General features: G+C 41.5%; 2 protein-coding genes across 4 annotated transcripts; both read right to left on the reverse strand.

The window, feature by feature from the left end:
- Nucleotides 1-1,876: 1,876 nt before the first annotated feature.
- LOC116323454 (zinc finger protein 345-like) lies at nucleotides 1,877-8,737 on the reverse strand. Its single transcript, XM_031743789.2, has 8 exons — nucleotides 8,534-8,737; nucleotides 6,870-7,835; nucleotides 5,708-5,910; nucleotides 5,525-5,617; nucleotides 4,888-4,983; nucleotides 4,680-4,790; nucleotides 3,638-3,761; nucleotides 1,877-3,423 (listed from the first exon to the last, which is right to left on the reverse strand). Exons 2-8 carry the CDS (start codon nucleotides 6,895-6,897, stop codon nucleotides 1,949-1,951), a joined length of 2,130 nt encoding a protein of 709 aa, XP_031599649.1. The 5' UTR covers nucleotides 6,898-7,835; nucleotides 8,534-8,737; the 3' UTR covers nucleotides 1,877-1,948.
- Nucleotides 8,738-10,788: 2,051 nt separating this feature from the next.
- On the reverse strand, nucleotides 10,789-209,143 carry nav3 (neuron navigator 3). Of its 3 annotated transcripts, XM_039600941.1 has the most exons (40): nucleotides 208,630-209,143; nucleotides 151,080-151,197; nucleotides 146,046-146,098; nucleotides 128,388-128,460; nucleotides 120,167-120,341; nucleotides 113,014-113,082; nucleotides 106,802-106,944; nucleotides 100,218-101,328; nucleotides 97,094-97,209; nucleotides 82,360-82,468; nucleotides 76,265-76,498; nucleotides 74,792-74,911; nucleotides 58,594-58,717; nucleotides 55,443-55,752; nucleotides 54,177-54,903; nucleotides 52,517-52,942; nucleotides 51,762-51,803; nucleotides 48,865-49,022; nucleotides 48,399-48,593; nucleotides 48,052-48,104; nucleotides 44,991-45,014; nucleotides 43,842-43,865; nucleotides 43,555-43,632; nucleotides 39,515-39,598; nucleotides 38,074-38,185; nucleotides 37,703-37,827; nucleotides 34,251-34,274; nucleotides 33,628-33,794; nucleotides 32,337-32,490; nucleotides 28,195-28,381; nucleotides 26,858-26,955; nucleotides 26,669-26,764; nucleotides 26,253-26,421; nucleotides 25,853-26,088; nucleotides 25,243-25,397; nucleotides 24,822-24,893; nucleotides 24,071-24,267; nucleotides 23,392-23,510; nucleotides 22,431-22,634; nucleotides 10,789-13,882 (listed from the first exon to the last, which is right to left on the reverse strand). In XM_039600941.1, the coding sequence occupies exons 1-40, from the start codon at nucleotides 208,885-208,887 to the stop codon at nucleotides 13,763-13,765; spliced, it is 7,059 nt and encodes a 2,352-aa protein (XP_039456875.1). In that variant the 5' UTR covers nucleotides 208,888-209,143; the 3' UTR covers nucleotides 10,789-13,762. The 3 variants fall into 3 exon arrangements, with proteins under 3 accessions (XP_039456875.1, XP_039456876.1, XP_039456877.1); XM_039600942.1 differs by lacking the exon at nucleotides 34,251-34,274; XM_039600943.1 differs by lacking the exons at nucleotides 34,251-34,274; nucleotides 43,842-43,865.
- Nucleotides 209,144-288,358: the final 79,215 nt, after the last annotated feature.

A 288,358-nucleotide genomic window follows, 5' to 3' on the forward strand; every position in this document is an offset into this window, starting at 1 on the left:
ACCATAACACAACAACTCACATGAAAATCATGTGGACACTTTATGTCAGATACAATTATGTGATTATTATTGTTACACCACTCATTATATTACTTTTTCATTACTCCACAAAATGTCCTGAAATGTATTGTCTTATAATTAGCAGTTAACTCCTCTGAGGTAGTGTTAAGTGCATGGTTCTTAAGCTCAGGTCCTCTGCCAGAGGCCTGGGAGTTTGAGGGTTCTGCACGGTATCTTTGCTGTTCCTAGGTCTGCACTCTTCTGAACACACACCTGTCTCTGACCTCTGTGACTGTGGAATCTGTTAGAGCCACTCTTACAGCTTGGCAGTTGCAGCTCTTAATGCTTCTATTGCCACCGGTTCTTTTAGTCACTGTTACTTTTCCTGTGCTCCTTCCTGATGTTGCTTTCAGCTGGGATTGCCACACATGTCACAGCTGTGATCTTCTGTTCCTTCCGAAGCACCACTATATCTAGTTGGTTGGCCAGCAGCTGCTTTTCTTAGCCCTGTTGTTCTCAACCACCTTTGGTGGTATTGATAATTGGGGACTTCTAATCCATATGCACACATTCCTCTACACTTTCACTGTTACTTAGTTGCGCCTCTTAACGTATGCTGTCAATATATGTGTGTGTGTGTTATTCTTCTTGGGTTTGGCCTTCAGCATCTTCTGGTCACAGTGCTTCCTTAACTTCTTAGGCTGTGCTGTGCTCCTCAGTTCTTCCTTGTCCTCAGACCTAAAGGCTTTCTTTTTCCTATTGAACTACATGTTTTGTCTCTCTTTAGACCTCTACAAGTTATTTAAAGCACAATCAAAGAAGCACAGTTCACTGACATGAATATGCTGCTACAGAATAAAAAAAGATTCCAGACTTAGCAATCCAACAAACAGGAGGGTCTAAGACTGGGCTGTACACATGCAAAGCAAACATTTAAAGCCTGCTTCAGTGCGATATTCAGCAATCTGTGACTTTGTGTCTAATCTTTAATTAAATTTGATGAGCCAAAGTATCAGAGCAGTCACTGCTGATGTACCGTTAGAGACGATGTATAGATGATGTCCAGCTTGAGTGGATTGCTAACATCCTACAAGATGATCTGTAATCTATTATTCTGCCCCTGCGATATTTACACAGATGGATGAGTTAATCAACATCTAAAACACTAACAACACAGTAATTTAACAGAAGTTCACACTGGATGCAGTCCTCATCCTGTGCCAGTGGTTTCATCTAATAAAAATCTGTCTTCAGGATCCTTCTTCCAGATTCTTCCACTTTTGTAACTTCTCTGTACCTCATTCAAATTTCTTTAGCCATCCTCCTCTTGTCTGTAATTCAGATTTTGCACTTTTCTTGCTCTCTGCTTCTGTGTTTTTAAAGATTACACATGGTTTTCTTGATAAGCTAAAACATAAATCCTCCATGTAGTGTTTTCAGTGGGAGAAATGTTTTAGGACTCTAAAATACAAAGCACCATCCCCACAGACACACGGCCAGGAAAGCAGAAGAACACCATGTCAAAAAGGCCCTGAGTAAATGTGGTTATCCCAGCTGCCCATTTGTCAAAGTTGGGAAGACACCTAAGGAAAGCTCCAGGCGATCCAGGAGAGGAGGAGGACAACCTAGGCAAAAACCCTTAGTGATCCCTCATTTGTCAGGAGTATCGGAACAGCTGACATGCATTTTCTCAAAATACGCCTATCTGTGGCTTTCAAACCACAAAACACGCTGCGCCAAAAATTGGTCCACAGCAAAGATCCGCTCCCCTGGCACAAACACAGTAATATAGTGCCAGGAAGATTGCCGTGAATTATACATCGGAGAAACCAAACAGAGCACCAAAAAACAAAACAAAAAAATACACACAGTGAACTGATTCAAGGCTCTTTTTATTTTAAATGACAACAGTCATGTTGGACCAACAAGATGATTTTCTCCCGATAGCTCAAAGACTCAGTAAATCCACCTTCTCTGAGTGTGTGCGCATGTGTCTCTTCAGCCTCGTAGATGTAGAGAAGCCCTTCTTACAGAACGCGCAGCTGTGTGGCTTCTCGCCAGTGTGAGTCCGTACATGTATGTTGAGGTCTGATGAGCACCTGAACCTCCTCTCACAGTACGAGCAGGGGTACGGCCTCTCTCCGGTGTGGGTGCGTTTGTGCAGGAGCAGCTCCCCAGAGGTCAGGAAGGTCTTCCCGCACTGGGAGCACGAGTGTGGTCGCTCCCCCGTGTGAGTCAGGTTATGTCGGACAAGCGAGGTGGACTTGGAAAACCTCTTCCCGCAACGGCCGCATTCGAACGGGTGCTCGCCCGTGTGGCTGTGGAAGTGTTCGCTATGAGCGCGCTTGGTTTTAAAGCTCTTTGGGCACTGAGGACAGCTGAAGGGCCGGAAGTTGCTGTGGCTGCGCTGGTGCCTCACAAGCTCTCCGTGAGTGAGAAAAGACTTCTGGCAGGTAGTGCAGAGGTATGGCCGCTCCCCTGTGTGGATCCTCTCGTGGCGTGTGAGGCTGGCAAGCTGGGTAAAGCTCTTCTCGCAGTATGAACACTGGAAAGGCCGCTGGCCATTGTGAGTCAGGAGGTGCCTGTTAAGGATCTGGAGCTGCGTGAAGCTCTTTCCGCACTCTGCACAGGGGTAGGGACGCTCTCTGCTGTGGGTCTGCTGGTGCTTATTCAGAAGCCACACGTGGGTGAAGCTTTTCCCACACTCACATGGAAATGGCCGCTCACCTGTGTGTTTCATATGGTGTCTCTTCAAGTCCGAGGCTCGGCCATAGAGCTTCTCACACATGGAACATTTGTACTGACGCCTTACGATGTGCCTCTGCCTGTGCCTCAACCGATCCAGGATGCTGCTAAAGCTCTCACCGCATTTCTGGCATTTATACTGAGCGCCCCCCTTCTCTGACACCACCTCTGTCACAACCACCTCTGTTGTTAGGTCTAGCTGAGGGTTGCAGGTCTGGCCACAAGCCGTTCGCTCAGAATGCAGTTTGAGCAGCCCCATCTGAGTGAACCGTTTGCCGCAATGAGAGCAAAGGAAGGGGCGCTCTCCAGTGTGGATGCGCTGATGTCTCGTCAGATCCCAAGAGTTCTTGAAGCCCTTCTGACACTCCTCACAGGTGTACGGGCGCTCGCCCGTGTGGGTCCGCTGGTGACGAGTCACGTCCGAGACCCGCGTGAACGTTTTGCCGCACTCCTGGCATGTGTGTGGGTTGGGCCTGTCGTGGATGGGGAAGGGCTTTGGGAACACAGGAGGATGGAACGTCTTCTTGGGGGTCTCAGATGTCTGTGCAGCCCTCTGGAGTTTGCCATATTGCTCAGGGTGGCTGTGCTCAATGTGCTGCAGCAGGTAGGACTCCTGCATGTGGAAGAAGGGACACTCTGAGCAGGCAAAGACCTGGGTGGACATCTCCACTGTGTTACCTACAGAGAAACACAAAAGTTACAAACAGTCTGTTGTTTCCTGACATCTCCCTTTTTTTACCTTTTACATCTGGTATATTTTTTTTAATGTGCAACAAAAAAAGAGAGAAAAACTCACCTTAAAGTGTAGATGCCTGGTCTAAAACTTTATATGACAGTTATTAAAAGTGAGACAGCAAACCTTGAACAGCTTTAAAGTGACTAACTGATTTACCTTGGGTGCTGAGGTGCTCAAGGCATTTGTGGTGTTGCAGGAGAGACTTGAGGTCATTGGGATTGGAGAGCACCTGCAAGCAGTCCTTCAGCACAGACGGGGCAGAGGTAAGCCAGGAAACAGTCTGTTTGGTTATGAAAAAAAAAAAAGATTCAGTCTGAGGAAGTTTAAATTCCAAAAAACAACTGTTTTGAAGAGGGGGAGGGGGAATGGTGATTAAATATGAGGCGTGACCAAATAGTCTCGGGAACCAGCTCAGTAAAATATAATAACTTTATCTGATTGAAATTTGCCCAATCTCACCTTCAAGATCATCTTCTCATGCATCACTGGACTGCTTTCACTCTGGCTGTTGGTTTTTTACCTGGCTTCTTGGGAAACCTGTTCTGTCCCTGTTTACTTAAGAGACTGGATCTTTGTTGAAGGATCACAGTGTGTTAAAACAGTAATCCTTCAACGTGATATTCATTCAGGCGAGTCAGTGAAGTCTTGGGGAGTACTGAGTGAAGACACAGTCCTACTAACAATCAGCCAACTGCAACTAAATGTAACACTGTTACAGCAGAGCTGTGCACTGACAGTTTTCACTGTCTGGTAAAAATCAGGGAGGTTCCTGGTAATTAATTTCTTAATCCACCAAACAACGAAAAAAATACTTGATTAACTGGTGAGTAGTCGAAAACTAAGAAGAAAAAACAAACACTTAAACTGATGTTAAATATGATAGAAAAACATGTTACTACAAAAGATCTTCACGTTTTATTAAAATATAGCATATTAACATAGAAAAACAAATAAATAGCGACTGAGTGTGTAATGAGTTTGATCTAATAAAATGAATCATGAAAAGGCTAAAGATGGGAAAGATTTATCTATATCTTTAAAACTACATTCACAAACTACTAATACTGTTACTCATCTCCAGTACTGTTGCTATTGGTGACTGCTGCCCAACCATTCAACAGTGTTTGATGTACAGCACAGTATTTTATAATAATAATGAATCTTATATGGCTACTATTATGCTTTCATGTAGGCCTACCTGACCGAGGTCTGGCACCGGCAGGAGTCTTTCTAATTTGGAGAGAAGCTCCCACACAAGCAGCTGCATGTCCGCATCATAGCTGAGGCCATATTCTGTGGGGAAAACCTCCTGAGAAGAACAAACGTTAACAGCTAGTTATAAAAAAGAAAAGTTAAAAGGAAGAAGATAAGAAATACATGGATTGGCTACATGTAAGAGCACTTGCCTGGTAAAAATGTTCCCTCTCTGCTGGGTCTTTCAGGAGTGTTTGGGTTAGCTCCACAAAGATGGCCTCTTCTGCATCCACCTCTGCATCCCCACTCTGAAAGAAATCATTACAACTGAGATCTTCGTCACTATCAGACCAACAATAAATAAAGGACGAGAAATGATGTCAGAAAGCTAACATTTATATTTGATCATCCACTGCATATTTGATGGATGATTAGAATCATTATTCTGTTGCAGAAGCCATCCTCCCTCTCTACAGAATATGCAGATTAAATTAATCCATACCTCTCACAACCAGTAAAACGTTCCACATCACACTAACAGCAACACAAGCCCTGAATGTGATCAATCCACCGCAGCTACATTATTGATAATACTAATAAAACACGTTGTCTCTGAATGCAGCTTTGCTCATTGCATTCAGAAAGCTCTATTTTAACTCTACCAACAGACTACGCCTGTTTCCAAAATGCATCGGCTTTCACGGTTTATTATCAGACTTCTGATGCTGGATTTAGAGGTGAGTTCACATGAAATGTTTCCTCTGCTAGGTCTTCACTCACTGAACTTTTAACAGTAACACAACTTTGGACCTGGACCTTGGACTTGTGCAAAATGGTGCTAAAACTTACTCCTGTGTATCCCGGTGGGCGGATTCGCTCCAGGTGAGGCTGAACACACAGGATGTTGGCTGTTTCCTCATTTCTGCACAGCTCAAGTATAACCTGAAGCAACAGGAAGGTGTTCGTTCAGCTACTGTCACTGGATTACCCAGTTGTGGAGTGGAATGCATTTCTGTGCACCCACTGACTCACTCTGGCTCGCAGCCGAAGCAGCAGTTTTCCTCGTTGCTTCGGATTGAGCAGGTCTGGAACTGATGCCGTGACCAGTGTCACAAATTCATCAAGCTTTTCATAGTCGAGAACATCCCTCCGTTGAGCCACCTGCCACATGGCTGCGGAAATCAGCCGCATAGGAGGTATCAGCAGTCTTAGAGATGACAACGGCAGGAATATATCTGATTAAACACACACAGTGAACAGAGTTATGTCTTTTTTGGAAAGTCAGATGTCCTCTTGTGACAGCTCAACAAACTATCTTTATAATTTAGCACCAAGAGACAAAGTTACAAGAAAATCATTTGTGAACCCGCTGGTGTACAGGTGCTGCTAAGCTACGGTGGGTATAGATGAAGTCTAGTCTTCTCAAGAAAGACTGGTTGTTGTGAGCCACGTATGCCTCAACAAAATATTTCACAGGAACTTAAAGAAACATCAGAGAGATGCATGAAGGTGGGAAAAAACTGGGTGTTTTTCAGGGTGCTGCCTAAAAATAAGTAGATTAAAACACCACAAGGGAAACCACTGCTCTCCAAAGCAGCACTGTAACACATGTCGGGATTGCAAAAAATTATATAAAACATCCATCTGGAGCCTATTTTACGAGATAAAAGTTGAACTTGTTGGCAAAACAGTCCAATAACCTTTTGAGAGTACAAAAGTACTGTTTCTATAATTGGTACTCAGGTGAATTTATGGCCACATATTACAAGCAATCGATTAAAAATTCCCAGTTATTTCAAAATATTTACAAACATTTCCAAGTAGATAGCTTAATGTTGCCGTTTATTGAAAGCACATTTAATTACTCACACAATATATCAGAAATAGAAATTTAGTCATGTTGAACAGTATTTGAACATAGCCCAATTAAATTAGCTAAAAACAGATTAACTAACTTAAAATTATAACACTAAGAACAAATAGGGTTTTACAATTCCATTTACTTAAAAAAACAACACGAATAGAGTGAACATATTGTATGAACCTAAGTATTAACGGTTAACCCATTAAGTTTCCCATGTTTACATTAGCATTGCTAACTAGAATGACTGCATTTAGCCGTGGTGAGGAGCTAACGCGCGCACACATGGGCGGCCTGCCTCGCTGTACCACTGAACGCTGCTGTGACACGGACCTGTGCTCTCCACTGGACCGCTTTCCATAACGCAAACTACACGAATTACTTAAAAAAGTCACTAGCAAGCTGCAACCAGCAATCAATTTGCTATTAGCCCTAACGCAAAGCGGAAACACGTGGGCGAATGTGATTTTCAAAATAAAAGCATGAACAAGCGACCAAAAATTTAAGTCATCAGCTAAACAGTTGCGCTTTATGTGTCTCAAAAGTGCAGTCGCTGCCAGTTATGAACTTGGTATAAGAACCTAACACTGTACTCAGATCCTAATAACAGATGTGATGCTGATAAATGCCAAGTTTATCCAACAGATAACAGAGAACGTTATCTTTATTTGAAAGATATTTAAAAACTTTATTTGCAGTGTTTTCCATGTGCAAATTTCCATGACTTCGGCATTCTAGTATTTCTCCCAACACAGCACTGTTCTTTCACGAGTGAAGGTGGACGCTAATCTTCTGGTGTCCATATGGGTCCCACACCAATTGATCACATAGCTTGCTATGACAATACATTCATTTGGAGATGTCAGATTTATTTACAGGTGATGATCAGAAAAAATGGAAACAAAAGCAAAACATTAGGAAGAAGCGAGAAAATTAAACATTATTAATAAAACATGGATTAATAAAACTACTTAACAGTTGACAGTGACAACACTTACAACAGTGTCTTAGTAATTTTCTGGTCAAAGCATTTTATAAGTCCTGATGACATCATTGTGACTTTTCAACAATACAACACTTCAAATGTTTCTCGCCCCCACAGAAAAACGGATTCCATGCATTAAGGAAGACAGTCCAGTCACAGCAGGAAGGAGTTCTGTAGTTCAGACGTTTGTTATGCAGCCAAATGATGTATGACATCCAATCACATGGTGTTAGATTCAAAGCAGGGTTAGCATTTCCAAGGTCAGGGCAGGGCGAGCACTCTGCATCTTCAAGCGCCAAAGTCCTGGAACCAACCTTTAACAAAGACAAGTACTTTGAAAACAAAGTTCTAACACAGGAAACACAAATACATAATCACAACTACTACATATATACATCTATACATTCTAATCAATAACATTTCCAGCATCTCAAACTGGAGAATTAGCTGTTCGTGTTTCAGTGCAGCAGTAATAGAAATAGATTTTGCATTTGGAGGGCTGATTGGACAAAACAAGGAGCTGATAACAGAAGAAAATTAGTAACGGGGAAAAATCACTGCGCTTCTACACCGGATAGCTCGTATGATGCACTTCGAAAAGCACATAAAAGCATGACGTCATTATTGCATCAAAATTAGCGAAGATAGGCACATGACTTTTCTAGAGCGATAACGGCCCACCCTACACAGGAAGTGCAGAGTGTACATTCTTAAATATAGTACAGTTTACATTGTAAATTGAAGACCTTTCAGGCAAACGTTGCATAGCTAATACTAGATCCAAGGCAGTGATCTTGAATCTCGATACCAGCTGGCTAACCACTGAATATGAGCTCTCAGAATCGTATGTATGATACAGCTGCATCAATACTTTAAAACTGTTTATTTCAAATTTGCGCTATTTAAATCCCAGTTTTTATATCAGGCTCTGGAGCTGTGGGACAAAAAAAGTTAGATAACGTCCGTAGCCACCCACTTTTAGCTGGAAACTTCCACGCTTACTCATTCTTACCTTTTATGGGACTAAGAAATACACGACGAGGAATAGCACGAAATCAAATACCACGAAAGCCCAGAAGTCAAACCAGTAGGAATGTTTCGGTAAAGAGATCGGAGCTCCTTTAGATTTAAAGGTTTTAAGATCTTCCCCTGTCTCCGTTACAGGAGTCGTGCCGGGTGCCATGTTTGCTATGGCATCAGTCGCGTGCTCCCGGAAGAGAACACGATAATCCTTCAAAATAAAACAACACCTTTGCAACAACGACCGTTTATTGGTTACTGAATACATCCTTTATGTTAGCACCTCATTCCGTCTACTCCAGCATGTATAGATCTGTTTGTTTTTTTTCCTTTGAACAATGTATTTCATATAGCAAGCGCTAGATGCTAAAAAAAAATCACAAACATTTTAGGATTAAGCCACCTCATGTGACTGGTCGGGTGACATGAACTGTATTTTTTATTTTTTTATTTTTTATTTATTTATTTAGGACAGTGCATGCTAATGAACATAAATGTAAAAACAAATTACATGAATGTAAACATGCCAGATTATAGCCAAAGGCTAATTTCCATCTGTTGTCCTTAAACATAAAAAAAAATAGACATAATTCATAAAAATTCATCATTCATTCATAATAAAAACTCCATCACCAAACTTACACATACACACCATTCTGTTCCCAAATAAAACATTAAAACTATACAACTCATACATGATCACACACTTGATTTGTCCATAACCAGTTTTTAAGCTTTGCCTTAAACAAATTGAAAGTCGAGCATTCTCTAATGGGTTGAGGAAGACTGTTCCACAGATGGCCACCCTGGACAGAGAGGACGTTCTGCCCAAATGCTGTCCGTCTGTGAGGTATAAACAAGTCTCCTCGGGTTGTAGCTCGAGTGGTCCTGTCTGAGCTTTCTTTATGCCTAATGAACTGCTTTAGTGGTGGTGGAGCAAGGGAGTGTAAGACTTTATATATTAAACAGACTCTTTTAAATTTCATTAAGTTATTGAAGTTCAGTAATTTATGTTTTTTTAACACATGACACTGGTGGTGGGAAGTTGGTTTTTTGTCAAGTAGTTTTAAACTTCTTTTATAAATGTTTTCAATAGTTTTAAGTGTTGTTGGACAAGCAAGTGACCAGGACGTCAAACAATAGTCCATATGAGAGATGATCATTGAGTAAAAATAAGTTTTTGCAACTTTCATATTTAAATTATTACGTATATGGTTAAAATTTCGATTATTAAATTTAAGTACCTGGGACACTTTATTTATGTGACTCTTGAAGGATAATGTTGGGTCTAGAATGACCCCAAGATATTTAAATTCTGGTGCTAGATCAAGCTCTACTCCATCCAGGAATATGTTTGACTGCTTGATTTATAGTCTGTGACATGATATTTCCACCTAGTTTTACTACACTCTTATAGCTAATATTTGTGACATTCAATCAATTATATTTTCAATGGACAGCACCTAATTATAAGCATGTTACTTCTCTGGCCTTCTTTGACACAACAGAAACTGCAAAATCCTTCTCAGTTTTGGGGTGGCTGTAGCTCAGGAGGTGGACCAGGTCACCTACTGATCGGAAGGTTGGTGGTTCGATTCTTGCGTCCTCCAGTCTGCATGTCAAGTATCCTTGGGCAAGATACTAACCCCAAGTTGCTCTCCGATGCATCCATTGAAGTGTGAATGTAGTTAGAAAGCACTAAGTACAGAGAAAGTGCTTGTGAGAATGGGTGTAATTGGGTCAATGTGGCATGTTGTATAGAGCGCCTTGAGTACTCCAGGAGAGTAGAAAAGCGCTATATAAGAGTCAGTCCATTTACCATTCCATAGTTGTCATCTTATAATCTTGGTAGGTGCATCTTTTGTGGTCTGTGGACTGTAAAAACTCTCCCCACAAACCAAACTCCAGACTGCATCCAAAGCATATGACATACACTCAAATGATATCACCAGCAGTGACATAACAAAATGTCCTGCATGGAAAACTCTTTAGAGTAAATGCCAACACCTAGCACCATCTTTGTTGCAATTAGTAAATACTGATCTGATTCTAAAGTAAAATGTGTTTCATATTCCTTTTTCATGTTTAGTATTATATCTTTAAATCATATGGATACTTACTGTTTATGCCCAAGTTGTTAGTTTGGCGATTACTTTCATTCGAACATGATTTTTTTTAATTTATATTTTTCTTTTTAATTCTTATCATTCTAAGAGACATGAAATGTAAAATGAACACAAAAGGCCGTTTTTGCCTGTGTGACACCAAATACCATTTATTAGGGCTTTACAAAGACTACAAAATCCTCCAGATGAGGTAAATCACTGTCTCTGTCTATTTACATGATATGTTACATACAAATGTACAAAATATAAAACATTTAAGGACAAATGTTTCACCCAACAAGAAGAAAACGTTCTCTCAAACCAGAGTAAATGCTATGGTTTTCAACTGAGATGTAACTGCAAAGTGTTAAGTGGGGAAATGTCACCATGGTGTACACTGTTAACAGGAGTGTAGATAGGTTTGATATGTGGGTGTAAGTCTAGGTAAGGAGCAACCACCCCTTTAGCATGCAACTACACCCCTTTGCCAAAAGAATGTGCGGACCATCAACAACTTGGCTGCGGAGACACGCGTGAAGCTGAACACAGGTAGGATTGTAGAGGATAGAATTGTCCTGAGGTTGTGACAACATGACTTCTTGGTCTCTGGTGGGCTCTGACCAGTAGCACCTGTTGGTTGTTGGTAAATGTTTACAGTACGGTGTCAGATCAGCTTCGGTGCCTCGGCCAGCTAGCAAGCCTAACGTGGCGGTAAGCTTCAGTTAAAATGTCCAGAGGGGAAGTGTTTCTAATGAACAACTGGGATTCCTAAGATCCAGAGAATATCATGGCAGGATGAGGAATACTGGAGTAAGTGCCTATTTTTTTTTCTTCTCCTTTTGTGATTCCAGTGAGTTAAAAAAAAGCAGTTTCTTACTGTACACTGTATGCCTCCTGCATAGGCACAACATCCAATCACCACAAGACACACACCTGTTTCTGACAGCGTGTTGAATTTTGCATTTCTTTTTTTTTCTCTCTGTTTTCAAAGTACAATAATTTATTCGGCGGGTTAAGCATATTGGAACATCAACAGGGCAGAATGCATCTTTGATTCACTGTGCAAGACTTAAGTATTTACAACCCAACCCAACCTCAAAGTGTGCAAAACCAACCCACTTGATAAACAAAGAGAGGACAATCAAAAATCTAAATGGCTTCCGTCCGATACACGCATACATAAAGGTAAAGTTCTCCTCATAATGCATCCCCTTTAAAAAGGTTCAAGACATGCTCATCAGGCAAGAACACCTGAAACAGTTTGGTTGTGCTCCTATCAGTTCAAGTGAGCCCAGCTCAACTGGGCACAAAACAACAACTTAAAAAAATACCCCAAGCCCTCTATTTTATATACTTTTTTAAATGTTCATACAATATTGGTCAAATTCAAATACACTATCCACTCTTTTATAATCTAACTGTCAGAAAGAAGAAAGGGTGCTTTAGAGGGAAAACAAACAAAAGTGGCTGTTTGTCCCACTGCAAGCAGCATCTTTGACATAGCAGGAAGCATATCAATACTATCTCGTCTTCTCACCAGAAGATGCTTGAAAAAAACTTGAACATTTAAGGCAGTGGAGAAAGCACCAATATCATTGTTCCCCTGTTCAGCTCTTTGACTGATCTGGTTAACTTGTATATGGATGCGACAATTTGGATTCTTTTCGGGTACCTCACGGGTAGAAACCGAAGCACATGTCAAAAAAGAATTTCTAATGAGGGCCGCAGAATACCATGCTACTCTGTTAGGTATTACTGAACTCAGGGTCAGTCTACGTTGCACCAAACCCTGTGCAGACTACCAAAAATACCTGGTTACTCCTGTTACAATCCACGGAGGGCGCTGTCTGCTCTCATCACGGTACATTTCAGCTAAACATTGACAGCAGGCCAAGAACAGCGTAATCTAAGTCTACAACCATGTTCGGCTCTGCATTGTGTTTACATTTGGCAGTCAAATTGAAACGAAACGTTGGCACTTTTCAATTTTTTTCTTCACAGTAGCAGTGAGACTGTAAGACACACAAACACACACACACACAGACCATGCGCTTTCGTTGTGCTTGTTGTCGGCATGGAGGGGGGGCGAGGAGCGGCTTGGCAGTGCCTGATGCCGACAACGTTCAGGGCAGGAGACCAGCACCACAAGGCTAAACTAGACAGAGGCAGCAGATTGTGTCAGTATGTTCCAATATTAGCTACACCCTCGTCATGTTCACAAAAAGTAAGGATATTTTTTAAAAGTGGTACAGTGGTGAACAAAATCTACTCCAAACCCAGTAAGGAGCAGGTTTAGTTGACCATAAATAACTTTTACTGAAACCTGATGATTTGTGTGTAAAAACACTGGATGTAAAACAGCCTGTGGCCACTAGAGAGCATTACATCACCTGAAAGATAGCGTAAGAGATCAGGGTAGTCAGAAGTAGTGGAGATATGGTGCTTTGCTCAAGGACACTGTGGCAGGCTGGACTGTAGATTAAATGATGGCCTGAACTTATAAAAGCTTTCATTAACAGAGTCTCCTCCTGCTGCCTGTGTGCAAGTGCATTCATATGAGTGTGTGTCTGTGAGAAGCACCTCTGTAAACAAGGAAAGACATACACGACAAAACTAAATGTAAACACCTGAAAATATAACTAGGTAACAAAAAATCCAGTTTGATCACGCTGAACTTCTTTCATTTTCTCACACCCAAAATGAAAAGTGTGAACAAAGTGTGATGGTCCTTATCAGACACACCCACACCTATAATATATATGAAAAGTTGTATTCTTCAAATGTTACACATCCATTAAAAATGACTGGCGAACACTATCCGATGTCAGTAAAATAGATTCGATCTTATGCATATTGTCGTTTACCTTTTTGATCACCGGGGACCAAGTTGAAGACACATCTTTAAGACATAAAATAATCTGATTTAATATTGCACCATCGCTGTGTAAAAATAGGCTTTTTTCTCTCTCAAATGTTGGGTAAATCATTTTGGATAATAAAACTTTTCATATATCATTTGCTAACTATAGGGGCGTCCGGTAGTGAAGGGGGTTTGATAGTTCCCAGGTTCTGGCAGGTCCAAGGGGTGCGGGTTAGGGGATCAGTATTTCTTGCTCTCATAGTGCTGACTCCAGTGAAGAGTCTAGCTGGTCGTCATGGTGACTGGTGCTGTCACTGTCACAGCTCTGCGTGCTGGAGTAGTTCGCTGCCTCCTGCAGCCGTAGCAGCATGTTCATCTGCAACATAACGCAGAGTTAGAATGGAACGGAAAACTAGAGACACTCAAAACATGAAAACCTGAGCATTTCATAACTTTAGCAGCCCTCTACTGTTGCCGTACAGGTTTGATTGTGCTCTGATGAGTGTGATGATTCCTAGCCTGGTGATCGGCACATTTGCCAAGAGTTTACAAGATAAATCTGAGGACTCTCCAAATGATTACTACAGTTAGGATTTACTGTTGCTAATATTCAAAAGCAGATTTCACAAAATCAATCAAGAATTTTACACAACTCTAAGCTTGTGACTCCTGTTTTTATTTTATACCTTGTGAGTCAGTCAGTCTGTGTTACCATGGCAAAATGTGCTCAAAAGATACTGTAATGGTAACTACCACAAAGGCACATAGTACTTTCACAGGCCTGTTTGTGGACACCATAGCATCGCAAATGTGCAAGATGAAGTTATGAAACCTTACAGGTTCGTATCTGAGATTAAAACCCAAAGATGTGTGCAGACTGACTCTTGTGCAAAAGATACTTGAAGCAGACTGGCAGTCTGACCTTTCACCTAATACATCATAATATTTTCAAAGATGGGTGTTCATTGGAATCATTACTTATGTGATCTACTCTTTCTTTGACTGTATTTTCCATTTTCACAATGTAAGGAATGAACAACTGCTAACTTCCAACAACTCAATGCAGTGACCCACAAACCTTCTCTGTTTATATTCTCCATGTTCTTAAAAAAAGACTGAAAACCTTGTGCTATATCACCCGCAATAAAACAGCAGCACTTTTTGTCCCTGCAATGGAGCAGTTGCTGCTCTGGCATGTCACTTCAAGTGTTCCTGAAATGAGCTGTGGTACACCTGCGCTCCAAACACTCACAAGTGGACACACACACACACATTTGTTAAATCAAGCCAGTTGTTTTTGGATGACTAGTCTTTATATCCTTTTGGGCTGCAATAATGATAATGAATTCTCTCTTTCCTCCATTTCCTGCTTCGTCTCCCAACTCTCCGTCATGTTAAGCATCTGGTGTGTGTGTGGGTGGGTCACTGTGGTACTGAGGAGCCTTCTCTTCTCAACCTTTCCTTCTTTTCTAATAGTGCTGTGCGGTACTGCAAATAGTATCAGTCTGATACCAAGTAGATACAAGGCCAGTATGGCTACTACTGACACTGATACTTTTAACTCATAACGCTTAGAGACAGCAGTTTGTCATGATTTATAAATAAGTTACATCATCAGTAAACATATGCAAACATATTTTCATAATATACATATAGGCTATAAATAAAATAGACATGACAGTTGTTACAGAGTATAGCATGGTGGAAAAGGATGGAGAGAATCCCCCACTAAGCTTTTGGGCTGGCATCACGTTAGATTTTGTTTTGTATTTAATTGCATGCTTTGGTGTTTTTTTGGTGTTTGATGTGAAGTGTGGGCCACACCCATGTGGGAGTGGAGATTCTACTCTAGTCCAGCTGCCAGCTATTTGGAGTTGAGTACAGGGAACAGCTGATTGGGGAGGATTGGAGCCCTTCTCTATAAAGGGGAGAGGAAACAGGAAGTGGGGTTGGTCGTTGTTTTTTGTGGGACACTGGTGCAGCAGGGAAGCCTCGGAGACTCCAGGAGGAAGTGTGCACATTTTAAAGGAAAAGATTTTTAACCTGGCCTGGTTTTGCTTTTAAAATAATCTGAGGATGTTGGAGGGAGGACTCATTTTTATTGGGATGTGAGTGGATGTGCTGGGAGGCAGGAAAACAAATACTGGACTGGACACTCTCTGTGCCCCTGACAAGGAAACTGGACCAGTTTTGGGGAAGTTCTAGCTCCCAGGATGTGATGTGGAGACCCAGCCTCGAACGAAGTCAGGCCTGAAAAGGCTAATAATCCTGACTGCGGTGGCTTTGGGCCTTGGATTCCTGGCCAGAGTTGTCTTCAGCCAGTAGTTTTACCTGGAGAAAGAACAAATAAATCTTGTGTAACCCATTGCAGTGTGCGTGTGGTGGTGTGTTACTGGTCAGTATTAGAGCTACCACTTCCTTGTACGGAGGCCATTTTGGGCCCTACGTAACATCTGGCGTTTGTCGACAGGATTTGTGACCAGTATACAAACCCATCTGCCTTAGATTGATCAATATGGCGGATGAGCCATCTGAAACCATTAATATGGTGTCACCATTCTTTATTGGTGCGCCCTGGGTACCAAAATTTTATGGGCTTAACACGAATTATGAAGATTGGGAGAGCCAAATTAGTGCAATGCTCCGTGCTCAAAAGTGGTCGATAGAACAGCAGTGTGATTTTGTACTGAGTGTGTTAGGGGGAGAACCACGACGTGAAATTCTTATTTTGGAGCAAGTGGAGCGGGATACGCCAGATAAGATCTTTCTTCAACTTAAAGAACTGTATGGGGATAAAACAGCTGTGGGTACCTTGCGTTCCATGTTTTATGAGTGCAGACAAAGGGCAGAAGAGCCTATTAGAAAGTTCACTTTACGTGAAATTCTTATTTTGGAGCAAGTGGAGCGGGATACGCCAGATAAGATCTTTCTTCAACTTAAAGAACTGTATGGGGATAAAACAGCTGTGGGTACCTTGCGTGCCATGTTTTATGAGTGCAGACAAAGGGCAGAAGAGCCTATTAGAAAGTTCACTTTACGTTTAAGGGAGATAGGCCATTGCCTGCAAACAAAAGAGCCACAAGACCCTCGGCGTGCCGACCTGCACATGCGTGATCAGTTTGTCTTGGGCCTCAGGGAGGGTGAGATACAGCGCGATCTACGGCGGCTGTTACGGCATGACCCTAATCTCTCATTTGAACAGGTGCGTAAAGAGGCTTTGCAATTGGAAGCAGATGTGCTGCATAGTTTGTATGAAGACTCCGCTTGTGCCGTGGTAAAAGGGGATCTAAAGTGGCAGGATACCTTGAATTGGAAAGATAAATTTAAAGCGGAGATTCTCGTAGAAATGAAGGAGCAAATTATGGATCTCAAGAATACTCTTCAGGAGGAGCTGAGGGAATTTGTTCGATCAGCACCAATGCCACAGACGTGTTCAGCTCCCAGAGGTGAGAGAGAAAGGCGGAATTTTAGTTCCTCTCAGTATAGGAGATGTGCTGAAGTGTCTGAGCCACCCCCAGCGACAAAGCAAATCTCACGGTTGGTGGAACGACCACGGCATAAGTGGGATGAACAAGGGCAGCCCATCTGTAGTAAGTGTGGAGCCAGTGGACACATGGCAAGAGAGTGTCGGGGCACTCCATCTCAGATGGCTTTAAACGAGTAAATCCAGTCACTATGGGCCAGGTGACTGGAAAGGATGACAGTGGTCCAGCCCAGTTAAATCACTCTCAATTTCTAGGGACATGCCATCAAGTAGAGGTACTCGTTGATGGTAAGGAAGTGACATTTTTGCTAGATACTGGGTCTAATGTAACATTAATGCCACAAGCCTGTTTTAGGAGATTGTTTGGTGAGCAGGAGCCAGGAAAAGAAAGTGATCTCAATTGGTTAAAGCTGAAGGCAGGGAATGGGTTGGCTATTCCTTATGTGGGCTATGTGTTAGCTGAAGTACAGGTGGGAGGCATTATTTTGAAGGATATGGGAATTGTGATTTCAAAGGACGATCCCAATAATCCTAATGCATTACCTATCTTAGGTATGAATGTCATCATTCCATGCTTCCATGCTTTTCTCGAAACCTCAGATACAGACCCAGACCTGGCCTGTCGGCTCAACTGTAGACACTCAACAAGCGTGGGCATCCGCTTTTCAGGACTGTCAGAGAATTCAGGCGGCTGCCCCTGTACAACAGGTAGGGACCCTTCGACCAGCTTATCGCCATCCGGTGATGGTCCCTGAGCACAGCGAGGAGGTGATTTGGGCCAGGGCCCCACAGACACTGAGGAAAGGACAATGTATTTTGGTGGAGCCACTGGAAGGGCCTAGTACAGTTGCTGTTGCTCGATCCCTAGGAATTGTCCGTAGAGGCCGAGTCCCCATCAAAGTAAGGAACCTCAACCCTTTTCCTATCACGTTACGACGTTACGAGGCCCTTGCTACATTCTCCACGGAAGATGTTGACATTCAGGAGCCTTTTGAAGTTACTTTTGAGCAAACCAGGCCAGGTATTGTTGAAGTTGGTGTGCACCAGGTGAGCTCGGAACCGCCTGGTAACGCTCCTCATATCGAAGTTATGACACAAGGGAAGTCAAACCTATCCATAGAGGCGCAAGAAAAGTTAAATGGTCTCTGGGGCGATGTGTTTGCTGCCGACGAAGAGGATTATGGCCACACGGATGTAATCACGCACTCTATCCCGACAGGTATGGCACCTCCCATTAGAGAGCGGTACAGGCCAATTCCCCCTAAAATGTATCAGGAAGTGCGAGAGTTACTGAATAATATGATTCGATCAGGGGTGGTGAGGGAGAGTACAAGTCCCTGGGCAGCACCCATTGTCCTGGTACAGAAAAAAAAAAATGGGGAATTGAGATTTTGTGTGGATTTCCGCAAGTTAAATGCAGTGACACATAAAGATGCCCATCCACTACCTAGAATCGAAGAGACCCTGACAATGCTGACTAAATCAAAATACTACTCCACCCTTGATTTAGCAAGTGGGTATTGGCAAGTGAAAGTTTCCGAAGCTGACAGAGAAAAGACTGCATTTTGTACTCCTTTTGGCTTGTATGAATTCGAAAGAATGCCTTTTGGTTTGTGTAATGCCCCAGCAACATTCCAAAGGTTGATGCAAAGTTGCTTGGGAAGTCAAATCACAGAGTCTGCTTTTGCATATCTGGATGATGTGATAGTCTACTCACCGGATTTCAACAGCCATCTAGAGCATCTGCAGGCAGTGTTTACAAGATTGAAGAGCTATGGGCTGAAGCTGCGACCTGATAAATGTGTTCTTTTCCAGCAGCAGGTGAAGTTCCTGGGTCACCTGGTGAACAGTGAGGGTGTGGCTCCGGACCCTGATAAGATTGCCGCTGTACAGAAGTGGCCGGCCCCGCAGACTATTCATCAGGTGCGTTCTTTTTTGGGCTTTGCCGGTTACTATCGGCGGTTCATTGCAGGATTTGCAAGTGTAGCTAGGCCTCTTAACTCATTGCTGGTGGGAGTATCTAAGAATAAAAAACAGAATATTCCCATAAACTGGGATGAGAATTGTCAACAGTCCTTTGAACTTCTGAAGCAGAAACTGCTAGAGGCGCCTATTTTAGCTTTTGCTGATTTTAGGTTACCCTTTCGGCTCTACATGGATGCCAGTAAAGTGGGCCTTGGTGCGGTACTTTCTCAAGTACAAGATGGGAAAGAATGTGTGATAGCCTATGCTAGCAGAAGCTTAGCACCCACTGAAAGAGATGATGCAAACTATAGCTCCTTTAAATTGGAGCTGCTCGCTCTGAAATGGGCAGTGACTGAGAAATTTAAAGACTATCTATGGGGGTCTCTGTTTACAGTTTATACTGACAATAATCCATTGGTCCATTTATCGACTGCAAAAGTGGGCGCAGTGGAGCAACGGTGGGTAGCACAACTTGCAAATTATCAATTTGATATCAAGTAGCGGCCCAGCCAGGAAAATGTGAATGCTGATGTTCTGTCTAGAATGCCATTACAGGTGCAACCCCAAGACCTGGTGTCCCCACAGAGGATGGGTGAAGGAGCATGGGTTCAGGCTGTGAACATTGATTGGGATCCAGGACACTGGAAAAGCTTACAGGAGCAGGACCCCACGTTGTATAAAGTGAGACATTATATGGCCCAAGGAAGGACACCATCGGGAGAGGAGAGACGTCAGGAGTCTACCGCAGTCTTAAATCACATGAGACAATGGTCACGGCTGGAGCTGTTGGAGGGTGTGTTGGTCTGCAGGGGAGTGGATTCCAACACATATGAGGTTTATTATCAAATCCTTGTTCCTTTGCAGGAACAGCAATTAACATGGAAGGCTTTCCATGAAAGGAATGGTCATCTGGGGGTGGCAAAGACACTCTCAATGTTGCGCCGTAGTTTTTACTGGCTTCAAATGGAGAAGAGAGTGCGTGACTGGACAGCATCCTGTGAACGGTGTGTACGTCATAAAGGCCATGGTGACGGTAAGGCCCCGCTTGTTCCTGTTTTTACACACGCACCTCTCCAAATTGTGGCGGTTGATTTCCTTACACTAAGTAGACCGGCAGACTCATACCAGTATATTTTGGTTGCTACTGATATGTTTACCAAGTATGCTTGGGCAATACCTACCAGGGATCAGACTGCTTCAACCACAGCTAAGATGTTGTTGAAACACATTATTCAGCCAATTGGATGTCCAGAACAACTGCACTCGGACCAAGGCACCAACTTTGAGTCCGCCCTCATAAAAGAACTCTGCCAGTATTATAATTGCCAGAAAAGTTGAACCACTGCCTATCACCCTCAGAGCAATGGGGCCTGCGAACGTTTTAACCAGACATTAATAAACATGTTGTCCACCCTAGAGGAAGAGAAGTGAACTCGGTGGGTGCAATATTTACCAGAACTGCTCCAGGCTTATAACAATTCTGTCCATGCATCTACAGGTTACACCCCCCCCATTACTTGATGTTTGGATGGAATGCTCGTCTGCCAGTTGAGCTGTCTATGGGGATGAAGAGATCCACAGAGCCAACAACCACCCAAGAGTGGGTTAAGAGACATCATGAACGCTTGAGGCTGGCATACCAAATGGTGGAGAAGAACAGTCAGAAGGCTGCAAGCCGGGTGAAGGGCAGGTATGATGTTGGAGCTAGAGCAGCTCCATTGCTCCCAGGAGAAAGGGTTTTAGTCCATACAACAAGAAGGGATGGAGAAGGTAAACTGGCAGCACACTGGGAGGAAGAGATCCAAATTATAGTCGGTCAGCCAAACCCTGCAAACCCAGTTTACAGAATTCGGCCGGAAGGTAAAGATGGTCCTGTTAGAGTGGTTCATCGCAATCGCTTGCACATATGTGCTTTCCTACCTTCAGATGACTATAAAACAGGAGATGGCACCCCAGAACCAGAGACGACAGCCACGCATGATATAGCAACAGTCTCAGATCAGTGGTTGCTTCTATGGAGCATGGCACAGCAGAGGCCAGGGTCAGATCACTATTCCCCCTCCTACCAGTCGGCCCCTGCTATTCAGGAGGGTCTAAGGAGATCTGCCCGTGAAAATTTTGGGAAACCCCCATCTCGATATAGTTAGTAGAGTGCCCGAGGACGGGCTAGGACAAAGTTGGGGTGTGTGTTACAGAGTATAGCATGGTGGAAAAGGATGGAGAGAATCCCCCACTAAGCTTTTGGGCTGGCATCACGTTAGATTTTGTTTTGTATTTAATTGCATGCTTTGGTGTTTTTTTGGTGTTTGATGTGAAGTGTGGGCCACACCCATGTGGGAGTGGAGATTCTACTCTAGTCCAGCTGCCAGCTATTTGGAGTTGAGTACAGGGAACAGCTGATTGGGGAGGATTGGAGCCCTTCTCTATAAAGGGGAGAGGAAACAGGAAGTGGGGTTGGTTGTTGTTTTTTGTGGGACACTGGTGCAGTAGGGAAGCCTCGGAGACTCCAGGAGGAAGTGTGCACATTTTAAAGGAAAAGATTTTTAACCTGGCCTGGTTTTGCTTTTAAAATAATCTGAGGATGTTGGAGGGAGGACTCATTTTTATTGGGATGTGAGTGGATGTGCTGGGAGGCAGGAAAACAAACACTGGACTGGACACTCTCTGTGCCCCTGACAAGGAAACTGGACCAGTTTTGGGGAAGTTCTAGCTCCCAGGATGTGATGTGGAGACCCAGCCTCGAACGAAGTCAGGCCTGAAAAGGCTAATAATCCTGACCGTGGTGGCTTTGGGCCTTGGATTCCTGGCCAGAGTTGTGTCTTCAGCCAGTAGTTTTACCCGGAGAAGGAACAAATAAATCTTGTGTAACCCATTGCAGTGTGCGTGTGGTGGTGCGTTACTGGTCAGTATTAGAGCTACCACTTCCTTGTACGGAGGCCATTTTGGGCCCTACGTGACACAATAAACACAGAAAAAAAGCTCAGACATTTTTCATAGTGCATGTCTGAGGTGTATTTTTTCATTTCCAAAAAAATATTTTTCTGTATTTACAGGACAGAAATAAAGTATCGATGCTGCGATGCTGGTATTGATCTGATACCAACACCAGCGTCAGCATCAATACTATCAGCCCACTTAGCTTTTTTCATTTTCATTTTGTTCTGGTGCCATGTTAGCGACGTGTTCATTCATTTGTTAGAAATCAAGTATTGACAAAATGCAACCTGGAGGCCATCAACAGCTGCTGGTAATAATTTATCAGTCCCACGAGTCTGTACCTCTTTCATAAGGCCACGTCAACAACACCCAAACACTGCCTGAGCAATGACTATTCACAGTGGCCTGCAGCATTGACGTGAACATTCATGTTCTAGAGAGGACTTGCTCCATCAGCTTTCTCAGCGTTCATGTTTGCTCTTTTAATTCTTAGTCACTTAAAAATCTCTGAGAACACCCTTTCTCCTTTGTTCCTCACCAGTGGGTCTCCCTCAGTGTCACTCTGAGACACTTGCTTGGATGAGGCGCCCTCCTTGGATGAGCTGTATCCATCATATCCCACGTCCTCCGGCCTCAGCTGGAGCAGCGACTGCCCGTCCTGCTGCAGTGAGGCGGCGTTCCATGGATATGTGTCATTCACCCACTTGGATGGATCTTCCCATGCAGCTCTTTTGCCGTACAGCTGCAAGAAAGGCCGAAAGGGGAGAGAGGTCAATCAAGCTTTCTTTTTTAATAAAACACTGTTGTTCTAATCTTATGGTAAATGGTAAATGGCCTGTATTTGTATAGCGCTTTACTAGTCCCTAAGGACCCCAAAGCACTTTACAAACCCAGTCATCCACCCATTCACACACACATTCACACACTGGTGATGGCAAGCTACAGTGTAGCCACAGCCACCCTGGGGCGCACTGACAGAGGCTGCCGGACACTGGCGCCACCGGGCCCTCTGACCACCACCAGTAGGCCACGGGTGAAGTGTCTTGCCCAAGGACACAATGACCGAGACTGTCCATGCCATTTTAACATCCGTGCCATGACAAAAATGGTCCAGCAGAACGAGAACCCCCTCAGATGAAAGTAAAAGCGTAGAAGTGTTTTAACACTGTCCTTTGTAATATATATGTACTGGTAAAATCCTGTTATGGAGGGTTAAAAATGTTGAAAATTTGATCTCAGAGTTTTCTCTCACAGTAGCAGCCAGCATTCATTCGCACAGACAATGGCACACATTAAAACTTGTGCGGTTAATGAGGCAGCAGTGCAGACATGTTAAGGCTTTATTTTACTGCATACTTCCTTTTGTTTGGGTTTTATTAGATGCTGTTATATACTAACCTGAAAAATGTGGCACTTTAATGTTCATTTTTTATTTTTAGCATTATGCTGTAAAAAGATTTATTGGTGACACCACACAGTTATGTTTTATCAAGTTGTACCTGCAGTCCTTCCCTGACAGCCTCCAGCAGGTAGGGCACCAGGGAGTAGTTCCACAGGTCAGTGAACCAAACCCGAGAACCCTCTACATCCATGGGACAGGACAGGAACAGACGAGGGCCTGCAGGGACGAAAAAAAGAAAGAGGATGATGAGTGAAGCAAAGATTAGTGACATGGTGCACAGTTAAAACTAATGAGCTGCTGAAGAGATCACATACAGAAAAACTTTATATTACTGTGCACTGAGACAGATAACAGCTAAAATAAGGCACAACAGAGATTTCAGTGTTAGACAAACAGCACACACACTAGTGTGTGTGTGTGTGTGTATGTGTGTGTGTGTGTTCCTGTCTAGCTATCTTTGTGAGGACCGAAATCTGCATTCTATTATACTTGTCAGAACCAACAGTCACTTGTGAGGACACACAACCCACTCCTCACAAATTTGAAGGCATTTAAAGGTATTATTGAGGCTCAAAATGTGGTTTTAGTGTCAGGGTTACAATTAGGCTATGGATAGGTTTAGGGTAAGGGTTAGGGTTAGGCATTCATTTTTAATGGTTAGGGTTAGGGTAAGGGGCTAGGGAAAGCATTATGTCAATGAAGGACCTCACTAAGATAGCTGAATGGGGTTGTGTGTGTGTGTGTGTGTTTGTTTGTTTGTGTGTGTGACACCTGACCTATGGTAACATCGGAGGAGCTGTGTGCCTCCAGGAAGCTGTTGAGGTGCTGCCAGGTTTTGGGGATCCAGTCAATAATCTTAATCAGGTCATTGCTGCGCATGTTCTTATCAATCTCTGTCTCAATCAGCTTCCGCCGTAGGAAGCGCCCCAGGAAACCTTTGACTGGTTCAGTGTGGTTGGTGCACAGCACCCACCTACGATAGGACAGATGATCAATGGCCAAACAAAAGCACAGAAACAAATCAATCAGCTCAACATCAAATTCAATTTCTCATCAAAGCATCTCAGTTTAAAGATGATGTGACAGCATTTCTTCCATCACAGTTTGGATCCCATTCTGTGTAACTATAATAGAGTCATATTAAATTAATTTCTGGCTCACGTTAATCTCTTTCTAATCATATTGTATTTGCCCAATCATCAACTAGTCAAACATGCCAAGCAGAAATGATCCTCACTCAGAACAGGCATCACAGCCTATTAATTCTCATTTAACGGGGCTAATTATCCAGGAGACATAATTAGAGCACTCCCTGTGGAAGAATGCATTTCATTTATGATCTGTGAGACACAGAGTATTGCAACCAAACAGATCCAAAGCTCAGCAGGAGGAAAAGCAAGTAAAAGTACAAATCATTTCCCTGTTGGAGAACTGAAGGAGCTTTTAAACACAATAAAAGTGAGGTATACAAGTGAATAACACTACAGCAATGTTACACAAAGAATAACAGAGTCAAATGTGTCAAACCTGAAGTTGTGATGCAGCTCGAGGTTAGGAGACGAAGACACCCCCTGATTCATGGTCCCGATAACGTAAGGGCTGGACAGACAAACACATGCGATTACTCAGAGTGCTTAGCCTAGAGAAAAATGCAGTTGTTAATACATAACGCTTAGATATGTTATTATAGTGAGTTTACAACTTGACTTGAGTGGGAACGAGCATGCTACAAACCTGCTAATGTACTAGCTGTTCTATCTTTTTGCCTATTAAAGGTTTTCAAGAACAAAAGCTGAACAGACTAAAAATGCTGAGAGGCAAAACTTGTGACATCTGAATTTAGGCTGTGAAAATAAAATGGACTTGACCTGACTAGAACTGTGAGCGACAGTGGGACTTGTCCCTGCAAGGCGTTTCAGTGTAGAGGAGAGGAAAATTTCTGACTCACCATTTGTGATACTTGCAGTTGAGAAAGCCATTGAAAATGTCGCTGAGGGAGCCGATATGGTGGAGGTTGTCCAGGATGACCACAGTGGGGAGCTCTGTGTCCGTCTCCTCAGAGTTACACTGCTCAGCCAGGGTTGATAGGTACTGACGTAGGTCCTGTGTAGAACAAAAATATTCATTCATTTGTGATATAACACTAATTTGGACAATTTTTAAATGCAAGGTAACAAGTAAAGTAACAGTCCTCATACTTCTGTATAAAATCCATATAATGACATGCACTGCTAGCAAATCTGTATGCAATAGCCTTTCTACCCTTCTGGATAAACTTTTATGCTTAAACTATGAATTATAATGACTTGTGATTGGTCAGAAACAGCATTCAGTAAACGCAGCAAAAATGGAGCAGGCATTGATGACAACAGACTGATGGGGTCAGTATGAAAGGAGGAGGTGGGCAGCAACAGTGGACAGGCTAAAGCAGCTTAAATAGTGCTACCTATATCAAATTTTCCTGTTAGACATGTAGCTGATCTGCCACAATCATGACTGAGCTTGACTTTGTAGCCTGGCTAAGCTAAAAAAAATAAAATAAATCTTGTTCTTCTTACCTTGCTGGAATTCTGGTCGACATTGAAGCTGGCCACATTGTGCTCCGTCACTTCCTGCCCCATGTCGGAAATGATGTACTCAGCCAGTTTGGCAGCCAGAAAGGATTTACCGGTGCCACTGGGTCCTGAGAGGATGATCCGACGGTGCTCCATCAACAGGTTGAGATATCGCTGGATGATGGGCTTCGGGATGAGAGTGTCAAACACGAGGCTGTCTATGCTGTTCTCCTTAACACCTGTAATGAGCAAGGAAGGAAAGAGGAAAGGAAAATATGAATATTATACAGCAGACTGGAAAATGAGGCTCAAGTTTATGTTATTGTTACCAGGTCTGCATATTTTCCGCAGTGCGTTACTACAAAATCTATAATCCACAAATAAAACGTCCCAGCTGACTCACCTTTAAGGTTGACCTTGATGATGTTGTTGTCACCCACCAGGTAGCCGCAGGGCAGCAGCTCAGGCACTTCAGAGGCGTGGGAGCGAATCACCTCACCCATCCTGTAGCAGACAATACTGTCTGAGCTGAGACCCAGGCTGGTCAGAGGATCCACGCGGAACACATACTCCTGCAGCGAGGGGGAACGGTGGAACTTTAACAACTGCACAATCAGCCAAGTTTACACATTTCTCCGTGTTGTGAGGGCTTTTTTTTTTTTTTAAAGTCATTTAAATATGATATCAACGATGACAACAGGAGCTTTAATTTGCACAGATTCATCACTGAGATGATAAATTACACAAGCTAGTCCTCTTACAAACTACAGCAAGCTCAGTAACGAACATCTGTCATGTGGACAAATGATTTCTGCTTACTTTAAAGAGGCGTCGGATAACCCCATCCAGGACATCCCACTTGGTTTTCCCACTCACACCTATAGACCCAATCAGGTACTCCTGGCTTTGTGTACCCTGAGGAGTTACATACATGTATTACATATAGCAATATAACCTAGAACCTCTCAGTTTAATGCAGTGGTTTTCCTGGAGGAATCATTCACAAACCTTGGTGATATTTGGCCCACTGCTGATAGTAACCACTATTCGCACACTGCGGCCCTCTTTGCGTTGGTTGCCCTCATAGCTGTCATCGAGGAGAATATCTGAAAATAAACCTTAATGTTAGAAAGAAAAACCAGCTTGAATCTGTCAGAATAAACAAACTCTTGCTCTGCCTGCCAACAAAATATAGCTAGAAACACACAGACTCCAAAGTAAAATGCAGCTAATAGCTTTCTTTAATGTGATAATTACATTTAGTCGGGGTTTTCGTACAGTCATTTTTAGGAAGTGCACAGAATGATAATGTATGAACAGAAATGAAAGGCAAAGAACTTTTGGCGAGTAAAGAAATGAAAAATCGTTCAGTGGAATAAGCTCATTTGAGTGTTTCTAGCCGAAGAATTGTTCAGCCGCTCACGAAGGATGTGGAATCCGCTACTGTGACAGAAGAGTGGGATGAAATCAGTATGAAATCAAATGTTTTAACCACTCAGCTGAAATCAGACCTCCTAATACATTTAATATTTTAACTATGTGACTTTTGCCACACTATTAACAGCTCCCCTCCTAAATCTCATTCGTTCTCCTTTTTCTCAGGTTCCATTTTGGCGAGAGGAAGGGGGTACTCTGTATTCGGCTGGCTACCCTTGGCAGAGGGCTCTGTGCTCAGGTGATAACAGCCCACTGGCCCACTTGCCTTCCCATATGTCGCTGCTCTTGGCTCACCGGACGTTCAGGTAATGAGAGGCTAGGTCATCAGAGGGGGCCGTGCCTTCTAAGTTAATTACAGTCCAAGTGAGAGGGACAAACTTTTCCAGCTCTCAAAAGAGGCAGGCCTGAAGAGATTGAAGAGTGTTTATGTAATAGGTCCTGCTTGGCTGGAAACCCCCACAGCAGAGAGGGGCAGATATTTCATCATTTTAATGCAGCTCATCCGGATCATTTCTCTCCACAAACACAATTCTCTGGCATTTATTGAGGCAAGTATGAAGAGAGCTAATCCAACTTGATGCTGCACAAAAACACGAATTACTGCGGACTATAAACGATGTCCTTCAGCATCACTAGACACACAACTCCTACACTTACTTCTCAAATGAGAAGTATGAATACAACCCTGATGATTAATATAATGTTTCTGAAAGAAATCCTTTTTATAATCAAAAAACATCTAGTTGTATGCTTTGTCTTGACTGTAAAAATTCTTTTTGTTTCTTTTTTCCATTTATCCACCCTCCCACTGCATTCACTGCCCAGAACAAACTGCTGGGTGCGATGCTGCTACACAGAGACACCTCAGATCGATGGGCTGCAGAAACCAGCACTGACGCTGAACTCACCTGACATGATGGTGTCTGTGATGTTGAGGTTATTGAGGGACAGCCCCAAGGACTGACGTGAGGAGGATGAGGAGGTGCTAGAGGTCTCAGAGGGCGGCCGGGCTGTCTTCACGGGTGTGGCTGTCGGTGTTGCGTTACCGCTGGACTTCAGACGATCATTTTCTGCTTTCAGCATCTCAATCTCATTCTGTGTGTTGCAAATAAAGAAAACCATAGCAAATCTAACAGAAACTGTTTTTAAAGACACTGAATGATAGGCTCCTCCAACAGCAGATGGTCATTTCCTGCATTGTTGTTATTCTGAATCAGTATCACTGGAATTATACGCTGTAGGCAACTTTTTGATCTTCGAGCCTCTCTTTGTACTGAAGATTAAGTCTCAGATAAGGAATTGGACATGATCCCCATCTGACAGGGAGACTATAGGCAGCCCACATTCACAAGCATCCACTTAACTGAGACATCCAGAGTGACACAGGATATTCTTTAATATGTGTTCCTTTGAAAATATGAAAGTCACAGCATCTGTGCACACTATGCTTTGAAAGGATGATTTCATTACACTGCATCAGCAGTACTGGAATAAATAATGGGAGTTTATTTTCATGGAGAAACTCCCCTTTTTAAAAATTCAGCTTCATGGAAAATTAAACAATTGAATTCCACCTTCATGAGGTGTTTTCCCCTTCAAACCTATCTTTATCAACAGATATTTGATAGTTGTCCATTTGTGGTACATTAAAGGCTATGCTGGGTTGCAGGTAAAGAGTAGTGGAAAGCAGAGAGCTATTTAGCTTTCATCAGCTTTTTTACTTTATCTGCATTCATAGCTGGACAGCAAACAACGACCGGTGGAACAGGAAGTCTTGGCCTGGATATCAGTTATTAATCATCAGAGAACAGAGGATGGTTTTCCAGACTGCTTAAAAATAGAATGACTGTTCTTTTATAAAGTGCCTGTTTGGAGGCTGCTGGAAGTTTTTGCATTTCCTAAAGTTTATATCCTAATAGGACTTGAAGTAATGGTTGGACTTTTCTGATTTAAGCTTACCTTCTTTCTTGCATAGCATTAGATGAAAACAACTAGTACCACGATCAAGTACCAATAGCAGTTTTCTGTTGCAGGTAGTGGAGGGTAAGTCATGCAGAGTATTTCTCAGTGTTGTTTACCTTGATGCAGATGTCTGGAAGGTGTGCTCCTCACAAACTAGAGTGAGATCTTGCAATCTGCATCTAATTTCAACTCACCATGCTCATTGCTGTTTGCACTATTTCTCCCTCCAACATTTTAACACTTGTCTGCTGACCAAATAACAGATTATTTGCTCATTTTAATGTCAGTGTTTTGCCCATCTCCAGTGGCTCCCTGTGGCTTTGAGGAAACAAAAAACTAGTTGGAAAAAAGGTAAACTTGTAATAGCTGTGCAGCCACCTTACTTTTTTTAATTCTCCTGAACTTTAACAGCAGTTAAAGCAGATTTCAATTATTTAAAAAAAGTATTTAGCAATTGAAGGAAAAAACAGGTTGAATTCACAGCCAGATTGTTGGCTCGCTGACATGCTTGATATTAAAATGCAACTGGATGATTTCTTTTTTACTTTTATTATTTTTAAAGTTATTATCCAAGTAAGATACTTGGATTTGAATTCATTTGCACAAAGTCAGGTAAAATTCAAACTGTCAACATTTTAAGAGTAGGTCTAACAGATATATTCACAACATTCTATTTCTACAATTTCATAATGTCTGTATTATTGTTTTGTGACTCTATGCAGATTGTTGTTTGTGAAAAACTGCAGAAAATGGCTCTGCTGTTACTAAAGCTTGCAGACCCCAGTACTAGGAGCTGAAAAATAAGACTTCAAGCACAAAACCTGAAAGTTAATTATATCGTCCTACCTGCAGTTATGAAGGACTGCAGCATCACTTTGCACAATGTGGTGAAAAAGGAGTGACAGAGGTAACTGAATGAAATTGGGCCAAAGTAGGGGGAGTTAGCAGTGGGTCAGCTTAGCTTAAAAAAAAGGCTGAAAGTAGAGGGAAAGCCTGGCTTCCAGGTCAAGTGAGCAAAGTGTACAAATGAAAGAAATGACAGACAATTTCATAATCAGTGGGCAGAGCCAGGACAGACATAATATGAAGCTATACTAATTTGCTGCAAGTTCCAGCTAAACATTAACCACACTGACAGTTCTATTGTGCCTCTCATTTTACTCTTGGCCTGGAGGCAAAGAAGTTTAAATGTCATTACTGTCATTGACTGTTTCATTTTCATTCTCGATTATGAAGCTGCAGTACATTTAAGATGAGGTAAGATAAGATAAGACAACCTTTATTAGTCCCACACGTCGGAAATTTGTTTTGTTACAGCAGAAAGTGGACAGTGCAAAGTTATATAGCAAAAATTACATGGGTTACATGTAGCCCAGCTAGAAAAAAAGAGCCGTGGAAAGTACTTTTTCGGTGTATGATGTAAACAATTTAGTCATTTCTTTCTTACTTGGCCAATCAGCAATGAGCTCCCAGCGACCCTTGCTGTTGACCTTGATCACATGACTTTCCATAGTTGCCATATCGTTCCTGTTCATACAATGCCATGTGCCCCAGAAACTAATGTTACCGAAGTCGAATTGCTAGGAGTTGCAAGCGAGTCTGTTGCAGTGTTTTGGGTTTTTTTTTGTCGTTCAGAGTTTCACCCTGTCATCGGTGAGTAAGAAAAGTGGGGAAAACCTAATTTGTTAAGGAGAAAAGGGCAGACTTAACGGGACGGAAAGTCCGCTAGCCGCTAACCTAACACCTAGAGCTCACGCTAGCAGAATTGAATGTATTTCTGTGAGTGAAATGGCTAGCGTCTGCGACCGTATTACGTGTAAGAAAAAAAGGGAAAGAAACAAAAACAAAAGAAATGGTCCTAATCAGTTTTATGTGTAACAATTGATTTCAATTGTAAGCCGATTCTTGTATTTTCAGTTATGCTCTTTGAGTTGTTTATAATGTGCAAGTCTGGTGAGCTACTGTGAGTTGCCGACTGCAGCTACAGTGTTAAGGCTAGAAGCTGTGGTTTTGTGAACATTGTCAACCCTTCAGGTTGATAAAATTGTAGCTCACCTAAGAGGATATGATGCTGCAGTGATATATTTTGTTGTACAACAGAGCTAGTTGAATGAAGATTTTTTTTTTTTTTTTAAAGTTACACTGATACTTATCGTTTATTCTGAATGCTCTAAGTATGTGTGGCAGTTTCACAACGGTGTATGTGACTATATGGACCTGTGACCTGTTTGTAGGTCAGGGGTTTTTTTTTTTGTTATCTGGTAAAAGGATGACTCAAGAATGACCAAATTCCCACTAGCCAGTATCAGAAAATCTAGGATCGGCAGGAGCCCAAGGTATAAACATCAATAAAGAGGGACCACACCAGACGGACCCATTCTGAAGCAAGTCTCCATCGAGGAGCAGCGATTCCACAGTTCCAGTTAACTGGATGGCGAGCCAACCCAAAAGTAAATAGGATTTGCTGAGGTTTTATTGAAGCCAAAGCTTCGTTCCCATTGAAGCTTCAGATACCTGCAGGACTACGAACTTTCTACTTCATCGGAGTGTGGTAGGACAAACGTTAAACAAACTGAACGGGCCCCAACGATCCATCAGTTACCAGACATTATTCACTCAATCATTTGACTCAGAGAAAGCTGTATGCGCGCACTTTTATTTAGTTTGTTATTTGGGGGGAAATATTTTGTATTTTATTTTATTGCTTTCATTACATTTGTTTGCAGCTGCTGTGTGTCAAATATAACAAATTTGTGAACAGTCTACTCTGGTGTGGTCCCTCTTTATTGATGTTTATACCTTGGGCTCCTGCCGATCCTAGATTTTCTGATACTGGCTAGTGGGAATTTGGTCATTCTTGATAATAAATCGTAAGTTGGGTTACATACATATCTTAAACAACACCATAAAATAGAATTTAATAGCTAAAGAGTGAGAGCACTAGGTGACTAGTTATGTTGCGAAAGGATATTCATATTTTTCATTGCTGTGACCCCTGGCAAGCTGACAGCTGTGCATGCTGATGCAGCTTGAGCTCAAATATAAATCGACACAGTTCAACATTGACTGGGGTTTAGTTTAAGCTCACCTGCATGCGGTTCATGGCCTCTCGGATCTGGTCTAGGTGATGGGCAGAGCTAAGTGCCTCCAGGCGGATGTCCGTCAACTTGAGCTCCTTCTCCCTCAGCTCATTCTTCAGCTGGAGGATGATTTCTGCCTCAGCCTCGGTGCATTCACATAGCCTGAAAGTGGGTTCACACACAGGGAGGAGGAGGGCTCACCTTTATGGTTATACCAAGCATGTACACAGAGTCTGGAGAATGTGCACTTAGGGGGAACAAGAAAGCTGAAGTTCAAAGGGAAGCCTGAGTCAGTGGTGAAGATCATGTAAGGCTGGTATCACATGGGTGAACAAGGAACGTTAAGCACTTGGTACAGCAAATCCTTCCTATTGATACTACAGTATTTTATTTTAGCAATCTTACAGGAAAAGAAATATTGCAATATGTGTAGGATGTTTATGCTAGAATTTGTGACAGCCATGCAGCATACCGGTTGCTCTTTTCTTTATTTAACATTAATGTTTAGTCTGAAATGTAAGAGATCATTTTCAGAGTAAACTAAAGAGGCTGATGTGGTGTTGTTATAATGACAGAGATTCAGCTGTTTTCATAATCAGCAGGCAGATATTAAAAAGGTCGATATGTAAAAGTGCTATGTTTGCTAAGTCAAAAACCTCCACATGCCGAGACTATCAGAGTTAAGATACCACGCATGCCACGTTATCTTAACCCAAACAACACCTGGCATGACTGAATCAGCTATATATCGATATTTCAATAGATATATTGATCTTTTGTAGTAAGATGCAGACAATTTTTTCTGACATGTCTGACAAAACAAGAATAGTTTTCTTTCCATTCTGCTACTTTTTCATAACCGAGAATTGGACAATTTTAAGGTCCTGGTTCAGTTTGTGTCCCGGAGCAAAACGCTAATATGGATAAGAACGCCACACAAACACAAACCACTGCAAACACACTCCCAGGGAGCATGCCACTCAGTGCCTGTTACCGAGATCTGTGCTTGTAGACCACATAACCATTTAGCTTTTTCTTTGCCGTCCAAATGGGGGAGGACTTGCTATCACAAACGCACTTGCTACAGCAGGTAGAGAAATAGTAAAGAAATGATGAAACAGAGTGGTTGGATGAAAGAGAAAAGAAAAGTGAAGTGAGGGTCAGAAACAATTAGATATTTAGAGAAGAAAAAGAAATGAGACAAGTGTGTATTTAATTTATTATAGACTGTAGACACAGCAGAAGAAAATGTCTCATGTGAATAGAACTGTGAGAATGAATGAGTATACATTTACTCACTCTGTGGTGGAGGGTGAAGAGCGCAGCGTGGCGATACTGCTTTGCCTGTTGTCATGCTGCAGTTTGGGTGATGATGGCAGAGAGTCGGTCATCTCCTCCATCTCATCGTGGGCTGACTGTGATTTGGTTTTCTTCTTGCTGAACGCCTGCTTGAAGGAGCTCCGTAACTGCAACACACATAACACAAACACACAGGGGCAGAAACGTCAGTACCGGCCGTGCTAACCTCCTCAGTCATATCATGTCAGTTCATATTAACCCTGATGATATTGCATCCTGTCAGGAAGTTACTCCGTGCTGTTTCCAAGCAATGGGCACTGTCTGGTTTAGGTAAAAAGGCAAGAAGCAAGACCATAAGTACAGATGAGAATGGGGGGGCAGGCGTTTTTAATGTTCCTAAACATTTTTGGATGAACAGGCAGTCAAAATGAAGAGGGGCGGAGGAAAAGGAGGGAGGAGGAGAAACAATGGGGGAAAGGGGAAGGTCGCTGTATCCATGCCGACGTTCTCAGAAAAAGGAGGAGGTTGCTCTAAGAGGGGGAGAAGGCAGGACAAATGAGGGAGCAAAGGAAGTGAAGTTGAGGAATCACTGCACGCAAAAAGACACTCTGGGAACCACTGACCTGAGCCGGGAGGGAATCAGCCACCTGAAGATGCAAAACACATCCAACGTTAAGCCACGCAAACACACACCCCTGCTCTGCAGGAGACTCAGTGTTGATTAAAGCTAACTGCTGCAAATATCACTGTTTTACTGGAGACATTCCAGTTACTGCTGTTGCTAGAATGGTGACAATCGTGATGAATGTTATTACAGTTGCGTTCCCTTTGGTAGGAGGAGAGCATTTCTGCAAGCATGCTCAGTGTTTGATCACCACTGCCTGAGGTGATCTGAGGTGACAAATAAACTTACAGGACAGTTTAGATCTCAAGTCAATAAAACCAACATTTTACAAAGCAAAGAGTTCAGGACGCAACATGAAGTCAGCACAATGATGCACAACACAAAATATGCAACATTTTACAACACTGCCACTCATAAGACTGATATTCAACTACTAATTATTTGCAGCTTAGGTTATGAGTTGAAATTCATACTTGTAATTGCAGTTATATGATAATATGCAACTTCATCCTTCATCTTGCCACCCTGCTAGCCTGATGTGTGGTTTTTGTCTTTGCTTTTCATTCACTAACCTCAATTCAGCTCTGTCCTCCACCCATCATACACCCAGGAAGAATTTATGCAAATAAATAATTAATTGCTGCTGAAATAAGGAAATGGCTGGTATTCATGAGGCTGGCTTGATGTTGACATGTCAGGCTTCGTGGGGAACTTTTACACTGTTAGTATGCATTTCATTTCAAGGGCATGCGTTTTGCATTGCAGCAGAGACTGGAGACTGGCTGTAGTTTGTGCGCTCTTTGGCTGAGACAGAAGTTCTAATATGTCATCTGTCTCACTCGGGACTGCAGCAAATCGCAGCTCTCAGCCAGGGATGCTGAGTAGCTTGTACAGCAACCAGCAAAATTAGCACAGATAGAGCAGAGAAAGGGGAAAAGGCTTTATGGCTTTGGTTTTGGGAAAATGTATATATACATTTGTCAATTGAAGGAAAACTGCTTTAAACATACATCTGAGACTAGGATTCAACTTCAGTTCAAGAGGCATTTTAGACGTGTGAGTCAGCAAACACTGTTTCCTTTTTATTTCCCCAACATGCTCTGTAGGAGGGTTGGAGGAATAAAGCTATATGCCATGCTGTTTTACACCTCCAAGCATGACCAAGTCCAATTGTGTAACTGAGGGATTAAGAGCTTTTCTCAAAAGCACTTTGACAGGAAATTTCGAAGAGTGTTTCTCTTCTACCCAAAATTGGAAATTTAACAAGCACTTCTCTAACCTCTGGACAGAAACTCGACTTTTTTCAGGCTGAACCTCTGTGTACATGACATTGGTGGCCTCTCTGCTTCTTTTCCAACCTCATCTGCATGTTACACTAAATATGAATTTCCAAGTGTTTCTCAAACAGTGACTGCAATGTGGTTCATTATACTTGATCCTCTTTTAGGTGAAGACGCCTTCAAGATTTTGCTGCTCACTCTGCATACTCAATCCTCGGAGGAATCTCAACTCAAATATGACTAAATATTAGCTTTTTGATCTACATGGTGACTTGATCACACGTATCAACCAGTTAATCACAGACTGACTCAGTCATGAAAGGCAGCAAACACCCACTTTACACTGAAGGAGGAATGACTGGGCATAAAAAAATCAGAGCATTAAAAACATGGATTGGCATTTTGGGGCAGAAATGATCCCTCTGCTTTTGATTTGATGAGCAAATAAAGACAAAATAATGCAAGTTCTTCTGAGCTCATACAGGTATAGTTAATGCATTCTTCTTGTAGGAATTTGGATGATTTTTAGTGAGAGCAGTACAATCACATTTATTTGATAGAGCTGCAAAAATATATTTTCTTTATGCAAATAAAATATTTAATCTCTTAATGTGGGCATATAGAGCATATCTAAAATAGCTTTAATGCCACTGAATAATGCATATGTATCTAGGGGATTTTTACCAAATCCACCTCCAACAATGTCTGGATATTTTCATGTAAAAATATAAAGCAACTGTTGGTTGCGGCAAATGAATGCAAGCCAGAAATTAAAAGACACCTGCATAGCATAATCTCAAAATACCCAAAACAGGCAGCTGAAAGTATTTTCAATAAAACATTTGATGAGTGGCTCTTCGGTTGGATGCTTTTCTGTAAAGTTTTCTGGCATTTTGTATAAAAAAGCAAATACTTGCCAGAGACACACCAAGTTCATTGCAGAAATATATTGAATCTCACTTTAACTAAGGTCAGAATAAGATAAAATCAGAATCCCGTTCAGGGTCAGGTGGTCAAGTTTGTAATAATTTGGACAATGACAGCAAGGCACTGGATTTTCAATCAGACAATCGAGATGCGTTTGAAGTGCAGACTCGTAGCTTTTATTCAAGGAGTCTAACAAAAGTCTTGCATAAACAGCTTCTGAATTAAAACCAAACATTATGCAGTTGCAGTCTTGTTGACTGAAAATGCTTTTTGCGAAATTGCATGCTTTACAAAGTTTGGCAAATTTCTAAAGCTTCTATTTCCTGTCCACTGCTTGGCTACAAATATCACAAAAACTAAACACTATTACTAAAAAACAATAACTGCCTAATCAACAAAAAACCTTGGTTAAGAGTCAAGGAGGCCATTTATGTGAAAAGGGAAAGACCATCTCTGAATCGAGAAGGGCACCAAAGGGAACATCTTTTGCCATCTTACAATGCTGTGATTGGAGCATTCCCCAACTCTCTGTGAATGGTGCTCATGGCCATTGATCAGTGGTCATGACAGTTTGCATATTAATGATCAAGGAACCGACCTCCCAGCCCATTGTTCAAAGACCATTGCTAGTTTCAGTCATTATGCAAATGTACTGTTTATAAGATTGGGGAAACCTGCAGTCAGCTGAGACTGAAGAAGTCACTTGGACGAGTGATGAAACATTTCTCCCACTGAAAACGCCAGGTCCAGATGAACAGAATCAACCTTTTGGGGCTTTGGTTAAGAAGTACTCAGTTCCACCCCTCTCTTATATTTTGCCTTAAAAATTAAGCTCAAGGTCCAAAAGTGCAGTTCATTGTATGAGCAGTTGAGGCTGTTCCCCAAACAATCCCAATAGAAAGGCATGTTTAAGGTCTGGTACAACAAGTGCTTTAAGTCTTTCTAGCTAACCTTCTGTTCATGAGTACAAGTCTGTTTTACTAAGGGTGCAGCCACTTTTGCTGCTAGATTTTCTAGCAGATTTCGGTGTCTGTGCGATACACTCGTAAAGTGAATGGATGCAGCTTGTTAGTAAGAACTCAGATTACACCACGCTCCCATCCAAAAAGCAGGGTGCTATGTCCTTTCATGATGAGTCTTTGAGAAGAGCCACTGTTAGCCACTGGAACTATGGAAGGTTTGAGGTCTGGTTTTAAAATGTGGTTTTAGTCTGAAGCTTTAGTGTTTTTATCTTTTCACCTACCCAGCTCTTCTTCTTCTTCTTTTTGTCTTCGGCATCCTTGCCCAAGCTGCCCATACTGGAATGACTGGCTGCGCTGTTAATACTGGACATACTTTCTGAAGAGTGCTGCCGTCTAATCCTCAGATCTGGAAAGAACAGACGAAGCTTTCTTTAGTGCAAAGAAAGTTTAGGTGAACAGTGTTGCTACATTTATTGGTTGATACTGGTTCTTATTTAAAGTGCTGCAGGAATTGTTTCTTTCAATCTGACTGACACAGCACAAAAATCTGTAAATAACAGGGGTTCAATTGCCTATGGAGCCAGTTGGGCTAAATGTTCATCCACTTATCAAAACATCATTTAATTTTGTCTCTTGCTGGCCTGCTCATTACCTTTGTCGAGGTGGTTTGGGCCATTGAGTGCCACCTGGATAGCTGTTTGGGCGTCTGTGTTCTGGGTCTTCAGCATTTCTATCGTCTCCCTCAACTCTGCCAACTCGGACTCCTTTAGTCAGAAAAAAAGAGGGAGAACAGGAGGTGCTGTTTTATTTTTTATTTATGAAGACAGAAATCTATGTAGTCTAAATAAAACAGACTTTCCAAATCCAAAATCAGTGATCAGACCAGGTTATTTTTAAAAAGGATGAGGCACCAAAAAATGTTGGAATCATCCCCTTAGTTATATTACTGAGAGCAGATTCTTAAATTTTGCATTGAGGTAGCTTTCAGTGGAAGGTAAAAGAAAAAAAATGTGTGGGGGAGGGGTGTATTTTGAAAAATACAGTAGATTTGCCCCAAAGCCAGCACCACCTGCTTAGAATAAGAAGAATACTGGATCAGATAAAGGGTGACTCATTTTCTGTCTTTCCCCAAAACTCTTGAGGGCTGCAGATAGGGTTTTCACTTTAATTAAAAGTTAGGGTGGCCTTGTTTGACAAAGGCAGCTCACCCATCTCAGTCTGCTTTAATTTATAGAGGATTAAAAAGCAGCCAGGGCTTGTCAGCTATGTGTGCGTGTATATGTGAACAGAGGGGAGCATTCTTAATTTGTGGTAGGGGTACGTCTAAGAACATACTGCTGCTGCTGTGATGAGTTTTAGTTCTTTTCAAGCTCTTCTAAAGTTCTAGAGAAAAAAAATAGCTGCAGGCAAAAAATGATGAAGGAAAGACCGCTTTAACCTCCTAGGACCTGCCGTCCACATATGTGGACATCACATTTTTGGTTATTTTGACCAAAATACTCAATTTTGCTCTACATGGGCCTGATATCCACTTACGAGGACATTATACTGCTACTGTTCTATCAAAATTTTAAATGAATATCCTCATTTGTGGCTCTCATTTTTCTTAAAAACAAAAATAAGGTAAAAAAAAAAATCTGGAAATTCTTTGTTTTTACATTCATTGGGCCCCAATATGCCCAAATATCAAAGAGAAATTAAAAATGCATGTCGTGGAAGAGTTCGGGTCTTAGGAGGTTAAACAGATTTTTGTTATTAAACTGGATACTTTTACTTACATATAATGCACTGAAGTTTTTATCCTAAGCATGTCAAATGACTTTGGTTAAGGTTAAGAGCACTGTTAGAGAAATATTCAATAAAGGACTGAAACTTTACCAAGTAAACTCCTTCAGCAGAAAACCTTTCATGAGTCAAGAATTGAGCCTTTAATATATTTTTATTATGTCACAATGACCAACCTCCGACTTGATACTTCCCACTGAAATATTTCAGTGTCACACAGCTTCACATTTCTTATCATTTCTCCTCTCTGTAATCTCTTTTGAAGTTGCCACACAGTGTATTTTAAATTCAAGAATAAGCTTTTGTACCTTTTGCTCGGCGGTCATGGTGAGGCTCTGCAGGCGGCAGGTCATGTTACTCAGACTCTTCTCAAAGGCCGCCACCAGGTGAGCCTGCAGACACAGGAAGACATGCAAACTTAATCCTCGCTCCTGCCTGAGTGCAGGGTGCTTTTACTTTTTTACATGCTTTGGCTCACTATTTATGGTTTTCTTATGCAAATGGAAAATCCAGATTTAAAAAGAGAAAGCACTGAAATAAATAAAACACACACACACACACAAAACCCCCAACACATTCTCTATGCAAAACTACAAAAGTAAATCTCAGAACTGAGTTCAATATGAAATTTGACTTTTCTCAGTCAATACAATAAACGCAATTTCTACTTGCCCATTTATAAATTAACATTAAAATGTTTTTAAAACCCCTATTGAAAAAAAAAGAGCTCTGACAGAGAATCATCTGGTGCGTTTTGATAACTTTGAAGTGAGTTTTCGCTTGATGACTGCGCACAGAAAAAAGCTTGGTGTGGAAATTTTATTTGCCCATGAGTCTGAAGGCTTTGGCTGTGCCGTCCTGAGGAGGTTTGAAGAGGGAGCATTGTATTACTTCACTGCTGCATCCAACTTCTGTGAATTAAACACCGTGGACGCCAAAGACGTCTCTCTTAGCTAATAATAATAAGAACGCAGTGATCCCTGAAAGATGGTGAATGTTTGGCAACGTCATGCCATCTGCTCTGCGGGAATCATGGTTTTGTGTGTGTGCGTGTGTGGATTTGGTTGTGCATGTGTTTTATCTATATGTGTTTATAGGGATGTCTGGTGAAGCCTTATGTTCATCAAGGCTGCATGTACTTTTGTGTGTATTTGTTTGTGTGTGTGTGTGCTGTCCGTTCATTCTGCCATTCTAAGCAAGAGACAACCGAAACACCTGTCAAGCCTGGTGTGTCACAGAGAGGTGGGAAGCATGCCCAGACAGATCTACACACATATACACACGCACAACCACCCAAGTGCATTTATACACTTTCATTTACCGAATTCAGCAGCATTTGTTCCTGATCTTACCCTCTAACAGTTGTGACAAAATCAGAAAAGTCCTCATCTTTCTATGCCTATGAGGACATTTGGCCCATCCAAGTCCAGAAATAGACACGTGCATGGAATAGCACCCTGTGCTGCCTCTTCCACTCTGTGTCCCTGGCTAAATCAGCGTAGGTCTTGACCTTTAGAAATGCCAACTGTTCCAACACACCCCTCTAACTCCACATCTCTTTCCAACTCCACCTGTGAGGCTCCAACTCATCAACCCCCAGCCCACCTGTCAGCTCTGAGGGAGGCACCAATCAAACTCTCCTGCATCCCAGGGCTGAACCATCTGTCCTGTTCTGGAGGCTTGAGCCAGATAGTGTTTTCTGACCCTTGTCCTGATCCTGGGGTCTCAGGTAAAGGCTGACAGTAGGCTAAATCATGATGAGAAAGTCACAGCTACTTGATGCCACCTCTGAAGATGTACACAACATCTCGAGGGTGTTATATGTTACCAACGAGGCAGAGTCATGACTACAGTGTTCAAAGCCAGCAACTACTGCTGGGCTACATCCTACACTGCAGTACAGTCCAAAACAAGGGCAGGTGACGAAAGGAGGAGGCCCAAAGTCAGGAAGGAGGAAAAGGAAAGGAATATGAACAGGAAATATTGGGGAGGGTTGACTCTTTTTTTAAGCTGAGCAGAAAGGAGAAAAAAGGAGAGGGAAGAAGGTCAGGCTGACAAAGTGAAGGGTGAGAAGAAAGGGGGGAGGAGGGTTGCTTGTATGAACTCTTAAACCAAATATGTCAGCCAAGACAGGAAAACCAATCTCCTTCATGGTTGAAAGAAAATACTGACTAATACTTTTGCCCCCTAGTCCCTTTGGCAGGATGGGGTGTCAGTTTTGCTAATTCTGGTCTATTTTGCTCCAGTACAGCCAAAAATCAAAATCAGTATCAAAATGATGGCAAGGCTACATGTGTTTCTAAAAGTAGTGGTGAGACAGTATGAGAACACTGACTCTGGCACAGTGTGTCTTAACATAATATACATTTTATAAGATCAACATTCAATTTCCTGCACAAACCCAAGAAAAGATAATAATAATCGTAATCCGGTGGCACAGCAAATGTAATAAGATCACGATAACATGATCTCAGTCATGGCACATTTCCTCTCTGGTCCTCTTTTATAAATTGTGTGGATGAAATGAAAAAGCACCACGCCAGTGAGCGATGACAAGGAAAGACGACAGCTTCCCCATGAACCTTAAAAATGTATCTTTTGCCTTCATCATGACTTTGTTATTGTTAAACTGTTGTTAAAGGAATGTAAGATTCTCTGTCAGCTGGGAAAAAAATTCTTTGACATTTTGATGCTTGAAGCTGTGCATCATGCTCACAAAATGTGGGTTGAACTGAAAGCCACACACAAATGTAAATGACCTTTTATTTCACACCAAAGCTGAGCAGAACTAACAAATAAATAGCTACATTTTACATAGTTTGTATAAGTGATTTTAAAAACTTGACTTCTTCCTAAGACACTGACATTTTGAAAAAAAAACACCTTTTTACTTTTATTTGCACATCAAACAATCTAAGTTTTTATATTTGCTACCAGTGACAACGTGTAGGCTTTTATACACCTATAAATATATATAAATACATACTCTCATACACGTGAGAGTGTGGGCAGTAACAGAGATGATAAAAAAAACCCGTCTCTGGCAGGTCTTGAGCACACCACAATGAGATTTGGATTGTGGGTGGAGAGTATCTGAGGACTCCTGAGGTTGATATTGCCACAGTTACACTCCCCACTGGCAGGATGAGATGAGGTTAGAACACTAGCAACCCACCATGCTGTCATGTAGATGTAGTGTGATACACTTCCAGAATATGTCACTAGTGCATGTGGGTTTCTCTTGTCTGTGCTTACATATGGCTTGGTTATGACACTAGTTGCATATTACACTTCTATTTAATGTCAAGATGTGAAGAAATAACACAGGGATCCACAGTGAGACTAGTCATCTATTAAATTGTAAGCGCTCCTGCAAATAAACTGCATCAGAAAGTACATTTGTACAAAATGTAATCTCAGCTACATTTATTACATCCACCCATCATGTCATAAATAAGTAACATGACTTCCCAACACTTCTTTGTACCAAAAACAGCAAAGCAAAGGGTTTTGCATCAGCTATTGTGCACAACTACTCAACTATCAAACAGGAAAGACTGAAATATAATGCTCTTTTAAATATCTGTGAATTGTTTTTGCCTTTTTCACACTCCACTGATGCAGCAGAGAACATGAAGGATGTAATTGTAAACATCCAACATATAAAGTTGTTCTACTGTCCCTATAAAGATACGGCTTTCTCGTCCATTTGCAAAGTTTGTCTGCCTTCAGTTTCAGCTTTGCACAACTCTGTGATCAAAGAAGAGGACTGAAGCAAGCAACCCGACTGCTTCCACGCACAATCAGACACTTGGCATTGATGGTAGGGAGGTGGAGTCAGATGCTGAAGTCTGTCTAACTAAATCTCACCACAACGACGTTGTCTATTGGGTTGAAGGTCTCTGCATCTTACTCTGTTTCACCCATGCATGACGCACTTGTGTCTAGATTCACGTATCCTCATCTCCCTGTTCTGTTTCTTCAGCCATCTATCTCTATTTGATTCTCTCTGCTTGATTGAATTCGGGAGAGGCTCCTCGCTGAAAACCCACCAGCTGAGACAAAAGCAGAGAGACAATCCTCGCTGTATGCGACACACGAGCACACGCAAGGAAATGCTCCAACCAGGGACAAGAAAACAGACACAAACCTACCAGGCAAATCAAACAGGCAAAAGCAAATACACACATGAGGGCTTCAAACACACAGCAAAGGATTTAGAGGGTGTCTTAAAGATTTGTTTTCCTTCTTTGATAAGCAACACCTCCCATAAAAGCTCTCTGACAGGAGGTTATCATGCAAATGTTCAGGCTGTTTTGACGGCACCTTTTGAAGTAAATAAACTCACGTTGGCAGCCAGCTGAGATGTCAGAGTTGCCACCTTCTCCTGAGAGGCGTCCAGCTCCCGACGCAGCTTTCTGATTTGCTGGTTGGGAAGGAAAAAGCAAAGGTGAACGTTTGGTTAATGCGCCTAAAAACCATAAAGAAAGTAAGACTGATTGTGATGTAAACGGGATGTGAATTTGCAACTCCCATGGTGATAACTCTGATGTAAAAAGAAAATTGTGCAGGCACATGGGAAACTGTTTAAAAAGACACTGGAGTGAAGTGTGAACATAAAGTGTGGGGGATTACCGTGGAATTTTGGACTGTTTGGCCCTTGATTGAAAAGAAAAGAGTAAAAATTAACGCAATGTTGCATGCCTCCATCAAATAGCAAGTCCTGATGTGGCTGGAGAGACAGAGGTTATCAACAAGCCACAGCAATGTTCTTTTCATGGTTTCAGCAGCAAAGCAAGGAAATGGAGACATTTATTCCTGAGATGGTTCAAAAAGTTTTTGCAAATACCTGAAATTCATACTTATATAAATCACAACAGCCAGACATCTGAGTTTAGCAAAGCGGACAGCTCAGTGCAAGAAAGCAAGAACAGTTTTCTGGATTATCATATGATAAGATTAGCTGTATATTTTCATTCAGTCACTCAAAAATATAATTTCCTTTTTATTATTTGTTTTGAATTCTAAATTTGTTTAGATTTATTGCACAGTCACTGTAGTCCACGACTGTTAGTTTGCACTGAGTGAGCTGTCCCAGAATACTAAACTCCACTTATCTGGCAGGGTTAAAAGAAACACTGCAGTGTATTTGCGATCACTGTTTGACCCAAAGTTACACTTAAAGCACATGTAGAGAGAAAAGGGATGAAAATCAAACCACAAAACTGGAAAATCAAAGTAGAATCAGTGATAAACTGAATAGGCTTTTTGAACAAGAGCCAAAGCCATGGATCACATTACAGAGTAAGTGTTTGTAATGAGTTACAAAATGCCTGATTAGATAAAGCAATGCACCATAGAGCTAAAATGATTGACTGCAGAATTTACTTATATTTATTCACAAAACACTCTTTTGTTTAGTTCAGATATCAAATAGATATCACTGTTTGTGCTTTGATTGACATGCACAGATTGTCTCTGAATACAGACCCTGTGCATTACAAAGACATTCAGACACAAAAATCAGCCAACAGGGACATGCACGTGACATGTTGGACTAAATCCCACACAAAATCAAATCAAATAGGTCAAAAGCAACCTGTAGGGAAGCACAGCAAGACACAAGGCACTCGAACCTTCAACCACACCGCAGAGCTGCTCAGTGGCTGTACCGAGCAGTTTCAAGGCATTGGTGGCTCTAACTATAAGCCTGTTTAGCTGAAAGCTGATAAAGAGAGGCATACATGCAAACAGAAAGATGGACACAATGTTAGCCGCCCTTACCTCTGAGTGAGCTTTTTCCTCTGTCTGTAAGAATCAAGCAAAAACAATTTAGAAACATTTGATTGCTGCTCTGGGGAGATGTGTTCTATCAGTAAAAGCACCAAAAGCAAAGAAAAGGGTCATTTTAATTAAAAGTAGATTAAAATGACAGAAAATTTAAAAAATTAAAGAGGAAATGGTTTATGTACAGTACGACTCAACCTGGGGCCTGTTCTTCGTACCTCGCTAAGTAAGTTAGCCGGATTTGAATGTTGACGATTTCGCGTGATCTTGGATCGTTCGGTTCTCCGAAGCTCATCTGGGACTTGCTGTCATAGCAACAGATCCGTAAGAGTAAGCCTGCTCGGGAGCAGGTTTACTTTATGTAAACAGGATTAGATCGCGGCCACTCAGGTATGTCCGCTGCAGTTATACGAAAGCAACAGCGATATTTCTCCACTGTTTTACCATAAATAAATATTATCAATGTAACTAAAGATAATGTATTTGATTCTTTTATTGATTGCATACAGATACATACAGGTCATTTCCGAAAAAAAGGGAAATGTACTATTAATCATTCTATTACATGTAGTAGATCATGTCAGATGTAATTCATATTTTAGAGTAGTAATAGTAAATTACTACGTGCAATCAAGATGAGAGACCACGGCTATAAAAGCGAAGGTGGATTTGGGAAGTCTGTCGCAGCCATGTCCTGTCCGTTTGTACGCGAGCAAGGAAGGTGCAAGATTGATAAGGAGAGTTTACAGAATTTAGCGTATATTGCGGGATAGACGGGATCCTTTAGCTCGGCGCGACGGTGTGCTCATAGAGAGATATCGATTCTCCCGTGAGGGTATTATTTACTTTCTTCCTCCCCCTTTCTCTCTCTCTCTCTCTCTCTCTCTCTCTCTCTCTCTCTATATATATATATATACTTACTGTACTGTATATACTTACTCCCGACTTACTGTGCATGCTTCAGTCACCCCTTGCATGGGAACAGGTAAAAGTGATGGAGTGTTATTCAAACTACACACATAAAACCCACAATGTCAATAAATGTCACAGTACAAAAGGGGTGTGACGAGGGGTGCAGGACCACCACCTGTCTTTATTTGCTCTGCCCTTTTCTTGGTTGCTGTTATAAACAAACAAACAGATTATTTCAGGGTCTCTTGTCATAGACTAAAAGCAATATAAGTGATAAATATTACCATTCTGTGGAATATTTTTATATTTCACTTTACTTTTTCCCATGTTCTAGTGGGTCCTGTTGTGGCTCTAATGTGAAAGAGGATATGATGTAATATAATATAATGTGGAATAAAATAATATCACATGATATAATGTAATATCATGGATCACTTACGAGTTTAATTTGTCAGCAACTTTCTGCCAGCCCTCTCTCCTTGCTTTTGCAGCCTTTGCAGTGTTCCCCGCGCTTTAATTAAACTCTGAAACTCCTGATATCCCTCAATCAAGAGTTCTTGGTCTGCTGCCGTGAAATACTGTGCGCACTCCTTCGACATCTTCGCCGACCAATCACAGGGTTGCCGATCAATGTTTCTACTATCGATGCGTAGCCCCTTTTAAGCCACCCAGTGATCTCAGATTACTTCATCCAGCTATACTAATCGTCAACAACAGGTGCGTTCGGAGAACCGGATTAGCGAGCTCAAAGTTAGCGCGATGATTTGATCTTGGATGTGTCATTTGATCTTGGATGTAGTAAGCGAGGTACGAAGAACAGGCCCCTGATGGAAAACTTTGTAAACAAAACCATCTCCATCGTTCATCTGAATGTTTACTTTGCAAATTGCTAGCGCAGTCTGAAACAGGCAGAAGTGTGTGGTAATCGATTCTTCTTGCTAAAACTAATCCCCCACCTCACTGAATCCGAGAGTTGAGGGCTGCATGTGCTATTACTGCAGAATCTAAACTGTCAAGAATTTGTTACTTCAGACAAATGCTGTTACAGAAACTTACTTTTGTCTTCTACAAAAATAGAGAAGAAAAGGGAAAGACTGAATGCTACATAACATCACTGATAGGAGGGGACGGAAAAGATGTTCACTCTTCAAATTAAAAAATAAAGATGATTTCAGTTTTATTTTTATTTTGTATGCAAACATTTGAAGTTTGGAGCTCAACAGAAAAAATGTTTGAAACAGTCTGAAGATCAATCTTGTTTTAAATACTGGCAACTGCCAGTGTTACCCCTCGGCCTGCATGTAGATGCACCTATGGCATCAGTTTGAAAGTCCTAGATGACATCCTCCTTGATTTATTGTGTTCACAGGATTTGAGGTCACTGAATTTGGAACTCAAATTTTCAGTAGATGCACCAATGGTATCAATTTCAAAACACAACATCATACGTCGCCTTGCTCTCAGGTTATCGCATTCACAAACTTCAGTGTCCACGCTATTTATCCAACTCCCTGGCAGGGTGATGACAATACCCCATCAGCCTTTTACAATTGAAGGGTAAAGAAAAAAATCAGATGGACAAAAATACTACAAGATACTTTTTTACTATTATTGTCCATTTTGAGGGGCAAAGGTGTGGTGCACTAAAAAAAAATCCTATAGATGCATTTCCTTTTGTAGTACTTGTGTAAACCAGTACAGCTAAAGTGCTCATCACTGTCGTAGTAGTAGTTCAGCTGTGATTTGAACAGTCAACCATTACTTTTAGTTCCCTCCACTTTTTTATGGTGGCGTCTTCTTAAAGGCTAATGGCCAAAAGAGAAAGGCAGAGAAGATGCTAAACTGCCTTTGCCAACTTCAAACTGCTCTATGTGAGTGGAGGAAGACATCAGTTAGGACTGAATAAAATATTGTCACCTCATCCTGGTAAATATTTGCAAATAGTTACAGTCTGAAAATCCTTAACAAAAAAGGGAACATAGTGATTCTAAGTAATTATTTATATTAAAATATAGAAATTAACATGTTTGTATGGAATGCCATTACTACAGAAAAAATAATAGAAGTGATATCTCAGATATATTGCTATGGTTTGGGTTTTTTTTTTTCTCAGTAGGGCTTTCTGTCACACTTCTTAGATACTTACCGCAGAATACAGTGATGACGTGCTGGAAACCAAAGACAGTGAGGAGCCATGGACTGTAAGACACAGAGACGGTCCACATGAGTAAACAAAGACTTTTAAGGTAAAACATGGATATTTGTCTTTTAACTGTCTTCACCTTGTGACTCAGTTTGCAATACTTATATTATTACAAATTATTTGGCTGATTGGTCAGCAGCTCTTATGCTTACTTATTCAGAATATGTAAAGTGAAAAATTGCAATCACTTGTGGGACTAAAAAAAACAATTTAAAATGCTGACCTGTGAGGAATTTGTGAGGAATTGGGTTTGTTCTGGACAGTCCGTCGAGAATGAGTGTGTGTCTCACCTTCATCAGTGCTGTCTCTGAAAGACCCAGAGCGGCTGATGGCACGTGGTCGTTCCTCCAGAGAGGTTGCGCTGCCACCCAGTGGGTGACCCTCTCCATATAGGTCAAAGGAGTCCTGGGCGGGGATGCTGTTGGAGCGGCTCATGCTGCTGCTGCCTGGTGGCAGGTTATAGTGACTGATGTTGGTGGGGCTCACTGCACAGAGCAAAACATATACATCCACCATGTTATATTTTCACGCGTGTTTCAGTCATCAATAATTTATGCAGGTACTAAAAACCTACTTATAACAAGTTGTTAAATAATAATAAATAATAAAATAATTATTTATTTATGCACTGAAGAATGCTTTAATTAATTACAGATCATATCACAAGGATCCTTTTTGTGCTCATATGTCTATCATAGCCTTTGTTGATAAGATATACACATTTTAGGCACAATAGGTTTATTCCTTTTGACTCACAGAGGTTGGAGTAGTGGTATTTTCCTATGGTGGTGCAAGAGGCTCCAGGAGGAGACAGAGGGGACTGGCTGCCAGTATCCTGAAGGCCTCCTGTTGAATGGGACCTCAACCACTCCTTCCCTTCCTCGTGAGATGTCTGCCTGGAGGAGGTAGGGTATCTGAAACCCACAAAACACACTTTAAACTCAAGGCAAGACAGATGGTTTTAAAAGTTCAAGTAATGAAGATGTGTAAACTAATGAAGCTACACAGTAGAAGGATAAGAGCAGATGGCATAAAAATATTAAAAACCATACCACACAGAAGTGGATGTGCATGTATCTACACACACGCAGTCATTTATGTATAATAACTATATATATTCACACACACACACACACACACACACACACACACACACACACACACACACACACACACACACACACACACACACACACACACACACACACACACACACACTATATACAGTCTCTATACATAGACACACTACTCAGGCTTAAAGCTGCCAAACACACAGACTCTGCTGTTCATCTCCTCTTTCCCAAACTCTAAAGTAATTCAGCAGCAGAAGCCCCCTTTATCGTACACATGACAATCGGCCATATTTAATCCTCTGAGGATGATAATTGAGTTTGCACTCATCTCTTTTCAGCGGCTTCTTCCTTCCAACGCCCCCATTACTACGCTTGTCACATCTGACCCTGCTCTAGTCCTGCGTCTGTGCTCACTATTCTCTCCAGCAGCAATTGGGCATCTAAGATTGCACTGAGTGCTGTCAGACTGCAGCTGGAGTTGAAATGGAACAGACTGAAATATCCAAGGGTCAGTGTTTGAGTCGGTATACTTAGTGCTAATATAATCACAACCAATCCACTTATTTACAGCGTATGACTAAAGGAGGCAATCTAAAGTCTACAGTTTATAAAAGAGCTATTTGGGATGTTTAAGATGAAAAGAGATTGCCATTGTCAATAAAAACGTTAAAGTGAACACTGCAGACCGCATTGAGCATCAGTTCAAAAAGGCAAAAGCGTCGTACGAGATCATATGGTTTTAGGCTCCATATAGCACGAGCGTCAAATGCTCGAAAAATGAAAGAACACCCAGCATGCCCCATCCGACACCTCTCCAGCAGTACTCTATAATTGGCTGGAAAGCAAAGCTCTCCAGAGAGTAGTGCGGTGTGCTGAACGGATAATTGAGGTGAGCTTCCTCCTCCAAGACATCTACTACAAGCGGTGCCTGAGGAAAGCGGGAGGATCATCAAGGACCCAGTCACCCCAGCAAATGCTCAGAAAATGAAAGAACACCCAGCATGCCCCATCCGACACCTCTCCAGCAGTACTCTATAATTGGCTGGAAAGGCTGTTCCCTGTATCAGTTGTGCCACTGTGATGAATAAGTCACGATGCTTCAGTTTCCGTCCACTCGGTTGCAGCTAAATTCAAAACATTCATTCTACACTCGCCTCAGCTAACAGAGCAAATGTTATCGGAAAGTTTAAGCCATTTTCGGGAGCTGAGAAAGAACTCAGTGGCTGCGTTTGCCGCATTTCTAACTTTGCATGAGATGAGTGTAGGATTAGGACGAGCACAGAGAAGCAGACAAGCAGACAGATGGAAAAACACACTGCTCCCTCATCATCCCAGACAGCATTCATAGTATGTTAGAGATTTTTTTTAATTTTTTTGCCTCAATTCAAAGAAGTCAAAATCTAATTTGAGCTCCAGTGTTTTTTACATAATTGCATGATAAACAAAAAGGGGAAAAAAAATTGAAAGAGAAAAAATCCATAGCTAGACTCAAATATTAGTTCCCTATATATTTAGTTACATGTAAACACATTGTATGTGAAAAGATGGAAATAGTTTATGGGGCTAAAAAAAGGAGGTTCAAACGACATTATTCCTAAGCAGCGGGGGTTGACTCCTCAAGATGAAAACAAGACTGTGGGGAAACAATGCTTGTGACCTCAATAAACATTTTCCTGGTGAGTTAGGCTCTGTAGTTTAAAGTCTTAATAAGCACAACAGGACATTCATTTGTAAATTTTGGATGATAAGCAGGTCACGCTTTATTAGTGTCTCAAGGGAATTAATCATCCATTTAGGTGAGATTATGGTGGCGATGTTTGCTTTTTATCAACAGCCTTTAGTCAGTGCTTGACTTAAGTGCTAATATAATCAGAACCAATCTGCTTGTATCACTAAAGGAGTCACACACTGTAAATCTGCAGTTCATAAAAGAGCTATTAAGCATATTTAGGATGTAAACAGATGGCCATAAATGTTTACACTCAATCTTCAAAAAGTTTTTATTGAGCAGTAGTTTTTTATTGACCCACACCCTTATCAAACCTATGTATTTTTTCATTATCACCTCAGCCTAATTATACATAATTCTGAACATCAACTGATGGAGCCAGGTTGATAAACTAGTTAATTACTTTTATCCATTCATTTATCCAGTACTTTAAAGCAGGGGTGTCCAACCCCAGGCCTCAAGGGTCAGTGTCCTGCAGGTTTTAGATATCACCTTGGGTCAACACACCTGAATCAAATAATTAGTTCATCACCATTTAGCCATTTAGGTCATTTAGCCATTTAAATCAACTGTGTTGGATCGAGGACACAACAAAAAACTTGCAGGACACCGGCCCTTGAGGCCTGGAGTTGGACACCCCTGCTTTAAAGTAAATATTTTACTGTTTATTGATTACTTTTACCTGGGAATCACCGCTATGGAATGTGCCAAATAATGACACATGAAAAGCAACATGGAAACCCTGACATTAGAATGCTTATTTTCATGCAGATGCATGTATGCATATGATCTACATGACTGAGTGAAAGAGGAAAAGTTGAAAATGGAATGTGGCTGCAAATGTGTTGTACCTCAGTCCCTTTTTGGGAAGTGTGTTTCTGTCAAGTGGCATGCTGTTAAAACACAGAGGATGAGCAAATTAGATGAACACCAGTAAACATTTGTTTTGTGATACACAAAAGAACTGGTCACATTTTACAAACTTGACTTGTGACATACACAAAGATGCACACAATGGAAAATCCATTAAGACATTACAAATGCACCTCAGTGCAAAAGACTACGCAGATAAAACAGGCAGAATTGAGATTGTTTCATTTTTGAGACAGCTGAACTAGTTAGGGAAAATAAATGTGTTTGCTGCTTCTATGCTCTATGATGTAATTCATGCAAAGTGTGTGGACAAAAAAATGGAAAGGCCTTTATAGAGGCTACATGTAGGAATGGGTGTCAGAAATGATCTACTGTGGTATTTTTTTCTGTCATGGCTTTGGACTGTGAAACTATCAGGACTGTTAAATGTCTTTAATGCTGATTGCTATCCTTATAGCACTTTGATACAATAACTACTGATTGAACTGTTTTGTGCAGATATGTGAAATTTAGGAGTAGAGGAGGTATTATTTAATTTTTTTCTATAGTATCAAAACCATGCCAGAAAAAGAAACTTAAATTCAACCAAACTGTTTTGTGAATGAATGATTTCTTTCTGTTATTCATCTGTATTGTATGTCTACATCTTAGGGTAGGGAGATAAACGTTTTGTCTCTGTTCTCAAATGAAACAATGAATACGATTCTTCTCAGTCGTATTCCCTGTTACTCACCCCTCAGACAGGGTGGACTTGACACTGCCGGTTCGTGTAACCTTGGGCCCATGGTGGCCCAGCGGTATATCAATGGACTCAGAGCTGGTGTGCAGACTGGTCATGCTTTGGCAGCTCAGTGTGTCCTTGCTGCCAGCAGATGAGCTACAGGCAGGCCAGGGCCGAGCGTTGGAGGGCAGGGAGAGGCCAGAGGCTGGGCTGGAGGCCGGGGAGTCGGTGCACAGGTCTGGGGTTTTACCATACAGAGGGCTGCTGCCACCGCTCAGGCCGCCAGTGCTGCCCAGGCTCCCAGTGCCAGAGGAAGGCGAGTCCAGACTGGCTTGTCTCGCCAGTGTGCCGTGCGGGCTGCCCAGTATTGAGGGGCACTTGCCAGAGTCGGGCGTGCCAGGAGAGCTGGCCTTGCTGCTAGCTTTGGTACCAAACAATCTGAGGGCAGAGAGGTGGGTGCAATCATTTAGAAATGCTCAAAAGACAAGTGATGAGCATCTGCAAGATCCTTACTGGAAAATTTAAGGACTCTGGTATACTTTGGGTGTGACAAGTGCGGTGATCTCACTGGTCAAACATCACAAAGAAAACTACTACAATGGTCACAAGAAACCCATTTTAGTATAGTGGAAAGCAGCTTCTATAAATATCCCCTTGCTTTGCTGTAGCAACAACTTTATACAACAGATAAAAAATATTAATCACATTTTACAATACATTTCTCCCTGGCAGCGAACTCGACCTCAGCTAGATGTGAACTCTCAGTGATTTACACTGACACTTCTGCTTTCACAGCTTCACCGTTTCAACCCTGTGACTTTAAATAACCTAATCTGTTAGGCCACTCAACCCTGTTTGCCTTCTGCATATGCTCAGACAGCCTGCTACTCTGCTTGCGCCTGTCCCACTCTGTCACCGCAATCACACAATATATAGGTGACACACTCTGGGGGGGAAGAAAAAAAAACTATGACATGCAGATGAAACGTGTTGGCTTGACAGATTGGATGGGACGGATGTTGGGACGCGCCTGCCGAATGCATGCTTCTAATGAGTGAGGGACTGGTGTGCAGAGAAAGTCCTGTCTCCTGTCTGTTCTGATAAACACTGCTGGGCTGAATTTGCTGAATGAAAAGCCATCAGACCCTCATCTTCAGGGTAAAGATATGTTGCATTTGCAGTGACTTATCAGCTACACCAGGGAGCAATCTATGTTATGGCACCCCTTAGCTATGCAGCCAAGTCTACTCACTCAATCAATATTTCCACGGAGGCAATCTAATATGATTTATTAAGTGTCTGATATTCATCTTGCACATCCAAACATATATAAAATTGATAGAGATGGCATATATTTTAAGTGAAACTTTGACATTATGGATATCTTTTCTCTCCGTTTTAGAAACCTGGGGAAAAACCTGCAGTGGAAAAGCATTACTAAACACCACGTATCATAATGGATTAAACTCGCCTAAGTTCTGGAGAAAATATGGTGAAAAGATTCAGTCTTTCAAAAAAACTGACCCAAATGTCCTTGCTGTAAAAGATGCTGCTTTTAACTAACAATCAGGAAATTGAAAAAGAAATGTGATGAAATGCTGGATTCACACAGAAACACAAAGTCAGGGACAAAGACAGAATGAGTGCAGTGTGTGTGTATGGTGTATCAGACCTGCGAAAGGTTGGAGAAGCGATATCGGGGTACTTGGAGCCTGGTTGCCTGAGGCCTGACTGGCCTGTTGAGGTGGAGGTGGGGCTAGACTTTGGGGAGGTGGATAGTCCTGTTGCTGGGTCTTGATCTGACACCGCCACTTTCTCCTTATCTGTCTGGTTGATGGTGATGGGACTAGAGCGTTCTGAGCCCACTTTCCCGTCCCTGCGTTTAGCGCCTGTTTGCATTGTTGTCCCACCAGCTGATTTGCCACTGACATTTGAGTCAATGCTGCTGGAGCTGGAGCGATGCCCGCTGCGCCCTGCGGCCACCCCACTGGAGGATTTAGCTGGCCTGGGTAAGGAGCGGTACTGCAGGGTCACTTTTGAGCCACTGCAGCTGAGCAGGATGCCATCATCCTGGGGCTGCGAGCCATCCAGACTGGTCTTCCGCACACCACTGATGCTTGCACCTTTGCTGATGGCAGCTGAAGATTTGGGTGCCTTGCCCAGGGTGGCTGAGCCACTGGCGAGTGTCGCACCACTGGAGGTAATTAGGGTGCCAGTGGCACCCTGGATCTTCTTGTATCCAAATGAGCCTGTGTTGGGTGGGCGTGTGATGCCAGAAGGGGGTTTCTTGCCTTCGTCCCCACTACTCCTGCCAGCATCTGAGGGTGAGCGCTGGATGCCAGATGAGCTCTTGGAAGGCACTTTACCCTTCTCTGAGGCCTTTGCATCATCGGTTTTGCCTGTCAAATTACACAAATCCAAAAGTATCACCAATCATCACATCATCAGTACTCGGAGTTTAGCCTTTGGTGCCAAAGAATCAATATATTGGTGCCCACAGCCAGAATCACAGCAATCGTTGCTCATGCTACAGTCAACCAAGTTATCTGAAGCACAACTCGCTGTGTAGTAAACATTTAAGATTCATTCATGTTCATCTTAAATCAACATTATTATTTCGACTTCTTCAACATCATGTAAGCCCAATAAAGTCATTTTTGTTCTTTCTATAAAGATCACTTTAATGTCTGATGTGAAAAAGATCCACTAGAAAATTACCTAGATACACAATCATTTTTATTATATTTATTATATTCTAATATTAATACTAGTAATACTCGGTCAATATATGCTCTAGAATAGATTTTTTTTTTTTAAATGGAGTCTCCTTTGTTCAAAAAGTCACATTTTAATTTTGTCTCAGTCTATTAACCGCTTTGTATAATTGCTCTACTTCCAACATCACTTCTAGACGAAGATGGCAGGCTTCCTCTCCTACCTGGTGTTTTCAGGACAGCAGACGTCCCCTTGGTTCTGGGTGGTGTAATGCCCACCTGGGCTGTCATACCCCTCCTCCATGAGCCTGTTTGGGACATCTGGGCCAGCGCAGCTGCCTTCTGACTGGCGTCCTCATACTGGCCCTGGGTTTGGCAGGATGGGGAAGATGAGGAGGGCTTCCAGCGGGAAAGGCCACTGCTAGGATCCATGCTTGCGTCCAGCTCCTCCTCTACCTTCTTCAGGTCCTCAGCTCCAGCCCAACTGCTGCTCACCTCCTGCTCCGCATGCTTGGATCTGCTTCCTTTCTGGGACTGTGGGGTTGTCATACAGAGAATCAGGGAGTGCACACAAACTGATAAATAGATGGGAGAATTCAGTAACAAAACTGTAATGCTTCTGGGCTGCGGTTTATCCCAGTAAGTCTTAAAAGCATTAACTGATCATCACTGCAGTTCCTTAACAATATTTATAAAGAATGCAAAAAATATATATATGTGCAGTGACAGGTAATGATTGCAAGCAAGTTTTATATCTTGGTATGTCAACTCTGCCTTAAATGGAAGAAATCAAATAAGTCATAATGCTTTGAAAAATATATGTAATATTTAAACTATTGAAAGGTGACACACTAAAGCTGCAATATGGTCAGCAAAGAGTCAGCAAAAAGAAGTAAGTCTCTGCACAAGCTGAGCAGCGTGGTTTATGTCTGCATGTGAAGTGTTAGCTATCTTTGGAATCTCCCACGTCCAGATCTCTGCTTTTGAGGCGCATATGAACGCACCCACACAAACTCAAACACATAGCAGTGACAGCTAGCCTACTGGAACAGATGGTCAGTCTCCCTAGCAACAGTAGAGTCTCTTAAGAGCCCAGTCTGTTAGGTATTTCACGAGGGGCCAAGAATACTTGGCAGAATACGGTGAAAGTCTCTGAGGAGAACCGAGCACCGGCCCTCTGTCCACAGTTAATTCCTTGAGCACAAATATAGAAATCAAATTAAGAAATTAGGAACTGTTCAAACTATAAAACTATACGGTCCTGCTCTCACTATAGCAAGTATGCATACTGCTGTGATTTGGTGCTATTGTTCCAATGTTATCAAAGGAAATGTCAAATCACCATAAATCCTCAATCCCACATTGCCCCAATGCAATGCAACAACAAAAAAAATGAAACCCTCTATGCCTGCTTCTTTCACACACTCCACCGCTAGTTTATAATAGGAGATTATCCCAACAGACACAAAGCAAGTCAAGTAAGCGTGTAAAATTGTTGGTGTGTGCCTTGATCGAGAGTTGAAAGAAATGTGAAAATCTAAATGACAAGATGTGACAAGACATGCAAAGTCATGATTTTCAAGTTGGTCACGGCAGGAAATGTGTTTTAGTTTGGGAGATAATTACTGTGCAACTAGCACTAATTACTCACAGCTGCTAATTGCTCTATAGGTATCAGAATCAGTATCAGAATCAGAATACTTTATTGATCCCCAAAATTATCTTTTGTTACAGTGCTCCATTATAAACAAACATTAATAAAGACAGACAATACACTAACTAAGAATAGCACAATATATACAGGCATATATATACATAAAAGTCACTTATTAATAAATAGCTGAAAAAGAACATGTGCAAGAAGGGTGTAGCTGTTGCAGTAAACAGTGTGTTAAGTGGATGAGTTGTACAGAGAGATGGCCACAGGCAGGAATGATTTCCTGTGTCGTTCAGTGGTGCTTTTCAGTAATCTGAGTCTTTCACTGAACGTGCTCCTGTGACTGACCAGCATGTCATGGAGTGGGTGGGAGGTGTTATCCAACATTGTCTTCATCTTGGACAGCATCCGCCTCTCCGACACCACCTTGAGGGAGTCCAGCTCCATCCCCACAACATTACTGGCCTTACGAATCAGTTTATCGAGTCTGTTGGCATCTTCGACCCTCAGCCTGCTCCCCCAGCATGCAACAGCATAGAGGATCGCACTGCCCACAACAGACTCATAGAAAATCCTGAGCATTTTCTGGCAGATGTTGAAGGACCTCAGTCGCCTCAAAAAGTAGAGACGACTCTGGCCCTTTCTGTAAAGTGCTGTGGTGTTTTTAGCCCAGTCCAGACTATCATGACTGAGACTTGATGCTACATGCTCTGTGAGTGCGGTTTTGAACTAAACACTAATCCTACAATAGCACCATGGTCACTATGGTAATATGCTTATCATTTATTACAGTTAACTAAAACACATGAAGAGGTATTAGCGCATATATTTCATGAGATTATGCTTATCCAATTCATGGTCATGGGGGTTGAGGGGGCCTGGAGCCTATCCCAGCTGCCATAGGGTGAGAAGCAGGGTACACCCTGTGTGGGCTAACACAGAGAGACAGGCAAGCATTCACACTCACATTCACACCTATGGCCAATTTAGATTCACCAATTAACCTAAACCCCATTAACTTCATGTCTGTGGACTGTGGGAGGAAGTCGGAGAATCCACGCACACACGGGGAGAACATGCAAACTCCACACAGAAAGGTCCCAGCCAGATGGTGGATTCAGACCCAAGACCTAGGCAATAGTGCTAACCACCACGCCACTCACAGCAGTGCTTTCATTCTAATAAATAGATATTAGACAAATATCTAATATCATCAAAGAAACTAAAACTAACAATGAAAATAATAAAAACTGACCAAAGAAACAATCAAAACTAAACTGAAAAAAGTCAAACAAACTGAAATTACAGTTATATCAAAATAATTGGGTAAAGCAAAAATAAATAGTTTAATGTGAAACTGTATAATAACTTTGATGCTTAGCAGATATTACATTAATCAAATTCATCCTAACCTATGACCATTAATACTAAACACCCCAAGTCCTACTATATGTAGCAACTTATAATATTTTTGCCACATAAATGAATGAAAATGAAGCATTATGACATATGGTGGTACTAATGTAAACATTAACATCTGCACCAGAATTTACGGTAATCTGTCTAATTAGCAAATGAGTAATTTTGCCTGAACCCATAGAGCAAGAGACATGGAACAGAAGCCTAAAAAAAGTCATAGATGATGACGAGCTAACGTGTGGCTATCCCAGCTGTGAGCCTATGTGAGGCTATCGAATGGTTATTTTTTGTGTGCTCACCTGCGCTCCTTTGCTTTTGCGCGATGAGCTGACACAGGAGTATGCGGGTGTGTTCAGATCATCAGTACTGATGTTGTCCAGCGTGTCACTTAGGCCGCTGCTCACTGAGCTGCTGTCATCCCAGCTACAACAGGAGAGAGAGAAGGGACAAAGAAGAAGACAATGGTGAGGCCACAAGAAGAATGAAGGTGAATCTTTTAACCATCCATGATAGCAAATCATTTCCAGTCATCAAACCGCTGTGCTCCTTTAGTGTATAATTTGATATCATGAGTTTTTGAGACGTCTCAGTTTAATTGTTTTCCCCACAAAAACCTAAATACATTTTTAATGTAATGTAAATAAATGTGTTTGCAATAGATTCTGGCAAGCTTAAGCAATATTTGCTGCTATCAGACACAATTAATCACCAGCAGTAATAATACATTAGTTTGTATTTGCTTTCACTGAGCTCTTACACACATATATTCAGACAGACAAACTGAGAGTCGGCCAGCACCATAGATGTGACAGCTCACAGACACATGTACAGTCCTGACAGTCCTCACACACACCAACCGGTTTCCATGCCAACATATTGAGTCTCATCTGCGTGTGTGTTTGCCTTTGTGTGTTGGTCTGTGTGTGTTTCAATGACACGCCCGTAATTAGCATGACAAATCTAACCAAACAGCTCCAAGACTTTAATTTCTGAAAAAACCAATAAAAATGGAGTCAGATACAATCAACAGTACCAAAATGAGTGCTCACACCACATCACCCTATAATATTCAGACAGACAACAATGTCAAGGGGCTTTGATATGTCACAAATGTTCATATTGTTAAAAAATATATAAAATGAGAATTAAAAACATGAAGAATCAAATTCTGGCAATGAAGAACCCAGAAAGCAGGAGAGGTGGGATAGTAGGAGAGCTGGAGATGTGCAGACATGTGCAGAAGAAGCCCAGAGAAAATGATGGTGCTGTTGAGTCAAAAGTATAAGAGCTGTTATGCTTAAAACATGCATATAACTAGACTTTTGTTCCTTTTAATTGTGTTTTTGGGCATGATAATAAAGACAGAAACCTACTCCACTCCTGTTTCCCAAACCAAGGTGTGCAAAAACACAGTGCCTGAGTGTAGGCACTAAATATTAATTGGTGGTGTGTATTCACTTGAGACCTGTAATGAATTTAGCGGTGAGCAGACACCTAGCAACCCAGTTGTCCACTGGTGCAATGCAAAATTGATTTGGTCTTCTGACAGATTTCAAATGAACAACATTTATCTTCACAGCCCAAATCTGACCAGGTCTCTGACTCATAATGTCTGCAGGAAACTTTAGATGAAACAATCGGTAATGAGATCTAAATTTCTAGAAATTTAGGCTGGAAAAAAAAACCCTGCCCTATTTGTAAAAAGAATTATTTCTATAAAAAAGCACAAAAGCAAACATCAAAAGCCAATTTCTTATTCTGTCATTCTAATTTATTATTCTGAGATTTCATTTTCCTTCAACTCAAAGCCATTATTGGAAAAACTTCTCAGAGATGAAGGAATAAAGCACAGCAGGAGCTTGTCGCACAAAAAGTAAATGATATCCCAGCTGTCAGTCTGAGCTTTTCAGTCGTGTATCTCCAGCTTTAGAGGAGCTATTCAACAAAAAAGAAGCTGCTGTTGAGCACTGAGAGTGAGCTTCTAATATCAAACACAAGTCAAAGCAAGTGTTGCACTCAGTGTGTTTCTGCACATGCCAGACTTTTACAAACAAAGCTTGATCAGTGGCAGTGAAACATGCCTGGCTTGCTTTGCTTTAATCTTTTCCTCTTAAGCTGATACTGCGGCTTTCCTTTCACTGGATGAGTGTCCAGGGTAACTGTACAGGTTTGTTCTGGGTTTAAGATGCATTTAAAATTTTGGTGGTGACAGGCTGCCAGGTCACCTTCACGATCTGATTCACCCCTCTGCTCAGTGCCGCTTGTCTCAGAAACTACAAAAGTGACAGGGGGAGTTACGCCGCACACTGCTGCTTGCTGTGAGACCAGCCTTCCTCAGCGTGACAGACAACAGGGGCAGATGGAGTCTAACTTAAACCTCCAAATGAACTTTGGCGCCCTCCAAAATAAAATCCCTGCCAAAAAACAATTTTTGTTAGCAGAAACACAGAAAGCTGTCTTTTATGTATAATTAAACTTAAAATTATTGGTATGAAAAGCTGAACATTACATTTTCTGAGGAAGACCTGTTTTTAAGACAGGATAAGCAGAGATCAAAGACAGATGGTTTTGCACACCAGAAATCATTTAAGCTTCTTTTAAAACTTCTCTGTTTACACACTGTTAGCAATTTCCTCCAAACTGAGATTAACTGGACTCGATAAATCAAGTGCTGAGCAGTTACAAAATACAAACGAGGGAATGGTGAAACAGCAGTGGGAAACTCTATCATCATAACAAGTAAGCAAAGGCAGATGGCAGTGAAAAAGCTCACTGACTTCAAAATAAGACTTATTTTGCACTGGTCCCCTGGTAACAACAGATTGCCCTTTCATACTTTGGTGGCCTCTCTAATGTAATATTGAAAATCATCTTTGTGAGGAATTTTTCTGAACGGTCGGGGAACGACTGAACGACTTTTTACTTAATTAACTCTGAATCACACTGAATTATTGCTGCATGCATAACTACAAAATACAGATGTTCAGTATCTTTATCATCCACTTCTTTAAGAATCCATCTTCAGCCAATTTATGTTAATCAGTAAAATGAGCGATGGCAGCATTTTTCTTTAGTGAGACATTAGTGTTGCTAATGTTGGTGCTATATTTTGAGAAAAATAGAGAATTCTTGGAATAAACAGGATGATATTTTGGGGTTCTAATCACACAAAATATACTGAACAAAACAAAAATCTGAATGATATGAATAAAGCAAAATAAGTTCCAGATATCTCAGCACAAATTCAGGTAACAGCTGAGCACTGGTATTGATCAGCTCCCCCATATCCTGCACAGAGCTCAGAGAAGACTCTTATTACTGGAGCTTCAGTGTTAGTTGAGCTCAATGAACAGTAATGGATTACTGGTTTTGGTTTGTGTGATTTGGCTGGGGACTGCTGCAGAGCAGCATCCACACTCTGTGGAGCTTCCTGGGATAAAGTGTTGACAATACGAAAAGAAAACAACAATACATTCTCCTCCTCCACTTTAGAGCCTGGCTGACTGTAAGGGGCTGAATATTTTATCAGGATGACTCCCTGAAACTGGCAGAACTCTGACTAACCAAGCTCCTCCTCTCAGACTTGCACATCACAGAATCTCCTCCTGGAGAGGGTGGTATCCTTAAAAATGGCACAGACGAACTCAGTAACCCAACAGCAGGAGGCAGGTGGGTCGGACTTCTGTGTCATAGTCTTCTAAGTCACAATGTACAGAACAGACTACTTGAGTGGAGATACTGGCTTCTCTCCCTTGTTTCAAAAGCAAGGCAGTAAACTGAGAAGATGGTGTGAATCAAGTCATAGTTTCTGCCTCAATATCAGTGTGAAAACATGCAACTTCCCTCATGATGCTGTGACGTCTTCAGCTGTAATGCCCTACATAGTGCAACTTGTTATAAGTCAGTATAGGACAGATTCAGTGGTATCGAGCTGTAAGGTAACTAGTGCTATAAAAAGGTTTGGCCCATTTTTAAATCCCTGGGACCTGCTGGGGAAATCTCAGCATAGAAAATCTACAAAAAGGACTTTAACAAGGCACCTGCTGACCCAAAAGGAGCTGGAGTAAAAAGTGCTCATGAGCTAAAGACAGTTACCTGCTGGACTGATGTTTTTATTTCACTGCAGATTCTACTGCAGTGAAATCCTTGATTTTCCTTGATTTTCGCAAGGTGCCTCCATGCTGTGAATGCATTGAAGTGGCTCCATTCAACCATGCAAACATCATCTCATGCAATATTCAATACAGCTGGTCTTGTTCCTTCAACAGCCCAGAGGAGAAATGCTATTAGCGACGTAAGCAAAGGCTAGCACTTGGGATTACACTTTATCTTGGTGATGAATGTGATTTTGATGAGTACTTTAATAAATATTTGGAGGCGGTAGTACTGAAAAGTATTAAATTGGTATCATACAGATGAAAGAATGTAACATTTCCTCAGAGGACCTCTTATGTAACAAATCAGGTAAGAAAAACACATAATTGCCTCTGAAGAGAAGAAATCCAGTTCCTTTTGTCACATTGAACACATTTAAGTGTGTTCATTTTTATGTTTTCAGCTAAAAGAAAGATTTGTCAAAAGAAAAAAACAATACTAAGACAGTCATTTAAATAATGGGTATAGACAGGAAAATTAACTGACATGAACACAATGATTACAATCCACTTTTTTCATTGTTTGACAGCCTTTATTTGAACTGATAATTGTGTCCAAAAACAGCTGCTTGTCAGCGCAGGAGTGCAGAAAGGCTGCTGACTGACTGACAGTTAAACAGAGTCTGCATGTGTCGGCTGAGTCCTTATAGAAACAACCTGACTTTACTTACAGTGGTGCTATTACCTTTGACCTACTAGACACACTGTCGGGAACCCAAACACTTTCACGTTGTTTGTAGTGTTATTTGTGCAACCCTTGTGTTTCTATGTCCATTGACATTCCTGTTGGCGGCTTGTGATGTTTACACTCCTTTGAACCACTTCACCACATTAACAGTGCAACACACAACACCTCAGACGACCAAACAATAAAAAACATTCAGAGATAATAGTCAAACCTGATGAGCAGCATTTTAATTTAGTCTAAAACAGTGGAGTGGATGGTCTTTGAAACAGTAAATACCTCTTAGGACAAATGCAGACACTTAAATAATGTAAATGGAAAGCACTCATTTGCATGGAGACTAATCCAAATTAATGCCACTGAGCTCCTGCAGTAAGACTTAAAAAAAAAATTAAGAAATGCAAGTCATAGACTTGAAACGATTTGCAAGCAATAGGCTCATTTTCTCCTCGGATGGAGTTCTTACAGAGCCGAGCTATCAGAACAAACTGTACAATATGACGGAGCTTAAAACACACAAGACAGTGTTCACAGGTTCAAAACAGAGCTTAGGTATAGAGCAGTTTCCAGCTTTGCCATCAACTTACCTCCCATGGGTTGGGTGCTGTCTGCTGTTTTATCAAAGAAGAGTTCTACTTTGTTCAATACCACGCCTACACTACCAAGAGGCAAAACCCCACCTGGCAGAGAAGCTAGGAGCTGTGGCTCGACTGGGAGTCAAGAGAGGAAATGGAAACAAGAGAGAGAGAGAGAGGAGCAAAGGAGTCACTCAGTCTTCCACTTTTACCCACTGTTACTGCCAGCTCCCCCTCCTCTCTCTTCGTCTCCCCTCCCAACCAGGATGGGCCTGTCAGCCAAGGAGTGCCAGGAAGACATGTCGTCAGCAGCGGGTTACTAAGGGTTAATTAAACGAGGATGACAATGCAGAATAGAGTCAAATCAAAGGGGAAGGTCTTTGCTGGAGAGCAGAATTTGTTCTGTCTTTGGCAAAAGCCTCTGACTGGAAGTGACCTCATGAATAATGCGTGAGATGCTCAGCAATGACTGTCCACGCAGCGTTGCGTTGGGATATAATTAGACAGATTCACGACTCCCCTCTTTGATTCTTCAGCAAGAAAAACTGTAGATCTTATTTCTTTTCACCAGTGAACCTCCATTCATGTAGTTTTGTTTTGCTGAACACTTGATTAGAAAAGCTTCCAAGACATCACCGACATAATGAGCCATGGGGCTTAACCATTTTCTTTGGATTTCCCGTTCAATGCTAATGCTAAGCATTCCATTTCATCTTTTAATTAAAACTGAAGATTGGTCTCTGATGGCAGAAATGTACTTTATCAGGGAGGAGTAAAAGTGAACTGGATGCTGGTTGCTATGTTGGGAAAGAAAAGTCAAGCAGCATTTACTTAAAATAAGAAATGTCCTAGGAAAAAAAGCAAACAAACTTAACAATCACTGACTGTGGAATCCAATTCACCTCGACACAACTCAATTAAAGGAAGGAGCAGGGTGACCTTGGAGGGATGGGCTGGAAATATGTCTGCTGCTAAGCAGTGAGCCAGCAGGACAACAGCAGTGCCTGGCCTGGCTGGTTAATGCGTCCAGACGTCCTACTGCAATGCAGTCAAAGACAACAACAAAGTCTTTAGCTGTTCAGCACCGTGGGGTTTACAGCAGGCTAATACATCCCAGCAGGGGTTTGTTCAAGTCTATGGCAAGCTGCTGGCAAATGCAGACAAACAACCCGCATAAGCCACAGTCCAACCACCAGCTTCCTCCTCCTCCACTGGCCTGAAAGTGGTAACTTCACTAAAACATGATTTAAAGCTCTATACAAGCAAATACAGTGCGTCATGTGACGGTAAGTCAGCAGCATTTTTGTATTTTCTGAAGAAAATGTGAGCAATAAACTACCATAGCATACTGTTAGGAAATGTTTGGGTTTTGGACTGACACTAGACAAAACACACCAACTAAAACATATCACCTCAGTTCATTGGAAACACCCCAGACCAAATAATCAGTCAAATTACACTGATAATAATCAAGAGCATCATGGGAGACCTCCAAAGTCTGTTCCTCATCTCTTCTGTAGGATGACACTAGAGGCTCTTTTAACAGCTCCGTGCATAATCTATGATGCTGGTTTGCTTAGGTACCAGGATGATAAATTTAGCCATGTGAGGATTTGATTGGATAAAATGGAGGAGTCCATCTGTGAGGAGAAAAAAGGGACATCAGACTTACTGCCAGATTCAGAGCAGGTGGTGAGGGATCTTAATCTCTACATCAACAATGGGTGAGCATCCAGTCTTTCAGATGTCTTTCTCTCAGCCCTCTACTTCTGCACTGTGCAGCACAGATTACATCACTTTGTCAAATTTAACATATTTCTTTAGTTTGTAAATATCATTCAACTTCCAAATAGGGAGGCATCAGAAGCTTATTCACCATCCAGCACAAGTAACAGGAACTGTTTCTTTTTTCTGTAGGCTAGCAGTCAGGTTGCTAGCACAGGGAAACACACAATGGATGAAGATATACCAAAAGTTCAATTTCATTCCAGAAATCGCATGAAAATGTCGCTGTTAATGAATTATTCCGTATGCGTGAAGCTTAGCAGCACTTTAGAAACCTGTGTATCTTTACTGTTTAAGGGTGAGGTTTTAATTATAAATTATAATGTGGATAAAAGTAGTTCTTATGATTTTCAGCATACGTAACCTTTGACACTCATTGCAGGCGGGGACCCTAACATCTGAACCTATTTCTTTTTTTAAGATCCTATTCACTCAGTATTTAGATTTAATTGTATTTATTATTAAACACAGAAAGTTCAGAAATCAAGGGGAGAAGCAACTTGACTGTCAGGACTTCAGGCTTTGTCTATAAAAATAATGCTATTAAAAATATACTATGTATGGTTTTACTGCAAATGACCAAATTGTATGTTGTGTAATGACAGTCCACCTATTTTGACTGACTGTAAGTGGAGATGCTGCGTCTGTACCAATGTTGACACCAAACCTAGTTTTGAGAATGACGCATAGATATTTCAGAAATGTTATTTTCTGAGCTGTACTGTGGGAAATGAAGGCATCAACAAAAGAGTAATGCCACCTAGTACTCATTACAATGACCCTGAACCCACACAGCAAATAAAAGCAAGGAAAAAAAGGTATGTTTTAAATGAGCCCTAGAAGCAGCAGGGCATCGGTGGGTCACACAGCCACCGTCTGCCTCTGCTCTGTCTGCGGGTGATCTGGCAAACCAAACCTAGCATCCTCTGCACTTCTGAAACAGAAAATCCTTTGTATTCCTGGGATTACAGCAGTAAAACTTGATAGACAGTGGCAGCACAGTGTCAGCTCTCCAAAGCCCCTCAGCTGAGGTTTGCATCTGACCAGCTCTGATCTCTGCGTTTCACCAGAATAAACAATCAGCTGCTGACACCCAATCATGTGGAGACAGACTTGACACGGTTTGCCACAATTAAGGACTAAAAACATAACAACTTAGCACAACAGTCACCCAGAATGAGAAAGACTAAACAGTCAGCGTTTTATTTAGATATCATCTTATTTGTTGATTTTCTTCCCCATCAGAGGGTTAAAAACAGAATTATGTATTGAATCTGGAGTCTGATGATACCTAATTTGGGACACAAACAGTAATAGGTTTAAAGGCTTTGTAAATGCTGTTTTGCTGTAATTATACCGCAACACTCGTCATTTAACAAGATTACGATTTCATAATCCACAACAGAGTCAGGCTCCATGGCAGTAAAGTGAATTAGCAATGACAGCAGCTTTGTTGATTCTTATCTTCACAAACTCATTAGGCCTGTCAGATGATGAATGGAGTCATATGCTTGGAAATTTTTAACTAAATGAATTGATGAACCCGAGGCAAATAGACCCCTGTGGTCTATTCATCCTAAAATCTATTCAACATTACCTTGTAATCCACCTATTTACAGCAGAGCGACTGTTGAACAAATCTGGATTGGCCAAAAAGTCTAAACTCAAAAATGTAATTAAACATTTCTTAAATCGATCCTCTTAAACAACACGAGACACCCCGGAAAAGAAAAGATATAAATCTGATGCTGTCACTTCAAGTTCTTTTTTTTTTTTAGTTTCATCACAAATCTCTTCAGAAATTCAAACACTTAAAAGCATGCAGACAATTCAGTGTTTTGAACAAATTCCCAATCCAAGTAAACTCTCAGTGGAACATGGTCTGGATCAACAGTCAAATAAGCTGCTTGCTTCTCTTTTGTAAACAAAAGAGAAGCAATTGCTTTCTTTCTAATACAGCTCTAAATCACTGTACAGTTAAGATCAATGGCTCTCCTTCCTTTTTTCTTCCTGAGTTGTATTACATCGATTCAAACATGTGGGTTACTGGACACACACAAATAAGCATTTAAGGAACACCTACATGGAGTCTCTATTATTGGTGTTGAATGTCACAGGATCCTCACGCTATCATCATAAAATTAGTTATCAACACAGTCTGTGAATGCCTGGTTACCACACAGGCATTTGCATCAAGAATCCAAAAAGTGTCCTCATCTGTGACATCTTCTGAACATATGTAACACACTGTTACAGGACATGAGTCTCTCATGCCACTTCATGTCAGTGTAATGTGAGTCAGCACTGTGTCATCACAGTTTTTCATAAGTCACATCAGTCAGACCTAAGATCACTAAAAGTCTAGAAAAACTGCATGAACAGAAAGTAAGAAAGTGCATATACCATACCCTGAAAGAAGGAAAAGTAAAGGAAATAAAGGATTCATGATTGCATGTTAACTATCCCCTCCTAAATTGATTACGTAATTTAGTTATGATGGACAGACATCAACTGCAATACATACCAGAGCTCAGCATCATCTGATGCAATTCAGAACTATTTTGTCAAATTATACCATGAGAATGGGTAATAATAGCTCATAAATCATTTTATGCTTTTTGCTTTTGCTCTTATGTCTGATGAAGAATAAGACCAAAAGGGCGGGTGACTGAATCAGCCACTCTCCCCAGCCTTAATCACTTTCAGTCCAGGGCAGGTATGGATGCTCAGATGACCCAGATGAACTAAGGCAGAACTTGACCATATGGGATGTGTCATCAATGAGAGAAATAGACAGGGCAAGCCTGACCGCACTCACTAATATCCCCTCATCCTTGTCACCCACAGGTCCATGCTGATGAGGCCAGGTGGATAGTTCACCTCCATATGGAACCAGGGGCATCTCCACTGCGTCCCTGCTGCCACTTAACTAACCAAAAGATGAACCCCTGTGCACCCTAATTGTTTTCAATCAAGTTGAAACACTTCTATATTTAAATATCGTATTAATTAGTGATGGCAGAAGCATACTTTCTTAAAGGGCCTAACGCCTCTATGAGGTATCAGTACATTTAAATTCTAATACAAGACTGAACATTTATAGGATAGTGAGGGTTTAGCAGTAGTATATTTAATAAGGCCTATCTTTATGCTTTACAAAACTTGCTGGTGTTTTCACATTAATTGTAGTTATAGCCAGGGGTTGAAAGTGATTTGGCATCTTCAGTTGAGGAGTAACCAAATTTGATAAGCAGTTTTACAAGTAAGAGTTAACTTCCATGTGCTGCAGCATGAAGTTGTCAGTGATGGCGTGGAGATGCTTGCTCAGTATCAGGAAAATAATATCCCTCTGCCTGCTTTACACCCCCATCAAATATTTTGTCCCTCATCATTTCCTCTGGAAGCACTTTATCAGGTGGTCTTTCATGTGAACATCACACACGTTTTCTGCACCTATACAACAGAATACATGAAAGACATTGAGGTCAATCCATCAAACGATGCCCACGTGGATATAAAACAGGAAACATGATATTCAAATAAATTCTGACACCTTTTCATTGGATAAGATTGGAATGAGGTTCTATGTTTGATCAGTTTAATTGGTTTTCATGATCTCTGGAATTAAGAATTTACTAACGCTTTGCTAAATTAATTCAGGTATAAATGTATTTGGTTAATTAGTGACCAGACTTAATGTCTATTTGGTACAATTCTCACCAGTAATTGGAAAAGAGAGCTTTTCATCTAGTGTATATCTGGCATTTTGAACAGGTCTATTCTAAATATTATTTTGATTTAACTTCTGATTTTTACATATTTAGAACTGTAGTTTAAACATGTTCTTTTTTGTTTAAGTCTCAGTGAAATGAAAATACATTTTTTCAAGTGGTCATACCTCCTGGATGCTGGATACTTTCTTCTTTTATCTCGTGCTATAGGCTATGCTATATATACAGTAGCATAGGCCTATTCAGACCTAGTTTTATTCTTGAGATCATTCTCCTCCTGCTGGTCTAACAGCACAGGTATACACGGAGGCTAACAGCTAGTCTTCTCCAGCATCATTGCTCTAGTTCAACAACCAAATCTGCAGGAGATTAATATCCATTTTTATCCGTGTTTAAACTGAAATATCATTATAAAACATTATGCCTTTGGACCACTTTTCTAAGGGTAATCGTCATACTATAAAGATTTTATGTATGTGTGTTCCTTATTTCCTCCCAGATGAGAAGACCGAGCTTGATGAAACTTTGCATAAGGAAAATTAAATATCTAAATCACATATTACACATATTTTATACAAATTTCACAATCACATATATTTATACAGATCAGCTGAGTATACAATGGAATGTCAAATACACATATTTGCATGTTTCTTAGCCCTGTGAAGATCATGCACTCACTGAGGGCAGTCAACTTGATGATAAGGACTGTGAGGAAAAGTGGAACCCAGAAACAGTTTTGAGGTGCAGTAAGGAGGTCAGGGGTTAGTTCAGAGTAAGACTCATGGGATGTGTGTAGGTAAGCAATAGTGTGTGTATATAAAGAAAGACGTGTACATGTGTGCTGGTGTACGTGTGTTGGGAACATAGATAAGATGAGGTACCAGGATTCAATGGTGCTCCATAAGTCAAAAATGTCATGTCCATCTAGCATTTAGCAGCATGTGCTTCCTGAAGTTCCACACAGAAAAGTTATCATTGCCATACACACAGACAGACAGACAGACAGACAGACAGACAGACAGACACACACACACACACACACACACACACACACACACACACACACACACACACACACACACATTTATATCAATGCCAAAGAATAAGAAACAGGAGGAAAACGGAGCGTCCAAAAACAGGGAAACTTTCCCTCGAGCATCTTTGAATGAAGAGATGGCTAATTAGAGTCTGGTTGTGTGGGCCACAATTTGCCCATTTTTGAGAGGAAATATATATGCAAGCATCTACACAAGTGAGGGCACATTTGCATGAACATACACACGAGCCAGGCACAGTTGGGTACTCAAATCAGTGATAAAGCATCTCCGAATTATCACATTTTGCTAGGTTTAGCCTGTGTGCACTGAGGTGGAAATAATGAAAAAGACAAATGTCTGAAAAACTGACAGTTGCCAGAAGACTATAGAAAGCAGAAGCGTCTCAAAGCAGAAACGTCTCAAAGCAGAAGCTAGTTTCAGGTGCCCCTGGAAGAGATGAATGAGAGAAACTTATATAATGACTGCGTTTGTCATTGGTAGTAAAAAACCTTCTCCTCCAAATCTCTTCACTGCTTACGACAGCAAAGACAAGCAGAGCGGCTTCTCCGCAACTGTCACTGCTACGCGGAGTGACAGGCCGAATCCTGCTGCTCAGCAGCACACACGGCATATGGAGAAGTCTGTACATGCACACACAAACACACATACACCCACACATAAACACACTTAAATGTAGTACACCAACAAGCTTTCTTTTGTGAAGCATGGACAACACAACCACAGCACACTTTCAACACATATAAACTTGTCTCCAAGCCCCCGAAGCTTTAGACAATCAAAAACGTAGAGCCAGCTGCCACAGTCCAGCTGCGAGAAAGAGATGGCAACATACTCGAGCCACCGGGATGCTAAAAGCGAAGCCCTGTTACTTATTCATGTCTACTGAGAGCGGGGAGCCTGCTGGTGTCAAAACACTCTCTTTGGGCGTCTTTTCTTGACAGCAGAGCCACGAGCATGTGCTCATCTATGTTGTATAACAAGAAGGTATTTTTAGGCAGGTGCTTTTAGCCAAGGCTAAACTCAGCAATGTTTTGAAGCAGACTGATCAGAAGAGGGATCTGAGCTTTTGTCATTCAGCTGTTTTTGGGCAGATGGTTGGCTCCAGGGTACTTGGTTCTTAGCACCGATGAAAACACTGGAATACTACATTGCAATTGGATGCTTCTGACAGCCAGTCAAGTTGCAGTTTACGCCCTTTGTCCAAATTTGTCTGACTGTAAAATGTCATTAATTGTCATTAATTAATTCCACAGTGACCTTGACCTTTGACTAAAAAAATCTTCACCTACAGTCCCAATGAATTCTTGTGCTAATCTCAAAGAAATTCCATTAAAGTATTCAGATTATTAGTTTTGTGGGAGTAGAATCGACATGCAGACAACCTGAAATATCTCCAACCACAATGTCACCTGCAGGAAACCATAAAGTTATTATCAAAAGCAGCTGTACATGTGATGCTTATTGACTGTGTTCTATGACACTTGGTTAAAAATTAGGCTCTGCCCTAATACTGAGAATGAAAGCACTCAAAAATAAAACTCCACTTCTAATCTTTTGTCTTTTTGTAAGAAATAGACACACTGGCACAGCTCATTTAAAAAGAAATGGAGATGAGCACACACAGTATCTCATGTCATGACCACTACAACTACAACATGAAGTCCATGTGGTCCTAGTCCCAGATGGTTTCAGTCACCTGCCAGCCATGAGTATGATGAGTCATTTAGATATATATCCTGAGGGGCTGTGTTGGTTTGGGATAAAAATGCCATGGATGGCAGCCAGGGGAGTCGTTATGGACTGTAAAAAGCACAAAACATAACAAGCCTCGTGGGAACTCAGTTTACGTACACAGACCAACTTCCACTTTCTGCCTCTGAGGAACTCTGTCTACTGCTGCCAGCAGAACTTCGGAGAGAATAATGTGCATTTTTGTGTCCGTGCTCATGCTTGAGGTGGTGTATAAGACATGAGTGTAAGTGTGTGTCCTTGTGTGTGCAGTTTTCCAATTATTACTTATGACAGAGAGCAAATCCAAAAGCAGAAGGACGAGGGGGGGAATTTTAATGGCCACGGATCATTTACCTTACTGATAAAAAAAAACAATAACTGCACAGTTATCTGTTGTGAACAAATAATTTGTTCCAAAGTAAACTTACACTATCAAACTATAAACCAGAGACAGATTAAATCACAGACTATAATCTAAGAATTTCTCAAAGCTAAAACCCAATCTCCTCCATAATTGGGATGCTGTGTTAAATGAAAACAGAGTGCAATAGTTTGAAAATCATATTACATTGAAAATATAATCTGATTAACACTTTGATAATAAATGCAGAAGAAATATTAACAGTCAATCAATGCACTAATTATCACCAAAAAATATGACCAAGCCAAGTAATTTAAGCCAAGTATGTTCACCTGGAGAAAAGAGCAGTTGGATGGACATTTGAGAAAGAAAGGTATCATGACACTAGCTGCCAGTTACAGAGGCAGGCAGAATCTCATGGATACAGTATGTTCACCTCCAAAGCAGTAATAATCAATCAAGACAGCTGGACAGGAAAAATGTGTGAGATCAAATACTTTTCTTGCATCCGTCATTCCCAGAAAGCCAGATTACACATCTGAGGTGAAAAATTGTTTAAAGTCAGTGAACAAATTGTTTGAACTTGGGCCTTATCCTCTACTCATTTCACTTCAAGCCAAGGGGTTTTGTGGGAAAGCACGCTGTACCTCAGAGGTAAAGCCAGGCTGAAATGTAGAGCTGAGTGAGCAATTGGTTCAGAAATGGATTTCCTCCCTGAGTTTCGTCATGTGTCCGTGGGAAGTGACAGCCTACCTACTGACAATAACACGTGAGAGGCATGCATTTTGTGCATTTCTGTGTATGCGTGCCTACATGTACTTGATTTCATAAAGGAAAAGGGTGGAAGGAATGAAGTAAACACCAGAGTTCAAATTTTTTCCTACTGGGAGTCTGTAGCCTGCAGGCATCAATATTTCCTCATCGCCCCTGAGGCCCAAAGTGCTACTGCAGACTTTAGTTCAAAAGAGCAGAGCATTTTTGGATTTAAGTCAAGGAAAGGTGAGAGACAGTTTAGGCAAAATATTTAAATACAGAGATAAAATGCAGGGTGAAGCTGAGCCTTGGCAGTTTGCTTGGTTCATATTTATTCTTATCCTAAGCCATCTTTTTGCAAATCTGACAGGTCAATCGGTTTGAGACTGATGTTGCAGGTTACTCGCCTATTCTGAACCTCTGGTCAGGACTAGTATGTTTTGCCGCTTGGCCAATCACAGATATGATCAAACTCACCTCGGGCTGACTGGCTTGACTGACTGGCTTGACTGACTGGCTTGTGACGAACAAGCTTGTGAGGCTGAGCACATAACCAAGAAACTGAAAAACTGTCTGGGTTGCAAAATAACTGAATCATATACACAAAACATAGATATTACAAGCAAAATATCACCCGTGTATCTGCAAGTCATGCGTCACATTGTGTAAACCTGCCTAGTATAACCATGCACATGTAGCATTAACAGAATCATGATCTTTAAAATCACAGGACTACTAAACACTCCCACTCATTAAAATCTTGACAGAAGCTGAAGCTGTGACACTGGGAAATGTCACTGCATCAGTCAATTCCCAGCAGTCTCTCTGATGGCTTGTCATCACAATCTTAGCCTGACAGCTTTAAATCGATCACCAACCCTCCTTCGCCTCTTTAAATCTCTGATGGTGTCACAGAAGACTTGTATAACCTTTGAAGGACATATTTCTTACTTCCTTCTTACCCTTTGTTTTTATGCCAGGCACATCTAAAAACCAGGAATGTTTGGTGCAGAGCAGATATATGTTGACTCAATCATCTGTTACCAGCTGAAACCTCTTAATCCGAATCTTTTTAGCATTTAGTCACTTGCCCTTTCTCTGGCCTTTATATCCTATTAGGTTTGTAAAAAGCCTATATATTCCATTAGCTTTAATATCTTTGTACTGATATCTAATATCATTAATTGTTTTGGGTAATATACCCAGATATTCATGCTTTTTAGCTCCATAATGCTCACTGTGCTGAATGCTTTAACGGACAGATACAATCAGGTATAATATGATATGGCTGCAGTTGCTATGGTGCCAACCTTTCTGCCATTCCGACCACAGCACATTGCTTTTTTTCACATGCATATGCATCACTGGCTGCAAAGCACAGTCCAGTGGGTTTGTCTTAGCAAACACCCACCTGGCTATGGTTGAAAATGAATGACAACGAAGCTATCAAATTCACAGCCAGATGCTCGGGAGAGGAAAACATCAGCTGAAAGCCAACAATCAAAAGTGAAATGTGAAAAGCTGTGTTCAAATTTGAATATTAACAACGTGCTTGCATGAATCGCAAAAAGTGTGAAACCGGAGCTACTCCCGGGTGTGGACCACAAATGAATCAAACAGGCACCAGAAAAACAGGCAGCTATGACAGCCTCCATCCTCACCTGTCAATGTCACCCTGCATCTCTTTGCTTCCTCTTTGGGATATGTCTCGAGAAGAAGCTGCATCAGAGGCTCGGCCGGTGTTCCGTGCATACAGATGAAGGCTGCCATCTGTAAGGTATCTGTGAGGGGAGAACAAATTACAGGTATAAATGTTTAACTTCAGTTTGCTATAGAAAGTTATTCTTTTTTAACTTGTGGCTCTTACACTTTAAGGTCTTTGTTTAAGTGAAAAAGAAGCAAATTATGTCAACTAAACATAAAGGAAGATGCTACCTTGGCTGCCCGATGGCTAATCTGAGTAATGAACATGAAGACTGTGTGTGGATTTTGCAAAGTCAGTAAAGAGAAGCGAGTTTGTGTCTCTGTGTACCTGACAGTGAACGAGTGGTAAGATTTGAGGCAACTTCCAGATAGCTATCAGACACGGCTGGTAGAACATGGGGGCCATTAGCGCTGAGTTAATTAAGCTAATAATTCAGCTAATCACCTTTTCCTCCCAACATGTTGTTACATTTTCTGCTTTGTTCTTCTTCTTTAATCTTACAGATACCTTGCTACATCACACCTCATCCTTACCATTCCCTCACAGTTTTCTCTTTACAGGATATCTTCTTTTGGGAGTGTGTGCTCACATGATTGTGTGGGTGAAATGTGAAAAGGCTTTTCTCCTACGTGCTTAAGTCATTTATTGCTATTGAGCGAATGAAGGTCAGAAGCCTGCTGCTGTAATGACTTGCAGAAGACACAAACTCATCCATTCTCACTCAGGTAATCTGTCAGTGTCGTGAGTCCTCTCAAGGTTCACATAAATGTATTACGTGAACCATCCTGTGTGTGGTTTTACTATGAAAAAGTATACATAGCTTTGCTGTATGACAGTAAGCTATTTGTATTAATGTGGAGAGAGAGGCAGGTAAGGCCTTGGTGACTGTATGAATACAAAACTAAGCATGAATTTCTGCACACTGAAATGGAAATCTGTCACATGTTAGCAAACAAATGACCTTTAAAGTAGACTTACTGAGTATAAATGATGTGGGGCTGATATTTTGTACTTAAGATATTTCTTCTTTATACAGCAAAGCATAGTTATGTATTTAATTTACATGGATTACATGATGGTGTAAGATGTTTAAAATCTACGAGCTCCGTGTTCAGTGCATAAAAAGGCCGAGAGCTACATTATTCAGAGGGAGGAATAAATGTAGGAGGCACAACTAAACAGAATGCTTTCACACCACAGCGTGGCACAGAGAGAACAACTAAAACCAATTCAACTTATTTTGACCATAAACATCAAAAATTCAATCAGCTACTGAAATCACAAAGAGCCCTCACATAAATATTCAAAAAACACTGTCCTGCACTGGTCGACATTTTTTGGTTACTCGTGTCGTGTCATAAAGACTGAAAATGAGGAAGAAAAATAGCCTGGCTCTGTCCACAGGCTTACTAGTTAAATGTACACAAACCTGGAGGGCTCCGAGTGCCCACTATAGCGCCCTGTGGTGGTGCCTGCGCCTGTTGTGCTCGCCCTGGGTGCAGCATAGCCACTGGGCATCGAGGGGGCATCACCTGCCTGGAGACGTGGGGTTTGTGATTGGCCCAGGCGCCAGGACATGGGGGAGGAGCGTGCGGCGAGGGCAGGTATACTCCGCCCATTCACCTCAGTGGTTACTGTCGTGTCAAAGGTTGTTTCTAATGTACTGTGGAGAAAGAGGGGTAGGGACAAAGAATAAAATAATTTATATTTCCTGACAAAATACATCAAAAATGTTTTTCCCATCAGAACGATGTTTTTGAAAATCCTAAAAGTGTTTTAAAGATTGTTAGGTGTATAAAGGGGTCTTGGGGAAAGCGCCTGGGCAAAAATCACAAGTCTAAGATGCTGAAGTAATACCAAGTACACAGCTGTGCAAAGGGCAAATCAATCAGGTGAAAAGATCAGTCATATTTCCAGTAGACAGCCTTCTACAGTTGAGTGCCACTCCCTTCATCTCACATGCCTTTTTTCTAACACTGTGCTTGTTTGTGCGTGTGGGTGCGTGCATGCATGAGTGTGTGTGTGTGTGTGTGTACACTTGCATTTAAAAGTGTGTGACCTTTGTAAAGTGCTGTTTCTTCCAGCATTTTAACTTGAAGGGGGAGGAGAAAAGAAAGGCTCCCATGAGAACTTGTGTCAGAGCATCACGGTACATCACACAGAGATGGAAATGGAGGGAAGGCTCTGCTTCCGCCCAACTATCAAGTGGATTTGATAGAAAATAACATTTGGATTAGGTGCCCTAACAAGGCTAAAGAAGGGAAATGAACCTCTTCAAAACACATCTGATAATGTCACAACAATAAGCACCTGCCAGTGCATCTAGTCACTGGCAGGTTTGACTATTTTGAAGACAATCTGAATAATTTGGAATACTTGCTGTAATATTCCCAACCCATCTCATGAAATCTGTATTAAATCTCATTGTTTTAATCACTAATAACAAAAAATGCCAAAAAATGTTTGATAAAGAGTACTATAAGAGCACAAGAGATAGAGACAAAAGAGGCACCATGATAATAAGTGAAATGGCAGAAAATAAGAGCTGCCAACACATGTAATGATGCACAGAGACCAAAAAGCACTGACTCCCTACCATGACCATCCTCCACTAACTGAGAAACTGCTGCTTTTCCCCTCCAAGTCTTTACCAGGATCTGCATGTAAGAATTGTCACATTTTAAAGATCAGGATGATTTATTGCATGGAATGAAAGCAAAATCCAGCCTGAAACATTAATTATTTATGTGAAGTAACAGGATAATAGAAGTAAGGCAAATGAGTCAAAATGACTGGACACCAAGCCCCGCAACTCCACACACTACAGCATATCTGCAATCTCAGTGAGAAAAGCGGGAACTCACTTGGGCTCTCTCTACTGGGGAAAAGAGTACACTGCAGTCAAATAATGAGAGAATGGACAGACCTAACATAAAACCAGGCATCTCTGACAATCTGTTACTTTAAGGAAAAGCTGGTAATGTGCATTCCAATCACAAACATCCTTCTGTGGACAGAATACTAGCATGAAATTGAAATGATGCACATAAAAAAAGTGGAAACAGGCGCTACAAATCATGTGTTTTTCAGGATAGGATATAATGATTTTAGGATCACACACCAAACAAAAGCATTATTTGCATATTTATAATTTAATAACATTTTATATAATTTCTTGCATATTGGCTTACTGACTGTAGCACATCAGGCAAGTGAAATGCAGGATAGTAGTAGGAGTAGTAGGAGAGGCCTTTGCTTCTGCACACTAGTCTCATTAGGTGACAAAAGCAGTGACACTTTAAAACAGTGTCTCACACATAGCAGTGTTAGAGGTGTGAGAACAGTAGTGTGTGTGTGTGTGTGTGTGTGCTTCGTGAGAGGACAGAACGCTGCACCCCTGAGATGCCAAGTGCCAACATAAGAAGGACAGCAATGTCACCCATATTCACTACACATCTTTATCAACACCTCGTGAGATCCACACACATGCTCACATGGCCAGTGATGTAGGCGATTCAATGTTATAGTGTCTAGCTAAAAGAGAAAGAATGCTTATCTTACAAGCCATCACACCCAAATATGGAAATCCAAAATCAATTTGCCACAGTATAGAAATCAAAATCATTTAACCAGTCACACACAATGTGGCCCGCTTAATCAGCTTATCTTTATCTCCAGGCAGCAGAGAGAGAAAATGAGAAAGGCAGATAAACTGAGAGCAATTCTCCATGTAGGTGTTCAGATAGGCATGAAAACCAAGAATATGCCTGAGCAGCAAGTACAGGAAAACTGCTGAGATACCTTACACATCCAACCCACCACATATGAATACTCATGTCAACACACACACACACACACACACACACACACACACACACACACACACACACACACACACACACACACACACACTGCAATCAAAAATGTTCAATATTAAGACCACATTTCCCACAAACCCTTTCCATTATCTATAGAACAGGAGACTACAGCCAAAAAAATCTGAGACTATTTTGCGCTTGTCTAAGGGCTTGGCATGGAAATAATGCATGTTGACAGCAGGACACTGCTAACTGCTGAGCAATGCTTAATATAAATACGCTGGACCTTGTTCTTGCAGCTACTAATGAGCTCTGTGTTAATATCCAGTTCATGGGAGCTTGTCATTAGCAGCACTTCAGAGACACTGCACATCATGGTGTGTTTTTCAGATTCACAACTCTGCACTCTTGCTGTTCAAGTCACCATCATCCTTCTGAGGCAGACAGATGGTATCAAAATGTGATAATGTATACAAAATGTATAAAATGTGATATGTTTCATTGTGGATCTGATTGCAGATTATAAATCATAATATTGTATTGCTTGCTATTAACTATTATTTTAGACAACTATATAAGTTACTGTCTTTTATGAAATTAAGGAATAATTTTACTTACAGAATTTTTTTTACTTTCAACTTACTTCAACATTACCTTTCAAACTACTGAAGAAGTGAATTTTTAGTAGGGCACAGGAAAACCTAGGAATATTTGGCAGGAAAAAAATTAATCTGCAAAATATCTATTTTTTGTCATTATTGGAAAATTGCAGTTATTGAAACTGTTTTCTGCCTTCACAATAATCAGGTTAACAACGATAGCAGCGCATTTGGTGGATTACACAGTTGCTACTCTCCAACTTTTGAGGGAAGAAAATACATATGTGACAGCTAACATTTTTGCATGTTTTGTAGAGTATTTTGTGAGTTTAGAACTTTTGCAGTAAGGCTGCAGACATTAAAAATGCTACTGACACATACATTGTACACATATTATTGCACATTTAAAAAAGCAAACTCATGCTCACTTCTTAATTCCTATATATCAACTCAGAATCTCCTCAGTTACAAAGCAATGAATAATTTAAGCCGTCCTATATTCACAGTTTTCCAAACGTAAACACAGAATAAACAAGCCGGTCTCAGGAAGCTATTATGTTTAAAATGTCGTCTGGCGGTTGCTAAATCCCTTTGGGACCAAACAGCAATCTCTCAGGTGCCAGCAGACTGGTGGACACAAAAAGGGGGCGATATCCCTCGACTGTTTGCTGTGCTAGGTTTGTCCTTGAAGATTATAGCTTTTCCTCACAGGTGGAGTTTTTCGCATAGAAAAAAGTGGCAGTAAATTAAATGTGGGGCTGTATGTGAGGGCCCCATCGCATCTGGATATCTGAACAATGGCGTGAATGCCACTCAAGCTGTGCGATGGCAAAAAGCAAGGTCAGTTCAATGAGAGAAGGAGACTGTTTCAGAGCCTGTGTAACCGTAACTTAACCACATGAATCTCTGTCAAGCGGGTCAATACTTTCTGTAACATTAACCCTCACCATCTTCCAGACAAGGGCGTAGTTTCAGTATGTTCTGACATAATATCAAAGCTAATTAAACAACAGATAAATGTAGCAGAGTGTGCAATCACATAACACTGAGCCTATTGGAGAAAAACGTAGAGTAAGCTACACAATCACATTTGCAAACTTGCTTCTAAAGTTACGATCAGTTTCCAAAGATGGCGTTAATTAGTAATGGGATCTAGATGTAGCATCATCCCCCCATTTCAATCAAAACTGCCATATAATGTGCTTTTAACTTCAAGTGTTAGAGTAACCATTTTAATTTGGAGTATCTCTCTTTCCCACTGATAAGGGGACAAATACCAGAAAATCTTTTAAAATGGGAATGTAATGAGTCAAACGCCATAATTATCAAAATCATCAAGCTATAACTAGCTCATAGGTCTTGTTAGATCTGATCCTGCTTAGATAATGAAAACAAGATCCCTATCTTGAAAGTCATGCTTAGCAAATTTGCTTGAGTACAGAGCATAAAAAATTCCTGTAAGATGCTTCACTGCAAAAGCATCTCAAAGGGAAGACTTTTTGGTCCTTGTTCATTTATTTCATTTTATTTCATTTAGTGGTGCATAGACAAATTATTTATTCTATCTTTGGCAAATATAGTCTCACTTGTTTTTCTAGTCACTCTTGAACAAGTAAATTAAGTATGTTTCAGCAGCTAAAACTAACTGCTTAATCTTGCAGTCTGTTCGGCTGGGGTATAAACAGACATAAGTGCTTCCTAAATAGGAAGCAAAGAGAAGGACAGAGGAATGAATATGACAGCCATGTCTGCTCGAGCGTAACAGTGATTAATTAACTGAGGTACTAAGCTTCTTGGTGATTAGCACCATTTCTTATCCAGGAGAGAGATTAGGGTAGCCTGGCTGGGCTTTTGTTGTGGACAGAATTGGTATTCAAACTCAAAGGCTCTCTTTACATTCAAACATTCACAAGCTGACTTCCCATTTTACACTCGGTCTAATGACTGAAAGCTGAGCGGTGATCCATACTGCTGCCACCTTATACCAGTACCTACCGTTTTACTGTTCCACTGCTTCATCTCATACACATATACACCATACACAATGCTAATGTGGCGGTATGATGATGCATTTTTCAAATACTTCACGCTGACTGCCCTTGTGGTGCGGATGCATGAAAATGAGCCTTGCCTCCTTTGACCAATCAGACACCTCACAACCCAAAACTGTGGGTCCCATTGGATTAAATGTGGTGGTAAGACAATGCCGCTGTATTGATTGTGCCTGGCTGAGACTCCTCTGAGGAATAAAGGAGTAGAAAACAAACACAAAAGCATGCACACACACACAGACTGCCATCTGTCATGGCTGTCGACAGCCCGGCCACCATCTTCCTCTGTAAATGGGGCAAAACACACAAAATAATAGACTGAGGGAGAAGGAGAGAGACGAGGAGATCATTTTGCCCAGGGAGCTGATATAAACCAATAGATCATTTTGTCTTTGCCTGCGCCGCAATCTTTTCACTAGATTCTCTACGTTGCCTACAGCTAACAGGTAGGACAGCTTTTTAAGGTGTTGGTTGTCCATCAACTCCTGAATGCCATTACATGTGTGCCAGCTGGTGAGGAAGGTGGCGCCTGCTTTTAATTAAATCCAGGATATGTGGAGGAGAAGATGGCATGCTTACAGAGCGAATATCATTAATAGTTGGGGACATATCTCTCTGATAAATTGTACAGAGTGAGTCAGATGTACAAACTCACTTGGGTAATCTGTGCTTTTACAACTTTTAAAAAAAAAATTAGTTTTTATATATTTATTTTTAGTGGCGATGATGATGTGATGATATATATGACTCTGCGAACAGAGGATGTTCTATATTTGGGTTGTGGAAATATTGATCCAGGGGCTAAAGCACTGGGTAGGCATATCTGGTTAAACACATGATTGGTTGAGGTTGGTTCTGTTGGTTCACATGGTAAACCACAGGGTTCTGTTGTTGGCCCCTGTTTTATTTTTAGGGTGTTTACTTCGTGATTTTTATCTTGAAAGGTGCTATACAAAAATAAATAATCTGAATAAAAACCAGAAACTGTTGTGTTGTTGCATCTTCAGATTAGGGTCATCCATTAGGCGTTCAAAGTAAAGAGGCCTGCACGCCTACCTGTGACTGATCTGTGTCCCCCGTAGACTGGACATGGTCTCTTCAAGGTTCTGCCGTAGGTCAGCGATGTTCTTTACTGTCCTCATACGTCTTGTCTCAGGGTCTTCTCCTGCACACATACATTTTTACATGATTTACTCAGATCCCTGGACATACTTTTAACAACAACCACCTGTCGTCCATTTACACAAAAGCTACAAACACACACAACATAAAAAGTGATGAGGATGTCTGACATACAGTTTTTCATTGGATTTCACTGAAATGTCTCAGTAGGGGGAACAAAATGATGACCGATCACAATGACAGACTGCATTACGATGAATGTCCCTAACCCACTTGCTGAGAATTTGGATCTCATACAATAAATCAGCCTGTCAGGCTGCACTAACATGCACTTCTTCTGCTTTAAAAAGTGTGTGTATCATTTTATGCGGTATTGACATTTTTCCTTCAGGTTGATGCTGAAATGTCATGCCATGACACCACGCAATCTGTCACTTAGTTTGGGACACAGTCATGCCCGCATGTAGACGCAAACTCTGCCAGAGCTCCTGTGCTTCTCTGTCAGACATGTAGACAAATGCTTCCATCTCTCTACCTCGCCCTAGAGCAGGAGACGGCTAAGAAAGCATTTCATATATTTTATGTTCTCTTTCAGTGCCTCGTTTACAGATGAAGAATTTGTTTCATTAAGCTTACTGAAGTAGTGTTGCTAATAAGCACTGGATGGGCAACATTTCAGAAGTGTGAGCAGCGACCACAGACCAAAGTATCTGCTTGTCAGGTCCAATTAAGGTTCTCTGTTAGCTTGTCAAGCTAGCCTATATCCACAGGCAGGTACCACACAATGGGTAATTAACAAGTGGCACGAGACACAGAATGGATGGCGGTCACAGTGCTTTCTAGTTTTAAGGTGATTTCACAGGAAAACTGTCTCCACGGCACAATAAATGAGATGTTGGCCAGTGTGGCGTAATGGTAAAATGACTGCAAGAAGCTCTTCTCTGTGTTTCAGACAATGCAGCTGTGATTACAGTGTGGGGCACATCAGGGCAGACAGGGGTTCTAGAGATTTGAAAAGGCCTCCGGGAACTCCTCTGGGCCAGCTCAGTGCCACGGGCAGAAACCACAGTATCCGAGTTCTTTATCTTCTGGAATATACACAGCAGGATTATATTGAATTTGAACAGAAATGCTAAGCTAGTTTCCTAGATAACAATACACATATAACATTGCAGGATGGAGTTCTGTTTTTTGTACAGATCCCGTCTTTTTTATTCTACACTGAACAACGTGATCAGGCATGAACTACTACAAAACTGGCAGTACGTCACTAATTTTGCACACTGAGACCATTCTACCTGTTTTGCAGGATGTTATGTTAAGTGACATTTTCTTTAAATGTCACTTAGGCACATTTAAAGAAAAGTGCCTTGATGGACACATTTAATTTATTTTGTTCAAGCTTTGTTTTTGAAAGAGAACCACTTTTATTTTATTCACTATTTATTTGTTCATTAGTTGCTGCATTTGCCTTAGTTCTTGTGCCTGCTGAGGCTTGACTGAATTAAAAAAGTTAAATCTGTGACTCACAAGAGCACATGGTACAGGTCCAGCTAAACCTTATTTTTCGGTCACTAAAATTTTGGGTCGTTTAAAATGCTTAAAAAAAGCAGGGAAACAATTGCAGAAATCTAGAAGTTACGCTTCCACCAATTATCAGTGGCGGTTAATTGGAGATAATTTATCTGAATTTCAGGAGTGGGACCACACCTCAATACATGCCCCTTCTGGTCATTTACCTATATATGTTATTTCGTTTCCATGCCCCACACTCGCTCCCTCCGCTTTTACAATTCATTCACTTCTCATTAGTATATGGGGATATGGCTGGCCAGGGAGCCGCTGCCAGCCCCCTCTGAGGTCATCCCCAACCCACAGCCTCAATTCACGTTCAAGTCATCTGCCATTACCTAAAATGAGGACGTGGTCCAAGCTAAATTCCAGAAAAGTCCACACTGCAATATCAGTTTTTTTTTTTTCAAAGCTCAAGACTTTACCTCAATTACAACATGGATCTTTTAGAAAGGCTAAAGGTCCTTTAAGAAGGGAGATCCTGGATCACATTATTTTAATGGGAGGGGGAGCTCTTCATTGCAAACTCAAAACATTACGAATGCCTGATTTTGTCTTTCTTTGTAATCCGTCTTTTTCTCATTTCATCCCTGATGTGCAAAACTCCTCTCACCAGCTCTCCTTCAAGAAAGATCCAATTACAATCCCATTATAAAGTGACATGAAGCAATCTAGTCCCAGAGTCTCCATTATGAACGGACACTTAATGAAACATTGAGAAGCAGTTAAAGGTGCGAGTGTGTGTGAATCTATTTTTTTGTGTGTGTGTATAAATGAGAGCCATAGCAGCAGTGCATGAGCAGAGGTCTCACCTGAAAAATGCTGCAATGACATGACCGCATCCCACAGCCAAAACATTACAGCGTTACACTTTCTACTGTAAAGAACTGATTTTAAAGACTAGCAGACATGTATCTTTTGCACCTGATGACGTAATGTAGCAATATGCTTATACAATATTTTTTAGCTCCTACTTTCATTTCCAACACTACAGAGAGGTGAGAAGCGCTGAGCACGTTTCCAAGGCTACCGTCTGTCGGACAGTCAGGAATGTTACAGTTGCACTGAAACGTCTCTTGTACTCGTTTGTGGTGTTCCCCGGTCATAGACCCACAAGATTTATCAAAGAGGGATTCCACAAAATTGCAGGTATCAGGATGAACAAAACTTAATTCATGATGTGGTGATACTTGAACTACTACTTAGATTTTACATTTATTTTCAGGGTTCCCAGGCGTGATTGGCTGTATAGATGGCACTCACATTCCATTCTGCTGCTTGAAGTGTTCCATTTCCAAAAGCATTTTTTTTTTTCTTGATCAAACAGGTCTTGTACAGCTGCTTTACAGGGAGCTATTGAAACACAGAAAATAGCATTGACATTCATAGTACATGCCTACTTAGGTTGGTTGTAAATCAGTGCTGAACATCTTACTGAGGAAAGGTTTGTTGGAGAAGTGGCTGGACCCTCTTCCTCTACATTTTTATATTTCATTTTACTTGCTGCCAGGAACGTTTGGGGCCTGTTGGGTTGCACCTGCGCTCACATCACATCACAAAATAAAATATATAAAATAAAAAATAAAATGAAATATAATAAAATAACGTGTTAAATGGGTGGAAATCCTAGATCAATGTTTAAATTAACACTCACGCATTGACTCTGTCGGCTATGTATTGCCATGCATGCTCCTTTCTTTTGCAGCTGAGGCTGTGTTACTTTTTTTCCCATAAAATTTGCATGTTATCGGCATATGCTGCCATCAGAATTTCGGCCTCAAGCGCTGTAAAATACATTGACCGCGCCTTCTTTCCCTCCGTCTCCATGGTGACTCGCTTAATCTGTGCTCCACTAATCAGGGCTTTATGCGCGCGCTTAACTTGGGGTTAAAGCAACTCCGCGTTGATTGAACTAATTGTTATCAGCCTTTCTGAAACCGAATATTCCGAGTTGGACAGTTCGGGGTTACTCAACCCTGAGTATCATTTTTAACTCTGAGTTTTCTAAACCGGCTTTCTGAAACAGGGCCCTGGCAGCCACTTAATTACGTCAACGACAACTGTCTGTGCAACAGTGACTTTAATGTAATGCATGGCTTTATCTGACACACACACACACACTTTTTAAGCACTTTCAAGGTCCATTTTCAAGCTTTTCCAGCACATTACCAAAAAAACAGAATGCATATTTCACTTCGCATCACCTCAGTAAGACCAAATTAATAAGTCTACACATCAGATATTGATGCTTCTTTCCTATGTGACACAAAAAAATAGGAGAAAGATTTGTGTTTGTTTTTTAAAGTTCATTCAAAACAAACTGTAAGATGTTTAACTACATTGCTTTCTGTATTATTGTTAAAGTTTTAAATGATCACCTTTAACGTGTTTGTGCTAATAAAATCATGTACAGTATGACAGGCATGGAGAATAGCACTGACTGGGAGAGGCTTTGAACAGATGACATAGTTCAATTCAGCATATAAGACTTCATCTGCCTTAAATAAACAGGCAGCCTTAAAGTATGAAATACTCATATACAAAAACACAAATTTGTCAACTGTCTTAGTGGCTTATAGTGCCCAACAGGTCTCAATGTGAGCTTGAAGCCATTATAATTTTTAAGTTGTTTAATGTGTAGGTTCTCACGATAAACAGATTCACACAGTCACACATTGAAACAGACTGACATGCAGAGGTGCAAGGCAGCCCATGCGGAGAAATTTTGCTTTCAGACTTTGCGACAATCTGATAAGAAAACTATTCAAATAGTTATTTGTGTTGAAAGAAATATGGTTACAGTTTCAAGCAGTTTTAAGCACCAAATCCGAAATCCAAGCACTTTTCAAACCTTGAAAAGGCAATATTAAAATCCAAGCATTTTCAAGGATTTCAAGCACCCCTACGAACCCTGTGTATGAAGTTGATGATTGTTAAAATAAAATAAAACATTTTAATCAATTACTTGGTTGCTCCTAAATCTATGATATGACTATATACAGAAAAGCTTGACATGGTATGCAAAAGAAAAAAATAAAGAAATACACAAACAAAAAGTTTCATAATGGTCAGTTTCATAATTTCAAATTCTCCAAAACTAACATTTTCTTTGATCGACTCATATTACATTGTGTTACATTCCCCCCCAAAGGGGTCTAGGCGTGCGAGTGAGGGGACCAGTAACAAATGGGTCCGGAAACAGAATGAAAAGGAAAACATACAGAGTTGTTCTATAATAATATAGTTTTATTACAAATAATATAGTTTTATCACAAACGACATTAACTTAAAGAGCTGGCAACGCCGTTTTACCAATAATGCCAAAGAAACAACAGAAACACTCGCAGCAACAAAAGACAAGAACACTACTAAACAAGAAAAAAAAAAGAAAAAAAAAAAGGAGGCACTTCCCACACTTCCTACTTACGCCTCACCACTTTCAGACAGCGAGCAATCAGGTGCCCAGGTTTGTGGCAGAAAAAACAGAGCTTTGTTTTGGCTCTTGCCACCATGCCTGTATTACCATTGTTAGCTGGCACAATCCTAGCCCTCGAGACTGACCATTTCTGTTTGTAGGCCCCACAATTAGCTATTAAATGGCCAGACTTGAAACAGAAAAAAACACTTACGGTCTGACCTGGGACGAGGCACAGGCACCTCCCCCCTTGTGCCTTGCTCACCACTAGCACCGTTAGCCTTTGCTAGTGAGTCGCGTCGCTCTTGCTTAATGATACTGGCTTTATGGACGAGTGCGAACTCGTCAGCCAGTGTCGCGGCCTGCTGCAAAGTGGAGACTTTCTGTTCATTCAGATATACTGCCATCCGCTCGGAGATGCAGTTTTTAAATTCCTCAATGAGAATTAACTCCCGTACTGAATCTAGGTCTGCAGCTTTACAGGCCATACACCATCGGTCAAAGAGGGCACTCTTTCCCTTGCGAAATCCAGGAAAGATTGACCCTGCACCTTTTCCAACCCCCGAAATCGCTGCCTATAAGCCTTGGGACTAGTTCGTAGGCTAACAGGATAGCACTTTTTAGTTTGTCGTAATCCAAACTGCACTCAGTGGACAACGAGGAACAAACCTCCTGTGCCTTGCCCACCAGCTTGCACTGCAGCAGGATGGCCTACGCATCCCGTGGCCAACCCAAGGCTGTCGCTATCCGTTCAAATGATTCAAAATAAATCTCTACCTCAGTGTCACGAAACACAGGGACCAGACGACTATTCCTGCCTACATCAAACTGCACCTCTGTCTGTGACAGCGAGGCCGCCACAGGAGGGGAGGAGGCCTGCTGGAGTTCCAGCTGTCGCAGCTTGACCTTAGTCTCCGCCTCCACCTTCTTCAACTCAACCTCCCTGGCCCTAGCCAGTTCCGCGTCCAAACGCCTAAGCTCTATTTCCCTTTTCAGCTGGAACTCTCTCTCGAGCTGCTCCTTTTCCAGCTGGAGATGAGCCAGATGGACTTTGAGCCTAGCATCCTGCTTAGAACCCTCTGATGACTGGGTGGAGAGTGGATCAAAACGGGGCAGCGTCATTGGCCCGCCCTTGGGCAGCCCCTGGCCCACAGGTGTAGACACTGATGGTTCTACGACCTGGCTTGGAACATGAGGCGCTGCACTTGGTCCAGCCGGACCGGGTGTGCTTGGGGGTTGCATTACAACCACCCCCTTCTCCAACAACCCGGACACCAGAGTGGCCTTCAGCTCCGCTTTGCTTAGACCAGTGGAGACACTGATCCCGTAATGTGTTGCCACCTCCTGCAGATCCCTCTTCCTACAAACGTCCAGCAGGGCAAGCGACAGCTTTGCCATAAACCCAGAAACATCAAAAGTGGCCATGAAAACTCAAATCGGCCCGAAACACAAATTAACCACCCAAGGGCCAAACAACACCTTCACTACACAACAAAAAAAACAAAACAAAAACAAAAATAGGCAAACAAAACGTGTTGTGTCAAGTCAACCATTAACTAAAATACTACCAACCCTCTCCCCAGTCCTGCCTACTCAGAACCTAGCCTCACCTAGCTTCTGGAGCGTACCAGGCTCGAGGCCACTTTAAAGGCAAATCATCAAGTGCCAAGGCACCAAAAAACCTACCCCAACAGAGAATTAATCCCCACCGGTTTGCTCCGAAAATAAAAAGGCAAAACAAAAACGAGTGTCCGAAGGAAGAGCAAACGCTCAGCTAGACACTCCCCTGTTCTAGCCAGGGAGAGCAGCAGCTAGTCAAATGACCCTCACACAACACACAAACACCTGTTCACAATCGTAATTAACTCAACTCCTTTCATTCCGATCCCGGACGAGCCCCCACTTTGTTACGTTCCCCCCGAAGGGGTCTAGGCGTGCGAGTGAGGGGAAGAGTAACAAATGGGTCCGGAAACAGAATGAAAAGGAAAACATACAGAGTTATTCTATAATAATATAGTTTTATTACAAATAATATAGTTTTATCACAAACGACATTAACTTAAGAGCCGGTGTTGTGCCAAAAAGTGATTGTCTGCCAAAAACTGATTTCCAATGTTTCTGTGTATTTTTTTTTATGTGTAATATCGTCACGTATGTTCGTAAATAGACTTCGGTGAACAGGGTTTACAAAGGGGTTACATATAGAATTAAAAATGATCTGTTTTTCAAGTATCTTTACAACTCTGTGTTATTGTACTTACATTATAACCAATCCGGTCCTTTCTCCCCACTTAAAATATTTTTACAGAACTATTGTAATATTTGCTGCCATTTCTGCTGTCCTCTTGGCCAACTTACTCCTACAAAAGACATTTTTAATGTTAATGAGATTTTTTTAACTGCATAAATAAAGGTTATATAAAAGTCACTGCCAAAAACTGACTGCGGCTTCTACCTTGTTACACTAATGTTGTTTGTGGCTCAAGATGACTTTATGTCATCCATAAGGGATGCATTTGACATATGTTTAACATATTAGCCCAACAAGGTTACATTATAGCAGTTTAAATAGGAGCAATCAGTTTTTGGCAAATACCGGAAATTAGTTTTTGGCCGACAATCACTTTTTGGCACAACATCGGCAACGCCGTTTTACCAATAATGCCAAAGAAACAACAGAAACACTCGCAGCAACAAAAGACAAGAACACTACTAAACAAAAAAAAGGAGGCACTTCCCACACTTCCTACTTTACGCCTCACCACGAAGAGACACTCTCAGGGCCCACAAGCCCATCTACTCACTATTCAGAAAGCGGCTGTCTGTCCAAGACCTAGCACAAAGCCATGTAAAGTCACAGAGCAAAAAACCACCAGAAACCTCTCCCACTGCTCCTACCACTCCACACCGTAGGCAGGACAATCACACACCTAACACACAACACAAAGACACCAGAGAAAGCCACCCTCCCACATCCAGTCCATCCCCAGCTTATATAACCTCAGAGAGGTGATTGCTGACTGGGCCCAGGTGGTAAACGAGGCCAATGAGCAGCAGCTGTGTCCTGGGGAGAGAGAAGAAGCGAGAGAGAGACAGAGGGGTGGAGCAAGAAAGGAGGAGGTGGAGAAAAACACCACGCCCACACAAGGGCAGTTTCAGGAGGCCCAGCTAGGGCCGTAACACATTGATTAGGGTCAGATTTAGTGTGAACAATAATACACAAACACGTGCACACGCATGTGCACACACATTAGAATCACTTTGATCCTTTGTGAATTCATAACTTTATGGCTTAACTGAGGTTAACCAGACAGCAACCAAAACCCCTTTCGAGAAGTTTTGCGTGAATTTTGCGACAGAAACCAAAACAAGTTCAGTTTTGTTTCTCACCAATTCACCAAGCAAACAGACACATTTCAACATGTCGTTACAAATTGGAAATAAATTGGATATTAATTAAAAAAAAACCTGCTTTAAACATCAACTAATTGTTGTTTGTAATTTTTTATCAATATATAAATATAGTGCTAACCTTCAGCCTCCTAGTAGACATACCTGTGTTCTAAATGTAAAAATCCTCTGATTTTCAGAAAAGTTGACCTGACCTTGAAGTCAAGGTCACCGAGATTTAAACTTAACAGAGATTTTCAGTAGATGCAACCATGGTATTGATTTGAAAATTCTATGATGCCTCGTTCTTGAGTTATTGCTTTCATAAACTTGGGTGTCCACAGCTCCCCGCCATATACCAAGCTCCAAAGATCAAAAGGTGTTTTTTTTTAGTTTTTTCATATAGATTACAACACACAAATAACAAAAATGCCAACACTATTGTCATTTTTGACAACACTATTTTGATGTTATCTAATGCAGTGCAAAAAGCAAAATAAATACATTGATAACTGGCAGTGAGACAGTCTTTGTCAACACACAGGGGAACACTGAGACTTCAGAAGATTTTGACTGCGTTTGTCTAATTCAGCCACATATTTGTTTCAAATAACCCTGAATGAAGTGTGCAATAATGGGGTATTGATCACACTGGCTGTGTGATTCACAGGCTGTGAGGGCGGTGCAAGTAATAGAAGCTGTGGAGGAGGTGTTGATTTTGCTTTAGCTCTATCTCGGTATTTCTGTTTATTGCTGCATCATGCTTCAACGTGCTCAAAGGATATCAGCCAAATCTACCCATGCTAACTGTGCTCTGTTTCACATTTCAATTTGATTTATCACAATAATTGTCAAAAATCCTTCTTATTGACTCCTGTGTTTCTCTCACGTTAAAGCCAGGTTTGTGCACGGGTGATCATTCCACATGGGAGGAAGGCAGATAGTGTGTACACTAGAAAATTTGACAGAGCTGGTGCCAAGGTATAGCACAGTACCAGGTTAGACCCCATCAGTTTACATTATACCACTTAAAGCTGCACGCTCAACAAAGTGCCTCATTTGCAGACTGTGACAGAGTGAATGCAGGTGAAAAATAGGATGTGTAATATCTAGGAAATAAACTACTGCTGCTGTGTAGATCTTTTAGGTGAGAATGCAACATATCTGTGAGTGTAAAGGTATGGACTAGAGGAAGCAAAGTGTTCTTCTAGAGCATGTTCTTGCAAAACAGTGCCTTAAAATGCCAATCTATTCAGAGAAGGACAGCTTGACTCATAATGAAGGTTATTTTGCTTCTCAGTTTGTTTCTTTAAAAAGCAAGATTTTAAATGAATAGAAATAGTTTTTTGAAGCTGCTGATTGATGTGTGTGATCACGCGTGTAATATGTAATAAAAAAACAACACTTTTAAAGTCCTTTCTAGACTTTCTCTGAGAATGAATGCTCACTTACGTGGGTGAGGCTGTGCGTGCAGCACCTGCTCCAGGTCACCCAGCATGGTGAGGATCACCTCCTTATCAAGCTGAGCTGTTCCTTCACGAGGACCTCCCTCAGAAACCTCCTCCTCCGCCCAATATTCACCATCTTTCTCCCTGCCTCCCTGTTTCCCGCCTCCCTTGTCTGCTGCTGCCACCTCCTCATTGGACCGTCCCCTGCTGACCTCTTCATCTGTTCCTGCCACCTCTCTGGACCTCCGCTGTGCCTCAATCCTCAGGTGGCCGCTGTACGATGCCCGCTGTGGCCGCCCTCCTGCTGCTGTGCATCGCCAAGGGACTGGGATGAGAGAATGCTCTGACTGAGAGAGCACTTTAGTGAGGGAAAGCGACAAAGATCGAGCTCTGGTGCCCCTTACACCTCCGCCTCTTGTGACCACATCCTTCCTGGGGCTTCCCTGCAGACTGCCTCCTGCCCGTTGTGTGGAAGATGAGTACAACGAAGAGTTTTGAGGTTGGGAGAGGCGAGATGGCGGCAGCTCGTCGAGCTCAAAGGTGTAAACTTGCTGCTCGCCATCGCTGAGCAGGGTCAGGTTAGTAAGTGAGCGCTGCTTGATCCGCAGGTTGAGGTTGTCAGGGAGAGGCTGCGGAGGCCGTCGAGCTGGGCTGCTGCCCTGATAAACTGAGAACTCCGCTCCTCTCTTCATCCCCTCCCCTTTTCAACTAACCTCTTTACCGCTGGTGGCTCAGTGACTAAAACTATGCATGCAAGTGGATATACCTGTGTGTGGCACTCTCTTTCACATCTTGACTGCACTAAAACTGAGAAAGCAGATGGAAGCAAGGAGCGCAAAGAGAACAGAAGAAGCATAAGAGATGGATCCCCAAGTCCTGCGTCTCCCGACTGATGTCCAGGCTTCAGTGGGCTGAAGGGAAAGCGAGCAGAGGGAGAAGAGTGGAGAGAAAACCACCTTCTCAGGCATGTAGGTAAAATCCAGGTCCATCATTAAGCCAGCCCGTAGTCATGGTCAGACACCGAGCCAGACACAAACATTCATTTCTTCCACTCCTTCCCTGTCCGCATGCTGTCTCTCTGTCTTCTTGGCTCCTTTCTCCTGCTTCACTACAGTCAGGGGCGTGGATGAACGACTCGCTACATCTCTCGCTCCTCACACATTCTCTCTTCCTCTTGCGCTCTCTTTATCTTTTCCCCCTATTAAATGGCAGTGTCTTTTCATTCACTCTTATCTATCTCCCCCTACCTTCTGTCTCTCCTTTAATTACCACCTGACAGCCACGCTCCTCCTGCCTCCTCTCTGACGGTTTCTCTCTCCTCACAGCAGAGAGTGAACGGTGGTGAAGCCGGCAAATGGGCTCACATAGCTCTCGGAGCGCCTGCATCTCTCTCTCTCGCTCACTTGCTCTCTCTCCTCTCTCTCTTTCTCTCCCCCCCTCTGTGTTTATCACCCTCTCTTTCACCTAATCTCTCTCATTCTCTCACTTTCTGTTCTGCTCTTACTAGCCCTCTTCCTGTATGCCTCCCTCCCCCCTCTTTCTCAGTGTCTCTCCATCTCTCTCCCTCACAGTGTGACAATGAGTTGCTTGGACAGTGCACCTGTAAGCTTGCAGCCCCCACTGCACCACTCTGACCACCCAAACTTAATTAAATGCTATCTTGAGGAGCTAAAGTAGCAAGCCCGCAGCTTATCACGGATCATCAATGAGACCACCGAGCCAACATATTCCCATCAATCACTGGGAGCATTATTAGCACTGTCTCTATTAGTCACAGTTGTCTACCACAGCATTCTCTAATCGTGACTACTAACTGCTGGAGGATCCTGGAAGCAGTTGCCTCAGAAAACATAATCAAGGTGATTGAGATTAACTCAACGTATAAATCAAGAGTATATATAGAGTGCTGCTTTGATGTTTTAAAACTGGTCTTACTGACACTGGTTCAGTCTGTACATGTAAAATGAGAAGTCTTGTCATGTGGCATTTGTGGTATGCATACACTTGAATTTCCTTCTCAGAGACTCATTCCTGCCTCTCTACATAGGAGCAGGAAGAATGAAGACTGCAATGACCATGAAGCGTGTGACATTAAAAAGCAAGTGTTTGCAATGGACCCCAAACAAAGAGAACGGTCAGCGCCGCAGTCTAATTTTATCCTTGAAATCACGGGCTTTGGAAAAGCCGCGACCAAAGCAAAATGTCTGGAATGTTGCTGTCGACATAACATCCCCAAACCTATAATCACATGCTGTTGTTTGTGTATGCTGGTCTTCTGGCTTCACTTTGAACTTGACGTCTGAGTTAAGAGGTTTGATTTTATTAAATGAAGACATCACCATCTGAATCAAGTGACTTGTTCTAAAATGGAAAACCCAAAAAGTCTCAAAGGATCCTCTGCGATACAATCAGTGATGAAAAGATTATCATGCTAAAGAAAAAGGAGAGAGGACACATCTACCCCAGATGTAACCTCTGAACTGAAGGCAGAACAAAGAACTATAATGGATGAAAGAGCTGTCACAGTGACTAGGGGTGGGTTTTAATAATCGATTCATCGATTAAAATCGATTCTGGCTTGGATAACATGAAATCGATTCATTAAAATCCTGAATCGATTTTTTAATATAAATTTATTTTTGCCCGAAACGCCAGAATCTCAGGTGAAACCTCACAAAATTTCAACAACCACCAAACAGCTCAGACAGTAAATGAGAGCAGGTACACAGATTCTGCACAAGAACGTAAACACACAGCGCAACACGCGGATCAGAATCAGTGAGATGTCGCCTTTCTCACCTGACGGGCGCTGCAGCTTTAAGCGGCTGCGCGCGCTCCCGCGGACGGCAATCACTTTCTGGCAGACAATCACTTTTTGGCACAACAACTGCACGGACACGGTCGGGACTGAAAGCCGACAGCTCGCTGATTCTGATGTTTCGGCAGGTCCGCGCTTTGTGTTCACGCCCTTTTTGCGCTGATTCTAAAGCTGTTAGTTTTATCTCTCTCCAAACAATATTGACTGAACCAGCAGCAAAAGAAGATCCAAACTACGCTTCACATAAACATCGTCATGAAATCACTCTGTGACAGGGGATAAAATAAAAGATACATTTCATATAGCTGATCACATTGTACAATATCCTCTCCTGACACTCTGACTTTTACTGTTTTGCTTCCACCACGATAAAATCACACGTCATGCACAGCTCTCTTTCTCTCTCTCTATACTTCAAGAACAGTTTCCCGTCTAAAAATCTGTTTTCTGCATTATTCGCTTGCTTGTTCCGCACAAGTCTATCGTTGTTTACAACGCTGTCGACCGCTTTTTTTTCCCTTTTACATACTTCGGAAAGGAAAACCTAATTTCTGCCGTTCAATACTGAACAAATTTAAACTTTTTAAAATTATGCAAAATGCAAAACGCTTAGCCGTGTCTCTAATAAAACCGCTGTAACGTCAGAGGTAACGTTCATATGTTGATTAATGGTTTTCTTTCGTTTTTGATGTACTGCAGATACATATTTTTATAAAATCCCAGGCCAGGAAAACCAGCTTCATGTTTTTCTGTGTTTTATCTTCAGCTACTGTGACACAAAGGCATCTGCTGTGACACTTACACCTTTGATAAAGTCTTGCGTGTGTCAGCTTCCTTTTTATTGATACAAAAATATGTAAATGTACTGATCTGAATTATAATATTTCTGACTGTCAAAATTTCCCAGATTCAAATCGAATTGAATTGAATCGAATCGAATCGACTTGAATCGAATCGTGGATCAAATCGATTCGGGACCTTGTGAATCGGAAACAAATCGATTCTAGAAATCAGTGACGATACCCAGCCCTAACAGTGACCTCTTGATTTGGAGCTGGTAAAATGCAACTGAAACGAAGGGATTTGTTTGTGCCAGCAGTTTGTATTTTGATGGTCTGGTGCCTGCTTTAACCTCTCATCCTTCTCCTGTCTGGGCTTTTGTGGTTAGAAACTCCTTTAAAAGTGGTCAAACGTCCCTCAGTCCTGAACTCTGAGATGCAGAAAAAGTGTAATTACTGTACTGTACTGTAATTACACAATGAAGACAATAAAGATGCTTGCAGCTGTCTCTGTTTGCAAACAAACAAGATTTAAGTTTTGAGGTATATAGCTGAAAATTATTTAACCTACAGCTCCACTTTATGTCTGTATATGTGTTACTGTATGTGTGAAGCTCTACATACAGCCATACCGATCTTGTCAATGTCTTTGATAAATACTCTGAGACTGGCATTGATAAACCACGTACATGTATGTATCGTAGTGACTGGTGGTGATGCAGCAACGCGATTATATCAGCTGGTGGCAGCCTGCAGCGAAGTAAACATAGCTGCAGATGCTCCCCGTGTCCAGCTGTCACTGCTGACCTTTTCCTTTCCCTACATGAAACCAGCACAGAACAGGAATCCCCCCAGTAAGCACAAACAGACTCACTTTAGCACATTCACACACCAGCTGCACAACACCAGTTCACTGGGTTGGCCACAGCAGCAGCTTTCAAAAGGCTCTCTGATCCTGCAGCTACTTTTCCACCTATACTCCATTAACAGACCCAAGTATCACTGTGGACTGCTAATCCATATTCTAACAAGAGTCTCTACCTAAGCTAACACATTTTGTTCCAATTGTTTAATGAAGGAAAATGTCATTTTAAATCAGTTCCTTTAGCATGTAGCAGAGCACTGCAGTAGAATTATTTATCTACAGGGACAGATCATAATGAACAGATACTTATGCACACCCACACCCACACTGAGAAATATCCTCCACACGGAGCCCACATCTGTCTGGTAACCTGCTGCATACCTGATATCTCCTCCAGGCACTGTTTGGCTGTCTTGCTGTAGACTAGCTCTCCCTTGGTGGGGCTGAGGCAGGGGTCGGCTGGGGCCACCATGGTGCAGTCATTTTCTGAGAATGTCCTAAAGGCACAAAGAACAAATAACACACAGCAGTTAAGAAGATAGGTTTATCAGATATTTCACTCTAACCTGAATTAAAGGCGCTGCAGTCATGGAGGGATTTAACTAAATTTGCTGTGTGCTTCCTCTCCAACAGCCTGAGCTACCTCACACGTTTGTTTGCCGATTTAAAGAAATAAGGATGGAGTCCAACGCTCCTCATAAGATAAGTCTTACACGCACATACAAACTTTGAACAATGAAAGTGCCACAACACCATGCAAAAACAGACTAAAGGCACAGAACGACACAGTTATACAGCTGACACACAAACCCAACAGAAAGCCCTCTCACGCAGGAACACACACAGAGTGAAATACATGCAAACTAACACTTTAAACCACACACAAAATCCCGAAATGCAAACTCGCATTACAAACTGAGAAAACAAAAAACCGGCAGGCAGAGAACTAAGCACAAGCTACTGAACACAATGCATTTCTTCCAATATGTATACCGCGCGCGCAGACACACACGCACGCAGACACACACCAGGGACGACCACCACCTGCAGAGCTGCAGATAAAAATTGGCTTCCAATTGCGACAACAGCATCAGCCTGTGACTTCAGCTCATGTGAAAAAGCTTTTCTTCTTCCTGCAAGCTTCCCTCACCTCAGTGGATTCACAAAGACGGCGACACAGATATTCACTACCCTTCCTGTATGGCACAGTATCACCCAAAAATAAGAGAATAGATATATGGGAGGGGGTGGCGGTTGCAGTAATAAGATATTTGACTCTGCTGCTTTAAAAAAGAAGGTGTACTGCTGGTCGTGTAAAGAAATGTGATTGAAGCTGCGGAAATTTGGAGAAAATTATTAACTGCACCAACAATTTTTGTATTTTTAATCGCCCCTTGTAAAAATCGTCCGGTCAACGTAGGTTATGGAAGCATAGGACAAGAACGGGCATTGCAAACTACATTTCTCTGTGGTGCAACTGTGAGTGCGTGAGAGAGAGAATGGGAAAAAAATTATTTCTGCATACAAATTCAGCTAAGCCTACCACGGTGGTCTGTTAAGCTTCGAAGATACAACAACTTCAAGTGGGCGGGGAGAAAGAATCCAAACAAGAAAACAGGATACCTATTTATGGCAAAAATGCTGGCAGCACAGGAGGAAGCCTTTACGCTTGCTGTATACATGCTGACGGCTTTGGATGAGGAAGAACATAGACATGGAAGCCGCAGATATATGAACGCAAGGATATATCTTAGAACACAGCAAAAAGGTTAAGATCTTCATGTGAACTGTTCCTCGAGAATTTTATTCACCACCGAGTATAGTCCGAGACACATTATTACGTAATATGTGTAAAAGATGGGATAGCACGGCAGTGGAGTGTTGAGCATTCTCCAGGGTGTACCTGGCTCTTGCCCTCTACAAGAGGAACTGGATAAGCAGAAGAAAATGGATGGATGGATGGATGGCCTACAATTTCATACCTACTATTATGTAAAAAAGCACAGGTGACTTTCACTGTAACACTTTTGGAGGGGGCCAGCGTTAACACCACAGATATTCTGACAACCCATTAACTCTGCATGTCTGTTGTTTCTAATGATAAACAAATCTCACTCCACTGTATCTCTCTGGTACCCTCCAGATTCAATTCAATTCAATTTTATTTATACAGCGCCAAATCACAACAACAGTCGCCTCAAGGCGCTTTATATTGTAAGGCAGACCCCACAATAGTACATACAGAGAAAAACATAACAATCATATGACCCCCTATGAGCAAGCACTTTGGCGACAGTGGGAAGGAAAAACTCCCTTTTGACAGGCAGAACCACGCTCAGTGAGGAGCGTCCATCTGCCGTGACCGGTTGGGGTTAGAGAAGGAAGACAGGACAAAAGACATGCAGTGGAAGAGAGCCAGAGATTAATAACAAGTATGATTCACTTGTTGCAAAGTTAATTGTTGCAGATGCAAAGTTTATAAAGTGGTCCCCCCCCTACCCCCCAAAATTAGACTTTCTAAACAACTAAGAGATATATTTAGGAGCGGCTGCAACGGATGCCAAATTTGAACTTTCTACTTCCAATAACTGACCAAGATGGCAAGAAGCAGTGAGTAGAAGTCCAAGCTTTAAAATGTACTCTCAGAAAACTGTGGGTAACATCACAGATGGTCCATCCACTTCTGACTACACTCAATGCTTCTGTTTACTTTTTGCTCACTGAGTAGGCTGCCTGTGTTTTCACACTTTAAGTTTTAGTTCCCTGCTTCAGAGCTGACTATCACTCATTATCTGCTCAGGACTGATAGCCGCAGAAACTCACTAAATGTGTGGGATTAAAGGAATGCTAATGCTCGAAAGAGGCGGAGGAGGTAGTTCAGAGAGAGAGAGAAAGGGTGAAGGATTTAGTCTTGTTTAATGGGATTCCTAACTCCCTTTCTCTCCTAACACAAAGCCATCCCAGAGACTTTGGCGGCTCCGCTATTTTTTTTCTTTGGGATTTACCCACTTCCTGCACCTCTGATTGCTGTAACATCATGAAACCATGTGCCAGATGCATGCCTCTAACAACACTGGCTGAATGAAGAGAAGGGGAATGAGTTCTTGAACACTGCCAATGTCTGGATGCTCACATCAAAGATGAAACCCAGACAGTTAAATAATAGGCTTTGGCAAGCAGCGGGGAGTGGATGTTAATTTGTTCAGTGATGCCTGTGAAGGGATGTGGAGGCGAGAGCAAGACGCACAGTACGGAGGCTCCAGCTGATCACTGGGAGAACTCCAAGATTTCATGGGGTGCATGAATGACTGTAAGCATGTGTGAATGTGTGCAGGTGTGATTTTGGAAAAAACGGGTCAACAGGTTGCTCTCTCTGGGTGTCCTTTGAGTGATGATGATAGGACAAATAAACACACACACACACACACACACACACACACACACACACACACACACACACACACACACACACACACACACACACACACACACACACACATCTCACCTGTACATGAAGGGGGCCACAGTGGCTGTATTGGGATGGTTGTGCTGCTGCTGCTGGGGAAGCTGAACTACTCCATTTCCTCCTGGTGTTCCTCCCCCTCCCCCTCCCCCACTTCCTCCCACAGTGGACGCAGACAGGGCTGATGTGCTGGTGGACAAGGTCATGCTGGTCCGTTTGCCCTCTGGGCCCCCTACGGAGCGTTGGATATAGAAACTCCCACTTTGCCCCCCTTTGGTTAGCTTGGCTCTCTCTCCCTCTCCTCCCCGCATATTTCCGCTGCTGTTTAAGGCGGCCTGGTTTTGGGCCTGGGACTGACTTTGCGGCTTTGCTGATGATGCCGAGGGAGCTTTAAGTCCTGGCTTTGGGATGCCGCTTGAAGCTGAGGGGGCGCCACCATCTTTCTTCCCTGACGATGACTTCCCTCCTTTCGGGATGAGGCTCGCGATTTTTGAGGTCTTCTTCGTGGACTCGGGAAATGTATCACGCTCCTCTTTCGGGGGAGAGCTGTCCTTACAAGGCTTCCCAGACTTGCTCTTGTCCTCCTTGTCTTTGGAGGAGGCTTGAGACCTGCTACCACTGGCGGACGCCTTTGAATAAGAAGAGGATGAAGATGAGGACGTTTTGCTCGGTGCGGTGAGGGACGACGCAGGGGTCTTTGTAGCCATTTGTTTGGCGGTAGCACTGCTACTAACAGTGCTGCATGCTGACCCTGTAGGCGCCAATCCATCTTCACCATACTCTGACAGGTCATCTTCCTCCTGCAAAGCCATCTCCACCACAGACGGCGATGCTCTTGAAGCTGATCGGGGGTTAATCAGCCGAAATTTCTCCAGCATTGACCTTTGAGGCGGTGCAACACTTGACCCTACTTTTGACCCATCCCCTTCCGGGGCTTGCGGTGATGGGGTGGTAGAAGGGGAGTGTGTAGGGCTTGCCAGCATGGATGAAGTTGCGCTGTGCTTAAGATTCATGGACTTGCTGCGCCAGGACTTGCCAGCTGTGGGGGAAGGGATGGCAGAGGCCAGCTGCTGCCCGCTGAGGCTGGTGGGAACCATGCCACCAACACCACTTCCATTCATCCCACTAGGTACCGGGATGCCTCTCACAGCCTCTAAACAAAGAGAGTAGAGAGAAAGAAAAATATGGGATGATGATTAAAAGGGATATCTGGTGAATTACAGTTTCTGATGTACAAATTTGCAGTTTCGAATAACTAATTCATCAGCTGCAACAATTTATTACTAATCTTTTTGTGATGAGATTGGTTGGAATGATTTTCCCATTGAGATGTTGCACAGAACTGATTAGAAAAAGGATTAGTCATGTATGCTGCATTACATTATCTGTAAAGTGTCAGGTTTCCCCAAAACTTACTGCGGTTTGATAACTAAATGCAATTTTTCTATTTTATTTTTATTTTTTTAAACTTTTTATCGTAGTCATTTTCCAACAAGTTATTAGCTAAAAAGCTACACTTCCTCAGGCTTCCTGGATTTATTTGACAAGAAAAACTAGTTCAGAATACTCAGTTGGCTCCCTGCTGACTTCCTTTGTGGTTTTACACACATTCAGCAAAAAATAGTTAACTCTTACATTATTTAAAAAACAAAAAAACAAAAAAAAACCCCCAGAGCTTATTCTCAGGTGACAGGATATCAACAGCGCGTTTAGTTAAAAGAAAAGACTTCATGTTTATTACAACACCGGTGTATCGAAGGAGTTTGCATTCAGCAGTGCTTTACCTTCTTGTTCAGACTTCAACCCTCAGATTTACAATTCTTTGTAACCTGTAACCGCATGTATACATGTATATAACAGACTTATAAAGGACAGGATATCATGTTACGGTAGTGACAAAAAAATTCTCACCATCATAAGTAATAAAGGCGAATTTCCTGAAAGGAAGCCATTCAATTAAAATATTGGCCTTTTCTGGAAAAGATCCACCTCAGATTTAATGTTCAAGCCCAATGAGTAAAACAACAAATGAAAGTTTGAGAAGTTTTTTTTATTTACTTTGCAGCTTCATTCCCTGAACATTTTTTATTTTGGGATATTCATATTCTGCATTTCTTTTTTCCTCTTTCTACTTTTATCCACACAGCTGGAATTATACTGCATACAGCTATACTGTTCATGTATTTAGGGAGTGCTGTAGAAACAATTTCTAGCTCACACACACACACGACTGATTGCTGGAAAAAATTATATCTACAAACGTTTTCATTAACGCATTCTTGACAGTTACAACAGTCAATATTTAAATATCAATCAGGCATGGAAAAGTATTGATGATCTGTGAATTATCTTTCACAGATCATCAACACCCTTTTACCTGTGCATCTCTTTTATACATAAACATTATCCCAGAGCTCACAAGTATAGCATTTGCTTTAGGCATGCATACAAACACAACTTCATCTCCCCCTGAACACAAGTTTGAGTTACTTTCTAACTGAAAGAGACAAATAGTGGGGAAAAAAGTATCAGCAGAATTATGATAGGGTAAGTAGAGAGAGGCGACAGAGTGACAGCATGAAGTTCTACTCCATTAGACTGAGTGTCTGTCTGTCTGGCTGTCACTCAGCACAGTGAGCAGGGTTCAGCTGGCTGTGAGTCACCCCCACTTTTCAGTTTAAAGCCTCCACAGGCAGGCAGACGAGGGGGGCTCAGACTTTAACCGGCTTACGCTTCTGACAACATCCTGTAAAACCTTTAAACATGCCTGAAAACACCTCAGTGCATTCGGGATAATGTGTCAGGCTGTAAGAGTGCCCTCCTTTATATAATATTGTTTAAACTGTAATTTAGGAAATGGCTGTAAGATACCTGATAATGGTTTGGCCACACTTTGAAGGCTTCAAAAGCAACTGATTAGAGCAGGGGTAGGGAACTCCAGGCCTCGAGAGTTGGTGTCCTGCAGGTTTTAGATCTCACCCTGGGTCAACACACCTGAATCAAATGATTAGTTCATTACCAGGCCTCTGGAGAACTTCAAGACATGTTGAGGAGGTCATTTAGCATTTTGAATCAGCTGTGTTGGATCACAGGACACATCTAAAACCTCCAGGACACCGGCTCTTAAGGCCTGGAGTTCCCTACCCCTGGACTAGAGCAAAAATCTGTTGGCTTCACATTAGTTAAGGATTGATTCGGATAACCATATAATAATGTGACAAGGAACTGACAACTGGAGACATTTTTAGCCAATAACAATTTTTTAATATTAGAATGATTGTAACAAGTTAAATAAATAAAGGAGTGTCTGCTAGGGTGTAAGTCTAAGTGGAACTGCAGTTATATGTGTTGTTGTAGCCAATCTAAGTTAAAATACAATTGTTTTCTTTAACATATGTTAAAGTGTATGAAACTGCTCTGAATGTGTTGGTGGGTTGTGTGAATGGATATCTGTACAACAACAAAATCAGTTTCAAGTTAATTAAAAAGGATAATGAACTGGCAGCCTCCCTCTTTTTCTACCATGAATAGGTTTAAAAGCTGAGATAAGTCACAATAGCAAAGTTTCAAATCTCAGATGAGACCAGAAGAGCTAAATATGGATTAAAGTCTTCTCAGTTAAACACTGGTGCAAAGAAGAAACATTTGCAGCTCCAGTAGCATAGCTGTTATAGCTAGCAGTGTTTTGAGCTTGTGAGTGTCTTCCTGGCAAAGTGTGGTCCTGGAGTTTATTCTTATGCGTATTCCTGCAACACTTACTGTTGCAGGAATACGCACAAAGGCATTTAGACTTTGCAAGGTATTAAATGGCTGTCTGTGGGAATAGTTTGTCAGCATGATAGCTTCTTAAGTGTGGAGTTATAAAACTTTACAGGTGATGAGATGAAACAAGAGCCAGGTTAAAATATGTGTGATCAGATCCATAAGTCCCAAGTTCTCAAACAAATATGTACTAATTACTTGTGTCTGCAACTAATAATAATATATTACTTTATGGTTACTGTGTACTTGTGAGTCTGAATATGAATATGTTGATAGCTGGTCCCATGCGGTCCCATCACAAGACTGTCTCAAGATGGTCATTTCTTGTCCAGGCAGTCATGTGGCACTGGCATAAACGTTGATTACAGCATACATTGTGAGTGTGTGTGTGTGTGTGTGTGTGTGTGTGTGTGTGTGTGTGTGTGTGTGTGTGTGTGTGTGTGTGTGTGACCACTATGCTGGCCCCCATCTTTTGAGATAAGTGAATGACTTTTACATATCTGATAAATTTGACTGCAAATGAAAGAGATGGCGAGCATTTGTGTGATTCTGCCTGCAGTGTGTGTCTCTGCTTGTGTGTCCAGTCAATTAACCCTGTCTTCAGAGATTCCCCTTCCCTCCTCCCCGCTCAGCCCTTCCCCACCCTAGAGGCAGTTTTGCAGCACCACCACACTTTTCACCGTGCAGTGACTTGCTGTTGCCGTGGCAACAGACTCTTATTTTCCTTTATTGCCTCAGCGACCACGGAATTAAATGCCACTTTGTCTGGGTGGCGGTGGACCCTCTGCTAACAAATACAAACACACACACAAAGCCAGAAGCACACGTGCCCCTGACTCATGTATGTACTGACAAACCCTTCTGTTTACCACACAGTTAAAGACTGAAATTCACCTGGTGTGAGTTTCTACACACTAGCTAGACTCCAGTTTAATACATTTGAACTTGCTCTGCTTCCCACTTCACATCACTGTGAGTAAGACAAATTATCGGCTTAAGGAAATCAGCACCTTCTCCACTCTGGAGTACTGGAGTTTCACAGCTGCCTCTTTATCTTCTTTGTAAACACCAAGCAAGCTAAACACCAACTTACACAGTAAAAATTTACTTTCACCACAACAAAGGCATTTTCCATTTGTATTAGTTTAGATAGCTGAAGCCAAATAGATACATGACAACAGTAATGATACAATCCACCTGTTCACACCTGCTCACTTCATTCATCTTCATTTTGCCCAGAAGGATCCGACTGCATAGCTGACATTTCCTCAACAATTGACACCCCCCCCGCTCCACTTTTTGGCTTGTCTATTTTATTTTAAACCAAAACACCTTTTCCATCTCCCCTGCAGTGAAGCACCAGTCCTACTGGCTTATCTCTCCAAACTGAGGCTTTGTCTTTTGGCAAGACTCCACTGGAAAAAGACACATTTGCCCTTTAATACCCTCCGTATCATTTTCAGGAAAAAAGGGGAAAATGTTACTGAAACCTTTGAAAGGGTGACGTAACTAATAACCATAATACACCTAAAAAAAACCCTGACATTTAAACCCAATTATAACTAAAAGCACATTAAGACTAATGTGAAATGTCAGTTTCTCAAGAACTTGTTATTGCCCGTTTTTAGCAATTTTCAGTTACGGTTGATCACATACTATCTTTCCATCCTTCTGTATGTCATCTTTCACCTCCCTCTCCCACTGAAGAATCTGAGGTTTCAGACAGAAACTGGAAGGGTAAGTGCACATGTGAACTTTTAGGATGAAAAGGAAGACAGAGAGAAATTCAGCAAGCATTTGCTGCAGGCATTTCACTGCTATCTCTGTTGGATGCCACTCACTGTGTCTCTCCTCCACTACATCACCATGTACTGATCCTTTCCAGAGACTAAACTGCAGTCTGTTTTCCTCAATGACTGTGCATTGCTTTAAGAATAAATGCTGGCTGTCCTTTGTCAGAAAACATTTTTGCTAAAGTAAAAGGTTTGTTAATATACCTTCAGGAGTGGTTTTATTATTATGATGATGCCGAGGCATGAGAACAGATTTTAGTTACTGGCATTGTGTTAGCCAATAAGTCATAAGAATTCTTATGAATGAGCCATGACAAAATCTTGAAGCTATTATAAAGTGATCGAACGAGCCAACAGTAAAGAATTGTGTAATTAACACATTACGAATGGATATATTTACTCTTCAAAACAGAATGTGGCCATTAACACAACAAGGATTTTTCAGTAATTACTTTTCTGTTAAATAAAATGCCACACACTCACTCTTGGCCTCTGTAAGACCCTTTTCTCAAAAACATAATTACTCTTATTAGCTTGATCGTACTTGACAAAGCGGTTTCCTGAATTCACCCCCCTGCTCACTTCTCAAACAGCTCTATTCATGCTGTGAAAATTTTCACCACCTTCACTTAATGGCATCTATTCCAACTCAGTTGGAATGAAGAGCTGGGGATGATTCAGCAGACTAGTGACATCAGCCTGTCTGACTTGTGTGAGTGGTGCCATCAAGTGGTTGGGATGAGGAATGGAAAATCACTGCATCTACCTACTGCAGGAGTAGGCAACTCCAGGCCTAGAGGGCCGGTGTCCTGCAGGTTTTAGATCTCACCCTGGGTCAACACACCTGAATCAAATGATTAGTTCATTACCAGGCCTCTGGAGAACTTCAAGACACGTTGAGGAGGTCATTTAGCAATTTGAATCAGCTGTGTTGGATCAAGGACGCATCTAAAACCTGCAGGACACCGGCACTCGAGGCCTGGAGTTGCCTACCCCTGACCTACTGTATAGTCAAACTCCATTTACATTAATAAAAAATGTGTTTTGTGGGGTTGTAAACACACTCTTTACCTCTATCATTGCCACTGGCATACTGAAGAGGCTTGCTCTTGTCAATGCTGTTGAAGCTCTGGCTCCGACGGTTGAGGTTGGATGAGCCTGGGCTCCTGGAGGCGCCGCTGCCCGCAGCAGGTACTCTGGAGGGCCCTGGTAACCTGCAGAAGAGGTAGTAAGTAAATAAGTAGATAAGTAAGATGACTACACATTAACTCCAACCCAAGAAAAAAGTCAAGGAAAGGTGGTTTATTTATAACAGGGGATACTTTAAAATCAACAGTCCTTTGTCAGTAATAACTGAATTAATCCAGTCATTCTGGAGTTCAAAAGTGCAAAAGTCACCTTCCTTGTTTCAGGGAACAGCAGAATTACAGAATAACACCAAGGTACTAAAATGACCACCCCTTCCAGAACATCAAGCTCAAGCTCAGCTTAACTAACTGATGACATCTCACATTAGCTCACCTAAAGCACACGGAGATTTGGTTTCCCATCACTTCCACTGAAAGCACCTATAAAATATGCACTGTTTCCTTTAACTGTTAGGCCTCGATGGGGTGAAGGAAAAGAAAAGGTTTCACAGTGGAATCACAATAACAGTTGAGATACACCTTGAGATTTAGAAGTCTACAAATATTGGTATATTTTCTCATGAATAACCAGCCCTGGATTCAGTGTGTGTCAGTGTGTAAGATGAAGAGAGATCAGGAGTGTTGTATGAGAGGAAGTCTTTGTTTCATCATGGGCTAAGGAGGGAGGATAAAAGAAGAAGAAAAACTATGAGTTCAGGTGCACATGTGTGCTGAGAGTCTGTGTCATGACCGACTCTCTGCTGTCAAAGCTGATCAGAGCTACTATAAAGTCATGCGTGATATAAATATTTCCTTCCCTTCAAACGATCATAAAAAGGAGCTACATCACATCACATCTACCAGGGGGGTTTGTGTTTTCAGTCAGTCTACTTTTGAAACACACTTTTGCATCATTTCTTTCTGTTGACACAGTCAAAGCTGCCAGTGTCAAATGGTGATTTGCCATGCTGCAGCTGGAGGAGTTTCACTACACCCAGTAGCGTGTTAAAAAGAAGAATCTCATTAAAAAACTGTTGTACAGTAACGTTATACTGCATTTTTTATGTGGTGTGCCAGATGCATTCATACATCTGTTTGTTAGCAAGTTTCTTCAAAAACACATTTAGCAGCTGGTTCAAACATTTTAACAACCTGGATCTATTTCTGCTGTAACTCAACATGATTTTTCCTTTTTCAGTGCCTTGGTTTCTCCCACAAACACTTTACACTGTTTTCATGTTGAAACAATATCAAAATGCAGGTTTGAAAAAGGGCAAAGATAGCTCAAAACCTTAAAAAACCGTTTATGGAACTTGATGTCTCTGCATGAACTTTGTCGTGACGCCCCTTAAAGATAATTGATTTGCTATGCTGAATATGTCGCTTGTCTGTATCGCAGATGGAGCCGAGATGTCGGAGGGAAACGTATTTTAGGCTCAGAATTGTGCAGTGGTGAAAAGCCCTCTGGGGGAAAAACATATTTCATATATTCCATTCAGTGTTTAAGGCTTTCATGAAAATAAACAAATGAAAGGACAGATTGACATCTAGCATGGATAATAAACCTCCTGACTACTAAGAAATCTCTTCCTCCACTGCTTTCAGTACTCTTCCATTTCTCTACCACATGAGCCCGCTATGACAAACTTCATCTAGGAAACACAAAGTGCAGTTCTCTCTCACTCAATATGTCCTGCTTTAGTTAAGAAAAAACATTATTTTGATTTTTAACACTGGATTTCAGTGTTCGGAGCATCAGTCAACTGCAAAGCAATTCACCACCAACAAAAACCAGTCAGTGACCAAATCAATATGAGTAGTGTTTGATCAAGGAACAACAACGTTTTCTCAGTCCTTCATTTCCCTAAAGTATCATTCTAAGACTTTAAAATGAGGGTGAGTAACAGAGCCAAATTAAAAGCTGCTGACTACCCTCCTGACACGTGTGAATCTGCAACAACTGAGGACAAGCACACACAAACAAAACTGGCAGTCCAAAACACTAAGCGGGTAAAATACACATTCCATCTCGTGGCACACGATGCCATCGCTTTAATTCTGACTGAAACAGCTATGAAAGTTTTATGCACAAATTTATCTTGGAATTATAAGACAGAAAATCTCATCTAGGGGATTTATTTGCATCTGAACTTCAAGTTTAACTCTGGAAAACACGCGAATCCCTGACAAATGTAAAATATTTTCACATATTATGCAAAAGACTGACTCCCACCTAGTTTGGGTAGTCTTTTTTTGTCACTGTGCAGGATCAAATTCCTTTACGTTTGAAAACATGCCATGGCATCGATGCAGAACTTCACCGTATCAACCAAATCTCCTGGATGAAGGTCTTATTAAAAAATAGCTGCTGAAAAAACTGCTTCTAGTGCATCATTAAATATCACTGGAGCAGGACTGTTTTTTATTTTCCTGGGAAGGTAGCTCCACCTACTGATTAAACAAAGCAAGTTAGTTACTAACCAGGTAACTCTTCCAGTCTGTGACACAACAAGAAACAAACAAAGCACTATATTAAAATCAAGCAATTATATTATGGCAGCAAGAAGCTAATTATTTGGATCTAACTGCAAAAATTCAAGGCAACTTGGGTGTCTCCCTCAGAAAATGGAACAAGGCACAGCAGGAAGTCAGAACAAAAACTGCCAAATATGTCAGCCCCAAGTGCTGAGCAATGAAAAGATGGTTTTACACAGACAAAAATAAAATATGCTCCGGTGCACAAAACTTCATCAAGAGGAGCAAATGTGTCCCTTAATCGCACTTCCCTTCTTTGAATTACTATATGATTTTGCATCCCACTGTTCATTTGTAGCAGACTAGCTGACTGTTAAGAGATGCTGATCCAGGCCTGAGCGCAACACTGGTGCTTTGCCCGAGAGGACTCGGTGAGCTGCAGCAGGAGGTGGTTCTCAGGTCAGAGCTGAGTCTGCCATTCACAGAGCAAAAACAGATGGAGATGTATAGTAGCACGCACATAATGCAGAACATCGCACCCATAGATGCATACAAAGGCAGACTAGTGTTAATAGTATATATCTGCTTTAATACATTCAGTCTGCAAGAGAGGAACAGACGAGATTGATAGACAAAGACAAAAGAATGAACAGATCTAAAAGGAACAAAAATATGAAATGGGAGGAGGAATGAAAGTGCACACAAACAGGGGTGTACATCAGAAAAGGAAGACGCTGTAGCTGCAAACCCGGACAAGAGAAAATGAGAGATAAACAGTAGGAAATGAGATGGAGATTGAGGCAATTCGGATGGTAATCAGAAGTAGTTCCTTTTATCATAAGATTCTTTCATCTTCCAAAATACATGTTTGATAATACATCGGCAAAATGGAATGGAAGGGAGAAAATGTGATGCAATTCCTCGACAGGGAATTTGTTTTAGAGTGGACAGATCTGAGGTGAGGTAGGAAGGTGGGTGAAATCCTTGCAGAGCAAAGAGAGAGTTCACTGCCCTTCACAACGTTGTGCCATTGAGTCTGTGTATTCAAAACAGCACTTTCCTTATCTCATGCCTACTTCTTATAACATCTGTTATAACCCTGTATTTGCAAGAGTGTAAGACATCTGCTCTGACACATCTGGCCCCCACATGGCCACTCAATGCCACATCAGGCTTATTAAAATGGTAGAAAGATACCGCAAGTAGGCGGGTGGCCAGCAAACTGCCAAACATCACTCCCTGCTGCTAAGATGAAGGCCACACTGTACCAACATTCAATACGAAACATCTACTGTACACTGTATTTGAAATCATGGCAGCTAAACTAATAAAACATATTGATGTTTTATCATTTTCAGTGTGATGTTCAGCTGCTTTGATGTGTCAAATGAAAGCAGAATAACTCAAATAACTTAATTGTCAAGACTGTGCTAACATGAGCTGAGAAAACAAACAGGAGATGGACTTATGGCTGAGTAGACAGAATAAAACAGTCCAAACGCAATGAGACAAAGACAACTCAACTCAAGGTTCACTTAAGATATAAAATAAATTAACTTTTGCAATATTTCTGAGTTGAATAAAGCGTCACCATCATTCAACATCACAGATTCTACTGAAATTGAAACTGTACTTACATTCCTACTCATCAATGGAACTTAAAGCTGTACATAATCCACATAACAGTGGAAATTAACACTATATTTTCAGATCGTGAACCCAATGGAAAAATAAGAATGGACAGAGAACAAAAAAGAACCAAAAACCAACCCCTGGGGAACGCCATTTGAGAGAGAGGTGAAGGATGAGAATTGTGTGTCTACCAAGATGTACAATTGGAGTTAAGGGCACAAAACATAAAACAGATAAAGTGTTGTGTTGTCTGACAGTACACATAAGTTAGTTAGCATCCATAAGTCCTGAGTGGTGATCCACAAAAAAATAAAGCACCTAGCCATGGTAGTGTCAGGTATTAGCGCAGTTTATTCAGGAAATTAAATCTCTTTTGTTGTAATTCAGGTCAGATATCCACATCAAAGGGAACTAGATTACAAATCCACAACCCATTATGTGTTAGGTGTAGGCAGGTATGGTGGACCCATAGTGCAGACGCTCGGAGGTAAAAAGGTGAACTCAAAACAGCTTTAATGCTGAACTCAAAAAAGGTAACAAAACTGAGACTCCAAATAAACTCAAGCAAGCAGACAGACAGACCACACAGCATAGTAAACAGTAGATCGCGACAATGACAAACTGAAACACAGGGCTTAAATACATAAAGGGAGCAATCAGGGAATGGGCAACAGGAGGGAAACACAGCTGGGGCAAATCAGGACTAACGAGACAAGGAAAGCAAAACCAGATACACTAACATGAAACACGGACTTTCAAAGTAAAACAGGAAACATAACACAGAGACGCGAACTTAACAAGGGGATACAGCCGACAGGGGAGACAGCAACTATAGAACACAGAGACATAAACCATAAGACGGAACTCTAAGAAAGAAACCAAAGACTAGAAATGATAAATAATATAATAAACTCAAAAGCCCTGGGTCAACGACCCAGGCATCCTAACATTATGTGAAACGCATGAAAAGCTAAGAACTCAACACTGTCTAGCTCACAAATAAAAAATACAAAAATATTTAGCACAGTTTCCACCACTGACAAAAGGGAAAAAAAGTGCCTAACTGTGACCATGTCAAGTGAAAAGGACAGGTGTATAGTAGATAGCTCCCTGAGTGCTAGCTAACAAGCAAAATGTCTGAGGTAGTAAGAAGCACACTAAAGCTCCTAGTACCTCGAGGGAAACATTCCTCACCACATTCAGCACAGTGCAGCATGAAAGACATACAACAATTTATTTCTATTTTTGAATTGCTAAAACTTTCTTGCTTCGGGGACAACAGAGGAGGCAACTCGTGGTGATTAAAAACAACTTCTCAGAAGGCAAGAAAGTAATTAACTGTGGTAATCAGCCTTGAATGGAAATCAGATGGCAAGAGAAGAGAGCCTGCACTGTCACCGCTCACTAATATAAGTGATTTGTTTGTGTGCACGCACGTGGGTATGTGTATCTTCATCTGTTTGTGGGGAATTAAAGAGCTATTTCTGCAGAGCGGCAGCAGCAGTGATGTGAGAGGGCAGATTATCACCCATAGGGCTGGAACTGCTGGCTGTAGCATTTTTACCATTGCTCAGTGGTGGCTGGAGAGGAATTATTTGCCAACATGCTGGTTCCCACTGCCTCTGAGTTGGAACAAATGCTGCAAGCATCAGACAGCTGAAGGAGGCTGTGTATATGCAGCACGTGTGGCTACATTTTAAAGTGTATGTCTTTACATGTATGTGAAAAATCCCTTTTATCTTTGTTGTTCTGGTCTGCCCATATCTGGGAATGAATTTCTCACCCTCACTAAATGAACATTTAGCACATCACATTCTGCTGTTCACTGTCACACATTCGTTCAAACTACCATAAAGCTACAGCAGCTACATCCTGAGAACCCAAGAGCAAAACACTAAATCCTTATTAGGTGTTCTGCCTGTTGACCTCTGACCTGACTGTGGAGAGAGCAGCTCTTCAAAGCCCTCCCTGAAAAAAACTAAATTGCACATATAAACTAGCTTAACAAATAAAATAAAGATATTTTAAGATCTGTTTTTCCATAATTACCTGGTGTTTTTCTTCTGTGGTGAACCTATTCCACTGTGGCCTGGAGGACTTGCATATCGTGCTGTGAGACTGAGGAAAAAGCAGAGAAGATGGGCAACACTGTTAACACAGTCAGATAAGAAACAAGACCAGTGACTTGCTGGAATTTTCTTAATCCATGTCTTAATGTAATAATGTGTGAGAGGAGAGTCATTCAGATGTAAGCATAGGAGAGAGAGAGAGAGAGAGAGAGAGAGAGAGAGATGGACCAAGGGAAAGAAGAGAAGAAGCATGTGGTAAATACTGTAGCATGCCAGTGCACATTTCTTTGATTTTTCACATGATGGCTCACACATGTTTGTTACCACACACTTATGACTAGGCCAATAACATCTCCTAATCCATTTATAGGGCTGTTGACACACACACACACACACACACACACACACACACACACACACACACACACACACACACACACACACACACACACACACACACACACAAACTTTCACAAACAATTTTCTGAAGGCATGGTTTGAAGAAAACACACAAGACAGAGGCAAAGGAAATACCCACAGCACCAGTCACACTTAGTCATTGGCAGAGATGGGAATGACTGTTACAGGAAGGAAACTCTATTCATGTTTGACTTGTTTGTAATTAAGCAACTTGTAGAATGTATTTTCAATAAAGATGTGCTATTACTGACCATTTGTATATCTGGTAAAGTACTTCTCAATTACCATGGTAATCTGACCTGCTTTTAAAAGTTAGCCCCTACGTCAGCTGGACATTTTGTGTTTTTTTTGTTTGTTTTTTTAGTGAGAAAATAGACTTTAAACAGTGGAAACATTAGCTACCTACTCCTTAGCTACCAAGATGTTAACATACTAGTGTACTAAACAATAATCTGATGATTAAATGATGTTAAATAAAAGCATATAAAATAGAGAAAATTACAAAAAATGAAAGACAAAAAATAAACATCAAATGTTCAATTAGGCATATGTGATGGCAGAATCGTGTTACTAGCTAATGACAATAAAACAAACAAAAATAACAAAACTTACAATGATCACAATAATTGTGGATTCTAACCAAATCAATGCTTTGCTAGCAGTTCAGTTTGATCTGTTTGAACTGCTAGCCCTTTGTCAGGAAGAAACTGCCACACATTAGACAAATTTAAGCTAGTTCCCAGAAGAAACCCTTTGAACTAACATTACCTTTCACAGGCTGAACACAGGTAGAGACCTGAGCTTTCCAATCACTGTCTTGATGAATGAGAACAAGATGAAGTTCAGTAGTAAAACCTTGAATCTGTCCTCTACTCAGAGTTTGCAGAGCTGCTTTGGCTGAAGGACAGAGGAAGCAGCAAACACCAGCAGTCTGTTTAGAGGTCCTTCTTTTCTGACAAACAAGAACAAATCCTTCTCTGTTTTGTGTTTGTGGGCTGCTGGTTTGGCACTGGTGTCTGAAAGTGGACAAGATGGACAATAAACTACCTATACTGGGTCACTGAATGAGGCACAGCAACTATCTTCTGTAAGTTTGCACCACTCAGCTATGCATAAAACTGATTATGAAAAAAAAACAGGTTTTACATTATGATATTTCAGGCACAGGTGACACCCACCAAAAGCTGATTAAAAAAGAAAAAACTGGTTTAAAGAAGAAATGACTACAAAACCTGCAGTACAATTATATACTACAGAAATGAAGATTAGGATTCAGCAAAATCTTTAGCTGTTTCCTACTTTAACAGAATTTGGCCTAAAAATGCAGAAGTACAATAATAGGCTGGTTTAGGCCTTTTTGCAGTGATTTGATTAAATATGCTGAATACACATAAATCATTTTGTAGACTCAATGAGAGCAGCAGAATCATTTTGTTCATAAGTTAAACTATAAAGGATTAGGCCCTTTTACGGTGGTGGGAAAATTATTAATTAACTTTTCAACTGTCCATCTTTACTATAGGTTCCATTTCTCTCTCTCATCTTTCTCCATTTACACCTCTTGCTCCAGACAATTAAATTCCTTTTTAACCCACCTGTGATGAATGCAGAGCTGCAGTACATCTCTAATTGCCTTTGCAGGTTTTCATGACACCTTGTTATTCTAACAAGCTCCTGAGCAGAGAGCAGAACGCAATTATAGTGATGAGCACCTTTGCATCATGTTAATAATGAACTATGTAATAAATGATACATCAGTGAATACCCGCAACAAGACACCCACAATGTCATCTCCTAGTAGCATGTAAGTGTTCCTGTAAATATTCTAAGAGGTCTTTACTGCACAAAAAAGCCAAGGTGTGACAGTTTAGTGGAGCCTGTCACATGCTAAAGTGCTTTATCAGCAGGTTTGGGGGAAAGGAAGGTGGAGTCTAAATTTGTGCATTGTATTTCTTTCTAAGAAAACCTTTTGTCCTTCTGCTCGCGGTCCTTTCTCTCTTTTTACTCATACTCAGAGTAAAGGGCTGTAAAAGGCATGTAAAGTAATCTGTAAAGGCAACAGAAGCTGCAGGAGTATAAGGAAAAGGAAAAATAATGCGAGAGCAGGCTATAGTTCTAGCAGTATATGGAGACTAAAAAAAAACTAGAGTTTTGTGTTTTTTTCCATTACAAGACCCATCCTTACCCTCACTTCCAACTATATTAAATGTAATGAAACATGAAGGCAATGGTATAGTCTCCAGCCTGGGGTGCTTATCCAACCCAAAACATTCAAGATCATTTGAGTGTGGAAAAAAGAAACACCAGAACACATGAGGGCAGGATCAAGAAATGGTGATGGAATAGGGGTGGTGAAGACGAGAGGGGTGGGGGGATTACAGTCTGTCACTTTTCATTGTATACAACATACATCAACGTGGCCTCTATTTAATAGTCCGCGACACTGCAGTGCATATGCAAGCCATATTGGATACCATTGCTGTGCTATTAATTTCAGTTTCAGCTTCCTGGTAGCCACAGCGCTGAGGTCAGACACAAACTAAAACTGATGGGTTCCAGAGCCAAAACACGAGGCATCCGTGCGCTCGAATCACTGTGATGATAGCAGGTAATAAGATGTCATCTGACCTTGACATCAGGGGATGAATTTCCAACAAAGAGCTTTCAAGCTTGGGTATCTCACACAAAGCCACATACCTAATTCAGCATGTATCAACTCCATATCTACTTTACAATAATGCTGGCTAGGCAGCAGTTTCTAAGGAACATTCTGCAAGTAGTTGAGGAACTTGAATGTCACAGCACCAATAAAGTAACACACCATTCAGTAAGAGGTTGAAAGCACCAGCAATGTGCAAAAATGATTTCTGACCTGACACCACTGGTGTTGTCATTTATGGGTAAAGGAAACCAACCACCTCTTAGTAAAAGATGATATGCAAACAGCAAATGCATCAGTATTCCACACCTTCGGAGGCATTATGCCACATGACCAAATGTGGTGCCGTGTCCAGAATAACACGAAAACTGCTTATTTTGCCATTGGATTGGAACATTCTGCAGGACACAGTAGAAAATTAAATACTGCTATAAAATCAAGAACAAAATTTCCAACCAGGCGCAAAGCATTACTGGAGCTGGAGCATGGATAATTAGCTTCAAATACATACAGTACAAAACTGGGCTTTTACAGTGTAGTATCCCATTCATTAAATAAGCTGTTGACAGACTAATGACTTGAACACAGTTCATTTCAACTTCTCACTGGCAAACATCGTGTCCGTATTAACAGCCTATAATAAAAAGCTAGACATAAAACATGTCATATAAAAGGCTAAACCAACAAACAAGAAGAACTGAACCATTTACCAGTTCATGATGCCACTGAGACTAATCCATCCTCCTCATGTCATCGTGTAATTTCCAAATATCGTCCAGTGCCTGGATGCTACCACACACACACACTCTACAAGATCCAACTGTACCTATGAGATGAGTCAATCTTGGCCAGGCTGCTTGCTCTCCCATATGGCAAGCGGCTCTTTCTGTCGCGAGACACAGCGGTGGGCAGGCGCGAGGAGCACCATACCAGTGGGTCAACGTGGTCGCCCCGGGACATGGTGAATTAAGGAGGGAGGGCTTGCTGTGCCCTGCCAGGCCTGGGCCCCCCTGCCTTGTAGAGCACTGAAAGACTGAAAGACTGTGGCTCCGGGCTGTCGTGCTGTGTCCTATGGGGAGTTCCCCTTAAACACATACAGAGTCACACTCATCTCATCCCCTGCCCTGGAGACACCAGCTAGGCCAGCAGGTGCTGTCTATAGAAAGCTCCCATACCACAACTACAGATGAGCAGCAGCCCAAATGAATCTCTGTGTGTGAGTGTGTATATATGTGTGTGTATCTCTGAGGAAGAGATCATTTGCAAACTTTAAAACAAAATCCATTCAGACATGTTAAATCTTCAGGGTCGACTGGAGGTTACGGAAAATGAGAATTAAAGTAGATTTCCATGAATAGATTTAATTACATTTCCATGTTTTGAGAGTGAAAAGGAAGTGGAGCCTGCACCAGCCAGGCATGAAACCTCACACAGAAGAAACTTACAATGCCTTAATATCATCTGAATTAGACATGACATAATATGAAAAGTAAATGTCTCCCTATGTGTTTCTTTGATATACAGTGAAATGTTCCTGTTCATGTGTGTAATGTATTATTAAAATATAGTAGTAATGTACTGAAACTATGAAGCTATGATACTCAACTCAGCGTATTATTTTAACAGAAGTCTAATTATCTGATTATCGTCGATGAGACATTTCTTACAGTTAACAAAAACCCTTACAATGATGTTGTGGAGATGTGAGAAATAAATCCTGCGTGTTGCCAATGACATACATTAAATTATGGAATGTGATACTCGTGGAATTTGGTTGAGAACATCAAATCACCCGTTTATGATGTTTGAGTTATGCGCTCATGACTGGCTCATTCTGACTCACACACTGACACTCAGACACACAATTCAGAACTGTGGGACCTTCTTAAAACGCTGTTTTACAAACCAGCACCAGCTCATGAGATTTTAATTGATGACAGGTCAAATTATGTTGCATCTGTAGACTGTTCTTAACACATTATTTTCCCTGATTTGAAAGCAACATTTTCAATCAGTTCCTTAATTTCCATCCTTCCTTCTGACCTTTGCAGACTGTCTTCAGTCAGATATGGATATTGTCACATTTTAATAGCTTATTTTTTCACAGACAGACATGGACTGGTCCTCTGACCTCCACTGTGGCCTTCAACATTGAGGCATTATTCACTTATTAGTGCAGGAGAGAGACAGTGAGGGTCTACATGGAAATCATCTGAGACACTTCTTTGGTTGAAACAAATTCTTTCTTGAGCTCTAAACTAAAAAAAGACACTGGTGAAATGTGCAGCTTCTGTAATGGCTCATTAAGTGTGTATGTATTGATTCGTCAAGTCTGAAAACTAGGTTGACACAGTGATGTGCTTCCAACAATTCACTGTTTTGTGTGTGTGTGTATAAAAGAGAGAGAGCAAGAGCATTCACCACCTGTTGTGGGGGTGAATAAAGAGGGTGGGAATGGGAGGCAGCTGTGCCCCTAATAACACCCCTTAACACACGATACACTGACCCCACTGCCACCATCTCCTAACTCAACCAAACAAGCTCTCGACAGTATCATCTTACTCACATGCCCACTCCTTAAATACTGAGACTTAACGCTGTTATTGCACTTATTTAATGCATATATCCTCTCTCTACAATCACACACACTAATAGAAAACATCGCAGCCAAACCGTGTGGCTGTGCAATATCTCGATCTGGCCGGGGGGAATGCTGCTCATGTGTGGCATCTCAGGCCTTCTTTTAAATGCTGCTGTGTCTATTTACATCACACAAGTACGGGCCTTCTTTGCTTCTGCTGCCTTTTACAGCCCTCTGTAGGCCAACACGTCTGCTGTATAATCCACGTCTTATTATAGAATAGAATAGAATAGAATAGAATAGAATAGAATAGAATAGAATAGAATTCAACTTTATTGTCATTGCACATGCACAGGTACAGGGCAACGAAATGCATATACTGTTTTTCGAAATGCATTATACTGTATTTCTAAATAAACATACAACAAGCAACGTCATATTAAACACCTCTGGGGTACTCACCTGAAGAAAAGTCATGAAACAGTTCTGCAACATCTTCTAGCTTATTATAGCTACCTTATTAGGCAGATGCTAATGGCAGTGCCAAATGATGCTGTCAGCGTTTGCACTGAAGTGCTTATAAAGCAAATGTTTGGCATTTATTTTCTGTCAGGCACAAAAAATGATCAATAATACTCTCACATGTGTTTGTTAAACACAGGCTCACAGGCTTAGATTAGATTTCTGTTCAATGGATAGTAAAATGGTAAATGGACTGATTCTTATATAGCGCTCTTCTACTCTCCCGGAGTACTCAAAGCACTCTATACAACATATCACATTCACCCAAGAACTTTATCTGTACTTAGTGCTTTTTCTAACTACATTCACACACATTCATACTCCGATGGATGCATCGGAGAGCAACTTGGGGTTAGTATCTTGCCCAAGGATACTTGACATGCAGACTGGAGGAGCCAAGGATCGAACCACCAACCTTCCGATTAATAGGTGACCTGCTCTACCTCCTGAGCTACAGCCACCTAATAGTCAGATTAGAACCTGAGTCTGGTCTGAAATGTACCTGTGTGCCAAGTCTGGTTTCTCAACTCTGTGAGGAGTTTGTGTTTTGTAGATCAGAGACTAAGATTTCATTAATTCATTGAGCAATTTGGGTCAGCTTGTGTTGTTTTAAAAGTGCTACAGTATATAAATCAAATTGAGTTGACTAATGTAGTTTCTTTGCTTTCTGTCAGCTAACTTGCCTCGTCTTACATATGGAGCTGATGCAGCAAAAACCTTAAGCATCATCTTTGTATCTTGTTATTCATTTCCTGCACCACAGAGAGGAGGTCACATCCCTTAGTTTTCTGTTAAGAAAAACTATAACAGGACCTAATTGAGCATCTGAAAGTGATAAATCAATGAATATTGCAACATCAACCATGCATCCCAAACAGGCAGGCAGCAAAAGAGAAGCAAAACAAAGACTGATCTGCATGAAAATCTCTGTCAATGTTTAGTGTAACATACCTGGACTGCATCTCTTGTGATTTGTGGCTGCTGGCAGATGATGCGGTGCTGCTGGTCTGCTGGCTGAGCTCCACCAGGGACTGGTAATACTGCTGCTGTTGCTGTTGCTGCTGTTTGTAGCGTGACAGGATGAAGAAGAGACCCAGGATGCTCTTTAAGTTGCCATTCCTGATTTCTGGAAGGTAAAAATGGATTGTAAGTGTTTGCCGTGTTAGGTATTTAACAATTCCTCCTTCATATGGCCATGGACCTACAGAATCAAATTCTCTATGGATAGAAATGTGACTTCAATCTCAATCTCAGTCATGGCAAGCATACACGCAGAGTACACATGTGCAATCCGCCTGCATCCATGTATCCTCTAAATCTACCTATGCATTTTCTTGAAATTAAAGTATTTTCTGCAAGTGAAAGTAAGGAGCCAAAGATAACCTTTTCCCAGAACATGTATTGTTACTTTCAAGCACTATAAAACGAGCATATGCTGATTGTGGAAGAAGAAAAAAACACTCGGGGACAGAGCTCAAGAGCAGCTGTTGTGAAGCAAACGTAAGTATTTAAAAAGAGCAATTAGACGCCAGCTTTGACTGGTTTAGATTACATAAAGATATACAGAGTTATAGAATAAGCACTTCAGTCACTTAACTGTATTTAGCAGGAATGATTAAGGCCACTGCTCAGAAGAAGGTCCAGCTGTTATACTGCAGATCCAAATAAAACATCTCTAACTTCGCACAGCTGGATAATTTAGGAGCGGTGACCAGTAGGGGAACTACTACTCTGATCTATTACTGGCACAAGTCTGTTGGCCAAGCAGCTAAAAATATAAAAGAGTTACTTTGTTTATAGTTCTGCTCTCGCCATGAAATAAGGAAGTGACTGCATGTGCTGCTGGGTGAGGGTAGAAGTGACACTGTGTACTGACAAAGCCAAAACCATTCAAATGCGTGAGATAAAAAGGAAGAATGAGCAGTTTGGATTTTATTATCTGAATGACAACTAAAATGAAACAAGCTAGAAAACAGCGGCCCTGATAACCACGTATGAATCACCATATTCATGGTACAAAATGAGATTACAGCAGAAAAGAGTAACATACAACAATAATAAGATAGTATTCACATTTTGGATATCGAATCTTCAACAAATAGCACAGCTGCAGACAAAGTAACTGCTTAAATATGCTGAAGAGGCAACAGAAAGAATCCTCGAATCAATAAGTCTATAGTGTAAATCTTACCCTGAACACTTTTGAGTTAATCTCAGACAAAACTCAAACAAATGCTTCCCTCACAGACTCCCACACACACACACACACACACACACACACACACACACACACACACACACACACACACACACACACACAGTCCTGAAGTAGGATCCAGTCGGCGAAGAGGAAAAAGAATTGATCACTGGCTAACGCACCCGTTTGTGAAATGGGCTTTTCATACCAAAGTCTCAGTGAGAGCTGGCACACAGAGGGATGGGAAGAATGGCAGTGGCTGACAGGGGTTTTTACTACATTTTTCAATCTAGTGAGGAACAAACATTCCCCCGGCCATCCGTGGCTATGCTGCAGAGGCTGTGAAAGTTAGGGAAGATTAATCTCTTGGGGGCGTTTCCTATTTTCTAACACCCAGAGGTGGTAATATACACTAGGCCTTTGAGAGAATCAGAAAAGAAAACGCTTTCTATGCTTTAGGGAAACTAACGTTGCAGATTCTGCTGCACTGGGACTAAAACTTTTTTGCAACTTGTAAAAAAAAACCCAGCCCCCACTGAAATGATACTGTTGAGGACAAGAAGCAGAATAATGCTTTATCGATCCAACAGAATAAGTGCTTTTGTGGGAAAACTCAGCAGTTCATTTTCCTTAAAGAAACTTTAACAGGATGCAGGCTTGGGCCAAGGTGACAATACCAATCATGCAATTCAGCAATGCTAATTTCTATCCCCCTTTTGAGAACATGTTGTCTTTTTACATGCTTTTAATATTTGGTGGATGATCTAGTTCCTCTTTCAAATTATCATGTAGCAGGTAATTTCCATTTAGACAGGGAAAGAGTCCCTTTTCATGAAGATCTGTTAAATGAGCCGTGTAACAGCGTTGTCCCCTGCAAATGACTTTAGAGGTAATTGGCAATGACAGACATGTTTTGGAGCCAGCATGACTGCCATGTATACTATGTTCATGGACCAACATTTTATTCTAGTGCAGTGCGATGCTAGTATATGCAGCAAAAAGACAGTTATGCTAACTTTGGGGTGGATATTTACCCTGTGCTGGCTTTGATGCTGATGACTTTGGATTGTGTCCAAAAAGATGTTTAGTCTTTGGTGCTAACTTGGTGAAATTCAGATTAAGATTCAGTGAAACTGTAAATACAACAATAATTTTGTGAACATGTGCACAACAAAGGCTGATTTGTCTTCAAAATATTTGTGTTGTTTAGGAAAGCAGGACAAACAGTTGTAACCTAAATTGTCTTTAGAATTTAGGTATGAAGATGAATTCCTGACATCACTATTCTGCCATATTTTCAGTTACTTTTCTGGTAAGAGTTCGCCACAAATTACTCAGCTTATCATCTGACCAAAGCTCTGTATGAGTGCCTGCTCAAAATGTGATGTGAAACTCTCCTGGTGAGTCACCTTTTTCTGTCCGTTTAGAGTAAAAAAAAAAAGGAGACTGCAGGATTCTATGAGACACTGATGGCAGTTTGGTAAAGCTCCCATTAGACATTTTTGTCAGAGGTCCACACCCACTTCATGTCAACAAGTGTCAGCAGGAGAAATGCTACTCTGGAGCATTTAAAGAAGAAGCTACTTATTTAATGAAACAGCGAGGCTAGGCAACACAAATACCGTGTCATCACTAATAGCCTGTATTACTTCACTTTTCTCATCAGCAGCTTCTGCCTTCTCTTTACTTCCGTAAGCTTTTTCTAAAGAATTTTCTCTTTCTTATTTTTTCATGTTTTCCATCATTGCACTGCTTTGTCTTAGTACCTTTCCTAACTCTACTTGAAAGGCATGAGCCCTGCCTTCTGATCATAGGACAAGTGTGTACCCATGGTTGATCTTGTCCTAAAGCCACTAATGAAAGGGACTTTAATGTGGTGAGTAGGTCATACTATTGGTTTCCTGGTAGCACTAGAACCAAATAGAGCCTGTCTTTTTAATAGCCTCAGTTGGTGAGACCCTGCATTGGAAAGAGTGTTTAATGACCTGCTGTAAGGACCCCTCAATGTAACCAATTATCAAGTGTAGGAAACATGTGTTTGGGGGCTTTACACCTGCTTTTAAGGGTGGAAATGCTACACTGAACTTCCTGAAGATAATTATCACATTTGAAGAGGTAAAACTTTATGTTGCCGCTTTGAGATATTTTGTGTCCAAAAGGGTCAAGCTTGACCATGTGTTTTAGTGTATGAAGTTTGTCTTTATAACATGTTTAAGTTGACAACACAGCAGCATGCTCTCAGTAGCAGTGCTAACATTGGAAGCTGCAATTTCAAACATATTAATAATATTAGTGTAACTAGTATGGATACTAAGGAGGCTTTAGGTGATGATGGTGTAAGCTGCAACAATGACTGAAATTTATCCTGGCAAAAATGTCAGCTTAGTTAGTCATGAGGATTTATGTCTGGGATCAGTTTCCACATGTATGAAACACTGTGCTAACACATCCGGGAGATATTAGGTTATTGAATTTTAATTGGAAGTCTTTCTTTGTCTCAAGTCTTTAGTATAAAAGCCACCATCATCCTCCTCTGTAGTGTGTGGACTCGATTTCATTAAAGCCCATAAGTCCCCTCTGTGAAATGTTTGTACAGGAAATAAAACACTCTTCAATGAGATGACTTTTTCCGGAACTTTGGTTTACAGCCTCCCACCAGTGAGATGCAAGGAGACTTCTGGAGTAGTTATTGCTATAAGTAGTTTCTAGGTTCCTGTATGCAGATCAAGCCTCCTACTTTATTCCCACATCTTGTAAAACTATAATAAAGCCTGCATATTGCCAGGAAAGCCCTGGGCAGATTCAATTAGACATTAAAGGGCAGAAATGGCTGTCTCATTCAAGTCACAAACACAACCAACACATGCTCAATAGAAGAAAGACCAAGAGAAGCCAGCAAATGAAATGCATCGGCAACAGCAACGAACAGGGTAACCCAATAGCCCATATACAGATCCACTTCGGAATTCCAGGCCCAGCAAGTCACTTTGCTGTTTTTAGTGTTGCAGCTGAGCATGGAGAATTTAGAGCTGTCGGTCAGTGTGTCAGCCTGTTAGGATATTTCTGCTGCTCGAGAGGTCAAGGGCAAGTTCAGCCCATTAATATTTAAAGGGAGCAGAAACAACATGGGTCATAGCAGGCACAGGTCCTTGTAGATGTGCATTTTGTTCAACACTACACACCAAACAACAAAAGTTCAGTTTTCTTAGACAGTGACTGTCTTCTAACAGTTTTAAATGTAGTCATTGTGAGTATAAACCTTTATGAATATGATATAAACATCCCAATACGTACTGACAGAGAAACTATTAAATGTTCTTTAAGATCTCCGTACTTTGAAACGTAACAATATCGGTTCTCGGATCTCAAGATCTGGACTTGCAGTGAACCTTCTACTGCGTGTGTGTGTGTGGCGCATCACATTTCACTTGATGCAGTGAAACCTGCTATATAGTGTAAAAAACTGTTTTTTATATTCCTGACGTTCTTATTTGTTGTGCATATTTAGCACACTTACATGTTTAACATCATCAAAGAAATGTAAATGTCCAAGAAAGATAACCCAAGTAAATACAAAAAAGCAGTTTTTAAAAGAAGATTTCATCTATTAAAGGGAAAAAAAGCTATGCAAACCTACCTTGCCCTATATGAAAAAAGTAACTGCCCCCTAAACCTAATAACTGGCTGAGCAGTAAAAACTGAAATGAGTCTTTTACATCACTGTGGAAGAATTTTGGCCAACTCTTCTTTGGAACATTTAGTTCAGGGGTCTGCAACCTTTAACACCCAAAGAGCCACTTGGACCCAGTTTCCACGCAAAAAAACCCACTGGGAGCCGCAAATACTTTTTGAAATCTAAAATGAAGATGACACTGTATATATTGTTTTTTGTGCTTTGTGTGGACAACTAAAGTAAGTAAGTAAAGTTTATTTATTAAGCGCTTTTCACAGACAGGCAGTCACAAAGCGCTGTACACAAATATTAAAATAAACAATACAATCAATAGACAATATACACAATGTAAATGATCAAATGTAAATAATGTAAAGAATATAAAATACGTAGATCAACAAAAGGCTTGTTTGAACAGAAAAGTTTTTAACTGCTTTTTAAAAGAATTTACAGAGCAACTAAGGTGTGTTGCTTATAAAATCCATGAAGTGTTACAGAGAAAATTACATTTTATTTATGTAATTAACACATTTTGAACTCTTAAAGAAATATAACAAAAGGAAAGACACCCAGCTGAACTAAAATGATCCATGTAGCAAACAAAAACTGTTATGAGCCGCCACCCTTATCGCCTTTGGGCTTTTGGAGCCTTGACCTGACTTTTAAAAAGTAATTGGAAAAAAAGCACTATGCCGCTAAAAAAAAAAAATAGATATTTACAAAATTCTGCCTAAATATCTATTTTACCTTGTTAATGTGGGTGGCGGGGCGTGGTCTGCAGCGCCACTGAATGGGAGTTGGACGCACCTGAGCAGCACCCGCAATCGCGCCTCGCCGCCTTAAAGTCTGTGCTCTCTCTGCTGTTGTGTTGTCGGGCTGTGAGCTGAAAAGCTACAGCCGGCTTTATGCGTACAGCATAAAGCTGGCTTTTGAAAAGTGGTCAATAAAGAGATGCTGAAAAGCATGTCCATGCAAACATCGTCGGGTCCGCCGTGATATGAGACTTCTGGTCCCAAACCTCTGCACACAGCGTCTGCAAATCGGGGCTTTCATCTTTACGCAGGACTGTAAGCTGTCATCTGTGAGGCGTGAGCGGTTTTGTTTTTAACATAGTTCACGGTGGAGAACAGCTGCCGACATAATGTGGATCCGAAGATCCATAATTGGCCTATCTGGGGTTGAAAGTCTCGATAAATGCACGGCGTTTTGGCAGGTACACCGGCTTCCGCGTGTGACGCTTATTTTGAGCGATGAAAAAAAAAAAAAAGATATAATTTTATTTTTATATTTCAAAGTCACAATAATCTTCCAATTTAGAACTACAAGTTAAAAAAAAAAGAACTAAACACAAATAAAATGCACTTCAGCTAAATACTTCTTCTATTTTCCCAAACCACGCGGAGGCGCAAAATAAGGACTAAAGAGCCGCATGCGGCTCCGGAGCCGCGGGTTGCCGACCCCTGATTTAGTTAATTCAGCAAACCTGAAGGATTTTTGGAAGAGGTCGGCCTGATGAAAGTCATGCCAAAGCATCACAATCAGATTTTATGCCCTGAATTTTATGTCCTGAACTCCATATTTACGTTTGAGCCGTTCAAACGTGAATATGTGTGTTTCAGATCACTGTCCTTCTCCTTGTCTAGCAGAGATCAGAATTCATGTTTTCATCAATGACAGACAATTGTCCAGTTCCTTAAGAAGCAAAGCAGCCTCTGCATTGTCACACTACCACCACCATGTTTGACTGTTGGTATGATTTTCTCTTTATAAGAAGTTGTGTTAGTTTTATGCATGAATGAAATGGGGTGCAAACGTTTCAAAAAGCTTTTTACTTGTCAGTCCACAGATTATTTTACCAAAAGTGTTGGGGATCATCAAGTGCTTTTTGGCTAAGTGTGTGTGTGTGTATACCGGTTTTTCCTATCTTGGTGGGGACCAAAATCTGAAATTTACTATACTGGTGGGACCAACAGCCCTCGTGGGGACCTGGATTTTGGTCCCCACGAGGGCTAATGATTTGAAGGCATTTTTCACACTCAAAATGTGGTTTTAGTGTCAGGGTTACAATTGGGTTATGGTTAGGCTTTCATTTTTGATGGTTAGGGTTGTCAATGGGATGTTCCCACGAGGTTAGCAAACCAGACATCTGTGTGTGTGTGTGTGTGTGGTCAGCTGTGATTTTTGCCTTGGAACTCTTTATGTTGAATCATGATCACTGACCTTCACGGAGACTGTGAGGCCTGCAGTTCTATAGATGTTGTTCTGGATTCTTTTGTGACCTCCTGGATGAGTCACTGATACCCTTGGTCACTGATGCCTGTGACTTCTGATATCCTCACCACTGTTCAAAGTTTTCTTCATTTGTAGATAAATGGCCCTCACTTTGTTTCTCTGAAGCCTCAAAACCTTAGAAATTACTTTGTACCCATTTCCAGACTGACAGATGTTAATGACTTTGTTTTTCATCTGTTCTTATGTTTCTTTAGATTGTAGCATGATGCGTTATATTTATTTTATCTTTTATCCTACTTTACTTTCTCAAAAAGGTCCTATTTAGGTGATTTCTTGTTGTGATTCTGTGCTATAAACACAAAATAGAATAGAATTATTCATACCTTGGTGTGGCTTGCAAAATTAAATTCAGTTTTTAAAAAAATGTGATTAATCACAGTTTATTTACAATTTTTGATGATCTGAAACATACAAGTGTGTCAAATATGCCAAAAAAGAAAACAGAAATGGCGCAAATAAGTTTTCACTGCACTGTATGTGCTGCTTGCTGTACTGAAGACACTTTTGTGTGTAACTGACTGCAGTTGTATATACAGATACATTTTTATGGAACCTTAAGGTGTCCCTGCAGAGTCAAATGCAATGTAAAATGTATTCTTAATATATTGTTTGGAATGTCTAACCCTAGCCTTGTGAGACAGTTTCATGTACTGTGTAGCCTGATGGTCAGGAGGCAAATCCTGCCCTGCAGTTTTTATCCTCCCACAATCCACTCTGATGCCCTAATGACTGCCTACACTGCCATAGTGAAAGCTGTCATGATACCAGTGTGGTAAATTCCATTACCGTGAAGTACACTCACATGTCTTGGAAACAGGCTTAAACCAGGTTTCTGAAAACATTTGGTACTGTGAAGAAATGGAAACCTACCCACAGAGGATGGGTTGCATTGAAGCCAAATTAATTTTCCAGATTTAGAAATTAGACAAATACAACAGCCACATCTCTCTTCTGCTGCTCCACTGACTTAATTAAGTTTAACCAGGCCTCAAATTTTGTATTATTCTTACCTTCTGCTGAGAGCCCTTGTACATTCACTCCTCTGGCATCCAGGAAACTGAGGCAGGCATCCACATTCTCAATCTGGTGAGAAGATGGCAGACAGTCAGCACAAAGCACAAAGGATGTGATGACACTTAACATTCAATGAGCCTAAATGTCTCGGGGCAGAGGGCTCAGAGGATGGAGCTTATCAGCATTATGACCCATAAAGAACATCATTGTGTGGTTATTACCCGACCCCCGCACGACCCTGGGATCAGGCTGCACGACATACTGACCGCAGTGTGACGCCACCTACACAATCCGCTGCATGTCATGTTCGTGGATTCAAGGGGAGACACAAGTCCATATGTACACAGTATGCTGGTAAGTTGTAGAAATACACCCCCAGAGTACTAACATATATAGGCTAGACATAAAGATATGTGGTACTTTGACACATACAACCCAACAACAGAGACAAACACAGGAATAAGCTTTCGCATAATTTACACATAAACACAATGACAATAGTACAGTGTGGCCCACGCTCACAGTGTAGGCAACAGCTGCCACCTATGTTTCAGCTGTACAAAGGCGCACTGAGGCTGCAGTTATGAGGGGGATTTTTGCCATCCTTGACAGCAACTAGCGGGTCGCTTCATTAACATGGTGGCCAGCTGCCAGTCCCCCTTAGGAGGCCTTTTATGATCAGGTCAAAGGTCTTAGCGCTCTACGCAGCGCAGTGTGTCAGGGCCATACAAAGGGCAGGCTGGGCAACTCAGCCAGACGTCCAGCGGGCAATGATGATTCATGAGCCGCAATTCCCCGTCAGCCCTCTAAAGCCTGCTAGCTCTCTCTCTCTTTTAAATGTTCGCTTGCTCTGTATCCTTTTCTCTCTTCATTAAAAAGAACCAGGACAATGAGTCATATCTGTACACAGGCTGTTTGGCAATTGCGTTGTCTTCACTGTGTTATGTGTCAGCTTAAATGTAACAAGACACGGAACGTGATATTTTAAATGTTGGGGCAGGGCTACAGAGGTAATATGTGGTGAAGCTAAAAAAAACTCAGATAAATGGATAAAACATCTCTGTGGATTTTTTCCTCACACAGGTGCAGAGCCCTGGTCTGAGTTCTACTTGAAGCAGTAGTGTCCACAGATTTTTTAACTGTGTCACTCCCTGCAATGCACAAAAGGCTCAATATAAGTGAGCTGAGTGAGGAAGTTAAACTTCTCCAATAGGGAAAGATGGATTCAAATCCTATAGATGAGGCTTGCATAAAGCCTTCATCTTTTACTATATGAATCATGCTGAGACAATTGCACATGCAGCTACAGCACTTAAAATAGTATGATGACACGATTAATTTTATGGTTAATGCTGATTCCATTCACAACAAAACTAATCAGAGATTATTTCTTGGCAAGACATTATGAGGCTTTGGACTGATGGAAAGCATCATTATGTTCACTGTCAACCTGACTGTAGAACAAACAGGACGGGATTGTCAGAACTGTTGGAAAAATTAATGGTGATCTAAACTTCACTAGACAAGCTGGATCATAAGTTTGTCTTAAGGAAAGCCTGATCTATTGTTGAGACAGAGAACACTCTCTTTACTCTGACTTTGAACTAATGCCCTCAGGACGACGTTGTAGGACGCTGCTAGCTGGCAAAAAGGATTTAAAAAGAGATCATTTGCGCCAAAATCAGTAAGTATAATTAATAATAAGATGTTGTGATGTCCACTCAGCAGCTCAAACAGCACCTCAAAAGCTATTGCTGAAGCACAGCAACCACTTAGCAGCCACCTTCTCTCCCAAATATGATGTTTATACTGGTTGTACCAATGGGAGGCTGCATGGGACACAAATTCACAGACGGAGCTTCTCCATCTGCCTGACACAACTTATAACCACCCACACACAACAAACCCCCTCACATTTTGGTTTCCATATTCTTTCCCCACATGCTGCGCTCAAAGACGGACACGTGTGCTCTGGCGTTAGCTTTGTTTGATTCTTCCAGACGCACGTTTAGACATTTGCATGTTGAGACACATGTGCGAAGCAGCATTCGTCTCATTACTTCAGTCATAATTAGGTTTGAAGATGTGTTGTGGCGTAGGAGTTCTCGCAGTCTAATGCCTGCCAAAACAAACAGCTTATAGGTACAAAAGATATGCAATCAAAAACATTTGCGAGATAACAAACATTTTTATCAGCAACTCAACTCAGCTCATTCAGTTGCAAATATTTACAACACAAAGGAGTGCTCTACTACTTTGCATCTTTTCCACAGGCAACGTGTGTGTTTGAAGTCTGATTTAATAGCTGATAAAGACAAAAAAGGACCAAACCCATAAACATGCAGTAAATCTCTTTAGTTGGAGACAGATCTGTCAGCTTTTAAAGCATCACAGAAACAAACCTGTGCTGTTGTCCTCTGTGACTTCAAGTGGTCTACCAACTATGAATTCTGAGACTTTTAGACATAACCGCTGTTTGTTTTTAGTCTGCATTAACTGTAAAATGACGTAAACAAGGGGAATAATGATTGAAGGCGTTGATGACGGCTGGAGCATTAATGTTCCACAGGGTCCTGGCGATGTTTAACTGCTAGTTTGGTGGGTGGATTGGCTTAGTGGCATCCTGTAACAGCCTCTAGAGAAACCGACATCATTTATTTTTCCTACACACGCTGGCATCACACAGATCCACATAAGCCATTAAAAGCCATTTGGAAACGGGGCATTATGATGAGGCACACTTTACCAAATCATGAAATACTTTAAACAGAAAAAGGGGAGCACATATTGAGGGGTGACAGGAGTGCACATGTAAAACACACACACGAGAGGAAGAAGGAATGAGGGGTGCTGTTAAGTTTCTGCGATGAATAACTTTGAATTAAGCTACATTTAATTTACAGAGTCACAGTCCAAATCAAAATTTCTGATTCTATGTAACATGGGCAGCAGGGCAAAGACGACTTATGCAGTTGTTGACAAAGTTTCATCCTTTCTGAGGATGAGGACTCCCTGGTACACCTGTCTTACACTGTCTTGTATAAAATCATTGGATGCTGAGGTCAAGCCAAAGGAACACAAATGAGCTACAATAAAAAATACCACAAAACAAACAAAAAAATGTTCACTTGAGGACTTTATGGCTACTGTTTTTTCATATAAATCAAAACTACACAAACAGTTGAGAGACTTTTTGTCTTGAGGTTTTCTTTCTTCCATTAAAACACCAAAATGTGAACTTTTGAATTTTTCTAACCACAAAATAAAAATAATATTTAATAGTACTCGTGTTAAAAATCTTGTCTTTGCTTGAAATTTTCGGTTTAAACAGCAAAGTTGTAGAAATTCAACTCTACAGTGGTACATTCTCCTATTCTTTCTACTCCAGTAAGATTGAGTAAGACAAACATTAGATGTTGGCTACATCTACTGTACATGTTTTGAGTTTAATTCCCCCAAGTACCATCTCACATATGAAAAGTGCACTGGAGCACATTGGGCCTCTCTAAAAGTATCAAGTGACTGATGTATGATGGTTGGAATTGGAAAGTGTTATCCCTTATATTGCAACTGTCAAATACAAATGAGCCAAACACCTCAATTACCACTTCCTACGGGACAGAAAACAACCTTCTTCAAGACAAGAGTGGAAAAACCAGGCGTTAGCGCTTTGTAGCCCATGAGCACTGCTAAGTAATTGAAGGGTTTTACTTAAAATGCTACATCTCCACTGGAAAATAAATGCCACCTTAAATCCTTCAGTCCGTTTTTCAAAAACACAGATGACTCAAGCTTCACAAACAGAGCCATTTCGTGAAGTTTTGGCATGACTCAGTAGAGTTCTACCTTTTCTTTTTAAACCATTTTATTTTGAAGCCAGTAATCATTATATGAATACTTATTATTTATTATATATATTTATGTTATCCCACACCTACATGAAAACATAATTGCAATCCTGGCCATCGCAGCACTGGGAGATTTAACAGAGGCTCTAGTTTGTGCGTTGTGACAGGAGAGTAACGGAACCGACCATCTTTATTTACGATTGCTGTTCACACCCTCGGCTGCAGCTCTGCAGCTCACAGTCGGACATATACCAACAACAATAACCACAACAGTCAGAGCACCAAGTTTAAGCCGGAGAAGAGTGATTGCGGATGCCGCCCAGGTGCGTCCGCCTCCCCCTGCAGCAGCTGCACCGTAGACCACGCCCCGCCACATACCCCCATTGCCTGACTAAGGCCGGGGAACCTCCCCCCCGCGGGAGGTAATCGGGAGAGGCAATCAGCGCCCCCGGCCCAGCGACAGGGAGGTGTCCATCCGCCCTCGTGTCCAGCGGCGGCGGCGCACCAGTCGCGGCCATGAGTCGAGGCTCCCTGGCGGCTCGGCAGGTGCGCAGGACCACACAGCACGCCGGCCTCTATGGGTAGAGAGGCCGGACCGGACAGCACGCCGACTCCGTCTCCCACTTGGCAGGTCCTGCCGGCGCGCCAGCCTCGGGTAAGGACGCTGAGATTCTTTTTTTGCCCCAACACGGTAATCAAAGTTGACTGAGGAGTCAAGTGAATCCAAATAAATCCTGCAGACACAAACCACTATGCCATCCTTTTAAGACTTTTCCCTAAAAGACCAAAATCGATACCAACTAGAGCTAAACAAAATTAGCTTTGCCTCAGAAATCCCTGTATCAAAGTTCATCTCTCTTCTTCCAGTCACCCCACATGGCAGAAGATAAAGACTGTTTTTGTACCTATTAATTCCTCTTGGCACATGAAACCTAATGAGGCAGAGTTCATCACTTGTGGAGACAACACATAGTTGTGATGCTTTTTACAGCCAGAATATACTTTATTAATCACTGCTGCTTTGAGATCTAAAGGTTTACATGGATAAAAAGCGAAATCTTTGTGCTCTCTAGAGGCCACTTGTAGTCCAAACGTCTAGCAAGCAGAATTAAAAATGATTTTTCTTTTTCCCCTCATAAAAAGCCAAGGCCTGAAGGACACTACGGGTTAGAGTGGTTCACCGCACATTTAGGATTTAGAGCCACTCAGCCTTTCTTTCAAATAAACCAGTTCTCTCATTGTCCGTGACCTCTGCATCAACTCCCCTCATCAGATTGAGGGTCTGACACTGCATCTTCCACTGGTGTTGTCCTAAACCCCCATCTTGTCACTGTCAACGCATCCAAAGCAGGCAGCTGCTGACAGACAATGAATCAAAACGGATAAAATGAAACAGAACTTTAGTGCAGCTGATGGGCAAAGGGGAGGGGTTAAAGCATCCTGTCTCATAATCCAGGGATCATCGCTCATTATGTCAAAATCCACAGCAAAGGAACTTTTTTTCCCTCATCTGTCGCTGGCTGAAGAACCATTTTGTGCAATATTGATCACAATGCCTGTCGCCATAATCCCTTACCCTGTCTGAAGTCCTTCTCGGCTGTAGCTGAAGATCTGTGGTTGTTGCTCATTTTTTGAATCAACATAAGAGTGAACCTCACGCACCCAGATTTATCCGGCTCACTCAGGCTTACAAAGGCGATGTTTGCATTCACAGCAGCCTAAATGTTATGAAACTCTGTGTCATAAAACTTTTCTAACACAAGAAAACCAAACTGAAATCATTCAATTCAAGTAGTTCCTAACTGATTTTTATCACATTGTACCTCATATTCCTGTAAATACAACTATAGCTTTAGCAAAATCCTTTGAAGACAATGCAGTGCTAGCTCAGTCAGCACGTAAACACACATGATGTATAATCAACATGATGTGCGTGCCAGCACAAACCTATATCTATGGATGTCTCAATTAAGTATGGTGGCGCATTTTCCAGTGTTTACAACATCAAATAACTTGGAGGTCTTCCATGTGGCTTTGTGCATCTGCTGCACACACGGGGTGTGTGTCTGCATGTGTGTGAGTAAGCTGCAGAGAGAGAGTGAAAGGGAGGCAGACAAAGATGTTTTATGGATGAAAAAATCTCTTCATCAATCTCTGGCCTAATCCCTTTAAATCTGTTTTCGCTGTTTGAGTCAAAACTCATTATCGCTTCAGTCAATGATGGAGAAATAAAAAAAATATTACAACAATGATGCAATGCACACGCAAAGATTGCTCCTACTGTCATTTCATCTGTCCCCCTTTATCCGTCTGTTCTCGCTTTTATTTTCTTTCATTTTGGGCACAGCTCAGTCTGAGCTACAGTTGGACAAACTCTAATTGTACATCAGCGACATCAGGAAAGAACAAGCGAGTTCTTTTATTATGAATGCAAATATCCAAGGTCTTCTCCAAAAATGGCTGATCAGCACAACAACTGATGGTTTTGCAAATAACTCTGTCAGCGAGTGACAGAAGAAACAGAAGTATTCTTGTTGTGTAAGAGAGTAAGCAAACACAGAGGAGGGCAGAGGAGCAGAGGGTGTTTGTCACAGACTAGAAGACAATGCTAAGTATTTCTTGTTGGCTTTTAGGCTGACGCCAGCTATGTCCTTTGTCCTTCTCATATTCGCTGTTGCAGTCCTGCTCTAAGAAGGTAAACAACACCAACATGATGGATAGTATTACTGTTGACAGGTGACAAGATTTGTCTGCCAGTCATGGCTGAGGCTGTTTCTCCTGCGAGGGTCAGTGAGGTTAAGCTGCTCACTTATTAGGCCTGTGTTTGTATAACCTGCTGAGCAGCAGTGATGCAGGAGTGAAATATGCTGCCATTCACACACTCTCTCACCCACTCTCTGCTCCATCAGCTGAGAGAGAGTTCTGTCCAGTGAAATGCGTCAAAGCTCTGTCTGTAAGCTGCTTCCAACTCGTCACATTCAGTGTGTCTGTTTTACTTTATTATGCACACCATATTAGATGTCCTTTCTGTTATTTATCTCATTTAATCCCGTCCTCATTTAAATCATTTCAAATATCTCTAAAGGCTATCTGCTAACAGACAACTGATACATATACCTATATATGACAACACAATAAAACAACCTATAGAGGAAAAAGATTAATGGGAATAATTCATTGGCCTAAAACATATGTAAATGGGTAAGTTGTGCTTAGTAAGTTGTGATGCCAGACTGAACTTACAGAAGTCTTAAAAATCGAGTACAAATGATAAGGCTGTGTTTTTGCTTCTGAACCTAAAATTAGTGGTTCGAGAGACTCGTCTCAAGGCTGCAGAAGTCACGCTGGAGCATCTTCTCTCTTCTCACCCACCATAGAAGATGGTGCTGCAGATTTTATAGCAGCCTTTCACAGATGTTGAATGTCAGATATGATTTAGTCTGTTGGAGTGGCCAGAATGTGGCCATAAATCAAGTGCAGCAGCTTTTTTACTTTAAATTCCTTGAACTATAACACCACATACAGCTGGGCCTGTTTTTTTTTTGGTTTTTTTTCTATTTCACTGGTTAATAAGGACAAGCACAGTGTGGCTGTTTAGGAACGAAAAGCTGGGTGTACACATTTGTGGTTAAACCCCAATAATCTGCAGAGATGTGACATGTTATAGTAGGTCCTTTGATGAACAGACTCTGTGATAAATCAGCTGTAAACACAAAGAACTGCTAAGACATTTAAATATTCCCTTGTACAAGCAGTGAGTGGGCACTACTTTTAATTGTATAAAGCCAGTGGAATAAAAGCATAGGAATCACAAGAAGGAAAATGACTCCCATTCAAAACTACTGCTAAAATCATGAATTTTGACTCTGTAAACACGTGAAACACAGTTTTTACTTTTTCCTTTGCAAGGCTGAGCATACTACAAGCTAGCCACTTTCTGTTAAGGCAGCTAGGAATGAAAATGATGCTTAAGGACCATTTGCAGCGGTGACACATCCAAAGTCATGCAGCCCGTGGCTGGGGAAGGTACCAAGGGTCACTGAGGTCAGGGAGGTGGGTGAGGGAAGCTACTGTAACAGCACAAGCTGAGCTGTGGCAGTGAGTCATTTGGTATAAACGTACAGAATAAGACAGATCGAAGAGCGACACGGGACAAAAGCATTAAAGAAACCCATTCAAACAAAAAACAGGTTAACGACAGTGTGAGTGAATCGGTAGAGGACTGCTATTCCCAAGCTGAAACAATCACAGGGAATACGGGTCGGTCGAGAAGGGTTGCAGCTGGTATTTCACAGTGAAACAAACTGAGGCAGATCAAAATTTAGCAGTGCTTCACTGTGCCCATTGAACAAGCCAGCTCTTTGCTCCTTTACAGAACATCTGCCGATGCCATTCAGCTGTAATGAGTGATTAAAAGCTTCCAATTGAGACAAGTGAGCCTGTAACGAGCTCCAAGGTGCTCCATTTATACCACAACCATGTGAGGGGGTCCGTCGATGCCCAGAAAACAACAGAGAAAAAGACATATGCCACACGGACGCTTCAACACATATTAAGAGCAGAGATAGATAAGTGAATATTGCGCATCAAAGCACAGATGCTGGGGCATTTGGGTCTCAGCGCCTGATCCAGTAAAACTTAGATCAAACTTGGACCTTTGGTCCTGAGTTTAGGTTTGATTTAGTCACCCTGAAGTAGATTTTCACTATTTCACTTATAAAGACATGCTCTTACTAGATTTCTAGTTCTGTGAATGTATACTTTGCTAAAAGCTAAACAATTCCTCAGATGTCCACATGAACACGACAAAATTAGCTCGTTACATAGATGAATTATAAAGATTAAGAAACACCAAAAGATGCCTCTAAAATTATAAGTGGTGCAAATACACAGGGGTTCAACCCGATATCACAACAAAGCATGTAATAGACTCGCCGGTCCACCGTGTCCATTTCACAGAAGTTGCAGCAAGTTTTGGTGGTAATAGCTGAGGGAGATATTTTATTTCAAGCCAACATGAAAATAATCACAAGTATTTAAACAGACATATTAGCTCCCTTGCTTAATGGACTCTGACGATTAAAGACGTGAACTGTACTCCACATGTTTTTTGCTCACTACCGACTTTGTGGTTTTAAATATATCTCCCCCTGCTGGTAATGCAGCTTCTGTATGCGTGTCTGTTTTATATTTTGAAGAGGCAAAGCGTGAAATGGACACGGTGGGCCAGCCTCTCTAATACATGTTTTGCTGTGAAACCGTGTTGAGAGGTTTCTATGTAAGCTCTGCGTCACGTGTGTGACTTTGTTTTGGCTCTGATGGCCCATCACAGTAGAAGTCTGGCATGTGTTGCACAGCTGTGTGATAGATGATTAGTTAGTTCACTGCTGCTAATCAAAATTACAGTAGTGATTTTTCCCACTGATCAATGCCTCTCTTACACAATATTTCAAATATCAAATGTAGTTCCAGCAAATGTTAGCTTCTAGTTGAGTGTGCACACTGTACAGTGATACTGGGTGCAACACTCTTGTGAAAGATTATTACTCCTATTATTATTCTTAAAGGTGTTACCTCAGCCTTTGATGCAGAAAATATTTATTGATGTGTTTTAGATGTTTGTCCTATGGGTAAAAAATGGAATGTGAACCCTTCTAGTCACTCTCTACCCTCTCTGCCATCAGGGCATACAAACTGAACAATAAGAATGAAATATATCCGGTGTGGTTGTAGCTTCAGCAGCTTAAACAGGCCATCTGCCTCCTCCTCCTTTACTCACTGCCAGTTGCCGGGCATGCAAAATGACATCAGGGATGTTTCAGAAGCCCCGAGTTCCCATTATCCATTTGTCAGTGTATTTCCAGACCAAATGACTCTCATAATAGGCTAGTCGTCTGACAGCCAGGGCTGCTGTAATCAAATCAAAGACCAGAGAAATACTGTCACACAATTGCCAGTTGGTTTTGCCTAGCAGTTACTCAGGCCAGGAACTCAAATTAGGAACGCAATCAATTAGAAGCAGAGATTAATAGCGAGCTGTGCCGATGACGAAGCGTCAGGCCAGTGAAGATAATGCCACTGAGCGACTCGTGCTGTTCGTCCTCGCGTCTGGCTGGTGTGCAAGCTGCCAACAGATGGAGCCCAGATGAAACTGGTGAACTTTTATAGTCTCCAAGAAACCCTAGATGCAGTTAACCCTGAATTGCAGCACACACCCAGTCTAATCATGAGAGAAAGGCTAAAACACTCAAAAGTATACATTTTTAAATAACTATGCTGATCAAATCATATCTGGTTCATTTATAAGATTTGTAGTCAGTGACTGCATAGATTTGAGCCATGCAAGCAGTATTGTTCCAGGTACTGAAATGCATCAGTGATTGGATGGGTGGATAGTTTGTTAAAAACTGTCATGATCCTTTAACTGCTCATCTAGCAGCACACTCCGCTAATAATGTTATTTTGTCTAATACTTTGGTTAATGACCAAATACTTTGAGCCAACCAGCTTCAGCTAGACAGTGTATTTATTTGTTAGTGCATCAATAATTTATTATTTATTAAGAAATGTAAGGAAGCAACTTTTCTACTATAGTACAGTGTAGCCATTCTGAGCATGTTAGCCACAACATTTAAGCTAAACGTTTGACTAACTTAAGCTGTTGTGTTGTGTCTACTGCAAACTGAGCACTCTTTAAAGGTTAACAGCACAGGAATCTCATGGTTATTTGTTTTTATGTAATTAAAAAATTGCAAATGTCTTTTGCACATCACTAAGCAGAAACAGTACTTCAGATACCAGTCAGAGGAGCTTGCATTCCCTCACAATATATTGTGCTTTAAAAAATGACAAGCAAAAAGACAAACTCTCTGATTGAGTAGCAGCCTTTACTTATTTTTATATCATAACACATCAAATTTCTTTCCCCTGTCTTTTTCCTGAAGAGTGAAATGCACTGTATTCTAGCAGACATGCAGTGCAGTAAAATTTGACAAAGTGTACCGCAGTTTGACACAATCACTTCAAATTAATCAAAAGAGAAAAATTTGCATTGTCAAAACTAAAAATATTGAGGGAGGTTCAAAGCTGCCAATAGCCAGTCTAAACATGATCCATGACACACTTGAAAAGTCAACAGCTCAAATGAAAAGCAATACGAACGAGTTGAGTAGCTTGGTGAGTTGTTTGATGGAATCTTTCCTACCACGGCCCGAACAACCTTCTCCTGACTGATGCAGCAGCTCAGCATCTTTGTATTCATTCTGACAAATGTTTGTCCCGACATCCTTTGCTGCAGTCACTGGAAGCTACACACACACACACACACACACACACACACACACACATTCCCTCAGAAAGTCAAACTGCACAGTCATCCGTATTGCAGGGAAGTGCTCAGTGGTTTGCTAATGATGTCTGTCTATAATGAAGTGGATTAGTGTTGCAAAGCTTTAATATTTTCTGCTGAATGGGCCTCTTCTGCCATCCCTCGCCTGCTGTTCTCGTGTTTGAGCACGATTCTTCTGAGAAATAATTTTGGAAAAAAAAAAGAATCCCTCGCTCGATTCAAAAACCTGGGTGTGCATCTAATTTCTTTAGATGTCTGTACAATTATGAGAAACTGTACTGTCAGGGGGCATGAGGTTTTACATGACAGAGGGAGTGCAGCGCATGCCGCAAGGTGAGGGAGATGAACAAAAACTCTGTGTGAGCTCTTTAATCCACAGAATGCATTTACAGCTCAACATCACAGGCATTTAGCAGATAGATGTCTCCCAGATTCAAAAATGAAAAGAACATTCAATTCACTACAAGTATACTGGGGTGAAGACTATAGTGGGGAAAAAAAAGTGAAAAACGAAACTGGCTAACCCCCAAACCTTCAGTTTCTACTCTCTATTGTTATCACAAAGCCGAAAACAGGTTCAGAAAGAAACTAGACTGCACTTCTTTGGGTTGACAGCCTCTTTGTATTAAAACCCAGTTGTTACAATCTCTCATTATCTTTGCTGGGTACTGTAGTGGCTGCAGATGTTCCTTCTGGGGCTGAATACAGTAGCCCGCTGGATACAGCAGTGGATGGTATGGTCAGGTATAGCCTAGCACTACTCTGTATTAACTAACATATTAATGAAATGAACAAGAAAACTCTTTTCCATTCCTGGAAGCATTTGTTTTACAGTACAGATGTGGCCACAGTAGAGGTCTGATATAATGTGCTTTTGCTTCACCTGAAAGTGACAAAAAGGAATCTGTATGCATTAGTAAAATGATTAAGTCCAGGATCAAAGCACCTAACACAGGGTCTAAGAGACATGAGAATAAGTGTAACTGTAACTTCAAGTGTATGAATTAAAAAGTTAAACTTAACTGTGCTTCAGCTGTGCTATTTCCATCTCCATTTCAGTGTTATGTATGAGATAAATGCAGGCTTTTGTTATGCACTGTATTAGTAAGGCGATCAAAGGTCAGACTCTTTAACATATTGTTCTTAATGAGAGCAAATTAGACCAAGTAGGTGAAGAGAACTTGAAAAGAGTTTCTAACAATTCATACTTCCACTGTTCTTCAGCATATTATCCCATAAGCCCACGAGCAGTCAAAGGTAATACCCTTTAGTCTTGTAATTATAGGGGCCAAGAACTCAGGGGCGATGGAAAGGGACTTCCACAGAGTGCTGGATAAGTGTGAGAGGTTAACACGAAATGCAAAGATTATGAAATCTATACTCGATGGAATATACTTTAAATTTTACCCTTTACTTGTATGATAAAGCATGCTTGCATAAAATAACATGAGAAGGGGGAAAATGACTGGACTGTATTGACTGTTTGTAGAAAATAACTATGAAACGCACATTTTACACAATTCACTTCAAAGACCAAATAAATATCAACAACGTTTTTTGTTTGTAACCATCAAAAAACTGCAGGCAGTGACTAGATTTCAACTGACCTGTGGCCCTTTTGTATTGTGAACAAGGATTTAGAGGGGAAAAAAGAGCGCATTATGTATGTAGATTAGCAGACGAGCTTGCAGATGCTGATGTTGTGCTGGTTTCTGTTCATCATCTTCCAGCAGCTGCTCAGTTGGCCTCGCGCCACTCGACAGAGCGCCAGCGACCTACCAGTTAGAGAAACAGGCTTGTGACTCCAGGATCACCATCTAAAGTCCCAAATGAGGGGGAAAAGCTGTGCAGAGGAAGTAAATCAGACTCATCTGTCCCTCCACTGACAGCTGCTGCTACTGTCATGTCTCTGGCCAAGGCGTTTAAGCTCCAGGTGTAAGGTGGCTAGTGGCAGATTTCCAAAATTCACAGCTCATGTCATAAATATGCAGCCAAGAGTGAGAAAAAAATAGCTAGAGACAGGGAAAAGTTGTCAGTGAATAACTTAAGTTTCAAATTAATGTTAGTGGTCGAGCTCGTGGGATAGGCAACCCAAACAACATCGTTTTGCTCTCGGAAAGCCACCATATGTTCAAGTGTCATCACGTTTATCTCTTAGGTTAATACAGTTCATTTGGTGAAGCCAAGGCAAAAGCAGTTTGCAAACTGGGATCATGTTCATACAGACAAAACATTAAGCAGCCAATGGGCAAACCTGGACTTGATCACTGCTACATGAATACACACATTAGACTGTGACTTCTGTTTTTAACTTTATTTTTCATAAAGGTTTAATGAAGTAAGAACTGATTATGAGCATTGTGTCACAATACTTTGAGTCTTTTACAATCTGAAACAGGAACTGAAAATTTAACTGTACCTGAAAAGAAAGACAAAATCATAGTAGCTGCATCCACCTGACCATGAAGGTTAGCATGAACATTTGAATATCTTAACAGACTCCTGTTTGTGCACTTTACACACATTGCTGCTCAGAGTGCTTTGTGCTTAACACCTGATTTAAATTTAAGACTAACATGATTTCACATATCCTAATTAGCAAGCTGCTATTTTACAGTACCTGCCAATGTAAAAACCTCCAAACACTGCTAGTTGGCTCCATCGTTGTAGAGTTGTTTGTATGTGCGTGACAGATATTTCCTTCCCTTCTCACTCACTCTATAAGCAACTGTGCTTCCTCAAACTTCTTTTTCCCAAGCTGGCTAGACCCTCTGCAGTCAGAGCAGGTGGTGGATCAATGGGCTTAGTAAGCGACTGGGACAAAGAGCAAACTGCACGAACACACACAAACACCCGGAGCGAACGCTGGCGTATCGAACCACATACTTGCATCGCTGCAGAAGCTTGCCCTTAGTGACCAGTGCAAGAGTCTGGATTCAGCTGTTTCCAGGCAGGACTAGAATCACTTTATGTGACAAGAAAAATACATCTGCAAGAGTTTATTTTTGCAGGTTTTAACACAGCGAACTCTCACACACATTAGGGGTCTGCAAGGTCTTGATGATCCTAACGCAGGGGTCGGCAACCCTAGGCATGCGTGCCACCGTTGGCACGCGAAGGGTTAACTGATGGCACGCACGACCATAGCTGGACTGGCCATCGGGCATACCAGGCATTTGCTTGGTGGCCTGATGATTTTTTATTTTTTTTATTTTTTTTGGGGTGGTGGACTGGTCAGACGCTGGTCAGTGTGTAAAAATAACTCAGTTGTTTGGTGTTGGCCATGGCGTAGCTTCCACAGATTCAGTAAAATTAACAAGTGGTGGAGGCCAGCAGGTGGATGAGGGAAGGGGAGGCAGGAGGAGGAGAGACCCGAGGCAGCCGCCGGTCGGAGCGTCAGGTGAACTAAACTTCAGGTAAGAAGTTATGACCTGCAGTCTATCTGGGTCAGATATAAACCAAGTTTAGGTGGAGTTTATTTTCGTTGTGCTGACTTTTTACAGTCAGTTACAATAACTCGTACTGCGTGCTAGCTAGCATGACGGAATTTATATACTGCTGGGTGGGTGCTATGATTTTATTGATAGTGAACTTAATTTTATTCATAAGGTTAGTTAGTAGAGTTGCCAACCGTCCCGTACAAACGGAATCGTCCGGCATTCAGAGAAATTATTACGCGTTTCGTGTTGAGCTGAGAAGGAACACAGTTTGTCCCGGACTTCAGCCAGGATGGAAAAAGACACAAAGCTGGAGTTATTGTGTCTTTGCTGCACAGCTGCATCTTCTTCTCCTCTCATTCTCTCCCCTATCTCTCCTGTTGCTACTTCAATCATGAAACTGATCAATGATCAGCTTTTCTCTCTTGTTTGTTTATCGCTCACTTTGCGCCACAAAGAGGAAACCGCCGGATGTCGCACTAAACAACAGCAGCACGTTTAAGCTTGGTCAGCTGTTGTTAGAATTTATTTAATATTAATTTCTAGTATCAGCTGATGTTTGCTGGAGCCACAGCTGTAAAGCTGCTGGTCATGATATCGGTTTGGATATGTGGTGAGAGGGAAACATGAAGATGAAACCAGGAGATGTCCTTACTGAATCATCAGAGCTGAACAGGTGATGGAGAAACAGGTTTACCTTTTAGGTGACATGAATGAGTTGAAGGGAAGTTATGAACTGTTTCTGAGAGACAAATAACACCAGGATCCTTTTCTACGTAGCTGACAGCTGGTAACTGTGCAGGTCTAGCAAAGTTTTGCCAGGGGGGCAGGTAGGGCATTAACAGGGAAAGGGGGACAAGGAAATACTTTCTTATTCTCATTTAAAATGTCTGGCTGTTATTAAATAATTATCTGAAGCTTACAACCAAAGTTTTTATCTGACGTAAAATGAATAGAAATCATACATTTACCAACAAGACAAAGTACATCACTGTCACAACAGCGTTTGTTTTCATTCAAAGGCTTTATGGCTTTAATATCTGGGGGGCCGGTCTTTAGTCAAAATGCATCCATAGACTCGAGACACAATGCATTTTTGGGACTTTCAGGTGTATGGACCAATGTTTTATTTTCTGATCAAACCAGAAATCTTTAATGAGCAGCTAGATTTGTCTGGCATTAACTGGCTGAGTTAATGCCAGTTAATGCGACATCGAAGTAGCTGGAATCTACAGCTGTGCATGTTCATGGAGCTTGCATTTTCACCTGCTGGACATCACTACCTGACAAGTTTAACTGTCTTCAGAACATTGCAGAGGCCTTATTGACAGTATTTGGCTCTACATATCTGTGTGAGCAGATTTTCTCTCACATGAGTGTCCTCAGGTAGCCGTCTGAATGCTGGACACTCGGAGACCTGTGTCTCTGAGTGGGAGACCAGAGATCACATTAACATGTGTGTCTCTGTATTAACAAACATACCATATTGGCCCAGTTTATTTTTCTTATCATTGTTGTGAGGAGACCATAAATAGCATTTGTATTTTCTGTTGTACAGTTCATTTGCTGTTATGGAGTTCTTGTTATTAATAAAAAGTGTCTTTTTTTTGTTTCAAAATAGCTGATAACTATTCGCTGATAGCTGCCAACATTTGCAAACAAATATAATTCTATAAAGTGGTTCTATATAATGTGTAACTGTTCATATAGAGCGTTATTAAATTTATTGCTAATGCAATCATATGGCACACTGACTTCTGAGGAAATTTTAAATGGCACTCGCCATCAGAAAGGTTGCCTACCCCTGCCCTAACGTTTTCTTCTTTCCTGGTTCTTTAAAGTTGTTTTTCCAACATAGTGCACAGTCTGCTTTCACTACAGCTGGACTCACCATGGAACAGCTGAAAACTGCTGTGTGAAACAAGTTGTAGAAATATGTTTTGGTTCATTCCGGTAATGGGATGCTTTTGTGAAGAAACCGTGATTTTTTTTTTTTTTTCTTTCTTTTTTTAAATTTTATTTATTTATTTATTTTTATCAACTAAATGTTCTTGCCTTGTGTGGAAGTCCATCTGGTAAAACTGATCCATATGAGAAAATAGCGTAAAGAGAAACTGTGGTACACCTATGACAAAGGTTGACACACAGAGGACACACGCCGTCGGGATCATCACCCCCAGTGTTTTATTAAGAAAGCAAGCCAGAGCAGCTAAAACTGCTTTAGTCACATTTAATGGCAGGAGGGCAGATGCCAGGGGCAAACCAACACTGCATAAACACTTAGTCAACTCTGGTTAAAGTGAGGGGTAATTATCTCACAGTGACGAAAATCAGCGGTTATGCAGCCCGTCATCTCATTAACAGAGGGGAAACACGACACTGCCAACACCACTCAGCCACAGAGCAGCCAGAAATACAGATTTTTCAAAATGGCAAAGCAAGTCCAAGATTAAACTGTTTTTGGTCCATTGGTCAGCTGCGGCCATCTTTCTGACTAATAAAAACAATTAAGGGTCACAAGGGGCTCTGATCATATATGACTCTTATTTACTGCTAGAAATCTGTGGCTGGGTTCAGGAGAAGTGAGACTTTGCATATACAAGAGATGGTGAAAGAATTACCAACAGCAACAATGCCAAAAAGCTCATTATAAAGGGAACTAGTTGAATCAGTTTTACTACTACTACTACTACTACTATTAACTAGTCAATCTTTTCATTTAAAAATCAGCACAAAACCAACAGAGATTACAAACTCACTCAAATAATATATGAAACCATTACTTTATCTTAGCTCTTGATCACCTAAATCAAAATAGAAGTGAGAACTGCTCAGGACAATGCTGCCTCTGTTAATATATGTATAACCACAGGTTTATAATGCTGTCAGTCGCTGTTGATGAGGGCATCTCCTAAATGCTGCCAAATCTGTGTCTTACCAGATAAATACTCTTCATTAACAAGCCGCTCTCATGCAACAGTGCTTTAAAACAATATAAGAGTTAGGCTAAAATGCACTCACCATTTGCGACTGGCTCCTGGGGCTGCTATTGATATCCTCCACCTTCTCATTCGCTGCATGAGAAAGGAAATGAAGACATGAGATTTTTACAGTCGACCCATACTGAAATTTAACATCCTGACATCCAGGGATTTTTGAGTTCGAGGTAAAAAATACAGCAGGAAAACTCTGAGATTAGCGCTGGAGAGTGCATGAGTGTGTGAATGAGTGAGTGTGTGTGCACACACGCGTGAGTTAAGGTGCAGATCAACTCCGGAGAGGTCTGGGAAGCAAAGCTACCTAATTCGTCAGCTGCCGCCAGAGAGTTACTGACAGGCCAACTTGGCCTCATTGTCTGCAGGAGGGGTAAAGTTTCAATCTGTGTGTGCGTGTGTGTGTGTGTGTGTGTGTGTGTGTGTGGGAGAGAGAGAGAGGGGGAGAGAGAGAGGGAGAGACGCTGGAGTGAATGTGAGAATAAGGAAGTGAGACAGGAGAAGATTTAGTGAGACAGACTGCAGAAAGGAAGAAACTAAGCACAGACAAGAAAGTGTGTGTGTGCATGTTTGTGTCTGTGTGTGTTTGAAAGAAAGGAGAGAGAGTCCCACACAAAGTTTTGCCAAACTGATGAAGATGAAGAAAAAAGGAGAGAGCAAGCTATGACAGATGCCAGAAGAAGAAAAAGACTGTGTGAGAGAAAAGTGTCTGAAAGATGCTAATACTTTATTATGTAAGAACCACTGCTGGGCGACTTACTTGAAAAATGTGATGAATTACTCATTATCACTGTGTGGTTTCAGGCAGTTTAGCCAGTTGTCAGTTTGGGAGGAATTTACTACCAGCAGCTAGCACGGCAGCAGGGATTGCATTTGGCTGCTGAAGTCCTGTGCTGTGTTCAGGGTCTAACCTAATACAGGCTTATAAGCAGCTCATTCAACACTGAATGTGTTACTGCCATCCAAAATAATGCATAAGCTGAACAACGTCAGGATGGCACTGTTTGTCAGCGTCTTTGATAGATGAACCTTTTAAAATGTCCTGACACGTGTGTGAAAACAGCTTGGTTATTTGGTCCCTTCTCGCTCTGCTAAGTCAAAGCTGAGGCGGTGTTATGTTTTTAGTCCTCTTTGTCTGTCTGTCAGCAAGATTATGCAAACGTCACAAAGCCAAATGTCAAGACACCTGGTGCAATGATGCTCCTGTTCTCTATTAGGATTATTGGAGGTGGATTTTCAAATAATCTGGTTGCAAAATTAAATGCCATAAACCAAAGAAGCCATGCCAGCATCTTCAGCTTGCTTCCTTTATTTAGTCCCCTCATTGAAGTTCAAATGGCTGTCTAAAGGAATGAAATGCATGGGAATCAAATTAAATCCCAATATTTCCGAGATCATTGCCACTAATTTAGAAATTTTATTAGATAAAATCAAAAGTTAATTTGGATAATCAGAGCAGGATACAACTCACTCTGGGGGGAAGGTAAACACAGTAAAGATGATTATAGCCCCACAGATAAATTATACAACTGGCATGGATCCACTGTGTATTCTGCAGCAGTTGTTATTTGGATATAATAATACGATCAAACAGTTTCTTTGGAATGGAGGAAACTCTAGAAACTCCAACTCTATCACTGCCACACAAGTGTAGGATCCTACAGCACATCATCGAAATGGCAGAGCTGGCCAAACAGTGGACTGAGAAAAATTTCAGTTTGAACTGGATCTTGATTGAAAGAGAAATTCCCTCTCCCTTTACTCCTTTATAAGTATTAACTCAAGCTATGAAGCAGGAGTAAACCTAATTTTAAGACAAAGTGAACAAATATAATGTATCCTATAAAAATGTAGAATCTCTCCTCTATGTGGTTTAATACCAAAATAAGAATTGGTATAAATAGACTATTTGTGGGGCTCAGTGGTTAAGAAATTGTGTCAAAACTGATGGTTTCTTCAAAGAAGGTGATTTTATTTTATTTTATTTATTACACTCAAGGAAAAACAGAATCTGGTGGGATCTGGTAATTTTTGGAAACACCAACAAATAAGGGATTATATAAGAAGAAATATCCAGCTGCATCGAGGAACTATCCCAATGCTGTGTCATTTACAACTTCCAACAACATACCACAAAGCATCCTCATGGTATGAAAGGTGCCCCTGGACAAACAGGAACATCAGCACAACATTCCCTTTACCTGGGAAAAAAATCCTTCACGTTCCATGATGAGTCATCGGAGAACAATATTTCCAAAAGCTGGAAATTTGCCAGGGAAGCCAGAGGCGAATTTATTTAATACAAAATAGTTGATATCACTATCCTCCTTCCCTTACATAAAATGGGTTTGAGTAAAGATGGTTTATGCTGGAAATGTAGGACTGAAAGAGGCACTTATGTGCATGCATTTTGGGACTGCTGCAAAGTATTTCAAATGATGCACACCTCTGCTTTTGATAAGCTTTTGTTGGGTTAATTGTAAACGTAAGATGCCAAAAAAGCAACTGGACAGTTTTTATGAGTTGTTATCCAAAGACAAAGGAAAAGAATAATTTGATGTGTCCGATCCACATACTCACTCCATGTCTTTGTCTGATTTTTTTCTTGTCTCTTCTTTTGTATTTTGACATTTTGACATTTAATTAAAAAAAAATATCTACATTTAAAAAAAAAAAAAAAGAAACCTGTTGCAAAGGTGGAAAACAGGCAAAGGAGGAACCCCTTTAATGTTAGATTGGGATCACCTTTTATTCAAACTACTGGAAGGATTTTGGTCTTAGTGGAGGAGGTTTACTCTGTCTTCATAACAATTGTATTTTAACTGAAATTGAAGTTAGTACAAAACCAAATAGAAACAGTCAGTTGACCTTCCATCCACCCAGTTTATCTAATCATCCCCAAATTTATAGGAGGTTTATTTATTTGTGTCAGGAAACTGTTTGCCTCCCACTCCCACTGCAACAAGCAAACATCAGTCAATCCTTCTCTGCGTAATTTCTGCTGAGACTGCAAAAATCATGACCGACATCAGCAGCTGCAGTTTTATTCCATCTTTTTAATCCTAATCTCTCACACATGTTACCAGTGATGGCAACTACAGCGTTACAAGTAACGGCGTTACTTTTATCAGTAATGAGTAATCTAACTAATTACTATTTCTATCGTTACAATACCGTTACTGTTATTAACAAGAAAATGCGGTGCCGTCGCGTTACTATTTTTCAACAAACAGACGGCTGAAGCTGTCTTCAGTTTACCGCATGTAAGTAATCTGGGCGCTCCAGCTTTAAGCAGCTTTGCGCGCTCCCGTGGACGGCAATCACTTTCTGGCCCACGATCCCTTTTTGGCACAACACCTGGAGTTAAGGGGGCAAAACAAAACAAAAAACAGCCCGTTCGTGTTGGTGGAAAAATGTACAATGTTGACCAATCAAAAAATGATATGGCAACATGACATTTGGTTGTTTAGGAAGAGGGGGAAGTTTTAGGAGTGATGGCGAGAGAGAGAGAGAGAAAGAAAGAAAGAGCAGAAAAAGAGAGAGAGTGAGTTTTGAGATGTGAGAGATTTGTGACGTTTAGCGTGTTTGGAGTGTGTAGTTAATGTATTTTGTGTTGTGTGTCAGAACACTGAGGCGACTGCTGTCTCCAGGTAAAAAACAGGAGGAGTGATACACCTGCAGGTATCAGGCTGTGATGTTCTCCTTTATAGTGGACAGAAATTAATTTCTGGAGTGGCACAAATAATTTGTGTGGCATCTTATTGAATGGAGAACAGCTGATTGTTATGTAAATAGTTTGACATGGTTATTAAAAAAAAGAGGGTAAAAGGTAAATGGCTGCAAATAACTTTGTTTGCAAAACTTGTGCATAGGATTTTAAAATTGACAATTTATATTTGCATTTAAAGTTATGAAATATGATTCAATAAACATGTTTGTGGTTGTTACAGTAAAAAATATAACTTTTTCTACTCTTTTACTTTTTACTTTTACGTTTTTTGTCTGATTTGAGATCAATTGTGTTAATACAGTATGTCAAAATGAAACCATAACTGTAAATTCAGACATGTGAGGTTGTACTGAAAAGAATGATACCAAACAAGGCAAAGTAAATAGTTTTTAAAGGTGAAAGAGGTAAAATGAAAAGTGGTTAAAAATGGCCAATTATAACCTGGACCCCAGAGGGTTAAACATTTTTTTTTAAGTAACGCAATAGTTACTTTTCAAGTAATCAATTACTTTTAGAATTTTGTAACAGTTACTAACTCAGTTACTTTTTTGAAGAAGTAACTAGTAACTATAATTAATTACTTTTTCAACTTTGCCCAACACTGCATGTTACACAGTAAGGTGTCGTCAAATGAAAACAGAAACAGAAGGAGAAAAAAAACATTAAACAGAGTGAGGGAATCAAGGATGGAGAGAAGTAGGGTGCAACAAGCCAGAGAGACATGAGGCACGAAAAACAAAAGACCAACAGAAAGGGAGAGAGAAGTAAAGACTGTCTGTACTCCAATGGGAGACACATGCCTCTGCACCCATGGGTGAGTTATAGATCTGCGCTCTTGCAGTTTGCCCAGCACCCAAAACAAGAGAGAGCTGCTGTGATTTGGCCCAAATTTCAGACTGAGAAACGGCTTCGCTCCAGCTCACCACAACAAAGTTCAAATACTGTGTGTGTGTTTGTGTGAGTGAGTGGGTGGTCGATTCATCCACCAAACAGAGCAAACTATATGCGCGCGCACACACACACACACACACACACACACACACACACACACACACACACACACACACACACACACACACACACACACACACACACACACACACACACACACACACTCTGTTGGTAATACATGGGCTTCATCCATCTGTACTTCATTAATATTCTTTTTTAAATATAGAAAGTTAGACCCAAAGCAAGACAGTACACTGTTTATATGAGAGAAGTCAGTATTTCTGTCTCTTCATGACTGTATCTACTTTATCTTTTTAACTGTAATCTGCATAAAAGTGGATTAAGTTAAAACACTGAAAGAGAACACACACAGAAGCTCACCTATGATCTGGATGATCTGTGCCAGCAGGACTCCATCTGTGACATCCTGGCTCAGGTCCTTGATGAGACGCGGACAGCCAGACTTGGCCAGGTAGTGATTGGCCCAGTCTGTGTAGATCTGTAACAACAACAGCACAAAGACTCTGTCAGTGTGTGTGTGTGTGTGTGTGTGTGTGTGTGTGTGTGTGTGTGTGTGTGTGTGTATTACAGCTTTAGACCCATTAGTTATACCACACAAGATCCCAACAAATCATAACATTAGTTATGGGGCGGGATGTCGCAAAGTTAAGAAAGACTGTACACTGAATGGCAGAAAGGAAGGGATGCTGAGTTTTGTGGCTTTGCTCTAAAGGCTACTTGAACCTTGCTGACTTTGATAGCCTTCAATCACAAAACCAGTGCTGAGATCCCCCCCCCCATCCATCCTATAACAGCATTCTGCTCTGCTCCTCACACTTTACAAGAAAAGTGGTAAATGCCTACCAGGGAACAATGTTCAAACACTCGGATTCCTTGCACATCTTTGCTGCTCAGGCACAAATATTTCATCAAGCTTTGACATTCGGGCCCAGACACAAACACACAAACACACACTTCATCCTTAATACTAGTTCTTAGACATTTGATTTTAAAATGACAGACTGCACAACTACTCTGTGTTTCTAAACAGAATATTTACTGAACACCCAGAAAACTAGAACATTGCTAAACAAATTTGAAACAACTCAGAACAATGTTAACAGATTTTAAAGGGCTTACTCGATGAGTAAAACACAGGTTCAGATGTTTGCAGGAACAGGTGAATTCACTTCCTAACTGAATCTTTCAAACCTGGAAGGGCAGCAAGTCATACAATCCTTTGCATTGTTGCCTAAAACTCTTAACAGCAACTATATCTTTCGTTAAAGCCCATAAGCTGACTGATAAGTGACGCTTTGTCTGTTGAGATGCAGATAAGTCTTGACAGCTGTTGCACATTCACCAGGCTCCAGAGATGAAAGATGTGAATCACATTTGGCCTCCAAGTGCTTGGCCCCATGCACTATACAGAAGAATCAGAGGCTATGCAGGGCCAAGGACTTCCCTCTAACTTGCAAACTTTACCCTTGCCCTTCAATCTTCAAGATTTCCTTCCAGACTCCTCTGACTAAGTGTCAGGCAGCAGTACCAGCTTTTCCCACTGTGCCGGGGATGCATTTGATGCAGATTTCAATAGACAACCATAGATGAAATCTTTTGTCCTAGAAGGCTCGAATGGAGATTCAGCAGCAGCCCATATAAAGACACCGACTGCTACAGCGCTACTTGTTAAAGCTGTTCTTGTAATCCCAGATGAAAAAAAAAAAAAAATCCAACACAGATCTAAACGGCATGAATGACTTTGTGAAAGGAAAATCCCCTCAAAAATTTAAGGGTAGGAATCTACAACTTAAAAAAAGGATCTGATTCTCTTGAGTTGAACTTTGAGATTTAATCATGAATAACAAGTCTACATGAAGCCACACAGCAGCTCAAATTTGAGACATTTCCTAAGAAATTTCCATAAAACCCAACCATTTCCCATGTCGAAATAATCCTCAGATCCCCTCATTTACCTCACACGCTGCTCCCAATTAAAAGCATTTTTCCCCCGCTCTTTTCTTTTTCTTGGAAGCGGGAAGTTTGCTCCTTTAAAGTTGCCGCCTCTCATACATTTGTATCTGTTGTGGTTTCCTTCAGCAACTTTGTCCATGATGAGAAGTCGTAAAGTGTAACCCCGAAAAAATGAGAGCCGTCATCGGGGAAACACCCGTTTCAATATGAATGCTGGAAAACAGACATCCGTTAAGACCTGCTCGCAAAAAAGAGGCGCACGCTCGCAAATGAGGAGACTTACGCAGACGCACCGAAAAACACACTGTAAATGCAAACCGCGTCCCATCAGGGGGCAAGTAAACAAACAGGAAAGAGAGAGATGGGGTGGGGGTGGCGAAGCGTGTGAAAAAAAAAAGGAATAAAGAGTGTGTGGCAGCTACAATTACAGCAGGCTGCAGGAAATTTCAATAAGGGTTTTGCAAAATCTGCTCAACTGCTAAGGTCATCTAGTCTACACAAGCTCAAAACTGAAGACCAAAGATGAAGGAACGGGGGGTTGATTTGTGTCATATTTAGCAACCACTGTCTTCTCTATCCTTATCCTTAAAAGGGAACAGGAACAGATGTTTAAGGCCTCTGCAGGGAATCCAAGCAGACACACTCATGTGAGCAGTAGTCAAGTCAGACACACGTGGGTAGACAATTCCAAAGAAAATCAAGAAAAAACTGGAAAATTATTCACTTCTACTCATTGAACTGGTTATTAGAAGTCAGTTTGTCAAATTAAACAGCTGGTGGCAATAATTCTCCAGTTAGATGCCATTGGACCATCGCAGAAGAAGAAGGCATAACCAGAGAGTCCAGATGAAAGTTTCATCTATTAATCTAAGAGAGGTGAGACTCTCAGGCAGTACTCTTTGGTAGAGCAGTGCTGAGGCTAAATGCTTCATATGAATCAGAATTAGTCTGCTTTCAGTGTATTGACACCTCAGGGAAGCCCAAAGAACTTTTCTTTTTGCAAATATAAAACAGGTGGATGAACGTAGGGGGAGTAATCCCTTGAGGAAGGTGTGAAATTAAGGTTAAAATAGCCAGCTGCTTCTGCATCTGCTGCAGCTCCATGAGGGGTATGACTCCAATATAAACAACATCTTCAGAGGTGTGCATTACCAACATGTTTACTTTCTGAATTTTGAACTTTGTGTGCCATGATGTGGCAGTTCATCTTGCAGACTGATAATTGTAATGTAGATTCCAAGAATGCTCGACAGACCAAACCAGGCAGATGAAATATCAAATCAGGGACCAAGGCAACGCTGATAGAATAACTTGAATGAACATGAAAACAATTTCTGAATTGACTGAAATGGCTTCCAAACACAAAATAAACAGGTTAGTTTATACATTTTGTGTGGGTTGGGGAAATTTTGCAAAAACGTGTACGAACAGATTGACTTGTGCGACAGTTTCACTAAAACTTACCACAAACTTTACCTTGCTTTTACTTTATTGCGTAGATGGACTAAGATATTCACTTTTCCTGTGGAGGAAATCTGAGTTGTACAATGTAAGCAAGTTTGTGACAGCTTACTCAAAAATGCTGAGTCACCTCGAATGTTTGTTTTGTGCTAACCATCCCACTTTTGGACAGTGTTTGCTTAAAGATTCACATTCAAACTAAAATATGTTGGGAAAGCATACACCACCACACTGGAAAACCCACTTTACTTTTGTCCACAATGCCACCGATCTATGAAACTATATGACACATGGAGACATCGCTGTAACACCTTTTGCTGTAGGAATAACCGTCTTATACCTAGAGTATAAGACGGTTGTTCCAGATCTGTGTCTGGGCATTTTGGGATATCTGCAGTCAGCAGATCGGCTTCAAAGAGGGAAAAAATAAACTTCAGTAGAGCTCAGGCACAGCATGGCAAACATGAGGAGAGACAAAAAGAAATAAAGACTCTCCGTTTCTCACTCCAACTTCAGTTAGAAAGAAAAAGGTAAGAATGAAACAAGCCGATGTTTAGAAATCTAACTCTAGTCCTGACTCCAACATTGACCCAGGAGCTCTCCTCACCTGTCACCCCGTCTTACTATCTGGTCTTACTATCTCTTCTCTGCTCTCTGAGCTTCTGACAAAGCGCACACATCAAAGAAACATTTCTCAAGAAGCTTGCCTCCTGTCTCTGCGTGAGCACCGGCTCACTGATCCACTCACATCATGACTCCTCAGCGACACTCAGATTTGAGTCTGTCAGCCTCCTGTACTCGTTAACCCCTCCTCGCTGAGTCCCAATTGCTTTGGGAAGCAGCAGCTGGCACTACGACAGAGGCAAAACATCAGCAGTAACGCCACCTTCAGTGGTGCTGACTGAGACTACTGACATCATACACATCATACTGACACACATGCTGGGTGAGACAACACACACACGTACGCACACATGCATGCATACAATACAATTTTCAAATGCCCCAGCTTCTCATAGGCAAGTAAACACACACAATGACTCCCCCTCCTCCTGGCCACCCTCTTTCCTCTTTCTCTCTTTCGGCAGCCAGCATCAATCAGCAGAAGTCCAGTGTCTCTGGTGATCTTATCCTTATTGGTACCACATGAAGTAGCTCTTGCCTCTTTTTCTCCACCTGCTCTGCAGACCTATCCTGTCCCCTAAAGCGACAGGCTTCCCAAATACTACTAACAAGCAGCTCTTACCCCCGGAGCAGACAAACTGCCTTCAACAGTCCTGATCACAATGCAGTGACTACAGCTACGCAGGTACTATTGGCAGAGTCTGCAGTGGCGCTGCTTGGCCTCCGGGGGGAGCCCAGTAAAAAGAGAAAGATGAGATGCAGGAATGAGGGACAAATGGGGAAGAGAGGAAGTTCACCTATAAAGTACTCACTGTATTCATTAATGTACTTCTACTGAATGACTGTTAATGTATGGCCTCTTTAATCAGTGCATCATTCCAAAGCTGTCTAATAAATTAAGAGCTTAAATGCATGATACACAGTCATTCGGAGGACATTTAGCTGTGTAATGCCGTTTGAAACATGCAAGCCAGGAGAGAGATGTCTCTTCTGTGGCTGCACTGGCTCAGAAACCAACTTGGCACCAGTGCCGCTCCCGCATGGGTCCTAAATGTAATTAAACACAACATGAAGCCACATTAAGTAAACAAGTAGTGAGCCAATGGACTCAATGGTTCTGCCACCATTCTCTACTTCATCTCTACGTCTGGTTCATGACAAACCAAGGGCTGCTTGGATCAGAGACAAGCAACACTGTGATTTTAAAAAAAAAAAAAAAAAAGAGATCCACAAAAGCTCTAGCTCAACAGAAAATCTGTACTGGTTGTACTGTTCAACTGACAGGTGATCTCTGATAAGATCCAAATAAGTAGAATTTGACAATTTCTTCTCCTGAATGTGCGAAAGAATCATTTCAGCAGAAGAGTCAGCAGGTTGGCACTGTGCCTGTAATACCTGGCTGCAAATTCTCTACAAAGGTAAGCACTTCAGCGCATGACTGTCAAAGTAGAGCTCGAGTATCAAATCCTGCACGGATGTCTTTCTTCACAGGGAATGCCAGACAATCCAATGAAGTAACAGTAAGCATATTCAAGTAGAGTGAGGCATTGCAAAGTAGTACTGAAGAAAGTTCAGTAAATGACTGATTTTAAATTTGAAAGCGGTGTGCTACAGAGAGCCAGCTAAGGAAGAGTGTGCTAAGAAGGTCATCATTTCTGACTGTAGAGTTTGAGCGGGTTTAACTTTTTAAAATCTAAAGTGCATCTGAGCCGTTGCTCCTTAAATAGCAAATTCTGGAGGAAGCAAAAAGCGTCAATCTCTTTCTGTAGGCTCAATAAAAACAATGACTTTCATAACGCTCGACATTCTTAAGTTCTGCTGAAGACAATTTCCAAACCAAAGAGAGCCATGACATTTCAGGGGAATAACTTTTGGAATGGGAGCAACTGACAATCTGCAGCTGCATTATCAAAGCAGCTGGAAGCCATTTCTACCATGAAAACCTTCCTCATCTCTGTTACCTCACATCTTCATTATCTTGTCGTGGCATTGCAGAGAGAGAGAAAGAGAGACCTCCTTCAAGCCCACCTAATCTAGAGGTAATAAAAGCAGGCAGCCATCCAGCAGGTTTTACTCCAATCTTGCAAAAACCCAAGTGGGGGGAGTTTACAAATCATAGACTCAAAGTTTCTTTGTGGCCAGCCTGGCGCTAGAGATGAGGGATCAAAAATAAGAACTTTATTTACAGGATGTATAATTCTGCAGAAAAATACAAGATTGGACCTAAAATCTGGAGGCCATCAATGGGATGAGTGGAAAGCACCTCTGTTGTTATGCCAGCTGTCAATCACAGCCAAGCTTGGATATGTTGGGTTCAGATATGTGGGGCTGAGAGAACAGTCAAGTTCAATTTACAAGAATGGTGAATCAGAGTTACCCTCGGGGACAAAACACACAAGATAAAAATTAAAGAATGAACGAGAACAACTGTTTATACAAGTCTAAAAGAAAAAGAACAAGAGGCTAATTAAGTCAATTCTCCCTAATTCTCTGCTCTTGGACTCTTAAATAAAAGTATTACTCAACATTTCCTGTGAATTCATTCAATGTGCATCACTGTTTGCTTGGCTTTATCTTTTCCAGGGAAAACTGATTAAACGTGTGTCTGTTTCAAGGTCTTGCTGCAAATTCGTCCAGCTGGATCCTTTTATACCACTCAAATTTATTGAGCATCTCCATGGCAGACAATGGACATGCAGTACTAGCACCAGAGTAGAATGTGAGTGTGAGTACATTTTATACATTTTCTAAGCTATTCTAAACGAGTCAAAGCAGTAATTTGTAACTTTCAGGCTAGTGCTGACCACATGACATCACTGCAATCAGCCGATAACACTAAAGAAGCACATGCTGCTAAAACCTGAAACATTCAGTCATCACTTTCTCATGCCACAATCTGCCAAGCCACTTTGTCATTTCAGGGGAAACCCTGAGCAGAAAATGACATAATTGCATGGCTGGGAGAGGTTTGGACACACAATCCATGCTGGATGTGCTCGTGCGCGTCACTCAGCGCTGATCTCCTGTAGTTCAGCAGGACTGAAGGCCAAAGAGCGAGGAGAGGAAGATGGAGAGAAAGAGAGGGATGCTGGTCAGACAAAAAGGAAAAGAAGTGACAGCTCCAAAACAGCCTCAAGACAGATGAGCACAAACACAATTTAGAGACAGACAGCAGCAGGCAGACAGTATTTAGACAGAGATGAGTTTGTTGGCCAATTTGATAAACTGTCTGTGGTTATAAGCACCAATTACAGACAATCATTTGCTAAAGCAGCAAAATTTTAAGGTATCACAGAGGGGAACTATTACATCTTGCTTTCCATCATTCTGTGCCAGGAAAAAGGCTCAAATATCTCTTATCATTCTGTTTTACAAAGCCAGCCTGGCACAAAAAGGACACAACTAAATGTTACGCTAACTATAAAACACCAAGTATAACTCTGGGGCTGTGAGACTACGAGCATCAGCACTTAAGAATCCATTTTCTGCTCAACTTTAACCTTCGCTATGAGATGAACGGACCCCTGGGGGAGAGATTCTCTATAAAAAGCACACTATCACTGGATCAACTCTGCAGCTAAATTATGTTTATAAGACAGAACCCCATGACCGCCGTTTGAGAAAGTCATTTCTATCCAACCTCCGAACACACCAGAAGCTGTGACACCAAACAAGGAACCAGAGGAGTAGATTTACATCATCTTCAGGTCTAACAGATCGTTTAAACTGCACAGGTATAAAACAGAAAGTTGAGGTGCTGAAATCACAATTCAAGCAGAAAGAAAAAAAAAAAGAAAGAACGAAAAGCTGTCATTATGCCATATTCCTATAATAACTGAGGGTCAAGATCAAATATTAAATTAGAGGAATATTTACAATGCAACATTCAGATTCAGGCATGAATAAGCGTGTATTATGGAATCTGACAGTGTCTTTCTTCCTATACTCTCTAAATAAAGGCACTTCATATATTTTATTATATGCATAAGCTTTAGTTATATATTTTCATTTTTTAAAATCATTTTATTTTACCACTGTTATTTAATGTCCGTCCCTCTACAGTAGGTTTTATTACTGGGATTAAAAGAAAATTACTACAAATCCCACAAACACACTAAATCGCAGCTGTGTGCTCAGAGAATCATCTCTTCCGCCAAAGTACATGTTGACTGCAACAGATGCCGGAGTGGTCACGCGCGCACAGTGCACGCTCACATGGAGGTTTATGAGACTGTTGCGCACGCGAGCAGACGCAAACAGTACAGTACTTTACCATGGAAACCGCAGCAAGTGAGGCAGCGTCTGGCCTGCCGGCTCTGTGGCCTGTGATCCAGACGCTGCCACCATCGTGCCGGTGAAAGACACACATAGTGTCAGCCGCACACAGTTACACAAATATATGAGCTCTCCATGCCTCAACCCTATTCTGTGCTTCACAAAAGAACTTGCCCTAAAACAACAGCAAAAAAATGAATAAGTAAATGTTGATTTCAAATCCAGGTTCCAGACAAGTACAGCTTAAGCCAGCTCTTACAGTCAGCAGGTATTTGTGTGATATGTAAACATCATGTGGAGAACTCTGTGTTAATTAGCCACTCAGCTCAACAGACGAGCTCCTTCTACAGGCCCAGATAGCTATACACCTCACCATAGTGACAAAAACTTAATTTGGGGCTTGTGTTGAATGCCTTTCCTGTTTAGAGGCCTTAACAAGTGGCCTGGGGCTTCCGGCTGTCACCCAACTATTCTGGTATGCCACAGGGCTCTATAATCATTTGTTCTGACCTCTGCATGCTCCGCCCAGTCAAAAACACACATATAAATCAGAAGAAACAAACAGGCTACCGTGTCATTAGCTATTCCTGTTGTAGCACGAAGCGCTGCTAGAAATATATGGACACATACAGCTTCTTATCATGATGACAATCCGCCACGACCCCGTCAAATCATTCCCCCAGAGGGTTCGAATTATTCCCTAAACCGATTCCAACAAAAACCAAATCATGAGGACATGATCTGTGTGAGTCATTGCTGGCCTGCTCCGATTAGTCACACTTCCTCACTTTTCATCAAATCAAGATGAGTCAGCTGCTGAGTTTGACTGGTTGTGGTTGGTTGACAGCATCAAATGGGCTCCAGTAAGGCACGAGTTGGAAATACTTTCACCGACAACAACTGTTGCTTTTGCAATCATAAACTGTTTGTGAAGAAATGAGAATTACTTGCAATTAAACATTTTATCAAATGTACATGGGAAAAAATGCAGACATAAGTTGCTTGTGAGACTGGGTTGCTGAGATTTGCAGACCTTTACCAGCATATGGCAGAAATGGTGTACCAGCTGCTAAAATCTTGATCAGGTATCAGCCCCACTGGACGTTTCTGGCCTTTATTGTTTGCGTACAAAGCCCATTTATAAGACGATTTACATGCTGTATACAACACATGCCTGTTTGGTTTCAGTCGGGGCCGCCATCTGCTTGTTGAGAAACAAATTAATGTAGATTGCTAGATTAATGGGTTTTTGATTGGGTGGCAGCCAGAATGCCGAGAGCCAGAGCCTGCTTTTATTAACAAGCCTCTCAGAGGACGAGGACAGGATGGCGACACTATGCTCGGCCACTTAGTGAGCGGGTCATACTGCGAAACTGCTGATTGTTTAGTACACTATTGACTCTGAGAGCACAATGTGAGTTGTCCGTGATAAACACGATTCTGCGTGAGAGCCATTTCTTTTAAGTGGCTGGTTTTACTTTAAATTAAATGATTTCTTAAAAGCAAAGGGAAATACATCACTGTCTCCTCTCTGTCTCAATGCAGTGCATTTTCTTTTTTGTTCCATCAGTGAGCAGCAAGAAAAGAATAAACACACAAATTCCTGCAAATTTTGACTAGTAATAGGTTTTGGGATAAGGATGAGTGGTTTCCAGCCTTGACATGACACACACTGGTTTCACTCTACATCACTTCGTATTCCATCACTCTGAGTAATCTGTATCTTTCACAGAACTAACAGTAGAGGGCACCATAGCAGAAACACCAGCATTGGCTTTTGTGGAGCTGCGGGCTGCCTGAAAGCAGTCAGAGGGTCGTACGAATGAACTTAATGAGTCATTCATGGATCGCCTGTGAATCGCTGTTTGAGAGTGAAAGCCAGAACTGGCTGGCCACTTCAAAGCCTGAGTGGCTTTGGCTCTTTGGTTAGTAATGAGGCATATTTCCCTGTGTTCTCTGCAGCCATAACCTATAAACCAGATTCCCCCTGCCCGGGCCTTAAAGCAACAGATCTGTGAGATGCAGTGTCCTTTCAGAAGGTGTGACTTATCAATTGACTGTGTAGCAGGCAAGGTGCAGGCAATTTAGGATGGACATTGTAATCTTTTTCTCTTTTTATTGTAATACTACCAATGCTGTTTTGTTTTATTATTATTTTTTGTTTGTTAGACTGAGTTTTACTCTCCTCTTTACTTATCACCTAGTCAATGTTCGCACAGTAGAAACAAAAAGGTCTCAATCTAAAATACAAACGATACACAGAATATAAAGAAAGTCACCTCCATTAATTTTACATATAACTTATAGTTTTGATTTTTTCCATTAGTGATTGTTATTAATGATATTGGTGCATTAATTACAATGCAGTGAGGGTCTATCAGTGAAGTAAGGGCATCTCGATATCTGCTCCATTCATTTTGACTGTACCTTTCTTTACTCGGTGCTTTTATTAACAAGCCTCTCAGACTGCTCATTGTCATTCCAGCAAATCACTGCAGCACTGATTTGCTGGAATGACTTAACTTTGATTATCTTATGCTATTACCCTACTTGTGCATTTCAAGTGCCATGTGAACAATGAGAGCACAGAGCAGAAAGGAAACCAGACACGTTAGCTCCATTATGGAAAGACATGTGGCATTCATTTCAAGCAACAGTTTTTAAGCATACTTAATGATGTTGGTAATCCGTGGAAGTAAATTGTATTGGGAACTTGTTTAAAAATAATATGGGATATTGTAAATTCTCAAAATCAGTGCAAGCTGACAGAGTTTATGACTGCACCTGCACAAAGCCCTAAAGAACTGCCTACTTTTACCATTTCCAGCCATTATATTTCTTCCACTGCAAATTGGGGTAAATAAAAGACCCAATATACCAAAATATAAAGGTCTCCTGAGTTCTTTTACACTATAGATTCTGCACACCAGACCTCCACAGCTTCTTCACACTCATCTCATTTCCTTGCTGAAATTAACATGCTTGAGATTTGCAAAAAGAATCTGTGCTCCATGAATGAACCTCTTCGTGCCATCAACAGGGTCGAAAAAGGTTGATCAACTTCAGTTTCCTGCAGCTCTTTTAATGTCAGACGCATGAGATTCCATCACGGCACTTCTTCAAATTGTTTGAAAGAGAAGCTTCAAGGAAGAAAGTTCACGATGCAGAGATACCTCATACCCAAGAATAATTTAGCAGAAAGTAAGATTTAATGCTGATTAATATTCACAGTCACTGAACTGACGCAGAGGTCAAACAGAAACCAAAGCTTTCATTTAGCAGCAAATATTTAGTCACCTCCCAGGGCAAAGTGGTTATCATTCAGTGCCTGGCGTGCCAGTTCTGTGCTGGCACCAGCAGAGGGACCTGCAGACCATAGGAAAATGGCCTTGATCATTAACTCTCTCGTGCCATTAGTCCCCCGTGGTTTTTACAGTGGCTCCACCAGCTCAGTTAAACCTTACCCATCTACATTCTACAGTAACATCATTCATAAATCACTGTGCATTAAAGCAGCAGAATTAGCAGCTAATGAATTTGATGAGCTACCAACAGAGGTAATAGCGGGATGAATGATTTATGCTTATCTTTATTCTGTCCTCTCTGTGCTACTCTTATCTACAAGCTGTGCTTTGTTGTTGCAGTTGCCAACATCTGTGATGGGGATTAATCAACTTTATCTAATATCACATTGTATTTGATAAACATTTGTCTCGACAGAGGAAAGAGTGGAACTAAAAGCAACAGTATATTAGTGTAACAAAAAATGTGACCGCACATTTTAAACTAGTGCTCATCCATTGAAAAAGAAAACTCACGGCAAATACAGAACCCAGACAGAAGCTTCGTACCCACGGGAGAGTTCCAGTAACAGTCAGCTTATGCAACCTGCAGCCATCAAAGAATTACACCGACACCAAATAAAAAAAACACTGCTTAAATAACGGCTGTGGTTAGCTTGGCTTTTAGTACCCACCAGCCCTGACATTTACTGTAAGTGTAGTGTCAATGTACTAAACATCTGGGCCTGGTGGTCCGTGACTGGACCCTGAATCACAGGTGACTGCTGCTGAGTCACAGAGTTTTTTTTCACTCAGCCCTGCTGGAAGTGTCTTCTCCTTTCACTCAGACTGGGAGTTGCTCATTCTTGGTTTGTGTGTCACTGTTGGCATTTGGTTTTTTTCCCAGTTTCTTTCCTCACATGCTGTTGATTGATTGCGTCTTCATGTGTGTTGATTGTTTTTGGTGTTTTGATAACAGAGATTTATAGCTGAGGCTATCAATCAAGCGCCACTGCTGCAAGGGCTGCAACTAACAGCTGTTCACATTACTGACTCTGTTTTTTCTTTTACTAATCTATCTTTTTTGGTCAATAAAATGTGAGGAATTGATGAAAAATAGTTTTTGTTTTGACATATAAACCAACTTTTTTTCTTTTCTCTCCAGCTGTTCCAGAGGTTAGAGTGCAGTCTGTCAGGATTTCCTTGTTTTGATTTTTGGTTGTGACAAATTTAAAATTGGACACAGACACAAAAGAACACACTTCCACCAGCGTCACTTTTAGTGTTTCCTCACTGGCCTCTAAGGGAGTTTTCGTCCATTAATAGCTGTTGACATGAAGCAACAAGAGGGGTCCCGTTCTGCATGTGTCTCTCTTGTATCACACACACACATGCAACTTTCCACACTCTAAGCCATCCCACACAGCTACAGAAACAAAGTCCAGACAAAGGAAGGAAGGCGTGCATGGATTTGTGTGTAAATCTGTGTTCAAGAATAAAAGAGGCAAGAGGTAACAAAAGAGCAGACGTTATGAGATGAATATGTTGAAATGAAGCTTTGTTAGCCCTGATCTCAAACTTATGTTGTGTGTTACGAAGTCAGTTTTAAGTACATCTAAGAGTGGAGGAAAATTAAAGAGTCAAAGCAAAGGCAAACTGGAGCAAACAGAAAGTCAGAGCTGGGATTCTAAAAACATCTGTAGGAACAGGACTTGGTACAAACACCTGCTGACTGGAGAAAGAACCCAGTGAAAGAAAACAAAGGAAACAGAGGGAGGCATGTTTTTTATGAGTGAACCTGCAGGACTTCCAGCCAGGGCAAAAAGAAAACACGAACAGCTATTTTGACTCAAGTTGACAAATGGCCCTTACTTTCCAATCACTGTGAACTTGTTCCTTGCAGTCCCGAGTTCTATTGTTTGGCAGTAACATGGGCCAAACAAAAAAAAGAGCTTCAGGACATGTGGGCTCACCAGTAGCAGCAAGGTCGAGGCAAGCCCTGCCAATTTGTTAGCATGAAACTTTAAGTGCATTCAAAGGAGGTCAGTGTGTGAGACCTGGCTTTGCACACTAGCTGTCAGAAGAGAAACTCGTCAAGCCCAGTGAAGGGATGGAGTCTTGTTTGATCTCTTTCCCCATCAGCCTTTCTTGTCAAGAGGGACATTTATGAGAGGCGATGTGTTGAAGGGGCAGCTGAAAGAACTTTTTTTAAAGATCATATCATGCTTGAAAATCTCAGGGGCCTTCATCACAGCATGATTTAAAAGCTCCTTTAAAAGTGAGTGTTAACAGCAACCTCCTCTCTGCTGCTGCCCTGTTTAAGCCGGTCGCCTATTAGTGTCTCCCACTTTCCAAGGGAGAATGGGGAAGTGGGAGGGGTGGGCTCTGCAGATGGGTCTGAGGGGTGAGAGACGGTGTGGCTGACGGACCCAGTGGCTGACAACATTATTTATTAGCCATTCCTAATGGCTTTAGAGTGACAGTAGTTTCAGTTCACTGGAAGGGTCAAAGTCAGACACAACAGAACGCTAATGCCAGCGAGGGTGACAGGCAGATTTGTAACGGACCCCTCTTTGGCTAGGGGTGGGTGGCAGATTGGGGGCTCTGAGAATTCAAAAAGCAGAAAAGAAGATGGTTCAGAGGAAGCGGAGCGGGATAACTGTTCTTCTCTCAGAGGACTGAGAGTGATGGAGAGAGATGTGTCTGAGACGAGACAGCGAGCGTTTTTCCAGTCTATTTGCCCTGCGTCTAGACCCAGAGTCAAAGGGGCAGGCCCAATAAAAAGACTGGATATTGTGGCACAGACACTGGGTTAGATAGAGTCCAAAAATACTGATGAAAGGCTGTACTATGGAGTAGCTGAGGACACTGAACTCCAGTGATAGCCATCAAGAAAACTCCCACATCCGCAATCTATCTTGCAAAGACTTTCTACCAGAGCTCTCTCTGAAGGCTCCAAATAAAGCTGAATAGGTCTATCGAGACACTTTGCATCAAGGCTATTTGGATACCTTTTGACATCAGAATAGGCAGCAAGAGTTGAGACTTCATCTGAGACAATGGAGGTGGTATTAATAAAAGCTAGCAATATATATGAGTAAACAACTCAGTATTTCATTAGCTTCCATTAAACAGAAAGAAGTCTTAGCCAGCACAAGAAAGACAGCTTCTGAAATCCTTTCCAAAGGATAAACAGAAACATAAATTAAACAATTCTGGGCATTTGGGATCAAAGTATACGGCAAGAGCGTTTGATGTAGGCATGGACCGAAATGTGCATGTTTAAGAAGAAATGTGGTGTATTCTGATGTTGATTAAAATACACCAAGTTCTGGCCCGCAGTTTGATCATCACAGTCCAGAGATCAAAGGGACAAGTGAACTGTAGCTTTCTGCACCAATGAAGAGCATGGGTCCTCTTCACTCCTCTTCAACTCAGAGGTTACGAAGCTGAGGCAGGTTCCAGGGTTCAAGTCCTACTGGGGCTATTTAGGAATATTCATCACATAATAAAAAAGAACCACCACAGTTGGTGATTTCCATGTCATGTCTACACAGGCATGACATAGTTCACAAATCAATCCCTCTTGACCTTGACAAACAGCTTTCTGTATTTAAACCTAAAAAAATGCAGCAGCATCGACACTCTGAAAGGCAACAAATGTGACAAAGAGGAAAATTACAAGCACACACCTGCCAGGTCACTATTTCTCTGGCTCAGAGTCAGCATGGTTGGATACAGTTCCTGTATTCAACATTGATTTGTTTTCCCTTATTTAGCTGAGAAAAAAATCCCCCAAGAGTTGCAGAACTCTGACAAGACACCTGCAAAGAAATTTTGCTTTATGCTGCCAGGATGCACTGTGACACACATCAGCACACACTCTTTGCAGAGGAAAGGGGTTTGATTATGCAATGCTTTCATTTCTTGTCTTACAAAGGGAACAAATGATTAAAAACGGGAAAAAAGGCTTATGAGGGAGTGATACTTTTGATTGCTTTCAAGGTTTTTCTTTACAGACTGAAAACTTTGTAACATTTAAAAAAAAATTTAAAAAGGGTGCACAATTGACATTGGAAAGCAGCAGCAGTAGCTTGTACACACTAAAACCCAGGAATTCCTCCAGAGCTACAGAAGAGAGGTTTTTCAACATCACTTGGCACTGAACCCTCAACAAACATAAGACCTTGGGGGAGAATCAAAATCCATTTCAGAAAAGATGAGACCTTGAAAAGCATGTGGATAAGGTCAGCTTTTCCAGCAGAATGTATGAGCATTCTGTTAGCAAAACCATTATTAAAATGCTCTGTCCTACATGTTTCCACTGAAAAGCAGCCTTTTGTGCTCATTAGTCATTATATAAAGCCACACAAATTAAATTAGTGTGTGTGGGAATGTGGGCAGTGTGGAGGTGGTGGCTGTAGAAAGCAAAAGGCTTATATACTTTCTCTGCTGTAATTTTCATATTCATACTGGTATCTTGCTTATATGAAATGCAGTTCAGACTATATGACACTAATGCAGTATGTCAACCTCAACAGATAAAATGTAAAAATTAGTATTTTTTGTGAAGATTTTTTTTTTTTTAAATTTTTGTCAGAATGTACATCTCACAAACGCACAACATGCACAGACCAATCCCATATGGAAAAGATATATATAAATCTTATAAAGTTTGTATCTGTCTTGTGTGAAACTTGTATGAAAAGCATACAAGAGTGAAAACAGATATAAGATCTCTTGAAAAATTATATAAATGAAACTTGTATGTTTTGGATACTTACTAAAATAATATATGAAAGTAATGAGAAAGTGGCCACTTTGATGAGTAAATCATATAAGCCTTATATGATTCACTATATGAAGTAGGCCACATCTTATGCAAGTCTTTTATAAGTTTTTTTCTATTTCTTTTCCATATGGGATACAGCATTAGTGCATATGGAAGACCAGCGCTATAGTCATATGAATAATCAAAAGTTTGTAGGAGCAATTCTTGTAGATGTTACAGCTGAATTCAGTGTAACTGACCAAAATATCTGTATGGAAAAGCTTAAATGCTCTTGTTTCTCACCTTAAGCTTTCACTCTAATGAAGAGTTTTCTTTCAGGAAAGACATAATGTGTCATGTGTTCTACAGTGGCACATATTCTAACAGCAAAGAATTTACTGTGGTGTTCCACAAGGTAGTTGCTTGGGCCCTCCTTTTTCTTGATTTTTAGAAACTGTTTACCTTATTTTCTTTAAAAAAAACAAAACAACTTGAATTAGTTATGCATGCAGATGCCATCCATCCTTCCATCCATGGTTGGATTAAGTTAGACTGAGCCCACTTTTGAAACACAAAATACTGCAGTCTTTTTTCTTCAATAAAGTGATTAGCTTTCAGTATCTCGTGGTATGTAAAATCTCATGGACATGAATACAGCTGTGGAATGGCCATTGCATGGGTGTCTTGTAATCAGTCTTTTTGTTAGAGTGCCCTGAAATAAATTTAATGTTTAGAAACATAAAGGGCTTTCCAGTTATTTCCCAACTTCCTTGATTTTACCCTTCTGGTGACTAGAGATTTAAAGTGATCTTGTCTAAGAATTAATAAAGACAGCTGATGATAAAAAAAAGTAACCCAAAGTTCTCAGCAGCCCATAAAAGTGAAGTAATATAAAAAAATCTAATGTGGAAGAACGAAGGGCAGCAGAAGGCAAGAGGCAGAAGGAGAAATAATATGAGGAAGCAGCTAATCCTTTATCAAAGCTCTCATCTTCTGGCCAGTGGAGGGGAGAAATGGTGATAGTGACTGTTGAGTATGTAGACAAGTGGTGCTCCCTGCTATGAATAACAAGCAGGTAATCCAGCCACATGTGCAGCACACAGTAGGAAAAATAATAGCAAGGTCACACGCAAGTAGCTGGTCTTAAATAATAATCTGTCTATTTAAGTAGCCTGCAGTTTAGTAGATAAAGTGTGCTACTCAGAAATGCTTCAGAAGTTTAAAAAAGTAATAGAATTGCTACTCAAAAAGTGAGAAATATCCAGCTGGCGCATGTGATATGATTTTGTGTACTCTGGAGAAAAGTTGCTTGTTAGTTTGTTCATGTCCAGAAGGCTTCAAATGAAGAGGAGCACTACAAATACAGGAGTTTATCAAGTGAACCTGTCAAATAGAAACTTAATCTCTCTCTGATAACAACATGTCCTGGATGACTGCTTTGATTTGAGAATTGACCTTTTCCCTGCAGTCTCAACAGAATAGCACATTCTGCTGTCAGCTAAAAAACTCAAAAGTGGCACTTTTCTTGGATCACAGGCCTGGGTGATGGGCAGAAACCAACATGTAAATGCGTATAGCAGTAGACTTGTTTAGGATTCAACACATAAGTTTATTTTCAAGTGCTGTGGATGACTGCCATTGGCCTTTGACTTTTCAGACTTGATAAACTGTAGTTATTTCACTTTTTTTTCTAATACAGATCAGGATTTTCATATAATCTTTTACATAGTTTTATGAAAACCAAACTGAAAGCCCAGGAGCTACTGGAACAGCCAGGGTTAATGACTCAGCAGAGTCAGCACCTCCTCTGTTAACTAACAGAATCCCGCCGTCATCCTTTCGGCTCAGGATGACAGGGGGGATTCAGGAGACGCTAGCAGTGGTAATAAGCCTGTGTCTGAGAGCTTTCACACAAAAAGGATGGAACCCATTCTGAAAACCTTTTCCTCAGTAACCCAGTAGTGGGTTAACCGAGCTGCAGTTGAAGTAACGCTGCAAGTAGCGGATGCATTGTGGAGCTAAAGGATTTATGAAATATGTAGTGCAAACCAAGGCAAAGTGCAGTGAAATACAAAAAAAAATCCAGGAAAATCCACTTAAGCATATTAAAAATACTAACAAATGGACTTTTGCGCCTCACACTGGGCTCTGAGCGGACACAATGTACAGAATGATCCTACAATATACTGCAGCTTGAAATCTGTGCTGTTGCAAAATGCTGCAAGAGCAAGCTTTGATCTTGCAGCATTACAACACCAACTCCATCTTCCCTCTTCTGTGCTCCCAACATCCACTGCTGCCTGTTAATATTCTCAGCCGCTCCCCCCCTTATCTCACCCCTCTCCCACTCATTCTTCTGCCTCTATCTGTCCTCCTATTTCTCCACCATTTTCACCTTAATCTTCATATTTTCTCACCCATTCATCTTTCCCTACTATTACATCTTCTCTTTATCACCTCTTTTACTCCTCCTCCTCATCTTTCCTTAGACAAGTGATCACAAAGCCATGCGTGCACCCTTGAATATAGAAGGAGGGAGGAAGAGAAGTCTAGTCTCGCCTATGAGACAGAGAGAGATGATGAGAGAATCAGGTGCTATGTCTGGATGACCTAATGAATGAATGAAGTAAAGCTGTAGCCTTAAAATGGGAAAAAAAGAGACAATAAAATGAAGAAAAAAGTTCTCGCTAATGTGAATGAAAAAGCAAATTCATAGCTGGGTTTGGTTTCAACAGCTTAAAGAGCACAAGAAGCAATAATGGAGATCTCAGGGTGTGTTTCTGATTTACCACTTCAATATTATGTGGCTGCCCCAGAGGCCAACAAAGTAACGTTTCTAGGAACAGATAGAAATTTACTGCATTCACGGATGGATTGTCAACTGACACCCCGAGCTCCCCCCGATGCAGCTGTAGATTTAGCAAAAAAATAGTGTAACTTATGCCATTTCTCAAAGACCATAATCCAAAGCGCTTTTCAATATAAGGGGTAGGTGGGGATCCTGTGGGAATTAAACCCCCGATCCTGTAAACCAGCAAGCAGTTTGGATTTCTCAAAATGAAAACCACCTTTCTCACACCCCCTCCAGGCTTGCTGTGTTTGTTTTAAAGGGCAAGAAGGAACAAAGGGGCTGATTGGGGTCATTATGATGAGGTCAGCACATTTGTGCTTAGAAAGGTTTTGTAGAGCAGTAAAGCAATGGTTACTGATTCATTTCAGATAAAAGATGACAAACTTTGTGGACACTTCTTTAATAATAGCTTGTTGTAATTCTGGTACCTCTGCAGCTCACTAAATACCACACTTAGTCTTGTTTGCTTCCCCAAAGAAATACTAGACTGTATTGTAACTTGTTACTAAGCTAACAAGATATATCTTAATTGAATGATCCTTAATACACAGAGACTTCCCCTTGGACAGAGTACAGCCAGGTGTTTCCTCATTTCTCTTTAGGCTAAGCTAAAGTAATTTAACTGATAGTTGATTAATTATATGTAGATATAACTGTGGCAAAAGGTTCAGAATGCCAAGAAAGAGAAAGTGTAGCAAGGCTTTTCTTGCCTGATCTACAGCAAGTACGCTGCTTACATTGATCCACCTCTCTTACTTTTATGTGGTTTGACACTTCAAGCTGCACTGGACACTTTGTGGTTGTACTGCAACTGATCAGGTCACGAGTTTCACTCCTGCTACTGGACTAGTGTGCCCTTGTGTCTCTTCAGGCATTTCACTACCCGCTGCTGTAGTGGACAGCAACACAATGCATCATTGGTTCCACAAATGTGCACAGAAATGAGAAGCCAATGGCAGGATCGGCAGCAAGGTGTGTGTGCTGGTCACTTTCAGTTTGCAGACAGTGGCTTCATGTACAGTCACAGAGAATACTGTTTTATTTTGATACCAAAGTCTTTTTTCATAGATTATCACAAATCAAATCAATGGAATTTATAGTAGAAGAAATTCTGCAATAGTGCAAACTTTGACTACATATTAAGAAAGTGCAGAGCCTTTAAAAAGGTACTTTACTGTCCTTGCCCTTGGAGTCCTCTCTTTAGCTTTTCCATGCCATCCATCATTGGCTGAGGTCACTGCAACCTTTAAACTGAAATATTCTTGACGTTGTTAAAAGTAATCATTAGGGGAAAAAAATAATAGACTGGCTTCTGTGAAGATATAAAGGAAGGGGGGAAAAATCTTCTTTTTTGAAGAAAGTGGGCAACCCCCTAATTATCACTAAAACCCAGAAAGTTCCACATGGCTTTGCGGCCACGTGACGATGAGATGGCTCTCTGCTCACAATAAGACCAAATCATCAAAAAAACCAATGAGTCATTTTCGCCGATAAAAACTGCTATCCCAGGGAAGGCTTTGTAAACGATACGATCCTTTCAAATGGAGGGTTTTGAATGTGCAGGTCCCTGAAACCCTAGACCCGAGGCCACTTGGTTTTTGTGGTGCGTGTCAGTAATTCCTCTGCCCAACAGGGAGAAAGTGATATTTTGCAGCCGCAGGGGAATTGCCCCATCACCACAAACCTCATCGTACTACCCTTATATACAGAGGATTTTCCAAGAAGGGGCTGGGGGGTTGGACGGAGCAACAATTCAATTATATAGAATGAAAAAAAATTTTCTCTTTCTTTTAATTTCCAAAAGACAGGTCGGTTTATAAAGACAGAGAAGGAACACAGCCAGCTGGTGCACGTGCACACATGCAGCCACGCACTTTAGAACGTGTAGCCCTAATTCTGATCTACGGTCGCATTGTTCTTTTCCCGGAGGGTCAGTGGCCCTAAAGAGGAATTGGATCCTCGCTGAAGGCAACATCTGGTAGGATTGGCTTTAACCTTGCATGCTCTTTGCTCCCTGTCTACTCAATACGTAACATAATACGTCTGGAATCATTGCTTCCAGAGATGATATTATCACATCCACGGCTTCCTCTCCTTTAGTTACCCTCCTATTAGTACTGATACCACTTCGGTTTGCATCCTATTTCCCATATCATTTTAATTTACAGAAACACTATGGTCCCAATACAACTAATTACTACTACTACAACTGCTACACTACAGTACACATACACACAGTGAAGACTACAGTTATCACTAGGTATTCTCAGGCTGTGTATTATTTATCCTTAACAATTCATAGATATTGATATTGACATAGATATTATACTATTGTATATGTAATTCTTCATTATCAGCCCTTTATTCTAAGTAACTTTGAACAGTGTACTGTACAGTGTATCAGCTGTAAGCACCACATCTGTAAACTGTTCAGTGTTATGTGGATCAATGAATAACAATGTTACCCTGTCACTGTAAAACAGCCAAACCAGCTCATACATCGCATTTACTCGGGAATTCCTCACAAATACTTACATGAAAGAGTTGGTGCCATGAGCGTCAGTGTAGATTTGCGTCAGCATCAGCCTGTGAGGCATTAGGTATGTTACATCAGTGTGAGAAAACCATTTGGCCTGTCTTAACATTCTGGATAAGACTGCACCTCCGCTCACACTGCGCCACACACCAGCATGCTGTCAGACAATCACACTGTCAGGAATGTGCGTCACCTCCAGCTTCAACAATACCTAACTAGAGGTGAATGTACTTCCCAGAGCTTGATGACCTTAGATTGCTCAGGTAAACACTGAGTGACCTTCAGTAAACAAAGCCAGTTATTTTGTGAACACAAGACCTGTGAGTAAGCATCCTTTAAGAGACCATGTCTCACGGCAAAGAAATGAACGAGATCAGCTCCCAAAGTGTGTCTTTGACTATTGAGTGAAAAAAAATGGAATTGAATTAGAATAGAATAAATGTGTTTTACCAGCTAAAGAAAATGCCCCTTTTATATATGAATTGAACAATGTACAGTACCTAATCAGACACCTAAAAAAGGTTAATGCATATAAACCGTTTTTCCTGTGTAAGTCTGTCAATTCTTTGTTGGAGAAACAAATAATCTGCTGTTACTTTGATGAATTAACCTCTCTGCTCATCATCTCAATGCACTCAAGCCAGATGTTTTGTTTTAGCCAAACAAGTAGTAATTCAAAGCTAGGCCTGAAAAAGCACCTTTACCTGATTTGAAGGACGGCCAGCATGTCGGAAGGTTGTGCAACAATGGAGTGCATCAAATGTCGATATGGTCAATTACTTCTAAAAACCCAAAAGACTGAGGTGAAAGGCAAGCTTGTGACTGAAACATGGGAACAGTGTTGTTTTAGAGGCTACCATAAAAAGTGACTTAGCACATCACGGTGCTAATATTAGTCATAAGATCAGACACATAATGTAAAGAAACAGAGATACTGAAAATTGTACATTTACTGGTTGATTTCAAGTTCTTGCTCTTCATTTGTTTCGCTGTCTTGTTGTCTGTCATGTTTGAGTGGTCATTTACCTCCGGAAGCACAGAAACACCATGATATATCTGCAGGGAGCTCAAGGGACTGTTGATTGATACCATGGGCTCAGTGATTTAGTGTTGTGTATTAATGAGGTTTTCAAAGTGAGTTTTTCTTGTTTGCTCTGGTACAAAAAAACTAATATTTTGACAAAAAAAAAAAGCGCATTACCTGTAGACCCTTTGATGTGTACCATCTGCAACAGTTGCTCCACTGGACATTTGCAATGTACTATAGTCCTCCTTAAATTTTAGGGGGTTTTCAATTCTGTACTAGAAATCTTTCTGGCTGTAAAACACTTCTGACTGCAGGTAGTTCTTTTTCAACTTTTGCCAGAGGATCATACCACCAGCTGGCCTGCTGGAGTATAGGGACACTTGGATGGCGAATGACAGAGAAAGACAAACATGTCTATGTATGAGAGTCTGCAAACAAGCCTCCATGACTGTCTGTAAACTCAATTAGCATGGCATGAAAGAGGAATGGCGTGTCTGTGTAATTGTCAAAAGGAATTATGTACTGAGAACAAGCTGGAGAAATTTCATCTTTGCAAAAGCAACGCTGTCAAACAAATTACGGTTCAACAATAGTCATCCCCTTTTTCTCCTTTCTATGCATATTGAACAAAGAGCAGAACAAAGAGAGAAAAGGATAAGCATGTTTGTTGCACATCATTAACCACTATATCATGTCACATTGCTACTAATACTCTGAGACTAATCTCCTTTCCCCCAATGTCACTGATAAGCTCCCTCTATCTCTTGACTCCTAAGTAAAATCAAATGTACTGTGGGCCTTGAATCCCCACTCATTAGGATATCAAAGTCTTAACAAAGGACACTTATCTCTTCCTAACCAGACCCAGCTAATTGAATCCAGAGCTAGATAGAAATCTAGTGAGTGTGTCAGTGGATTAGTAGAGCCTGTCACCACGGTAACCCATGAGAAGGAGGAGCACTGAAGTTGCTTGCTGGGGTTTGTTGCTTGCAAATGACACTGCAGAGCATTCTCACTCAATATCCGCCCGATAACGTGCTCTTCCTGAGGCCAGTGAATCTGTGCTGCGATCCTTCATGTCTCTCAATCTGTGTCAAGCAGGAAATGAGAGCAGATGTAAAACATGACTGTTCACTGACTTGAGACCTTGTTGTTTCCAGGCCATTGTCATCTGGCATATCTGATTAACGCGAAAACTTTTAATTGGAAAAAAGGGAGCTATCCATGGGTTCCTCATATCCTCTTTATTCTATTCCCTCCATTGATATTGCAAACCGACCTCCCCCTTCTTTTTTATTTCTTCCTTCTATTTAGTCACTATCCAGCGTGGATCAGTTGATGTGAAAGCAAAGCGTCCGCCTCTCAGTGGCAAGCGCCTGAAGCTTCAACTTGCTGAAGACCAACTTATCCATATTTCACAGTGGAAATGTAGAGAACATGTCATGTTCTAGTCAGAAATTGACAATTTAGATGGCACAAGAAACAATGTAGCAAAGAATATGCACATATGAGAATTTCAGAGAAAGGTGGGAATATATAACGTGCTTTAAACACGTTTTAAATAGCAATTCATTGCAGTTTGATTCTGGATCCTTGACTGTTCTGACAAATCTACAAATCACAAAAACAACAGAGTTGATCAGTAATGCACTGATCTTTGGCATTCTCTCTTTTCCTAGGATTTCCTTTCTCATGAACTCTAACAGTGTCAACTCTCGCTTTTCCCTGGAGCATCTTCCACTTCTTCCTGTTTCTACTTTGTCTTGTGAAAAATACGCTTTTGCATGCTCGCAGAAGGGGTTGCAACACAGGAACGCATGCTGGACGAGGTAATCCCTCGCTGGATTTCATCTAAGCGCCAGCAAGCGCTTGAAAGTGAAAGCGTATCTTGGGTACGTTCTTGCAAGCTGAATCTAGAGGTTTAGAGGGGGCGTGCAGGATAAGGGCGGTTTGTAGAACTCGTGTTTAAAACTGTTCTTCTCTTTTCAGAATTTTTTTGTTAAAATTTTGCTTGCATGTGCAGCCATAACAAGCGTGAACTGAGTGCTTTCAGTGATTCCTCGTTGAATACTATCTACAATCAGCTGACATGCTGAGCCACCAGGTGCAAAAACAAGTAGGCAACAATTTTCTCTGTACTGATCTGGATATAAGCAAAATAAATGAAAAGGTTGTGGAGGTGATTTCAAATTTTGAAATGAGCCGGGTGGAGCTGGAGTGCTTCCAAACAGGTGCTGCTGAGCTGTCATCCCAACAGGAGGCTGTCGGCAAGGCAGACAGTGTGTGTTTGTGTGTGTGGTGGGCGCTGGAAGGAGATTTTTATGGTTATTGTATTATCTTATCCTCCTGGGAACTGGTCCTGATCTGCTGCTTCCTGCTTTGGGGGAAGAGATGGGCCAGAATTGGAGAGATAATGTTGTCTAGCCAAAATGACTGTGTGTTACTTTGTGCATTAGATGAGAAAGAAAATAGCACTGGACTGTGGCAGATTTTCCCCCTCATTTCTCTTCATTTCATGTAATCTGCACATGCTTTATCAGCTGCTACCGTGAAAGAGCAATGGCATGCAACTACAATTCATATCTGGAGTCATAGCGGGACACTGCAGGTATACATGCACCTGATATTTGTGTTGTTTTTTTAAAATAGAACACTAGCATACACTGGAGGAGCTCAACTGCATGAAGTGCCTTGAAAAAGTATTCAAACCCCATGATTTTGTCCACATTTTTGTTGTGTTACAACCACAAACAATATATTTTATTGAGATTTTATGTGATAGACCAACACAAAGTAGTATATAATTGTGAACTAGAAGGAAAATGATATGTGGTATTCAAAGTTGTTTTTAGAAATAAAAATCTGAAAAAATATGGTGTGCATTTATTTTCAGCCAGCCAATACTTTGTCTACCATGTCTCTACCAGCTCTGCACATCTACAGACTACAATTTTTCCCATTCTTCTTTGAAAAATTGCTACAGTTCAGCAGATTGGATGGCGAGTGTCTGTGAACAGTAACGTTCAAGCCTTGCCTCAGATTCACAACAGGAGTTAGAGGAGTCAAGCAAGGCCAGAATCGGTCCGCCAAAGATTCCAGTTGGCTCAATGAACATCTTTGGAAAATCTGAAGGAGGACAGAAAATTTTGAGTTTTAACTGCATTTCCATTCCTTTTTATAAAGACCTCCCCTATGGCAATTCATATAACACCACAGTAAATAATTAAAAGGTATAATAGATATAAAATACATATGAAGCTGATTGTGGATATTTTGGTCGCAAACTAAAGTACTCGAGAAGTATTATCACCCACTGATGGTACACGATGAATATATTTCACTCAAAACGAATTATTAACCTGCCATTGACTTGAAAAGTTAAGAAACCAACAAAGTCAACATTAATGGTCATACAGAACTTCATTGAAATATATCTAATAGTTCAGAATGAAGCTGGATCCAAATGCCAGATGGACTGACATACCAACACTACAAGCATTTAGCTTAAGTTTCATTCCCTCAGGGCTTCTTTGTCTTTTCCATTTTGACATGCCAAGTTTTTCTCAAAGTCAGTAAAAACTTTTCACAATATTTGGTCTGTTATTTAATTTTCTGGTGAATCTAATATGGGTTTTTTAATGCACAATTTGAATCTGAAAGTAAAACAAAGGATGAAAGAATACTTAGGCAAAAAATAAGATTGCCACAGTGCGTGTTGGCAGAAGTTAATCTGGACAGGAAAGACACATGCTCAAACACATACACTTCAAAGCTAGAAGGGAGGTCATGCAGTGATGTAGTCTGGGGTGTCTGAAAAACAATGACAGGTAAGGATGGGGGGTTGTATCAAGTGTGCAGGTGGGATTCTGAGGAACCCAAGCCAGTGAACGAGACTTGAGAGAAGAAGGTTTCAACAAGAATGTCAACATCGACAGCTTCTCAGTAACACACACACACACACACACACACACACACACACACACACACACACACACGATAAACACAAATGTTACGCTTGCCTTTGAGGTTTAAGAGGGTTCTTTTGCTGCCATCACAGTCAAACACTAACAATAACTCTAAGTGCTGGGATTGTCTTTGTGGTGCATGTTATTTCGTCTGCTAGGACACACATGCACGCGCACACAATAAATCTAGGTGACATGGTTGTCTTGGTGGAATATCTTATTTCACCTGTTAGCGCACACACAGCTTCAACTGTTTTGTTTGCCTTTATGGCGTATCTTATTTCATCTGCTAGCACATACAGAGACACACACACACGCACACACACGCACAAACATGCACACATCAAGAGATGTCTTAGAGGCGTATGGCAGTATTTCATCTACAACTGTAATGCCCAAGCACACATAAGCTATGGCAGTCTTTGAGATACACCTCAAAAGAACAAAACAAGAAGTGTTTTAGGGGAGTCTGGGGTTGAGAATAGCAGCCTGTAATCTCAGCTAGCATCACAGTCGCTTCAAACCGACAATAGACAAGTTTGTTAGAAGAAGCAGTGCTCAGACTGAAACTCCAGAGGAAAGATATTCAGCAACACTATGCTGCAAATGCACCTACGTACAGGTAAATACACGATAACTATAAAGCAGTGGGAAAGCTGTCCCAGTTTCCTTTTAGGCTTTTAAGCTTTACCTTAAAAATATATTCAGATTTTCTGAAAGTTGCAATACATCTGGAGTTAAAAAAGACCCAGCCACACAGTGTGTGTCACAAATCTCCTAAACACACTCTAAATCCAAACATAAGACCATAAAGTGAATTTGCCTTCTACATTTATCATAGCTGAATGCATTGGCTGCAGAGCAACAGCAGTTTACATTTCTCCCCTCCTTTCCTCCTGCACTGATAAGGGAGCGGTTAGGAGGTTATCTTTCAGCCAGATCTAACTTGAACACTGCTCACTTCTAGTTGCGTCTGTTACGTGTGAGTCCAGACAGACCTCAGACAAGGTCCTCCTGACAGCCGAGTTATTCCTGTCGTTTCCTGCTGGGAAGGGCCTCCACCATGCAACATCAAAGCAGAGCAAAGCTCCTGCATCGCCTTGGGAAAGTCACTGAAGCTAATCCTCCAGCTTCCAGACGCACACGTGATAAAACTTAGATACAGACTGATACTGAAAGACACACACAACCAGCAAGTCTTTATTGTTCAGTGGTGTTAGTAGCAGATGAAGGCAGCGGGATGATGGAGCAGCACAATCAGCAGCAGCGGCCCAAAAAGTTTTATAGTAGTTGGTTTTGGGAAAGCTTTTTGCTTATCTGTAATAAACACGTTTTAGAAATAAGCCCTTAAGACATGCTGTGGGGTTTTTTGCCTTTAAAATGACAAAGAAGAGAGAATTATGCTAGCCTATACAAGCCAGGGACAAATGCCTCATTGATTCAATCTAAAATACAAAGTTGCAATACGAGCAACTAAAAGTAAGACTGACATATGCATCTGTAATCACTGAAAGTGGAAAAACATGCGTGGTAATAAAGGAAAAAGGAGCGAGAAGCAAAGAAAGTGCCTTTTTCATTAGAGCAACGAGAAGAGGAGGATATAAGAGACAAGAGTGCAATTTCAACAGAAAGAAAAACATGAAAGCACTACATTAAACAGCAGACTTCTCTAGCCATACAGTAACTTAGAACAAAATAGGCTGCTATTACCATGATGAAATGCTGAGCTTGTGAATCCCATAAGCATGTGCAAATATCAAACCACCCAACAGCACAGATATTGAGAAGGGGGAAAAATGAGCTTAATTATACATTTTATCCCTCACTGAGACAGTTTTAGGGAGTGTTTTGTTGCCGCAGCCTCGCTGGCCAGAATAAAGCCATGTCTTAGCTGCTACTGCATCTCGACGCTGCCGGTCAGTATTTGTTCAATGATATGGAAAGCCTATACAAAACTCCCTGAATTTCAATACATTACCTGAAACCGAACAGACGAGTGACACAGAAGACACGGAAAGCTCTAAAAGCAATCATCAGTGACCTGCATTTTAATCGGTCCATTAACGTTCTTATTTTCCACTAACGGGGAATGGAGCTTCTGTTCATTCTTCCACCTTTTTTCCCCACCACCATCAAGCTTAGCTTCACAGTTGATGAATGTTTTCTTTCCCTTCAGGATTAGGGGGCAATTTCTTACAACCTGGATCACATTTTTGTAGATGCAGATGGCCATCGGTGTCATTGTCTGACTGCTTGCGTGTCTTGCTCCATCTTTTTAGTGATGTTGTGGTCTATTCAATTATATATAGCTATTAATAGACATCAAGGCCATATTTTATTAAAGCAGAAATATCCCATTTAATGTCAGGCAACGTCAATGCACTTTTAAAGCAAGTATTTTAAAGCCCGGCTTCTTCATTTTCACATTACAGCCTCGTGTGTGAATATTACACTACTGTTAGAAGCTATTTGTTCTTTGTTTGGTTTTGTTATCTTATGATTGCATGCCATTTTGTCAATTATTTCTGCTGAGATTTTTCACTTTAAGCTTTTACTAATAAAAAAATCCTCTGCAATCTACCCTTGGTTATTGAGAAGTGAACTGAGCTGTGAAGTGGATCAGCTCTAATCAGAGAGCCAAGTAAAAAGTTGATCTCTATCCATGCAAAATAACTGCTAACTGGAAATCAAAGTCCTCTCTACATTCCCACTATAAAAACTGACCACTGAAACAATTATGACCGCATCTAAATTGGCCCCACTGCACCCTCCCTAAAAACACAATCCATCAAGAAATGTGAGGGAGAGCTGCGGTCTGCGTTTCCTCACTGCTTAATGAAATGCCTGGATACAGTCAAACAGCTCCAGCTACTCGAGGAAAAAAAAAATCAGAAAAGGCTATCAAACTGAGGTCACTTTACTTTGTGCAATCTCCCCAAATATTCCAAAATATTTCAATTAAAACTGCACAAATCAATGCCCTTGTCTCCTTCTAATTTTACAAGAGGCCCTCGTAAAAACTCCCTCTGCATTCTTGCACAGTCACAGTCAGCAGATGTCCAAATATGTTTAACCTTATCAGCTTTATGATATGGACTCCAAAGTTTATACTCAAGGATGTTGTCTGAGGTGCTCTCGCTGTTTTAAAATTACTTAAAGTAAAAATGTCCCTTAAACTAATAGCAACATAAGTTCCATGGAAGCTGATACAATACAACTATGCAAGCAGGCACAGTGACAACTACAATATAAACAATGACAGTGCTTGATGTTTAGCCATGATCACAATAATTGGCATAAAACACAAAACAAAGGAGAAGATCATGCAATTTGTTGACAGCTGGGAAGTCAGAGGATCATTATGGCAACTCCATAGAAGTGTTTATTACATATAATAAGCGACTTATCCCATCACTAAAACCAAAAACAACAACATGATGGTGGAGCCAATTATGGAAAATGCTGACATGCTGGTGGTTACGGTGGAAAGGTCGGGATCTTTGTTTGAAAACTACATCGGCACATCCAAGCCATTGAGTTCTTGTGAAATATTCTTGTGTTCTTGTGGTGCGAGTTACTTCTTAGCCACTGTAAGTTTAGGGTATTTCTTTGTTATTTTTTGCATCCAAAGCAACAATTTTTGCTTTTTTCTCTTGTATATGATCTACATCTCTTACCCTTTGACCTCACTTCTTCTCAGATGCTCCCACCTATCTCTCTTTTTCTAGAAAAAGAGCAGCATCTACATATTGAACTTGGGTGTTTACAGCATGTGTTCAGTGGGAGGACATGAAGCCAATCCTGGGCAGACCACCTCTGCATCTCTCTTTGATCATCTCTCGCTCATTCTTTCAGCACTTCACTGTATCTGGTGAACATTTACAGCTTAAATGTTGTGTTGAGCTGAAGGAACCCAGCATGCTGCTAATGCTGTATGTAAAGCCTCAAAGTCAGTGTCTTGTCCACTTGTGAGTTACATCAGACTGCTGGAAATTCAGCCAGCGAATAATACAGCAGAAAAGCCCTCCAAGGAGGAAACTTTCTCCACCCTAACTTCTTCACATCAACACATGTAAAAGGCAAAACAGCAGCATTATTTATGCCATGTCAAATATTTACGACACTGCGTAGTTTATTCAACTTGGCCAGTGTTTCTGATGTTGGTGTTGGTAAACAAAATCCTTACAGGAGATACAGAGATTCCAATTACACAACGTTAACTGAAAATATCCAGATTTCTTCTCAAAGTGAATGACACAAAACAGACACTTCGCTAATAACTAATGGCAGATACCATTCGGATAACACGTGAAGTCTTTTAACGAGGTAGCGCACAGAGGTCAGAGGCGAGCAGCAGCCGATCAATGCAAACAGCCTCATCAGCTGGCCTCAGCCTGCCAGTGTATAGATCTGGAAACCACCTCTGAGTTTTTTTATGATGCTCTGAGCTTCCCAAGTTCCAGACATTTGGAAAAGCTTAGTGTTTTGTGTTTGTGTCTCTGGCACGAGAGATAAATTCAAAAAACATTGGTGAAAAAGACATGCCTTTTGAATTTTTGGTGATTTACTACAGCACAATATTGCACCATAAAAAGTGCCTCTTGGGCCTTAATGTGTTTGCAGTGGGTCGTGTGGAAGATTGGACCAAAATCAGGATTTTTAGAAAGTTTTTATTCATCCGGGGGAAGACTGACTTAGCATGCACGCATTTTCAGTGGTGCTTTACTTCATACTCATAATGTTCCACGCTGTCACGTCTGGAAGCCTTCACCTGCTGGCTGCCGAGCTCCTCCAGCCAAGGACTTACAATAGACATCCAGTGAGCGCCTTGCTTAAGGGCACTTATGAAAACGTAGGCAGAACTTTTTTATTCAAGTTCTGGATCCCAGATTTAACCGCAGTGACTGTGTGACCCCTGGACTGCCGTCTTCTCAAAGTGTCAGTCACTCAGCGAAGGCACTAGCTGTGGAAAGTGTGTGCATATGCACGATGATAGTTGTGTGGTGGAAACTAAAGGTGGAGGGGAGGACAAGCACAGTCAGAAAGAGTGAAGAAAGAAAGAAGTCGGCTTTTTTGCACTCAAATTTCCAAGTTTGAAGCAAAATGGGTGTCTGCTGACTGGGGGAAAAAAAAAATTCAGGGAAAAACACCAACTCCTAACTGCCTTAGGGTGAGTGTGAGTTATCAAAGCCTGCAAAGAGTATTGATACAGGAAAACATGCAAAGAGGCCGCTTTGCTGAGAAGCCTTCGTGCAATTTTTCCAGTGAGGACAGATGGAGGGTTGGTAAAAACACCCTAACTGGGAAAGGATTGTGCAGTCCTAAGGCAAGAGGGGCACAATTCCACATGTCACAGAGCATCAATAAATATGTTCAAATATTTAAACAGATTTCCCTATAATTACACCCCTACTGACCCTTGGATGCGATACTGCCTCTGGGCTGACCACTTCAGGCTCGTGTTGAAACAACCGCAAATTAATTCCTCACGTTAGGCGTCCAAGCTTGCCTGAGACGGTATAATGCTGCATACCACTTGACATGGATGGCAGCACTCACCGGCTAGGCTACTACTTCCAAGGCAAACATACTTCTACCCATTGCGGCTAATGCTCCAGCCCAAAACATTAGCTGAAGTGTCTAATGCTGAGGACAGACAGAGTGCAGCCACTAAGTAAGCTGGTTGCTGTCTAAGCTTGGTGTCTGGGCTTGGCAGGTTTGAGGACAGTGGTGGAAAATGTACCCGTAATTCCCTCCTAACATCCCCCACCCCACCTCCCTGTATACCAAGCGTCTGCTGACACAATGACTCATTCAGGCTAAAGTGTCTCTATTTAACCTTATCCCTTTGTCTCCTGACGGTGAACTCTAATGCCAATGCTTAATAAGATTAAAAATTAATCTTTTTTCTTCTTTTATCAAGATTTCCTCAGCTTTTCTGAAGCAGTAACAAATGGGCAACAACTCATCCTGGGTGTGCAGATTCATTCAGAAGGAAACACTCCTGCAGACAGCAAAACCCTTTTATTTTACATTCCTCATTTTAAAATGGATTCAATCAGCACTACAAGGATAATAAAATTCTTCCATGCAACTAGGTAATGTATTTTTCTTTACAAGGACTAAAGCGTAAGGCTGTGGATTAAACCTCAAGAATAGTGCAGTTGTAAACACCATGCTTCACTGCACACACATTATTAAAATCATAATTTTGTCTCCCATCACAGACTTGAGTCACACTCCTACTGCTCCATTTGGAACAGTTACCCCTTTACAAGATGAAAAGACAAAGTGTGTGTGCAATCTACAGCCAGCTGCTTCAAACTTTGAATTTGTCAACTTCTTGGCAAGTCATGATCATTTTAATCATCAAATAATTTTAATGATACTTTTCCCCACAGACTAGTGCAGAATAATTGTAGCGCTGGTTGGGCCTTAAAGGACTGATACAGACACAGTCTCGCAGGCAACCTGTCATGTGTTGCTATCTAGATAACGCAAATTCCAAGCTAAGGTTTGGGGTCCCATTCGCACACTGCTAACCATGCTTGCTACAGCTCACTCCTACAGTGCTGCAAGGTGCTGCGTTGACATTTTCACTGCAACATCCGTGAAAACATCAGGTGTTAAAAGGGATAATCTCAAAATACCCTGGAATGTTTGCACTTAGTCATTTGAAGGGGAGCTGTGGTTCCAGTTAAGACTTTATGGGGTTGTTTGCAGCACTCACTGTATATATGTGGGATAATATACAGCAAGCTGGTCATTATATCACTTGCCAAATCACAGCTTATTTTGTAATAATGACTAGCTTACTGGACATTAGAGGGTTGGTGCATAACCACTTATTGAAGACACTGTTGAGATGACAGATTATTTCAGTGAGGCTTTACTTCCTCCCTACCTATACCTGAGATTTAGACTTGTTATATCATTTTCTTGCACCCATAGAAAGCACTTTAGTGTAACCACAGCAACATATTTATATAGTAAGTACACATTTTCAATAACACAGAAGAATCTGAGTACTATGATCAAGCATTTGCCTTTATTGGCTTTTTCAAAGTTTAATCCATTACCTGGAGTTCTTGCAAAAACACACATACAAAACACACATCAGACCATTAAAGCTGCTAGTAAGATGGTGTTGAGCATAGTAAGCTGTACAAATGTCTACATGCTGCTATGCCAAGGGCAGAGAAACCCTCCCAAAGTGAGGGTAAAGTGGGCCGGTAAAGAGTAAACAACTTTGCTGTTAAGTGTTACAGCTCAGGTTTTTAGTGCCAAGTGCTTCTCTGGAACTGAGATCTGGGAAAATGAGGCTCACACACACATAACGGCACGCACACATTCCTAGTCTACAAAAGGTGTGTATACACTGACACACACACACACACACACACACACACACACACACACACACACACACACACACACACACACACACACACACACACACACACCCCCGCCCGAAAAAAAACAATTCACACAATTGCAAACATGAACTGTGTGTATTCACGCTAACTGGTATCATAGACTATATAAAGAAAAAAGCTCTGCGCCAAGTTCCTTCTAAGATATTTTACAGGCAAGAAAATGTGCAGCAACCACAAGCTTTAACTTCCCTGCCTGTTTTGAAACAAATGTAGTGTGTTTGCTTCAACTATAATAAGGCCTCACTGAAACAGTAATAAGATAATTATAAAGTTTTATGGCTTTACAAGATAAAAAAGTTTCCTAAGACAAGGCCAAAACAGTCATTTTGATCTTGTCTCTGTACTCTTGCTCAGCAGTCACAGACTCACCTGTGACTAGAGCTAGTTATTAGATGTCACTTGTTTCTTTTTTGGATCATGTTGGGCATGGTGTATCAGCAATCTTCCTATACTATTCATCTGTGAACTATTAAGATTAAGCTTTTGTTTTCCAACAAAGGGAAAGAGTTGAATGGAGGGTGAAGGGACAGTAAGAGTGTTATGATGTAGCTTTAAACTTTACTTTCTATTTCATCTGGGGGAATGTGCTCTTGCCCAGGACATGGTGAAGATAACCTCTCTGGCATGTCCTGGGCCTACTCCTCCTCGTCTACCTGGGCCTCTGGACATGCCTCACTCAGGAGAAGCCCAAACCACCTCAAATGGCGCCTTTCAATGTGGAAGAATAGCAGGTCTACTCTGAGTTGCTCCCAGAGGTCTGAAATTATCACCTATCTGTAAAGCTGAGCCCAGCCACCCTTTGGAACAAGCTCATTTCCAACCCTTGTAATCTCATTTTTGGTCAAGCGTTCTATTAAAAAGATGAAAACCCCATTGTTCCTTCTGAATCTGAGGTTTAACAAGAGGACGGCCTCTCATGGCACAAATCTTATCACAAAGACAGGAGCGTGGTGCGTTCCAGCAGATTTGCTTTAAAGTGCGACTGCTCATCCTGTAGAGGTTTGCAAGATGTGGAAGAAGACATTCTCTAACCCAAGCATCACTTCTTTAGCAAGGACCCCACCCCAAATGCGAATGACAAAAGTTTGACAAAAGTCAAAAGTTTGTGTCTGCAGCTCGGACACAAGCATTTCACTACATGTTAAATGCTTGTGTATGTGACAAATAAAGGTTGTTTGTTGTTGTTTGTTTTGTTTATCCATTTGCTTCACATCTGCTGGCACAAAGAGGTTTTCCTCCTAGTGCTTTGTCACAAAGCATCACCATAAAGTCATCACCACCAACATGCTCAATGAACAATGAATAATAATAATAAAATGTAAATAATGTTTCCAATTTAAACACAAAGGGTCTGGCAGCATTCACTGAGGACTGGCTCAAAAAGAGATCCCATCTTTTCTAAACTTCCAATACTGTCTGTTGAACATCTGTGGTCTGGGCTGATATAAAACACTCTATTGTACATACTGTGGCTCCTAACCGTCTAAATGCTGCAACTAAGTGAGGGGTGAGGAGGGAGGGAGTGCAGTGTAGCTCAAAAAGAAATGTGCTCCAAATGAGTGGCACCTTGGCCAGTGGAACTTTAACTAGGTTTGATTTGTTGGCTCAGACTTCTTCTATCTTGGGTATCCTTAACGTAAGGCACCTGGGCCATACAGCACCCACCTCCCAATCCCACAGGTTCAGCCAGACAAGTAGTTTTAGACCTCCACCCTCATTTCACTTCCTCGCCTACTCTTAGAAAAATTGGCTTGAATCTACAGAGTCGAATTTGGTTCCTTAAACTGTGGTGCAAAGCAGTGTCCCTGAACCAACCACTACAATTTCCCCTCTCTCTTCAGGCTCACATTTCCTTCCTACCCTTATGACTTTTTCCTTCCAGCCTCCACCCTGTAGTTACCTTACATTCAGCTGTTCCCTCCACAAGGCCAAAAAGTGAACCAGATGCAGAGAAAGATTAAGGTTTTAAACCTGAATGAGGTGCCTGCATCTGCTTCCAATCCAGCAGCTCAAACATCCTAACTCCTGCCATCTACCAAATGTGTACTACCTGTGTTGGCAGTGTGGTCTGCGTCCTCTAGGAGGTTGTCTCTCTCTGTCCAAGCGATTTCAACCTTTGTACTCCTTGGTTCCTCAAGGGTGGAATGACTTTCAATCTCCGGTAAAGATAGCAGAGTCACCCTCTGCACTGAGCAACTCATCTTTTTGTGAAGTACCTTGTATCAGCTTTTCCACATGAATCATATCCTCTCCACTCACCCTAATTGCACTCAAATAATCTTTTCTATCCGTTTCCCTGGCTGTAGTCTCCTGCACAGTTCTTTCAAAATCATCATCTGGCTTCACTGTACTTTGACTAGAAAGGTTTCAAAGTAAACCTTTGGCAACACCTATAGGTATCTGCATTTGAAAGGAGCAATACAAAAGGCTCTTGTCTCATCTCCAAAGGGGCAGTTTGGTTGGACAACCTACTGGCAAGCAACAGTCAGCATGATAGCTGCTACAAGGAACCTCATGTCCTTTCATTAAATCTTCAGTTTTTTCAGTTTTAAAAGCAGCAATGCAACATAAAATGAATCTCTGTTGCTCTTCATCATAACAGGATTTTAAAGGCGAATCTTTGCTTTTTTCCCTACCAGCTGATGTCAGACACGCACGCTTAAATAATGAATCACTGAGTTAATGACCTTCCAATGTTGACACAGACATAGACTCACTGTAATTTACTTCTGCAATGTGAGGGCAACACATAACCATCAAGAAGATTATTTTTAAAAACAAGCCTTAAAATGTTGTGCTATTAATCAGATCTTTTGTTTTAGAGGTGGGGATAAAATAGATGTCCATGGGGGGGATGGGGGGGTAAGGCTTGGTAATGCTACTGTCCCCCTGGCAGGTGGAACTCTACAAAAACATTGCTTATTTAAGTGACAACAACACCCAAGGCCGCTGCGTTGGGAGAGGAAATCAGAAGAGTTTTAGAAAACTCTCAGAGCACGCATCACCAAAAACCAAGGTTGTTAAAAGCTAGTATGAGCTTTCAAATGGGAGCAACAGCAACAGCAGCCAGTAAATAAAACCAAACTGCAATGTGTGTCAGGAGACGTATCCTGTGAGAAAATTCACTCTGATCCAAAAAGCAGAGCCCTGCTGACCATGTGGGGAGGCCAGCAGAGAGGAAAGAAAGTGAAAGGGGAGGAATTAGACTTCAGCTTCCCATGACGCCGTCAGGGCATGTAGTTCATGTTTAACACTCATTAATGGCGGCGTCAACACTTTATGGGCAAACATAATAAAGCGGATAGAGGAAATAAGGTTGTGATGTTGAGGTGGAAATAATTTTATTTTATACTGGAGAGGTGCTTTAATGGAAAGGCCCACCTGTAGCCCACACAAAAGACTAGCAATAAAACAATCTCACAGGGAAGTGGGATAGATGTGGGATACATTTAGACCCGGCTTTCCAAACATGGACCAAAAGATATGAGTGAGTCTCCTTTCTTTTTAAAAAAAGAAAATTAGTTTTTCTTTACATATATTTTCTACAGATTCTGGTTGATCTATGCATCAAATTACTGCAGAGCTTACAGCAGATTGTACACAGTGATGTGTAATCACATATTAGATTTCAACTATGTAACTGTAAGACCACACAGATGAACATGGTGTTAGTACAAAACCACACACTTCTTCTTCTTGCTGCGTGTAAACAGCGTCAGAAAATACCAACCCTCCCACTACATTAAAATGACTTTATAATTTATATTACTGTAAAAATTCGTTTCATTTTTATTGACAGAGGCGCACAGACAGAGACATACACCCACAAGGCTCCAGTTGCTGCTTTGCAGCATGCAGTTTTACAGTCCATTTACTTTTACCAAAAGGCCACGGACACATCAAATGATGCCACAGTGCTCGACAAACTGGCCAGAGGTTAGAGGGGTCACGCGCCACTGAGCCAGTGTATGACCTCATGACTGCATTATGATTCATGAAGCTGCCTCGACCTGCATTATCTTTCCACAACTGTAAATCTACAGAAGTTGTGGCTATGCATGTCCACATGAACAATGTCAGAATAAACTAGAACAGCCAAGCTGACTGTTTGTTTTGCGTTCAGAGTTACAGTCTATATAAATTACATTAGAACAAGACGACGTCCAGAATACAAAAGATGCTGCGGCACGTGATCGGGCCTTCCATTGAACTGAGGCTGCCATCTTAAACATGCAGCCACACGTAGTACTGTTAGCCAATATGAATCAAGGTACAACAAATGCTCCCTCACAGGACACTGCTTCTCAAAGCAAGCATGCAGAAATATGAGGAACAGTCATGATTTCCAGTTGACGTTTTACTGGCTTTTGCATAAAGCTTCTGCAGACACAAAAAATACACAAAATAAGAAAAACCGACATGTCTGGACTGAAAAAAAGGAAAAAAATAATGAGAACACAGATGCTGGTTGTGGGTAATGATGAATCTAAATGTGAGGGCTAACCGCTCCACAAAAACATGTGTGCTCGCTCTGTTAAACGCCCTGTAAAAGCTTGTGCCAAGGGAGGGTACTGCACCAAACCACCACCCAGTATCCCACCAGAACAAGCTTTTCATCCAGCCGGCTGCATCTGAGGATTGGTTTGTGTTTTCTATTTATCAAAAACAGTCAACAGTAAGCCCTTAAATGTTACCCAAGGATGAATGATTGATGTCCTTTTTTATGCAGCATTCCATTTCATTTCATATTGTTAAACTTGCACACCTCTGAAGTGCGAACTGCAACCAGTGTTTTATAGTGATAAATATCAGTGGGCAACTGGAAATGTAGTTTTGCAAATGTACCTTTGGAGCCAGGAGATGAACTTTGCTCCAAGCTTTTTCAATGTGTACTGCCGCGTCCCTATAAAAACACAGCTACCTGCCATTTGTCATAACAGAGGAGGACCCAGTGAAATTTAGCATTAAAAATAAAACACACATTATAATATATTGGCAAGTCGGTGCATTGTTTCATAACTATATAAAGTCTAAAGCAACATGTATAAAAATGAAATTGTCTGATATAAACTTTAGAACTGGAACATTTTAATATTTATGACTGAGCTGAATTGTGCCATAGAGCAGTACTTTGGGTTTATTAGCTTTGTATGAAAATGTTCCAAAAAAGGATGTGCATCATTTGTTTTAGAGCTACTGAAAATGTAGATAAAATGGTAAAAATTGTAAAACATTTGATGCATTTAGCCTGCAGACATGTTATCAGACTGTGCCTTTGACTTGATAGTATGTATAGTCAGTCACCCTTGCACCACTTTTAGGTGGCAAGAATCTTTTATTTCTGTTCATAGTTAGTGCTGCTGCGGCATAAACCCTGACTCAATACCTCATCACCAATCTTTCTCCTAAAAGCACATCTTTTGTGGCCTTTGTTAGCATGTGTTATTGGATGTGTTAGCATGTTCATTCCCTGTCAACGCTTGGTTGGATGCTTCTGACACCGGTTGTTGTGGCTTTCCCAGGTGTTTCCCAGCAGCTGCCTGACTCACTGTTTGACAAGCTGTGGTGATACAGTGCAGATTAACCAAAATGACTCAAGAAATAAAAGGAACAAGAGAAGAGAAGAGAAGAGAAGAGAAGAGAAGAGAAGAGAAGAGAAGAGAAGAGAAGAGAAGAGAAGAGAAGAGAAGAGAAGAGAAGCTATCTGTGACAGCTGGAGACAAAACTAGTCCAGGTGTGTTTTAACTTTCTCCTGCTGCTTTTCTCCTTAAAATATCAAGGAGGAAAAGATGGTCAGAAAAAGGAGGAAAAAAAGAAGGAAAGGTGAAGAAAAAGTTAGGGAAAGGATAAGAAAAAACATGACAAAGAGAGAAGGGATGGGTGTAAAGGTCAAATGAAAATACCAGTAAGTGAGTTGGCAGGGTTGGAATTAGAGACAGGCTCCAGTCAGGAGAGACAGAAAAAAGGACTCAGAGAGGAATGCTGGGAATGGGTAAGAGCAGAAAGACAGTGGCAGAAGACGAAGTGGAAAACAGACTTGCTGGAAGATGTAAAAAGAAAGGATCGAGGAAGAGAAGAGAAAAGAGCATTCTAACAAAAACAGAGCAGACAGAGAGACTGCTGACAGACAGCTGAGTGAAAAATCTGGGGTGGGGGTAAAGAGGATCTACCTCCACCACGCACTCCAAACTTCCTCTGTCTGTGGGTGCAAACATCTCTCTGCTGACTGAAAGTAACCTTGAACTATTGATGATTCAGACACTCTTGTGATGTGAAACTCAGTTCATAAATTGCTTTTCAAGAGGGCCTCAAACATAGGATGACAGTATACTAATTAATACTCACATATGTGTAGTAGTTATGAAACAGACAGCAAATGGTCACCTAAGCCAATCCACGACCAAAGACAAGAAATGCAAGCAAGCATGCACAAACAGACACAGGAATAATAAAATGTATGTCGGTATGTGTGGAAAGATGCAGGGTTTAGATATATATATATATATATATATATATATATATATATATATATATATATATATATATATATATATATATATATATATATATATATATATATATATATATATATATATATATATATATATATATATATATATATATATATATATGTATATGTACAGTCCAAAGAGCATATCTACTGGTAGCCTGGGTGACCGTCCAAACAGTAGGTAAAATGGGGAGTAGCCAGTGACTTCACAACGGGTGCAGTTATATGCATACATTAGCTTATTGATAGATTCCTTCCAGTTTGACTTTTGTGTTTCAGTTAGCGTTCTAAGCATTTGCAACAATGTCCTGTTCATATGTTCAACTTGACCGTTCCCCATTGGGTGATAGGGTGTTGTCCTAGAACTGGCCATGCCACACAGTTTCTTGAGCTGACTGAATAGCTGATTTTCAAATTCACCTCCTTGGTCATGGTGAATGCGACAGGGGAAGCCAAACTTTAGGGCATAGTCATTGAATATCAGGTTTGCAGCAGTTTTGCCTGACTTTGAGGTGGTGGCATAGGCTTGCGCAAAACGTGTGAAGTGGTCAGTTATCACTAGAATATATTCATAACCACCTTTGCATTTTTCAAGATGGAGAAAGTCTATACACACCAGCTCAAAGGGCTGCGTAGTTACAATGTTTGTTAAAGGAGCTCTTGTTTCATGGCTGGGCTTTTTCTGCTTTACACAGGAACAAACGTTGGTCACATAATGCTCGATGTCTGTCTGCATGTGTGGCCAAAAGAAGCGTTCACGTATCAAAGACACTGTGCGGTCAACACCCTGATGGCCCATATTATTGTGCAGCTCTTCAAGTACAGTCTTTTTGAACTGATCTGGCAGGACTAGCTGTTTCCGGGCAGAAGTGAGTCTGTACAAGATGCCATTGTTATCTAGCCTCAACTTGCCCCACTCTCTGAACAAGCATTTTGTCTTAGGGTCAAATGTTCTTAGCTCTTTGGGCAGTGGTTTTGAATCTGTCTGTTTACACTGTAATACAGGGCTTATAACAGGATCAGACTTTTGCGCTTCATTAAGCTGTTCTTTTGGTATGGGTGTGAATGTTGCTTCTGCTGGCTCACCTTCTGCTGTGACTGACATTGCTGCAGCTGAGAGTGTCCATGTGGCAGGTGTGTCTCTCTGTACCTCAATGGCCTGGATAGCAGCTGAGATAGTGTCCGGTGGCACTTCCTCAGAACAGTCTCTCATTAAGGTTTCTACATCAAGTGGCATTCTTGATAAAGCATCTGCGTCACTGTTTTCCTTCCCTGGTTTGTACTTAATGGTGAAGTGAAAATCAGCGAGCTCAGCGACCCATCTTGATGTAGTTGCATTCAGTTTGGCTGTTGACAAAATGTACGTTAGCGGGTTGTTATCGCTATAGACAGTAAATGTCGGGGCATAGTACAAATAGTCTCTGAATTTGTCAGTGATAGCCCACTTCAATGCTAAAAAATCTAGTTGTCCTGCATGGAAGTGGTAGTTTTTTTCAGCTGCTGTTAGAGTACGGGAGCCATAAGCAATAACTCGCAGCTTACCATCTTGTCTCTGGTACAACACGGCACCTAACCCCTTGTGTGAGGCGTCTGTGTGTACAATGAACGGCTGTGTGAAATCTGGGAATCCCAGCACTGGTGGGTGGAGCAAACAGTCTATTAGTTCCTCCAGTGCACTTTGATGCTGGTCAGTCCACACGATTTGTTTTGAGGAGGGCACAACTTGACTGGCTCTCTTTGGTCTTGCCTTTGGCCCTTTTGTGGTGTCTGAGTCCTCTGTGGTTTTGTCAGCTTTTAACAGTTCATACAAACAACCTGCTTTTCTGGAGAAGTCTTTTATGTATTGTCTGTAGTAGGAGAGAAGGCCTAACATTTTTCTGAGCTGACCAACATTTTGTGGTTTTATACCTTTGAGTGCTTTGACTGCTTCAAAGTCTGCAGGATCCACTTTACTGCCCTCTGCAGACACTATTCTGCCCAAATAGCGCACCTCAGACTTAAACATGTCACACTTACTTGGCTTAAGCTTTATGCCAAAACCTCTCAATCTCTGGAGCACTTTTCTCACATCCTCCAAGTGATCTTTGAACGTCTTGCTGTAAACTAATGTGTCATCCAGATAGGGGATGCAGATGTTGTTGCGCAGCCCATCCAGGCACTCTTCCATACAGCGCTGAAATGCTGCAGGGGCATTCATAAGTCCAAAGGGGATGCGAATCCACTCATATAATCCCCAGGGGGTCACAAAAGCAGTGAGTGGACGACTTTCTTCTGACATGAACCCCTGGTGGTACGCTTTCCCCTGATCTAAAAGCGAAAACCAGGAGTTTCCACCCAAACTGTCCATAATGTCCTGGACGCGTGGGATGGGCTGGCGGTCAGGATGGGTTTTCCGATTCAGGTCTCTGTAGTCTATGCACAGTCTTAAAGTACCATCTTTTTTTCTAACACAAACGACTGGTGAGGAGTATGACGAGTCTGACTTTCTGACCCAGCCTTGTGCTATTAAATCATGCAGGTAACTTTTCATCTCTTGGTAGAGCGGCCGTGGCACAGACAGGTATGTGCGTTTGACTGGTTCGTTGTCTTTGAGTGAGATGGTCATTTTCAGTTTTTCAATACAGCCTATATCATTGTCTGTTTTAGAGAAAGAATGGCATTCCTCTCTGAGCATCTGTTTCGCTAATACTCTCTGCTCTTCACCCAGGTGGCTAAGATCTACAGGTGGGTCCCACTCTTCACTAGAGCTACACTGGGCTTGTGTGTTTGTCTGGTTAACAGTAACTACAGATGTGGCTTTTTCAAACATCTGGGCAGGTAAAACAGCTGTAATAGTCTGAACCGAGCCAACTAACGTCGGCCTGGAATGACAATTTCATGGTCAGTGGGGTTAGAGACACCTAGTGTTATGACTGGTAAAGTACCCTTCTTAACTTTAACCAAAGTGTCAAAAAACTCAAGATTGTCTGGCCACTGAGGGTTTAAGTCTGGCTCAAATATCATGACCATGTCCTGTTTAAATGGCCCTGCTGCTATACGACCCTCAACATGCATGTGGCTTTGTTTAGGTACAGTAATACAGTCTTTCTTCGTCATCACTTTGTACTCGTCAACTGTATCTGCACTAACAGCCTGTATAAAAGCTTTCACCTTGTGTCTTTTGAGGCTGGGAAATGCTTTTCTCACTGTGCTGTACAGTTTAGCTTGGTCAGTCTTATTCACAATGTATTCAATGACATTGTAACCTATAATAGGGCATGTGAGCTGAAAACCTTTCATTACCAACATGGGGATGGTCAATTTCTCAGTTCGTTCAGTTCCGGAAACAAGTTGGAAGGTTGTCTCAACCCACCCAAGATATGGCATGTTGGTCCCATTTGCTGCGGTCAGGGTGAGTTCAGATGTGTCCATAATATCTGCTACATCTCTCAGCTCTGTGTGTGGCAAATAGTCGTTTTTCCATTTCTCATCGATGATCGACACCTGTGAGCCTGAATCCCATAGAGCTTGAAGCCTCTGGCCGTCCAGGAGACACTCAACCAGACATTGCCTGCCCACCAGAGATGTGACTTTGTGAGGGGTGTCTACATGAGCTGGCGGCAGTGGTACCTGAACAGTCTCATTGTCTTTGTTAGTCTTTAAGCCAGTGCATTGTCTCTTATGTTGTCTCCAGTGTTGTTTCTGGCATGCTTTTGAACAATAAAGTGCGTTTTTACATGCTGAACACCGTCTCATGCCTGACTTTTCTTGTTTACAGTTGGAGCAATGTTGGGACTTGTGGATGATGGGCATGGTTAACACTCGTCCCTCGGTGGTAACCATTGCTGGTTTAAATGTTTCTCTTTATATGGTCTCATACCTCTGCTTCTACATCCAGTCTGAAAGTGTTCTCTACTCCCACAGAGGTAGCAGTGTGTGCAGCGCTCGTTGACTCCATTCTGCTGGCAAATGTGGCACCTCCTCTCACGGCGGGCTGGACTACCTGTGTAGTGCTGTACAGGATACTGAGGGGGTGGTGGTCTTTGGCGGGGGCCCTGGAAGCCATAATACTGCTGTTGCTGCTGGTCCCTATCATACTGCATAACTGGTGGTGGGGCATAGGACTGAGGACCAGGCACAGGCTGTTGTAGAGTCTCTTTAATCTGAGCTATCTCTGCACTGAGACCTTTCAGGGAGGCTACACCTGTCTTAAGCTCCGCTAACTCAGTTAAAAGCTCGGGTGGTATCTTAGCTTTAACTTCTTTCACAGGGTTCTTAGCAGGCGACACATCATCTGACTGCACTGCACTCACACTTGTAGCAGTCTGTGATGCTAGACATCTTTTCTTGTTTTTCCTTTCTGCCTCATTGGCACAAGCCATATTTAACCTCTCTAACAGCAGTTCATCAGGTGTCTTAGAGTCTAACAGGAGTGGCTGCATATCTATCCTGACACTGTCACTCTGGAAGCCTGTGAGTATGGTGTGCAAACACATACGCTGGACTAAAGCTGGGTCGTACTTGAGTCCTGACTCTGATTCTTGGGAAGCAAATAAGACTTTCTGCTTTAGATCTAAAACTCTCATCAGGAAGCTTTGAGCAGTCTCTTTCGGGGTCTGTACCTCAGAGGCAAGTTGTTTATAGAGTTCGGTGGCGCTCTTCTCCTGGAAATGGGAGCGCAGGATGCGGCGTAGAGTCGGAAGGGGTGAGTTGAGCTTTTCCTCTCAAATAGCTGCGTAGTTGTAGACCTGGCAAGATAGCTCTGATGACAGCATCTACAATGTCAAGCTCTGAGTAGCCTCTGCTCAGTCCATTTTCGATCTGGTGAGCAAGACTGGAAAATGTCAGTTTGTCTTTTTGACCTGGTTCGCCAATCTGGCCTGATATTTTGAAGTCTCTCTGCCAGTAAGGGCTTGGTCGTTGGGGGGCACTTGACACAGATGAGTTAGGGACAGAGCGATTAGCTTGGGAGTGAGAACTAACCGCTGTGTTAACTGCATTAGCTGTCTCTGTTACCAGTGAGGTTGCAGTGTTTAGTTGATCTCTGTGCCCTGAATAATCCCCTTCATTTGCATTTGGTTCAGTCTCAACAATTGTCTCTTTCATTACTTCAGCAATCTTATCATGAAGCAACAACAGTCCTGACATTCCTTCATCCTCAAGTACTGTTATACCTTCTCTTTCAATGTGTATTTGGATGTGTGTTAGCAGAGACAGTCGTGTTTTTCTGCTAACATCTATTTTCTCTGCAATGCCAAGGAACTCGCAGATTGACACTAGTTGATCTTTGGACAGAGTGTGCATTTCACGCACAACCTCTTCTCGCAGCTCTTCCACCGAAGACATTGTGGCAGTAGGCAGGAAGAATTTTGCATGTACAGGTGACGCCGAGCTGAGTCGTTTTTGCAGCCCCTGATGATCTCTGGCTGGCCTCAGGAAACATCCGCTAAAACACAGCTACCAGCTCGCCTCGACAGCAACACTTTCCTCACTGCAGTCTGCCTGGGTTGTATGGGGGGATTTAGCTGGCTTGGACTACGATGTATATATGTATATATGTATATGTATATATATATATATATATATATATATATATATATATATATATATATATATATATATATATATATATATATATATATATATATATATATATATATGATATGTGATGTTAATGCAGCACTACGGATGATACCTACAACCACGATTACCGACACTAACAAGCTGATCTACACTACGGCAGCAGTGATCAGTGAGATGCTTGGCTACAAGTTGAACAGCCACAAGGGGCAATACCTCCATGGAGAAGGAGGCTAGAGGGCAAGATCAAAGTAGCACGGAGGGAGGTTAGCCAACTAACGGAGTTGCAGAAAGGCGCGACAAAGAAGGTGCATAAGAAATACAGCAATCTGTCCATACCTGAGGCCTTGGAAACTGCCAAGCAAAGACTCACAGCCTTGGCAAGCCGCTTGAGGAGGTACACCAGAGAGATAGAAGGCAGGAGAATAAACCAGCTGTTCTCCACAGAACCAGCAAAGGTGTACTGTCAGTGGCAAGGGAACAATAAGAGAACAGCACCACCAAGGCTGGAGACGGAGCAATACTGGAAGAGCATATGGGAGAAGGACGCAACCCATAACAGCAATGCTCAGTGGCTAGTGGATCTGAGGGCAGACCACAGCAACCTCCTGAACAGGGTCCAGTAACCATCACAGTGGCAGATATCCAAGAAAGGGTCTCCAGTATGAAGAGTTGGACAGCACCAGGGCCCGACATGGTTCACGCCTACTGGCTGAAGAAGCTGACTGCACTCCACGGCGTCTGGCAGCACAAATGAACCAGCTGCTAGTTAACGAGAGACACCCGAATGGCTAACTGAAGGTCGGACGGTCCTGATCCCCAAGGACCCCAAGAAGGACCGGTCCCATCCAACTACCGACCAATAACCTGCCTCAGTACTACATGGAAGCTCCTGTCAGGCATCATATCGGCTAAGATGAACGGGCACATGGGTCAATACATGAGCGGGGCACAGAAAGGGATTGGCGAGAATACCAGAGGCGCAAAACACCAGCTACTGGTAGACAGAACAGTCAGCCGAGACTGCAAGACCAGACTGACCAACCTGTGCACAGCCTGGATTGATTACAAGAAGGCCTATGACTCAATGCCCCACAGCTGGATACTGGAATGCCTAGAATTGTACAAGATCAACAGGACCCTAAGAGCCTTCATCAGGAACTCAATGGGGATGTGGCGCACAACACTAGAGGCCAACTCCAAGCCCATAGCACAAGTCACCATCAAGTGCGGGATCTACCAAGGAGATGCTCTGTCCCCACTGCTGTTCTGCATAGGCCTGAACCCCTCAGTGAGATCATTAACAAGACTGGCTACGGATACCGACTACAAAACGGAGCAGTTGTCAGCCACCTCCTGTACATGGATGACATCAAGCTGTATGCCAAGAGTGAACGAGACATCGATTCACTGATACACACTACCAGGATATACAGCAATGACATTGGAATGTCATTCGGACTGGAGAAGTGTAGTCGGATGGTAACAAAGAGAGGGAAGGTAGTCAGAACTGAGGGATTGAACTACCAGAAGGCAACATTGCAGACATAGAGGACAGTTACAAGTACCTGGGGATCCCGCATAGCGAATGGGAACCATGAAGAGGCCGCTAGGAAAGCTGCAACCACCAAATACCTGCAGCGGGTCAGGCAAGTCCTGAGGAGTCAGCTGAACGGTAAGAACAAGATCCGGGCCATCAACACCTACGCCCTGCCCGTGATCAGGTACCCTGCTGGGGTAATAGGCTGGCCAAGGGAGGAGATAGAAGCCACTGACATAAAGACAAGAAAGCTCCTTACCATGCATGGAGGGTTTCACCCCAAGTCCAGCACCCTGAGGCTGTACGCTAAGCGGAAGGAAGGGGCCGGGGACTGGTGAGTGTCAGCACCACAGTCCAGGATGAGACAAGAAACATCCACGAATACATCACGAAGACGGCCCCAACTGACAGCGTGCTCAGTGAATACCTCAGGCAGCAGAAACCCAAGAAAGAGGAGGAAGGCGAGGAACCATCATGGAAGGACAGGCCCCTGCATGGTATGTACCACCGGCAGATAGAGGAGGTGGCTGATATCCAGAAATCCTACCAGTGGCTGGACAAAGCTGGACTGAAAGACAGCACAGAGGCACTAATCATGGCAGCACAAGAACAAGCTCTGAGTACAAGATCCATAGAGGCTGGGGTCTACCACACCAGGCAAGACCCCAGGTGCAGGCTGTGTAAAGATGCCCCAGAGACAATCCAGCACATAACAGCAGGGTGCAAGATGCTAGCAGGCAAGGCATACATGGAACGCCATAACCAAGTGGCGGCATAGTGTACAGGAACATCTGCGCCGAGTATAACCTGGAAGTCCCGAGGTCAAAATGGGAGATGCCCCAAAGGGTGATGGAGAATGACCGAGCTAAGATCCTGTGGGACTTCCAGATGCAGACGGACAAAATGGTGGTGGCTAACCAACCGGACATAGTGGTGGTAGACAAACAGAAGAAGACGGCTGTAGTGATCGATGTAGCGGTTCGAATGACAGCAATATCAGGAAGAAGGAACACGAGAAGCTGGAGAAATACCAAGGGCTCAGAGAAGAGCTCGAGAGGATGTGGAGGGTGAAGGTAACGGTGGTCCCGTGGTAATCGGAGCACTAGGTGCGGTGACTCCCAAGCTAGGCGAGTGGCTCCAGCAGATCCCGGGAACAACATCGGAGATCTCTGTCCAGAAGAGCGCAGTCCTGGGAACAGCTAAGATACTGCGCAGGACCCTCAAGCTCCCAGGCCTCTGGTAGAGGACCCGAGCTTGAAGGATAAACCGCCCGCAGGGGCGTGCTGGGTGTTTTTTATATGTGTGTGTGTATATATATATATATATATATATATATATATATATATATATATATATATATATATATATATATATATATATATATATATATATATATACATACATATATATATATATATACATATATACATATACATATATATATATATATATATATACATATATATATATATATATATATATATATATATATATATATATATATATATATATATATATATATATATATATATATATATATATATATATATATATATATATATATATATATATATATATATATATATATATATATATATATATATATATATATATATATATATATATATATATATATATATATATATATATATATATATATATATATATATATATATATACAGTCCCAATCAAAAGTTTAAGATCACATGCCTTTAAAAGGCAAATCTGTGCAAAAATCTGTATTCACTGTCATTTTCTGTCTGGGAGTCACACTATCATGACGTGCTGATGGCAAAGGTAAAAAAACGTTCCCTATTTGAACATGGTTGGGTTGTTGAACTGCATAAGCTGGGTCTCTCGCAGCGCACCATTGCTGCTGAGGTGGGATGCAATTGGAATTCAGTCAAGTGGAAGACCACAAAAATTTCACCAGCACTGAGCCGGAGGATCCAATTCGCTGTCCGTCAAGACACTGGATGATCCTCGACCCAAATTGCAGCCCCATAACCATCAGATAGGATCTGAGAGTGAAGGGCTTCAAAAAGAAAAGACGTCTTCAAAGGCCTCGTCTCCTTGAACGCCACAGAACTGACATGTGGCAAGAACATGACAAAGCAGATCCCACCTGAGAAGGGTTTATCCAACAGGACTTCTTCCAGGAGAATAACATCACTCTTTTGGACCATCCTGCGTGTTCCTCTGATCTATATCCAATTGAGAACCTTTGGGGATGGATGGCAAGGGAAGTTAACAAAAATAGACAACAGTTCCAGACAGTAGATGCCCTTCATGCAGCCGTCTTCACCATTTGGTGAAATGTTCCCACTCACCTCATGGAAACACTAGCATCAAGTATGCTGCAAGAATTTTTGAAGTGATCAACAATATAACTGGAGCTACTCATTACTGTAGGGTTTTATATATACAGCCACAAGGAGCAATACCCTCCATGGAGAAGGAGACTAGAGGCCAAGATCAAGGTAGCATGGAGGGAGGTTAGCCAACTATCAGAGCTGCAGAAAGGTGTGATGAAGAAGGTGTACAGAGAGCTGTCTTCACCTGAGGCCTTGGAAACTGCCAAGCAAAGACTCACAGCCTTGACCAGCCACTTGAAGAGGTACACCAGAGAGATCGAGGCAGGAGAATAAACCAGCTGTTCTCCACAGAAACAGCCAAAGTGTACTGTCAGTGGCAGGGGAACAATATGAGAACAGCACCACCAAGGCTGGAGATGGAGCAATACTGGAAGAACATGTGGGAGAAGGACGCAACCCATAACGGCAATGCTCAGTGGCGAGTGGATCTAACAGCAAACCACAGCAACCTCCCTGAACAGAGTCCAGTAAGCATCACAGTGGCAGACATCCAAGAAAGGGTCTCCAGTATAAAAAGTTGGACAGCACCAGATCCCGACATGGTTCACGCATAATGGCTGAAGAAGCTGAGTGCACTTCATGATCATCTGGCAGTACAAATGAATCAGCCACTAGTCGATGAGAAACACCCAGAATGGCTAACCGAAGGGTGGATAGTCCTGATCCCCAAGGGTCAGGACGCATGAAGAATTTTAAAAAAATTCCTCAAATGCACAATTCTGTGTTTGTTTTTATTTTTTATGACACAACAAACAAGAGATGAAGATGAAGAATTCATGGAACATTTGATTCTCTTGGAACATTTAAGGTTACCTTTGAACTAGCAGAAGGCCTGGAGCAAGTGTATGCGTCCATGTGTGGCAGTGTGTGCACGTACGCATGTGTGTGTGTACATGCATACATGCATGACAACAAGGCATTACTTTGTCATGTAGACATGCATGCACAGTTTCATGCATACAATTAGTGCCCCGATTTTCTGCACACAAAACCGTAGTTAAACATCAGAGAAACCTCAAAATGTGGGGAAACAACAACAGGTTATTTATGGAATTATGAAGCATCAGACAACGCACATAATCATGGAGTCTCAGGTGGGTATAATGTATGATGTCAAGCCTTTTTCTTTGAAGAAAGCAATGAATACCTAACAGCTCTAACACATTTTATTTTCATAAAATTGTTTAAGACTCACAATAAAAAGCAGCATGATTTGCTTATTCCTGGCTCCACTGAACAAAAAGAAGCTCAAACCCTCATGCAGTTCTTCATTGCTTTCTTCCAAAAAATCTTTCACTGACGTACTTGTTGTGCAGTGATTCTTGTTTTTCTTGGTGTTTTGGAGGGAGTAGGACGGCTGCACTTCCAGGGGAAGGTATTTTTAACCGGTGTGGCTGTACTGTAAACACCAGCCTCTCTGTGTGTTCTCACTCCAAGATTTAAACACAACGGCCGACAGCAGGCTCCCAGCAGCACAGAAGGCAATGAAATACAGTGTGCAAGACAAAAAAAAAAACAGAAAGAGGGAGGGAAGGAGAGCACTGGAAAGCATAATATTGTTTCAAATATTTTCCCAATTTCGACCCAAGGGTCATAAGAAATCTCAGCAGCGTGGGGGAATGTTGCAAAAGTGGACTAATGTAAAAAATGTGAGTGAATCACATCAGTGGTAGTTATTCAGCAGCAGCATATGCTAGGGTAATCTGATTTTTTACATTTTATGGTTTAATTTGATAATCTTATGGTTCAAAATCATTTGTTAGACTAAAAATCACTGCCATGTTTCCAGCTTGGATCAGGCCTAGTGAGCTGGGGTGGACTCCCCTGTTAACACATTACTTCAGATTGGCTGAACAGACCACAGACTCGTTGACCTTCAACTGCACTGCTGCCACAACTGCAGGGACAATCTACTGCAGAGCTGCAGCTAAAACACTGAGTATGACAAAAACTGCTGTAACCAACATGGACTGCAATCTCTTGTTACACATGTAAGTGGTCACTGAGGTCATTTTCATGCCATCTCTCACCCCACTTTACTCAGAAATTGAATATTTTGTGGGTTCCTTTAAAAAAAATGCAGTTTAGAATCAGTGCAACCTAAAACAATACTTTAATCTTGTCACAGTGTTTTAAAGAATCACCTCTCTTGGTCTTTGTTACTGGAAGAAGCGCTCATCCTGTTTGTTAGTATCCGCACCCCCTTCTCTTCCAGATATGGAGTTCGGCACACAACGAGTCAGACCACCCAATGACTAGAACACGTTCAGACACCCTGCAGAACCGATCTCAGCCAACCTCCCTCCCCTCTACTGGAACAAGCTGGCCTCCCTCTCATTCCCTCTGTTTTCTCTGTTGTTTCAGCAGTGTCAGAGCCACTTGAGGGGTTGAGTGAAAACTGAGTGAAAGCTGGAAAGCCAAAAAGAGCATGCCTTGACCGCTGACATCCAGGCAGAACCTGCCAGGGTTTGTCAGAGGTTAAATAGGCCAGTGCACAACTACTAAATCTGTAAACTGTAAAAAATCAAATGACAGGAAGACAAAGTTTTCTTTTACATGAAAATAAGGGTTATAGTAGATACATTTAATGGTGATAATGAATATTAAACCCAGTTAAAAGTAACTGTTGCATAAAGTTAATTTTATTCTGTTGCCTGCATGGAAGAAACTGGTGTGAAAGTGCAAAATGCATTTGTGCTGCACACAAAACATCAACTTTAAAACCAAAAAACCCCCCAAAAAACATCAATGGCTCGATTGCTTTGCAGATGACTGGCATGCTACTGAAACCTACTGCACACAGACATGAGCCAAAAACTGATGGTGGGAGAGGGAATGGTAGAAAACTGAAAAAGAAGACAAGAGAAAGCGACAGTATCATGGCCACCCAGAGAAAAAGGGAGGTTTGTTTACATTCTGCTCACCGGACTCTGACTTTATTCCCTAAAGCAGTGATTCCCAAAGTGTGGGGCCCGCCCCCTAGGGGGGGCGCAGAGGTATTGCAGGGGGGGGCACGGCATGAAAAGGGGGGGAAAAAAAACAACCCTTGGACACTGCTAGCACGGGGCGCCCACACAAACGCAAAGCAGGAGATGAAGCATCGCTGAATATGTTTCCAAACCAACTTCATTCTAAGCCAAAGACTAGAAAATATGGTGAAGCAGATCTTCCCTTTGGTTTCACCTGCACAAGTGCTGAGGTAGGTCTCCCTGCATAATTAGTTTTCCCTGCACGGGAGCAGCGCTGGGCTGTTCAAATCACGGAGAAACAATAACTTACAGTTGTTTATGTTTTTTAACCCATTTTGCAGAGGGATTTTTTGAAAAATGTATTTATAGCAATGTTGAACATTATTACACAGGAAAAAAAACAACTACATGTAAAAAAATTACACCATGATGCCTCTGCCTTTCTAAATGCAGGGACAGTAACTGCCTGTATATATAAGCATGTAAAACCTGCAGAGTCAGATTAACAGTATTTCGTCTCTATCTGCCATTCTGCAATTTATCCCATGTAAACAATAACGTGGCGCACAGCCTGACATGAAAAAAGGCACATACCTTTGACATTGCGTGACAAACTGTATTCCTTGCAAAAGCAAAAAAAAGGAGTTTTAAAAAATCTCCGTTCTCGTTGATTCGATACGCAGTTTACATGTGGCCGAAACAGCTGCGCGTTCAAAAATACCCGTGTAGGTGCGGACGGAGCGTAAAAGAGTTAGTAGTTTATTTTCTTACTACCTGTAATTTATTGCAGATTATTTGTATTTGCTTAATTGTTTAATAAATGTTTGAGGTGTGAAATAAACCGCAATGGAGCAAAATATGGGTGTGTGTGGTTGAAGGATGTGTTTGTGCGTGCGCGCGCGTGCACGCGCGGGGGTGGGGGGGCGCGAACATTTTTCTTGTAAAACAAGGGGGGCCCAGCAAAAAAAGTTTGGGAACCACTGCCCTAAAGCATTCCATCTTACTTTCACCCATATTATTGCTTAGAGGTTTATCAGGTCAGAGCACGAGAGGAGATGCACCAAACAAGAAAAATATACAACAGAACCTGATTATTAGTTGTATAAAGCAAACACACTGAGGATCAACAGGATGTTTTTTTATTCTTTAAGTGGGTGCGTGTGTCTGGTGCTCTTTAGCACTTCCGACAAACACTTACATCCTAGGATAACACAACTAACATCACAGGACAGCAAAAATAGCAACGTGCAACAGTCACCACTTGTATATACAATGAGCTGCATTTCTGAGATAAAGACACCCTCACACCCCTATTCAGTGTGACTATTCAGTAAGAGAGCGTATGGCAGAGTAGCAAACTTTCAGCTTTAAGGTAACAGGTACTTAAAGTTGTCTGCAAACAAACAAGTTCAAGTGAAAGCAAAGCATAAAGGCATGAACAGGCACATATTTCTTTAAGGATGAATAAACACAAACCCCATCAGCGTTATTTATTTTTCACCCTACCATAGAATCAATAACAAGAGTGTGATGCAATTTACAGCACTACCTCAAAGAGAACTGTAAAATACAAGCTAAATAAGTCCCTGGGCTGTGTGATTTGGACAGCTGCCAAAATTCTAGATGTACAAGATAATTCCCTATCAGTGGTACCAATGCTGACACTTCATTACGGCTCAGTCGACTCACATAAACTCTTCACTGAACCCATTCATCTAGCAGTGCCATAGGCAAGGATTGATGTGAACTGTCGGCAGAGAGTACAACAGGAAGAGCAAACGTCTTGCTGTATTCTAATCTCCATTGTGGAGGGTTATATTGAAGTACTTTTTGACAGCCCAAAACCATAGCAGATATATGAAGAGGTAAAGTGTTGCACAACACTGCTAAAAACACACAAGGTCTGCTTGCACTTGTGAAAACTGAAACTAACTTAAGCTAAGAGCTAAGGTAACCTGGGAATTCATAGCATTACAAGCAGTGAAAGTACTTCAGAAAGAAAGGCTGATCGTCTGATGCAATCAGAATCTGTTTCAGTAAACAGCACTTTCTGCCACTCACAGCAAATGTCTTTCAGGTTCTCACTTTTGCAAGGTTAGCTGTAAAAAGCCCACCAGCAGTATCATCTACAGTGAATCTAACTTAATTCCTGGTATCTGTAATATATGTACAAATAGTTATACTAATTGTTAAATTAAATTTAGTGGCAAAATCAGAAGTTCGGAAACACGGTGGAAAGTAACACACACATACTGTACGCACAGACTTGCAGACACTCCTATGAAATTAGGTGTAGTCTATTGTGTTGTAGATCCATGGGGGATTATCCACCTCACAATAAATGCAGACCGAATTAATACAGCTGACAGTGGCCACAACAGAAACTGGATGAACTAAAATTAACCTTGTCTGAGAAGTTTAATTGTGCCCTTTACACGCCATTAGACACCCAAGTAACAGCCTACAACACTTTCGTCCACTGCTTATCACAGATGGAGCGTGAGTGTGGCGGCCTTTCTCTGCCATAGCTACAAAGTACCTTAGCTTTGGACTCGGACTATGATTTGTTTTTAGAGGAGCTTTTATTAAGATTCACTTGGACTTCCTTCTTGGCTCTGTCAAAACCAGTACTGGAGCACTTACTGTGTTTAATACTTACATAATATATTTATTTTTCTTCCACTTTTGTCATGGTAATTCTGCTCCAGGAGTAACAATACCAATGGGATATGCTGGACTCTTGGGGACTCTTGGGTTCACGATTGTGCTTTCACAATGACATGTAACACAGGTTGTTATTAATGTTTCATTAACATTTATTAAGCAGACAAGTGGAATTTTCCACCACAGGCAGGTGAAATCTTAAACATCTAAAAAATACTTTTGTCTTTGGGAAACACCAATCATGTTAGGATGTGCTTAATCCCAGGCAAACAAGCTAACACATGCTGGCACCATTGTATATATGGAGGTGGGGGCTGCATGTGCACAAACAAGCATGCGCGGTGCACACGCATACATAGACCTGTGCTTGATCCTGCTTGATAAGAGGACTCCAAATTAAACAGGGGAGGTTGGTTGATGTGAAGGAATAATGACAGCATTTACTCCACTTTCTCTAGTTTTTTTTCCACTGGAAATCCTGAAAGTAAAGCTCTTTAGTGACTACACAACACAATTAGATAGACTAATTACCCCCTCCATACCACCCATTCCTTACACACACTGACAGGCTGGGGCAGGCAAGTGATTTCTGCCTGCCTACAGGCTTCTCAGGGACAAGGACTAATATCGTGCACTGATTGCACTTCATTTCAGGCAATTTAGCTGATGCTCTGTCCATTAGTCGTTCAAGTCTTGCAAACCTCTAGTGATATAAAGAATGAGGGTCAGAACTGCAGTGCACTTGCAACAAATCTGTCACAGTAGACCTTGTTGTTTATGGAATGCTGAATAAACATGAAAAGAAAAGAACATGTGAAAATATAAATAGAAAGATGTTGGAAACCTGGAGAAATTTCCATAAAAAGAAATGGACATTGTTACAAGTCAAATCAACTTCTAAATTCATCTCCTTCAATCTCCAGTCAAAAACAAACAGTCACTTATTGGAGCAAGCAGGAGTCTAGCTGTGCTAACGAGCCGAAAGTCAAGCTGAAGTTGCCGGTTCAGAAGCAGGTTAATGATGAAACACCCCCCTCCCTACCCCTTTCACAGTCACCCTGCAGGCGACTTCAACTCAATCACAGACACACTGGGAGGATTTAAAGGCAGAAGGCACACTGACCCCTGCTTTAATGCTTTTTGCCCACATTTCTTCAAGATCATGAGGAAGATCAGCAGTTTTGTTCAGTATCTGAGAAAAAAAAAATTCACACTTAAGGAGTCACTTTTTTGTCTGTCAGGAAATCATGTAGCGGTAAAAAGAATCAAAAGCCGGTGCAGGGAGGGGGAGAGATCAACTGGCCAAACAGGAAAGTTTCACTTTGCGCTCACACGGCTCTGGATGTGGGATGGGCTGAGGCTCTGCTGAAACTATTTGGCGGGGAGTTTTGAAAACTGCTTCCTTCTCAGGATACACCAGCCCCACCTTCACTGTTCCAGTTTGAGCCAAACATTTTTGCAAAAGGGAAAGAACTTGGAACAGCCTTGATCATGCATGGTGAAGCAGTTAACAAGACTATCTGAATCTATAATTCATCTACAGCACTTTGATGCAGCTGGAGGTATTGAGAATATGCTCTGAGAGCAGGGGGACAGCACCTGTAATCTATCTGAATTATTATCCTGCATGAGCGTGTACACACAAACCATGTTCCTCTAATCCTCTGGCCTACTACAGTAGCTTATGTCTCCATAGACGAGCTGATCAGGAATTTCATATTTCTTGACAAAATGCACATACAAATGCCTGAATACCTACCTACAACATTTCTCTTCTGCTACTAACACACCTCACACACACACACACACACACACACACACATTTTTAAAGTGTATGGAAACTAAATGGGCAGCAGAATGAGGTAATACACTGCCGGCAATAGATTACTCATCCAGTTTCCCTTCTTAGTTGATGACCCAAAACCGGCAAAATCATCCCACTGGCGCACACGTGACTCACTGCGGTGTGCTTGAGCTCTGTTTCAGAGCTTGAATGACACCTGCTCAGAGAGCAAAGCAGCCACAGAGAGAGAGTCTCTTTGACACCTGTGTCTCCGAGTGTCACTACAACCTGCACACATAGCTGCTAACAGTCTGTCCATCTCCACTAACCTTGCAGATCTTGCTCTCCTCCGTCTCGGCTTTGGACTTCCCTTCTGGGCTCTTCTCTCGCTTGTATTCAGACTTGACTGACAGCTGGCAGGAGAGCCCCAGGGTACCTTCGCTTGTCCTGAGTTCCTGCTGTCGGGCCATGTAGCCCTGCGAGGTGGCCGCTCTGACCGCGCTAGGGATGGGGAGAGCGGTGTGCACTGGCTTCGTGCCCACTGCAGAGGGTTGCCTAAGCTTGGAAGCTACGCCAACTACCGGCATGGCAACAAAAATAATAACAGACAAGTAGAAGACAGGTTAAAAAAACAGAAGAAGATGAAAGGGAAGCAAATCTGCAGTGTCTCCTACTGATGTGTGGCACACGAAGAAAAGGAAAAACAAAAAAAAACAAAAGAAAAAAAACAAAACAAACAGCAGTTGCCTCTCAGACTGAGAGGAAAGCAACTGCGCTCATTCTGTAGCCTACAGCCAGCAGGACTCACAGAAACTGAGAAGGCTTCTCCTTCCTCTCGTTCACTCCCTCCTCCTTCTCCTCCCACAAGCAACTACACTCCCTCCTCTTCCCCTGCGCGCGCGCTCTCTCTCTCTCGCTCTCTGTCAGAAGTGTACCACAAAGTCAGCCAAAATTGTTCAAGGGGGCGTGAACTCCTCTGGAAGATATAACCACCACTCAGCAAAATGGTGATTACAGAGACCTGGCTGAGCGTGCATGCGCGCTCCCAGAGAGAACTGTCAAGACAGCTCTCTCTCTCGCTCTGTCCCACCCAGACATCCTCTCACTTTCTGAAGCCAATAAATAGACTTTCTCTCTGTCAACATCTGGAGCTGGCCCTTCCTTTGATGAGAAAAATAGTAAAACAAACAAACGTTAGGATTGTTTTTTGGTGGAATAAAAAGAGTTATGCACAAAGAGGAAATCCAACAGAGAGAAAGAAATTGAGTATTTCTGTACTAACAGCTGTAAGAAAAAAAAAAGCATTTTTTTAAAACAGATTTTTGGCCAGGTACCACTGAACTATTTCTACTCAGCTGCTTTATACTGAGAAAGAAGTGGACTCTCTTTCTCCCACAGCTGCTCAGCCACATTAACTGTTTCCCTTTCTCTTTGGGCTATCTGAGTGTACTAAGGGTACATCTTTCGCCATCTTACAATGCTGTGATTGCAGCCATTCCCCAACTCTCTGTGAATGGTACTCATGGCCATTGATCAGTGTTCTTTGATCAGTGGGTTTTGGTCAGTGATTGTTGATCAACGGTCATGGGAATTTGCATAATATGATTAAGGAACTGACCTCACAGCCCATTGTTCCTTCAGTGGGCTGGTTTCAGTCATTATGCAAATGTACTGTTTATAAGGTTTGGGGAAACCTGCAGTCAGCTGAGACTGAAGAAGTCACTTGGATGAGTGACGAAACGTTTCTCCCACAAAACGCTACGTCCAGATGAACAGATTCAACTTTTGGAGATCTAAAGTTATTATTATTATTACTCTTTTGTAAAAACAGATTAAATAAAACTGATGTAGGAAGGCAACAGAAAAGTTACAATGCTGCTCCAGATGCCACACAGCTGGTTTTTAAGCTGTGTGAAACAAGAAACAGGCTCCTTCAGTGTCCAGTGTACTAACCCTTTGAACAACTGACTCCACCATTTAGAAAAACTAATGTTTTTACTGTATTTGGTGTGTGTTTCTCTATGACCATTGTCCTCTTGCCAAATGGATTTCAGCCACAGTTCAGGGTTACAATTGATTTAGTCTGTAACATTACAGAAATGAGTAAGGGCAGGATTAATGTAGGACAGATATAAATCTGTGTGAGAGAAATTCTTCAAAGACTATGAACGCATGTAGTGTTGGTCTGTATGTGCCTCCATTTGGACTGCGTGTCACAATATGACATGTAGTTTTTTTTTTCTCCCCTTTTTGCTGGAGGATCTCTGCTCTGTGAGACACATAAAAGGGAGTTAAAGTTTTATGTGGAAAGGCTGCGTCTGGTTCAGTTTAGAGAGGCGAGGAGATGCGCTGCAGTCAGAGGGGCAGATTGCGGTGTCATGGCTAACCGGAACTTTTTAACACGGCATCGACCAATAAAAAGGGCCGGGAAAATGAGGAAATGCAAACACAGGCCACAAATGTGACCTTGTCACAAAAATTACAACATGTCAAAAGCTACCTTTCTACAGCAGAGCTGCAGACTCCATACACTCCCTTTTTGCTTGGTCAACAATAGCATATTTGAGGGTAGGAATTTACTAAAAATGGCCTGATTATTTTTACACACCCTTTTTTCCTCTTCCATTTGGCTTCGAATAGCTTCAGTACTTTTGACAGTCAATCGCCTTGCCTAATAGGGACTCTGCTTCCCCCAGCTCAGAATAGCACCAGCTACTCCAACATGTTTTCAATCATGCACCAGGGGCTGTCATGACAAGCCTGAAACAACAGGATACCACGTGAATGAGTGGCATAAGTCCGAGTCTAGACTCCAACTGCTGCTGCCTGCCAGGTTGCATGAATCGGAGCGCACCTGGCAGGTATCCAATTCTCCAGGACAGACTGGAACTGTCAGGGAATCCGTATCTGATGAGGTCTCTTCACAGGGGTGCTGAAACAAGCCCAAATGAAACCTCAGTCAAGTCCTAACAAAACCTCTCACTTCCTTCTGGTTCTTGTTGGTTTCTGGAGGTAATCACCTTGCACTGCAAAATCATTTCCCAGTGAGAGAAAGCTATTCAGGTTCCTACAGGTAGAAGAACTGCTGCTGTAGTGCTTAAAGTTCCGTGTTTAACAAAAGTGAAATCTCCCAAAGTCAACATGAGCAAAGTAGATCTCAGGTTAACACAAACCCAACCAGGAAGGTCAGCATCCTTATGTTTGGGTACCAGTGGCAACCACTTCTTTAAAAACAGTGTAACAGCCAACTTTGTCGAGGTTGAAAAGGGAAGAGGAGAATCTAAAGTGATGAATGATTAATGTTATTAAAAAGATGAGACTTCTTATGCTACAATTTATGTGTTAAACCTTTGATGACTTGGTGTTTCATAACTTTATTTAAAGACAACATTCATCCGAATTTTACTCAAAATGCATGCCAAATCTAAAGAACCCACACCACAATACCATTATTTATCAAGACCAAAACATGGTACCAAAGAATGATCCTTTTCCACATGTTAGATGACCGCACAAATTCCTCGACATTTAAGCTCCATGGGCATTTCTGAGAAGCCCCCGCTTCAATAACTCCCAGAAAATAAGCCAAACAACAACATAAAACCATGTGTCCATCCTGATGTGTATCAAAGGTCCAGGCAGCTGGTGCTGTAATGGTGTGGTATCTTTTTACTTGGCACACATTTGGCCCCTTAGCACCAAATATGAATGAATAGTATAGCTGACCATGTCCCAAATGCAAGATCCACAGACTATTGTGTATGCTGGTCTACTCAAGGTTAATAAAGGTTAAGGTTTTAATCTCCAGAGAGGAGGCAGATGGTGGAGGTCGCAGTCAAGGAGGGAGTGATGAAAGCTTGGAGGCTGACTGTACCAACCATCTCTACACAGTACATGCAACAGCTAAAAGCATTATCATGCTATTATCCCACACTTGTTGCTCTCTAACAGGCAATTTGTGACACATTAACCTGGTGCTGTGTGCAGTTGGGTACACTTTTTTAACAGTTGATGTTAACTGTTGTTTGTCAGCTACACTTCTAGCTGGAGATTGATGCTGATCTTGTCAACATTCAGGTCAAAATTTGAGTGGACTGACTACTGCTGGAAAACAAAACAAGGGTGGCAGCATTTTAGTCAGTAAGAATAATATATAGTTTTGAGTTATGGAATAATTAATGACATGTGTTTATTATCTCTTTGAGGAAATGGGTGGATGGCTAACCAATACTGATTGTTGCATGTGGTTTATATGAAAGATACCACCCACGGTCACATGACGTCAGCACTGAAGTTGTGCTATAGCTGTGAAAACAAACACGCCGGGGTGCTAGAGATAAGAGGGGTCAAACACCTTCCTACCAACCTGGCATACACACAATCACAGTTTAAATACAACTCCCCCAGGGAGGCTAGATAGATAGTCACGCACCTGGTGCTGTCAGCACTCTCAATGCTATCAGTCACCTGCACATGAGACAACATGGAAAATAAAACAAACACATGCTGGCACACACACACACACACACACACACACACACACACACACACACACACACACACACACATAACAAAGTAGTCGCTGAACATATGGTGGCATCCATAGTGGCTTAGTGAACGGCATGTGCCATTAATGTACATCAAGGGTCAGCCAGGTAGAAATAAACACACATTCGCTTTCATTCCCCCTCTCTCTCACTGCTTAAACTTCCACAAATAGATTCCTGCTCCTCAATCAACCTTTGGCTTCTCCGCAGGCAACCATCCAACAAAAAAAGCATGCATTCAACTAAAAACAATCGAGCATCATGGGAAAACTTGTTTCCCACAGGGCTTCATATTCAGTTGTGAATTGCTGCCTGGATATAATGTTTTCAATAAGTTTTGAATATGAACCCCAGATGTGAACCCAAAGTGGCTCTGCGACTGTGTGCCAAACAGCTCTCAACTAGATTGTGAGTCCAAATTTATGACCTTCATTATCATATGAAATTTTTTTTTTTTATTGTATTGATCCTAAGTACTCAAAATAAACATACTGTAATTCAATTCAATTCAATTTTATTTATAGGCACCAATTATTGGAAGGTAAAAACCATATAATAATACAAAGAAAACCCCGACATCTATGAGCAAGCACTTGGTGATAGTGGAAAGGAAAAACTCCCCTTTAACGGGAAGAAACCTCTGACAGAACCAGGCTCTGCTGTTAGCGGTTGGCGGTGAGGGGAGGAAGAACAAAACAACTTATCATTAGTGTCGCTTTGATTGACAGTGCATCTTATTTCACTTGCTTTTGAGTGAAAAAGAGTCATTTGCAACTACAGCTGTGAGATATATTCATGAAAATCTTTCCTCTTCAAATGCAAGAAGTATCTTAGAAACATACTTAATGTTCTATAGAATAGAAAAGTACTTTTCTTTGATACTGGATGGCAAAGACCTGCATTTTGTTGCTCGTCAGCTACTTCCGATTGTTGAAGGAAACAACATCTTTGATGAATTTCAGTCTGGTTATGGACAAAACAATAGCACTAAAATAGCTTAGCAATTATCATTATTACTAATGATATTCTTATGCACTTGGGTAAGGGTGAACCTTCCATTTTAGCCCTGCTTGAATTATCTGCAGCCTTTGATATCGTTGATCATGCAACTTTTATTAGCAGACAGCAAATCTGGCTTGAAATCACCCGCATCACTCCCACATGGTTTTCTTCATACTTATCTAACCGATACTTCAGAATTGATATTAATCAATGTATGTCCTCATCTGCACCCCTTGTAAGTGGATCCCCCAGAGCTCAATCCTTGGACCAATTCTGTTTTCTTTATACATATTACCCCAGGGGCCATCCACTGAATGTTTGCATCCTCAGCAGCTCGTCTGTAAAGCATAAAGCCAATTTAGCTTTTTAGGTTAGGGGCAGGGAGTAAGGCATGTTTGAGGGATGGAGGAATTTGAAAAATGTCCTCTTTCAGGACTGCAGTTATAAACAAGACATTAAGTGTAGGTTTGATTAATTAAAAGTAATTAAGGCTTCCCGAATTCCTCTCTCAGTCATGCTGCTTGAATTGCCATGTGGTGGGCTAAAAGCTCTACTACAATGAGGACTAGAGTGAAAGCAGGCATGTGGAGCAGCAGGATTTCCCCAGCACTCCAGTCGGGACAATTCTGGCTCTTCCTGTTCCTCTAGTTGAAGGGGCCACTGTGGCTTTTTTTTTCTTTCACTTCTTCACTTCTCACTTGGACATTCATTTATTTACTTTTTCATTATCAGGGGCAACATTCACCACTTTATTCACTCATATGCATTTTTTCATATTTAGTCACATGTACAGGGAGTGCAGAATTATTAGGCAAGTTGTATTTTTGAGGAATAATTTTATTATTGAACAACAACCATGTTCTCAATGAACCCAAAAAACTCATTAATATCAAAGCTGAATGTTTTTGGAAGTAGTTTTTAGTTTGTTTTAGTTTTAGCTATTTTAGGGGATATCTGTGTGTGCAGGTGACTATTACTGTGCATAATTATTAGGCAACTTAACAAAAACAAATATATACCCATTTCAATTATTTATTTTTACCAGTGAAACCAATATAACATCTCCACATTCACAAATATACATTTCTGACATTCAAAAACAAAACAAAAACAAATCAGCGACCAATATAGCCACCTTTCTTTGCAAGGACACTCAAAAGCCTGCCATCCATGGATTCTGTCAGTGTTTTGATCTGTTCACCATCAACATTGCGTGCAGCAGCAACCACAGCCTCCCAGACACTGTTCAGAGAGGTGTACTGTTTTCCCTCCTTGTAAATCTCACATTTGATGATGGACCACAGGTTCTCAATGGGGTTCAGATCAGGTGAACAAGGAGGCCATGTCATTAGTTTTTCTTCTGTATACCCTTTCTTGCCAGCCACGCTGTGGAGTACTTGGACGCGTGTGATGGAGCATTGTCCTGCATGAAAATCATGTTTTTCTTGAAGGATGCAGACTTCTTCCTGTACCACTGCTTGAAGAAGGTGTCTTCCAGAAACTGGCAGTAGGACTGGGAGTTGAGCTTGACTCCATCCTCAACCCGAAAAGGCCCCACAAGCTCATCTTTGATGATACCAGCCCAAACCAGTACTCCACCTCCACCTTGCTGGCGTCTGAGTCGGACTGGAGCTCTCTGCCCTTTACCAATCCAGCCACGGGCCCATCCATCTGGCCCATCAAGACTCGCTCTCATTTCATCAGTCCATAAAACCTTAGAAAAATCAGTCTTGAGATATTTCTTGGCCCAGTCTTGACGTTTCAGCTTGTGTGTCTTGTTCAGTGGTGGTCGTCTTTCAGCCTTTCTTACCTTGGCCATGTCTCTGAGTATTGCACACCTTGTGCTTTTGGGCACTCCAGTGATGTTGCAGCTCTGAAATATGGCCAAACTGGTGGCAAGTGGCATCTTGGCAGCTGCACGCTTGACTTTTCTCAGTTCATGGGCAGTTATTTTGCGCCTTGGTTTTTCCACACGCTTCTTGCGACCCTGTTGACTATTTTGAATGAAACGCTTGATTGTTCGATGATCACGCTTCAGAAGCTTTGCAATTTTAAGACTGCTGCATCCCTCTGCAAGATATCTCACTATTTTTGACTTTTCTGAGCCTGTCAAGTCCTTCTTTTGACCCATTTTGCCAAAGGAAAGGAAGTTGCCTAATAATTATGCACACCTGAAATAGGGTGTTGATGTCATTAGACCACACCCCTTCTCATTACAGAGATGCACATCACCTAATATGCTTAATTGGTAGTAGGCTTTCGAGCCTATACAGCTTGGAGTAAGACAACATGCATGAAGAGGATGATGTGGACAAAATACTCATTTGCCTAATAATTCTGCACTCCCTGTATCTCTCCCTTACTGACTTACTCAACCTTTCCTTACTCACTACTCAATATCTTTCAACAGATGAATGTAGTTTATTCTGTTAATTTTGGGACCCACTGTGCTTTACTTAAATATGCACCTGCTCAGTTATTCATTTAATATGCTGAATGCTTTCGCTGGCATTCACATTCACTCACAATCATTCTCTCGCTCTGTTGGATCGTTCCCTCTGTTGCTCCATCATCCTCTGATGCAACGATATCAAAGTCCCCTTGGTAATGTTACTGAATGGATTGCACTGGTCCTGTAACACACACTTTCTGAGGTCAGTGTTTGGATTCAGATTAATGGCGAGAATGTTGGGGAATGTGAAAAGAGTCACTGACACCAGTCTTGATTTCCTTCTCATTGTGTTGTAGGAGTGAAAGCAAAACATCATTCTTCTCCTATGACACAGAGAAACTGAGGGAGGAGGCAATAACAATACATCACTTTAATGCAGCTTCTTCTACGTGCTGGGATATTTACAGTGGCCCATAACTGCTATGTAATTTTTCAAAGACAAGCTTATACTATGAAGAGAAAATTTACCATATAAAAAGATCTTTTGGGTCACATTTTTAACAGTATAGCACTCCTTCAAAGTCTGCACTGTCATATTATGACATGTGCTCTTTCTCCTGTCAAACGCAAATACTCCAACCTCCCCACTAAGCTTCATCCACATCCCGTTTATAAAAAAAAGTATCCACTTTCTTGTCCTTATTGTAGAACATGTTCCTCACTTCTCTTTAGTAAAAACGTTCATTTTTTGTTGCCAGGTTTGTGTAAATCAATCCCACTGATGAACATCACATTTCTTTCCCTGGAGATTCGTTATGGTCTTCTCCACATCCACCCCGCATCTTGATGTTTCCACTCTTGTCAAAGAGTATCCTCATTGAATCTTGGATTTCACAGCTGGAGATGATAAAGCGCTGAACGGGGCTCTTCCCTCTAAAACAACAAGCAGCTAAGGGAACGCGGATGTGCTCTAAATTCTGGATTATGCTGGAGTGATGATGGTGCTGCCTGATCGATGGCACCAGCATACAGAGAAGCGCAGTAAAGTAAAAAAAAAGAAAGAAAAAAAAGAATAACTAAACAGTTAATTTGTTTTTCTTTTCTTTTCTTTTTCTTTTCTTTTCTTTCTTAATGCAGAGCCAAATACAACACCAACATGATACAAGAAGAATCAGGGAATACTTCAGCATCGAGCATTAAAACACCTCACCTTGGTGCATCTCTCAGCACATTTACAGTACACTGACAACAGTATGAATGCTTCGTGTCTTATCTTGATCATGGTTGACATAATAAATGGAATGTAGAGAAACTTGGCTCTTCACTGTCTTTCATAAATGATTTTACTGTTATTCAGTAAAATGCACGGTCAAGTGTCTTTTCGTGCTCAAGATCTCAGCTATTTCTGAACCACATGAACCCACGGTGACCCAGGTGTCACAAACCTTGACAGTAAATCCACTTTTGTAAGTTTTTTCCTGCTAACTATCTCATTAAAAACATCCCATAATGTGTGACAAGACTAGATCTGCCATTGTTGCATCAATCATCAGAAATAGGAAATGGTTCCACCTGGTTGTTATTAAGGGGCCAACTTTGCAGCATTAAAAGGCATATTTGTAGCTTGTGACTTCTGTGGAGAGTTTCACTTTTCTTAATAGCACAGGATAAATTTAGAATTTATAGTCTAGCAGTGGAAGTACATTCATAGTCCACTGGCAGGCCAGCCTACATGCAGAGAGCTCTGTTGTCAGATGAGGGCAGTGTACAAAGTATGTGGTACAACCGGTCTGAGGGCCACTCTTGCTTGGGCTGTTGCTGGTGGAGAACAGCCAGCCGTGGACAAGAGGAAAGTTCTAACACAAAAAGAGCTATAATAAAACAGAATGTTAAAAACAACAAAAAGTATCCACAGCAGCCACTGTTTCAGTGTTTTCAGTGTTTTCTTTGTGGTTCTGTCGCTCACAGTAAAATCTGCTGTTGTTTCTTTCCCTGTTCCCTCTTGTGAACCATGTCTGCAGAGGGTAAAAACCCCTATTTGCACGTTCTTCAAATTTAATAATGTATGCAGATAAGCACAGTTATGGGACTGTAGTTATGCTGAACTGTAATAGAGATGTGGATTTGTTGATTGATACAGGCAATAGAAGCCAGCTGGAATCTGCCAGGCCACATTCATTATGTCAAGACAGTAAACTGGACATCTTCACTGGGTGTGTGTGTGTGTGTGTGTGTGTGTGTGTGTGTGTGTGTGTGTGTGTGTGTGTGTGTGTGTGTGTGTGTGTGTGTGTGTGTGTGTGTGTGTGTGTGAATGTCTATGGGTTTGGTGTCTTTTGTAGCATTCCTAATGGATTACCTGACCAACATTAGGGCTTGCTGTATTCACTGTTCTGTTACCTAGCACTAAGTAGCAAATGTGTATGTCTGTCTGTGTCTGTTACACTTGCGAATGAAGCTAGTCGGCATAGCACTTCACTTTTTCATTTATATAACATAACTTCTGGCTCAAAAAAAAAAACAACAAAACTTTGGTGTGTGCGTGTGGTTTGTGGCTCAGGAGTTGCCGGCCCTCCCTCGGTCTGAGAGGGACCCACAGCATACCAGTAAGGTGCCAAGGGGGTATGCACCAGGCTATGGTGATCCATCAAATCCTGGTTGGACCTGGGGCATTTCCCACTAGAGCAGTTTTGTGATGACACCCTATGCTCAGCCTTGAACCAAGTGATTGAACTGATGGTCACATGTGTCTGTGAAGGTTCTCAGTCATCCAGGTCATCGTAGTCAAAGGAATTTGCAAAGAAAAGCGTCTGGACTTCTTTGAGTTGCTTGAAGACGTTTCACCTCTCATCCGAGAAGCTTCTTCAGTTCTAAGGTCAAATGGCCGAGAGTCCCAGATTTAAACCCAGTGGGAGTTTCCCCCCCAAAGAGGGACAAAGGACCCCCTGGTGATCCTCTAATCACATGAGCCAAGGTGTGAAAGCGGGTGTGGTACCTAATCAGCCAGGGTTTCGGGTGAGCTCATTGTGAAACCTGGCCCCACCTTGTCATGTGAATTCCTGAGGTCAGATGGCCCAGGATGTGAGTGGGCGTTAAGGCGTCTGGGGAGGGAACTCAAAACTGGATTATAGATGGCAGACAGTTGGTGTCGTAAACCACCGCCTCTGTTCAAAGATGGTCGCTCACAGTGGACATAGATGGCCTCTTTCACTCCTCTTTCAAACCATCTGTCCTCTCTGTCCAAAATGTGAACATTGGCATCCTCGAAAGAGTGACCTTTGTCCTTAAGATGCAGATGGACTGCTGAGTCTTGTCCTGTGGAGGTGGCTCTTCTATGTTGTGCCATACGCTTGTGAAGTGGCTGTTTGGTCTGGGCATTCCTCGCTGCACTGTACAGCATACACCACGTTGTTAAGTCTGTGTTTTGGAGTTTTGTCTTTCGGGTGAACCAGTTTCTGTCTGAGTGTGTTGCTGGGTCTGAAGTACACTGGGATGTCGTGCTTGGAGAAAACTCTCCTGAGTTTCTCTGATACACCGGCTACATAGGGGATGACAACGTTGTTGCGTCTGTCTTTCTTATCCTCCCTCGCTGGTGTCTGATCTTCTTTTCTGTGCCTCTTAGCTGACTTTATGAACGCCCAGTTAGGATAACCACATGTTTTGAGTGCTTCCTTTACGTGTGTGTGTTCCTTCTTTTTTCCCTCAGGCTTAGAGGGAACAAGTTCTGCCCGGTGGTGTAGGGTCCTAATTACTCCAAGTTTGTGTTCCAGAGGGTGATGGGAGTCAAAGAGGAGGTACTGGTCCGTGTGTGTGGGCTTCCGGTAAACTTCGATGTTGAGGTTGCCATTCTCTTCAATGTGCACGGCGCAGTCCAGGAAAAGAACATAAAAGACAAATTGTTCAGAAGGAATTAGCTGAAATGCTAAAGCTGGGAGTAACAGAAGAGTCACAGAGTGCATGGTGTAGCCCCATAGTTTTTGTAGTGTAGAAAGATGGCAAATGGTAAATGGACGGATTCTTATATAGCACTTTTCCACTCTCCTGGAGCACTCAAAGCGCTTTATACAACATCCCACATTCATCCATTCACACAAGCACTTTCTTCGATGCTTTTTAGTGCTCCCTAGCTAACAGGTATTCACAGGTATTGCTGCTGCCTGTTTTGATTATCCACAGTGACACCTTGCCGGAGCATTTGCAGCAGGTAGCCGATGTCCTGGAGTCCCTGAGCCAGGCGGGGCTCAAGGCTAACCTGGAGAAGTGTCCGGTTAGATAGAGGGATGTACATTATCTGGGCTACCACTTGGGAGGCAGACAGGTGCACCCTCAGATGGATAAAACAGAAACGACGCCATCCTGCCCCCCACACAAAAAAGAGGTGAGGCAGTTCTTGGGGCTGGCTGGTTACTACCACCGGTTCGTGCCCAGCTTTGCAGAGCTGACCAGCCCTTTGACTGATCTCACTCGAAAGGGTACCCAAGATCTGGTCCAGTGGACGGAGCAGTGCCAGGCGGTGTTCATGCAGGTGAAGAAGACTCTCTGTGGGGAACCCCTGCTCTACACTCCTAACTTTTCCCTCTCTTTTATTCTGCAGACTGATGCCTTAAACAGAGGACTGGGGGCACTTTTGTCCCAACAGGTAAGGGGAGTTGACCGCCCTGTGGTCTACATAAGCAGAAAACTTCTTGCAACACCATGTGTATCGTGTCCTTTGTGTGCTACAAAAATTAAAAAATTAAAAATTAAAAAATTACATGGTGATGGCCATATTTTGTATTGTCTGCAATTATAGCCGATTTACAGCCATCACACTCTACATAGCAGCATAGAAAAACTTTCCTTTAAGCTGGCCCCAGATTTCCATACAGCAGAGGCAACAATATAAGAAAAACTCAAGCCAGACATGATGGGTATTCTGCTGATAACCTGATAACCTGATAAGTGCTTGCTAGACAATAGACAAATGTTCTGAATCCCTTATTAACTAGCTTAAGCCTCATTACTTCTGCTAAAGCACACACAGCTTTTGACCTCCATCCCCTAGGCTGTAAATAGGAAAAGCTTGTTGTTTGCTCAACTGATAAACACATATTGGTGTCATCTGTGGCTGGCCTGGGGTTGCTTTGACTCGGCCTCATTAACACTTTGGCTCATAACGACTGTTTTTATGATGACCGAGAGCGCTGTCTGAGGAAAAAGAGTAAAAAAAACTTCAGCTGTACCCCTGGAAGTCAGCATGGCGTCAGCAGAAACCAGATGTGAGAGTGATACTGTGCAAGCTTACCTATGGGCTCTTTTATGTATAATGTACAGAAATGTGTTAACTATCATGGAAAGACACATGCCTTATAGCGCACATCTAAAAAAGTACAGTTCAGTGTAGAATGTCCGTTCAACAGCAAAACCTTGTTAAAGATACCTTTAAACAGCCCATAGCGCTCTACATTACATGTTCGCTGTCCTGTAAACTACACACAATCATTACATAAGTTTCCAAGTCAAAAACAGCCGGGAGCCGTCTTTGCTCTGTTTTGATTTATGATTATGCTGAGAAGGGGGAGAAGTGAGTGAGGACAGTCATCTAATTGATACACTGACTGACAGGGATTTAAGTCTAACATGGAATCAGAATAAGCAGGAAGGGTGTACCTATGACTCTGTATGTGCGTGACAAGACGGTGTTGACTGCGGAAGTTCCTCTTCTCTGACACACATGTGTCGGCTATACATCCTGTTGACATGCAGCGAGTAGAAGCAGTCACTGAGCCCCTAGTTCATGGTTGCTATAGCTTTGTTCCATAGGATCTGTAAAGGTAAGAGGATAACTGTGGATTTGATTGAGTTCAGCAACATAATTGTTTTAAATAAATAATAAATAAATACCGTTTTAATGATTAAAGCTCTGGATGTCAGGTTTAGATAAAATTAGCATTTTATTGATGGAGATAATGGAGGTCTATTTGAAATATATGGTATTCTTCTATATTGTAGATCTGAAATAACTACAATCTAATGTGTGTGTGTCTGTAAAACAGAGAGGAGTCATTACTGATGTCTGCAATCACTGAATCCACAAATTCTCTGAATGAATTTCTGCTGCTCCTCTTTCCTGCATTATCTTTCTTCCCCAGCTGCCTCAATCAGTCAGTGCGATCCTAAAGATAATACTATAATAGTGTATAATGTGTGTGTGTGTTTGCCTGACAGAATGACAAGTACCTTGTGGGTTTATCTTTGTGTATGCATATGGATGAGAGTGATGGTGGGTTCAGCGTGATGGCAGCATAGGGTGGTCCAGCAAGTGTGTTTACACTTAGGCTCTTCTCAGTGTTTCCATCGTGTTTAATGTTACTGCTGAAAGCTTAGGCACGCTCTCTTGGTGATTATAACATTTTCTTAGCATGAAAGAGCACATGCTCTGTTTTATATCTGAAAATTCACAAATGATGCGACTAACCAGTAGTAAAAGGTTTTATCTAGTAGCCTTCCCAGTGCCACTTCAGTCTAGTTCATACTGGGTTCCTTTCAAAACATACTAAAATATGATTCATATTATCCAACCAGTATAAAAGAAGTCCATCTACACTGTATCCAGTATGCAAGAATTAAAACAACCACCAATGTTTACAAGCAAAAGACCTGTTGCTTTTTTTTCTTTTTTTTTTTAGCAACAAGCAGTGTTGGCATTGAGTCTAGCAAAGTACAACCACACATCTGAGCATCTGATTAACTCTGATTGGAGATCAGCATGGACTAAAACCTTAACAGCTTTTTTGGTTGCAAAAAGGTTGATTGGAATTTTTTGCAGCGGGATCATTCAGAGAAGCTTTGGAGTGGATCACAGTTAAATGTTCTTGTTTTCTACTGCAGACTTTGCAAAACACTTTAACTAAAATCTTTGATTGTTATGTGACAATTCAAATTGCGGAAGTCTTACCTCCCTCCTGCAACTATTGTCTTGTTTAACTCAGTATTTTCTTTTTTATTGTATGCTGTGAAGTGGAGCCACTTTAATGTACTTTTACATCTATTGTTTCTTTGTGAGTCTTGGCTGTGTTTTTAATATGTAGCTGTTGACAGTCTGAGACTTACTGTCGGCTATCAGATTTCTGTTGCCCAGGCAACTGGCATAAAATGCTTTTCACTCATCAATCTCTATCTCAGAAGAATAATCAGGTTCTTTATAGGTGCTAGTAATTACTACTACAAAACAAGACAAATCACCTGATAAAAGCATGCCATAAGCTTTTGTATTGTCGGCAAGCACGAGGCATTTGTGTTCTCAAGGTTAAAGCAGCTGAAAGTTAGGATAAAGCAGGAAAATTAATGTAGTGTTTTGATTTTTCATATGAACCACCACAGGTAGCCTCACAAAGCACAGGCACAGAGCTGTGGCAGAGTCAAAGAAGTGGCTGTCTTTCATCTTTAACATTCTCCCAGATGTGAATGGATTGAGTGAGGTCCAGGTACTACTGGTAAAGTGTAAGTTAGCATTGTATTGCATAAAATGAAATATTTGACCTTCCTTATCTCTGTCTGTTGGTTTATCCAGTTTCAGAAGCAATTTGCCTTCTTATGTACCCCAAATTACTATCCCTTAAATAAGTCTATAAAGGCTAGTAATTAGTGAAAAGAAAACTGAACTGGGGTAGCAGTGGAACAGCTGCAGTGGAGAAGTAATTTAGTGAGTGATCTTGCAGTGGGAAACTTGTGATTTAGTTGCAGAGTAGCAGCTGTAATATCCTACCCAATACTGTGGATAACTACTGGCAAAACTCACTAATCACACTTCCTTTACACAGATCCGGCAGCCAACTCCATGTAAAAGTAATGTGCAGTCCAGTTACTGCTACCACGATGTGATTAGCAGGCTTAATTAACTTTAAAATGCTACCCAGAGCAACATAGGCTTTACTTTTTGGATTGAAGCAGCGGAAGTAAATCAAATTGAGGAGGAAATACTGATTTGCAGTGCTGCCAAAAAATTGTAATTCCTTCCTACATGCCTTTATTGGCTTATTGCCTCCAGACAAACAGTTAAAACAGAAATTGCCGTGTGGAGATCTGTCGGGCTGCCTCTGGCAGGGGACACAGTTTTTTCAGGGAGAACATAACAGGGGGAGTGTGCAGTCAGCTGGCTCAAATCCACTGTCAGATTCTTGTTAACAAAAAATACCAGCGCATCTAAATTAACACAAACAGACTTTAGTCAGTTTTTAACAACAAAAAAAGCCAACAACACTTTAAAAACTGCACATTTTTAAACCACAGTTACAGAGTAAGGGAATGGTAACTAAAGTGATTTAACTTAAGGTGACTCATCTTGCAGCAGATGGGAGTCAGAGGGAAAGATAGCAGAATCTGCTCTACCATCACCTTGACATGTAATAATGGTTTCTGTGGACCACAGCCACATGGAGCAATCTCCAAAGGCTTGATTATCAAAACTAACAGGAGCTCATGGCTTTGCTGTGAATGATAAGACTCTTGCTTCATCATGAAATTTGGATATGATTTCCAACTGGATCACTGACTTTACAACAATAATGACACATGTTCGCTTATTTCTTTTTAACAATATAATCTTAACCTGTAATAAACTTTAAATCACATCTACAGCATTCCCTGTGGAAAACAGATTTTTGAATCTTTGCTTTTGGAAGTTTCTGGTAGAAGAATCATACACAAATTTTTGTGACTGGTCACTGTACCTATTTCTCCTGCTTAAAGTGCTCTGATGAAAACCAAACAAAAGAGGGCTAAGAGGCAGCCAGTTACCACAACCCCTCTTAACAGCATTGTCCAATTAAGGTCTTCAACTCCCTGCTTTGCGCCCAGGCAGACTGCCACTGGCTGCCAAAACACGAACAATCTAGTCAGAGGACTTAATCTTATTCTCTGAAAGGCCATGGTGTGTGATGCTGCCTGCTCTGACACTTCATCAGTGGGTGGGCACTGGCGCGTGGGCACAAGGCTATAAAAGGCCTGGAGGAGTCCAATCCCAACCCCCCAGTGCATTTGGACCAACTGCCAGTATGTTGACAGTATAGATATGTTTGTGTGCCCTGGAGCAAAGTGGAAAGACCTTACGCTTGCTGCAGAATTGTGAGTGGTGTTGTAACATATAGCAGACTCCTGCCACTGACTCATAACGCTGACCCGAAACTTCACTTTAAATATAATCTCGTCCTGCAGTGAAAATGGCTGTGTTACTGCTAACAGGCTGGTTGCAGCTTTTAAGTGTACCAAAAACATTTTTACAAGAAGAACCACAAAACCACAAGTCAACTCAACTATACACTTTTTCAAAATGTCAAAATGACACCAAATGTCCCCAGGCAGGTGTGTAACAGTTAAAGGTGCTCTATGAAAATGTGGGTGAATGCGTCTCATAGAGATCTGGGTGGTTTAAAACAGTTCAGTTACAGGTAAGGAAAGTACCAGAGGTCAGCTAAGAAGATACTTTGCACATCAGCATCAATGTGCAGGTTAAGAAGAAAAAATAAAGATAAAAAAATGCTTCCTCAAAAAAAGAAAGAATACATAAAGAAGGAATAATTCTTAGCTTAGATCAAACACTCTGAGTGTTAAACACGTTTTTATGCATAATTTCTCTTCAACAGATTCACTTTCACTCAGAGTTGCACGTCATCCAACCATCAGTGGCTGAGGACCCAGACAAAAAGCACAATTAGCAGGTGACTTTGCAACTATACAGAAAACCATATTGTCTAAATATCTGGATCATAAGGTTTGAATGACTTCATGAGAATACACATTAACCTGCTTGCCAGCGCACATACAGCAGTGGCCAAAAGTTTAAATACAATCATCATCGACATGAATGTCATGGTAATTTTGGGCTTTTAAACAGTGGATTGGCTTTAAAAAAAACAAGAGCTGGGTCCACAAGTCTCAATTTATTTTGGATTTCCTCTAATCCACACTTTGTCAAAAGTATATATACAGGTTGAAATGTGTAAATGTCAACTGATTTAACGTCCCTTAGAAAGTTGCACCTCAACCACATGTTTTTGGTAGCCATCAATAAGTTTCTGGCATAATACTGGCTGGATATCTGACTACTCTTCTTGGCAAAATTGGTATAGTTCATTTACATGACACTGCTTTTAAGTGTAAACGGACAGATTCTTATATAGCGCTTTTCTACTCTCCCGGAGTACTCAAAGCGCTCTATACAACATGCCTCATTCACCCAATCATACAAGCACTTCTAAGCACTTCTAACTTATTAGTTGTACTCAAGTACAACTAATAAGCATTCACACACATTCACACTCCGATGAACGCATCGGAGGGCAATTTGGGGTTAGTATCTTGCTCAAGGAAATTTAGCATGCAGACTGGAGGAGCCAGGAATCGAACCTCCAACCTGCTCTACCACCTGAGCCACAGCCACCCCTAATAGTGTAGTCCAAACACTTTCAATAAGGTTGAGGTCAGGGCCATTCTACAAGCTTAATGTTAACAGTGTGCTTTCTGTATGTTTGGGATCATTGCCCTGTAAGAATACCTGTGTCTGGTAGCAAGAGTCCCAGAGCATGATGCTATTACCGAAATACTCGATAGCTGGTTCCAACATCATCTCTTTTTATTGAGGTCAATCTTTGTCTTGTCTGACTATGAAAGTTTTCTGCAGACCATTTGGTTTGTCCATGTGGGCAGCTACAAATTTCAGAGCCTGAAGGTATTAACATTGGAGCAGGGGCTTCTTTCTCTCAGTCCATGGCAATGTAAAACTTGCTTCACTGCGGACACTGACGCTGGTATTCTAGCAGATTCCAGTTCATGGCAGAGTTGAGCCTTGGTGGTTCCAGCATTGTTCTGAACATCCAAACCACTTTCCTTTCATCTGAGGGTGACAGTTTGGGTCTTTTTCCAGTCCTTGGCAAAGTGGTGACATATCCAAATAAGTTACACAATTGTAACAATTGTAATTGTAACAATGTTGCAATTGTTTGAACTGATGATCTTGGACGCAGCTATTTAGAAATGGCTACAAAGACCCTCCCAACTTGTGTAAATCTACAATTCTTTGTCTTAGATCACCACTGAGTTCCTTAGACTTTCCCACTGTTCTGAGTATTGGTCAATCCAATGAGTGCTGTCAAATGCTGGCAAGGAGAAACTAGCAGTTGTAATCAATTATGATCACTAATGGGAAGTTAACAGGCCTTGGCCTTGTCAAGTTAAACAAAATCGTAGAACCTTCAGCACCACTTATTAAAAGATTTAAGGTAGTGTATGTATATATTTGAGCTTGTGTGTATACTAAATTCGACCCTGTGTGGGTTCCAAAATGTATAATAATTCAACCCAGGAAAAAGGACAGTTCAAAAACATAATTAAAAGCCCCCAAATTGCCATGATATTCATGCCTACGGTGAGTGTATGTAGATTTCTGATCCCAACTGAATACATCAACAACTTAGTTCACGTATATCTTGACGAGACTGTATGGTTACATTTACAAAGGATTGGTCAGTTTGTTCTAAGTCTAATCACAATGATGTCTAAAAATATATATTCTAGTCTATATAGGATGAACTGCAAGAAGCCATATTCTTTTGGTTTGGCCACTGCAATGACTCCAGGCTTGGCTACTTCAAAGAAGCATGACAAACACACTAAACATCATGCTCCATTATCTCATCCTGTTGCTGTAAAACTTGCTGTCAGAATCATCATTGCTCTATACAAATGCCTTTTTAATTTGCAAAGTTTCCTAAACCAGAAGGTACCTGGAGGGGCCAAGACAGATCTGCAGAAGACAGACAGGATGAGGGTCAGCCACAGGCTCTTTTCTCAAACTTCCCAGTTACCGCTGTCCTCTTGTATCGAGCAAGGGACAGGCAGTGCATGGCAGGAAAATGCTTTCCACAAGTGACAGGGGTTACTGTTAAGTCACAGTTTGGTTTCCTACAATGAATATGCAGTAAGAGAGAGAGTAGAGATGGTAACTACATGTATTCACATCTGGATGCATATACAGATATTATATAGTATTATCAAGTCTTCCATCAAAAACATGCTCAAACTCCAAATATGTAATATATATATATAAAGTCATTATTAGACTGTCAGCTAAATCTTATCAATCAAAGGCTGGTGATTTCATCTTTGCGTGGAACAGGTTCGTCTTTCAGATTTTCTTCTAAATGTAATGTTAAAAAGTAGTTGACATGCTTGTGTAGGCTGTAGACTGTTGGTAGGTGACTATGTTGCGATGAGCTGCAATGGACTGGTGGTGACTAACTAACCCAGTGCTTCACTGCTCCAGTGCTGAGTTTCATTTTTCCACTCAAATAAATAACGTCACAGCACCTGTCAGAACAAATAGCACAGAGAGCAGTGAGGCCTAAAGTACAGACACTTTACAATTTTACTCAGCTCATTTAATAAAAAGAAAAAGAGGAGAGACACTGTGGCCTAAATAGTGTCGTTACTTCAGGTATGATTCAAGATGGGGAGAATAACCAGGCCTCTTTAACAGGATAAAAGTTTGGTTCCTCAATCATCAGTTCATTGCCTCCTTGTTCTGTATTAAGTTAAGCAATTTAGACACTTGAACAGAAGCTGGGTAATGTGAAGGCAAGTTTTACTTTTCTACCATCATGTGGACCTCACCCGGATTTCATATAACCAAACAAATGTACAGCAGTTCTGCCTTGTGTTTCCACTGTTTACTCAAGCCAAAAACATACAAACTGTTAAGGAGAAGAATGTGGTGGAAAACACACAGCAAGATGTAGTCTCCCACTTTCCTGGACTATTCCATTCAGCATATGCCTAGCTTCATGCTGCCTTCCCTCCTTTTAAGGTGGGTTTAATACCACCCAAAAACAAGGTTAGCACCTGAGCAGTGCTCATATTTCCAAAGCAGGTGGAGAACAGAAGAAGGAGCCAGACCAATGGCAACACCATAACTTAGGAGCTGTTAAAGTCAAGTGGAAAATAGCTATTGAGGCACCCAGACTGTAAGAGGATAATCTGATCAAGAATATACAGTAAGTGGAAAATATGTAGATTTTTGAGCTTTCTGGTGTGAAATAAAGTGCTTCACATGGGTATTTATGAAACTGAACCTGAGTCCTTGCTAGGCCCGGATGACTGTCCAATGACTTGTAAAGAATGTGTGAGAGTAAATGTGAGGATTGCTGAGAAGACATTTTTTTTCCTTCACACGTATTCATGACTACATTTCTGCAAGCATTCAGACTTTTTTGTAGTGTAAGGGCCCTTACCAGCCCTTGTAATGACTGTATACTGCCATGGAAAGGAAAAGTCAGATTCTGCCATTGTCACGTCCGGTGTGGCAGACGTGTGGAGTTTGTAGAAAGAACCCAAAATGCGGCAGCTCTGGTGCAGGTGAGTATTTATTAACAGGAGTGGATACAAACAGCAATGGCGGGGGAACATGAAACTGGAACCTAAACTGGGCAGAGCTAACAAAACAAACCTGAACGAAGATGCAGGGAGGTACAGGGAAATACGCAGAGAGACGGACAGAGAGACGCAGGAAGAGCGAGGTGAACAACACAGACGAACCAGCAACGAGGACGGGTGAACACACACTATAAATACACACCAGTAATCAGGGGATGGGAAACAGGAGGGAAACACACCTGGGAAACATAACAGCTGACGGGGCAGGGGAAACATAAACAGAATGCGCTGACATAAGACAGAGACCTTCAAAGTAAAACAGGAAACACATGCACGTAATGACACAGACTCAGAGACGCGGACTAAACATAGAGACCTACTACACTAAGGGGATGCACAAGCAGGGAAGACACCAAACAGAGGGAACACCACTAAACCCTAGGAAACCCAAAACAACAGTCATAATACAAACCATCAAAAGTAAAAGTACAGAACCAAAAACACTAGGTCACCGACCCAGGACCATGACAGCCATAGTTCATTAAAAAAACCTTTATTTTACATTTTGAGACCCAGGGTACATATTTGTCAAGTTTAATGCATGAAGAATATATTGGAGGTTTCCCTGTGCAAATATTTTTTAAAGAAGCAGCTGTGGAGAGTGCGGTCAGTGGCAAAACAGGAAGCTGAGTTAAATTAGAATTTTCTCTCATTAGATCCAAGCAGTTTGACTAACCTTTCAACAAGTTGTGTAATTGGCCCAAAAAATTCCAAAGGATAGGGTGACGTCCCACTATGGAAAGTAAGCAGAGTCTGAAACGTCCCTCCCACCCAGCTGGAAAGTGCTCCCACAACTACTGGACTGTGAAATTACCACAAACACGATGGGAGAAAAAAAAAAATCAAACACATCTTCACTGCCTCAATGCAAAGAGCCAGGAATGTTAATTTCACAAACAAACTTCCCACCAGATACTGTAGTGGAGAGACTTGGGCATTTGCTTTTTCTGTGGTTACTGGGTAGAAAACAAAAAAACTGGCTGCCCTTGGAGGGGGGGTGGTGGTGGTGGTCCCCTTTTGGGTTTTTTAACACTGTTATTTTTTCTTCCTGCTCCAAGACATATTCTTTGCACGCCCACTTGAGCATGAGGTCAGGCAGTGAAAGAGGCCAGGTTTGGCTGAGCGTTCGCAGCGGGGAAACCATGTCTCTCCTTGTGGCTAATACCCTGTGGAGCCACTGTGCACAGCCACTATAAAATGGACCTAATAGCCCTGATGAGGGTGGAAGTGGGGGCATGTGGATAAGAACAACAGATGCTATTGGCCTGAAGCATCATGCGATAGGCTGCTGAATATTTGCAAAAACGACTCTGGAGCACACCTACTCATTACGGTAATAGGCAGCTCTTAAAATCTGACGTATGGACAAATGGCTGTGGTGAAACCGAGCCGGGATGGGTGAAGGTCACAGAGTACATCAACAGTATCAAAGAATTCTCTGTGTGTCCTGGCATGACCTATTTATTCCGTATCGAGCTTTGGTTTCCCTCGGATCCGTTTGATTTCATTTGTCCAATATAACAATTTTATAAATCACTGAGTTCACAAGGATTACATTTCATCTAATTTCATTTACCTAAGTGAACTGAGCCTGGCAATACATCTTAGGTGATAAATAAGTCAGTGTCTTCTCTCTTTCTCTGTAATACCAAAAGACTCATAATAATAAATGATGACATGGCTTAATCCGAAGCACAGCTGATTGCCAGTTCTCAGAGAAACCCTAAATGGTCTAAAACCCCCAAATATTCTGAAACTACAACAGACTGTTGAAAACAGAAGCAAGAAATTGCCCTTGGGAAACTGGAACCAATTTTGGTATCAGTGAAATTTCTTAAATACTGTTGCAACAAGAAACAACAATGGTGATCATGTACTTATGTGATGAACACCAGAATCCCAGTCAACATGTTCTAGTGCCTAAGATGAATTCAAGCGTCCTGTTTTCTTTGACCTCCAGTTCAAAATCCAATTTATTTTAAGGCTAGGGGGAAAAAGCAACAAAAAAAGTAACAAATGATGGATATTTCCACTTGTGAACTGTTAATTAAAACATAAAAGTGGACTTTGCAGCACTCTAAAGATCACAATTGTTTCAGCAAACAGGATGGTGTGGTTGAATTAGGATTTTCCTTGAAAACATTTTGTGCACTGAAAATGTATTTTAAAGTTTGCATCAGAGAAAGAAGTTCATTGAAGACTGACTCTAACTACCGATCATCTTTACAAAACGAAACCAAGTCAAAGCAAATCCTGTGGCATTTGCATTCAAAAATAAACCACCCAACATCAGACATTGTGACAACAGCTTCAGCAGAAATTCTCACACAGAAGTTGAGAATGAGCGGAGTCTGGGACTCTTCCACAATCCAGAAGGTATAAGTCAGGCACAAGCTCAGTTGACCAGAAACAACAATTAGTGCTGCAACACTGGGCACGAGGTGTAGACTGCACAGAAAGGCAAGTCTTGTGGGTCCATGTTAGCTTCTCTGAGTGACTTGCCAGAAAAGTGAGAGCTGTTGCCGGGGGGGGGGCTCAAAGCCACAGGCTGTCTGGTGGGACCAACAACGAAGTCAGCAAATCAAAGCAGAGCTGCTGTAACCCTCTTTGTCATTTTTCCACATCTCCTTGTTGTGAAGTAGCATAACATGAGCAGCATGTAAAATGATAGAAAGACAGCATCTGCGGCCGGTTCAAGTTTCTTTTAAGTCTTCTTTATTTTCTGGCGTCGCCTTCAACAATTTGCATCACAAACATAAGAACCTCTCAGTCAAAATCTCACCTGCTTTATACAGAATTGCACTCACACCTGGATCTCATTAACCCCTACCATTGGGAAAACAGGGTAGACTACATAACACAGTCTAGACAAAGAAACAGGAACAAAATCACTTTTCCACTTAACAAACTCATTCACCCAACTAAACAGTTTGAAAAGTCAATCTCTTTACTTAATCTGACTAATGAGGTTATTTTAAATTAAATAAACAATTTTACACAAAAGAAACACCCCTTCATTTGGCTACACCCAATTGACATGACCAGTGACATCATATCCTATAAAATCAGGAAGTACTGGGGCGGCCCTTTCCACATACCTGGTTTACACATAGGACCTGCTCAAAGGAACACCCAATGGTAAGTATAACCAAACTACATAAACAAATGAAAAATTGAATGAATTAGTGATGAAGTGACATTCAGCTTTAAGTAATTTGCACAGATGAAATGAATATAACCAATGCTACTACAAACAGACCCGGGATAGTATGTAGAGCCAAGGTTACATGTGCTATGTTTACATTAAAGCATTATGATGGACTATAGGATGACAGAACACAAAATAACAATATATGCAAGTGACAAATGGCAAAATGATTTCTGTCCTAGCCACTTTGTCACATTCCCCCCTTAAGTCCGTTACTCCTCATAGGAACGGGAAAGAAAGTCTGCCACAACATTCTTTTTCCCTGCTCTATACCGAATCTTAAAACAATATGGCTGCAGTGAAAGATACCACCTCGTGATTCTTGCGTTGGTTTCTCTCATTCTGCTCATCCACTGCAAAGCTCGATGATCGGTTTCAAGCACAAATTCACCTCCCAGTAGATAATATTTTAGAGTGTCCAAAGCCCATTTTATTGCCAAGGCTTCTTTTTCAATTGTGGAATACTTCATTTCTCTGGGGAAGAGCTTACGGCTTATGTACTGCACAGGTCTTTGGTCCTCTCCATCACCTTGCAGCAACACAGCTCCCAGCCCAACTCCTGAAGCATCAGTCTGTACAATAAACGGGCACGTAAAATCTGGACACTGCAACACAGGCTCATTGCACAAACAGTTTTTCAAATCCATGAATGCTGCCTCACACTCTGGAGTCCATTTAATTTTGTTGGGGCACGATTTACGAGTTAAATCACTAAGAATAGCTGATCTGGTAGAGAAATTGGGGATGAAACGACGATACCAGCCAGCTAAACCCAGGAAGGATCTCAACTTTTTCTTTGTTGTTGGAGGAGGACAAGAAGCAAGGTTCTCGACCTTACTCACCTGAGGCGGATGACCCCACCCCAATGACGTATCCCAGGTACTCCACCTCGGTCTGTGCAATGTGGCACTTTCCAGGGTTGATGACTAGTCCAGCTGTTCTGATTCGTTGCAGGACATCAGCCAGATGTTTCACATGGTCCTCCCATGTCTCGCTGAACACCACAATGTCGTCAATATATGCTGCTGCATAGCCATCAGCTCCTTTCAGCACCAAGTCCACCAGCCTCTGGAACGTGGCTGGAGCTCCATGTAGTCCAAAAGGCATAGTTCTGAAACGATAAAGTCCGCTGGGAACCCTGAATGTAGTTAAATCCCTTGAGGACTCTGTTAGGGGACTTGCCAATAACCTTTACAAAGGTCGAGTGTTGTGAGGTACCGCATTACCCAAGCGCTCAATCAATTCATCCACTCTTGGCATAGGATATGCATCAAAAACAGAGACAGCATTAAGTTTTGAGAAGTCAACACAAAATCTCTGTCTTGCATCATTTTTCTTGGGGACGAGTACCACAGGGCTACACCACTCACCTCTAGATGGCTCTATAATCCCTGTTGCAAGCATTTCTTCCACCTCCTGTTTCAATGCTGGCATTAGCTTTGCTGGAACTCTGGAGGTGGTGTCCCTGATGGGTGGTTGATTCGGACAACGCAGGCGTATGTCATGCTGAATAAGATGGGTGTAACCTGGCTTTGTGCTGAAAAGCTCCTGTGGCATTATGGCCGCGAGCTCCTCCTGTCGATCTGATGATAGATGGCTCAAATCTGGAAATAATTTTCTTCAGTACAGGTGGGAAAGAATTGCTCTTGAGGCTCTTCTTCCTGCACTACAACACGAGCCCACAACTGAAGTGATTGCTCTGGCTTCTCAATCCACTCCCTCAACATGTTGACATGAAACACCTGGTGTTTTTTTCCGACGATCTGGCATGTTAAGCTCATAAGTGACAGGGCCTACTTTCCTGTTTACCACAAATGGCCCCTGCCATTTGGCTAACAGACTGCTTTCAGTGGTTGGCAAAAGCAGCAACACTTTTGTCCTTCTTTAAAGGCCCTCCTGCGAGCAGTCTTATCATAGTTCTGTTTTTGACGTTGCTGGGCACTTACTAGGTGACAATGAGCCAGTTCCTGGAACTGTTCAAGCTTATCCTCATTTTCAACACATAAGAGAGGGAAGAGCACTGTTTTTCAGGGCTAGCTTCCTCCCAAGCTTCCCTAAGTACATCCAGTGGACCTCTGACATTATGGCCGTACAAGAGCTGAAATGGAGAAAATCCAGTTGGCGCTTGTGGTACCTCTCTATAGGCGAAAAAGCAAAAATGGAAGCCACTGATCCCAGTCTTTTCCTGATTCTCTTACAAACCTCCTCAGCATTGATTTCAGGGTTTTATTAAACCTCTCAACAAGTCCATCAGTTTGTGGATGATAAGGGCTCGTTTTGATTCCTGTAATTCCCAGAAGTTTGTAGACTTCCTTCAACAGGTTGGAAGTGAAGTTTGAGCCTTGGTCTGTCAAGATTTCTTTGGGAATACCCACCCTTGAAAACATCTGTATCAGACAATTAGCTATTTGGCGGGCTTTGACTCTTCTCAATGGGAAAGCTTCAGGATACCTTGTTGCATAATCACAAATCACTAGAATGTACCTATGCCCTGAGCTACTTCTCTCCAATGGGCCAACAATATCCATGGCAACACGAGAAAAGGGATGTCTATCACAGGCATAGGAATGAGTGGGGCTCTATCTCCTTTCTTACTCGGGGCTGTCAACTGACACTGTGGACATGATTTACAAAACTGGACAGTGTCTGAAAATTGCTGTGGCCAAAAAAAAAACGAGTTGCCATTCTGGAAAAGGTTTTAAGATGTCCTAAGTGGCCTGCCCAAGGAACTGAATGAGCCAACTGCAAGACTACAGGCCTTAAGCTTTTGGGAACAACCAACTGGTCACCGACTTTGCTATGGCGATACAGTCGTTCGTTTTTTACAATGAATACTTCTCGTACTCTGTCTGTAATCTGAGCTGATTCTTGGGTGCTCTTAGCAAACAGGGTGCTAAAGAGGGTCCTCCCTTTGAGTAGGACAATATTGCTCGGAACAACCAGGAGCTCATCAATCTCTGGTTCAGGAAGTGACTCAGCAATTTCTGTCCCCTTACTTTTCCTGTCTTCTCTGCATTTTACTTTTCTTTATATGTGGCCTATTTAGTCTGTCAATATCTGGAATTTCACTGTCTGCGTGGGGCAACTCACTCAAACCTAGCTCTGAATGAGAAGCGTTATTACCAGACCTAGTGACTACTAGCAGACCTTCGGACTGAACATGCAGATTCTTCTCTTCTCTGTCCTTCTCTGTCCTTGCTAATAACTCTCCCAGAATTGGCATGTCTCGGCCCAACACAATCTGGTAGGGAAGTTTATCCATTACGCCTACTGTAAGTGCGTACTCCTTTTCATTAACTTGAAGGCAAACATTGGCAATAGGATAATCAACATTATCACCATGAACACACCAGACTTTAACTTTACCACAAAATGTGGTGTCACTAGGGAGACAATCTTGCCTGACAAGTGTGCGGCTACTGCCTGAATCCAAGAGGGCAACACATGGCTTTCCCTCAATGAAAACACAGATGGTGTGCTCCTGATCACTGGAGGATACGAGAGACTCAGTTTCCTCCTCTACCAAGTCAAAACACTGAGGTGAAAGACACATGTAAGTCTTACTGACTTGCTGACCTGGGCAATCTGCCTTAAAGTGACCTGCTTGACCACAGGCATGACATACTAACGGGCCTCTCTGCTTTACTTCTCTAGCGCGGCTACTGCTAGTGATTGGAGAACTTTGTTTAGGGCATTTAGCTCTGTACCCATTACCACCCCCTGACTTACCCACAAATACAGGGGCTGAACTTGGTTTTCCTACCATGTACCCTTTTTGTGGGCGTCGGGCTGCAAGAAAAGCCTCTGCCATCTCTGCAGCTTCTTTTGAAGTGGTGGGGTTGCGCTCTTTCACCCAGGTCCTCAGCTCTGGGTTAAGAACTCTGAGAAACTGCTCCATCACTATGACATCTCCTATATGGTCCTTTGTCTTCTCCTTTGGAAGCATCCACTTTTCATATAGGTCTTTAAGGCGCGTTCGCAGCTCTTTGGGTGTCTCATCGTCCTTCACCGTCATGTTGCGGAATCTGATTCGGTAAGTCTCAGCACTTATTTCAAATTTTTCAAGAACGGCGGTTTTTACTTTATCATAGTCCATTGTCTCTTCAGTGTCCATAGCAACATATGCCGCACGTGCTTTACCACTAAGAAGTGGAGCCAGATGCAGTGCCCATTCTTCTTGTGGCCACTGACATCCTGTTGCAATCCTCTCAAAAGTGGTTAAATAATGTTCAATATCTTCATCCTCACCATAGGGATGCATCTTCGGGCCTTTCCAACCGCTTACTCTGCCCAGATTGGATGAATGTGGTGCTGCAGAAGATTCAGGGGGGTTTCCTCGCTGTTGAACAGGTTGCTGCACCTTTTGCCGCACTGAGGGGCTCAGAGGCACTCCGGAATCAGCTACTGCACCTTCCCACAGCATCTGATGCTCCCGGCGCTCCGACTGGACCTCCTGCTGCAGCTGGCTGAACTGGTGTTGCATTCTACGCCACCGTTCATCCTGGCGTTGTCTGTCCTGCTCCCATTTTGCCTCCCGGTCAGCATGCTGTTGCATCAGGCCTTTTAATAAAGTTGAGAGCTCTGAGAGACTTTGTGCTTCCGTGCTGTGCTCACCCGTAGCTTCTGGTGGGTTGCCGTCATCTTGGGCCTCCTCTGTAGGTAAATCTGTTGGCCCTTGAGGTTTCCTTGACTTGGCTGATTTCTGCATTGCTATCATCTATTGGCCTGGAGCCACTGCTGCCACCATTTGTGAAGTAGCATAACATGAGCAGCATGTAAAATGATAGAAAGACAGCATCTGCGGCCGGTTCAAGTTTCTTTTAAGTCTTCTTTATTTTCTGGCGTCGCCTTCAACAATTTGCATCACAAACATAAGAACCTCTCAGTCAAAATCTCACCTGCTTTATACAGAATTGCACTCACACCTGGATCTCATTAACCCCTACCATTGGGAAAACAGGGTAGACTACATAACACAGTCTAGACAAAGAAACAGGAACAAAATCATAGTAGTATGTAGAGCCAAGGTTACATGTGCTATGTTTACATTAAAGCATTATGATGGACTATAGGATGACAGAACACAAAATAACAATATATGCAAGTGACAAATGGCAAAATGATTTCTGTCCTAGCCACTTTGTCACACTTGTGTGTACACTGTCCTGATCCTTGGGCTGTGTAGGTTTGGCACGATCTGATATCGTCGTGTTGGTGTTGTTCCCAGATCATCATACTAAATGTTGTTCCAGGATCAACATTGCAAGTGACCAATCAGAATGTTGTGACGTCATACTTTTGCGACTTCGGGAAAAACCGCCGTAAAACAAAAAACTGTACTTAGGCTGCGAGAAACCGCCTCTGTCCGCCAATCAACGGACCCTAACCCTGACCCTTTAATAAACGGTAAGCAGAATTGATATTGTCCTTGCAACATTGGAATTTCATAAATGCACGAATGGCTTGGCGCGCAAAAGAATAACGTCACAACAATGTGATTGGTCACTTGCAATGCTGAACCTGGAACAACATTTTGATGATGATCTGGGAACAACACCAACACGACGATATCAGATCATCCGTAGGTTTGCTTTCCTCTACTGCCTTCCTTCCTCTCACTTAGTTTAGTTCACTTTTCATTTGGCCCAAACATGAAGAAGAGGAGACAGATCAGGCGAAAAAATTAATGGCAAAACTGTAATTGTAAACGTAACTGTAATTGTACAAGCAGACCCGCTTGATAGGGAAAGTTGGTGTTTATGCGTAGTTTTGTAAATATCTGCAAATTTATAATTGGTTCATCTCAGTGTCCATTCTCCAGAAAATGCCCACCAATTCTCACTGAGTTGTTGCTTCTTAAAAAGAAGATTTTAAAAAGGATTCCAATGAACAAAGGCATCTACTCAAAATGTACAGATTTTTTGATAGATGCCTGCGAGGCCTCTGCTTCAAGAGATGTTCAGAGATGCTCTTCTGCATACTTTGGTTGTAATGAGTGGTTACTGTGGCCTTCCTATCATCCGGGATACGTAAGACCATTCTTCATTGACCTGTGGCATCATCAAAGCATTTTCACACATAAATCTACTGCTCATAGGAGATTTTCTGTTGTGGGACATTTGTGTGGGAAAATGAATAGTCCAGCTGTCCTGATGCATGTTCAATCAACCAGGTAAGTAAATCCCAACAGGTTGTTTCTGTTCATCTGGACGTAGCGTTTTCAGTAGGAGAAATGTTTCGCCACACATCCAAGTGACTTCTTCAGAAAAGGGAAAGACCATCTCTGAATTAAGGAGGGGCCCTAAGGGTACATCTTTCACCATCTTACAATGCTGTGATTGCAGCCATTCCCTAACTCTCTGTGAATGGTGCTCAGGCCATTGATCAACGGTCTTTGATCACTAGTTGTTGATCAATGGTCATGAGAATTTGCATAATAATGATCAAGGAACTGACCTCACAGCTCATTGTTCAATATTACTAACAGTATATAAATAAGCAAAGGCCAGATGTTGAAGGCTTTGTTGAAGAGGTGAGTTTTAATAAGTTTATTAAAAAAGTCCAGCGACGGGGCTTGCGTACCTTGGATGAGACAGAGTTAAAGAGGGAGGGGCTGGGACACTGAAAGCCCAGAACCCAGAAGGTATGGAGGTTGATGCGGGCAACAGAAAGCAGACCCATGAGTGAGGACTGTAGTGTCCGAGCCTGGGTGCAGCAGGTCAGACCGGTACTGTAGGATCAGGGCGTTGAGGGATTTGTAAGTGAGAAGAAGGATAATTAACCCATAAGAACCCTAAGTGACACAGATGGCACCGCCCATTTAAATACTGAGACAAGTTTCTTTTAAAAAACACGACTGAATATCCTGATGCAGTCACTTAAATCACCTTCTGATGCTCATCTTGAACTCCAGCAGGCTCTCTTGAAAAATTTAAATGTATATAAATATATATAAATATAAATCCTCTGTTCTTTGTCTTTTTTCTTCCTCAGCCTGGATGAGACAGTTGTAACTGAGGTAGGAGTAAATGGATTAGGGTTAATTGCATGCTTTAGGATTAGCAAATAATCCATTATCATGGAAGCTATTCTGATGAAGGGAAAGAGATCATATTTGTCATTTATCCTCCAGAATGTCTGTGTTTATAGCCTATGTACTAGGTACTGGCTACAAATATCATCTCTAATCTAGTCGAGGTACAGAATGTGCATGTTGAGGAGGACCGACGATCACGAGCTATGAAAAAATTAGGGAGTAATTGTGATGCCTTTCTGCATACTCCTGTCATTACATTTCTATCACGTACTAAAAAGTTGGGTTTTTTCTCGTTCTCCACGCAACGTAATTGCAAATTGACTGGGAGGAGATGAGGCAAATGACCTTCCTTTAGTGGTGCAAAATAGGTCCGCGTTTCACCATCTCCTTCTGTCAGGCAGCTGATGTGCTCTCTGTTATGTCATTGTGGACAGTTAAAGGACAACAGGGCCACATTTAAATGAATAAATCACTCAGCCATAAAACTCATTACTCCATGCATGAGGACAGAGTGTGTGTGAATGTGAACATGCTGTAAGTGTGAGTTGCAGTGGTTTGGGTCTTGACTCTGGATTCCTTCAAAGACTGGAATATGTTTTCTGACAGGGAAATAAGAAGCCTGGTGACCAGAGTTAAATTATGGAAATGATTTCCAAATCCTAATTTACATTGTGCTCAATTGATTCTGAATTTACATGGAACAATAAACACACTGAGTGTGGATAGATACCCTCCAAATCAAAAAGTCACACAGACACACTTAAACAAGCCTAAAATCAAAGGGATCAAAATTCACATTTTCTTTTAACAAAATCACGCTGTCAGTTTTAAAGTGCTACAACCATTTATCAAAAAGGTCATAAGAAGGGTTTACATGTTACACAAACAAAATTAAATGTGCTTTTAAATGTGAGACAATTCACTTCTGCTCCTCAGTAATTTGTCAGCACAAAAGAAAACTTGTTCTTTGGCTTCATTTGGGATGCTCAGCTCTGAGTATCTTATAATGACAGGCTGGTTAGCCTGTATATGATTCTGATTATGGTGCTTGGACGCAGCTCTGTGTTTTGCTGTTTTTCCCAGCCAAACCTGTGTGCCAGCTCAAATAATGTCCACTCTGGTTGAATAACTCAGCATGAATAAGTCCAGCCTTTCAGGCTCAGGATGACTGATGTGTGTCTTTTTTATCCCCCTTTCCATTTACATTTTGATTATTTAGCTAAAAGGTCTCTCAGTGTGCCCTGCAATAAGGCATATGAGCTAATAGATTAAAGAAGATTTAAGGCCATGCTTAGACAAACAACAGTCTTTGTGCTCCTGGCATCACTAAGCCAGGCAGGAATGCCACTGAACTCACTTCAACTTTAAAATTAAGGGCTACTTTGAATAAATAAAGTCAAATATCAGAAAGTTTCACAGTAGCAGGTACAGAAGTAAAAAAAAGATTCACTTCAACCTCTGAAGCCTTCAATGAATGAATGAATGAAGTATAATGTCTGCAAATTAAACTGAGCACAGGAGGGGAATAAGGACCGATGTGATTCAGCAGTGAAAGAGGGATCTGCCATTCTCTTGCAAACACCCACACATCATTGTTGGTGTAACAGTCAACACAGACTGGGATATGCAGCACACATACAGTTATTTCACAAGCACAGCGAGGCACTCTTTGTCATGGTCCTCTGGTCCAGCGGTCCCCAGCCACGGGCCGGTACAGGTCCGTGAGTCGTTTGGTACCAGGCTGTGAGAGTTGAGGCTCGGGTGTGAAATTTCTGGCTTTCAGGGTTTTTATCAGTTTTTATCGTTGTTGTTTTTTTATCATTTTTATCGTTAACTTGGTTTCCCTCGGTCTTTTCCCATGTGTTATAAATAAATCTTCTTTTTTTGGTACCGGTACTGTTTTTTTTTGTTGTATTTATCAGCGACACCTTAAAGGCCGGTCCATGAAAATATTATCTGACATAAACCGTGAAAAAGAGTAAAAAAAAGGTTGGGGACTGCTGCTCTAGTCCTCCCTGCTCACTCATCTCTTTCTCTCTCACTTTGGTTTTTGTCTCTCCCCCTCAGTGTGTGTGGGTGTGTCTGCACTAACCACACCTTGTGTTGCAGAGGTGGACTTTCCTCCTGCTCCCATCTGTCAACACCTGGGCGTGTTGACGGGTGTGATTGACCTGAGAGTGAGCGATTAAGTGAAAGGAGGTATCGATTCTGTTTGATGGGCGTTTCTACAAACTGGGCGGTTGTGGATCAAACAGCTTAAAGTTTTTGCTACTGCTAACCATCTGAAGTTTCCATTCTCTTTATTGCTAAACCATTCACTGTAAATAAACGCACTGGATGTGGACACCGGTCTGCATACTGAATGCATTTTTTTTTTAAAAAGCACAGACATAACAATTTTGGTCAACAGTCCTGAAGATAACACCTTTTTCTCCCTCCTCCTTCTTTTCTCCATATTCCCCATCTTTTTATGCATTTCTCTCCATGGCAGACATATAGATAAGAAAAAAACAAAAAATAGAAAATCATGAGTACCTACATACAGTGGCTTGCAAAAGTATTTGGCCCCCTTGAACTTTTCCACATTTTGTCACATTACAGCCACAAACATGAATCAGTTTTATTGGAATTCCACGTGGTGGTGTACACGTGAGAAGTGGAATGAAAATCATACATGATTCCAAACATTTTTTACAAATAAATAACTGCAAAGTGGGGTGTGCATAATTATTCAGCCCCCTGAGTCAATACTTTGTAGAACCACCTTTTGCTGCAATTACAGCTGCCAGTCTTTTAGGGTATGTCTCTACCAGCTTTGCACATCTAGAGACTGAAATCCTTGCCCATTCTTCTTTGCAAAACAGCTCCAGCTCAGTCAGATTAGATGGACAGCGTTTGTGAACAGCAGTTTTCAGATCTTGCCACAGATTCTGGATTGGATTTAGACACCAGACAGGTCAGGGATAAAGTTACTGAGAAATTTAAAGCAGGCTTAGGCTACAAAAAGATTTCCCAAGCCTTGAACATCCCACAGAGCACTGTTCAAGCCATCATTCAGAAATGGAAGGAGTATGGCACAACTGTAAACCTACCAAGACAAGGCCGTCCACCTAAACGCACAGGCTGAACAAGGAGAGCGCTGATCAGAAATGCAGCCAAGAGGCCCATGGTGACTCTGGACGAGCTGCAGAGATCTACAGCTCAGGTGGGGGAATCTGTCCATAGGACAACTATTAGTCGTGCACTGCACAAAGTTGGCCTTTATGGAAGAGTGGCAAGAAGAAAGCCATTGTTAACAGAAAACCATAAGAAGTCCGTTTGCAGTTTGCCACAAGCCATGTGGGGACACAGCAAACATGTGGAAGAAGGTGCTCTGGTCAGATGAGACCAAAATGGAACTTTTTGGCCAAAATGCAAAATGTGTAGCGGAAAACTAACACTGCACATCACTCTGAACACACCATCCCCACTGTCAAATATGGTGGTGGCAGCATCATGCTCTGGGGTGCTTCTCTTCAGCAGGGACAGGGAAGCTGGTCAGAGTTGATGGGAAGATGGATGGAGCCAAATACAGGGCAATCTTGGAAGAAAACCTCTTGGAGTCTGCAAAGACTTGAGACTGGGGCGGAGGTTCACCTTCCAGCAGGACAATGACCCTAAACATAAAGCCAGGGCAACAATGGAATGGTTTAAAACAAAACATATCTATGTGTTAGACTGGCCCAGTCAAAGTCCAGATCTAAATCCAATCCAGAATCTGTGGCAAGATCTGAAAACTGCTGTTCACAAACGCTGTCCATCTAATCTGACTGAGCTGGAGCTGTTTTGCAAAGAAGAATGGGCAAGGATTTCAGTCTCTAGATGTGCAAAGCTGGTAGAGACATACCCTAAAAGACTGGCAGCTGTAATTGCAGCAAAAGGTGGTTCTACAAAGTATTGACTCAGGGGGCTGAATAATTACGCACACCCCACTTTGCAGTTATTTATTTGTAAAAAATGTTTGGAATCATGTATGATTTTCGCTCCACTTCTCACGTGTACACCACTTTGTATTGGTCTTTCACCTGGAATTCCAATACAATTGATTCATGTTTGTGGCTGTAATGTGACAAAATGTGGAAAAGTTCAAGTGGGCTGAATAATTTTGCAAGCCACTGTACCTAGAAAAAAAATCAATAATATCTGAACAGATAATATCAACTGGCAATTTATCTGAGCTGCTGGGCAGTCATAAGATCATCGATAAAAATCAGACACAGAATATGTCTGAAAAGAGAAGCTGCAAAGGTTAGGAGAGTCATTCTGAGGTCTATATTACAGTGATGGAACAGAAACTTTTCCTCAGTGTTGCTATGTATGAAATTACAGCTTCACAAAGGAGGAGAAAATGTAAGTATTGTTACACCACTGTGCAGGTTTCAGGATTTCTTTACACCAACATGATTCTCTCCTTTAAAGCTATTTCACACTAGTGCTGTGATAGGCTAGTAAATTCATGTGTTTAAGTGTGTTCAGGGGTTCAAAGTGTGGTGTAGTCGCACCAACACTGATTAACGCAGAGGACGTCAGATTGAAAAAGAAAAGAAGACAATCCAGAAGAAAGTGTTAATATAAAGAGAGAAAGAAAAACGTTAATGAACAAGTCAATGAGGCTTTATAGTGCCAACAGAGTCACTTCAGACCAAGAGAGAGACTGCCGGTGGAGGTTTATCGCTGTAGCACTTGAGGGAGAGTGAGAAAAAGTGTTTGAGAGACAAAGAGCGACAGTCAACGATCTGCTACCTTTATAGCACTTAAGAAAGGCAATAAGTCTGTGAGAGCAGGAGCAAAGAGAATAGTGCATAGAGAAAAGTCAAAAATGTGCTTTGCTTTGACTATAAGCTATAAGTATACGGAGAACAAGGGATGTACTACACGACTGATTTTGGATGGTATATGCTTTATATGATATTCCACCAAAAACACTGATCTTTGTAAATCAAATAAATTATTTGGGTTTGCATCACAACTGGTCTTCTTTCCTCTTTCTGTCACTTCCTGTGATCCAACTTTTAGTGAGGTGTTACTTATTGATCTTTGATGTTTAAGGAGACAGTCGACCAGAGGATTAAGTGAGGGTAGGAATATATGACTGGAAAATGCGTAAATGGTGCGGGTGATTCATGGTACCTCTCTCTCATAGCAGCACACAGCTGTTGGGAACACTTCTCCACTTATCTGACCTGATAAAGAAATCAAAGGGGCAACTCAAGGTCAGACCGTTGTTTCCTCTTTTCCCAGCTTTTCTTCATCTAAAGAGCGTCTCTCTCGTCAGTGTTTGCAAACTTTGCCTTTTTGGACGGTGGGTGCTTTTCATTTGTTTCCACTAAATTTCTGTGGTTTTTATTAACATTACAAAGACTCTTCACAAATCACATTCCTGTCTTCCAGCCATGTAGTCCTGCACTCTGAATACTGCATTTCGCACTCATGATTTTTGTTTTCTCTCTTCCCTTCACAATTACCATTCATGTACTTTCGCTACCTTAAAATAGCCACGCTGCCCTACTGCACACATTTTATGTTGTGCCATGGGTTGCTAAGCTTCTATTTGGCACTTGCCCTTCATCTCCACTGCTAGCTCTGTCGCTGTCTGTGGTTGTTTGAGAAAAGAAACAACCTTGCAACCCGACTCACTGGCTCGCAGTGATTTCCTGAGACTGCATGATTGGGGTACAACCAGCTCATCAATCACCAAGCCTCAGTCAGAGACATTCCAGCTGTAAATATTAGGTGATTCAATATTACCATGCCCTCATTATCTGCTATTAGGCTAGGAGGGAACATGGAGATCCTGACTCTGTGGCCTCCAAATCCTGTCTTAGTCTGAGATGAGGAAGTAATCACTCCAATACATCGTCTGAACATTTTCAATACAAGTGAGGGCAGCTAACCGCTAAACATTCACCATAATAAAAAGGAACACATAGTGGGTAAAGTCATTAAAGTTTGCCTAGTTGCTTTCAGCTGTTCCTACACCACTGCACCATCCAAAGGCATTGGAACTATTATAGATGTGAAAAGCTCCGTACAAAAATCTACATTTTCAGGATCATCGAGTTAGACTGAGGCTTGCCCTCGATTCTGTTTGTTATGCTTAACGTTCCAAACATAAGGATCTGTGGGATATCATGTAAACAGCAGTAAACATATAAATCTGTGCAGTTTGGACTCTGTACCCCCCACAAAAAGTAACAGCCATCCTTAAAAAGAACCAAAACACGTATCACAGAGATACCTGAGATACATGGTCTTTTAGTGTGCCAATCCAGTCAATTTGTGCCCCAGATGCTCCAGAGGTCAGTTACAGGATATGATCAACTCTTTGAAGATATGTAAAACAGTGTTCAGCAAACAGCTCAAATCACATGATCTGAACTGGGGTACAGGGAGCTAAAAAACCGAATGCAGTAAAGAAATAGCTATAAAGATGATACACTACAGACTTGTACCTGGTTGGGTAAACACTTGGAATAACTTGGAAGAAAATGTTAGACTTTTGCAGCACGATCTACCCTGCAGTCAAAACACACACACACGCACACAACATATTTAGAGGGTCATTTGTTGCTCTGTAATGAGTTTACTGCTCCCCGTTGCTTTCCGAATGGAGTGTTCCTCACTCATCAATATTCGTGACAAATGCTGAGTGCTTCTTCACCCGCTATACGTGGATGCTGTAGAAAGAAGGTTAATTTCATTTCCTGCTGCACTTCTGCTCAGCTACTGCACCACTTCTTCCAAACTGATGTGTATAACACTGACCCGGAGTTGTTTTTCAGTTTTGGCCTCAGTTTGAAAAAAGGATCTAACAGCAGAGGTTTGTGTTGATTCAGAGAATAGCTGCAGGATCAGTGCAGCATGGAGTCAGGGTTAGGGATTAATACTACTGTGGTTTTACACACAAACAAACATGACCCATTATTCTCTGAAATTGCAGCACACTTCCTTTCCAATAATATATCCACACGTTTATGAGTAGACCTTGAGAACATATTGTTTGTTTAATTGTATTATTATTTTTGGACATAGATCACAATAGGAAATTTGGTACTGGAAAGAGTGCAAAGCCATTTCCCTAGAACAGCAAAGTGAAGCAACGGCTCATTCTCACTGTAAGCTAAAGGCAATTAAGTGTTCCAAGCAAAATACACACATTCTCGTTCATAGTGATTTTGCATGCATTCCTGGACAGTGATTTTCTGCAGATTGCATACACACGTACAAAAGTGCCCTGTCTCGACTACAGCACAGCTCTAATTCCTAGTGCAATTACGTGGATTATAAAACACTTGCTTAAACACTAGGAGAAACGACTTTAAAGCCTTGCGAGACTCATCAGATCAGCATTTAGTTGACAAAATTGACTGGGAAAACCTCAAGCAGGCAGACGAGTAAAAACTCCTCCACATTCTGCTTCTCAGAAGGCACATCCTGCCTTTTTTCATCTTACCTGTTTTGCATGCAGGTCTGCCTTAGAAGCCAAGTTAGGACTGGTACTTGGGGTCACTGGGGCGCTACGGCTACCCCCGACCAACATCGCATGCACGGATGCCAGCCACCTCATGATGGTGCAGCACAAAGTTTTTGCTCTAGAAAAAGTGTCCAGCAGGTAATACGGCATTCAAGCAAAGCCTTGGAGGTGCATGGAGAAAACCGAGCTGAGGAATGTCCAACAACTGTGCTTTAAATTTACCAGTGGCATCATAGACTGTGACGAGGGGTATGACCACTACCTCACATTCATCCCATTCAGTCTTACTGATCCACACACACACCATTACCCACTGACACAGATCCAACAGGAAAACAAGTACACACTTACAGTACATACAACGACACAAACACACACTAATCCAACATCTATGCAAACAAATGGATACATGCTCATACACCCCTACCCCCCCACGGCCCCAGTGCCACACAATCCTTCCCCCATTACTCTTCTGCCATCTGTCATTTTCCCCATTTCCCCCTGTCCTCCAGACACATTAGCTTAGCTTGATACTGCCTTCAACACACACACACACACACACACACACACACACACACACACACACACACACACACACACACACACACACACACACGGAGCTCCCGCTGGGTTCCATAGCTATCAGATACAAACCAGCAATGAATTCCCAGCAGAATTTCGGAGACAATTAAACCAGCAGCTAAGAGATTGTATACTGCACTATAGCACTTACACTCAGACACTTACAAACATATTAGGTTTCATTTCAAAATACCTAATGCCAGTTTTGGTATAAATCTTGCAATGTTAAATTGTTGTGCTTGTGTGTATGGCTACAGTACTGTGCAAAAGTCCCCAATTTCTCTATATTTTACTCAGAAAATGTGCAGCAATGCATTGATATGTGAAAGCATAAATGGAAATGCAGCATCAAAACACAGTATTGAGCTTCAAAGTCAATTATTAGTATGACAACCTTTACTCTTCAACACAGCCTGAACTGCCCTACACAAGCTTTCTGGTAATTTCTTTAAGTAGTCTTCCTGGCTTCCTGCAGGAGATTCAAGACCGTGATTCATTTCTTGTGTTAGATGCCTTTTTTTTATGCCTGAATGATTCACAGGTCAATATTAAGTGGCTTAACCGAGGTGGTCGTAACTCAGGAAGTAAAGCAGGTCATCTACTAACGAGAAAGGTGGTGGTTTGATGCCTGGCAGCTGCCAGATACTAACACCAAGTTGCTCTCCGAGGCATTCGTTGGAGTGTGAAAGTTAGAAAGCACTTAGACATAGGGTGAAAAAAAACATAAATGCTATGAGTCGAAGAATCTTTACAACAATGCTTTGTTATATAAAGCGCTTTGAGTGCTCAGGTGGAGTATAAAAGCGCTATATAAGAACCAGTCCAATTAACATAAAAAAAAAACATTCCTCCAAAACACTGGACTGGAAATGAGAGAAAAATTCCAAATTTAGCCAATGACCAAAGAGACCTCAAAAGCACTGGAGAGCTATTAATAAAGTCACCTTTTTTAAAAATGCAAAAAAAAGTCTGGCTCCTTAGAAGTAAAAGATAAAGAAATGAGGGACGGTTCAAGACTTTTGCACAACACTGTAATTCCTAAGTAGCGCTTCATACGCAAAAAAGAAGTTCAAACATTGGACTGCTACATTGAATGTTGTACTGCTGTGTTACCAAGCCACCTGCTGAAACCTCTGATGTGTAAACCAGTGGAACAAAATGAAAAGCAGGAAATTTGTGCCTTTGTTTCTTTTTGTTGACCCACTCTAATGTTTCCTGGTATGTGCTCCAAAAGTCAGCAGCTGGCAGAAAAATCTGAACATGCTCCCTTTTTTTGACCCTCAGTGACTCAAGATGCTGTTATGTTCCTTTGCTGCAGTAACACCAGGGGGACATGACTGCATCTGTGATGAAGTCAAATGCCATAATGACAAAATGTTCTTAAAGATAGTTGTCATTTAATACTTCACAAAAATTTTATTGTATATGCAAAATATCCTGAAGAACCTGAAAAAACAAGGAGAATCCCTCTGTCTGACAGAAGGATTGGTTAAGGTACTCGGTGAAAATGGAATACGTGTTTAACCACCTGCTCTGGACTTATTTAAGTCCATATGACTGGGCCTGTATTGAAACAACCACAGGATCCCATAAGTCAGTCCTTTTTTAAAAGAGGCAGTCCTATGGATGAGTACAGCAGTGCATACTAGATTTAACAAGAAGATAATCCCCCAGAGGGCTTTAGAAAGCGGCTGGACAGTAGTTTTCCTAAAAACTCCCTCCAGACAAAATATAGAGGGGAAAGTGTGTGATTGTTTGTAACCAATTGTAGATGTGTATTAGTGTGTGTGTCTTGCTCAGGCTCATGGCCGAGCTGGGAGAAACATGGCCATATGTGGAGACCAGGCAGCCCTCTCTGCTGGTCTCTGTGTGACACTGGTGAGGATATGGCCAAAGCTTTGACTTAATTCATGTCTTAATCCCCTGTCTCAGCATGGCATTGCATATGGCACGGTGTTGCTGGGGTGTGACGGAAACACTGCAATTGACTGTGCCTGCAAGTCTAAACTGTCATTTCAATGAACGCGAGGATTGTGAAAGAGGAAGGAGAATTAATACATCGAAACAAACATAGAGATCTGAAGTGACAAGCATAGCCTACTTCTGAAGGCTGGTGTATCATGACTATATATGTGTACATGCATCTTTGTGTGTGTGTGCAAGAGTATGTGTGTGGATTTGTGTGTTTATGTGTCTATCTCCTAACAAGGAATTGCCTTTGGGGAGAGAGCTCTGTCTAATCTCAGACTATGAGACATTTTCAGTAACAAACACTGAATCATGCAAAACATGTCACCGAGCCAGAAAGCAGGCTCATGTGATGTGCTCAGCTTTCATGCTTTAATGCATAATGAAACTTCCCTGTCACCCTAATGAGTTCAACATTATAGAGGAAAGGTTACAATTAAACCTCAAATAAAGCAAAATCCAACAACAGCTCTGACACGAACACAGCTGGAGGCAGAGTGACATGTCAAGTGATGAGCTTGGTTTGGTGGGTGGCAGACACGGGAAATAAAAATAGGTTCAGTGTCAGTTTTGTGAATGATGTAGTATAAAAATGAAAGGAGACCAGAGAGAAAGAGCACATGTTAGGGGAGTTAGGGGGCAAAAATTACAGCAAATGACACATTGATGATTAAATGTCTTAACCGAGCTGAAAAATGAAACCTATGTATAACTGGCAGAAACTGCAGTTTCTCCAGGTGCCACTTGAGGCTGACTCCAAATGGCTGTATGCTAGCTGCTATATGTCAGTCAGCTATGCTTTCATCTTCTAATTTCTATTATTAAAAGAATCGCAGCTGTTTACTGAATGTGCTGGAGCATTTTTACAGATGAGTGAGTAATATTATAACTTCATACGTGGTAAGTTTATTTTGTGCTTCGGTTTTGGTGAGTGCAATGCTAGTCCATAGCTTACCGCTAGCCAGTATACTTTGTCTGTGCACTGCACTTGTACAGTTTATGAATATAGCTTGCTAACGAGGCTTGCTAGTGTTAGCTCACGAATTACCGCTTCATCATTCCAAGGTCACTTTTGGCAAAAAAAACAAACCACATGTTAAAGTTCAAAAGCAGAGGTCTACCGCCATCCTTTATGCTGTCTATGGTTCAAACACATGATAGTACTCTAGCAGAAAAATGTGAAATGAGCTTGGTTGATCAGGCACCATTTGGAAACATCATGACCATCTTTAATCATAATTTCTAGAGTATGAACAAGCTGCAATGAAACATGGTGTTTGGCCTAAAAGATAAAATCCAGTGCAAAAAAGCTAAGTCTTGCACACGTTTTTTCTTTAATTGTCAAAAGTCAGCAGAAAATGAACTACAACTACGAACACTGTCATTTGGCTAATTTTCCAGTGTTACCCAAGTCTAAATCAACGTTGTATTAAAATAGAAAAGATTTGTCTTCTGAAAATGCTGCAAGTCAGGGTCAAAGAATCTCCCTCTTTGCCTACTGTGAGATGCACTGAAAAAAAGGCCATGTTGGATTTACTTAATTCAGTAGTGGACATTGGTTGCACACAAATGTTTTGCTTTGGCAGAAACTTAAACAACTGAGTTAAATCAACACAACTTTTTCATATTTAGTAAACCTGTGCATTTTGTGTTCATAAAACGCGATTGAAACATGTTTAGATGAAGTAAGTTGAGCTCTTGGAATATTTTAATCCTTCACAATTTTGTCATTTTATTTCAACACTATTCAATAACTTTTAGCCCAGTACTACTTGGTCACTTAAATACTATATGTTGTCTTCATATTACATAATGTTCAACAAAGTCTAGAGTCCGGTTACCATAAAATTTAAATGGATCTACAACAACTACCATCCTCCTATCATTATCCTGGTTGCAGGGGGGCTGGGGCATAACCCTGAAGTGATAGGGTAAGAGGCAGGGTACACCCTGGACAGCTCACCAGTCTATCACATAGAGACAAACAACCATTTGCACTCACAGGTAATTTAGAATCACCAATTAACCTAACTCTAATAACTGCATGACTTTTAACTGTGGGAGGAAACCAGAATACCCAGAGAGAAACCACTGCAAACTAGCCAGATTGTGGATTTGAACCCAGGACCTTCTTACTGTGAAGAAACAGCACTAACCACAATGCCACCAATCAAGGGTTTAGGAAAGCTATGATTTCAAGGCTTGATGCAGAATTTTCTGTACGTTTTTGTCCTTGACAGGTTAAACCACAATAAATAGCTATAGCATACACGTGGTGTGTGTGTAGTTGTCTGCCTCTTATAACTCCAGTGATTTTCCTGAAGTTTGAAATCTCGTGTGATCTTGTGAATTTCATGAGTTCAGCAACTAACCACTCTTACTAGATTGTATCATGTCATCTCAACAAGAACAAATTAAGTTGTTGAATTTCGTACAGATCCTTCATGATTTAATTACGTTCATAGAAACATGAAATTATTGTGTTCAAATTACAAGTTAGACTTTTTTAATGTAACAACCACCCAATTTACTTTTTTCAGTATACCAAAAAAAGTAGAGGCGGCTGCTCGACTTGACTGAGATGGATGCCTTCCTGAAACCACAATCCAAAGAGCGCGAGACTGAAATCCTGTGCAGTGTCGCAGGATTTAACATTGCTATATTATTGACTTACTTCACTCGAACATGATATGAACAATTTCATCTAGCCTCTCTGCATATCATGTAGTTTCTACACTATATAGTTACACTTAACTTTAAAGCATGAGGCACTTGTGTTAAATACACACAAGATTGCTTACGTAAATCCAAGAGCTGGCCAATCCCTTTTTTTCAGTGTGGCATAGTGATAACAGAACGCAATCAATTTGGCAACTGGACATGCAAGATGACAAAAGCAATGGGGACACGTTCCTCATGCTCGCAGTTGATATTATATAAGAACAGCAGAGGAGACGTGCTGCAATTCAAAACTGAAATCAAAGTTCTACTTAGACTTATCTGAAGAGCTGATTCTATATGCTTTCCAAATCAAAGAAGCTTCGGTTCCTAAAAATGAACAGCCTGCAGCTAAATTCTTTCTATAACAGACCCAAAGCCACATTTCATCCTTTACAAAAACACATTATCAACCACCACAAAGTTGGACTACAGAACAGAAAGCCACATCTTTGGTCCAAACTTATAAACATCAAACTTCAGTGTAAACCACACTCCCTGCCACAACATGGGGTTGGAAGAGGAAATGATACTATGGTAAGCGCAGATGCAAACAACAAAAAATTAACTGTACTCTTACTGTTTTGGTCACACTGGCCTTTAATGTGTTGCCAATGAAGCAAATTTTAATTGACTTGAGCGAGAACGAGGCAGAGAGAGAAGAGGGAGGGATAAAAGGTGGAGTAACAAACATTTGAACAGCAAGCGTTGGAAGTCTTCCACATTCCTTCCTGCTCCTACATCCCTCCCACATTTTTAGCACTCGGTCCGTGCTGAAATGCCCCAGTTGATATGACTCCTTTCATCCAGCTCCAAGCGGCCCAGGAGAAAATCAAAAGAGCTGTAAATGTCTCAGCGTGAGAATGGTATTAAAACCAATTCCCTGAAGACAGAAAAGGGCTTTTCCAAAGAGAACAAGAGCGCCCAACTCCACTTTAGGACACTGCATCACTGCATGGAGTAGCAGTTGTCATCAGACTGCATCTCAGTATCCATCTTACTAAAAATGTGATTTAAAAGCTTATGTCTGATGCAAAACTTTTTAAAAACACTACCAAAACTACCAAAAAGTAACACTTATTCAGCTACATTTGTACTGGACATCTGGATATTTGCCTTTACCGTTCTAGCCCTTTACATTCTATCCATCTATTCCTACAACAGGGTTCAAAAAGCACACATATCTGAAAACTCTTTGCTGACATTAGTGTCCACCATTTTTTTCTTCTTCTTTTTGATTGTCAGTTATATCAAAGTTAGTAAATCCCAGAGGATGCTGTGATGTAGAGCTGTATTACTCTGCATCCATGCCCCGTCTCTCTTCTTGTGAGGTCCCTGTTGTTTCCTTTGTTGTGGCTGCTTTTGCTGTTAATGTATTGTGGTACGGTCACACTGGCTGTGTTAGTACGATACATAACTTAAAACTATACCGTGACATAATAAACTCTGAAGCAAACTGAACAGGCTGCATAGGAATAAACTGTGTTAAACGCTGTTGTGAGGCACTGTAAAACCATCAAACTCCCACTCTGGGTCCGTCAGTGATTTCAAGGAGACGCTGAGCCAGTTACACCTATGAAGGGTAAATCAAGCATGCCACCTCAATTAAAATGCACGGGGTCACAGTGTACACATGTTTACAGTGTATATTTACGGCTAAAATGGGGTGATAAACAGCCCTCGGCTTACTGAGCAGCGTGACAGGCTGACAGTAACGCAGCATAGGTGGGATTAATTCAAGAATGACATAGAGCGGGGTCAGGAGGGGACACTGCTTTGCTGCATATAAATATTGATATGGTGAAATCAAAGGCTCTAACTTTAAAAAAGAAAGTGACCTTACTGAGACAGCTTCATTTATAGTGAGAATACTGGTGTAGCTGCAGTGCAGTACAGCTTGGCTGGAGTTTTGGAAGGCCTCTCTTATCCTCTGCCAACGGATGCAGGGGCCAGAGGGGACTTGAGACGTTTTTGGAGGGGGGTTTTTTCCCCTTACCAACAGCTTTTTTGGAATGAGGCAGATGTAAACAATTACTGAGCAAAACGCTCATGATGGGAAGGAAACAGACGAGGGATTAGCTGAGTTTCATCTCCAGTGTTGGTATTATTTGACGCACAGGCAAAAGCCCTGTTTTTGTTTTTTTGTTGTTTTTTTCAGCACGAAGGAACGGACTGACTTCACATACTCTCTTCAGTGATGGAGGACTGCAGGAAGTGGCTCAGTCAGAGCAGAACAGACAGAATCAGTGGTTTCGCTTCACCCGCGGGATTGCGTCAAAGAGAACTGAGAACTTCAGTGAGAATATCGTGGATGGAAAACTGGGAATTTAAAGAAAAATACAGAACTCCAAAGACAGGTCTGCTGATGTGATTCAATATTTGATGAGACAAACTAAAAAGGCGGGAGAGGGAAGAGAGAAACATGTTCAGTAGAGTTGTGACCTTCTGTGATGCATATTTTAATAACCTCGAAATATCCATAATATTCATAAAATTCATTCAGTGTTACACCTTTGGGATCAGGCCTGTTGCCAGCAGGTTGCCAGTTAAACCAACAAAACAGTGTGGTTGTACATAGGAGCTCACTGTTTTTATACTCTTGGTCAACATTCCCTGAATAGACAGATGTTATAAAAATACAAAAAAACACAGATTTCTTTCATCTCCTTAAGTGGTTGCTGAGCACAACGCACGCTCGGAATAGATTTTTGGTAACGACTCCCCACGCTGCCTGAATAATTAATCTCAACTTGCCTTAGCATCAGGCTGGGAAGTTTCTGCCAAAAATAAAATCTCTAGTAAACATGAGCTCTCTCATATGTGTGTGCTTAAAAAAAGAGAATAAGAGACCATTACAGGGTAGAACTGCTGCCTGGCATTTTGGCAGCCTGATGTCTAGTTTATGGCACGAAGGAGGTCACAAGGTACATCAGCAGGCATTTCAAGTGTGCTTCTGAAATGGCCCGGCACTATAATTTTTGTACTCTAGCCGTGACGTGACAGGGGTTTCCAATGCTTTAAAGAGATTGAGGAAAAAAGCCAGAATCGTCAGACACGCAGAGGATACCGTCGGCTGTGTGGGCTCACATGTGGAGATGCAGAAACTCAGAAAGTATCAACAGAGAGCAATGACGTGCCAAACCATCAGACGTACAACACTACTTCATTGTTTCGCTGCCAAATTGACCAGAGCCACGTGTCTGTTTACCACTCCTAATGCTTTGACAGTAAAACCCCACTGATTGTGAAGACAATATCTTGTCAAACAAGTCTGTCTTCTTGTTGCGCTGCGGAAACTGCAAAAGATGCATTGTGAAATTGATGTGGAATCTGACACTACGCACAGATATGAAACTGCTTCCTCTGTGATAAGAGTGGGAAAGTTAAGGTTAAAAGTTCACAGCACTCATCTGACTCTAGGTGCTAACATTGATCTTGGTGATATAAACTATTTTGCACCTCCTGTCAATATGTTTCTGTTCCTCTGGTGTAATGGCTCGATCACATTAAAATAAGACAGGTGACTGAACTTCCCAAGCAGAACAAGGGGACAAACAAGAGGGACAAGCTCTTACAACCTCAGTCTGAGCTTCACACACAGCAGGAATTTAAGAGAGAACAGGACAGTGACTGAGTCACCACATTTGTTACTGTATGTGCATGTGTGCACATATTTTTGTTTTTTAAAACAGAGATTTAATCAAGTCAGAGTTCCTGGATCTGTCACTGACGTTTTCTACTGTTGATATCACCACAACATCAGAGTTATATTATTCTTACTCAAAACATAATTTCTGTTTCCATTGCTGACATGAGGAACAAAATCCTTGCCACTTAATTAGAGGGGTGAGCCGACACTCACGCATCGTGTCTCTGAAATGTTCGGGCCGCTCGGAGCACCGCGGAGCTGCCAATCAGTAATGAAGAACAAAAGCAGCACATCTGCTGTGGCTTTGGCAGGAGAGCACAGAGAAGGGCCTCAAAGCAAACTCCAAACATTTATAGTGACTGTAAAAAGACTGAACTCGGTGCTGGGGGAAAAAAAAAAGACGAAAAAAAAATCATAATAATAATCTGGGTAAACAAGATCTGCTGGCTGTACAGAAACTGTTGGAAAGTCGAGGCAGCTCGAGGACAACTATCAATAGGACTAATTCACGTAACCTAGAGCTCATAACTCTTCCCACTGGGGAAACTGGACACTGTCATTATTGCAGCAGTTCTGGAGAGGAGGAAAACAGGCAAAGTAGACAAAAGTCTTGGCTTTTTAAACCCCCAACCTTTCAAGCAGAAATCAAAAGATGAATCAGTCCAAAGAATTACAAATACTAAAGGCGTTTTACTCGAGTTTTACTGGGTTTGGGAAGAAGAGTTGAAAACCTAACTGTACCATAATAGTGAACCTGGAAGGTCATTATTATTACAGAAAACAGGTTGCTATAAAACTGTACAATAATTAGGTAAGGTAGAGAGAAATGGTTGAATTAGACATAAACTTAGAACCATCAGGGTGAAATGACTGAGAAATCTGCAGTCATAAGCTCAACAGACATGAACAACATCTCTCAAGAACACAGTAGTAGTCTCTTTTCCAACATTTTACTTTTTCTAGAGACACAATGTCAAATTTTAATTGCAGAGCGCAGCACCACAGTCAAATTCTGATTTCTGGTATCTTAGCACTGCTGGGGAAGCCTTCCAACTGTGGGCGGCAGGCATCAACTCAGCACTGTAGTTTAGGGCTGCTGATTGGAACACGATTAAAGTACAATTTGCAGGGCCACGTCTGGGAAACAGAAAAGCTCCATCCATCACAACCCGATGAAGACATTCAGAGGAAACACGTGGCCAGTGTGCACTTTTCACATAATATGCAACACACGCCTTCAGCTGTCCATATTTTGCTCTATTTTGCAGTGACAAAGCTATTACCCGTTTCTTTAACTCAGGACTTGCCATAGAGCATCATACATATATAAATATACATTCAGCCTGTAGAGCTAACCCCCCCCAAAAAGTTAAGTCCCTTTACTTCATAATCAGAGCAGTCAACCCATGCTTGCAGTTATGTACATAAGGCTGCTGAGCCTATTATTTGAAAGGTTTACAGACTACAGTATGATTTATTTTGTAAATTACTGGTCCCACTTCAAGTAAAGAAGGAGACAGAGGAGCATTAGAGCATGGCTACTTTGCAGTTTCGTTGGCTTCTAAGTCCATGTTTTATACACAGTCTGTATTTTACAGTCATTGTTCAGCGATTTGAGCTGGAATAGTTAATCTGATAATAGAAAATGATTTCAACACTTTTCCATTTGTGATGAGGTGCAATTGTTATTAGTTTACTGCCTCCACCCCAAAAGGCAGTAAGTTGAAATCCCAACTGGGCTGCAGATCACATGTGGAATTGAGATCCTTTGAAAATTAAAAAAGAAAGAAAGGAAATGTAGGAAATTTGCTCACATGTTATGGCCTTATTTATGAGTATTATTAAGTGTTATTAAGGCCACAAAGTATGCAGTGATTTCCTCTGATATCGTGTATTGATTATGAATTACAAGAAAAACTACAAAAGTATCAATTATTGTGCATTGTGGGATTTAGCGACACAGATGGAACTAATCTGTGACCAGACTGTTTGGTTCAGAATAACTAGTGTATAAAAAAGGTTAGTGCATGCCACAAGCCAGTAGGTTTAAGCAGTTATGTATGACCAAAGAATTTGTTGCATCATATTAAAGTTAGGTTTTTAGTAATTTGCCAAACAACAATGTTTGGCAGTCGAAAGGCACACGCAGTCTCGCTGGGAAAGCTACCGCCACCCAAAAAGCTCTTCTTGCTAAGACGGGGCACGAGGTGAAGGGTTTTGGTTTGGCTGAGGCAAAACAGAGAACTGCAAACCAGAAATGAATCGCGACACACTGCTGCCTCCATGCTCATGCTGCATTAAGAGAACAACAGGCCTATCCTATCCCCAAGCAGTGACATGTCTCCTCTCATCCCTCCTTAAAATGGCATAGTGAAGTCCATTCTTCCTCAGAATGACATGCTAATGCTGCATGCGGCTGAGCTGTTTGTGTTATCTGGTGTCACTAACACCAGGTTATATGCTTCTGTAGGCTATGCACAAAGCTCCAAAACAGGATCTTGGGAATCTGAGAGGACTGTGGAGACTTTTAAACTGTTCATTCTCATAGCTTTCCATGACAAAGGTCAAGAACAAATTTCTAGAAAAGAAAACAAAGTGAAAAAGTAGGTGCTTAGTGCTGTTGTCTCACTGTAAGAAGGGCCTGAGTTTGAATGCAGGCTGGGCACTTTGTGTAAAATTTGCATGTTCTTTCCACGTGTGGTTTGGTTCTCTCCCAGCAGTCTAGCTTCCCCCCACAGTACGAAGACATGCATGAGGTTAGGTTCATTCTTGACTCTAAACAGGTGTGGCCATAAGTGTGAATGTGAGTGTGATGTCTCTATGTGTTAGCCCTGCAACAGATAACCTGTCCAAGGTGTCACTTGCTTCTCATCCTATGAAAGCCAGGATAGGCACTCCTAGCTGCCTATAGACTCCTGTGACTTAACTGAGCAAGTGGATGAAAGGCAAATTTAGAAAAAAACAAAGAGACAGTTTTACAGTGAAAAATAGTCTTAAAAAAAGCCCATTCAAAAGATGTCTAACATCAAATTGGAGAGAATGGGTAAGGGTTCACTTTCATTTTTGCAAACATATATTCCAGATGTATTTGAAGACGACATGGATGCTTGGAAGGTTTCTTCAAAGAACAGTGATATCTTTAGAAAATCTTATGGCAACTATTTGGTTTCCTGTGAATTTTCTGATGGCCCTATGATGCAATGACAACCAGTCATGCTTACCCAGTTATGCGTTTTGAGTCAAATAAAATAAACTGAAGCGTGAATCTAAGAAAAATTCCTTCACTGATATCAGTGAATCAATAAAAATCTGCTAAATTGAAATTGAAAAAAAAAAGTGATCTAAACAGAGTAAAAAGTGGTCTAAAAGTGGCTGTTTTTTGTCTGTACCTGAGAGGCAGCTTACCTGACTTTCCTCCTCTTAAACTCTTTCTAATAAGTACAGTAAACAAGTTTAATAATTCAGTAGTTATAGCTGCTCAAGGAACGTTGGATCCAAGATCAAACATGGCAGCTAGTCGATGAATGACGAAGAGCGAAAATCGCCCGGGATCAGACGACATCAAATGAACAACAGCAAGCCGCAGAGGAGCAGTACCGACGCCTCGATCAGCAGGTGAAGCGAAGCTGTCGAAGGGATAAATATGAATGGGTCAAGTGGAAAGCAGAGGAAGCACAGGAAGCTGCTGATCGGAACGATACGAGAACGCTATTCTGGATCGTGCGCGATCTTACCGGCACCTTTTCAGGTCAAGGAGTGCCAATCAAAAGCATAGACAGCAGACCTCTCCTCACGCAGGAAGACCAAGAGCACTTCAAAGATCTCCTTTATCAACCCGCCCCATATATACCTTTGTTGGACGATGACTTAGCCGAAAATAATGAAGTCGTTGTGGACACTGGTCCCTTCACTTCCGAGGAGACCAATTCGGCGATCAAGTCTCTCAAGGGTGGAAAGGCAGCCGGCGCCGACGAAATCACCGCAGATCTCTTGAAGCACGCCGACCCCGTCCTGGTTGAAGCTTTGACAACTCTGATCAACAAATGCTGGGAAAGAGGCAAAGTACCCGGGGACTGGACGAGAGGCACCATCATGAAACTCCCAAAGAAGGGTGATCTGCCGAACTGCAATAATTGGCGTGGCATCACTCGCCTATCCATCCCAGGGAAGGTGTTCGGGAAGGTATTACTTTGGCGTCTATTGAGAGCGGTGGACGAACGGCTATGCGAGGAGCAAGCGGGTTTCAGAAAAGGAAGGTCCTGCATCGAGCAAATATTCACGCTGAGATCAGTTATCGAGCAGAGCCTTGAATTCCAGCAAAGGCTGTGCGTGAACTTTGTCGACTTTAAAAAGTCTGAATTGGGACGCGCTCTGGAAAATCGTCAAATCCTACGGCATACCCAACCGCTTTGTTACGGGTGTGCAACAAGGCTGCGTCCTATCGCCATTCCTCTTCAACATCGCCATCGACCATGTCATGCGCCGAACACTTGGACCGAACACGATGGGCATCGCCGGACGTGATCCCCTGCAGCAGTTCACAGGTTTGGACTTTGCGCACGATATAGCCTTACTCGCACCAACGCTCCGGGCTCTACAGCAAACAACCTCATCTTTGGAAAGCGAAGCAGCCCCGACAGGACTCAGGATCAGCGTTGAGAAGTTGAAGATTATGCGAGTTGGTTATGCTGCACCATCAAACATAGCGGCCACTGTGAATCAGCAGCAGCAGCTAGAAGAGGTGAACAGGTTTGTGTACCTGGGTTGCACTCTCAGCAGTGACGGGGAAGCGGAGCATGACGTCAAGTGCTGAATTTGGAAAGCATGGGCAGCCTTTCAACGACTACGACCTATATGGACGTCCACCGCACTGCCCTTACCAACCAAATTACGGCTCCAAGACTTGGAAATCGACTGCAAAGATCAACCGCCATCTCGACGTCTTCCAACATAGTTGCCTTCGACGGCTGCTCAAGATTACATATCGGGATTGCGTTACCAACGAGGAAGTATATCGCCATGCGGGAGTAGAGCCGCTCCGTGTCTAAGTCACCAAGCGTCCGTTCAGATTCGTCGGGTACATCCTTCGGCTACCGGACCCAAGACCCGCCTGCGTCGCGGTTCTGTGGAACCCAAGGAATGGAAAGAGACGGCGAGGAAGACCCAAAATAACGTGGAGGAGTACGTTCCTTGAAGATTTACGCTCAGTTGAACTGTCATGGGATGAAGCAGCAACCGCTGTGATGGACTGAGTTCGATGGCGTTCTCTTGTCACCCGATGCACCAATCAGCACGGGAGGATCTAAGTCTAAGTAAGTATAGCTGCTATCCCTGGAAGAAAACATTCTCACTTGGCTGTGGAGCAGGAAATAAGAATAAGAAAATCATTGATGCTGTGATATTTGCAGGAATCACCTGAGCTGGATTTTTGATGGACAGGAGATTTTCTAATATTTGGCTCAGAATTTTTTTTAAAAACGCCTTCATGACTGAAAGCACTGAAATAACTACATCTATGTCTGATGTAGTATCCTTGCATATAAATATGCAAATTGAGGATTGACAAATTGAATTTCCCTGAAAAGAGACCACGTCCAGTGAGCAGCAGCCCACAAAAATTCCTTGTTGATGCCAGAGATCAGAGGAGAATAGGCAGACTTGAGCCAGACTGACACTGTATTGCAAAGAGTTGTTTCTGAATGTGCAGCACTTCAGACCTTGAAGTAGATGGCTTAAAGCAGCAGAAGACCACACTGGGTGTCACTCCTGTCAGATAAGAACATGAAAATGAGGCTCAAATTTTCAAGCTGGACAACAGAAGAAAAAAGCTTGTCTCGTCTACATAATATAGAACAGGCTAATAAAAAGCACCTAAGCACAGCCCTGGATGGCCTTGATGCAAATAAGACATGGACCGGGTCAGCTGGCCTTTTCTCTTGAATGTTCTAGACTGTCTTCAATTCGACAACCAATTTGCCAGATGCATTCAGTGTCATGGTTCTGGGTCATTTTGACCCAGCAGAGTTTCTAGTATGTTGATTTCATTTTGTATTATGGTTTATTATTATATGTTTCATTTTGTAGTCCTGAATCTATTCTATGTTAGTTTCTTGTACATTTAGGCTTCACTTCTTCTGTCTCGTTGTGTCTAATTTGTCTCAGCTGTGTTCCCCATGTTCCCTCGCCATTCCTGGTGTATTTAAGCCCTGTTTCCGTCTGTCCAGTGTCGCCATCTTCCTCAATCCCTCATGGCTATGTGTCTCCCTGTGTAGTAATTTCTCAGTTTAGTTTAGTTAATTTCTGGTATAGCAATAAAGCTGAGTTTTGAGTTTATTTTCGCCTTCGTGAGTCTGCGTTTGGGTCCTATCCTGTCTGCATCACATGGCTATTCATGACATTCAGTGTTTATAGCACAACCCAACTGCTAGAATAACAGTAAAGGCCACCTGATGGACAGATTCAGACTGAGGTGCTTGTCAGGGTTCCTGCCTCACCCATTTTTTTTCAATAATAATAGACAGTGTTGGGGAGTAACGGAATACATGTACCGCCGTTACGTATTTAAAATACAAAATATAACTGTAACTATTCCGTTACAGTTACCGTTTAAAAGGGTGGTATTCAGAATACAGTTACTTTGTTGAAATAAATGGATTACATGCCGGTCTTTTCCTGTTACATATATTAGGCTATGCCCTCTTTATTTTTGGTAATTCCACGCCGGTGGAAACCCGAACAAAACGCGCATTAAGAGGCTCTAATGCCTGTGTGTCAATCTCGCGGCCCATGTCACCTCTACTTGTGGCCTGCAAAATGACGTGAAGAATTATTTAAAAAAATTATTCACAAAAATTATTTAATATGAAGGCAATAGCAGAATGTTACAGGCATAGCCCTAAAGAATGTAGCCTCATGGGCAGTGTAGTCCGTGCTGCAGGACACATAACTGCCATACCCGTTATGTGTCTGTGAGCGAGGGAGGGAGAAAAAGTAGAGACGAAAAGTACGAGTTGTCACCCACCAGAAACGAGAGCTGGAAGCATGTAAATATAATAATAACCACAGCAGCCAAAAAGAGTGCCTGACGAGCCCAGTTGTAAGTAAGCTATTAAGACTCGACTGTACACTGTGTTCGTGTTTTCCTCCGAAATAATAAGTTCCGTTGGAGCAGCCTTTCAACGCCTCCCTCTGTCTCTCGCTAGCAAAGTTGACCCAGACAACAAAGTAAAGCTAGTTTTCAGCTACACCCTGACGTATTAGCCAGAGGTCCCTTTACGGTTTTACGCCTTTACGGTTCGGAGCCGCGGACCTGTTTTGAATGCACGCAGAATAGTTTTCTATACGAGATCGCTGCAAACAGTGCAGCCTTACCTAATGTTCACCTACTGTTGCTCATTTTATATTAAGATTTAAAAATGTAGTTGGTATTGCTATGGCGAATAACCATGGGGCATGTATTCTGTAATCTGTGGTGGAATACATTTTAAAAGTAACCTTCAGTAAAAGTAATAAATCACACAGCAATAGTTCATTCATGTAGTTGTAAAAAGCATGATAATATATTAAGTAATCCAAAGTATTCAGAATACGTTACATTCATTGAGTAACGTAACGGAATACGTTACAAAATACATTTTGGGGCATGTATTCTGTAATCTGTAGTGGAATACATTTTAAAAGTAACCTTCCCAACACTGTTAATAGATATATACTCTTGCTATACATACTATCTGCAATAGTTTTGACTAATGAGGACTGATCATCCAAAGACATATCAGTGACTGGATTTAGCAGAACAAATACACTCCATGGAAAAACTTACTGGTTCGTTAAAGACTGCTGGTGGCACTCATGTTAAATGGTAAATGGACTGGTTCTTATATAGCCCTTTTGTATGGTGGCCCTGGAAGGTCAAATTTTTGTGCCATTTTCTTTTTTTTTTTATCACCGTCTGTTGTATTTTGTCTACTTTTGCAGCGTTTTTCCTGTTACTGGTGTTTTCTGAAGTTGAGGTGTGTTTAACCTTTTAAGGCCACTGTACTTCCTACCCAAAGTGCTTTATACACCAAGCCTCGTTTACCCATTCACACCCATTAAAACACTTTTTTCTACATCTGACTGCTTTCTATATAACGTTCACACTGGTGAGCACATCAGGAGTATCTTGAGTTCCAGTATCTCGCCCAAGGATACTTAGACATGCAGACTGGAGCAGTCAGGGATTAAACCACCAACCGACTGATTAGTACAGGGGTCCCCAATCCCAGTCCGCGAGGGCCGGTGTCCCTGCAGGTTTTAGATCTCACCCTGGGTCAACACACCTGAATCACATGATTAGTTCATTACCAGGCCTCTGGAGAACTTCAAGGCATGTTGAGAAGGTAATTTATCCATTTAAATCAGCTGTGATGGATCAAGGACACATCTAAAAAGTGCAGGGACACCGGCCCTCCTGGACTGGGATTGGGGACCCCTGGATTAGTAGATGATCTGCTCTAGCTCCTGAACTACAGCCACCCCCAAAACTGTGGAAAAGAATGGGCCAAATGCCAAAAGTCAAAACATGATTGAAAACATTCATTCATTCTGTACTACTGTGTCTGGTTACTGTGTTGTACAAACCGGATTCCAAAAAAGTTGGGACACTAAACAAATTGTGAATAAAAACTGAATGCAATGATGTGGAGATGGCAAATGTCAATATTCCATTCAGAATAGAACGTAGGTGACAGATCAAAAGTTTAATCCGAGAAAATGTATCATTTTAAAGGAAAAATATGTTGATTCAAAATTTCACGGTGTCAACAAATCCCAAAAAGGTTGGGACAAGTAGCAATAAGAGGCTGGAAAAAGTAAATTTGAGCATAACGAAGAGCTGGAAGACCAATTAACACTAATTAGGTTAATTGGCAACATGATTGGGTATAAAAAGAGCTTCTCAGAGTGGCAGTGTCTCTCAGAAGCCAAGATGGGTAGAGGATCACCAATTCCCACAATGTTGCGCAGAAGGATAGTGGAGCAATATCAGAAAGGTGTTACCCAGCGAAAAATTGCAAAGACTTTGCAGTTATCATCATCAACTGTGCATAACATCATCTGAAGATTCAGAGAATCTGGAACAATCTCTGTGCGTAAGGGTCAAGGGCATAAACCCATACTGGATGCCCATGATCTCCAGGCCCTTAAACGACACTGCACCACAAACAGGAATGCTACTGTAAAGGAAATCACAGAATGGGCTCAGGAATACTTCCAGAAACCATTGTCAGTGAACACAATCCACTGTGCCATCCGCCGTTGCCAGCTGAAACTCTACAGTGCAAAGAAGAAGCCATTTCTAAGCAAGATCCACAAGCTCAGGCGTTTTCACTGGGCCAGGGATCATGTAAAATGGAGTGTGGCAAAATGGAAGACTGTTCTGTGGGCAGACGAGTCACAATTCAAGTTCTTTTTGGAACTGTGGGACACCATGTCATCCGGACCAAAGAGGACAAGGACAACCCAAGTTGTTATCAATGCTCAGTTCAGAAGCCTGCGTCTCTGATGGTATGGGGTTGCATGAGTGCGTGTGGCATGGGCAGCTTGCATGTCTGGAAAGGCACCATCAATGCAGAAAAATATATTCAGGTTCTAGAACAACATATGCTCCCATCCAGACGTCATCTCTTTCAGGGAAGACCCTGCATTTTTCAACAAGATAATGCCAGACCACATTCTGCATCAATCACAACATCATGGCTGCGTGGGAGAAGGATCCGGTACTGAAATGGCCAGTCTGCAGTCCAGATCTTTCACCTATAGAGAACATTTGGTGCATCATAAAGAGGAAGGTGCGACAAAGAAGGCCCAAGACGACTGAACAGTTAGAGGCCTGTATTAGACATGAATGGGAGAGCATTCCTATTGCTAAACTTGAGAAACTGGTCTCCTCGGTCCCCAGACGTCTGTTGAGTGTTGTAAGAAGAAGGGGAGATGCCACACAGTGGTGAAAATGGCCTTGTCCCAACTTTTTTGGGATTTGTTGACACCCTGACATTTTGAATCACCATATTTTTCCCTTCAGATGATAAATTTTCTCAGTTTCAACTTTTGTTCCGTGATTTATGTTCTGTTCTGAATAAAATGTTGACATTTGCCATCTCCACATCATTGCATTCAGTTTTTATTCACAATTTGTTTAGTGTCCCAACTTTTTTGGAATCCGGTTTGTAAATTCTATTTTCTATTTTTGTTATTCTCTGCACTTCCTTCTTCTGTTGCATGTTCTCTTGTCAAAGGAAAAATGCGTCTGTGTGTTTACATGTGTCTGAGTATAGTGAATATGTCCTCACCACCCCTTGCAGCACTAACCCATCTGAGTGGGACTTTGAATTTGCTACCGCTTGCTACTTGCTAAGATTCTGTGTTTGCTTTTTGGTTTGTATTACCATCTGCACAGTTTGTTTTACCCAGCTGCCCACATGTTTCAACATCCACACATTTGTTAAGACTGGAAAAAAAGAACAGCGAATGCTGACTCTTAGGTTGCTTTAAAATGGACCATGTGGACTTCCTTTGTAGAAATCACACACTCAAAAATACTTATCCTCCACGCCCAAACAGTACCTCAGCAACACACAAACAAAGATGGAAAAGCCATCTGGGAGCCTAAATGTTTACAATTCTCTTTTGGCTGCTGGCTGTCTGACACAAGGCGAGAGGCCTCCGCTCCATCCGGTGAAGAACAATTTACATCTGCCTGCTTCCCCTCTGGCTTCTGCTGCTTCTTTGGTCAGTGCCTTGCCTTGAGAAGCCTTGCAGTTGTTATCTGTGGTTTGTCACTAGCTCATTTTGTGGCTGCAGGTCAGTGGGCTGCTTTGCTAATCAGCTGTTTGGACACAGCTGGCTACAGTCTTAATGAAGGGCTGTAAAAATGTCAACAAAACCCTGACCAGAGTGCTTCCTGTTGTAGGAAAAGGCTGACCAGAAAAAAACAAGAATTGCCCTATGAGTAATGAACCAAAAAAAATTATTTTCAGTTTTCCCTGAATTCAAGATTCAGGTTGCTTTCTCTGTATACAAAAAAACCCCCACAAAAAACAAAACAAAAGACTTAACTGAACTACTATATTAAACACAACTGTGGGAAGTCAAAGGGAGCTATTTCATTAAAAAGCAAACTGTGTGAATTGCTCATTCTCTAAAACATGTCACTGCATTTTTTTCTATTTCTATTTTTTTCTATTTTTTGTAACAATATTTCTGAGTAAGTACAGGATCCTACACATTATCATTCAACCAATTATTAAAGTGTTATTTGGCAGAAAAGAAATCACAGTGGAAAGAAAAATAAAATAGATTTTAGGGAGTGAGAGGAGAAATTAGTGCAAAAACAGTGGAACATAGTCCTTTTTATATTTCATCAATAGCCTTTTCTTTTGTTTTCTCTCCTCACCAAACTGACTGCATACGTTCAATCAGAGTAAATTAGCTGCCAGCGGAATATCTTACAAAGTAGTTTTCATGAAAAGCTAACTTCTATAAGCCTTCAGCTATACACTTTGTATGTTTTGAACATAAAGGGTACAACAAGGAATGATAAAAACATGTACATAAAGAGGCCTTACAGCGATAAACAGATTCATCATTGCAGGACTTGCACGAACCTGTGCTTTTTTTGTTTTTTAATGAGCCCAGGTTGGCATCACAGAAAGTCCCAGCGAGGGAAAAAAGTATAAATAAGTTAATCTCGTAAAACAAGCTGCCAAAACGGCTTTAAGCAATTAAATGTGTTATGGTGGCAGGTATGGTGATTTTACAGTTTAATTGATTCTGGTGTAGCTGTTTTTTAAGAAGGATTGATCAGAGTTTGATGTTGGCAGGCCACTGATGATGTCCAGCAGGTCTCTGACCATGTGAGTCCTGAGCTCAGAGTCAAACTGTCACATTAATGGATAAGGGAGATGAAGGAGAACCAAGAGCTGTCAGCCTGAGCTAGAGCTCAGACTGGTTTGAAGAAGAACAGACAGACAACTGTAGATGACCAGTGACTAAAATAATTAAACAATGATGTTCAATTTCAATTCAATTCAATTCAATTTTATTTATAAAGCGTCAAATCACAACAACAGTCGCCTCAGTCAATCTTGGCCTCCCTCCTCTCACATGTGCCGGGATAAAGGATTTCCTCACAAACCGGCCCCAGACTGTGAGACTCGGCCCTCATCTCTCCTCCACTCGCACACTGAGCACCGGCTCCCCACAGGGCTGTGTGCTGAGCCCCCTCCTGTATTCTCTCTACACCCACGACTGCAGTCCGGCCCACAACAACACTCTCATCATCAAGTTTGCTGATGACACCACGGTAGTCGGACTCATCTCGAAGGGAGACGAGGCAGAGTACAGAGAGGAAGTCCTGAAGCTGGCAGCATGGTGTTCAGAAAACAACCTGGCACTGAACACCAAGAAAACCAAAGAGCTCATTGTTGACTTCAGGAGACACAGCACTGACTTGGCCCCCTCTACATCAACGGGGAGTGTGTGAGAGGGTCCACACCTTCCGGTTCCTTGGTGTCCTCATCTCTGCTGACATCTCCTGGACGGAAAACATCTCAGCGGTCATCAAGAAGGCCCAACAGCGGCTGCACTTCCTGAGAGTCCTCAGGAAGTACAAGCTGAACTCCAACCTGCTGCTGACCTTCTACCGCTCGTCCATTGAGAGCCTGCTAACCTACTGCATCACGGTATGGTACGGCAGCTGCACCAAGGCAGATAGAGTGAGGCTTCAGAGTGTGGTCAAGACAGCACAAAAGATCATCGGCTGCCCTCTCCCCTCCCTGATGGACATTTATTCCTCCCGCTGCCTCAGCAGAGCAGCAAACATCATCAAGGACAGCTCCCACCCTGGCTTCAACATGTTCAGCCTGCTTCCCCAGGGAAGCGCTACAGGTGCATCAACACTAAAACCCACAGACTCAAAAACAGTTTCTTCCCCAAAGCGATAACCACCCTGAACTCACACATGCACCGATAACACAGCCCCCCACTTCCCACTTCCTCTATGGACCACCACTATCTATACCAATTCTATGTGCAATAACTGTATATACATAAACACTACTTATACCAATTCCATGTGCAATAACTCAACTGTACATACATAACACTATTTATTACATATTGTTTACGGTTTGTAAATTGTACATTTTATATATATATACATCTTCTTCCCTATGTTAATACTGTCCATATGTATATAGTGCTGCAGAACTGTACCCCCCAAAACATGTTTACACTGAGTAGGAGATGCTCTGTATCTCATTGTACAGCTGTATAATGACAATAAAGGCATTCTATTCTATTCTATTCTCAGGGTGCTTTATATTGTAAGGCAGACCCTACACTAATAAATACAGAGAAAAACCCAACAATCATATGACCCCCTATGAGCAAGCACTTTGGCGACAGTGGGAAGGAAAAACTCCCTTTTAACAGGAAGAAACCTCCAGCAGAATCAGTCAATGTCGATTCTTTTTTCTCTTACTCTGTACATCTACACATTTGACTGGTGCATTTTTGCTATTAAAAAACTCAAATTTGGGTTGTGATGGGCAAAATTAATGGCTTGGCTTTAGATTTTCACACCTGAAGTGGGTGTAATGTTGATTTGACTGTGGTTTTAAAACAGAGGGTATTTCTTTCTGTTCATTTAGCCTCAAAAATAAAAACAAATAAACAAATAAGGCCTAAAAACCTGAAAACTAGCCTGAAAACTTTGATCCACCCATTTTTCTTAGAGTATGAAGGTAAATTTTACACGATTTCATTTAAGTTAATGTAAAAAGAAAAAGAAAAATGAAATAAAGTCAATTAAAATAACTAAATCAGCTGAATCTGAGAGGGTCAGATGGGAAATCATTTGACAGACTTTATATCTATATATGCATTGTATATCCATCCATCCATTTTCTGCTGCTTATCTGGGTTCGGGGCAGCAGTCTAAGCACAGAAGCCCAGACTTCATTCACCTCTTCAGAGCCACTTCTTTCAGCTCATCTGGGGGGACACCAGGAGTTGCTCCCAAGCCAGCCAAGACATATAATCTCTCAAGCGGAGAGAGTCTCCACATCTCTCAAGCTGGAGAGATAACATTATGCGAAAACCCCATTTTCATAACATCTTTTTTAAAATCGAGGATGGGTTTTCTTGCATCTGAAACTATACAGCTTCCCATAAGCCTCCCCAAGCTGAGGCTGAGATCCTTGACACAGCATCGCTTAAGGCTAAGGGCTGTTACCCCAAGCTGCCTCAGTCTTAAAGGAAAGCAAATCAGACTTACAAGGTTGAAGTTGAATTATTATAATTGAATGCACATTAACAGATACCTGACTTACACAAAAAAAAACAAGTTTGATATATTCAAACACGCCGATGACAGACAAGTACAAACCTGTAAAATAAACTTACTGTTTACTGTAGACAGATAAACAAAGGTATGCAGCGCTTCTTCTTCTTCTCCCTGACAAGAACTGTTTTTCTTTTACAAACATGAGCATACACCACAGTGTTTAGCATTCAGGGATGAACCAGTTGTTTGCAGTAAGTGAACCAGAGCCAGGCTGCCACATGCTTGCAGTATAATAACGGCTGTCAGCCTGGGGGTTTGTGGCGGGAGCCCCTTTACACCAGCCTGGAGCTGGCCTAAGGGCCTCTGTCATTATGTAATAAACCTGCATTAAGGTCCACATGTCCATTTATTGATAGCAAAGAGCCCTGCAGAAACTACATTGTGTCAGAAAACTGATTGAAAGAATAACATGCGGAATGTGGCACTGTGTCCTCGGGCATCATTACACAAAAGGACAGCTTGTTCCATTATCACACTAACATGTTTGCAGTGACTCTTTAACATTGCTGACAGTCACTATTCTCTGTATCTGAAGTCAGTAAGGGATGGGCATAAGCATACTAAAGGAAGAGAGAGAATCATGGAAACAGCCCAGTTTCCTTAACTTAAATAAGGTCTTTAATTGTTTGGATGGTGAGGAAAAAAATGTTAACTTTAAAGAAATGTTAACTTCAAATATGCATGGGTTGATTCAATCTTGCTCCATCCACCTCCTTCACTAGCAACATTGGAAGCTAGGTGTCAATGCTGCAGAGAAAGCTATTTCTGTCATTGTTTACGGTGGACTTGGATAATGACACATCTTTTTCTTGGAGACTGTTCTTGACATGGATGTGGTGAGTGGGGGTTTTATTTAATGATGCAATTTATCTGGTCTTTAATTAGCACTGTTTTATTATAATGTTATCTTATGTAGACTTCATTGCCCCTCAGAATATATCAGACTATTTTGTTTTGGATTTGAGTACCCACAATAGTCCTTATACTTTGCTAATGGTTTACAGCAACAGGTTCTAAATCTAAATGTCACTCCAGACCTTTTACCTGCTCAACGTCTGAAGAAATAAAGCCCACCTGTCCATAAATATAGATAAATAAAGATATAATTAGGTTTAAAACATTTTCCATTCTTAGTACAGTTAGCTGTGAAAGCTGAGAGACAAAGCTTCAGTCACCTGCTTTGGACATGCAAGAGGCTTCAGACATGCTCAGATCCAGGATCCAGTAAAGAGCCATGAGGCAACTATTGTTGTCATCAATTTAACACTAAATAAATAAAATTGAATGAAATTGAATGGAATCCAATATGGCTATTAAGCAACGCTGGCTGATTACACTGAGGGCTTCTCTCAAAATGTAAAAGAACCCACCCACCACTTTAATCACACTCTAGATCTTGTTTTAACATATGGCATAGAAACTGAACATTTAACAGTGTTTCCTGAAAACCCTCTGCTGTCTGATCATTTCCTGATAACATTTACATTTACAATAATTGATTACACAGCAGCGGAGAGTAGACTTTATCAAAGTAGATGTCTTTCCGAAAGTGCTGTAACTAAGTTTAAGAATATAATCCACCCACTGTTATCATCTTCAATGCCCTGTACCAACATAGAGCAGAGCAGCTATCTGAACGCTACTCCAACAGAGGTCGATTATCTTGTTAATAATTTTACCTCCTCACTACGCATGCGACTCTGGATACTGTAGCTCCTGTGAAAACTAAGGCCTCAAATCCAAAGTCCCTGACTCCGTGGTATAATTCTCAAACACGTAGCCTAAAGCAAATAACTCGTAAGCTGGAGAGGAAATGGCGTGTCACAAATTTAGAGGATCATCATTTAGCCTGGAGAAATAGTTTGCTACTTTATAAGAAAGCCCTCCATAAAGCCAGAACATCTTACTATTCGTCACTGATTGAAGAAAATAAGAACAACCCCAGGTTTCTCTTCAGCACTGTAGCCAGGCTGACAAACAGTCAGAGCTCTACTGAGCCAACAATCCCTTTAACGTTAACTAGTAATGACTTCATGAACTTCTTCACAAATAAAATTTTTATCATTAGAGAAAAATTACCAATAATCATCCCACAGATGTAATATTATCTACAGCTACTTTTAATACCATCAATGTTAAGTTAGACTCTTTTTCTCCAATTGATCTTTCTGAGTTAACTTCAATAATTAATTCCTCCAAACCATCAACGTGTCTTTTAGACCCCATTCCTACAAAACTGCTCAAAGAAGTCCTGCCATTAATTAATTCTTCGATCTTAAATATGATCAACCTATCTCTAATAATCGGCTATGTACCACAGGCCTTCAAGGTGGCTGTAGTTAAACCTTTACTTAAAAAGCCATCTCTAGACCCAGCTGTCTTAGCTAATTATAGGCCAATCTCCAACCTTCCTTTCATATCAAAAATCCTTGAAAGAGTAGTTGTCAAACAGCTAACAGATCATCTGCAGAGGAATGGGTTATTTGAAGCGTTTCAGTCAGGTTTCAGAGCTCATCACAGCACAGAAACAGCTTTAGTGAAGGTTACAAATGATCTTCTTATGGCCTCTGACAGTGGACTCATCTCTGTGCTTGTCCTGCTAGACCTCAGTGCTGCGTTCTATACTGTTGACCATAATATCCTATTAGAGCGATTAGAACATGCTGTAGGTATTACAGGTACTGCACTGCAGTGGTTTGTATCATATCTATCTAATAGACTCCAATTTGTTCAAGTAAATGGAGAGTCCTCTTCACACACTAAGGTCAATTATGGTGTTCCACAGGGTTCAGTGCTAGGACCAATTCTATTTACATTATACATGCTTCCCTTAGGCAGCATCATTAGAAGACATAGCATAAATTTTCACTGCTATGCAGATGACACGCAGCTCTATCTATCCATGAAGCCAGGTAACACACACCAATTAGTTAAACTGCAGGAATGTCTTAAAGACATAAAGACCTGGATGGCCGCTAACTTTCTGCTTCTTAATTCAGATAAAACTGAGGTTATTGTACTCGGCCCTGAAAATCTTAGAAATATGGTATCTAAGCAGATTCTTACTCTGGATGGCATTACCTTGGCCTCCAGTAATGCTGTGAGGAACCTTGGAGTCATTTTTGACCAGGACATGTCCTTCAATGCACATATTAAACAAATATGTAAGACTGCTTTCTTCCATTTGCGCAACATCTCTAAAATTAGAAATATCCTGTCTCAGAGTGATGCTGAAAAACTAGTTCATGCATTTATTACTTCCAGGCTGGACTACTGTAATTCTTTATTATCAGGATGTCCTAAAACTCACTGAAAAGCCTTCAGCTGATCCAAAATGCTGCAGCAAGGGTACTGACAGGGACTAGAAAGAGAGCATATTTCTCCTGTTTTGGCTTCCTTCATTGGCTTCCTGTTAAATCCAGAATTGAATTCAAAATCCTGCTCCTCACATACAAGGTCTTAAATAATCAGGCCCCATCTTATCTTAATGACCTTGTAGTACCATATCACCCCATTAGAGCACTTCGCTCTCGCTCTGCAGGCTTACTTGTTGTTCCTAGAGTATTTAAAAGTAGAATGGGAGGCAGAGCCTTCAGTTTTCAGGCCCTCTTCTGTGGAACCAGCTTCCAGTTTGGATTCGGGAGACAGACACTATCTCTACTTTCAAGATTAGGCTTAAAACTTTCCTTTTGCTAAAGCATATAGTTAGGGCTGGACCAGGTGACCCTGAATCCTCCCTTAGTTATGCTGCAATAGACGTGGCTGCCGGGATTCCCATGATGCATTGAGTTTTCCTTCCAGTCACCTTTCTCACTCACTATGTGTTAATAGACCTCTCTGCATCGAATCATATCTGTTATTAATCTCTGTCTCTCTTCCACAGCATGTCTTTATCCTGTTTTCCTTCTTTCACCCCAACCAATCACAGCAGATGGCCCCGCCCTCCCTGAGCCTGGTTCTGCCGGAGGTTTCTTCCTGTTAAAGGGGTTTTCCTTCCCACTGTCGCCAAAGTGCTTGCTCATAGGGGTCATATGATTGTTGGGTTTTTCTCTGTATTTATTATTGTGCTATCTACTGTACAATATAAAGCGCCTTGAGGCGACTTTTGTTGTGATTTGGCGCTATATAAATAAAATTGAATTGAATTGAATTGAATTGAATTGAATTGAATCTTTTTTCAGACACTTTACGCTCAATAATAATAACAATAATAACAATTTAGGTCTAAAAACTAAAGAGGCATTAAAATATATTTTTTTCCTAAACCCAGGAGTTATTATTATACTAATCAAAATTAGTTAGAGGAAAATTAGAAGATAGAGCAGGGGAGGTTTGATATTTTTATATCAACAGTCAATAATAATGATGGGGAGATGAATCAAACCCACCAACAACCCACTACTAAAGAATCTAAACCTTCTTTAAAATAAACAAGTAAATAGAAGCTATCATAAGAGTCAGCTCACACTAGTCAACTTTTATTTGGCTTTTTGTTTGCTCAAGTAAAAAAACAAATGAAAGCAAACCTCATTCAGTGTCCCTATTTATTTGATCATTCTGATATTACATGTTTACAAGAGTAATAAGATTTTAATCAGCCACACATGACTAATCATAAACAAACACTCATTTTGATCCAAATGAACACTTCCTGTTATTCTGGAATGAGGTCCAGAAATCCAGCTGTGACTTTTGTCACATGTGGACCAAATGTAAGAAACCTGCAACACATTTATTTCCACAAGACTTTCATTCGTTTGACTGACCATTGTGCCTCTCTACATCCCCCTCTTGTGGTTACATGATGCTTGAGGTCATGCTGTCAGTGTCAGCTGGTTAGTGATAACCAGGGTTATACGTTTAATCCCCATATGAGTGTCTCTCTCACACACACACAAACAGACACACACCACACACTGTCTCTCTCTTTTCATATATGGCAGATAATCCTTTTTACTGTTGCCTTTAATTTAAAATAAAGACAATGAAATTTGTCTCATTCTCACATTACAAAATTCAGGATTAAGTTACCAAAATTGAAAGAATTAGGATTATTATAATATTTGAAGAGACAAAAAAACACAATAATGTTATTACTAGCAAAAGGAAAAAGCAAAGAGAGGAAAAATGAAACAGTTCTGTAAATTACACCATTCTAAATAAATTATAGGCTCTAGTTAGCTCTGTCCCTGATGAAATAACTTCTAGGTGGCTGTCTGCTTCATCCCAGCATCCTCATAACAAAAACTCTGCACCCCAAAGTGCAGGAGTGAAGACAGAGAAACAGTCAGATAAATTAACTCAAGGCAGGTAAAGATTAAGTGCCATAGCAAAATTAATGTGCAGCCTAGAGCTTTAAGGAGCGATATCAGAAGTTACAAACCAGGCTCAAAGTTTTTAAACTTCATACAGGGAAAAAAAAAAAAAAACAAGAAGCTGAGGGACTGACAGAGAGTTAATTGACAGGTCAACAGGAAGCGAGTAGAGCTTTGTCAACAATTAAACTCCACTTTCCTCATTTTCTCAATAGGCTAAATCCAGGATCATCTGGATTGGCCTTTAAAAAGCTATTCTAAATCCAAATCAGATCTTGTACTTTTCACTCACTATTGTTAAACACACTAGCAGTGTAAGCTGGGAGGAGATAATCCTTCATTCTCCAAGGTCCTGGGCATGCCGACACCACTGAGGACACGGATCACCACTCACTGACATGATATGAGAGAGAGTTAATCTGATGGAGGGAGCGCGGTGACCCATGCTAGGCTTACAAAGACACACACACACACACACACATATAAAATGTGTAAATAGTTGTTGAGGCTTTATCTCCTAGTGGCTTCAGTCTGCCACACATCACTGAATAAGTTTGCAATTCGAGGGTCATCCCATCCCACTGGAGATAATGAACCCTGAATTTCAAATTTAATTTCCCATCTTTGATTTTTTTTCCTGTTGTCTTGTTCTTCCCTGCTATCAATTCAATTAGCTATCCCAAAGTTCAAGCAGTAAATGCGGCTGAATGGCACTAAAAGAAGGACTAATTGAATTTCGATCAAACACAAACAGGTTTCTGTTTGGAACAAGGAACAAGCTCACCGTTTTTCACTGTTCATTCCAAGCAGATCAGAGTTCAAAGTGGGGAAGAGGACTCAGAGGAATGCGTCCACGGCGTAGATCGCGTTATCTCATCAGCTCAAACTGGATGAGCACAAACCAGCATTTCATTTCAACATGACGCTGATAAAATCAGCACAGTGGTGGCATGCCGCTTTTCCCCAGTCTGACCGCCGACTCATTCCAAAGAACTCGCTCATGAACCACGAGCACACATACACATCCTGAGGCGGCAGCATTTGACAGCAGGCACCTTCAACACAATGAGTCACTGTCAAAAAAGAAAGACAAACAACTCATAAATTACAATTATCTCTTATTCATGTCAATGCACCAAAGTGTCAGGACAGTAGCACCTGCCCTCTAATTCTATGTTTCACTCCACTAATGCATGTGTTTAGCAGTACAACAGATTGACCTTAATTCAAAATTCCAAAAAGGTAGTAATTATGGAAGAAAAACAGAAGCAAAGGCCTCCCTTCCAAGTCGCTCTGATTAATAGCGTCCCTGTCTGGCATAGTTCAGCGGTGATCGGATTTACAACGGCGTAATTGATGGGTGAACTCCTACTGTGAGACAAACATCAAGACAGGATTTCCTTCCAAGCTGCAAGCGTGAAGATTCCTAGTGTGTGAGGAAGGAGTCGAACGGAATGAGAGCCAAACCATCTGCTGGTAAAATGAGCAGAAGATTTGTGGAGATTTGTGAGAGGTGAAGCTCAGGTCCTCCTTCCTCAGAGAGTGGAATACAGACCGAAGACTGAGCAGAGTGAGAGAAGAGTGAAATGAGTGCGTTTAATAGAGTACAATGACTCCACAGAGTGGGAACAAAGAGTCTTTCACACACCTGGATGTGTGTGTTGGGTTGAGATGAGATCATAAATTAGTAGATAGAGAGCAGATAGGAACATAGGTGAGGACTGAGGGGTGAGAGGAAGAGGGTCTTGTAGGGGCAGAAGAAGTGAATGAAGGAAGGCTGTGTTTGCCTTCAGGGTTTTGTTAACGCCTACTGAAAACGGCATGGTGGGTAACTTGCATGGACAGGAAACCACCTGAGGGTCAGACATGTGTTCCTGCTGAGACACAGCACACAGGTGGAACAAAATGAGGGAAAAAAATGAAGATGCACAGATCTTAATGAATGCACTAGGTCATCGCTGGAAGGTGTTTGCCGCATGCGAACTGTGTGCAGGTCTGAAATATAACTCCTATGCTGCAGTTCTGACTTATAATGTTATTTTGATGTCTTGGGACTCACTTTTTCACCCTTTCAAGTCATCATTGCAGTTTCTTACTATGGAGTTTGGCCACCACTAATGGGCGCTAAGAGAAGTCAGTTCTTCCAAACACAAGCTTGCATGAAAATAATGGTTGATGTATACTGCAAAACAATTGATGTGTCACTTTTCTGTATCAACAATATCCACTGCACTACACTGAACAGTTGTTCTGAGGTTTCCTCCTTAAGACAGACAGCGTTTAGCTTCAGGCTCAAATGAACACGTAAGCATGACCTAAGATCTCTTACCAGTATAGCTTCATCGTTGGCACGAGTGGGAACAAAGGCAGGGTTAAGTGCCAGATTTAAACACAGCTGATGACAGATAAACACTTAAATGACATTAAATGACAAAGTGAGGTATAAGCAAGAGAAATTCCTGAAGGGGGACTTGTTAAACTGCTACAACTTTATGAATGCAGCTTTCTTGGACATAGTCCCCATTCAGGGAATACCTGTCAGGATATGTTTCTAGGAGAGCTGTTTTTTATTTTGTTGCAAGCAGCAGACAGACTGTTTCCGACAGGTTCTGGTCCACTGGGACGTCTCTCTCTCCAACCAGCCAATTTAGGCCTAGCTACAGCTGTTTGTAGAAGGGTTACCAATGGTTACAAGTTTCCACTCCTTGAAAGGGTGACCAGAATTGGGCACTTTGATTCATTTTCTTCTTCTTTTTGTTCATGTGCCCTGATAGATTTTTCAAAATATGCTGTGGGAAAAGATCACAAGTGTCTGTAATATAACTACAGTTAAATCTCTGCACTTTCAATTAGGCATTTTATCCCATATTTTATCAGATATCAATCTAATCCTGACTCAGAAAGCTGTAATAATGGGGACAATATGTGCTAATCCACAGATTAAACTTATTCAGATCTGAAGAGTTAACACAGCAAGCAAGAAGCTAAACACAAAGCAAGAGGAATATGAAGGTGTTTCACACTTCAACAGTTTTCCTTGTATGTTTGCAAAGGTTTCTGGCTTAACTGGGCAGCTTTTATTACATGTCGAGTCACTGACCTGCCATGCTGTAAAAGCTCTTACACCAGTAACTCATAATAATAATAAATATGTCACAGGGGGCACTTTGGTAATAAGAAGTTTGTCCAATCTGAATTTGACCCTGTGCAGCCGAAAAGGCTTCCTAAAGCAAGCGCTTTGTTTTGACTTTATGACTATACACTGTCACACTTTTCAAAGTTTATCTTCAAGAAATTGTCAGCATAATGCAGGGTGGTAGAGAAAATAGAGAATTTTTTTATTTATTTTTTTACCAGTTTTCCTGAATGAAAATTATAATGCTCTTTGTGCAATTACATAAAAGCAAGCTACTGACAGCCAGATCCAGCAAAAGTGAAGTGAACCACAGCAGAACAAGTGTAGGTCACATCTATACAGGAAAGCAAATCCTGGAAATACAGCACTTTACATATTAAACTCCAGTCAGTTGGAGGGCTAAAATACACACAAACCTACAAGCGGGAGGTCAGGGCTATGAAATAAAAATACCAGAATCTATGCCACTGTTGGCATTGGGAGTTTCAAAAACTTGAGTAGAATAATAAAACTTGTGAGTTAAGCCGTCTAGAGCATAATTCCACTAGCCATGGCATGAAAAATAGCCCGAGTGCTTCTGCTGCGGTGGAGGAACAGTGAAACTGGATCATGAGCTGAAGCAGCAGCTCAGCGGGGGGGGACAACGTGTGGGTTTAGAAGCCTGGACTTTAACGAGGTGTGAAACTGATCGACTCGGCACAGTCCAAACTCATACACCCACCCACCCAACATTAGTGTGGCCCTAGCAGCATCCAGGACAAATCAGCAGGGACTTTCAAACAAAGAAAACAACCGTGCCAAAGCTGATCGCGGTCCATTATCAGTACACTCATCCCCCACCAAAGTTTTAATATCAACAGCCCGCGTTTCACTTCAAACGATGCTTATTCACAGTAAGACAGAGATTACTATTTGGTAAGAATTGATAGTCATGAGTCAACATCCCTAAAAAACATATACAATACATTTTTATATTTGTTTAGGGAATAATTGTTGCAACTGTTGCTGAGACTATAATAAATACTGCTCTGAACTGGTTACTTATTGAATCATGACATTTCAGAACAACTCTAAACCATCACCAAGATTATTTACATCTTGGAAAGTTACCAGAATTACAGGAGGCATAAAAAACTTAAATTGGATGTTTTTCAGAGATACTGTTTGTCAATAAGAACATTATAAGCTCTGCCTCCCCCATTCTTGTAGCTACTTCAGTTGGAATAGGAACATAACAGATCACAGGGGTGGGAGAAGATTCACAACTAATATTAGCAACTAGTAGTAACAGAAAAAAAAATTGTTTTAAATTGGAGGAAAATTTCAAGCACAGTTCCTGGCTCTTTTATAAACGCATGTTTCTGCCCCATGCTTCCAGAAGAAATGAAGCTTGGAGATTTACCTGCAAAGAGCCCCTCGCATGCAATCATCCCACCCATCAACAGATGGCAGTGTTCTGTCTGTGATTGTGAGGGGAAAGAGGCAGGAGGAGCAGAGCAGATCCAAGCACAGGGAAAGGCTTGTGTAATGATGGATCTAACCTTGGGAGACCATTGTTAGGCTGCAAATGAGCTGCTGTTGATGGCAGGAGGCAAAGACCGGGCAAAGCTGAGCTTCCTCCCTTCAGAACTAAAGATTAACATCGTTTTACATTTTTATTACAGGCATTTAGCAGCATCTTCCATCCTCTGTGACAAATGTAGTACCATAAGCTTCAAGCTGCTAGTTAACCAACTAACTAAAAACAGCAAAGCTATAGTTAACATTTGGTTGACGAGTAGATGGTACCATGTATCTATTTAATGATTTGTTAGTTTTTTATATTTAATTTTTTAATAATCAAAGGCATGAAACAATTTACCTGGTAAACATCACTGCATGCTGCCAGTGGGGGAGAAAACATAAAAGACAGAAGATGAGAAAATAAGTGGGAGGATAAAGAGGTAGGGGTCAGGGGGAAAAGAGGGCACAAGGAGGAAATGGGAACAGAAGGAGAGTACAGAAAAACGGGGCGAGAAGGAGGATGCTGCAGACAGGGAAAAGGTCAGCTGCCTCTTCAGCATTTCTTCTTGATAAACTGAGGAAAACAGTGGCCTGGATAAATCCTTGTTTCTCTTTATTTACTGAGATGTTGAACATGTCATCGCTATGTCTATAAATGGGCTCCTGTGGGGCAGAAACAGCCAACCTGAAATGTAGATGGTGCAGCAGAGAGAACAGATGCACACAAGTGTGCAGGGAGCCAGCAGTTTTGGTTCTGAAAAAATAAGTGGTTATCTTTAGGCGACACTAAACGAACTGAGGATATTTAAAAAATGTTCTAAATGTCACACTGTGTTTTATTTTAACAGTCACTAAAAGCAATGACTTTAGTCTGCAAAATGCACGCCAGTAAAGCGGCAAAATGTTGGTTACTTTGGAACTCTTTGATTAGTTGGAGAGACACAGGATGGCATTGTCCCTCGGTATTCCCTCTAAAATCTCCGACACGGATATATGAAGAATAGGAACACTGGAATAGAAGTGACATGGGAGGGAAATGGAGACCTTGTCCTGTGGATGTGGTTATCTGTCGAAGGTAACGTGCCAACACTTGCATGTGACCCCACTCTTAGACTCATGTACTAGCTAGCTGTAGTTCGCAATAAGCTAATATGGTCTTCTCAAATAAAGCTCGAACTGGGCACTGTTAGATTTATACACAGTATTAAAGCAATAACTGCAAACTACAGCCTTGACAGTAGTAATTAAAATGACGCAGTCTCATCAGTCCAGATGTTACCACTAACTTTCTGATACTTAAGAGTTAAAAGAATTGAGACAGGGTGAGGATAGCTGTTAGTTCTGTCATTCATTGTATTACTGCAATCTGCTAAGGCAAAGACTAGAGATGATCCAAGTGATTTAAGTTTGGGTTTTTTAATATTAAAAATAGGCTCACATTAGTTCTTAACTGAAACTCGATGAACATCAAGGACCATGTGTGTTATTTATGTTTTTGTGTATGTAGTGACCCAAACTTATTTACAGAAGTCTCACACAATTATTGATGATTAAAGACAGATTTTTTTTTAAAATGTTACAGATCTGAACCAATTTGTGTTCATTATACCTGTTCCTTTGTAGGACATTTCAATTCCTGCAGAGACGTCAGTTCTTTATCTTCCTTCACAAGTCGCTAGCTCACCTCCTGCAGCTCAAGCTAACATTGCCTCCCACTCTGAACAGCACCCACTCACCACAGACTGAAAGCCGATAGTAAATATTCAGGTTATTCCAACAGTAACCACAGTCGAATCCCCTCCAGTAAGATAACATAGTGCTGAAAAATGCTTATGATAGGGTCTCCCAGTGGTTCAACCAGCCTGTGCCAAAACCACGTACTCTAATCTTGGCACAAAAAATAGCTTAAACTAAGTTTTTCAAGAGCTTTTCTGCTGACTTCAACTATCCACTGTTATAAAAGGTGAAAAGAGGCCTGAGAGGAAGACATGACATATTGCTGTTGCATGTTACTAAGGACATGACTTAATTTAGTCAAAACACAGTAAAAACACTTTGCCTGAACTTCTTAACCTGTGTTCACTTCATCACAGAGTTACAGTTAAAAGTAAAAGAGTACATATTGCAACTTTACACAAAAAACATCATAACCAAATAAAAAGCTTAGTATAGGTACTCATAATTTCATTTAAGAAAAAAAAAAGGTTTTATTTTAACCTGAGTATAATAACTATTCATTCTCTCTCTCCTCCCTAGCGTCTTCCCAGCACAGGATTCGCGGCGTGGCTCTGTCTTCTCCATATGGATCGGTCTTGGGTGTTCTCTGGGGCGAGATCCACTGCGCGCATGTCTTCGGTGATTGCATCCATCCACCGCTTCTTTGGTCTTCCTCGCAGTCGGCCTCAAGGGTCAAGTTGGGGGGCTGTTCTTGACACCAAATTCTCCTCGCTGCGCATGACATGTCCATACCACCGTAGGCACGCTTCCCATCTTCTTTTCGATCGGGGCAACTCCGAGCCATTTTCGAACATCTTCGTTCATCGCACGATCCTGGCGGGTTAAGCCCACTGTCCACCTGAGGATCTTCATCTCCATGGCGTTCAGGATCTGCTTGTGTTTCTTGGTGGTTGGCCAGCATTCATATAGGGCCACCGGCCAGATGACTCTCTTGTAGATCTATTCTTTCTCATCTAAAATAATTCATCAAAACATTTGTAACTTCCTGTTTTCAGACAAATAAGAGCAAGTGCTTCTACTTCTCTCAGGAACTCATTTAGTTTGGGACACTTAAGGCTAGGTAACCTGATTCAATTCCCACCTATTATGACAGTATGAGAAAATTACAGTTAGTCTTTTGGTTTTAGGTTTTATGCAAAAAGAGTAAAAAAAATTGAAGTAGGCGAGAGAATAGTAGAGTAACAAAATGTTGTCTATTGTGCTGATAAAATCTCCTACTGCCAGTCTATATGAAATGAAACTTGAAGGATAACTGCTTAAAATCTCCCCAAAGTTTCATTCCAGAGTCTAGTAACAGTATACACATGTGTGAAGACACAGAGAGCTACAAAGGGCATCATATATACAATACATACACACTGCAGATGAAACACAGAGGAAGGGATTAAAAGTGAAGCTTTTATGCAATTAACTGACTTCTCTGTCAAAATTATGAGTGAATGCTTAAAACCTGCTGCCAGATACTCAGTCTTACAAATAGCAACAGCACACCCCCACTCCCCTCCTGCAGGGGAAGTATCTCTCATCGTGCTGAGTCAGGGGTCACAGGATATAAGAGCAAAGGAATTGTTTCAAAAGTGACTGACTGCTGTATCGTGGCACTATACATACTTAAAGGTCTCAAAGAGCAGGAGAGAAAAAGAAAAGAACAGATAGGCTTACAAGCAATGGAGTTTTCCAGTCCGGTCAGATGTGAGCCTGTGGCTACACCACTGCTGCTCCTCCTCTGGCTACTGTGGTCAAACGCTATTAAGGACCCATAAGAGAGACGGATTGCTGCTGACAGGCTGAAGAAAGACCCAAGCATATTTATCTGGGTTTCTTTGACGTCTTGGTGTTTAAGAAGGTGGTGGCGGGAGATACGGTGGTGGTGCAGTGTGTGTGTGTGTGGGTGGGTAGGTGGGGGGGGTTCATGGGTAGAGTTTACGCCGGATTCCTAGTTCATGACCTCCCTCCCTTCTCAAAGCGGGTCCTTGTGTCGTCTCTAATTTGACAGGCCTAGTTTTTCCCCCCACTGCTCTCTGGTTGAGCCCGGAGCTTTTCTTTTGCTTGTTATTTCAGTAGTACTATTGCAACACAGAACCAACAAAACATATACTTAACTTGTCACGATTATGAGGCTTTCACAGCTACCATCAAGAAAAAAAAGCCTAAAAATTGTGAAAAGTGTAGTTTGATTAAGATTGCAGAGAGCTGCCTGGTAAGGAAGAGGAGAAACTCAGTATGTATAATTTATAGCAGCTCCATGCCATTGGGAAAAAACTCAAATGGCATACCAATTAAGTTATTTTCTCTGGTTTTTGGAGGACTGGTGATTATTTGGGATAGAGGAGGTGCAGGGAGGCCTTTTTTGGTTTGGCTCACATCATGCCTGAGGTATGGGGATCCTCTCTTTTGGTCCTTGTGACCACTGACATCTAGGGTTACATTCAGTAGAGCTGCCTCACTTCCTGCATTGCTCATTTGAGGACTAGTTTTACCTTCTGTTTGTTTGTGTTTCTGGGGGTGTGTGTGTGTGTGTAATATATAGTTTGCTTGTGTGCTTTCCTTACACAATTTTCTGTCCAGAAGCAGATTTGCAACAAATGGCCGTTATTTGCAATTCCGGCTGACAGTGACTGACAGTTCCAGCCTTTGTACCTGACACATCTAGACAATCCAGATGTTGTGAAATCCATCCATATGGGACCCCAAGAAAATCAAAGGCTCTTTAACACTGTTCAACAAAACCATCCTTCACATTTTAGTGATCTCTGCTTTAGATCAGTGTTATAAAGTCTTGGCTATTTGACCTAGAAATAGAATGTAAGAAAGCTGCACAAAGCCAAGGAGAGAAATGGTGATAGTGTAAGTTCGCTTTAACAACTAGGCATAAATTCAACAGGAAGCATAGATTTTGTTTTCATCTCCTTTTGCCAGCTTGCTTGCTTCCGTTTCCCCAGATGAAGACTGCCTTAGGGGAAAGCGACAGACTGCCGCCCCACGTGATGCACAGCAACATTTGGTGGCTGGCACTGCCAATCTGGGACCCGTCACAGGACCCACCTTGAGAAAGAAGTCACCCACAGTGTGCCACAGATGGGATGCCATAAAGTTGGCGGACTCCTTTAGTTCATTGATTCATGTTGACCTCGTGATAATTTTACAGCATAAGGGGAATTAAAGTACAATTCATTCACAGTGATGGGAATAACGGCGTTACAAGTAACGGCGTTACCTTTTTCAGTAACGAGTAATCTAACTAATTACTATTCCTATCGTTACAATGCCGTTACCGTTACTAACAAGAAAATGCGGTGTGGTCGCATTACTATTTTTCAACAAACAGACGGTTGAAACTATGTTCAGCTTACCGCATCTTATATCAGTTGCACGGAAGTAGCTGTAAGTAATCTGGGCGCTATAGCTTTAAGCAGCTGCGCGCGCTCCCGCGGATGGTAATGACTTTGTGGCAGACGATCACTTTCTGGCACAACACCTGGAGCTAAGGGGGCAAAACAATCGCATGAGTGCTGCTGTTTGACTGAGGAAGAATAAAGTAGTCATGGTAAGCCAATCACATGACCACTTTAAGATGACAAAGCAACAAGGTGATATATACCAGTTTTTAAATTGTGTTGATAGGCCACGTAAAACAGTCATGAGTCATGATAAACAATATATACGCGTGTTTTTCCTCAATAGTTTTGTCACTTTATCGTCTGAGGACAGCACTAGCAAGCACTCTCTGCTTATGACCAAAAAATTAAAAAAACAAAACAAAAAACAGCCCGTTCGTGTTGGTGGAAAAATGTACAATGTTGACCAATCAAAAAATGATATGGCAACATGACATTTGGTTGTTTAGTAAGAGGGGGAAGTTTTAGGAGTGACGGCGAGAGAGAGAGAGAGAGAGAGAGCAAAAAAAGAGAGAGCGAGTTTTGAGATGTGAGATTTGTGACGTTTAGCGTGTTTGGAGTGTGTAGTTAATGTGTTGTCTTGTGTAGTTAAGTGTGTAGTGTTGTGGATAGTTTTGTGTTGTGTGCCAGAACAATGAGACTGCTGTCTCCAGGTAGAAAACCGGAGAAGTGATACACCTGCTGCTGTCAGACCTGCAGGTATCAGGCTGTGATGTTCTGGTTTATAGTGGACAGAAATCATTTTTTTGGAATGGCACAAATAATTTGTGTGGCATCTTATTGAATGCAGAACAGCTGATTGTTATGTAAATAGTTTGAAATGGTTATTAAAAAAAAGGATAAAAGGTAAATGGCTGCAAATAACTTTGTTTGCAAAGCTTGTGCATAGGATTTTAACACTGACAATTTATATTTGCATTTAAAGTTATTAAGTATGACTCAATAAACATGTTTGTGGTTGTTACAGTAAAAAAAATATAACTTTCTACTCGTTTTTTGTGTTTTTTGTCTGATTTTAGATCAATTGTGTTAATACAGTATGTCAAAATGAAAACATAACTGTAAATTCAGACATGTGAGGTTGAAAAGGATGATACCAAACAAGGCAAAGTAAATAGTTTTTAAAGGTGAAATGTAGAGGTCAAATCAAAAGTAGTCAAAAATGTCCAATTATAACCTGGACCCCAGAGGGTTAAACATTTTTTTTTAAGTAACACAATAGTTACTTTTCAAGTAATTAATTACTTTTAGAATCTTGTAACTCAGTTACTAACTCAGTTACTTTTTTGAAGAAGTAACTAGTAACTATATTTAATTACTTTTTCAAAGTAACTTGCCCAACACTGTTCATTCATAAGGATTCTCTCATACTGACACTACAGAAAGCTGCAGCTCTTATCAGCCAGAGGTGAAAAATAATGGCCTGTAGAGACTGCTATGAATTAGACCGTTTCTGTGCTGTATCATTTAGACATAGATCTATCTAAAGAAGCTACTCTGCTGCAGTAAAGAGGACCAATTCCAGAACAGTGTTATATCCTGCACAGGATGGAGGTTGTTTATTCAACTCCAAAATAGTCATTTTTGGGACTTAGAAGTTTCTCGCATAAGGTGCCTGAGTTCATTTTGCACAAAGCTGCTGGGAGCAAAAAAAGGGTGAAGCTTCTCCTTTTCCTCAAAACAGATGCCAAAAAAGAAACAGATGACAGGAGCAATATAGGGCATGCATTCTGACTGCTACAGAGGTCAGCTCTATAAATCAGGCATGGACTTGGCCTGAAATTGAAAAAAAAAAAGCAAACAAACTGGGACATGTGGAGGAGGAGGTGAAAATGAGCCTGCTCAATATTACAATGCCCTGGCATTTAGACACAATATAACATCAATACTGCTGTTATCATTACTACCAAAACCACCATCATCATCATTTCAACTACTATAACTGTAAAGAACTGCTACCATTACTACCCATCTATGAATGGAGTGGTAGCATTCAAAATATATTCAGATTCCCTGTATGGTTCCTGGCTCACCTCAAGCTAAACAGGCACTAATTCAGTGACTATGATGGGAAACAAGATCAATCTAATGCCATGCTTGTAGAAAAAATGTGCAGCATTCAGCTGCTCACCACTTCAGCATGTCTACTTTGACATATTTGCGAGACAGAGACAGGAACAACTAATCATTTTCCACTGTGTTCCTGAGGGGGAAAGGGGGCAAACAGAGGTGGAAGGTTAGAATGAGTGAACTGCAGGAATTGCCTATCCTCCACCTTATTTATCCACTTCTCTCCTTGCTGTTAGGGATAAGACATTATTTTCATGTTGTTTTATTAAAAACTATGTGGCCTTATTTATTAGTGTCACCCCAGACAACTATAGCAAGCAGTGCAGCACCAGTTTGTACAGCCCCTGACTGGACTGAAAAGGTCCATTGAAGCTCTATTAGATGAAATATGGAGCTGTCAGAGTGACTCCCCCCCCCTCCTTGAGGACACAGAG

Source organism: Oreochromis aureus, linkage group 17 (assembly GCF_013358895.1).
Source record: "Oreochromis aureus strain Israel breed Guangdong linkage group 17, ZZ_aureus, whole genome shotgun sequence".
NCBI classification, from domain to species: domain Eukaryota; kingdom Metazoa; phylum Chordata; class Actinopteri; order Cichliformes; family Cichlidae; genus Oreochromis; species Oreochromis aureus.

Excerpts from the sequence above, each read along its gene's own strand:
- nav3 (XM_039600941.1), bottom strand. The coding sequence starts at position 208,887 with ATGCCGGTAGTTGGCGTAGCTTCCAAGCTTAGGCAACCCTCTGCAGTG. Across the intron at positions 120,342-128,387 it reads ACAAGGGCTCTCAGCAGAAG|AAATCAGGAATGGCAACTTA; the intron begins GTAAGAATAATA and ends TTTACCTTCCAG. Across the intron at positions 113,083-120,166 it reads TCACAAGAGATGCAGTCCAG|TCTCACAGCACGATATGCAA; the intron begins GTATGTTACACT and ends CTTTTTCCTCAG.
- LOC116323454 (XM_031743789.2), bottom strand. The coding sequence starts at position 6,897 with ATGGAAAGCGGTCCAGTGGAGAGCACAG. Across the intron at positions 4,791-4,887 it reads AGAGGGAACATTTTTACCAG|GAGGTTTTCCCCACAGAATA; the intron begins GCAAGTGCTCTT and ends TGTTCTTCTCAG. Across the intron at positions 3,424-3,637 it reads TGAGCACCTCAGCACCCAAG|GTAACACAGTGGAGATGTCC; the intron begins GTAAATCAGTTA and ends GTTTCTCTGTAG.